Source organism: Pipistrellus kuhlii, unplaced genomic scaffold, assembly GCF_014108245.1.
Source record: "Pipistrellus kuhlii isolate mPipKuh1 unplaced genomic scaffold, mPipKuh1.p scaffold_m20_p_7, whole genome shotgun sequence".
NCBI classification, from domain to species: Eukaryota; Metazoa; Chordata; class Mammalia; order Chiroptera; family Vespertilionidae; genus Pipistrellus; species Pipistrellus kuhlii.
Window position 1 is genome coordinate 16407829 of NW_023425573.1, and position 241874 is coordinate 16649702.

A 241874-nucleotide genomic window follows, 5' to 3' on the forward strand; every position below is an offset into this window, starting at 1 on the left:
AAGTATTTTTTTTTCTTTCTTTTTTAGATCAGTGGAAAGCCAACCCACCTTTCCAGACCCAATTTAAACCTAAAATCTCCTTTAAAAAACACACACACCGTTCTCATCAGCCTTTCTAAAAGCTAATTTACTTTCTTCTGACCCACAGTGGCACCAACATCGAGGTTTATAGATTCTATAAATACCTACCTGATGTTGTAGTGATGTGAGTCCCTATCTTATTTCTCTTTCCAGATTATGAGAATCCACAGGGAAAAGTATGCCTCTTACTACGTTGCCTTTTCCATAGCAAGGAGTACATATTTTTCTCCATTTGATGACCCATAAATATTACTGCAGGGAAAGAAGAAATAAGCCCACAGCTGTACACAAATTATACCTAAAGAATAAAACTGAATACAAAAGGGCAGGAACAATAACGATACGAGATGCTCACAGTGCTGGTTAGACAGGGGGAAAGCCAGCCGCAGAGCACTGTGTATGGGATGGGTTTCCTTTTGCTAAACCAACAACCAATTCCTTCCTGCCTTATGGGACATGGATGCTGGCAGGCAGGCACAGGCCTAATGGTGAATATCAGCACCTCTGGAGAGTGGGGTTGAGGGGATGAAACTATGGAAGTTCACAATAGATGTTTCCCTTTTTAGTTGTTTAACACACACACACACACACACACACACACAGTTACTTGGCTTTGGACTTACAAATATTAACAAAGTACATGAATTCGTTTTGCCATAAAAACGAAGGGGAGGGAAGGCGGGGCTGGCTGGGAGTCGCTTTGTGGGGAAGGGGAAAGAGAAAGCCCTAACATCAATACAGAGAAGGTTGTGCGTTAGGAGCTATGACAACCAAGAGGTCAGATTAATTCAGAAAACAATAGGAGAATAAATAGCTCTCTGAACCCAGAGGGAACAGAATCCTGGGGCCTCGTAAACTGGAGGATTTATAAGCCACTCGCACAGAAAACAGAGGGGGAAGGCCAGGCCGTTGGCCAGAGAGGCGAAGTACCCTATTTTAACAACAACAACAACAACAAGAAAGCCTCTTGCGTGTAAGAAGGTGTAACTGAAGCTAACTGCTGCTCAAGAGGCATCTCTCCAGCTGAGACTGGTTTGGCTCAGCAGTAGATCGTCGGTCTGTGGACTGAAGGGTCCCAGGTTCAATTCCGGTCAAGGGCATGTAAGTTGGTTGCGGGCACATCCCCAGTAGGAGGTGTGCAAGAGGCAGCTGGTCGATGTTTCTCATCGATATTTCTAGCTCTCTATCCCTCTCCCTTTCTCTCTGTAAAAAATTAGTAAAATATTTTAGAAAGAAAGAAAGAAAGAAAGAAAGAAAGAAAGAAAGAAAGAAAGAAAGAAAGAAAGAAAGAAAGAAAGGAAGAAAGGAAGAAAGAAAGAAAGAAAGAAAGAAAAAGAGGCATCTCTTCAATGTGTCTACCTCGGAGGAGCGGCCCACCCGAGGCACTGCGGGCGGGAAGGCAGTACGTGTCTACGTAGCCTGTGGCACCGCCACACTAGCTCACCACGCGGGATGCGTGGACTATTTGTGCCTTTACTATTCGTCGCAACTGTTAACTGTTCTTTTTTTTTTTTTTTTTTTTTTTTTTAACTGCCGACCATGCACCGGGCATCATGCCAAAGGCCTTCTGTTTTATTTTATTGGTGACTCCTAACAACCCTGTGACATTACTCTCCCCATGTCACAGCTTAGACAAATTAAGCAAGGAATGGAGTTAGGATTTGAACTCAGAGACTCATTTCGTTGATGCCAAATCTTTCACTTCTTGCCTCTGCACAAAAACGTCTGTTACAGAACCATACCTATTATCACTAGACATCCCGTTATTCCTATTTCGCCTTCCCACCCCACTCTTGTGTGAAGGTAGACCCCCAACGGCCGTCTCTGGGCTGACGTCACCAAGAATCCCCATCACACTCTCGGGTCAGCTCCTCCATCCACTCAGCTTCCTGTGTTCATGAGAAACATAAGGAATAGGTTGTTGGCAGGCAGATGGTCCCAGCTCTCACTCTTGTCCTTTGCTAGCTTGTGGCCTTAATCCACCTTTTTCCTTTTTTTCTTTTTTTCTTCAAATTATAAGAGAAAGTTTATTCAGAAATAAACTTAGACTTTAGGAGGAGAAGGGCAGAGAGAACGCATCTGGGGAAGGAGGGAGCAGGGAAAGGCCTGGAGGGCCCCCAGGAAGAGGCGCCGTGTCCTTGCTCGGTGCATACCTGCAGCCTGACTCAGCGGAGAGAGACAGAGGCATGTGAGTCGCTGCATGAAGCAGTACAGGTTCACAATCCCTTATCCACCAATTTGGAAGTCCAAAGAGGTTTAATAAGTGAAAGACTTTTCATCACTCATTTGGCATCGAAACCTGACCAGACCTGAGCTCACCGGGCAACAAGGTGTGCCCTGGGCTGGCTGGAGGCTGTTTAATCGCAGGGATCGCAGCCAGTGCTGTTCACACATCTCGCTGCTGACAAGTCCATTTGCTGTATCATAGGGCGGTGGCCGCCCTCGCCCAGGGTTTTATGCAGAGATGGTATATTTCCCTTACTGTCTATCCAAGATCCAAAAATCCCTAAATTACAAAGCACCTCTGGACCCCAGGCGTTTCAGAGAAGGGATTCCATACGCATACGTTCCTTCTCGTATCCACCCCTACCTTTCTTTTTTTTTTTTTTTTTTTTTTTTACAATTTCTTTTTAAAAAAAATATATTTTATTATTGTTTTTGTACAGAGAGGAAGGGAGAGAGATAGAGAGCTAGAAACATCAATAAGAAAGAGTCATCAATCAGCTGCCTCTTGCACACCCCCCACTGGGGATATGCCTGCAACCAAGGTACATGCCCTTGACCGGAATCGAACCCTGGTCCCTTCAGTCCCCAAGCCGACGCTCTATCTATTGAGCCAAACCGGTTTCGGCCACCCCTACCTTTCTTTAGAGAGAGTGTTAAGTGCTTTCCCGAGTCTAGTGCTTTGATTATACCAACACTTTTTTACTTTAGAAAATTCACGTGTCCGAGTGGAGCCCTTTTTAAAACATTATTCTTGTAGTGGAGTCATTACCCACTGTCCCCTCTCCCCCATCCTCCCCCCACCATACACACGTGTCCATTGTTTCATTGTTCATTGATTGTGAGTCACTAAAACGTTTTCCACGGGTGTAACTTTCCACCCCCACCGTCCCTAGACAGAGTCTAAATGTGGCAGACTGCTTTATGAGGCCGTTGTTGGTTGGTTGATTAGTTAACTTTTTTGGATTATGGGAAGCAGGTTATAATCCCATGCCAGGTGATTACCCATAATGTGGTTACAATTAAGGCGATCTAAGGGAAAGGGGGCGGGGTGGGGGAAGAGATGAACCAAAGAATGTATATGTGTATGTGTATTACCTATAGACGCAGACAATAGGGTCAATACGGTGGTGAAGGCCTGGGGTGGGACAGGAACTGGGTTTGAGGGGGGGTGGGGAGTGGGGACAGGATGGGAGGACATCTGTAATATTCTCAACAATAAAAGGTTGTTTTTTTTTGTTTTGTTTTTTGTTTTTGAAGAAGAAGAAGAAGAAGAAGGAGAAGGAGAAGAAGAATTAAAATAAATTATGGAGATCCAGATGAGCCTTAAATTTCTGACTGATCTGAGATTCCCCTATCTGAATTTTCCCGGTATCTTACACAGACGTGTTTTCCCATTTATCTGCTACGTGCTTTTCTGGCATTTTGGCCAGCATTCCTGGCCTGAGGTGTTACACTGTCGTATTTGAAAAGCATTAACTGGCACTTCAGACATTTAAGCATTGCCACTGACTTCCATTCATTAAGTGGACATTTCTAGGACGAGGGTCTGAGTCATGAAACCTAATTCTCAGAGCCAAGGAAAGATTTCCAACTGCGGGGGGGGGGGCGGGGGTGCTTCTCACTGACCCTTCCCCGCTTTGCCGTGGGAACCCGTCTGTGGCCAGGACAGCAGACTCCGCCCGCAGGCACCTGGGCACCTCACATAGCCCAAGGGCACCCTTCCCCAAGGACTCCGATTCCGCAAGGAGCCACCAGTCCTACCGCATGTGTATGAGAGTGCATGAGCGTTGTTTCATCCATCAGTGACTACAGCTACGGATGGGGTGGAAGTAGCCTATGGCTTACGTTTTTTTTTAATTTTAGTGGGGGGGAAAATGGACATTTGTTAATGTTTAACAGATACAGCTGTAAGTGTCTGCTATTTTACAAGCCTTTCATAAGGTTCAAGTTGAAATAATGTTGATTTTAAATCCACACTTTTAAAACATTCATGAAACATATATATTATATATTGATTTCCCGAGAGGGAGAGAGAGAGAAAGAGAGAGAGGGAGAGGCCAATAATGAGAGAAAATCATTGATTAGCTGCCTCCTGCACACCCCCTACTGGGGATGAGATTCTGGTTGATTGGCCAATGACCAACCACTGAACCACACAGGCCTGGCCATGAATTCTTCTAACGTCTGTGTGGCATAAGTGAATGCAAGTGTGCCCATGCACCAGGGACTGATCAAAATAAAGATGCCAAGTATCTTTCTACCTCAAAGCACCTTTCATCCAGAAATAAGATTGAAGACCTCTGATTCTGCTGAGTAATTGCTATGCAATCTGCCTGCTTTCCTCTATGTACCAGGTTATCCTTCCTGACTCTCAAGGGCTGCCCTTGTCTCTCAGAATACTGTTGGACAAGCTATGGGCTTGAGACCTAAAGACTACATGAGGGGGGCAATGGCCCCCTCAGAACGTGGGCTGCCCGGCCGGCTGACATTGGGCTTGGCCATCACTTGTTCTGACTATCCTATCTAATCCTATATAATAAAAGCATAATATGCTCATTAGACTGGACGTCCTTCCAGACGACCTTCCGGACAGAGCTGGGGCTGCAAGGGGGAAGGAAGGCCTGCTCTCGCATGACTTTCCTGCACCAGGCCTCTGGTTGAAATGTAAAATGCCAGTGTTCCATTCCCCAAGGTGGTATAGCTGTTCAACACTACATGGCTGCACCGAACTCGTGTTGTTCCTTCTCTGAAAGGCAGTGTGTGGTTCACCGTGATCTCTTTCCCTGCCACCACAACTCCTGGCCAGATTTCAAAAGGAGGCTTCCCTGTCACCTGGGTTCAAGAATGAAGAGCTGGGCCGGCATGGCTAGGTGGTTGAACATCGACCTATGAACCAAGAGGTCACAGTTGGATTCCTGGTCAGGGCACAGGCATAGGTTGTAGGCTCGATCCCCAGTGGAGGGTGTTCAGGAGGCAGCCAATCAGTGAGTCTCCTCATCATTGATGTTTCTATCTCTCTCCCTCTCCCTTCCTCTCTGAAATCAGTAAATATATATTTTTAAAAGTGAAGAGAAACTAAGTTGACCACAGCCAGCCCACTGTGCAGGGTGGTGTGAGCCATCCCTTTGCAGGTATAAACTGCTGAGATCTGGGGGATGTTTGTGACTGAACGTAACCCAGCCGATCTTGCCTGGGCTTGAGTCCCATTTCCTAGCTCCGTGAGCTTGGACAAGTTAGTCCCCTTTTCTGAACGTAGCTCATGTGTCAAACAGGGATGATATGTAAAATTACTGGTACATACTCAAAAATACTAGTTGTTATAACTATGAACTGTTATTGTTAATAATAACAATTGTAATTCTTATATCCATGGGGAATTTTCTTCGAGTTTATTTTAGTGATTTCGGGGGGGGGGGGGGGGGGGGTGGCGGTGTTACCTGAAAGAGAAGGTATAAGATATTCCTTTTTAGTAATGCACAGTGACAGAGCCAAACTTTCCGTGCATACACTGCTGGCCATCTGTAGATAGAACAAGAAATGCTTCTTCAGTGTGATACAGCTGTTCAGCAGCACAGGTATCTTCGCTGGAGTCAGTGTGTGTGCTTTATTCCAAGTTCTCTATCATTGAAGACAGCCCAGCTGGTGGCAGCCCCTCTGAGACTGTGGACCAACTTCTCATATGTTTACATCTTTCTCGAACGTTCATAGGAGTCTCAAAGGGCTTTGTGAACCCTCTCCCCCAAAACCGGAAACTACCATCCCTCTAGATGGGTTCAGAGGGTTTCATCTCTGCTGCTAACTTGGAATTGTTCAGCATCTGGCTGTGATTCACTCAGAAACACATCCAATTAAAAGACTTCAAAAGAAGCCAGTACTTCTTACAGTGAATGTGTAAGTTAAATGAAGCTGGATAGACACATACACATACTCACATGTGTGTATATAAACGCGTTCTGAATTTTAAACAAAGAGGCCTGATTAAGTGGGGTTTCTATTCCGGGACTATTCCCAGTAGAGCTACCTATATTTGATAGAAAGCGCTAATGTACTATGAATATTCATAGACGGGAACTGCCTCTTAGGGCCCGCAGCTCGATCCTGTGCAGGACAGCATGCCCTCCGCCCCTGAGCAGGGGATTTGATCCCTTCCCCCTCAGCAAACAGAACTAGAACTGTTACCAGCGTCTAGAACGGTCACCGTGTCTTATTGCAGCATTTGTCTGAAGCCTCATCCCACAGCCCCCGGGGCCAGGACTGCCTCTGAGACACTGCCTTTGGCCTAAGAATAGGTTCTATCTGTTCCTGTCCCTCTACTTGATCTTCGTTTCATCAACAAGTCCCTCTGGCCTTGGACGAAGGTGGGAAGGGGAGGGCTGAGAACTGGGGGCAGGGGGCAGCATCACCAGGCGGGCCACCTCCCTCTCAGGAAGTCAGTAGAAGGTCTGTACCAGTCAGCAGCCAGCCTCCGTCCATTGCTATCAACATACCCTCACATTCGGGGTCTAGAGGGAGCCCCCAGGGAGCCACTTGGTGCCGCTGATGTTGAGGTTGATGCGTCTCTTAGTCTCTCTCTGCCTGGCATGGTCACCTCCCCACCCCTCTCTCAGCCCTGGACACAAGATGAAAACTTCCCAACCCTGTGAAAGCACATAGTAACCCTCCATCCCATCAATCCAGAGCTACAGCCTTTTCATGAGAGAACAAAAATAAAACCAAACCAATCCCTATGATTACGTTACCACCAGAAACGGTTACTGCAAATGTAAAGACAAAAGGCTGGGGGGGGAAAAAAACAAACATTACAGGGTGTCTATTACTGGGAAAATATGATTTTCTTTTCCAGTTTCTGAAGCTTAAGCTTTTTTAAAAATTATTTTTTTAATAAATTTTTATTGATTTCAGGGAGAGGAAAGAGAGAGAGAGAGAGAGAGAGAGAGAGAGAGAGAGAGAGAGAGAGAGAAAGATTAGAGATGAGAGAGAATCATTGATTGGCTGCCTCCTGCATGCCCCCTACTGGGGATCAAACACGCAACCCGGGCACGTGCCCTGACCAGGAATCGAACCGTGACCTCCTGGCTCATAGGTGGGTGCTCAACCACTGAGCCATGCTGGCCAAGCTGAAGCTTAAACTTTTAAAGGGAAGACAGAAATGATGGAAAGCGTACAATTCAAAAGCTGGGTACAGTTCTAAACCCCTCAGCCACATATAAACATTTTCATTTTGTAATAAAAGAATTCGAGCTTTAACAACTCAAACTATTTATTCCAGTGACTGCAAAGTGTGGTCTCCTGACTGGCAACACCAGTTTCCCCCGGGAACTGGTTAAAAATGCACATTCCTGGGCCCCACCCAGGAGCCATTGACTGAGTTGGGAATTCTGGGCATGGGGCCGGCCCTCTGTGATTTAAAAAGCCCTCCAAGTGATGCTAACCCAGGAAAACTCGGAGGACCACGGATTTCTTTCAAAAGCATCCAGCGGGCCCCTGCTGTGTGCCAGGCGCTGGGAAAGGCATCGGGGACACCAAACTAATCACAGGATCCACAGTTAAAGAAATATAGTGAGTAGAGCCATTGGCTCTTGGAAGACAAGAAAATAGGAGACCCCCCTGGCCTCCGCTGGAGCAGATTGGACTTCTAAGGAGAGGGGAATGCTGGGAGATTGAGGCAGTGGTGCTCATCAGGGTCACCTGCAAGGATCTCTCACAACCACCACCCTGGGCCTGCCAGGACCTCTCGAGTCACACTTTCCTGGCAAATGGCTCACAGAATCTATTTTATTTTTATTTTAAAAATATATTTTATTGATTTTTTACAGAGAGGAAGGGAGTAGGATAGAGAGTTAGAAACATCGATGAGAGAGAAAATTGATCAGCTGCCTCCTGCACGCCCCCCACTGGGAGCGTGCCCACAACCAAGGTACATGCCCCTGACCGGAATCAAACCTGGGACCCTTCAGTCCGAAGGCCGACGGTCTATCCACTGAGCCAAACTGGTTTCAGCCGCAGAATCTATTTTAAAATGTTCCCCGTCTCCCTTATGCTCCCCCGGCAGGAGAACGGTCCGCTGTGGCCTTGGCTCGGCTGCTGAGCTTCTCACCACCTCCCTCCCATCGGCTTCTCCAGGGGGATCTGTGTCTTACCTGCACCGAGACAGAGCCCAGGGGAGCCACAGGCCACAGAAGGAGAATCTCTGGGGACAGGGCTCAGGAATACACGTTTTTACAAATCACCAGGTGATGGTTAAGCACACACAGTTTGCAGCATACTGTCTGGGTCTCCCCGGGAGCCACTTTTCAGTGCTGCACTACAGTCTAGCCCCCAAGGTTCTCTCAGCAGGCAGTGCTCCCTCCTCCTTTTGTCCTGGGACACGTGTGATAGACAAGTCCCAGCTCCCCAAGGATGGCCACATCCTGGTCCTCAGAATCTGTGACTCTGTCCTGACAAAATGCCTTTACAGGTGTGACTAAGTGACGCACTTTGAGATGGGGACTATCCGGATGGGCTCAGTGTAACCACATCCTTGCAGGGAGGCTCATGGGTCAGAGAAGGGAAGATGTGACAATGAGGAGAGGACCAGCAAGAGAGAGCGTTAGGGGTGCCACGCTGCTGGCTTTGAAGATGGAGGAGGGGGCCACAAGCCAGGGAATGTGGCCTCCAGGAGCTGAGGAAAGCCAGAGCACAGATTTCCTCCAGGGCCTCCGCAGGAATGAGCCCTGCCCTCGCCTGGGGTCAGCCCTGCCTTCATCTGGGATCAGCCCTGCCCTCGCCTGGGTCAGCCCTGCCCTCACCCATCCAAGCTCTGACCCAAATGAGGGGCCATGAGTTACCCAGCAAAGGAAACGAGTAAAAATGTAAAAGATGCAGAAAGGAAAATAATTCAGGGACACACGGTGCTATTTCTGAAGCAGCCTGCCTTGTTTGGAGACCCTCCCACCCCGGAGATGTCATAGTTAGGGTCCTCTTGGGATTTATATTTATTAAACAATTCCTCTGACTCGAGGACTTAATTAAACCTATAGTGAAGTGATCATAGTAAGCAATTCCATAACCTTAAAAGAAAAACAGCAGCCCGGCTGGCGTGGCTCGGTGGTTGAGTGTCGACCTACGAACTAGGATTTCATGGTTTAATTCCCAGTCAGGTTGTGGGCTTGACGCCTAGTGTGGGGCATGGAGGAGGCAGCGATCAATGATTCTCTCTCATTATGGATTTTTTCCATCTCTCTCTCTCTCTCCCTTCCTCTCTGAAGTCAATAACATTTTATTTTAAAAGAAAAACAACTCTCAGGTGCTCGGCAGTAGTAAGATTTCCTTCCCAGGTTACGTTTCCACAGCACTATCATCAGAAGACGTGGAAGGCCCTCTACTGGGCACAGCTCACAGCACCCGCTTCACTCCCGTTACCCCGGAGAGCGGACATGTCTGAAAAGACTCCGTTCAGAGAGAGAAATCCGGAAAAGCATTCATAGCGGACATTCTTCCCGTGATGTCATCAGCTGGACCCTAAAGCCTGGGAATGAACACACTCTCTTACATTAGCAGAGACTTTTAAAGATAAAAAGGCGAACAGCTAACTCTCTCTCTCGCTCACGCGTTGCTGGCTCTGTGCTCACGGGGTGGGGAGGAGGTGGGCTTCTTGAAGCTGTGCTTCCCCAACTGGAGCGAGCACCACCTCCCGGGGAGACTGGTGAAGCACGGATGGCGGGACCCCCCTCCCAGGGTTCTCCCCAGAAGGTCGAGGCGGGCTGAGGGATGGCATTCCTGTGGGCTCGGGGCGCTGCTGTCTGAGTCTGAGTGTGGCCACAAGAACAGCGGCTCTCACACAGCCTGCTTGCCAGCATCTCAAAGCTTGTCCAAGTCCTGGCTCCTGAGCCACAGCCCAGGCAGATTACGTCTGATTTCCTGGAGGTCAGACTTTCCAGATGGTTCCAATGTGCAGCCAAAGATGCGAACAGCTGCCTAGAAATCAAATGATAGCCATGGAGAATGAACCCAGTAAAGGTCAGAGACCAGGGGCGATGGCCCAACCTCTGGCTGCTCCTGGGTCCTAAAACCCCCTCTCAGGCAAATGTTCTTCTGCCTCTGATCCAGGGGAATGAGAATACAATGCCACAGCCCACTTCCCAGTCACACAATGACATTTCCATTGCACCTCAAAGTTAGGGGGAAACAGTAACCTGTTGAAAATGACAATGCAATTCTAAATATTGCCTGTCTGTTTAAAATTGTATAATAGTTTCATAATAAATTGCAAGACAAGCCTTTAATCTCTCTTTTTTTCTTTTCTTTTGTTTTCTTTTCTTTCTTTCTTTTTTTTTTTACAAAAAGACTCAAAGGAACAATCTTTTCTTATATAAAATAAATAAAATAAAATAAAATAAAATCCTAGTGCTTTATTTCTCAAATAGCTCCAATATTTTCTTTTTCTTCCTTTCTTTCCTTTTCAGAGAGTGGAAGGAAGAGGGAGAGAGAATGAGAGAAATATTGATGTGAGAGAGACACATCGATTGGTTACCTTCCCTACACGCCCCAACCAGGGCTGGGGATCAAGCCTGCAACCAAGGTATATGCCCTTGACCAGAATGGAACCAGGAACCCTTCAATCTGCAGGCCAATGCTATCTCCACTGAGCCAATTAGGGAGTGATTTTCCGCCCCCCCCCCCCCCCCCGTTGTTTGCCTCAGGAGATCTCTCACCTGTTCAGAACATCCGTGATCTGGTCTATTTACTAATTCCCATCCTAGATTTGACTGACATCTGTACAGAAAGATAATTTACTTTGGATTTGAGCACCCCTCAATAAATATTACAAATCCCTTAAGCAAATGTGTTTGTAATGTGAGGTAAGAAAGATCTATTAAAGCCCCATTTATTTCTCCCGGGCTATTTGCTGTAAACGTTCCTTAAATATTCACTCCCCTATGGAAAGAAAATTTAAAAATGGAAAAACTAAAATAAAGAAAGAAAACATATACATTCTTTCTGCTTTTACCTCCTGGTGGGAATCTAGTTTCTCGCCATCTTTTCCGTTTTCTCCGGGTGTGGTGGAGGACGGGAGTGGAGACTGACCCTCAGGACCACATCTCTCTTTAGCTCATTTTGCTGGGAGATCCTGTGACCCCACGGGCTGGATCACAGGGTGGGGTCTCCCACTGCACACAGGCCAGGCTTTATCTGTGGAACTATTTAGTAAAGAAAATCAACCCACCGGGAAAGTTAAATGAAGGTGAGTTATGTGACTTACTTCATCAACGTCAGAGAAACTAAAATGTGAAAATGTATGTCAACCGGGTTATTTCACATCAAACGAGTCATACACGTGCACATAAATAACTGCTTTCAGACTGGGAGGGGGACCCCTGATTTAGTCCAACTAATGGGCACATACAAACATACCAAACAAAGGTGTGACGTGTGAGTCCGACTTTCGTTTGACTGTAACATAAAAGCCTGTTTCCAACCGAAACAGGTTTGGCTCAGTGGTAGAGGGTCAGTCTGCAGATTGAAAGGTATGTGAATATATCCTAATGTGTTTAACCCATCCCCTACGGATAAACATTTAAGACAATCCAATATTGTAAACACCTTGGCAAGAAATAACCATGTAGCATGCACCTAACTATTCTGAGCATCTCCAGGGAGGTTTCCAGACACAGCTCACCTCTGTGCTACATGGGCCTCCATGTTCCTGTGCTTGCCACTCGATGCCAAGGTGACACCTTTTAGATTTTTATTAGAGAACTAGAGGCCTGGTGCACAAATTCATGCAAGATTGGGGCTGCCTCGCCCAGTCCAGGTCAGAGCTGACTGTCTGGGGGAGGGACCATGGGAGGGTGGCTGGCCGTGGGAGGTTGGCTGGGGAAGTGCACTGACCACCAGAGAGCAGCTCCTGCATTGAGCGTCTGCCCCCTGGAGGCAAGTGTGCACCATAGCTTCTAGCCAGTCAGCCAGTCATAACAGTCGCATAGGCTTTTATATACTAGTGTATAGATTATACTTTACTATATACTATGTACTAGTATATAGATCATACAATGCCACTATTCCTTGTACAATAGTTAGGATTGTGCTGCCACTAAAGTCAATAAACTCCCAAATTTCAGCAGCTTAACCTAACAAATGCAATTTTATTTCTCACTTACCTAAAACCGGTTAGGCCGTGGAGATTAGGGACTCCTTCTCCAGCCTCCTTCAGAAACAGCCTGTGGTCCCAACAAAACCCACCCCAGCTCACTGGCACCGGCACCCAGCCCACAGGCAGGAGAGAGGCCGAGCAGGGTGGAGAGGCAGTACAAGCTCATCGCTCACCGCCTCTGCCCACAGTCTCTTGGGAAGAAGTCCTTCTTGGGTGCACACCTGGCTGCATGGGAGGCTGAGAAATGCCTGCTATTTCTGTGCCCAGAAGGAAAAATCAAACAAGTCTGGTGTATCGCCAGCCAGTTTCGGTCACAGCACTGTAGGCAGCATGCAACCTCGGACTCCCTAATTCCAGTCCAGAGGGTCTTGGCGAGGAAAATAATGCTGAAGTGCAAAGGTGTTTATTCTGAGGGAAAAAGCCATGCACAAAAATAAATATATAAATAAACATAATGTTCATGTGGAGCCCACTTATGCAAGGAAATATCGCACGGCAGTTAAAAATGATTTTTATTAAAACTTCGAATGCTACAGAAAAATGTTTCTGATGTGATATTAAGAAAAAAATAGGACACACATTTGTACACATAAGATGTACAATATGCATGCTTTAAAAGAGCAATCAACGTGACAGAAAGGAAATGTGCCAACGTGACAACACCTGCCACCGTGTGAAAGGAGTTTGTCAGCTTCTTCTCTTTGTGATTCTTGTTGTCCAAATTGCCCAAAAGGCAATACCGTCATAATCAGAAATAAAATACACAGTCTCCTAAAACATCATAAACTCACAGCCGCATCTGGGTGTTCTAGTACTCTAATCACCCCAAATGCCAATGTCTTTCATAATGAATTCAGGAAAGTAACATAATAAAGTCACATATCTTTATCCTTTTAGAAACATTACTATCCTATATAATAAAGAGGTAGTATGCAAATTGACCTTCACTCCAACACACAAGATGGCTGCCCCCATGTGGTCAAAGATGGCCAGCAGGGGAGGACAGTTGGGAGGGCATTTGGGGGCTGTTAGGCTGGCAAAGGAAGGCAATTAGGGCTGACCAGGACAGCAGGGGAGGGCAGTTGGGAGGGACCAGGCCTGCAAGGGAAGGCATTTGGGGGCGATCAGGCTGGCAAGAGAGGGCAGTTAGGGGTAACTGGGAGAGCAGGGGAGGATAGTTAGGAGTGACTGGGCCTGCAGGGAAGGGCAGTTGCAGGGAACCCAGGCCTGTAGGAAAGGGCAGTTGGGGGGGAGGGGGGGGACCCAGGCCTCAGGGGAGAGCAGTTAGGCATTGATCAGGCTGGCAAAGGAGTGGTTAGGGGGTGATCAGGCTGGCAGACAGAAGCAGTTAGGGGAAATCAGGCAAGAAGGCAGGTAAGCAGTTGGGAGCCAGCAGTTCTGGATTGTGAGAGGGATGTCTGACTGCTTGTTTAGGCTCAATCCCACCAGGATGGGGTCTAAACAGGCAGTCGGACATCCCTTGAGGGGTCCCAGATTGGAGAGGGTACAGGCTGGGCTGAGGGACACCCCCCCTCATGCATGAATTTCATGTACCGGGCCTCTAGTTTAATTATATAGTTCAGGAAGGATAAAGGTAACAAAGTTTCTCCAGAGATGACACTCCTGTAGGAATGCAGTTTTTATGTATGTTTATATAATGCTTTCTGGTTTTTAAATCTTATTTGCAAAAAATTGTCTGCATCCCTCTTTAAAGAGAGTTATTCTCTAGTGCATGGCATTGTTTTCTTTCTCTCTCCACCCATCCTTCCCCCCACACCCCACCCCCACTCCTGCAATGTGCACACCATAGAGGTACCTGGAACTTGGCACTGCCAGATGGTGCTTACTGCTCCTCGGGTTTCCAGCAGACGCTCACTGTGTGCAGCCACCTGCTTCTGCTTCGGCCGGAGGCTGACAAATAAAGACACCCAGCTTACCCGGCTATGGCCCCTCGCTGGTTTCTCAGAGCACGAAATGGATGTTGGCCACATTTCATCAACAGTTTCTACCAGCACTTGCCTGGCCCGTTTCAGACTCTTCCTCACCAGATACCCCCAGCTCTCGGCCACTCGCCTGAAATGTGTCTATTATCCTCCCTGATGCGGACATATCTCAGAGACCTCGTGGGGAAGTTCCGTCCCTGACCACCACACCAAAGCAACGGATGCAGTGGGTCACAGCATTTTTGGGTTTTCTAGAACATAAAAGACACCTTTGCATGGCAGAGTGGTCTGCTTATTGTGCCATAACATGACGTCTCAAAAACCATGTGCACAGCTACATTTTAAAATATTCATTGCTCAAATCATGTGACCCTCATCTGAACCGTTAGCCACTCATCTTGTTGCTGGTGGAGAGTCTTACCTTCAACTTGTACAAAAAAAGAAAGAAAGAAAGAAAGAAAGAAAGAAAGAAAGAAAGAAAGAAAGAAAGAAAGAAAGAAAGAAAGAAAGAAAGAAAGAAAGAAAGAAGCAATACCTGTGAAGCGCAATAAAGAGGGGTGCCTGGGTGGAGTGCTTCAGGTCCATTGCTTGTCAGTGTGTGAGTGAAGGGTTGTTGGTGTCTCCGCTCCCAACGAGCGTTGTTTTTATGTCAGAACGGATAATGCTTCTCTTCCTCAGCCGCTGTGGAGCGAGGCTTGCTTGTCTAAGTCTGTGGTCCATTAACATGCATGACTAATTGTCTGCCTTCCCTTCCCCATGTGCTCCCGCAGGGATCTGACAACGTGGGCAGAAGGGCCGGTGGAAGAAATTGGGGGTGGGGTGGTGTAACAAAGGCCTGTGCTGCTGCTTTCTTCATAGAGACTGTCCTTCGCACTTATTTTTTTTTTCTCTCCTTAAAAATGAATTCCTGGTGTTCTCGCTCACTCCCACGTTGCTGTGTCCATAAATTATTTTCTATTATAAGTTGTATTTATGATGCTTTCCCACTTCAAAACCTGGGTACCTATTAAATGCCTTTATAATTATCCCTGGGTCTGAATATATTTTTACCTATTTTCTGACCATGCTTGGCAGACAGTGGGTAGCAGTGCATGGCAAAAGTATGAAGCTACGAACACAATTCTGGGATCTAATCTTTAATGGTTTTTTTTGTGGTTTTTTTTTTTTTTTTTGCCAGGGATTATGTAGAAACTTATAATTATGTGTGGCTTCGGATTTACTTCGTCTTTATCTCCTATGAAAGTATAATCAAAATCGGCCTGCTCCTGCTCGGCTGCAAATCTCCTTAACGCGTCTTTTCAAACGGCTTCCCAATTTTCATTTTCTCTGTCTTTTCTTATTATATTAAATCCTGATATCTGGAAACCGAACCATATAGTCGCATGGCCGCGTTCTCTTTAAGAACGCAGATCATATCTCTTCCTCCTGTATTTTTACATCACCGCCGTGGTGTTGGAAAGTCTTCAGCAGATTGCAATTAGGTGTCCAGCCTGACATTGTGCTGCACCCAATATCACGATTACGGAGAAGCCCCCGCTTCGTTTAGCACCCTGCTCAGATGGCTGCAGCGATGGCTCTGACGCCCAGTGCCATCCCCACCCTTTAATTACAGCTTTTAATCTTCCCTGGTTTGCCATTCTTTCCGTAGATTAATTCTATTCTTTTCTCTAAAATTCAAAAACAGTCTGAGTTGAATAATGTTTATGAATAAAAATTATAATATCCCGTTGCCTCTCTCTCTCTCTCTCTCTCTCTCTCTCTCTCTCTCTCTCTCTCTCTCTCTCTCTCTCTCTCCCTCTCTCTCCCTCTCTCCTGTGGATCAGCCAGAGGGACTTTGTTCTTCCCAAACTCCGTGACCTATGACATCAGGAGGATGCTGCGGACGGCCACCCAGATTGATCCTGGGCAGTCAAGTGCATTTCTGAGAATTTCACTCTTCCTCTACTTTTGTTTTATTTTTTTTAGAAATATTGTTATTGATTTCACAGAGGGAGAGGAAGACCAATCCTATTTTCTGTGGATCCTCCCTGACGCCCATCCCTCCGCATAACCCGCAAGGACCCCAGGACCCAGGGCTGCGGGCACAGTGACCATCTCCTGAGTGTGGGCGACAGTGGTGCTCAGGGCTGGCGGTGCCAGGCGGTGGAGAGCAAATCTCTTCCTGACGGAATGGGCGGCGGAGAAATATGGGTAAAGAGGGACTCTGAGAAGGACATCCCCGAGGCTTTCTTACCACTTCCCTTCCTCCGCCCAGGGGCTGTGATGTTCCTGGTCCCACCCGGTCATGCCCAGGGCGGTGCTGGGACCGAAGGGCTGAGGTCTAACAGGAGCCGCCCTGGCAGGAGGCCCTGAAGCAGAGTCCTCGCTCAGAGGCTCGCTCTCGGCCCACGGCCCGTACTCAGCACCAGGAGCCCTGGCCCGGCCTGCTCATGCCCGCAGCCGGGGAGAACCCCGCAGCACCCACTCTGCACCAGCCCCGAGGCGGTAGCCGGTCGGAGCCTGAGGCGGGGTCCCGGGGGCCACTGACCTGACCAGCCCAGGCCACTGGGGTGCAGAGGGCCGGGCTCGAAGCCCCTGCCCTTTGGCGCCCACCGTGGTGGGTGCAGGGTGGAGGGGGTCAATGGGGGAAAGGGGAACATCTTTCAACTATAAAGCTTTAAAAAAAAAAAAAAAAAGAATCATTCTAAATTCTCAGCGTTAGCCAAGATTGTTCTTTATGGATCAGCGGGTCCTGTGATTTGGTCAAGAGCATGAGACTCTCCAAGAGCAAGTGGAAGTTTCTGGACCAACCTCTGGCCCCACTTTCCTGAGCTCTGTGTCTCAGAGATGAGAAGGGCTAACTGAGGGGTATGGTGTTTCCTGTACGGACAGACACACACACACTGCACACACACAGACAAAATGCTTCACCCTCACAGGGGCAAGGACCAGTTGAGCCAATATGATGATGAACTATATGGTTTAGATGTCATGGTCAAAGTTCATATTTAAAAAAAAAATATATATATATATATATATATATATATATATATATATATATATATACACACACACACACACTATTGATTTCAGAGGTGAAAGGAGAGGGACAGAAATATCAATGATGAAAGAATTATTAATTGGCTGCCTCCTACACACCCCTTCTGCATTCTCCCTCCCTTCCCCTCTCCTCCCTTCCCCCCCCCCCCCCGGATCCCCCTCCAGAGATGGAGCCTGTAACCCGTGCATATGCCCTGACCTGGAATGGAACCAGTGACCTCCTGGTTCATAGGTTGACGCTCAACCACTGAGCCACACCAGCCAGTAAAATGCATCTTAACTAAGCAAATCAGGCCGCCCAAATCTCCAAATTCCTATTCCGCTGGCTCAGATCAGCCCTGGGAAGTCAATTGCCGTCATTGAGACTCCATTTTCTCCCAGCATTCCTCTAGGCATAATGAAAATTAACAGGAAACGGCGCTGATTCCCTCGGGGAAGGAAGAGTCCCCGGCAGGAGCCCAGGCCCATTCAGAAAACAAAGCATCCTAATTCCTCACCACTGAGCTTCCGGAAAGCTGGCAGGGGAGAGGGGAAGGGGGGTCATTAGTCATCGGCAAATAAACTACAGGGTCAGAGTTCAGTTCAGTGCACCAGATCAGTCACGGTTAACCAGAAGGTTCGCCTGAGGGATGAAACGGGTAGACATTCGCTCAGGCTTTAAATCGCCCATGAGAATCAGGCCATGATTATAAAATGGGATTCATGAAGTGCTCTTTCAAATCCCAGCGAAGAGTCATTTCTGAAGCCATTTGTTAAGTTATTGCCTCCAACGATTGCCATGTCTGCAATCCCTGTCGGAGAGCCGAAAGAGAACCTAATTTTAGCTACTTTTCCTTTAACCTCTTATTATACCTTTCCTAGGAAAAAATTTATCCGGGAAAATCAGAAAGTCAAACCTCCTAGGAATAAACACTTTAGAAGACAGAAGGAAGACTGTGGGGAATCTTTTCACAAATGAACTCAAGAGGCGTTACTAGCCTTGGCTGGTGTGGCTCAATGGATAGAGTGCCGTCAGCCTGTAGACTGAAGGGTCCTGGGTACAATTCCCGGTGGCCCATGCTGGGGTTGTTGGCTTGATCCCCAGTGTGGGGCTGCAGGAGGCAACTGATCGGTGATTATCTCTCATCATTGCTGTCTCTATCTCTTTCTCCCTCTCTCCCTCTCTCTAAAATCAATAAAAAAAAATTTTTAAAAAAGTGGCATTACTTAAAACTAGTGGCAAGAAAGGCCCCTCTGGCCACAGCTGTGGGACCTGCTCCTGAAGGTCAGAATGTGGCAGAAAAAATGTTGGTGGGAAAATTAGCATTCCTGTGGGCCCCAGAGATGAGGTGCAATTGTGCGCATACATGCATAACCCAGGACGGGGAGGAATCGCCATGTGCCTTTACCCAGCACGATCCCCTCAGCACACATCTGGGGACCCACTAAAACGCCGTGGCCCATCTGGGTGCGTGACAGTGCTGCTTCTACAGGGGGCGTCTTCATTGTTTAGGAACACAGTGAGACATTGACACTCACCACACGCTTGGGAACAAGCCATCAATGGCGCTCTCTCTCTCTCTCTCTCTCTCTCACACACACACACACACACACACACACACACACACACACATTTAGACTTGTACTATTGACGTGGGTGTCGGAAAGGGAATGAAGGGGGATTTGGTTCTGGGATGGGGGCCCGGGAAGCTGGGCAGAAGTTGAGTCTACAGTCCTGGCTAGAAATGGACTGGAGGGTGGAAGCCTGGGATCTGTCAAGAGCAGAAACAAATGTTGTTTTCATGCTCACATCCACACAGCTGGCTCTGCCGCTCACCCGGGACCTGCGCATCTTTTTCTTTTCTTTTTTGTTTTGTTTTGTTTTGTTTTGTTTTGTTTTGTTTGATTTCAGAGAGGAAGAGAGAGAGAGATAGAAACATCAATGATGAGAGAGAATCATGGATCGGCTGCCTCCTGCACACCCCCTACTGGGGATCGAGCCTGCAACCCAGGCCTGTGCCCTGACAGGGAATCGAACTATGACCTCCTGGTTCCTAGGTCAGCGCTCAACTCCTGAGCCACACCAGCTAGGCTTAAAGATCACTGTGAACACCTGGACGTGGCTCGCCATGGCCAGCCTTGGCTTCGTTACCAGGGTGTGAGGGCGGCAGAGCCAGGAGAGCGCAGTGCACCTGGGAGACGCCCTGTGAGCGTTCAGTCCTGGGGAGCCCAGGTCTGCAGAGCTTTGGGGGCAGCACCAGCGGGTCACACAGTGGGCATTGTCTTCAGGAGGGGCTTCAGCCAGGTGACCCTACTGTGTGAGGGGTCCCCATTCCTACACTCCCGTCATGCCTCCCTCTCTGGAAGGTAGAGGTGGGGAGAAGGGGCTCTCTCAGTGTCCTGGTCGGCTGGTGGCGGGTAAGCAGGGGTGCGCACTGCTTTACGCCAAGGAACCCCTAAGTGTGACCGTGTCTCCCAGACCAGGTCCCACATCAACACGTCTGCTTCCACTTCAGAGCCATTCTCTCCACCCCTCATCCCCCCACCCTGACCCAAGCTCTGGAAAAGGCCTCACCTCGGACTCCCCTCCACCACCCCGAAGGGACCTCATCGCTCTCTGGACACTAAGGGCCTCAGGGCCACCCTGGGCTCAGCCCACCACCCCACCCCCCCAACCCAGAGCCGCGGATGCTGCTGCGGGCACTCAGGGGGGCTGGCCAGGGCCCCGCAGCCGCTCTCACAGGCCACTGGCTACCCCCCTGCCCTGCCCCCCTCATTTCCCAGGGCAGGGGCAGAGGCAGAGGAGGTGCGGAAGTTGAAGCCACAGGCCCAGTGTTGCTCGGCTATGGGGGCCCTGAGGCAGGATTTGAACCCAGGCAACCAGGCCCCGGAGCCGCGTCCTAACCAGAGTGCATGGCGCCTCCGCTGTGCAGGCGCAGCGGAGGCCGAGGAACCACTCTGTGCCACGCAGGCGTGTCAGAAAGAAAAACACAGCAATGTTAGGGTCTGTGCACTTCTGTAACCGTTCCGTTTAACAGCAGCCTCTGCTCTGGCAGCAGGAGGCTTACGGCTGACTAGGCCAGTGGTCGGCAAACTCCTTAGACCACAGAGCCAAAGATCAATAGGACAACAATTGAAATTTCTTTGGAGAGCCAAATTTTTTAAACTTAAACCTCTTCTAATGCTACTCCTTCAACATAGACTCGCCCAGGCCGTGGTATTTTGTGGAAGAGCCACACTCAAGGGGCCAAAGGGCAGCATGTGACTCGAGAGCCACAGTTTGCCGACTACGGGTCTATGCTGTTGGCAGCAATGGGTGGGACATAAATAAAACACGTGAAGCATGTCTCTGTCTTGTTGCAGGAAAAGGGAGTTTTCTAAAGCCGTGGGAAAGGTCTCGGTGGCTAAGGGCTCCTTCTTGACGCAGATGCACGTTTCTGCTGAGCGGCTGGGAAGCCTTTATGTTCTCAATCTGGCCCCGTGGCCAGTGGCTCCTTCGCTCTGGCCCCGCACAGTTTTCTCATCAACTGCTTGGCTTCTGAGTGGGTTGTGAACCTGGGACTCACCACATGATGACAGAAGTACAGCTTTTAAAACCCCGCCTGAAAACCTCATGCTAACGACACGGCATGTGTGTGTGGAGGGGAGCGGGGTGGGGGTGGGATCAGTGCCTAACAGGTGTTACAAACACATAAAGCAGTGTTTCCCAAAGTGTGGTACGCGTACCCCTAGGGGTACGGGAAGAGTTTGGTGGGGATATGCACTGTATGTGTGCATGTTTGTGTGTGTGTGTGTGTGTGTGTGTGTGTTCTCCCTCACACCATGAGGTCCCTGAGGCCGCCTTCAGCATTCCGCCTGAATTACCTGCTCCCACACCAGACGGCCCACGTGGTGGATGTGTAACACTCATTGGCTAAAGGGCGAGTGGGTGAATGAGTGGATGGGGTTCTGATGACGAAAAGCAGGCTGCCTGAGCTGGCCTGGGGGGTGAGCAGGGCAGGCTTGGAGCCTGGGCTGCCGTCGTGTTTACCAGGCGCCGGTAGAGCATGTTGGACACACACAAGCTTCTGTGCCTGGTCTCAGGGAGCGTTCTTAGAGGCCCATGCCTCCACCAGAATACGCTTAGAGATGTTAGTTATGCCCTAAAGCAGTGTTTCCCAAAGTGTTGTATGCGTACCCCCAGGGGTACGGGAAGAGTTTGGTGGGGGTATGCACTGCACCGTGCTTAGCTGCGCCTAATTCTACGTGTTCTCATGAGTACGAGGGGTACTCAGCATTACGAAAATTATAGAAGGAGTACACATATGTCAAAAGTTTGGGAAACACTGGCGTAAAGAAAGTGGGAGAAGATCCATTTTTACTGGAAGCAGCCAAACAAGACTCACTTAAGACCATAATTGACTCATATAATCTCTCTTGTTGGAAGTACTTTAAGATAACACTGCAATAATTCCAGCAGAAGTTACATAAGGCAAAACTAACACAAATGCCTAGGACTTAGCACTTGATGAAAATGTGGAAGCACCGGACCCTGTGGAGAGAGGTGTTCGGGGATGTGTTGCTCAGGAAATTCCAGTCGAGGGAGATGATGAGAAGACACCCCAGCATCCGAAGCCCGGAGGAAGCACTCCCCGGGCCCGGGGTCTAAAGCGATGGCTCAGAAGGTATTTCAACAACAGACAAAAGCGACTCCAATTGAAGAGGAAACCGGAGCGCTAACCCACAGAGAGCCAGCCATGCTGAGCAGCACAAAGAGAGCCCCGTGGCAGATGCAGAGCAAATCCACGGGGCCACCCCACGCCACCCAGACTCTGTGGGCCAGGGGTCCTGCCTGCCGATGTGGCAAATGCGGCATGTTTTGTTCCAACATTCAGTCAGAACAGGAAAGGAAAATAGAACCATACATATATATATATATACATATATATGTATGTATATGTGTGTGTGTGTGTGTGTGTGTGTGTGTGTGTGTATATATATATATATATATATATATATATATATATATATATATCCCAACAGGTGGGGTCCAGCCAGCCAGGGGGAGGGGCCACAGGCAGTTGGCTAAACTCCCAGTGGAGGAGATAATTTGCATATTAGCCTTTTATTATGTAGGGTGTGTGTATATATTTATATATGAAAACTGTGGTTCAGATGCAAATAAAGCAAATGTGGTGTGACTTTGAACCTGTCAGAGGAGAGGATCCACATGACCTTGATGATTCCCCTCATGAGGATGTGAGGTTAGTCACAGACATGACATGTCTCCCCCCCCACCGATCTGTAGTGAATACTCTCCATATAATTCTGTCGCAACCATGAGTATTAGCCGCTGGAGAAGAGAATGTGAATGAATAACCTTGACCACGTACAAATAAGGAGTCAGCAGCCGGAGTTGGGGAACGTGTGGGGAGGAGAGGAGAGGGAAGTATGGGGAGATACGTCTTCATGGCACCTAATGAGAGAAAGAGACGATGAGAAGTAGAGGTTTCCATGCGTTGTTTAGTTACAAGGCAATGAGTAGAAGAACCTTCCAAGAGTCAATATTCTCACTGACCCTGACAGGAAAGAATATCCATCGCCCTGGCCGGTTTGGCTTGGTGGGTGGAGCACTGGCCTGCGGACTGAAGGGTTCCAGGTTCGATTCCGGTCAAGGGCGCATGCCCGGGTTTCAGGCTCGATCCCCAGTGGGGGACTTGCAGGAGGCAGCCAATCCATGATTCTCTCTCCTCATGGATGTTTCTCTCTCTCGCTCCCTCTTCCTTCCACTCTGAAATCAATAAAAGTATATTTTTAAAAAACTAACACCTGTCATTTGCTCAGATTTTTACCACCCTCGGGAAGAGCATCCATCCCCTCTCCAGGACACAGGCCTCTCCAGCCAGGCTCCTCTGATTCCAGAAGTGTCTCCCGTGTAGCCAGACAGCTCACGTGTAGAAAGCACTGCGGACCTTTTCTTCCTGTGACAAGTGTTGGGACACAAGACGGAGGTGCATGAACCATCGTGTTCCCTCGCCATCAAACTCCTGCTGTCTGGCTGGTGGTTCTCAGGCCTCTCCCTTCACCCCCCGAACCTACTGTGATCCAGCTCCAGGCCACCCTTCAAGCCCCCGTGGCCAGTGCCCGAGCTCCCAATGGCCAGGGATGGCCGACAGGATGGAGAGACCATGGAGGTTGGCGAAGGGTGACGTTAAGGATCTGAACTTCTTTCCTATTTGTCTGGTCACAGCGAGTTCCTCTCCTGCCTCTCTACGTCTCTGAAACGTCAAGCTGTACTTAATCCATCACCCCTCAGCTTCCCTCTGTAAAACGGGGGCGATAGTGTCCGCCCCACAGTCTGTATTGATGATCACATGAGATAACATGCAGGGCATTTAGCTAAGGGCTTGACACGCACCCGTGTTTCCCCGAAAATAAGACATCCTCCGAAAATAAGACCTACTTACAGGTTTCCTTCTGAGTGAAATATAAGGCATCCCCCGAAAATAAGCTCCCCCCCTAGGCTAAACATGAGAGATTTGGTCCACTGGTTCTGAAAGAAATCGAGTCACAAGAAATTCACCAGGAAATTCAGGAATTGGATTGTTATGATGATGTTCCAGAAGATGATGACATGATTGTCATTGAATAAATGAATAAATTCTTGATACTGTAGGATTCACAGTTTGTCTGGTTTGTGTGGACAATTACCGTACTACCGTACCATATACAGATAATAAATTTCCTTTATTTTCATTTAACAATAAATGTGTACCGTATTCTTCTTCATGGAAAAATAAGACATCCCCTGAAAATAAGACCTAGTGCATCTTTGGGAGCAAAAATTAATATAAGACACTGTCTTATTTTCTGGGAAACAGGGTAGTAGGTGGCAGGACATGTCACAATTTCCCTGCCCTTCATAGACTGAATGCGTGTTGTATATGAGATGTTCTTAATATGTGTGTTCTTCTTGTCCCTCCATTTAAACATCTGTGGCCATCAGCAGAGCTTTTAGAAGAATGCTCTTTTCAGTCTAAATCTGCAGAATTCTAGGGCCAGTGCACTACCTCAACAAAGCAGAGCCACCCTAGCTCAGCACCGCCTCCGCCAGACCAGAAACTGGATTGCTGCTGCCCCCTGGTGGCTAACAGGGGAATTTGCGAAAGTATTTCATAGAAGCTGTGTCCCATCTTCTAGTTAGAGGGAGAGCTTGGTGACGGCAGGGAGTCTCTGTTTCCTGAACAACGGTGTCTGTGAAAGGGAACGCGTGCTGGTTTGTCTCCGCCTTTTGGAGTGTAAATCAAGGTCAAGGTGACACTGGGCAAAGATGTAAGGCTGGCCACGGCTGGCTCAAAGGACCTGAACTTCTGTTCCTCTTCCCTTACTGTCCTTTACTTCCCTTGTCTGCCCTATTCATTCTCTCTCTCTGATCAAAATCTGTTCAGAAAAAATAAAAAATAAAAATCTGATGAAATCATTCACTCTAGGGTGAATCACCAAGGGAACGTGGCTGGTGTTCTCAATGTTTACACTGTCAGCCTCCACACCACAGGGTCTTGGGTTCAATTCCCAGTCAAGGGCACGTACCTGGTTGCAGGTCTGATACCCGGCCCCAGGTCGGGGCGCATGCTGGAGGCATCTCATCAATTTGTTTCTCTCATCTCTCTCTCTCTCCCTCTCTCTCTCTCTCCCTACACCCCTCCCTCTTTTACCCCCTCTCTCTAAAAAAAAAAAAAAAAAAAAAAAAAAAAAAAAAAAAAAATCAGTGGGAAAATACCCTCAGGTGAGGAATAATGACAACGAGCTCTGATTCCGGCCAGCTCGGCCGGGGCGGGTTCCAGGTGGGTGCCGTGCGTGGAGGGAACGGATGAAGCTCAGACTCAGCTCCCGTGGGAGCCACGAGGGAGGGCCACAGAGCGCCGGTGCTGTCACACTGCGGGAGCCCAGGCCGGAGCTGGGCCAGGGGTGGCCGGAGCACGGGCGCCTTCCCAGCTCCCACTCTTCCATTGCAGCCACGGGCGCGGAGACCGGCCCAGGACGTGCTCGCAGATGATTCAGACTTGGGGCCACAGATGAGGACGTTTGCCTCCGCTCGCCACTCTGACGGGCAGAGCTCCGTGCTGTCCTCTGTCCTCCTCGGTTACGAAGTTTGTAGTGTCCACTGCATACGTGTCCCATCAGAGCTGTGTCCTGCACGCGTGTGGCAGGAGGACAACAGGACAGCGAACTGTCCCTCCTCGATCAGCACGATCTATGAGACGAGCTAAAGGTGGAGGGAGAAGCAAGCCCTTCCACCCAAAACCAGTGTGGTGCTGGTGACTCACCCGAGGGGCATTCCCTCTGGCCCGGTGACTCCTGCAGAGAAACCCGGCCTCGGGTGGCACCTGGGCCACTCCATGCTCGGGTCTCCTGCCTCATGGTCACCCCCACCATCTGTGGCATCTCTTCCTCCCTCTGGGCATGGTGATGTGAGGGAGGACCAGCCCCTCTGTCCCTCTGGGCATGGTGATGTGAGGGAGGACCTTCCCTCTGGGCATGGTGATGTGAGGGAGGACCTTCCCTCTGGGCATGGTAATGTGAGGGAGGACCCCGCCCCTCTGTCCCTCTGGGCATGGTGATGTGATGGAGGACCATCCCTCTGTCCCTCTGGGCATGGTGATGTGAGGGAGGACCTTCCCTCTGGGCCTGGTGATGTGAGGGAGGACCCGCCCCTCTGTCCCTCTGGGCCTGGTGATGTGATGGAGGACCACCCCTCTGGGCCTGGTGATGTGATGGAGGACCTTCCCTCGGGGCATGGTGATGTGATGGAGGACCACCCCTGAAACTCTTCAGCGAGGAGGACCTAGCCCCAGCAGCAGGTGTCACATTTAGCTCGACAGAGACCAGCTGGGACCCAGAGAGTCCTCTTCTCCTTCCAACCCCCCAAGTAGGCGGGCTGCCGCTTAACCCCCTTCCCACTGACCACTCTGGTGGCGAGCAGACTCCTTTCTGTTCTAAACTCAATCAGGCGTGGAAGGAGGAGACAGCAGTTAACACGGCTCTGCTGTGCGTCTTTGGCAGCACCCCAGCTTCAGCCACTTCATTGACAGGAGAGGCTGCGGGCGATGCAGCCCGGTGAGGGAGAGGTAAGATTCGGAGTTAAATATCACACGTGTCTTGGTCTTTCTTTCTTGATGTTCCAACCGGTAAGGAAACGCCTCTGGCATGTTCCCGTGTGAGCACATGGGGCTTGCGGTGCCTCACGTGTGGCCAGACAGTGAGCTCCCCCCCTGCACCTCCCACTCCCTCAGGCCATTGCTGTCTCTCCCTGTGGGAGGTCTAACCTCCACTTGTTGGGGACATGGTAACCTGAGAGTGTTCGTGTGGGAAGCAGCCTGGCCTAGGTTTTCTTTTTTCTTTTTAAACAAATTTTCATTGATTTCAGAGAGGAAGGGAGAGGGAGAGAGAGAAACATCAACAATGAGAGAGAATCATGGATCAGTTGCCTCCTGCACGCCCCCTACTGAGGGCAGAGCTCCAAACCCCAGTATGTGCTCTGACCAGGAATCGAACCATGACCTCCTGGTTCATAGGTCGATGTTCAACCACCGAACCATGCCGGCCCAGCTCTTCATTCTTTTTTTTTTTTCTTTTTTTCTTTTTTTTTTTATATTTTATTGATTTTTTACAGAGAGAAAGGGAGAGGGATAGAGAGTTTGAAACATAGATGAGAGAGAAACATCAATCAGCTGCCTCTTGCACACCCCCTACTGGGGACGTGCCCGCAACCAAGGTACATGCCCTTGACCGGAATCGAACCTGGGACCCTTCAGTCCGCAGGCCGATGTTCTATCCACTGCGCCAAACCGGTTTCGGCGGCTCTTCAATCTTGAACCTGGGTGACAGAGAAGCCTCTTGGTGGAATATTGCCAGAAGCTGTGGGGCAGGAAAATGGAGGATTCCGGAGAGATGAGTGAGAGAGAAGGCAATGGTGAGGAGGACTGCTGTGGCGCCTACATCCCCGTTCCTGCAAAACCCACACCACAGAGTCCTTTCCAGACCTGCCTGCGTGTTTCCTGTGTGGGAGCCCCGCACGCAGAGCTGTCCGCTGCCACACAAGCCCTTGAGTGCATGCTGGTCCTGACAGCTCGTGGGCGGTGCGGCCACCTGGAACGTGTGGAACTGCTGAAGCCCACAGGCCCTGGCTTCGGAGGGAGGGTTTCCCCAGATCGTCCTGCCTGCAAGGTCCTCGACTTGGGCCGACAGGGACCTACGGGGACCCACTGGAAGTCACAGGCAGCACACGCCTATTTTTCTAACAAGTACTTATTTTTATTGATTTCAGAGACAAAGGGAGAGGGAGAGAGAGAAACATCAATGATGAGAGACAATCATTGATCAGCTGCCTCCTGCATGCCCCCTACTGGGGATCAAGCCTGCACCCCAGGCAGGTACCCTGACGGGGAATAGAACCAAGAGCTCCTGGTTCATTGGTCAATGTTCAACCACTGAGGCACACTGGTGTGGCTCAGAGAGAGAGAAAGAGAGATTGATTGCTTCCCACACATGCCCCTTCAAAGGCTGGGGAAGCACAGCTGAGGTGCGTGCTCTTGACCAGGAATCAAACCCACCACCCTTTTGGGCTACAGGCCAATGCTCTAACCATTGAGAAAACTGGCCAGAGCAGAGACAGGCATTATTTAAATGATCATATAAATATTCAATAGTAAAAAAAAAAAAAGGGGGGGGGGGGCTCTCTAAAGCAAGGCGGCATTGCTAGCTCAGACAAGAGTGAATCCAGATTTGTGAAAACTGAAACTTAAGGTTAGGTTCAGGGCCCAGGGCAGGCACTGGCGTGCGGAAGACTGAAACTTGAGCTTCATTTGTTTTACAGCAAATTCACACACAAGCTGCCATTTTTAAATCAGGGACTCGTTGAAGAAAGACAGTGTCCTGGGTCTGATCCCACTTTGGTCCCGAGCTCAGCTCATTATTAACTGGTTGTCTATCCCAGACGGAGCGACAACCCATTCAAACGGTGTTTTCTGAGCCATGTACCGGGTTGCATGGTCCTATTCTGAGTACCTACTCATGTAGGAGAGAACAACGTGACTTTTTCATGAAGACACACATGTGGATACTGGAACGTGAGATAATAATGATGGGAGGTGGTCGCCTTTTCAGGAAACTTATTTTAATCACAGTTGAAGCCAAATGTTCTTCTCCCTGCATGAAGAGAAACTGCAGTGCTGGCGCTGCTGTGCGTGTCCAGCCTTTCAAACATCTCTTTTCCCATCTCTGAGAACAAATGGCTGGGGCGGTGCTGCCGAATGAGAAGTGTGCACCTGAGCCGTCAGCTTTGGGCTCTGAGGGCAGCCAGGGAGCAGTCAGCAGGAGCACCAGGAGCATCTTCCCTGTAGGGGGTGGGGAGCCCGGAGCCGCCAGCCTGCCCGCTGGGCACATCCCTGGGGGCACCCCCCAGAGTGACCTGGTGAGAGAGCAGCCAATTTCACAGCTGCCCAGGGAGACGTCGTCCTGGGACACCCGTGGCGATCCTCCACAAACGTGAGTTCACATCACCAACCATCTTCTCCTAAGACCCGGGGAAGGAAAACGCTGAGAAGATGCATGGCTCCTCATGCCTGCGTCAGTCCTCGCTAGCATCTCCTTCGTCAAAACTCCTGCAGAAACACTGGAGCCCTAAGAAGAAAATCGAGGAGGAACAAAGCCAGCCTGTGGGTACCCAGAGATTTCACTTCTTGGACAGTCTGTGTCCTCTCAACACAGACCTGCCTTCCATGGTGCTTTCAGAGGGCATTCGGTTTTATAGCCGTTTGCATGTTTCATCCATTTACCCCAGATCTCGATGAGGCAGATAATTGTTGGAACAGACAGACCTTCCCATGTGCAAGAGGTGATGAACCTATTGCATTCGATTTTGGTTTTCGTGTTAACATGCAATGTAGACATTTCAACACCAGAGGGCAGTGTGTGAATGAAAAGAGTTCCATAGCCACTCCTCTAATTTAATTCCCTTGTTCAGTACACCAAAGTAAAATCGAAATGTGAAGTCCCTTTCCCCCAAAGACATTTTACGTCATTTCATGCTTCAGGAATTAAACTTAGAGGTGGATAGGCGTGTGAATCGTGAGGCTAACTAACCAAGGGAACTCAAATCATAACGGAAATCAGAAAGATTAATTTCACAAGCAACCATTAGTCATGGAAGCTCTCGTAGTACGAATAATCAGAGCTGTAAGTGTGATATGGTAATTGTTTCATTACAATGGGTTGCATATTTTAAAATAGCTCAAACACTCCTCGCCTTGGTGTCCTTGCTCATAGCCATCCTACAGGGAGGAAAGCTGAGCGGTTGCTGGAAGAGAGTCCTGTGTGTCTTCGAATGAGCAAGAGAGAAACTGGCATTAAATGGTGTCGTCAACATGCTTGCTGATTGGCAACTTGCTTTGGTCCGTGGATAAAAAGGTCAGCCTTCTGTGAGGAGGGGGTGATGCTTTTGATGAGAGATGGACTGCGGTGGGAGGATGAATTATATTATTTTTGTTCAATATTGGAATTAATATTTTGTAAGTGTTATTTCATTCCAAAACGCACTTGGCGTGGGGCTTGATTTTAAAAGTGCCCCAGTATGCACTCATTGTTGGCGACAGCGTGTGTTAAAAACCAACAGGGTCGCTATACTTCTCAGCCGCAATGCCTGTGTGACTTCTCCATCAAACTCACATGCAAAACACGTGCTGTTGTGAACTATCCGTGAGAAATCAGGGTGCAGGCGTACGTGGATGGACTTTCAACAAGATGCCTTGTTATTTTGGGACTGTGGTGGCATGGCCACGAGAGCTGTGAAGACTGTTCCGTGGTTTCTTAGGGGTGAGCGGAGTTCTGGGGCAGGATGCATGCTATCACCCGAGCAAGTCTCTTCCGCGCAAAAACCTCCTTCTAGCCCAGTGGTTGGCAAACTCATTAGTCAACAGAGCCAAATAGCAACAGGTCAACGATTGACATTTCTTTTGAGGGCCCAATTTTTTAAACTTAAACTTCTTCTAACGCCACGGCTTCAAAATAGACTGGCCCAGGCCGTGGCATTTTGTGGAAGAGCCACACGCAAGGGGCCAAAGAGTCGCAGTTTGCCGGCCACGGTTCTAGGTGAAAGGCCCTGACCTTGTTTCCCACACTTCCTCCCTCCACCTCGCTGGGTGTTCCCGGCGGTCTGAGTTGGCTCTGGTTTGATGGCCTGACTCCAATATTCGACTCACGTCCTGAGAACTGTATTCACCCCTTCAGCCAACAGCGGTTTGCGTGCCCACCACGCTGTCACCCTTCCTGGTCCTGGAGAGATGGGGGACATCAAACAGACGGCACCTGCTAATGCGTCCTGGGCAGAGATCGGAAAGGCAGAGGCCGCTGGGACCCACAGGCTGGCAGAGGCTCCGCGGGCTCGGAGTCGGAAGGAAGCCCATGATGAGAACCACTGGAGTGGGAGAAGAAGGACCAGCCTCGCCAGGGGTCATGTGGCACTTATTCTCCCTGCCCGGGAGCCACTGGAGGCCTGCGGTCAGGGAGATGACCCTGGCTGGTTTCCTCTTTGAAAGCCCATCCAGGAGGCAGGTAGGGAGGCTCCGGTGGAGGGTACGCGGTGGGATTGTGCTGTGGCCATGGGATGAGGCACCAGGCAGACGCGGGGCGGATCTGAGGGGATGGGCTTGCGGTTGGCAGGTGAGGGCAAGAGAGTCAGATGGCCCCTGGGTTTTCAGTGAGAACCGGGCGAGGAGCCTGAGCAGAAGCAGGTTTGCCGAGGGGGGTTGAGGGGTGGGGGAGGTGCTTTGGCCACAGTAAACTTGAGGCAATTATTAAAGATCCAAGGAGAAACATGGAGTTGGCAACGGCACACAGGAATCTGGAGCTCACGGAAGAGATAGGACTGGATGGCTAGATCTACAGTAGATTCCTTTGACCCTCAGTGACCGGTGGGAGGAGATCCCCATGACACTCAGTGACTGATGAGGAGGAAGTCACTCAACATATCGTGTTGACAAGAAGCCATCCACAAAGCAAAGCGGCCAGGAGGACCCGATCTGTCTGAGGGACTCGAGATGGCCCCTGAGAGCTGAAGGCCATGAAAACCACGTGACTTCTTTAAAAATATTTTTTATTGACTTCAGAGAGGAAGAGAAAGATAGAAACATCAATGATGAGAGAGAATCCTGGATCGGCTGACTCCTGCAGGCCCCCTAATGGGGATCCAGCCACAACCCGGGGCATGAGTCCTGACTGGGAATCAAACCCTGGACCCTTCCGTCTGCAGGCTGACACTCTATCTATTCATCCACACCAGCTCGGGCAATCACGTGAGGTCTTCACTAGTATCACAGGAAAGGGTGGCAGGCCCTAGTTGCAGGCAGACCGTCACCTACCGTCACTTAGGGAAATAGACGGGTAATTGCTCGCACTTTAATCCACAACGCGCCTCAGGCCACTTTCCTGCCAATTCCGAAGCGTCCCTCATAAATATTCCAGGGAGCATGTGCTTCCCCCAGATGGGGGTTCAGCCAGGGGCGCACAAGAGGGCTTGGGAAGGAAGCCCACGCCGTCATTTTCCCATTAGTCTTTTGTGTGTGACTCTTTGTAGCAGAAAGAGGGGAGAAAGCAGAGCCCAATAAGGGAAGGCTACATGCTGAAGGGGCCTCCACCGTGGGCTTAACTCCCCCCACCCCACGTTTTCATTTCTACTCTGTAAACGCATGTTACACAGTATGTCCACCTTCAGTGTCCAGCTCCTCTCTCTTTGGGGGAAAGACTTAAGCAAAGCTCTTCCCTTGACGGTGCCCTGTTGGTCGCAGGCAGCAGGACTCCCGGGTCAGTGTCAGGCTTGCTACCTTGTTCCTCCAGAAGTTGTGCTTTGGGGAGTGGAGTGGGGGAGGGTCCTAACTCCCTTTAAACTCAAGGCTGAAACTGCCAATTTCAAACCAACTCACTCTGTCAGGGCTCCTCCCACCCAGAAGTGAATGGATGCACACACACCACGTGAACACATATACACACTGGCTACATGGAACACACATGCACACTGAACTACCTGGAACACATACACACTGAGTACATGGAACACACATGCACACTGACTACATGGAACACACACACACCGACTACATGGAATGTGTACACAGTACATGGAACACACTGACTACATGGAACACACGAACTACATGGAACACACTGGCTACGTGGAACATGCGCACACTGCATTGAACACACGTGTGCTACATGAAACATGCATACGCAGTGACTGCATGGAACATGCACACACTACGTGGAACACACACAGGCTACGTGAAATACACATCACACTAACTACATGGAACACACAGACACTCTGACTACATGGAACACTCATGCATACTGAACTACCTGGAACACAGACACACTGACTACATAGAACATGCACATACTTGCTACACGAACACACATATACACACTTCCCTCCCCCCACCCTTCATTGAGGAGCCTACCCCAAAGTCAGTGTCCTTCACTGTCACATCACGCCCAGCAGCAAGCCCGGGGCCAGCAGCGCTCTCGGTTTCTTATTTTCATGTAGCAACAAAGGATAACCATTCCACATGTGACAACGCTAAGAGAATAGATTACAAACCAGTTTTCACCAGAGATGCCCTGATTACAAGTGTTTGCAGCCGTGGCTGCAGGGCTTGCTGGGAGCTCAAACCAAGCGGCAAACAGCAGAACCTGGGGGTGGGTGGCAAGCTTCTCATCAAGCGAGTACAATTGGGGGGTTTTCAAATATTTGTTTAAAAGTGTGTCCATTGCTGCCCAGCCAGTGAGGCTCAGTGGTTGAGCATCGACCTATGAACCAGGAGGTCACCGTTCAATTCCTGGTCAGGGCACAGGCCCGGGTTGCAGGCTCCATCCCCAGTGAGGGATGTGCAGGAGGCAGCTGATCCATGGTTCTCTCTCCTCATTGATATTTCCCTCTCTCCCTCTCCCTTCCTCTCTGAAATCAAGAAAATATATTTAAAAAGTAGAAGCGTGTCCTTTACCTTCCAAGAGATCAGCTCTGGCCAAGCTGATGTTGACACAGCTGCTGTGCTCCCAGCAGAAGGCCCGGATTGCCCCCCCACACACACACCCCCAGCAAGCGGCCCCGCCCGCCCCCTCATAAAATATTCAGACCCCTCCTGCCCAGGTCTGTGTGCCGCTCTGGCCACAACCGCCCTGGGAACCAGGTGTGATGATTACCACTCAATAGCACCATTGTATAGGCCGGGAGCAGCCTGGGGCTCAGCCAGGGTTGCACAAGGAGGGTTGGCACTGGACGCTGCCTTGAAGCCAGGAGGGCTATTACTCCCATAACAGCAGTCATTTATGACCGCCCACCAGGGCCAGCTGCCTCGTCTATGAAGTAATGAGGGCAGGCGATGTTCCTGAGCGGCTCATGACATGCTGGGCACTGTGAGAGTCTTTACCTGGATGTTGGAGCGCTGCCTCTGCTGAAACCATGACCCCCAGGCCCACACGTGGTGTGTCTGGGGGAGGTGGTGAGGTAGGGCTGGGGCAGGGGTGGGATTCTCAGGAGCAGGCACCGCTTTCTTCATGCTTAGTCCAACAGGCACTGCGTTCTGGGAACATCTAGGGATGTAGGGAGGGACTTCCCAGTGGAAGTTTCCCTAAGGGACAAGGGGTGTTAGAGCAGAAAGGCCTTTGTTTCTTTCTTTTTTTTTTTTTTTAAACACACATTTATTTTATTGGTTTTTTACAGAGAGGAAGGGAGAGGGATAGAGAGTTAGAAACATCAATGAGAGAGAAACATCAACCAGCTACCTCCTGCACACCCCCCACTGGGGATGTGCTCGCAACCAAGGTACATGCCCTTGACCAGAATCGAACCTGTGACCCTTCAGTCCGCAGGCCGACGCTCTATCCACTGAGCCAAACTGGTTTCGGCAAAGCCTTTGTTTCTTTCTTCCACTATCATGTGGGTCGGTGTTGGGTATAGATTTTATTTATGTATATATATTTTTTAAAATATACTTTTATTGATTTCAGAGAACAAGGGAGAGGGAGAGAGGAATAGAAACATCAATGATGAGAGAGAATCATGCATCGGCTGCCTTCTGCAAGCCTCAGACTGGGGATCGAGCCCGAAACCCAAGCACGTGCCCTGACCTGGAATTGAACCCTGACTTCCTGGTTCAGAGGTCAATGCTCATCCACTGAGCCATGCTGGCTGGGCTTTATGTATATTTTAAAGCAAATACTCTTCTCTTGTATTAAATTCAAAGAACTGATCTATAAATATAAGAACAAAAATGAAACCTTTATTACCTGTTTGACCCTTAAATATATATACACTCTGCCTATGTGAAATAAACAGTGTTGGTGTTCTTCCTTTTTTAAACATCTATTTTTAAATTTCCTTTTTATTTGTTTTTTAATACTATCTTCCTTTTAATTAGGCTTCTTCCCCCAGTTCTCCACAGGATGCACGCTGAGGGATAATGTAGAATTCTTTTTTTTTTTTTTAATATATTTTATTGATTTTGTACAGAGAGGAAGGGAGAGAGATAGAGAGTTAGAAACATCGATGAGAGTCATCGATCAGCTGCCTCTTGCACACCCCCTACTGGGGATATGCCCGCAACAAAGGTACATGCCCTTGACTGGAATTGAACCCGGGACCTTTCAGTCCCCAAGCCAACACTCTATCCATTGAGCCAAACTGGTTTTGGCAGGATAATGTAGAATTCTTAAAGCCATACACTCTCTACCAACACCGGAAAGGTTATGTTTCTCTATGTTTCCATGTCCTGTCTTCCAATAATAGTCAACACAAAGAAAGTTACAAATGAAACCGGTTTGGCTCAATGGATAGAGCGTCGGCCTGTGGACTGAAAGGTCCCAGGTTGGATTCCATTCAAGGGCATGTACCTTAGTTGCGGGCACATCCCCAGTAGGGGGTATGCAAGAGGCAGCTGATTGATGATTCTCTTTGATGTTTCTAACTCTCTATTCCTTTCTCTTTCTCTCTGTAAAAAATCAATAAAATATAATAAAAATAAAATAAAAGGCCACATGTACCCCCCCCCCAAAAAAAGAAAGTTACAAATGCTCATGATGATAAAAATATATTGATGGCAGAGAAAGTAAAAAGTTAATTTTTAATGCAAATAGGAGGGGGAACATTAAATGCTTTGGACTGTTAGGCATCATACAAAGGACAAAGAGACCCCCCTCCACGGAGACTCTACAATTGGCAAGGACCTCCGGACTATCATAAATAAATTGAGCTAGAAAAAGTACCAGCGTGTGCGCTACCTCTTTTATTTTAAGGGCAGAGCTTTCTAGCAAAACTCTTATTGGCAAGAAATGTCTTTTGCTACCATGGTGATCTTGTCATTTGAAATGTTCAGTTACTTTTTATTTTTTTTATTTTTTCCAGCAAACTTAGAATGTGTTCTGAAGGTGATAGCTGAACCTCTTTTCTTCCCTAGGTACTCCTCTGGTTGACATTTGCATAGTCATTTGCATAATGCTATTCCTGATAAAGCTCTGGTTCTTCCAGGAAGAAAATCAGCAATTATTATTTGGGCATGGAATGAATGAGAGCACAGAAATGTTAGCTCCCCGACCTCATTTCAAATGTTTTAAAATGGGGCATTAAAATAATATGAAGACGTGAAGTCTTAAAGAAAATTACCATCCCATCACCCAGGCCCAGTTTCTCTCCCAGTGATCAGGGTGTCAGGGTGTTCCTAAGGTGGGGTGGAGGGAGGTGGGGGTGGCGTGGGGTGGGGCGGGGTGGGGCAGGGGAGGGTGGTGTTGTCAGTGACCAGGAAGTGGAGGAGAAGGCAAATTATTCCAGGAAACCCTGCGACAGATGAGGGCTTTGTTCCCTGGAGGCTGACTCGCCTGTGACAGCTGGCACTGAGATCCCACTATTAGGGCAATATAAGCCTGTCCATCTGCAGCCCCGCCGAGACAGCCCTGAATGAGCCACCACAGCCCCAAGCAGCACTTGCTTTTAATCACCATTGAGTCTTATTGAAAATCACGGTAGCCCTGGCTGGTTTGGCTCAGTGGATAGAGCCTCGGCCTCCGGACTGAAGGGTCCCAGGTTCGATTCCGGTCAAGGGCACATGCCTGGGTTGCGGGCTTGATCCCCAGAAGAGGGTGTGCAGGAGGCAGCTGATCAATGATTCTCTCTCATCAATGATGTTTCTCTCTCTCTCCCTCTCTCCCGCTCTTCTTCTCTCCCTCTCTCCCTCTCCCTTCCTTCTGAAATCAATAAAAATACATTTAAAAATATATTTAAAAATCACTATATACATACTAGAGACCTGGTGCATGAATTCGAGAATGAGTGGGGTCCCTCAGCCTGGACAGTGATCAGCATGATCGAGGCCCTCTCGCCCAGTCTCAATTGGCCCCAATCAGGGCCGGCTGGCTGGGGGAGGGACCAGGAGGTTGGCTAAGGGAGCACACTGATCACCAGGGGACAGCTCCTACATTGACCGTCTGCCCCCTGGTGATCAGTGCATGTCATAGAGATGGGTTGACCGGTCATTCAGTTGCTTGAGCTTTAATATATATATAGACTAGAGGCCCATTGCATGAGGAGATTCGTGCAATAGGCCTTCCTTCCCTTAGCTTCCAGCACCAGTTTTCCTCCAGCACCCGGGACCCAGGCCTTCACTCTGGCCGGAGTTTGCTGCCTTTGTCTTCGTTAAAGACTCCAGCAGGAGTCTGCCATCTTTCATCTTTGTCTTGGCTATAGACTCCAGAGTCTGCAGTCTTCGTCTCTTGCTGCAGCTGTAGTGCTGCTTCTGTAGATCCCTTCACCCCCCACCCGCCCTCCCTCTCACAGCAGGCGTCCTGCCCTGCCTTGCTACTTCGAGCCTGGAGCAACTGGGCGGCCACCATCTTTGTCCTTCTAACTTGCATATTCCCTCCTGATTGGCTGGTGGGTGTGGTAGAGTAATGGTCAATTTGCATGTTTCTCTTTTATTAATGTAGATAGACACACCCATTTGCCCATACATATTTGCTTAGAGATAAAAGAGGATTGTTTTGTAACCTCAGCATGTCTTTTATCTTTTTAATTTTTAAAAAAATTTATTTTTCAATTAGAGTTGAGGGACAGTATAGTTTCAAGTGCACAACCCAGTGATGAGGCATTTCTATAACTTATAAAGTGATCATCCTAATCCATCTAGCACCATCTAACACCACACAGTTATAATATTATTGACTACTAGTGGCCCGGTGCATGAAATTTGTGCACATTAAAAGGGGATTAATTAGAGGAAATATTTTAATAGAAGTGTCAGAGATGAAAGAAAATTAGTAAAATGTATATGAAAATCTTCTTCCTGTCAGAGTCTGGGGCGCCCCACAGGACCCACAGTCAAGTTCCCACCCACTCACATGCACCACACACACATTCACACACACACACACACACACACACATTCACACACACATACACATTCACACACACATACACACTCACACTTTCTCACACACACACACACAAAGGTAGTGGGGTAAATATTAAAAATCATTATTACATAAAACTAGAGACCCGATGCATGAAATTCATGCAAGAGTAGACCTTCCTTCCCCTGGCTGCCAGCACCGGCCCAGCTCCCCTGCTGCACCCGAGACCCAGGCTTTCCTTGCAGCCCCAGCTTCATCCAGAAGGACGTCCAGTCATATTATGCTTCTATTACTATAGATTACTTTATGGTCAGAAAACACAATTTAAAACATAGAAACATATATTTTGAAAGAATGACTTCATAGGCTTTTCTCTCTCCGTTGATCTGGAAACTGCTGGCAGAATTGCTTGGGGAATGCCCATTGCTAGACTGAAATGTGAAGCCATAGTGCTAAGCACTGTTTATTCTTTATAATTCCTCAACGTTCACAGACGAACTCTGTTTCTCTCTCTTTCTATGTCTTCCTCCCTCTCTTCCTCCCTCCCTCTCTCCCTTCCTCCCTTCCATCTTGTCTAACTAGAGGTGTTTCACTCAAAGTTCCTATAGGTGTTGGATTTGATTATTTCTGCCAAGCTGCATTCCAAATGGTTGAGATGGGGTCTGGACTATAAATAGGTTCCTTTAAAGAAATGGTTTTCAGAAAGAAAACATATGTACATAGACTCGCATATTCAAACCATATGCAGCAGACTCTTTTGGTTGCTAACACAACACTCATCTTTCTTTTTCTTCTTCCTCTCCTCCTCCTCCTCCTCCTCCTCCTCCTCCTTCCCCTCCTCCTCCTCCTCCTCTTCCTTCTCCTGTTCCTTCTCCTTCCCCTCCTCCTCCTCCTCCTCCTCCTCTTCCTTCTCCTGTTCCTTCTCCCCCCCCCCCCCCCCTCCTCCTCCTCCTCGTCCTCCTCGTCGTCCTCCTCCTTCTTTTAAATCATGACAGACTCCTATTGAACTTCCCTGGCTACTCCTCTCCCATGTGACTCAGTAATGAATCTTGGTTGGTCTAAACCCCTGGTTGGCAAACTGCAACTCGCAAGCCACATGCAGCTCTTTGGCTCCTTGAGTATGGCTCTTCCACAAAATACCGCGGCCTGGGCGAGTCTATCTTGAAGAAGTGGCATTAGAAGAAGTTTAAGTTTAAAAAATTTGGCTCTCCAAAGAAATTTCACTAGTTGACCTGTTGATATTTGGCTCTGTTGACTGAGTTTGCTGACCACTGGGCTAAACCAATGCTGGTGGAACAACTTCTCTTTCCATGATTATTTTAAGCAGAGGCCTGTGATCGTATTCTGGCCAATGAGCTATGAGGAAATAATTACTGGGGGCGGGGGGAGGGGATCTCTTCTTCTACGGGATATTCATGTCCGTAGGGAATGACTGGCTGCAGCCCCCGTTGTGCCTGGAGCACATTAAGAGGGAGGATGAGTCTGACAAGAGCAGCTGGCAGACTGGAGACACACACAGAGAACCTGGCTCCACGGGGCGGCATGCCACCTCTGCATTAGCCAGCCTTGGAGCTGCCTCCGCGCTTACCTTTTCTGAGAGAAAAGAAACTGCTCCCTCATTTAGCCGCTGAGGTGGGGACGTTTGACTTCTTGTGCAGAAAGCATTCTGGTCAGAGCCATGCCAAGCACATGGCCTAAAGCGGAGTCCTGTGAACACAATACTCGCACTACACTGCTCTCTCGGGCTTCCTGCTAACAAGACCTGGCCTTGGGCACCAGCCACCTAGGGCTGCGCTGTGTTTACCTGGCCTTCCTGGCGGTTGGTTGACACCAGCTGCTGCCGCTCAGAACAATGCCTAGGACTTGCTTTCCCCCTGCCGCCAGCTGGCCTCAGAAAGGGGGAGGTGCTGTGGATGTGAGGGTTAGTCACATCCCAGGATGGCTCCTTTCGGTCCCTGACAAAGCCATGAGAAAAGGAGTCACCAGGCAATCAAGTCCCATCACTTGATGAAGCCCCTAAGAGCATCTATTTACTCAGTTTCTTGGGTGGAGCCCTCAGTAAGGTTCAAAGGCAGCAGGACATGCCACAGACATGGACAAAGATGCCTCAGGGAATAGTTAAAAGCTCGACTTGCTTCAAAAGCATCTCTGTTACTCTACCCGTCCTTGCTGTCCAGCCCCAGGGTTTCCGGATCAGCAACGAGGCTGTGTCCCGTCATGTCCCTCCTGGGTTGTCATATCTGCCTCACATAATTGGGGGGAGGGGAGGGAGAAGGAACATTAATGGATCAATACTGACAGGAGACAACCATCTCCACCTCCTGACAGCTGGGTCCCAGCTCCCCGTTTTGGCAAGCCTGATGTCGCCCTATTGTTCATCATATTTATCCCACGTTGTCAAGTTTCAACCTTGCAAATAAGAATAGGAACAACCCACGTTATTGACAAGCTCCTTATCCCTCAAAATCCTTCAGGAAAAGGAGGAAATGAACCTGTGGGTTATTCACACACCCTTCCGCTCGCCTCCCAGAGGCCAGGCCTGGGAGGACCCTTGCACGTGGACTCCTGTTCTTGGCTCCCCGGTCTCCGCTGATTTCAGCCGAATTTAAACCTTGGCAGCTGGTTGTGAGATCGAAGCCGGGGCTGAAGGTCACGAAGTCTCGGTTCCCCAGCAAAGTTAGGCTGACAGTCTCATTGCCAAGAGTTAGGGGTGTTATGTAGGTGAAGTGCTTGGCCTAAGGACTCCCATGCAGTCCAAATGGCCACCCAACAGGAAGGCCTGCCGGATTGGGTCTTTGTTGCTGACAATTCTGCTAAGAACGCTGGAGGTGGGTCCTGGAGGCTTTTATGCGGTTTGATCATAATCCCCTTTTCCTAGCTTCATCCTAAAATGGAAGAAACTCGGCCTACTATGGAGGAATTAAGTCATCTTAAACTAATTACAGGCAGAATATTAACACTATACAGTGTTAGATTAAACATTTATTTCAAAACTAGTGGCCCAATGCACAAAATTTGTGTACGGGGTTGGGAGGTGGAGGGGCGGTTCCTCACCCTGGCCTGAACCCTCTTCAATCTGGGATCCCTCTAGCAATCCAGAACCACTGGCTCCTAAATGCTCACCTGCCTGTCTACCTAATGCCCCTAATTGCTCTCCTGCCTGCCTAACGGCTCTAACTGCTCTCCCCTCCTGGCTGACTCCCCCCCACCCAACTGCCTAACTGCTCTCCCCTGCCAGCCTGATCCCCCTAATTACTCTCCCTTCCTTGTCTGATCCCCCTAACTGCCTATCTGCTCTCCCCTCCTGGCCTAAACCCCTTAACTGCCTATGTGCTCTCCTTTCCTCTCCACACCTTCAGAGCTCGGCTCAAGAGTGCTGAGAGCTCTCTGCTAAGGCCCCACCCCTGTCCTGATGCCCCTCTCTGGGCTGGGTGGTGCCATGAGCCTGGGCACGCTTCCACCCCCCAGTGGCAGCCTGATGTCCTGGTGGTGCAAGTCCCCACCCCCATCCCTGCCCACCAGCTCCTGCCTGTTGACTGGTCGGTGTCACTGGGACACCAGTAGGATTAATTAGCATATTATATATATATATATATATATATATATATATATATATATATATATATATATTTCAGAAAATTAACACTTTTTCTTTAGTAATTATAATGCTTCTTTTTCTCGTGCAAAGAAAGAGATTGGCGCAACAAGGTCCACTTTCATCCTGATTTTACTACATACTGTACCACCAGGAGATATGATTCAATCCACAAGGGGGAGACAGGCTCATGCTAAGTTTCCTCAGGGAAAGTGATAAAAGAATAAAAATGTGATTCTGCTCAAAGACTTCTTGAAATTTCTAAGACATTTTAGGTTTTGTCATTTTTTAAAGTATATTTTCTATTTTATGAAATAAAAAAGTATCATAGAACAACTTAGCAAATCTCTTTTTCTGGTTGTTGTTGTTTTTGTTAATTCTTTCCCAAGGATATTTCTTCATTGACTTTTAGAGAGAGTGGAAGGGAGGTGGATAGACACACAGAGAGAAACATCAATGCGAGAGACACATTGATTGGCTGCTTCCTGTATATGTACCAACCAGGGCTGGGGATGGAACCTGCAACTGAGGTACATGCCTTTGGCCTGAATCAAACCTAGGACCACTTCTGTCTGTGGGCCGGTGCTCTACCCACTGAGCAAAACCAGCTGGGAGTATCCTGGGCATGTTGTCCCGAGTGCGTGTGTAAGCTTCTCTGTGCACATCGTCGGGGTGGAGATTTCGGTGTGTAGGCATTTCTTCTCCCCTGGAGACTGTCGGGTGGATCTCCAATGTGTCTGTACAATTTTGATTCCCACATTTACTGAAAAAAAGCCCCTATTTCCAGCGTTGCCTCACCAAACTTGGGTACTACTACTGTCCTCTTTCAATCTACTGAGTGTGGAGCAGTATCTCATTGTGAGTATAATTTCCATTTCCCCCATCTGTGAGACTGGGCACACTTTCACAAGTTTCTGAACATTCTAGATTCTTCTTCTTCTTCTTTTTCTTTTTAATAAACTCTTGCTTCTCACACTGAAATTTCCATCAAGGTGAGAACAGTCTGTATTATTCATAGTTGTATACTCATTACCTAGCACAGAATAGGTAGTTCTAATTCTTTTCTGAATGAATGAATGAATGAATGAATGGGTGAATGAATGAATGAAGTGTCCGGTGCCCTGATAGATGCTAGTAAATGTATTATTTCAAAAATTTCAATGACAGTCGGTGCTATAATTACTTCTGACCTTGAGGTTCATGGAGCTTAAATAACTTGCCAGTTCCACAGCTAGTCCGTGGTGGAGAGTAGATTCAAACCCTGGTCTGTCTCATTCCAGAGCTCACACTCTGAACGTTTCAGCATCCCACCTCCCTTCATAACTCGGCGGAAGGACAGGAGAACAATGAACAAATGCACTAAGGAGCCTTAATCCTGTTACCAATTCTTTGTCTTAAATGAGCTATTTTACCTTGATTCAAACTCCAAGAAAAAAAAAAAAGTGTTTTGATGTCTGAAAGTACATTTGCTTTGGAAGACTCAGAAGATTTTATTACTGTGGAGTCCTCGGACCCGGAGGGAAAAGACCCCTATTAAAGATGAAGGCTGTTGCCCCTGGGCTTCCCCTAGAGACCACCTGTATGGGAGCTCATGCTCTGCACCCCAAAAATAGTCACACACCCCGCCACCTGCGAGATGGCCCCTTCTGACGTCCCAGTGGCATCTGAGACTCGCTTCTCCAAATCCAACTTCCCATCCTGCCCCAGCCCCCGCCAACCCGCCCACCGGCTTCCCCTCTGGGGAGGACAGCCTGCCTGGTCAGCTGTGCAGAACAGCAGGGAGTCACCCTTTTGGAGCCCCTTCTTTCCCATCTCACACCCAACCCTCGGCAACTTCGCTGGCTCTGCCCCGCCACGTGTGCCAACCTGGACCTCAGGTACCGTCCTCCCTTTAGCATCCTGTCCCATCTCCTCTGCCCCCAACTTTCTCCTCAACCCAGCAGCAGGTGACCCTCTTCTCGCTCAGCCCATGCCTCCTCCTCACCTCCAAAGCCTGCACTGGCTCCCAGCTGGCTCAGTCTGGATAGAGGCTCCAAGGAGTTAAAGGATTCTTACGATGAAATGGCAAAGGAATTTTAAGAGAGTAATATCCAAATTTCTTTTTCATCCTCAGCTGCTCTAAGAAATCTTTTAAAAAATATATATATTTTTTTTATTGATTTCAAAGAGGAAGAGGGAGAATTAAAAGCATTGATGATGACAGAGAATCATTGATCTGCTGCCTCCTGCATGCCCCCTACTAGTTCACAACCTGGGCAGGTGCCCTGACCGGGAATCGTTTCTTGCCCGGTAGTGTGGCTCAGTGGTTGAGCATTGACCTATGAACCAGGAAGTCAGGGTTCAACGCCCAGCTTTTTTTCTTAGGCATCAGGAAGGTCATTCAAGGGATAGTCAGACCTCTTACCACTAACATTTCATCTTTTCAAATGACAGGGTGAAAATAATCACGTGAGAAGTTTCACATTATTCGTGTGGAGGGGTTGGAAAAGCTCAGTTAATCATCGTCTTTTTAAGATTGACTTTCACAACTGATTAGGCCCCAGAAGAGTCTGGAAATAGGAGCCGTCACAATAGGTTAAGGAGCCCAGACTTCAGCTCCGCAGATCCTTCAGCCAGCAAGCACACGAGAAGTCTTGTAGGAGCGCTGAGTTCTTGGGGGGAGGTGACAGGGGAGGGCTGGGGGCGTTGCAGAGGCTAGAGGGGGCTTTTGTCCCTTTGGGAGGGCCCTCTAGGAGGCATGGCTCTCGGCTCCCACCATCCCCTCCGCAAACCTTTGCTGACGGATGTGGACTTGCTTTTTTCACCGGTGGTCTCACAGGGAGGTGCTCACAACGGCCCCTCTGAGTTCCTCCTTCGCCACATGGGTTTCCCGGTGGATTTCCATGTGCAGGGATAGGCCAGCCCCGGGCGCCCGGCTCCTCCTTCCTGGCGATCCAGAGCGAGTCCCTGAGGCTCAGCCACGGGAGTTTCTCTCAGTGCTGTGGGACAAAGGGCCTCTTGCAGGTGGGGTGGGGGGAGCCTTTCTCTGCCAAGGGCCACCTGGATCTTTATAACATCATTCTCAGCCAGACAAATTATCAGCTTAGAAACGCGCCTGCTCTGTTTGCTCTACCATTTCCTTAACGCACCCCTAACGCCTTGGCAGGGCCAGACCAAACTATTTCTCTGGCCTCATACGGCCCACGGCCCCACCTGGTCCAGGAATCAGGCCTTCCCCGGCGTGGGGAGAGTGTGTGGGCAGAGCGTGTGGGCAGAGCAGGGAAGTTAGGTGTGAAAGGCGAGCTGGAGGATGAGGAGTGAGGAGTCACCAGCTCAGGGACAGGGTAGAGGGCCTGAGAGTGGCCCACAGGAAGCTCTCACCCTGTCTCCCCGGGGTCTGCAGCCTGGCACCGGGCTCCGGGCGGCGGGCTGAGGCTCAGGCTGAGGCTGTGGACATGAGTCTCCAACTTGTCCGCCAGACCTCAGCAGGACAGGTGCCTTCCCTAATCAGCTCCCCAAGATCCATTTCTTCCCCAAAGAGAACATTCTTCCGTGGATCCGCATGCGGAGCAGTGGTTCTTCCTGAACGCTGGCTCCCGAAGTGAAGTCGAGTCCTCCCGCTGGCCAGGCGTAGACTCAGCACCAGCGACCCAGAATCTGTGGTGGGACCCACCACCCTTTGATGGCTGCAAGGTCAAAGCCAGCGCAGTGCTGGCAGGACAGCAGGTGCCTGCTCCTCTGGGGCTCCTGGGGGCACTGCCTCCGGTATCATCGCCCCTTCGAAAGCCTCAGGGCCTGGGTTCAAGGCAGGGAGGCCACAGTAGTGCCCGAAGGCCGTGCTTCTGGGGGGGGGTGCGCCCTGCCGCTTTTCTGAGGATTGATCCTCCCTCTACCTGCCACACGAACTGAAACCCTCACTAAGGCCCCTAGAGGCTCCAGGCATGGAGGTCCGTGTGTGCAAGAGACACACCCCAGTGTCTGGGCAGGAGACCCACCAGTTCCAGGGAGGGGGGACTCCACAGGGCGGGGGGACTCTACAGGGAGGAGGAACTCCCCAGGGAGGGGGGACTCCACAGGGCGGGGGGACTTCATGGGGTGGGGGACTCCCCAGGGAGGCCCTGCTCTACAGCTTTGTCCCGAGCAGGCCGCTGGTTAACGATAAGAAGTGGGATAAGAGCTGCTTGTGGCCTGAATGGCTTCCTTTTTGGGAGGAGAACGGAAAGGCAGAGATTGGCACAAGCACCAGCTCCCGGCGTAGCTTCCCTCCAGGAAAGAACATTTCGGAGCCCTCACCTCTTGAGGCTGCCTGGGAGGCACCTGCCCTGCTAGGGGGGTCGTGTGTCAGGGTGGGCCCTTGCCTTGAGGGGCCTGGCGCCCTTTTTCCCGGGGAGGTGCTTAAGATTAGAGCTGAATGAAAAGAGCAGCGGTAAGCAGACACCCACCAGAGAGGTCTGTTCCCGCAGCCATTCCTGCGCTTTCTGCAAAACTCGGAATTAAAAGGGAAAATCCCCAGAAAATGCAATTATGGTGGTCCTTTGTCTCTCTCCTACCCTCCATCTGCGGAGGGGAAGGGAAGGCTCCAGGCTCCTCGGATTGACCTTGGAGGTGGGGGGGGGGGGGGGGGGGGGGGCGGCTTCAGGGTGAAAGGGACAATTAGGAACAAGGGAATAGGAAGCCTCCAGGGGCCTTAGGAAGCCCAAACTGCTACGAGGGCTCTGCCTGGGGGCACACAGGAGCTCCTGGCTCAGAACGGCTCCCCACTTCAGGTCCCATCCAGCATAATACTGCCCTTAGAGACAGCCCAGTGCTCGGCCGAGAGCGACTGACAGGCGCTCGGAACTGACACCTCCTCCTGGGAGGACTCCCACGTGAACCCCCCAGTCAAAGGACCATGCTGTTACCTGTAGTGTTGAAATCCACACCTGGGGACCGGGTTTCACATGGTCAGTGAGCGCTGTGAGCAAACCCTTGCTCTCCCTTCTTGAGTTTGGTCTTCAATTTTCTCCTACCATGGAGTCCTGTCCCGCCCCTGGACTGTGGGACTCACATGGGCAGCCGCCCCCCACTCTCCATGCTGCCACCCCCTACCCCCACCCCTCTTCCCAGGCTTCAGCCTCAGACTGGGAGTCACCCCTTCAGATCCCCTGCTTCTCAGGCCTTTGGACTGAACTGACTTAGACCACCAGCTTTCCTGGGTTTCCAGCTTGCAGACAGGTCGTGGAATTTCTCTGCGTCTATCTATCTCCATTTATCCTTCCTCTCTCTCTCTCTCTCTCTCTCTCTCTCTCTCTCTCTCTCTCTCTATCTATCTTTCTCTCTCTCACACACACACACATCTGTCATCTCCTATCAGTTGTTTCTCTGAGAATCTAACACAGCAGCCCTCCCTGAACTTGGACAGAAAGTTGTACCATCAGCTGAGGGTGGCTGTGGCCTCACAGTCCTCCATTCACACTGGCATTGAGCATCACAGATTTTTCTCAGTCTTGCATCCTGAGGCAGGTTTTTCCTCTTTTGCGATACTAGTCTTCCAAGGTGTGCTTTTATAATAGACTAGAGGCCTGTTGCACATGCAAGAGCAGCCTTCCTTCCCCCGGCTGCCGGCACCACCCTCCAGCCACCGAAGGCACCGGGGACCGAGGGTTCCCTCACGGCCCCGGCTTCATCTGGAAAGTCATCTCGAAGGATGTCCAGCCTAATTAGCATATTACTCTTTTATTAGTATAGATGCCCATTTCTTCAAAATTGCCAATTTGATTCAATGGATAGCCATTTCCTTGCTGGACATTCTTCTGCACCTTCTTCATATGCCCAACAGCTGAAGGATTTGATTGAAAACTAGCCCACACATTAATAGCGTGAAAAGAAATCACCTTTGAAGGACTTGGGGATCTGAGATTTCCATTTGAGGTCTTTCTGATAGAGATAGGGTTGTGCTATCTCTTTGATTAGGAAGAAGCGTGTTATTGGTGTTTTAACACTTTGCTCTTTAATCCACATCTCGGACTGTCTTTCCATTTCTTCTGTGTGTTTAGTCCTTGACTTCCTAAAACTTTATTTTAGTGGCATTGTCTGCCATGATCTGCTCTGTGGATTTCTTGCTCAAAAGAGATCACATGCAGGCAATCCTTGCTTTGCATGACTGCCAGAAGCCAGTTCCAGCATGTCATAATTGTAAGAGTTTCATCAAAAGGTTGATGGAACTTGGGGACTCAATAAGGGCTGAGTAACATATGTTATCGCCTGTTGGAAATGGCTAAAGGCATTTCTCCAAACCTGAAAAGGATGATTACTTGCTGCCAGACAGCTCAGGGCATCTCAATCTACATGTTATTGCCTCCTCCTGACCAAACACCTGAATAGTTGTAGGCAATTTCCCAATCTGACAATGGATTCTGTACCTAACCCTACCCTTTGATGTGTATATCTCCACCTTGCCTTAGGACAAATTGTGTTAATAAAAAGCAAGGGGTCCTGAGACAAGGATAATTTAGTTCCTTTAGCTGAGTCTTCTCTGACTCTCCCCAATATGCCTTTCAAAATTACATTTCGTCTTTGGACTCTTATTTATGCACAGCCCCTTCTCCAGATTGCTAAACCCTTCTAGATGCCAGATCAAGACCCCCAGCATAACATGACACTGTTATATGCATAGAATTCATGTATTTCAAGACTGGGTGCTTGCTAAGGTATGTCCATTACCACTGAACCAGACAAAAGAAGTGGTTTCTTCCTATTTGCATGCATTTTAGTTGACTTTGGTGCTGTGTGAAACAAAGACTGCCTGCATCCTTTCATTTAAAAAATACATTATTATTATTCCAAACTTCTCCATACTCAGATACTTCCTTTGCATGTTGCTTGGTGCTTTGAACCAGGGCACATTCAGAACACTGAAGGAATGTTTTCTAACAGAGGAAAGGTCACAAAGGTGGAAGACTAGCCAAACACAGCCTTGCAGAGTGACATGATGTGGAGTGTGGGTGGGTGGTGGGGGCGTGTGTGCACTTTGTATGTTCTCTTTAAAAAAAAATGTATGTCTAGTCATTTCAAAGAGGAAGGGAGAGGGGGAGATAGAAACATCAGTGATAAGAGAGAACCATTAAACGGCTGCCTCCTGCCCATTCCACACTGGGGATAGAGCCAGAAACCCAGGCATGTGACATGACCGGGAATCGAACTGCGACCTCCTGCTTCATAGGTGAATGCTCAACTACAGAGCCACGCTGGCCAGGCTGTATATCCTTATACAACTCAGCTGGGTGCAGTTTCCTGCATTGTACACAGGCAAAGGCAAAATTAGTGTCATGCTCAGATTATTCCCTGATGGATCAAGCCTATTGGGACAAATTCACAATTTCAAAATAAGTGTAAGGGCAGAACGGACTGTATGGAGATGCCCACTGTCAGGCAAGTGGAGATATTGCATAAGCATTTGTCTAGAATGCAAAGATGAAGACATCAAAGATGAAGATATAAATCAAAGAGCCATCAGTGTATACTTATATTTAAATCCACGAGGTCATCCCGGGATTGAGTATAGATAGAAAAGAGACTCAGGCTGAGGTGTTCCCACATTGAAGGGTTAAGTGAGGACCAACTGGCGAAGGAGCCTCAGAAAGAGCAGTTTGTGATGTGGGAGTAAAACTGAAGATTGTTCTAGAAACAAAGAAGAATGTGTCTCCAGGGGAAGAGAATAGTCAGCTTTGTTCAATTCTGCTGGTAAATCAAACGTGATGGGGACAGACAGTTAATGATTGTTGGAGTGGTATGTGCAAGGGCTGGTGGCAGAGGGCTCAGGGGAGAACAGAAGGAAAGGACTGGGGGACAAGGATGGATAACTCACTCCATCAAGACTTTTGGACATCACAGTAGCCACATGTCTGGACAATCAAACATTGTCCCCAGCTCTCCCTTACCTCCTCTTCCCAGGGTCTAGGAAGCTCAGTGTTCTAGAACTCTGGCACCTGCCCTGGTAGGACGGGGAAGAAGCCCAGGAAGGCGTAGGCTGTCAACATGACTGCATGCTCCAGGCGGGAGGGCGGGGGGGGGGGGGGGGGGGGATCCACTCTGCACCCCTGACCCGCTCCCCTAGAAGCAGAGGCTTCCTGTGACTCAACCACCCTGGGGATGCTTTAGAGTCTGCCTCCTGGAAGAGGCGCTTTGGGAAATTAGGCGCTAGTGGAGCCTTGAAAGCTACGCCTCCCACCAAGCCAGAGTCAGAAATGAGCGAGTTTTAGGTAATTCCAGGCCTTCCCCCCAGAAGTGTGGGTGAGATCCATATCCTCTAGGGCAGTGGTCAGTCAGCAAACTCATTAGTCAACAGAGCCAAATATCAACAGTACAACAATTGACATTTCTTTTAAGAGCCAAATTTTTTAAACTTGAACTTCTTCTAACACCACTTCTTCAAAATAGACTCGCCCAGGCCATGGTATTTTGTGGAAGAGCCACACTCAAGGGGCCAAAGAGCCGCGGTTTGCCGACCATGGCTCTAGGGAATGTTTGCCAGGCCTACCTGGTGGATCACTAAGAAAATCAAAGAAGGTGACATGTGTAAGAAAGCATCTGAAAACTGGTGAAATCACTCCAGCTGAAGGCATTATTACCACCAGCATTAGGCTCTGGGCCAGAACCTCTCTCATTTTTAAAAAAAAAATATATTTTATTGATTTTTCGCAAAGAGGAAGGGAGAGAGATAGAGAGCCAGAAACGTCAATGAGAGAGAAACATCGACTAGCTGCCTCTTGCACACCCCCTACCGGGGATGTGCCCGCAACCAACGTACATGCCCCTGACCGGAATCGAAACCAGGACCCTTCAGTCCACAGACCGACGCTCTACTGCTGAGCCAAACCGGTTTCGGCAGAACCTCTCTCATTATCTGTGGGCTTAATGTGAAACTTTACATTTCTCTCAACCTTCCTCTGGAAGGGAGAAAGGCTAGGCCTACACGTTTGCATGTGCACTTTATTTATGCCACTGCATTTGGCTTGTGGAATTACCATTCTAGGTTCCACGTGCTATTAAATAAAATTAAAAACATAAAGTACCATAAAACTCAATTAAATTCTTCTCAAAGGACTCTGCAAAGCGAACACTTTTACAATGCCGAAGTAATTTCCTCTAGTCGAGCACAGACGCAGCTAAAAAATTAACATATTGCATGCACATAAGACTAAATGGCCCAGCTGGCGTGGCTCAGTGTTGAGCATTGACCTAAGAACCAGGAGGTCATAGTTCAATTCCCGGTCAGGGCACATGCCTGGGGTTGCGGGCTAGATCCACAGTAGGGGTCATGTAGGAGGCAACCAATCAATGATTCTTTCTCATCATTGATGTTTTTATCTCTCTCCCCTCCACCTCTCTGAAAAAAAAAAAAGAAAAAGGAAAAAAAAATACACACACACACACACACACACACACACACTAAATGGTTTTGCCCTGGACTGCCATAAGAAGAGCTGAACTCAGGGACTCCATTTTTGAAATTGAATTCAATAAAACTTTTATTTTGGCTTCATAAACCCCATTCTCTCTTTCCTCTTCCTGCCTCATTTTATTTGTGAAGCTATAATGAACATGGCTTAATATTAAAACGTCCTGAGTCATGGGAATTCACTTTGAACGTAGTTCTGCTGTAAAACCTCTTCTTGGCATCGATTTCAATGAGCTGACCCTCCCCTTATTCTTTTGTTTAAAGATGATGGAAACCGGTAGGAGGGAACCCTGGGAGTGAGGGGGATGGTCAGAGCCCTCACAGCCTGCAACAGGAAGTCCCAACGGGGCGACCCACAGCCACAGGAAGTGGGGCATCTTTCTTCCCAGAGTCACTGCAACTGCGCAGATGGGGGAGGCCACATTCCTGGGGCGACCTTCGCTTAATCACTCTGACCAACAAAGCCCCAAACTCTGTCCTCAAAGTTGCAAGAGTACTTTCTGCTTTTAAAAGAAGTTTGACTCCTCATTTCTTTGGGGCCAGCCACTGCTGTGGGACCCGCCCCTGACACCCCCCAGGAGCCTCCTGTCCTTGGGTTACCGCTGCCTGGGTCTGTTCCCAGTACAGGGGGGAAGGGATGGGGACACCAAAGAGTCTTAAAGTAAAGATCAACCTTAGAGTTTGCCACATTTTATATATTCTTTTTTTAAAAAATATGTATTTTTATTGATTTCAGAGAGGAAGGGAGATGGAGAAATAGAACCATCAATGATGAGAGAGAATCATTGATCAGCTGCCTCCTGCACGCCTCACACTGGGGATCAAGCCTGCAACCCAGGCATGTTTCCTGACCGGGAATCGAACTGTGACCTCCTAGTTCATAGGTCGATGCTCAACCCCAGAGGCACACCGGCTGAGCTGTAGCTTCTTTTATGCATTTCAAATTAAGGAGGGAACGTAAAGAAGATTTAACGGAGGCAGGAGATTAGATAGTTAGGATTAGGTGCTCTCCTGGGGGGTCTGAAAGGGGACATTTCCAAGGTGCTCACCTAGAGGCACAGACACACTGGTCTGGCCTTGCTTAAGACAAAGATAAGCCTTTTAATAAAGAAGCTGTAGGCTTGGGACATAACTACTCACCACGAGCTGCCCAGTTAGGAATGCATGGTCACATCACCCTGTTGAGGCTTCTTTCCATAGAACCCCATTTTCATCCGCAGAGGCCATTTAACCCAGTGGTCAGCAAACTGTGGCTTGAGAGCCACATGTGGCTCTTTGGCCCCTTGAGTTTTTAGCAAAGGCCAGCTTAGAAGTACTCTAATTAAGTTAATAACAATGTACCTACATATATAGTTTAAGCTAAAAAAAAATTTGGCTCTCAAAAGAAATTTCAATCCTTGTACTGTTGATATTTGGCTCTGTTGACTAATGAGTTGGCGGACCACTGTTCTAGGGGAAGTATTGGCAGAGCTTGTCCTGGTTGGGTTCGAATGGCCAGGCAACCAGGCCTCAGTTTATAGCGGGAGTTACTAAAGGGAATAAGAATTTTGACCTCCTTGACAAATCCCTTCCATCATCAGTCCCACTCATCCCCTACTAAGTGAATCTCAACAAGTGAAGCGATAACATAGATGAGTTCATTTGTCAGCAGCCCCACCCTCACCTCCATCAGTGCCATAGCGCCTCACTTTGTTTGAGGTGCAATCATAAGGTTTTAGTAGTTGAAGAGAAAGGCCTCCCACTTAAAATGAAAGCATTGGCCATTCAGAGGCTGTAAGAGACACCCTAGAACCTCACTCTGCACGCTGTGCTGGGAAGAGATCGAGAGGGATCAGAACACAGACAGTACCATACATCTGCCTTATTGCCTGTTACTCCAAGGAATTCTGACATTTGGAAATCTCAGCAATCAAGATTTTGAAAACCATCCATCAAGATGGTTCTGTGGTCCTAAGAACCTTTATAGCAATAACTCCAAGGATGGGTATCAATGGTTTAACAACATCTGAAACAGCCCTTATTAGCATGCTATTAGGTTTTATCTCTACCTTAAGAATTGGGGGAGACTGGGATGGCCTAAGAAAGCACAGCAGGAAAGTTCACGGAATAAGAACCAGATGCAAAGAATTAACAAAGGCTCATTTTCTTCAAAGGGCAAGGCCAATGCATGATTTAACGCGGAAAAGGGGAGAAGAGAACTCCAAGGTTAAGGGCTTTGTAGCTGTTATGAATCTCAGAGTCATTTCCTCATTGCAGCAAACTAGAGTGGAAGGCCACCATGTGCCCTTTACTCTCTTCTCTTCCCTTCCTCCAGGGCGATCACATTCCCAACCGGCTTGGTGGGTCTCCAAAGTAAACACGGCATTTCCAGTCATCTTCTTGGTGGCTGTTCCTCTAAGGCACGTGTCAAACACAAGGCCCGCGGGCCAAATCCGTCCCGCCAGGCCTTGCAATGTGGCCCGCACCGCGCTGTCATCACTGCACTCCGCTGCGTTTCCATCACAATGACAGTTTATGACTGTTCAGTAAACCATTCGGCCCGCGATTTAGGCTGGATTTTAGATTTTGGCCCCTTCTCTGATTGAGTTCGACACCCCTACTCTAAGGCCTGGTTACTCTGCTCCTCTCCGTGCTGCTGGCTGGAGCGCAGACACAGTTGTTGGAGCAGAAGCAACCATCTTAGAACTTCAGGGGAACTTGGTAACGAAGGCTACTGTGGACAGAGCCCCCAGAGGAAAAGAGCCTGGCCCACCCTGGGCCAATCGCCAGACATAGACATGAGAGATAAACAAACGTCCATCTTGTTTGATGCTTTCTTTAAAAAAAATGTATTTTTATTGATTTCAGAGAGGAAGAGAGAGGGAGAGATAGAAACAATGATGAGAGGGAATCATGGATCGGCTGCCTCCTGAAGGCCCCGCAATGGGGGTCGAGCCTGCAACCTGGGCATGTGCCCTGTTGGGGAATCAAACCACAATCTCCAGGTTCAACCACTGAGCCACGCTGACCGGGCTCTTGTTGGATTCTTTATTGAAAATTTTCTGTTGCTCCAGCTTTATGTAATATTAATTAATAAACCAAGAGAGTGGTCTTGATCCTTGTCTCCCAGGGAAGACACTGAGGTTTAGATGTGTTAAACAGCCCAAGGCCATCTAGGTGATCAAGTTCAGAGTGCTCTTTGTTCAACGCCAAAGCCTGGGAGCTCTGCATTGTACCATGTTTAAACTGCCATAGACAGTTAGAGTTGGATAGGCCTTTGGGTAGAAGGAAGCTTAATTTTGCTGTTCTCTAGATCTGGGACAGAAGAAAAGGGTTTTTCTTAGAATGAGAGTTTGGTAGACCTATGGTGCAGCCTGATCCCTCATAGGAAAAGTCACACTCTTGTCACTGAGTTTGTCTCCACCATTGTTTGACAAAGAGGGATGATTGGAATATTCAGTCTTTTCTTTTTGAACAAATGTTAATGGACCTCTCACTGCTAAGCACTGTCTGGCATTGGGGAAACAGCAAAGAACAAAAGGACAGACACTCTTGCCTTGATGGAGTGGAAGTAGACAATACATGAAATAATAAAATAATACTATTTTAAAAAATATATTTTATTTATTTATTTATTTATTTTTATTTTTATTTTTTTTAACAGAGAGAAAGAGAGAGGGAGAGTTAGAAATATTGATGAGAGAGAAACATCAATCAACTGCCTCCTACACACCCCTACTGAGGATGTGCCCGCATCCCCTTGACTGGAATCAAACCTGGGACCCTTGAGTCTGCAGGTCAATGCTCTATCCACTGAGCCAAACTGGTTAGGGCTAAAATAATACTATTTTAGAAGAAGAAAAAGGAGTCAAGGAATGCTGGCAGAGGTGACAAGGAGAGAAGAAGAGGGGAGGGTGCATTTACAGGCTGGAGCGGTCAGTGAAGGCCTCACTGAGCAGGTGGCATCTGAGCCAGACCTGACCTGAGCTGGAGCACACAAGATGGATGTCTGAAGGAAGAGCCCTACAGGAAAGGGACTAGCCAGGACCAAGGCCCTTTGTGACACAGAAGCGTATCCCCTGTCTGTTAGCGCAGCAAGGAGGCCAGCGTGCCTGCGGCAGAACCGGTGCAGTTATAAGACAGCATGGGGGGCCCGAGGGTGGAGGCCTGGTAGGCCATTGTAAAGAATTTGGCTTTTCCTATAAATGACACGAGAAATAGAGGATTCTGACCAGAAAATTAAAAACACGACTCAAATATTTAGAAAGAAACTTTGGTCTGCTGGGTAGAGAACAGCCTGGAAGGTCTGAGACGTTGGAGCAGGAGACCCCTCAGAGCCACGGTTGCCCTCTAGGCAGGCTCGGAGGGCCTGCTCTGGTTCCAGGGATGATGGAGGAACATGTGGTAGCTGAAAATGCCAACAGATAATAAATCCTTATAAACTCTGGACAGGATATTTTGAAAAATATGTTCAAGTCCCTGGCCAGGGGTCAGAAGCAGGCAGAAACTGGAGAAAATTCCACCCTTAAAAGTTAGGCCTTCGCATAAAAGACTGAATTCTGGAACAGCCCTAACGCAGACCTCCCTGCTCTACCCGGGCCCACAGCCTGGCTTAGCTAACTGCACTCTCACAGTGCAGTTTAGTGAGTTCTTCTGTCTACTTTGTTCACTTGAAGTTTCAAACACAAGCACTTATCGAATATCTTCAGTACAATGCCCTGTCTCTATGTGACTGCAGCACAAGCACCCACATGTTTACATGTTCCCCCCAGGTAATCTCAATTAGGGGCAGGAACACACACTCCGAGTCCTTTGTCTCATCTCGCTGCCTGGTTGATCCGCAGACATGTACCGTCCTGATAAGTTACAGAGCTGTGTGAGGTCATATGAGGCCAGAGAAAACACACGCTCTATTTCTCACGGCTCAGGGGCAGCGAGGACAAAGCTTATCACTGTTTTGTTTACTTATTTTTAAAAAATAAATCTAATGCTCACTCAAGGCTGCACTAAATTGGAGGAAACTTAACCCAAAGTCCCTGCACATAGGTTTGCTATGTCCAGTAAACCATGACCCTCACAAGGCATCACCTTCTCAAACTCACGGTGCCCATCATTTGGTTGTCTCCTCTCCTTTCTTTTTCTATATACTTTATTTTTTTTTTCAAATGGTTGTTATGGTTTAGGTCTGTGATGTCTAACATGATAGCCGTTAGCTATATGAGTGGCACCTGAACATTTGAGATGAGTAGTTTGAATTGAGGAGTGTTGAGTATAAAATACACATTGCATTTTGAACCTTTAACTAAAGAAAAAATATAGAATATCTCATTAATGTGTGATATTGATTTCATGTTGAAATGATTACATTTTAAATGTATGGGATAAAATAAGACATATAAATACTAGAGGTCTGGTGCATGAAATTTGTGCATAGGTAGGGTCCCTAGGACTGGCCAGTAGTCATGGCCGATAGGGGCCTCCCTTTCCCAGTTGCCGGCTGCTGGCTGGGGCCTTCCTTCATTCTGCACCACCCCCTGGTGATCAGCACAGGTCATAGCCAGTGATTGAATTCCTGGTCTCCCAGTTGAACTCCTGAGGGGACAATTTGTATATTAGGCTTTTATATATATAGATAGTATTAATTTTACTTGATTATTCTTACTTTTTTAAGTGGCTGTCAGAAAATTTAAACTTACTTAGTGAATTACACCTGTGGCTTATATATTTCCACTGGCAGGGCTGGTATACACATAGAGAGAATTTTCTGAGGAATTCACTGTCATTTTTGAAACTAATCAATATTGCATGTAATTTCACTTGGATTTTAAAATTTTATCCAAAAATACAAGTTGACATATTTGCTTTATATATATTTTTAAAAGGGCTAGCTGGAGAAGTGCTCAGAATTCAGGAGAAAAAAAAAGAAAAGAAAAGAAAAGAAAATTATAATGAAAAATCCTCTGTGCAATGAGAAGGTTATAAGAACAGAGAATCAGCACTTTGTGTCCAGAAAGTTTAGCAATTTTCCCAGCTTACTGGATTGTGGGAACTCATATTTTCCGAGGAATAAATATGCTATTTTTAACATTTTATGATACTATTTGTCACAGGCTGTCCCCCGAGAGTACCAACAATCAATTTCAAACAAAACCAACCGCAATCACTCCTGCACATGAAAGCTGGGCCATCTGGCCTGCTCCCGCCCCGGCCACAGCGGGCGCACCAGTAGGACTCCATACTTAAGCCTCCAAAAGCCTTCATCCCACTTCCCATCCCTGGGACGGACGGACGGACGGACGGACGGAGAGGCTGAACCATGGCCCCAGGCCAGCCCTGTGCCTGGTGAGTTCAGCGCTTGCAGGTCCCTGGCTAAGCCTGCAGCCTTCCTGAGGGAGGCCCATGCTGTGTCCCAGCGACACCACTGCAGTGGCTCAGGGTGCGTTTCCCCTAGTGGAGAGGAGAGCTTTGGTGTTAATCACGACGAAGAGAGAAAAATAACAAGGCAAAGTAAAAAACATTCCCCCTTAAAAACTGGCATTTAAGGAGATGTGTTAATTAGGAAAACACCAGGAGACAGAATCTTATTTGTTTTCTAGGATTTTCTTAATCTAGAATATATTGCATTTTTCTGACATCTATTTTCAATTGCTTCTAATATATATCTATATCTATATCTATATCTATATATCTATATCTATCTATATCTATCTATCTATATCTATCTATCTATCTATCTATCTATCTATATATATTATTGATTTTTTTTACAGAGAGGAAGGGAGAGGGATAGTTAGAAACATCAATAAGAGAGAAATACCAATTAGCTGCCTCCTACACACTTTCTCCTGGGGCTGTGCCCCCAACCAAGGTACATGCCCTTGACTGGAATCGAACCTGGGACCTCTCAGTCCACAGGCTGAGGTTCTATCCACTGAGCTAAACCGGTCAGGGTTTGCTTCTACTATATTTAAATGGTGCATTTACCAGGTGCATGTCATTCTACCCCCTGCTTCTAGAACAGGACCTGACATATAGGAGGTGCTCAGGAAACATTCCACTCAATCGTTCAGCAAATACTTAGGTAGTGTCTGCCGTGTGCCTGTCCCAGCCTGGAAGCTGGGAATACAGAAAAGAAGAAAAGTGAAAAAACCAAAGTCCCCACCTTTGTGGAGTTCCTCTCACGCAGGAACGAGAAAAACTCGCCAGCCTCATGACGAGAGCGGTAAGCAGTTAACGTTAGCTCGGGGCTTGAAAGGAAAGCGTGCCTTTGCCCTGATTAGCACACGTCTGACTCAAAAAACCCCGCAGTAAGGATGAAGAATAGGATTCTCCTGAGAAAACTCGGAGGCCCCGGGGTGAGGAGGAAAGCGATGAGGAGTGGGGGCAAGCAGCAGAGAATAAACGTTCCCGAGACGCAGTGAGCCGGGCTGAGGAGGGAGAGATGGAGGTGAGGTGCAGACCACCATCATGCACCCCCACCCTGGGAGCAGTGGGAGGAGGAAGGGAGTGTAGAGAGACCTCTACCCTCGGGCACACAGGCTGCCCGCCCGGAGTGGGTCGGGGCATGGCCTGGCAGAAAGCAAGTTCATTCAAACACACAGGGTGTGGCCACTCAGAACGTTCCCACAGCGAGTCTTTCTGAAAAGTTAATTTTGTGACTTAGACAAATAACTCCGGTTTCATGAAATCACCTTTAAAGCCGAGTTCTACCAGGCTGATGGGGAGGAGGGCTGTAAGAGGACGTCCTTCCTCATTGAAGAGGATGGCGAGGCACCCAGCTCGACCGCCGCTGCCACCCAGCCGTGTTTCCTCCCATCATCACCACCAGCCCAAAACCCCCTCTTCATGATGCTTTTAATCCTCTCCGAGGATACTTTTTCCTTTGATTTCTAGAGGGAGGGAGGAAAGGGAGAGAGATACACCGACGTGTGAGAGATACTTCCACTGGTTGCCTCCTGCACATGCCCCGACCAGGGCAGTGGGTTGAGCCTGCATCCACGGTGTGTGTCCTCGATGGGGACTCGAAACTGCATCCCCTGTCCACAGGCTGACGCTCTAACCACGGGCCCACACCCTCCCTCTCCGCCCTGGTGGCTCCGCCTTACCAGCTGTGCTCAGACAGCTCAGACAGCCCCTGTCGCCACGGTGTCGCCTCCCGGTCCCCCGCCTCTCACTCCTCCTCCCATCAGTCCATCCATCAGCAGGGCCTAGACTCAGGCCGGCTCCTCCGGCTCCCTGTGGACCGCAAGGCCCTGTCCCTCGGGCATGGAAGGAAGCGCATGTTCCCAAAGACCGGGGAGGGAGTGAACAGTGGCCCTGAGGGACGAGGTCGAAGGTGGTGGACGCGGTCCAGGCCGGCAGCGTGGAACTCTGCTTTGTCCGCAGGCTTTTTAACATTTCTGACCCAAGTGCTATGATCTTTGGGGGTTAGGACCTGGTGTCTTTCAGGCAGGCAAGAAAAACAGAGCATCATGTTGCAAAACAGCTACAGAAATGTCTCCCGTCCTTGCTGATTAGATGCAACACAGATGAGGTCGGCCTGTTTGCAAGATGAGGTTCAAGTGCAACGCAGCAGTCACACGGGAGGCTTTCTTCCCTTCTTTCTGTGTGTACCCATGTGCACACCCACACGTGTTCATCCATGCATGCGCACACCACACACAAACACACACACACACACACCACCTCCCGAGCTGAGGCTCTGGACCCTTTTATTTTGGAAAAACAATGTAGACGGGCGTCTCTCCACACTCACAAGAGATGGAATCATATGGTTTCAAGTAACAGCGAGCATCTGATGGCTTTAAGTGTCCGTCTGTCAGCTCCAAGGGCAGGGAATCTTGGGAGCAGTGCTGCTACGCCAAAGCCCCCTCCCGCCCTCCCCCGAACCCCCAATGTCAGTGCAAGTGGGGCTCTCCCGCTGACTGTCGGAAACAGGAGCCGGGCCTATGGAGTTTGCTTCTCTAGCATCTGAGCCCAGATTTCGGGGAACAGCAGTGCGCTACTCCCTACACCCCTTAGACGGAGCGTACGCTCAGCTCTGCGGGTGCAATTGCTTCTCCTCCGGGGCCAGAGCAGGGGCGGGGATCCGGATCATCTGGAGCCCAGCCTCGGCCTGCCTGCGGCAGCCTGTCCTACTCTGCTCACTGCCATCCACCCCGAGTGCCGAGGACAGGCTCCCGATGTTGAAACCAGTCACACACACACACACACACCACCCCCCCACCCCTCCACCCCCGCTCCCGTCCCCACAGTCCAGTGGCTGGGAAAATACTCCCATTGCTGTGGCCAGTTTTGTTTGCAGAAAGCAGATTGGATCACATCATCCGAATGTTCTTCTAAACGGAAGTATTTCATCAGAGAAGCGAGAATTAAGAGGGAGGCAACTGAGGAAGCTGCACTTACTTTTTTAAAAAAATCATGTGCCCCGTGACAAACTCTATCCCTGGGGGGAAACCACAGACATGTCTGCCTGTGGCGTGTGCTGAAAAGCGTAGCGTTTTTGTAAACGTTGTTTCTCACTGTTTCACTCCAAACTGCCTTTCCAAGAGCGTGTTTGTGTCGTGGCTCGTCCCTCACGGGCGCCGCTGCAGCATGCCAGGGCCCCCGAAGCTGAGAACTGAGCCCATCGCCTGGAAGAGCGCGGCGTGTGGCTCAGAGGCTGTTTCCGAGCTGCTGGTCACCCTGCACGCAGGCACACGGGGCGGGACCTGCCTCTGAAGAGAACAAGGTGAAGTTACAGTGGAAATTAAACAATATATATATATTTGTATTGATCTCAGAAAGGGAGAGGGAGAGAGAGACACATCAATGATGAGAGAGAATCACTGACCGGCTGCCTCCTGCCAACCACCCATGGCATCCCATCTGGGGGGGAGGAGTTGGGTTTGGGGGGGATTCTGGCAGAAAGAACAAATTGGGGGGTGGACTTCCTTGCCCTTAAATAATTCTCAGCCACAGTATCCAAGCGCTTGTCACTCTGCATGACCAAATGCATCTACTGTTCAGGTTCAGGTCGAGGTCCAGCTGGGCAGGCAGTGCAGGCGTGAGAGGAAACAGCCTCCGCCTGGTCAGAGACGGGAAGCCAATGGGTGCCATCCACCCCTGACCACTGCCATCGTCTGTGCCGAGTCTGGGCACCAGGCCCCGGCACAGAACCTGTGCCCCATGACAGTCAGAGGATTATCCAATGAAAACAAATACCCAGACACCCACAAACACCGTCCTCTCCATGTGCGTTGTCATGTAGATTCTACAAGTGACGCTCCGATTGGGGCTGCTCTCTCCCCTACGGGAAATGGCATGTCTGACAGCAGCCAACGTGCAAAACCCTTTTCGAACTTGATTCCCCCAAAATGCTGGGTCGGTCGCCTGGGTCGAATGGATGGATTGTCCCCATTGGAAAGTATCAGGTGGTTTCACGTGAATATAACAGGGCTGAGTCCCTACCTAACGGACAGTCCCACCTTCTCTGAGCTTCTACTTTAAAACCTGTTTACAGCCCTGGCCGGTGTGTCTCAGTGGATAGAGGGTCGGCCTATAGACTGAGGGATCCTGGGTTCCAATCTGGTCAAGGGCACATGCCTACATTGTGCGCTCGATCCCCAGTAGTGGGCGTGCAGGAGGCAGCTGATCAATGATTCTCTCTCATCAGGGATGTTTTTTTTTTCCTCTCTCTCTCTCCCTTTCCCTTCCTCTCTGAAATCAAAACAAACAACAATAAAACCTGTTTACAAACTTTAGCAAATTCATTCTTCAGGTCATTTTTAAGGGCTATAAGAAGGAATTTTGATTACTTTGCTTTCATATGACACTATCCCTTTTAGAAGTTAGGATTTAAGAAACAATAGAAAGGCAGTATCACCAGAGACATTGTTACTGAAACAAAGAGGGTGAATATGTAGCTGAAGGACTACTTTCAGGTTCCTCAATGGAGGAAAATGTGCATTTTCTGCTTTGCAATGACTCAACAACCCTCTCCCTCTGTGTATGAGCTCAGACTGACACCAACTTAGTTCCGATCTGACCTGCAGACACGTGGCAATTATTATTGTTGAATATGAAATGAATGTCCCGTACATTTCCCTTTGCCTACAATTTGCTCTCCTCATGAAGAACTGTGTGTGCCTTCAATGCGACTGCCACCATGCCTGATGGGACTGTTCCTCTCATTTGCAATGTTAACTTCAGGAGAACAGAGTTGGCAGTGACCGCGGTAGAAAAGGCAGCCCTGAGTTTCACTCGCTCAGGACTGCACACGAGAGCATGAATGGGCGATGCCTCGGGAGCGATTACAGATCCATTCCGTGGAGAAGACAGCGTGGGACTAGAGACACCAAATGAAGATGCAGACTCCACTTCCAGCACCGTCTGGCCCAAACGATAAGCCACGATCATCGCCCACAACCTGCAGCGGAGACGGTGAGAGAACTGGGAACGTCATTGGGCCTCTCCCCTCCACAGATGCCGAGTCCCAGAGTCCCAGAGGGAAACAGCCTCCCCTAAAGGCAAACCACCCGCAGGCATCACACCGGGCGTCACTGTATGAAGACTCTAGGGATGACGTCACAGGCGGATAACTAGCAATACAGACACCACGGAGCCCGCGAAAAACACAAGAGCACGGCAAATTAGAAGTTGTTCATTTATTTCCAGGCAACATTTAATACCCCCCCTCGGCCACCCGCCCATATGGTCCCACTAGAATTCCAGAGCCCAAACCCCAGTGGCTGAAAAAGGGGCTATGTTCTGAGTTATTGTTACCCCAAACACCGGAGGTGGTATTTCTTCGTCTTAATGCTCAGGAGCGCTAAGGTGTCACGAAGCCCTAATACTCACAGTGTCGTCAGCACACAAACAAGGAACAGAAGTGCGTGTAGGCAGGGCTGCGGGGCCGGGAAGGTCTTTTCAGCAGAAGGTGCAGGTCCCCCCGATGTCCACGTAGGGAAAAAACTTGTTTACACAACTCCCCGCTCCCCCAAATCCATCCCAGGAGACTGCAGAGCTAAATATAAAGCTTCTAAAAGAAGCCCTAGGCCAATGATCTTCATAACCTTGAGTAAACAAACATTTCTGAAACAGGAAACACAAAATACTCACCACTGGCCAGAGCTGGTAAACTGGGCTACACAAACATGGGCCATCTGTGCACCGACACCCGAGGAGAGAGGAAAAGGCGGCCAGAGGCGGGTGGGGAGAGACACAGGCCACGCCCCACTGAGGGAGGCCTCGCACCCGAAGTACAACTTCAAGTGAAAAAGAAAAAGAGCCACGACTCCAACCGAAACATAAAAACGGTGAAGTACCTGAACAGGACCTTCACCCGCGATACGCAAATGGCCAGTGCTGGAAAGGCGACCAGCTCATCCGCCATCGGGAATATGCAAGTTCAAGCCAAATGCATCCAAAGGACCAAACCGTGAAAGACCGACCGTCCCAGGTGGGTCAGGATGCAGGGCCCCTGGGCCCCCGAGCATGTCAGACGCATGGCCCTCGGAGTCAGTTTGAGAGAACCAACTAAAGCGGAACCCCTGCCCCATAGGGCCCCCGCAGCCCACTCCCAGATGCAGAGGCAGCAGGTGTGTGGGCGCCAGGAGACACACGCAGGAACGTGGGCAGCAGCGTCTGCAAGGAGCCCCAGCAACAGTGCAGTGATTACAAGACTGTAGCCCACCCGCGGGGGGTTATTATGCAGACACACCCAAACTAGTCACCTGCAACAATGGAATGACTCTCACAGTGTGATGTTGGAGGAGGAAGGTCAAGAAGAGTATATACTTTATGATTCTACTTTATATATGTGTGTGTGTGCATATATATATATATATATATATATATATATATATGCACACACACACACACACACACACACACACACACTCATACTAGAGACCTGATTCCCCCAGCTGCTGGCACCAGCTTCCCTTTGGCACCCGGCATCCGGGCTTCCCTCTCAGCCCTGGCTTCATCTGGTAGTTCGTATGGAAGGACATCCAGTATAATTAGCATATTACACTTTTATTACTATTATATCTATAATAAGTAGGGAGCAAAGTTAACAAATGGTACTAGAAAAGTTACTTTTGTGGGGATTATGACTGGGAAGAAGGGATTTCTGGGAGCTAACTTTGAGGTGTACCTTGTTTTGGGTTCGAGTTGCACAGGTGTGTTCACTTTGTAAAAATCCTGCCATAGGTACATTTCTGATGTGTAGATCATTAAAACATGTGGAATCTAATGAACCAAATAAACTGATGAACGAAATAGAAACGGAGGCATAGACGCATGGAACATATGACAGCTGTCAGAGGGAGGGGTTAGGGGACTGGATGGAAGAAGGTGAAGGATTAGCCGAAGCACACACACATCACCCACAGACACACAGCGGTGTGGTGACAGCCAGAGGGAAGGGGGGCGGGGCTGGGTGGAGGTGGGCTGGGGGGTGGGGTGGGGACATCTGTAATGGTGACAACAATCAAAACAAAGTTGAAAACATTTTTTAAAAGGAGATGCCAGAAACATTAATTGCTGGGAGAAAGGAAGGACAGAAAGATGGAGGGAGAAAGAATAGAAAAACAAACAAAGACTAAAAGAAAAAAGAAAAGTGGATGTGAGGTGGGGGTGGGGAGGGGGATATATAAGTGAAGTGATCTAAGAGAGTAATCTTTAACGCTCTCATCACAAGAGAAAATTGTAATCATGTGGCTTGATGGCTCTTGACTACTCATTCTGGCGATCATGTTCATAACACATACACATACATCAAGTCATCATATTGCACTCCTAAAACTACAGACGTTCTCTGTCCATTATCTCAAAACCGGAGCAAAACCATTCCAGACGAAGCACGATGGGAAGGTGGCGGGCGGCTGCAGTTCTTCCTCTCAGCGCCGCCGGGCCTTCGGGTAAACAGGGAATTAAGTTCCCAGACCCTCTTCCTTGGTTACAAAGTTAGATTCCGCTGACTGGCATGGCACTGAGCGGGTGTGGCCACCCTGCCAGCAGCAGCAGCAGCTGCGGGAGGGGGAAGAGGAGGAGGAGGAGGAAGGAGGGGGTGCTGGGCTGCACGGTGATTAACTCCAGACTCTGAAACGACCTCCAACGCAGAGAGCGAGGCCAACAATTCCAAGACCTGGAGGAAAGCAACTCCAAACCACGGCCACGGAGCGGCCACGGAGCAGCCACGGAGCAGCCACCGAAGGGGAGCCAGAGAGGCCGCAGAAGGTGCCAGCGGGGTCACACTGGCCGGCGCGGAGCCAACTGCAGACGGGGATGAGGGGGCCCACGAGGGACCTGCTGCCATGAGGTCCACAGAGCCGACCCTCTGAGGGGAACACCAGCTACAAACGGGAAGTCTACCTGCTGTTTTCCCCACAGGAAGATCCGTCATCGACAGAGTGACCCTGAGAACTGCAGAGCAGGGAAACCCCATGCCCAGCTTAAAGACAGGCGCTGACCGCCATGCCGCCCGGGACACCTCAGTGGACACCTGGAGGAACTCACTGGGCCTTCCCTACAACTCCACTGTCAGCACGATGGTTGCTGGAGCACCTTAGAACCCAAAGCCTCACCTCTACATGGAAACGAGCAGGTAAAAAGCCCACCACAGTTGTCCGTTATCCGGAGCCTAAAGGAATGTTAAACCCCCGCTCTCAGGATCCTAATTACCGTATTTTTCGGACCATAAGACGCACTTTTTCCCCCCCCAGAAGTGGGGGGGAAAAGTCCCTGCGTCTTATGGTCCAAATATAGCCTACACATATACTTTAAAAAAAAAAGTTTTTTTACTTGCCCGGCTCTGTGTGTGCTTGCCCGGCTCTAAAATGGTTCTAAATGCTGCTGTTTACTTTACAGGGTTGATTACATGTGTTTATGACTGTGATGTTGGGTTTTAATGCACATAAAATATTTTAGGACACTATTTGTTTCAGAATCTTTTTTTCTTCATTTCCCTTCTCTAAAAACTGGTGCGTCTTATGGTCCGGAGCGTCTTATGGTCCGAAAAATACGGTATACTCAATTACAGGAACTTAGTTCTCCCTGAGTCTCCCAACGGCGTGATAAAAAGCCACGTATTCTCCCAGACGTTAGCCAAATGCTCAACGTGGGGGACTGAGCCCGACACTCAGAATCCTGGGCCCTGGTGCGTCGCCATTGCAGACACACCCGACTCAGGGGGGACCAGCCACGGTCTTTGAACTCGAGTTGAAGGTCTTACATCTGAATACTGCATCTGACGTATTACCCAAGGCCGTGTGAGGCAAGCCTGTGACCTGTCTCCTGCAGGGCACAGCCATGGCGACGGTCACAGGCCAGTTTAGTATCGCTCCCAGTGACTGTTCTCTCAGGGAGCACGTGGCGTAGCCGACAAGCTCCCCCAGGGGCTGCACGACCAAGTCAGGCCTGTGTAGCCAGGAAAGCTGCCACCGATATTTGAACTCTCCACGCAGGCTGGTGACGGAAGCTCAGAGCTTAGGAGCACCGGTGTGCACCGGCTCTAGCAGGGCAATGCCAAGGTCGATCCATGGCCTATCGGCAGGCAGTGGGGGCAGAAGCAGGCCCCGGGGTCCGCGTGGTTTGTTGTTCGTTTGCGACAATTTTTGAGTTTTCTTTGCGGTGGTGACCTGGGTGCCATTTCGGGGTCCCCTGGAGCGTGCGGCTCCCTCCTCAGGTCCAGCGAGGTCAATGGAGCCCTGCTTTCCCCGACGGCGAAGGGGAAGGGCTTCCCACAGAACAAAGGCCACGTCCCTCTGGAGGGCGGCGAACACTCACCTCGGGACTGAACCAGGGTTCATACTCCACTTCCGCGCTGCAGACCTCGAAGTCACTGCTCTCAGCGGGCACCCTCCCCTTAACTGCTGGCTTGCTCCCTCCGGAAAGGAAAGGGGGCGTCTCTACAGACACCCGAAGCCCAGGAACAGTCCCTCGGCGGCACTGGGGGTGCTCTCCCCCTGCTGCCTTGTTTAGGGGCCTCGAGGAGGCAGGCCTCACCCTGGTCCATAAGAAAGCTTTCTCGCTGAAGCTCAGAAAACCTTTCCACCAAAGCTCGTCACAACCCACCCAGGGCGAATTTCAGGATCCGACGAAACCACCGAATACTGCGGCGATGTACCAGGATGTGTATGCCAAGGGAGTCCCACTTAAAACCACTTTGTAGAGATCTTTTTAAATCCGAGCAGAATACTTACCCCAAAGTTTGAGGTTAAATGGTTCCTCTACAGCAGTGTTTCCCAAACTTCTCTCATGGTGAGAATCACCTGGTGGCGTTGTTAAACTAGATTACTGAATCCCTACTCTAAAGAGGTGCTAAACTAGAATTTTGGGGAGCATATAGGTAAAATTGTACAGAGCACTAAGTTAAGTATACAATTTTACCTATATGTTCCCAAACATTCTAGTCTAGCACCTCTTAGTTGGGATTCCGGAATCTGTAGTGTAACAACGCCACCAGGTGATTCTCATCATGAGAGAAGTTTGGGAAACACTGCTTTATAGGAAACGAATGCTGAAAAACATATCACTCTAACTGCCATTGCACACGATCCGCAAACAACGAGCCAGGGACCTGGAACAAGGAGGCCCCTGGAGAGGCCCCTCCCCTCCATCAGCGCACAGCCCGGTGAGGACCGCAGGGGCCCGGCTCCACACAGCAGCGCATCCGGACGACGGGAGTCTATGCCCTGCCAACAGAACGAAGAGTGAGAACGGCAGAGTAACGCCGACAACACACTCGCTTTTGTCTACTAAAGAGAAGGAAGCCAGGAGCCTGTGTTTTCGTCTCCTCCGGTAAGCTCGCACACAGTAACGCAAAGGCAACGGAACACAACGGTGATTTCTGGGAGGGCGCGGGAACGGGCGAGATGGAGAGTGTGTACCTTCCCTCTTCTTAGCCTTACTGGCATTTGAACAATGGGAATGCAAGAGTTACGCTTTCCTGAAAGGCTGGTTTCTTTTTCCTTATTGGTTTTAGAGGCAGAGGAAGGGGAAGAGAGAGAAACATCTGTGTGCCGTCCCGCTTATTTCTGCATCCACTGATTGGTTCCTGTCTGTGCCCTGACAGGGATCCAACCCACAACCGTGGTTTTCCAGATGATGCTCTAACCAAGTGAGCTACCCGGCCGGCGTGATATATTAAATATTAAAAAAAAAATTTTTTTTTAATGTAGAATCTAATGCACAAAATAAACAGAATGGAAACAGACTCACAGAGACAGACTGACAGCTGTTAGAGGGGAGGGGGCTGGAGGGCTGAGTGAAGAAGATGAAGAAATTAAGCAAAAACCAACAACAAAATACCACAAAACAACAACAAACCTCATAGACGCAGACAGCAGTGTGGGGATGACCAAAGGGAAGAGGGGTGGGGAGGGGGTGGAGGGAAGAGGGGGCATAAATGGTGATGGAAGGAGACTTGACTTTGGGCATGAACACACAGTAGAGTGTACAGCAGATGTACTGTAGAATTGTGTACGGAAACCTGTATAACTTTATTAACCAATATCACCCCAATCAATTCAATAAAATTACAAAATAAAATAAAAACACCTCCAGGCTCCGAATTTCTACTCACCTGTTTGAGGAATCATCAGCCTAGCCCTTTGGGTAGACGCTGGAGGAGACCAAAGGAAGCAATTGCTTCCTGTGTCGGCACCAATGCACACAGAGGTTTCTGGGAACATCTTAAGGAAGCAATAGTTTCAGGCACAAAAAAGAAAGAAAGAAAAAAAAAAAACCTGCAGAAAATACTCTCAATGGATGTTTCTGGTTTCTAAGACAAGCGAAGTTCAACGACACAGAGAGCACAGAATGTCTGGTGGGAAAGCCTTTCTGTGTGACACTGTATTGACACACACCATAGGAAAAGTAGCTCGGAATACAAAAATACAGCTGCGACCCAGGAAATGGCACCAGATTAGAACAGTTTTATTATTTAACAGACCGTGGCATATACATTATCCTCCAAATGGGAAACAATTTGGTTCCAAAGTTTAAAAGGCAGCTTCCAAAACGAGTCTGTAGTGTAAATTTGAAAAAAGAAAAGAAGTTCTGCAAGTGAACAGTTTTGATCCTTGATTAAAATATGCCCCCTGCACCAGTCACCTCTCTCATACAAAATGTATTTTATAAATAAAACTTTCCAAAAAAAAACCCCCCAAGATCTTGGATGCTTATTGCACATCATACAGAACGTTTGCCGCCATCTGAAAGGACCCCAGCCCTCCCTTTAGTCAGCTGTTGAAAGGATTTGTTCAGATTTGTGTGAAACAACACCCTGCCCATGCTGTAGGATCACACATGCTGTCTACCAGAAATGGAAAATATAACCTTACTGAGCTGCTCCTGTCATTTTTTTTTTCCCCTAAAGGAAGAATGACTGTTTCCTAAGCCATGACAAGAGGTCGAAACCAATGAAAAGTCCCGTTCAAATGTCAGTTTCCTCTTTTCACACGCGGAGGCATGTTACCCAGTTGTACATTTCTCCTTTCTAGGACCAGCCCTTCTCGAAGGGCATAGTGTCGAAACCACACCAGGGCTTCCGCATCACGCTGCCCATCAGCAACAGGGACTGTTCTGGTCTCCACAAAACCCCCACAATCAGCCAGGATGCCACGGCCTTAAAAGCAAACAAACAAAAATTCCCACTGACGTTCCCTACCATCGAGCACAGAGTCTCGCCGAGGAGGCCTTCAATAAATAGCTGATGAGTGAACGAGCCGTCCTTAAGACCGCTCCCTATCCTTAGATGCGTTAGTGATGTATGAGTAATATGCGGGCTTGGGGTGCACAGATCTAACTCGAGGACTGAACAGAGGACACGCTGTGGACACAGTCGCCACTGCAGTCCGGTCCCGGGGTCACGCACAGGAGGTGTGCCCTCAGGGTTAAAACGATTCAATAAAAAGTGATTAGTCGAGTGTTTTTATTTCGCCAAGGGGCTCTAATGGTATCAGCCTTGGACAATTCCCAAACATATGATGAGCCCGAACCAAACCAAACCAAATTGCACTATTACAAAGAAACGAGTCCATGCGCGCAGAGGGGGCGGGGCGGGGGTGGGGGCGCCCGCTAAGGAACCGCCACTTCCAGGAGACGGTTGTTTTTCCGCTTGCACGTGGGGACGCTCCCGTTCTTCTGGTTGCCCTGGATGAACTTCACGCACACCTTGTCCTGTCGGAACTGCACCAGGAACCTGGGGGAGGACAAGGCAGGTGAGTGTTGGCGCAGAACACTGGCGATCCGTGGCTCCAGCTTTCCAACAGACCCTGATCTGGACACGCTTCTCCTTCCCATCAGCACCGTGAACATGGGTCCATCAGCTCTGTGTACACAGGCCCCATCAGCAGGTGGCACACGCTGCTGTAGCTCCGGCTCAGCCCTAAGCACATCCCTCCAGGGCGGCAGTCAGCAAACTCATCAGTCAACAGAGCCAAATAGCAACAGGACAACAATTGACATTTCTTTGGAGAGCCAAGTTTTTTAAACTTAAACTTCTTCTAACGCCACTTCTTCACAATAGACTCGCCCAGGCCGTGGTGTTTTGTGGAAGAGCCACACACTCAAGAGGCCAAAGAGCCGCATGTGGCTCCAGATCTCGAGCGGAAAGAACAATGGGCTCCTTTCCATGCCTTTCTATTTCTGTGGGGCAAGGGGTCCTACTCAGTTATCAACAAAGGAAGGAACGGATTTCAGGGAAAGAGGGTTGGAGGGTCCAGCATCGAGGGCTTCTCAACTTCGGCTGTTCACAGTCTGCCCGCACAGCCTTGGCCGCACCTGCCCACTCTGCTGTTATTTCCCGCCAAAGTGTGTATTTCAAAGTAGGGAACCGTGTAGCCGGCTGTGGGGATATAAAGCCCTCTGTGCCTCCATCCTGTCCACGCAGCCGGCCAACCACAGGCTCTCCACCCCCGCCCGAGGGGCTCCGAACGGGGGTACAGACCTGCCGCCACCACCCAGAGCCCAGCACCCCCAGTCACAGATGTCAACGAAGGGAGCATCGAGCTCCAGAACAGCGGCCGCCAGCCGGGGTCTGCAGACCGCCGGTGGTCCGTGAGGTCCGAAAGGCGGGCGACCGCTGCTCTAACAGGTTCCGTCAGCTTAAAACAATGATTGACTGGACTCCAACTAGCCCTTAGCTTTTTCCTCAGTAGTCTGTGGGAAAGGACTCAATAAGGAGAGCGTTATTTCGTCCACACTGCCATTTCCAATGCAGAGTACAAACAACAGCCCATCTCCTATCCAATCCAGGCACCATCCTTCGTGCAAAATGAGAACAGACACTGAACTAAGGGTCTGTAAGTGCCAACACACCCAGGAGGCCATGTTCGGTTTACACAGGGGTAGGAATGGGTGTGGATTTACTACAGAAAGACTTCTAGAAAGAGCTGAAATAGAACAGGCTGGCAAAACCGTAACTAGGAAAATAAAACCGTTTCCTGAACAACCTGGTTATGTGCAAAGGATTATGATAAATTCGAGGAAAGTACATAAGCAGAAAGTAAATAATCTACCGAAAAAAATTAAGTATCAAACCACACGGTGGCTCAAATTCATTCAAATGATCTCATATTGATAGACTTAATAATTGGGGAGGGAGAAGGGAGTACTCCAACCTGCCTGCAAAAAAGTCTCTATAATTAGGGCCCTAATGTAAAAAAAAAAAAGTAAATTTCAAGAGCAGGCCCCTGTCCACATGAAACGCTCACTCTGTAATACTAGTTATCAACACGTGAAACTAAAGGCATCAAAACACAGCACACCACTGAAACCGGTTTGGCTCAGTGGATAGAGCATGGACCTGCGGACTGAAGGGTCTCGGGTTCGATTCCGGTCAAGGGCATGTACCTTGGTTGCGGGCATATCCCCAGTGGAGGGTGTGCAATAGGCAGCTGATCGATGATTCTCTCTCATTGATGTTTCTAACTCTCTCTCTCTCCCTTCCTGTCTGTAAAATAATCAATAAAATATATTTTAAAAAAAACCACACACACAAAACACAGTACACCACTCTATTTCATGCTACCCCCACCCCCAAGCCCCTCTTTCTTCAGTGTCCTCTACTGCACTGCAGTGAATGGTTATCACCATTTGGGTTCAAAACCTAACTCCCAATCTATTAATAAGGTCTTGTTTCCCTTCAAACTACACTTGAAACCTATTGCTCACAGCTCCCACTCACAACCTAGCCCAGTGGTCGGCAAACTCATTAGTCCACAGAGCCAAATAGCAACAGGACAACGACTGACATTTCTTTTGAGAGCCAAGTTTTTTTAAACTTAAACTTCTTCTAATGCCACTTCTTCAAAATAGATTCTCCCAGGCTGTGGTATTTTGTGGAAGAGCCACACTCAAGGGGCCAAAGAGTAAGGTGACCAGACGTCCCGCTTTTGGTGGGATAGTCCCGATTTTTGAATCTTTCCAAAAATCGGGGCTTTTTTTAAAACACCGCAGGACAATTTTTTTAAAATTGTTAAAAACCAGGACTGTCCCACCAAAAGCGGGACGTCTGGTCACCCTACCAGAGAGCCACATGTGGCTCGTGAGCTGTAGTTTGCTGACCACAGCCCTAGCCTAAGCCACACCCTCCTTGCCCGTCATCCTCAGTGAGGACAGCTTGGAGAAGCTCCCAGCTCCTTCCTCTGCCTCCACTCTCGACTCCCTACAGTCGCTCTCCACACCTCGGGCAGAGCGAGCTTTGAAACCAACAAATCGGATCACGCCCCACCCTCGCCCCAGACCTACTGCGGCTTCATCCTCTTCCGGGAAATCTCAGCTCCTCCGCTCCGCTCCCGAGCTCCACAGGGCCGGCCTGCCTCTCTCTCCTCACCCTTGGTCCCCGAGTCCACCCCAGGCCTGCCTCTCTCTCCTCTCACTCTGTCCCCGAGTCCACCTGGGCCTGCCTCTCTCTCATCTCACTCTGCATCCAGGCCTGCCCCATCTCAGGGCCTTTGCACCTGCGGCCGCCCCGGAAGGCCACCCCTGGACTGCTGCCTGGCTCCCCCCCTGGATTCCAGCCTCAACACAAGTGTCACTAAAATGAGACCCTCCTGATCTCCACAGCCAGCAACCTCCGACCCTTCACCTGCTCCCCCCTCTAACGTACGCCACGTCACCAAGTTATTCTATTGGTGCATGCTTTCCTCTCCCACTAGAGGTGAGGTGCAGGAAGGAGGCCCCCGGTTGCTCCCTGCCCACCATCATCTGGAATGATGAGACACACACTGGGCTCTCTCTAGCAGGGGCTGCACCAACGAGTGAGCTCAGGTCGCGTCCGTCCCCGAAACAAGGCAGCCGGGAGCACGCAGGGTATGCCATAGCGCATGCACGTACTCATCGGAAATCTCGATGTTGAGCTTCTGTCGGGTCTGGCTGAGAGTCGTCCGGTAGAGCTTGGTGGCCATCTCGATCAGGTGGTCGCTGCTGAAGAGGAAGTCCCCTTTGCTGGCCGCCTCGGAGCCCTGGAGGACAAAGCGGGCCAGACGGTGAGGAGGTGGCGCAGGAGGCAGAGCTCGCAGGCTGCTGAGCGAGCACACGGTCCTGTAAGCATCAGTTTGGGGCGCATCCTTCCGGTAAACGGGCGACAGAAGCAGTACTTCTCCCACACCGCTCCCCGCACGTAGGTAACCCCAAGCTCCCCAAAGCTGTTGGATGGGCGGAGGCGCCCTCAGGGTCCCCAGGAGCTGGCTGGAAGCAGACTCGCTGGCCTCCCGCCTGGTCACCTGCTTCCACACGCAGGTCCGACCTCTGACCTCACCTGGAACTCGCTCTCAAAGCGCTGCTTAAACCCTCCCCGTTGATTCGGTTAAAGAAGTCAGAGCTGTAACAATCGCCAACAGTCAGCCCCAGGCCGAGGCTCTGCTCGCTGTGCGAGGGACCCCCCTGGAGGGCGTCTGAAACACGGGGTGCTGGCGCCCCTCTGAGACCCTGGCCTGGCTGACCGGGGATGTGGCCTGGGCAGCAGCGCTGCCTTTAGGGGCGGCCGGGGCTCAGGATCATCTCGGGCTGACCATGCCTCCACCAGGCTGAGAGTCACAGCCGAGGAAACAGGCCGAACGAGGCTATGGGATTGTCTCAAGTTCGGACGCCGCTGGCGAGGCCACTGTTAGTGAGACACGTGTCGCTGAACGTGAGGACTGTTTGCTGCCCGTTTATTTGGTGACTGTTTCCCGGGTGGCAAGCCCTATGGGAAGCACTTTACATTTAATCCTAGAACAACACTACGAAACAGGTGCCGCTGTTCTCCCGTTTTAAAGAGGAGAAGAATGCCGAAACCGGTTTGGCTCAGGGGTAGAGCGTCGGTCTGCGGACTGAAAGGTCCCAGGTTCGATTCCAGTCAAGGGCATGTACCTTGGTTGCGGGCACATCCCCGGTAGGGGGTGTGCAAGAGGCAGCTGGTCAATGTTTCTCTCATCGACGTGTTTAGCTCTCTATCCCTCTCCCTTCCTCTCTGTGAGAAAAATCAATAAAATATATTTAAAAAATAAAAATAAATAAAGAGGAGGAGAATGAGGTTGGCACGGGACACTCATGGGCCTGGCCAAGGTTACGGCAAAGTCAGTGAGGCCGACTCCAGGGGTTCAAGTCAGGACGGTCCTGGTTCAGCTAAGAGCTCAGAACACAAACTATCTCCAGGTCCAAATTCTCAGGCAGATGACTGCAGTCACATTCTCACTCCAAAGCCCCGAGACTGAAGATGAACAAGACAATTACTAAGTGGGTTTGTGTGGATGACACGACCGGAGGGAGCAGCGTTTGAAACCTCTTCACAGTCCCACCCGTTTATTCTCAAAGCGGTGCCCAGCGCAACGGGCGCAGACCGGAGCAGCTCGGTCAGACGGTGGTTCCGGCCAGCACGTCGCTAAGCGATTCAGCTCCTTCAGTTCCTGAAAACCCGGAGCCTGAGAATCTCTCCCGGAGGGGCTGCAGCCAAACCCCACCGTCAGGAAGAGGAGCACGGAGTCTTCCGGCAACAGGACCGTTTGGGTTCGGGGCACGTTCCCCCGATGGCCGAGAGAGCGGACCGAGGCCGAACCCTTTCGGTCAGGCCGGCGGGGGCTCCTTACCTCCTTGAGGTGGATGGCGAAGAAGCCGTCGTTCTGCGAGCTCATGGACACTTTGGTCACGTCCACCAGGGGCACCTCCGACTTGATCTGGCCGGACTTCTGATCGGCGAGGAGGAGGTTGTTGTTGGTTAAGAGGAAAATCCGGGAGGTGCTCTGAAGGAAAGGAAACAAACAGGATGCAAAACCGGCGATGGAAAACGAGCCCTAAGGCCAAATAACGAATGTAAAGCATTCGTTATTTGCAGAAATTCAATATTTCACCCCAATATGCCTCAGCAAACATGCCTCTGCGAACCGAGAACACGTAAAGCACAGGCAAGGCATGTTAATTCACAGACCAATGTGAATTGGTACATCAACAGGCACAATGCCTCCGAACCTGGAAGTTGGGGGGGGGGGGGGGGCGCGACATCGCCCTGCACAGCCACCCCGCTGGGAATGTGAAGTGCAAATTTTATTTATTTAAAAAATATATTTTATTGATATTTTACAGAGAGGAAGGGAGAGGGAGAGAGAGTTAGAAACATCGATGAGAGAGAAACATTGATCGGCTGCCTCCTGCATACCTATTGGGGATGTGCCTGCAACCAAGGTACATGCCCTTGACCAGAATCGAACCTGGGACCCTTGAGTCCATAGGCCGACGCCCTATCCACTGAGCCAAACTGGTCAGGACTGAAGTGAAAATTTTAACATTCGGGAAGACGACAGAGAATGTCCCAGCTGACAGACGCGGCCCACAGCCCACAGGGGATCATTCACCTTGCCGTTTGCACGGTTGATTTTGTTGACGACCTCAGCAATGATGATCTTTTCGTCAATGGCATCTTTGAGCTTCTTATACTTGGGGTTCTTGTTGATTTCCAGGTAAGCCCCTTGGAATGGCTGGCCAACACTAAAAAGAAAGAACAAAACCAAATCCCTCCCATCAGACACGGGGTCAGGTGGAAGAACTGCTGGACAAGACAACAGGCAGCTGATTCCAAAGAGGGTCAGGCAGTTCCATAGAAAGTAAACTTATTTTATATGTTTTATATGTTGTATTTGCATCTGTCCTCAATACTAATGTAAGTTGGAAATGGAGCCTTAAACCGGTTTCAAATACACACACACACAGAAAACATTTAAATATATACACTAAGTGGGCAGATTATTATGATCTCTGAACACATAATAATCTGGCCACTCAGTGTATATATTTAAATGTTTTTATTGACTTTTTTTTTTTTTTTTTTTTTTTTTTTTTTTTTTTTTTAGAGAGAGAGAAGAAGGGAAAGGGAGAGATAGAAACATCAATGAGAGAGAAACATCATTGCACACCTCCCCACTGGAGATCGAGCCCACAACCTGAGCAAATACCCAGACCGGGAATCGAACCAGTGACCTCTTGGTTCATGGACCAATGCCCAACCACTGAGCAACACCGGCTGGGCTCAAAAATAGTTTTGATGTGATCCTGGCATTTGGTAGGCAGGACTTCGATAAAAATCTTATCGCATGGAACAATCAAGGTAAAAATCACTCACAGGAAAGACCCAGGACCCAAGTGCAGGGCCTCACCTGAAGGGAAAGGCAGCTCCTCTGATCCGTGACTATCAAGGTAACAGCTGCCCACAAAGGGCTTATTAATCCCTTTAAATAACACGCAGCAACAGAACACAGAGCACAAACATCGCCATCACCTGATCCAAAGGAAAAGCCCATGTTCTCGCAGAGTAGGACAATCAATAATTTTCTAGGGAGAGTAGGGCCAGAGCCATAGGTCTTAGAAGGAAACTATAGAACAGGTGATATTATCAGGAAATTCTGACTCCAAGAGGCAACACATGAAAGAAAAAACAGGCCTCTCCTCCTAAGAGGTGTCCCTATATGACAGAAGTGGCCACGTAAGCATCTACAATAGAACCGGAGCAATTATCTCTCAGACAGAGTGCTTCCCACAAGAGGCGTGATCGTGCACATACGCCGAGACACAATTTCCCTCGAGACCTGATGGGGGACACGCTCAGGGCAGCTTCTTCAAAGACACACAAGCACACCAACAAAACCCTTCGGCTGCATTCTGAGTTGGAAAGTTCTGGCAATGGGCACATACCACTTTGAAGGCTTGTGTGGTGGGTGGAGGGTTGGGGAAGAACAATCCGTGTCGGCGGTCAGTCTCACAGCTCCCAGGACGGACAAGGCCGGCACCCGTGGGCCGAGCTTCACACAGTGGAGGCGAGGGAGGGGGCACCCGGGCGGAAGAGGCCCACGCCCCTGGGCTGCCCTTCACCCCGACTGCCGTGGGTGATGCCTCCCCACCCCCCAAATTTGTCTTGACGTCGTTAACATTTTTGTTACTGTCCACATTCAAATGTGTTCTTAATAATAAAGAGTGCTAAGAGCCTTTGAACTGGTTTCCTTAAAAATGCATTTTCCTCCCTCTAGTTAAGAGTCATGCACAGGGAATGTTAATTAAAAAGGCTACTCTACATGTTAAAAATAGAAAGAAGAAACGGAATAAAACTAGCTGCCGGAGAAAGCAGAGAGACGGTGCTCCCGCCTGTATACGCTGCGTACAGCAGGCCGCCTGGCCAACCTGGGATCCAGTCACCGTGTTTGACTTAGAAGATACCGCTTCGAGCCGCCAGACCAGCCCACCCAGGACACTGTGTCCCTTCAAACATCTAAACCAAATGAGTGTGGCTAGTTCGGATCTTTTAATCCTCTGAAAGGAAGCGCTTTCAAATGTGCATGAAGACACAGAGAATACAGGTGTACCACATGCAGTGCATGTGAGTACATTTAGCATGTAATGCATTTACATTTCTAGGCCATTCTTCGGGGGAAACTAAACGTTGTTACAGATCTGGCTTGAAACCGTACAATTTATTTCTTCATAAATGCCAGAAGATGGGAATTCTTGGGGGAAATTATGAACTTGGGGGATGTAGGAATACCTGATGAGCCGTCTTTATCAGGGAAAGGAACTCACTCGGCGAACCTGCCATGCCTATGCCTTCCTTTAATGAGTAGTTGGTGTCTACAACCAAGGAAATGAACTCGCTGCACGGGCCTCGAAAGCCATGCCCGTGCAGTACTCAGAAAGTGTACGCTGGCTCGCTCTCTCATGGCTCTTACAAACGAATTCTGACCCAGCTCATTAAATAAAGCAGGAAGACTGGAATGGTGATGACGGTAAATGGCCAACAGAAATTGGGCCAGACTCTGAAACTTATGGAAACAGGAACTTACAATGCAAACTTATCTTAGTAACCTACACAACTTTTATTTTAAAAAGTGACTTCTAATTATTATTATTTTTCAAATGTTTTTATTAATGTCAGAGAGAAAGGGAGGAGAGAAAAACATGGATTGTCTACCTCCTGCAAACCTCCTATTGGGGACCGAGCCCCCAACTAGGGCATGTACCCCGACCTGGAGTCAAACCATGACCTCAGGTGCACAGGCTGACACTAACCACTGAGCCACAGCAGCCGGGTGTGAGTTCTAATTGTTTAGTGAAGTGTTTGAGCTGATGCCAATGGAATAAAGGCAAGAAATGATCGTTGCTCCAGAGCGTTTGTTATTTCTACATAAATATGCTTATAAAGTAAGGCATGTAATTAAAAAAAGCTCTCATGGAGCACCGAAACCTCTACTAGAAAAGACCTGCACGTATCTGAGACATTTTTGAAATGCTGACCGCTGTGAGGGAAGCACAGCCCCCATACCTCGATGGGTACAGCGCCTTCTTGTCTTTGAAGAGCTCGCTGGCTTCCAGCTTCTCTTCGTAGATAAGCTTCTGCTGGTCTGTGAACTGGTCCCGGTACTTTTTACACTGCAGGACAAGAAGACAAGAGAAGAAAACGTAAGACATCCCATGCACAAATAGGTCATTCTTCATCCTCACATGTAGTAAGCCCATTTAATACGGCAAGAATAAATGTGGATAAACTCTGCATGTAAGAGCATCGGTGTGGCCTTCCCTGTCCTTTCCTCTGCTCACAGTGCCGGCTGGGGACACTCTCTCCACACACACGAGGGTCCTTGGGCGGCCTGGCCTCTCACCATCTGCTCATTGCGACGGCAGTCCCTGCCGCCCCCAGTCCCGAGGCCGCCACCCTCCTGGAGACTCGCAGGAGGAAAACCACCACGTAAACTCAGAGCAGACAGACAGGGTTGACCCGCATCGTGCGAAGAAGTTCGTGTTATTATTCCTTTCTCCTACAGCCCTGGTCGGCGAACTGTGGCTCTCTGGCCCCTTGAGTGTGGCTCTTCCGCAAAATACCACAGCCTGGGCGAGTCTGTTTTGAATAAGTGGGGTTAGAAGAAGTTTAAGCTTAAAAAATGTGGCTCTCAAAAGAAACTTTAGTCGTTGTACTGTTGGTATTTGGCTCTGCTGACTAATGAGTTTGCCGACCACTGTCCTATAGTATCATTCCTTCAGAGAGGATGAAAACAAAACAAAACAAAAAGGCAAGTGGGATCTGAATGGGAAAGACGACACAGCCACGCACACCCCTTCCCTGGACAAAAGGAGACCCCGGGCACACCTGCCACGCGCGGTCCCGGGCGAGAAAATAAAATACCCGCCCTCCGCCCCCATCTTCCAACAGTCCCCTCCAGGCTAGAGGAAGAGGTGGCAGACATTCACTTCTCACACACAGAGAATGTGGTAAGGAGTCTCCAAAAAGAAGATGTTTTTTACCCTCCACAAGTGGAAGATCCTTTTCAGCTCCTTGTGAGTGGAATCCAGGAACAGGAAAGGCCTGGGCGGCCAGTTCTTGTCAATGGGAGACAAGGAGGGCATCTTGCTTTTCATCTCCAAGAAGTACTTCTGCATCTGTGTCAGGTTTGAAGGGAGATGCCAGGTGAGTGAAATACCAGAAATGTCCTTGTTTTTCACAAATCAGATCAAACAGCAGCCTCTGCCGGGACTGGCAAGTGTCAGGCCTGGGAACTCTGGACCGTGACGTCTCTCTCGGTCCCTTCCCCATGGGGGCTGCGGGAATCAGAGCCCCACCCACCAGTTAAGACGAAGGAAGAACACGGACAGTCGTCCCATGTAATAAAGAGGTAATATGCAAATTTACCCTCATGCCCTTGCACAAGATGGCTGCCTCACGTAGTCAAAGATAGCCACCATAAGGTGGCTGACAGGGTAGGGCAGTTGTGGGCTATCAGGCCACAGGGGAGGGCAATAGGGGTGATCAGGCCAGCAGAGGAGGGCAGTTGGGGGCGATTGGGCCAGCAGAGGAGCAGTTAGTTGTTGACCAGGCTGGCAGGGGAGTGGTTAGGGGGTGATCAGGCGGGCAGGCGGGTGAGTGGTTGGGAGCCAGCAGTCCCAGATTGTGAGAGGGATGTCCCAGATTGGAAAGGGTGCACAAACTTCGTGTACCAGGCCGCTAGTCCTAATAGAAACAGGAATGTCGACTCCAGCTAACACCAGAGGGCTGTGCTCTCACGTGGCTAGCGCTACTTAAATTTCAACTAAAACCAAACAAAGTAAATAAGCTGGCTCCTCAGTCACAGGTGGCACTCCGAGGGCTCCAGAGCCCTGTGTGGCCATGCGGGGGTGGCGGCCCACAGCACTGCAGACATAAGCCATCTGCACCCTTCCAGGCCCGTGGACGGCATTGCCTGCCGGTCCTCCAGCAGGGCTGGCGCGGAGGGTGTCAGGCCTTTACCCCGAGTGAACCTCCAGCACCCACGAGCTCAGCGCCATGATCCCCCCAAGAACGAACCGAGGCCCCGGAGTGAGGCGCTCGCTCACCCCGCACCCCGTGAGAGGTGGGGCCCACGGCCCAGAGCTCGCCCTGCTCACTGCGCTCACCTCCGACAGCACAGGGACGCCAGGCCCATCTGGTCGGCTGGGGCCTGCCAGAGCCTTCTCTCCTGCTCCCGCTCCCACGGCTCGGTGGCCGGCCTGGCTGAGGCAGCTCAGGGCAGCACAGTATCCCCAAATCCCCACACTGAAACCCTACTCCCCAACAGGAAGGCATCAGGAGTCGGGGCCTCTGGAGGTAATGAAGTTTAAAGGCCAAAGGCCACGAGGCTAGAGCTCCCGTGACGAGCCTTGCACCCTGATCAGAAGGGACGGAAGAGAGCGGCTTCCCTCTCCTCACTGCTGCCATTGCCACAGCCGACAGCCTGCCTAGCGACCCTCGGTGCCCACCTGCCCTCGGTGCCCATCTCCCTCGGTGCCCGCCTCCAGGTCTGCGAGAAGCAGATGCTGACCCTTCCAGCCGCCCGGTCAGCAGGGCTGTGGTCAGAGCAGCCTGCACTACAACACCCAACTTTCCCGGCTCGAGTTCCCCCAACGTGTGTTCTCCCGTCAAATAACTTTTTATTTAAGCTAGGGGTGTCGAACTCAATCAGAGAAGGGGCCAAAATCTAAAATCCAGCCTAAATCGCGGGCCGAATGGTTTACTGAACAGTCATAAACTGTCATTGTGATGGAAACGCAGCGGAGTGCAGTGATGACAGCGCGGTGCGGGCCACATTGCAAGGCCTGGCGGGACGGATTTGGCCCGAGGGCCTTGTGTTTGACACTTGTGATTTAAGCAATGACATTCTATTAACTACACGTGGGCCGCGGACAGCTCTCCCGGGACAGTGCTGCTGGGTGCGAGGGGAGGGAGAAGCCACTGGCTCAGTGTGACCACGAAGACGGAGCGTGGCACGGGAGGCGCCTGTGACGGCTGGTGTGTCAACGTGTGGCCCACGGTGCCCAGGAGCCTGGGCAGAAGGCAGACTTACAATCCTCTGGATCGTGAACTCGTATATTTTCTTCCCTGCGTTGGCTCTGAAGAACTTCCGGTACTCCCGGCGCACCTGAGGGGGAAGCAGATGGCGGTGAGCGGGGTGAGCGGGGAGCAGGTGCCTCTGGAGGGAGGGGGACGGCGGGCGCACACCGAGCCCGGAGCCAGGTCAGAGGCAGAGGAATGCAGACCTGCCCCGTGGCAGTGCCCAGCGTTTGCGGCGGTATTTTAAACCCTTTTAACTAACTGCTCAGAAACCTGATGATTCGATGAGAAACATCTTACAGGCCCTTTTGTAGCGGCAAATGCGTCCCAGACCAGAGCATGCTTCAGGAAAAGATGACAGAAGGCGATTTTCATTTGGAATTGCTCTTAAAAGGGGGGGAAAAAGGCCTGAAGAACTACACTGCCGTTTCCAAAAGCCATGCATACGAAGTTGGAAATGGGAGTGTACTAAAAATAAGAACAGAATTAGATTTGAACTAGCACTGTCTTCCATCTAACTGCAATGATTCTCCTCTCATCCCCACTCCTACCCATCTTCCCCCGGGTTACTGCTGCTGTGCTGAAGACATCGCCTCACAGCCATTTCCCGCTGGCTACCCGCTGTATTCATGCTGTATGCTACAGTATAACAAGACACCGGCGCCAGGCGTTTGCTGAATGCATGAACAATGCAGTTAAATTTTGAAATTGAGGGGAAAATAAACTATTTATTATCATTAAGCTATAAATGGGAGAGTTAGGCTTTCGCAAGATATTAGCCAACTTGAATCATTCAGGCACGATAGGTACCTTTCGCTTCTAGTTTTCTGGGTTTAACTGTAGGCTTACGCTATTTCTCCACCAGGAAAGAGCAATCTGCTCACCAAATTCAGATTGTAGAAAAGTGTTTCACATGTGTCTTTAAAATGAGGACTTCACACAGGAGCTCAGATGGCAAGCTTCTCTGACCAATGTCCTCAGATCCAGCCACAGCGGGCCATCCCCATGTGATGAGGACGGGGTGGCCCTGAGTAGTGCTCGCTGCCCTCAGAAGGGAAACGCACGCTCCAAGCTGCCAGAGGCCCCAGTGGCTACTCCCCGCCCCCCCCCGCCCCCCCTCCCCGTCTCTTGCCCCGGGGGCCAGCCTGGTCCCTGTGGGGATGTGAGGGCCAGGCCCCTCTCCATGCCTGCACAGCAATGAGGTGTGAACACCCTCCCCATACAATGTAGGCAAGTCGTCCTCGTCTCCGTGACTGATGCTCATTTCCCTTTCGGCTGTGGAGTTGCCAGATTCGTAACCATTTCAAACCTCAAACTTACAGGGGACAAGGACAAGGAAAATGGCTCCTGAAATTATAGCAGCGCAGGAATGCAGGGACTTTAAGGTTAAAGTGAGGTTTCGGGAACACATATCCTTGGACATATAAGCCCGACTCTAGTGATCATCCGTGTAGCTGAGCTCACTGCAACGTGCTTCCTGAGACTCACAGGACAGGCCCTCCTCCCCAAGTGACAGCCACGCAGAGGAAGCCTGAGACCACAGGCTGACACACAGACTCAGTTCCCTTCATGGGGTCACGGGGTCCTACGGGGCCCGCTGACCTTGGTCATTAATTCCACACAAATCACGTCATCTATGGGGCAAAACTACTGCTGTTACCAACATCCTTCTTTACAGTAAAATGTATAAAAGAACTGCACTTTAGGACTTCAGAGAAACTTAACCTTCTAAAAATGGTAACATGAAATGCTTCTGTATTGATAGGATCTGGGGGGAAAAAAGACGGTTATGTCCAGCCCAGGTACCTTCAGCTAAAACAGGGTTCGCCCACACACTGAATCCGGTTTCTAGGCAGCGAGCACATGCTCCTAACGTGCAAGTATTTTTTAAATCACACCCAGTTAGTTAAACCCAGAAAACTGAAGATAACCATGGCGTGCTGGTAGCAATCCTCACGGAGGTAAAAATCCTGCCTGGTGGGGTTTGCTCCATTCCTATGGTTTTTAGGATGCAAATTGGAACAGGTGAGTAAAATGGGAAATGAAATCCTTCGTTTGATTTTATTTAGAAAGTAGCTATAGATCTGGTTCAGAATTCTTCAAACAAAAGATCTTTAAAGTTCCTTCATTACTTTAAAAATTCGTTGATAAATATTCAATGTAATCAATCAAGAAGGTGAATTTACTAAAAGTCTATATGCTAAAACTCGCAGGGAAAGTGCAGATTATTCAAAGCAGAGGTTGTGGATACTGCTAATACTATTCAGAGTCAAGGCCAATGGTTTCTGAATCATACTCAACTATTTAGAAAAAGATGAACTGTATTAATACTCAAGTAAAAATAACGAAGAGGAATCAAAAGGGACCTAAGACATCTGGATGGCTCCCAAGGGGGACAAGCTGCTGAAGGTTAGACCAAAGCCTGTCCTGACCAGGTGCTCGGTCGGCTGGAGCGGCTGTACACCATAAGAGGTTGCAGGTTTTTTTTTTTTTTTCCTTTTCTGTTTTTTTTTTTAATATATATATTTTTTTATTGATTTTTTACAGAGAGGAGGAGAGAGGGATAGAGAGCTAGAAACGTCGATGAGAGAGAAACATCGACCAGCTGCCTCTTGCATACCCCCTACCGGGGATGTGCCCACAACCATTGTACATGCCCTTGACCGGAATTGAACCTGGGACCTTTCAGTCCGCAGACCAACGCTCTACCACTGAGCCAAACCAGTTTCGGCGAGGTTGCAGGTTTGATTGCCAGTCAGGGCACACACCTAGGTTGTGGGTTTGATCCCTGACTGGGGCGCGTAAGGGAGGCAACCAAGATTTCTCTCTCTCCTCCCTCTTCCTCTCTCTCTGAAATCAATAAACATAGCCTCGGGTGAGGCTTAAACAAGAAAAAAAAAAGAAAGACAAAACCCTTATAATGTCTAAAGGTTTTCCAGAGCTCAGAGTCTCATTTGCCTGCGTGCATCCTCACCTAAAGTGGGAAGCACCGCTTGGAAATACATTAGAAGCCTCACTGGCGTGTAAAGTCCTCGTATTTGTCAAAATCTGTACCTGTGAGCAGAATCCTCTGGTTCCTATGCTGAGCAACTAGACTGACAGTCACTTAGAGAAGGCTCCGCCCAGCAGCCATCAGAGCAGGGGAGGTGGGGGAAGGGCATCAGAGCGAGATTCTGCCCTGCCCCCCTCCACCCGAGCTGGGCGGGCACTGCAGACCTGGGCCAGCTTCCAGCTCAGCTGCTGAAATTCTGTCTCACGAATTTAAAAAAAACACACAACAACACATGTCATCCTCCTAAAGATGACATAAAACAGAACTTCCTAACAAAGAGTCTTAAATAAAGTGTGCTGCCCTGGCATTATTTTAAAACCTCGTACTTAAAGAAACACACCCCAGCGCCAGCCGGTGTGGCTCTGTGGTGGGAGCCTCGGCCACTGGACCAAAGGATCGTGGATCAGATTCCCAGTCAAGGGCACGCACCCCGGTTGCAGGGTCCCCAGCCCCGGACCGAGCAGGTGCGAGAGGCAACCCATCAATGTGTCTCTCTCACATGGATGTTTCTCTCTCCTCCTCCCTCCCTTCCACTCTCTCTAGCAACCAATGGAAACACATCCTTGGGGGAGGATGAGGAACAATAATAAAAAGAAATAAAGACATACATCACAACAAGATCAGAAAACTTTAGTGTACAGCTTTGTCTTCCAAAGGAAACACCATTCAGCAAGATGGCCCGCGGGAGCCAGTGCAGAGCCGTGAGCTCTCGGTTAGCGAGTGCGAGGCCCCGCGCCGCCCGGACGGAGAGGAGGGGAGGCAGTACCTTCAGTCCAAGCCAGTAAGCCCAAATGACAGCGACCGCATGCTTGCGCCTAGCCTCCTCCTTCAAGCGCTTCAGCTCCCTCCGAGCCTGGAAGGTTTCAGACGGAGAGTGAGAGAGACAGCCAGAGGCAGACAGCACACGCCCAGGAGGAGACCAACCACAGCGGCCGCCAGGAGCAAGGGGTCCAGGGAGCAGAGGGCCCTGCAGGCAGGCCCACACACCCACAGGCTCGGCGTCTGGCTGGCCGGCCTGCTATTTTCCGTGCAGAGACAGTCCCAGGGGAGGACAGCCTGCGTGGCCCTGAGGTAGCACTCCTGCACCCCTAACTTCCATCCTTTGCCTTTCCCCCGTTCCCCCTCCCTCCACACAGCCTGGGGCTCTGCGTGGCTCCTAAGAACTCGGGGACACTGGCCTTTGCTGCCAGCCCAGGGGCTGAGGGGGGGAGCCCCGGGGCCATGCGATCGGATGTGTAAAAAGGCAACCACTGAAAATGCGAAGAATAAAGGTTGTTCCTCCCTCAAAATTCTGCCCGGATAGAAAACGGAAAGTAGCATGCAATCAAAATGTAATCTCAGCAAAGGCCCCAAATGGGGAAATAGACTGAGATAAAAAGTGCAACAATCTGTAGGTTTAAAAGTCAATCTCAGGGGAACGCTCATCGGAGGCACGTGATGTGAAAGGGCAGGAATACCCGGGCACTGGCTTCACGCTGCCTTGTGGGGCAGACCGGGCACACGCTCACAACCTCCGCGTCCCTCTGCCTCTGCTAGGACTCTGTCCCCCTGTTTGCTCAAGGGACCAGCCTCGCCTCAGCTGGTGTGGCTCAGTGGTTGAGCATCAGCCTGCGAACTGAAGGGTCCCAGGTTTGATTCCAGTCAGGGGCACATGTCCAGGTTGCAGGCTCCATCCCGAGCAGGGGGGCATGCAGGAGGCAGCAGATCAAATGATTCTCTCTCCCTGTTGATGTTTCTCTCTCTTTCCCCTTCTCCCTTCCTCTCTGAAATCAATGAAAATATATAGTTTTTTTTTTTAAGATAAAGAGACTAGTGCGCTCTCCACCGATTTCCAAGAGGAAACACACACGAACTACTTCGGGGAGGTTGTGGCCAAGTAAGACCGTTCTGCGGGCAAATGTCCCCTCTCGCTTTTCCCCCAGAGATGGGCTTACCACGCTGCGAAGGTGACTTACATACCCAAGACTGTGCTGCTACGTGGCTCCCATTTTTAGCAGGGCCGACCTCTGATCCCCCGAGGAACCAATATTCTAAAGACCCGGCCCCTTGGGGCACGTAAAATGTTCACAGCGCCCAGGACGCTGCCTGGGGATCAGCGAGGGCCCCCAGAGGCCTTCGTTTCGGAAAACAAACAGCTGGTGCGGAAATGCCTGGGATTCTTCCGTGGCCATCCCAGCTGGCTCTGTGTGGACGTGGCTTCCCGTGAAATCACAGAAGGCCATTCTTTGCACACAGAGTATCTGGCTTAGGGTAACCAAGGGCGGCCCCATACGCCTGGAACATCGCCTCCTTCACGGATTAATACACTCTAGGCCAGTGGTCGGCAAACTCACTAGTCAGCAGAGCCAAATATCCATAGGACAACGATTGATATTTCTTTGGAGAGCCACATTTTTTTAAACTTAAACTTCTTCTAACGCCACTTCTTCAACATAGACTCGCTCAGGCCGTGGTATTTTGTGGAAGAGCCACCCTCAAGGGGCCAAAGAGCCGCATGTGGCTTGAGAGCCGCAGTTTGCCGACCACGGCTCCAAGGCATGCGTTAAGGGGTTTCTGCCGTCCACATGTGGTAGCAGCAGCTCCACGGAGGCCCAAATCCGACCATTCTCCACATGCCCCTCGCCGCCCACCCCCCGCCCCGTGGGATACCTCCAGAGAGAGGCCGGTACATGGCAGGGCAGGGGGAAGGGGGAAACGGAAAAACCAAACATGCAAGCCCCCGAAGAGTTTTAATGAATCAGCAGCTACCCTAGCCCCTCGTTAGTAAGCACAGTCCCGTTAGCCTATCTATGCATGCGGCAGCTGGCCCGGCACTGATGCCCCCCACGGCTCCTGCCCGCGCACGCCAGCCGCGGGGACGCGCACTGCGCGCGCCCTGCTGCCGCAGTCATCCACCCTGCCATGCGAGTGCCGCGGGCTGACGACGGCCCACCCCAGGCCGGGGGACGCGATGCGCGTCAGTACCTTAGCTCCGAGCCAGAAAGCCCAGATCACGGCAATAGCGTGCTTATTCCTAGCCTCCGCCTTCAGCCGGCTCAGCTCCCTCCGCGCCTGCAAGCGTGTGACAAGGAGTGACAGAGCGCGTGAGGCGGGAAAGGCGGCCGCGGGTGTCCGACGGAGAAGGAGGGCAGACAGACACCGTCACCGCCACACGGTCATCGCCAGCGCGCGTGCCACCCGCCCCCCCTCCTGCACCCAGCGAGCGGCAGAGAGCGCGGAGGCAGAGCGTGCTCAGCTCAGCCGGAACGGTCCTGCCCCAGGAGGGGGGCCCCAGCTCTGCACGCCCCGAGCCCGCCGTGGCGGGCGGCCGGCCCACCTGCGTCCCGTGCCAGTACGCCGCGATGGTGGTGGCGGCCTCCTCGCAGCGCTTCTGGTGCCTCAGCTCCCGCAAGATCTTCCGGGCCTGCGGTGCAGAATCAGCCGGGAGAACACACGGTTAGCCAGCAATGGGAGCCGCGGTGACCTGAGAAAACCCGGAGAGACCGCAGAACCCACTCCTCGCATGGAGGACCCACAGCTTAGAGGAAAGGGAAAGGGGCACCTGGCGGCGGGACGGCTCAGTGGTCGGCGTCGACCTGTGAACCAAGAGGTCGCGGTTCAATTCCCAGTCAGGGCACATATGCAGAGTGTGGGTTGGTCCTCAGGAGAGGGTGTGCAGGAGGCAGCCAATCCATGGCTCTCATCACTGATGCTTCTATCTCTCTCCCTCTCCCTTCTTGTTTGAAATCAGTAATATGTATACCTATCTCTCTATATGTCATATATATATATATATATATATATATACACACACACACACACACTATATGTATACCTATCTCTCTATATGATATATATATATATATATATATATATATATATATATATATATATATATGCTGGAGGCCTGGTGCACGAAATTCATGCACGGGGGTTGAGGGTGGGGGAGTTTGTCCCTCAGCCCAGCCTGCACCCTCTCCAATCTGGGACCTCTTGAGGGGTGTCCAACTGTCCTGGTGGGATCAGGCCTAAACAGGCAGTTGGACATCCTTCTCACAATCCAGGACTGCTGGCTCCCAACCACTCCCCTGCCTCTGCCTGATTGCCCCTAACTGCTTCTACCTGCCAGCCTGATCACCCCCTAACCACTCCCCTGCCAGCCTGATCGATGCCTAAGTGCTCCCAGATGGCCCCTAACTGGTCTGGTCTCCCCCAACTGCCCTTCCCTGCAGGCCTGGCCCTCCTCAACTGCCCTTTTCTGTAGGCCTGCCCCCTCAAAGCTGCCCACCTCTGCTGGTGTGGTCACTCCTAATTGCCCACAACTGCCCTCCCCTGCTGGCTACCTTGTGGCAGCCATCTTGTGTCTACATGAAGACAGCCATCTCTGATCACATGGCAACAGCCATCTTGTGTCTTGGAATGAGTCAATTTGCATATTACTTTTTTAAAAATCTTTATCACTCAGATTATTACAATTGTTTCTCCTTTTTCCCCCCTCATATCTCCCTTCCACCCAGTTCTCGCCCCAACCTCTGCCCTTACCCTCCCCCACCGCCATTGTCCTCATCCATAGGTGTACAATTTTAATCCAGTCTCTGTCTGCACCCCCACACCCCTTTCCTCCTGATAATTATCAATCCACTCCCTTTTTTTGACCCTGATTCTATTATATTCAGTTTATTCTGTTCCTCGGATTTTTAATTCACTTGATCTTCTTCCTCTTCTTAAATAATACCTTTCAGGATTTCATATAATACTGATTTGATGATGATGAACTCCTTTAACTTTTTCTTACCTGTGAAACTATTTGTCCTTCAATTCTGAATAACTTTGCTGGATACAGTAATCTTGGTTGTAAGTTCTTGCTATTCATCACTTTGAATATTTCTTGCCACTCCCTTCTGGTCTGCATAGTTTCTGTTGAGAAATCAGCTGATAGTCGTATGGGTGCTCCCTTATAGGTAACCAACTGCTTTTCTCTTGCTGCTTATAAGATCCTCTTTTTGTCTTTTGCCCTTGGCATTTTAATTATGATGTCTTGGTGTGTTCCTCTTTGGATTCCTCTTGTTTGGGATTCTGTATGTTTCCTGTACTTGTAAGTCTATTTCCTTCGCCAGGTGGGGGAAGTTTTCTGATATTATTTCTTCAAATATGTTTTCAGTATCTTGCACTCTCTCTTCTTCTGGCACCCCCATAATTCTGATGTTGGTATGCTTGAAGTTGTCCCAGAGGCTCCTTACACTATCTTTAACTTTCTGGATTCTCTTTTCTTCTTGCTTCTCCAGAGGAGTATCCTTTGGCTCTTTGTATTCCAAATCTTTGACTTGATTCATGTGATCCTCTGGTCTGTTGTTGGATCTCTGTATAAAATTTTTTATTTCAGTCAGTTTATGTTTAATTTCTAGTTGAGTCTCAATAAACTTATTGGCCTTTTATAGGAAATTCTTGAAAAACCTTATAACCGTGGTTTTGAACTCTATATCCAGCCTTTTGTTCTCCTCCATCTCTTTCGTTTGAGATCTATTTCCTTGTCTCGGCATTTCTGCTACTTCCCAGAGTTGGTAGGATGGCTTTGTGTGTTTGGTGTCCTATATGGCTCAGTGGGTCAGCCTCCTCAGTTACCTGAGGTAAACACTCTTGGTGCTCCCCTTTATGGACTGCGTGTACAGCCTTGTTGTAGCTAAGCCTTTATTGTTGTTGGTATCCCTGGGAGGAACTGACCTGCAGGCCAATTGGCTGTGGGTATCAGCTGTGTCTACTCTGGGATACCTTCTGTATTGGAGACAGTCTTATAGGATCAGACTTGCAAAATTGCAGAAGGCTTGGATGGGGCGGAGTCTCAGAGCTGAGCTGACAGTCTTGGCTTGCCGTCAGCCCGGCCCATGTGCGCTTGCCTGAGTTTCCGCCTGACCTCTGCCTTCCGCGGTTACCCTGAGTTTCTGCCTGACCATCTCAGATTCCCCATGCAAGAGCGTGGGTGCCCCAGGGGCTCGCCTGGAATTGGGATGGGTCTCTGTAGTCTGAAGCTTCTGACTCCTTCCGACATGGAAAGGCAGCAGCAACCTCCCTGGTCAGACCTCTGCGAGTGCAACTGTAGACACTGCCCTCTACGGCTCCCGGCTCTCCCAGTCTCTGAATCTCTGGGTGCCTTTCTCTACAGTCCAGACTCCAACCATATGAGCCTGGGTTCATGGGGTTTCAGCCAGGGTTGGGGTTCAGTACAGTTGGAAAGGGTTTAGTGCAATCAGGAACTCCTTTCCCCTCCCGCCAGCCAGCCATACGGCGGCACTTCCTCTCTGCGCACGAGTGTCTCCCTACCTCAGCACTTTGCAGCTTCCAATCTGATTCATGAGCCTCTCTCCTTCTTTCTGTTGTAGATTTCCCACTCCGCCACCAGCTTTCCTGTGTTTTTGGATGAAGTCCGTTCTGATTTTAGCTGTTATTTTTGTAATTGTTGTGCAAGGGGGCAGCTTAGGTGCTTACCTAGGCCGCCATCTTGGTTCTCCCCTGCATATTACTTTTTTATTAGAGAGGATAAACATCCTATCTAATAAAAGGCTAATATGCAAATTGACCAAACAGCAAAATGACCAGTCACTATGATGCACACTGACCACCAGGGGGCAGAAGCTGCCCTCTGGTAGTCAGTGCGCTCCCACAGGGGGAATGCTGCTCAACCAGAAGCCAGGCTCAAGGATGGTGAGCACAGTGGTGGTGGTGCAAGCCTCTCCCGCCTCCGTGGCAGTACTAAGGACCCCTCAGTGATCCCAGACTGCATGCAAGAGGGTGCAGACCGGGCTGAGGGAAACCCTCCCCCAGCCTCCCAGTGCATGAATGTCATGCACCAGGCTTCTAGTCCTATATAATAAGAGGGTAATATGCAAATTAACCATCACAAGGATGGCGGTGCCCAATCCTCTCAGCCCCGCCAGACTCCCCCAATTTCGGGGGGCAGCTGCTGAGAGTGGGCAGCATGACTGGTTTGGCGGAATGCTTGCTTCCTTGCCATGATGCTGAGGCAAGTGTTCCCACCCCAGCCGTGGAGGGCCTCTGGGCAGCAGGTGTGGAGTGGCCAGGTCACAAAGAGGGCTCCTGGCACACGAATTCATGCACTGGGCCTCTAGCATATAAATAAAAGGGGACGCTGCTAATTAGCCCAAAATGGACGATGAGAATTCCTAAGTGAAAACACATCCAGCCCAACAGGGTAGCGCCCAGTGAGCCTGGGACAGCAGCCTCACACGCCTGTGTGTGGGATGGGGAAAACCGGGCCACAGCCAGACAAGCTGGCACACAGCAGACAGAACGAGCAGGACTCACACTGAGGCTGCAGGATCCCCAACAACCCCCCCAAATCCGTTCCATCGCTTTCCGTATTGTCGTCATCGGAGGACGTAACTGTAGCTATAGTTTTAATTCAAGCAACGTTTAAAGATGTGCTAATATGAAATTCTCACGTCCAAAAACGCTTCTCTCCAGCAGTTGCTGGAAACTGATCTTGTGGAGGCAGGAGGCCTGGCTGGAGGTGGGCCCTGTGTCCTGCCCCCGATGTCGCTGGGCTGGAGACCCCACCCAGGGCTCCGTAATGAGGCCAAAGACCCATCTGCCGGCGGCCACAGCACTTGGGCTACAGGCTCGGATTTGGTCTCTGGCATTTGCTGAGGGAGGACTACGTCCTGAGGATGTTCGTGGGCCCAGACAAAGCTCGTTAGACGCCTGGCCCACGGGCCCATGTCCTTTTTTTTAAAATTCCTTATTGTTGAAAGTATCACAGCCCTAGTCAGTTTGGCTCAGCAGAGGGCAGAGGGAGCGTCGGCCTCCGGACTGTAGGGTTCCAGGTTCAATTCCGGTCAAGGGCACATGGCTGGGTCACAGGCTGGATCCCTAGTGTGGGGAGTTCAGGAGGCAGCCCATCAATTATTCGCTCTCATCGTTGGTGTTTCTATCTCTCTCCTCCTCTTCCTTCCTCTCTAAAAACATATTTTAAAAAAAGAAAGTATTACTTATGCCCCCCTTTTCCCCATTGACCTCTCTTCGCCTCCCGGTGTATTGTGTGTGTTCGTTGGTTATGCTCATATGAGTCCAGGCCTCTGCTCTGAAGAGGTTCCAGGCATCTTGAAGTAGTGGCTCCAGGTTCAGCCCAATCCACACAACCTCCGACAGGACAGGGTCAGCACAGGCCTGAGTACCTCTGACCCCGAGTGGGGTCAGCAACACTTTCCGCAGAAGGCCTGCCGGGCGAGCATGTTGGGCTTTGCAGGTCACATGACCACTCATCAGCACCCCACTGCAGTGCGAAGGCAGCCGCAGACAGGAGGCAGACAGAGTGGGCGTGGTCGACGGCACCAAGCTTTACGTGCACGAACTCTGCGGTTCACATCTGCCTTTGTTATAGGAAATTTGCATTTCATATCATTTTTTACATGAAACTGTCTTCTTTGTCTTCTAACAATGCTTTAAAAACATCAAAACCTTTCTTTACTTCCTGGCCCTGCGATAACCATTAGGCTACCTGTGCCCCGTAGTTTGCTCACCTCCAGACCAAGGAGGTGCCCCACTGTTACCCACTCTCCCCGCTCGAACGGCCAGAGCTCAGGACCTCCTGACCATGCGTGCATTACAGGGCAGCAGAAAGATGATGGCCAGGAAGTGAGAGGCGGCAGGGGGCCGGAAGAGGGAGGTCTGGGGGGTGGTGGTGGTGGTGCACAGGTGAGGGCCCCCTGGGGCAGCCTGGACTACACACCGCCGCCCTCGCCAGCAGGGCGAGAGGATGTTGAGATCACGCACAAAATTAGTTCAAGGACTTCCTGCTCCGAGAACAAAGCTCTGGAAGAGAAAGCCAGTGAGGAGGAAGCAGCCCAGACTGGGCCACCAGGGCCCCAGCTGGCCAGTATCTATCCTCCCGCCTGGCAGTGTAGGGCACAGGCAGCAGGCAAGAGGGACCCCCTGCAGGGACCCCAAGGCCCCAAGTAAAGAAGGCCCATCCCTGTCACTCACCTTCCAGCCCCGGATGTACGACTGGATCACCAGAGCCGAGCGCTTTGTCTGCTGGTACCGCTTCTGTTGCTGTAGGAGGGAGGGGAGGTGTTAGCACACACGGGGGCGGGCGGAAGCAGGCGTGCGGCACTGAGCACGCAGAACGGTGCCTTCCCATGTTATCGTTCATTGTATTATTTATTCGGATGACCACGGGAGAAAGCGTGGGTTGCTCACTTGGTGCTACTGCTTCTTGGTCACCCATGTGCCTCCCGGAAACCAACATGTAAAGATACCGAAACACACAACAACCCCAAACCACACCCCACACCCCTCTCAGTGCTGCACTTCCCAGGCAAAGAGCTCCCAGCAGCAGCCACGCGAGACCCACCACCAGCAGGAAGGGCCAAGTGTCTGAGAACTAAAGAAGGCCAACCCTGCCGAAACCGGTTTGGCTCAGTGGTAGAGCATCGGTCTGCGGACTGAAAGGTCCCAGGTTTGATTCTGGTCAAGGGCATGTACATTGGTTGTGGGCACATCCCCGGTGGGGGGTGTGCAAGAGGCAGCTGGTCCGATATTTCTCTCTCATCGACGTTTCTAGCTCTCTATCTCTCTCTGTTCCTCCTCTCTGTAAAATATCAAAAAATATATATATATATATTAAAAAAAAAAAAAAGAAGACCAACCCTTTAGCCAAACCCCAAACTCTACCAACATGTGGCCTCCGCTTTCTGGAATTAAAGCCGCTGTCAGCGCTGCTACAGTAAATGGAGAAGAACCAATGGTTTTGAAAACGCTGACTCTCCCACTGCCCAGGGGTTAAAGGACACAGTCTCCTTCGGTCCGCGACCACGTTCGAGAGGGGGACGTCCCACCCTATCTCCCCCAGTGGGAGGCGCTCTGACACATGGAACTTGAGCTGACGGAAGACGTCCTGCATTCCAATCGCATCACGGCCACTCGGCAGCAGGGTGACCGTGGACAAGCTCCCTAACGGGTCATGCCGTCGTTTTCTCGTCTTTACAAAGGAACCAGAGCCCTAGCTGGTTTGGCTCAGTGGGTAGAGTATCAGCCTGCTGACTGAAGGGTCCCGGGTTTGATTCCAGTCAAGGGCACACACCTGAGTTGCAGGCTCCTCCCTGGCCCAGGCCCTGCTTGGGGCTCGTGCAGGAGACCACCCATCAGTGTGTTTCTCTCACATCGATATTTCCCTTTGTCTTTCCCTCTCTCTTCCACTCTCCCTAAAAATCCCTGGGGAAATAGCCTTGGGTGAGGATTCAAGAAAATTAAAAACTAAGTCTAAAGGGACCACAGAGGCACGTGTTTCACGGGCTCGCTGGGAGAGTCAGGCACGGGGCAAGGGCATGCACAGAACACGTGAGGCACACGCGGCAGCTGGGTGCGGGACTCACGGCGTATCTCCGGAACCAGGCGGCCACCACGATCTGGCTCTTGCGCATCAGCAGGAAGTGCGTGCGGCACTTCCACCCGCGGTAGATCTTCTGGATGAGTGTGGCCAGGTCCTCCAGCCGCTGCTTCCGCAGGTCCTCCAACTTGAATAGCTGCAAGGAAACAAGAGGCAGGCCCGTCACAGACCCAGCACACACCCCTGGCATCCCGGACAGAGGTTCTCGGGAGGCCAGAGGGCACGATGCTGGAAGCCACCGCGCTGAGAAGAAACTGTCTTCATGACAGACACCAAGGCCCACAGCCCACGGGGAAACGATTCTGACGAATTCACGCAGCACTGAATTCAAACAGCACCTTGACACCGCCATTCAGATTCTGGAGACGAGACACTTGGGAGGAATCAGGGGAGGGCTGAGCGCAGCTCAGGTGTGCCTGCACACCCACCACCCAGGAGGGTGCATTTATCAGTCAGAGAGGAGCTGGCCTCGTTCCTCTTAAACATCTGCAACCCTTGCCAAAACCAGTTTGGCTCAGTGGATAGAGCGTTGGCCTGCAGACTGAAAGGTCCCATTGTGGTCAAGGGCATGTACCTTGGTTGCGGGCACATCCCTAGTAGTGGGTGTGCAAGAGGCAGCTGACTGATGTTTCTGTTTCATCAATGTTTCTAACTCTCTATCCCTCGCCCTGCCTCTCTGTAAAAAAAAAAAAATCAATAAAATATATTAAAAATAAAAAAATCTGCAACCCATTCCAAATTCTCCAGATTTCCAAATCGCCAATCAACTGTTATACGGACTGTACTCTGTCCCTGTCTATTCATTCACGAAGCCTTCCTTAGAGTCCTACTGGGTAGAATTTTAAGTGTCTCTTTTTAACTTAAAAAAAATTCTTGAGTGCCTTCATGTACTTCTACATAACAGGGCTGCCTTTCCTTAAATTGTTAAATAATGCAGACATTACAGACGCAGACTGAGTTTATCTCCAATTCCTACGAATTAGCGAGGTATCGTTGCAGGAACAGGTTCTTTGTGATTTCTCTCCTGCATGGCCTTGTCCGATCAAAGGTGTTGGAAACACACGCGCTTCTGCCATGACCCCGCACTTGTCCCTCCTCTTGGGCATTCGAGATAAAATGAGGACGGGGCGTTCTTGGCAGCATCGGGGGTCACGTCCCCAAGAAGACGGACTTTGAGGACCCGTCCCCGTGATGACGACGTCCGTTCGGAGTGGAAAGGTTTCGGCGGCATACCGTTCTCGGGTTCCGGATGAATATCTTGGATCGGCCGAAGGAATACTCTTCCACAGGAATCTCCAACTCATTAAACAGCACCTCCACACCAGCCCTGCAAAACAATGGAAACAGTGAGCGTTCCGAGTTACCGAAGCAGCTTATCGGAGCTGAAATCAGGCTATCAGATTCCCCGTGGCACCAAACAGCAGTCCCATTCCCAAGCAGCACAATCGCTCTTTCAGGGAGTATCCTTCTATCGAAGAATCAAGACGGAACCCCACAAATTAAACCGAGCCCAGGAGATGCCAAAAGAGCAAACTTGGGTTCAGAACTGCATATTCTAAGAAAAGGTGGTACGATGGCCAAGGTCTTGATTTCATTCCCAGAAGCAACACTTGTATCAAATACACCCACAGCGATGGACCCCCCGGGCCAGGAAGGGGTGGGTGTAAGGGACTGGGACCTATTTTTAACTCACTCTGTTGATTCTCAAGGACATTTTAAACATTTCTTCTGCCCATCAGGGTGTGGACAGAGCCCGAGAGAGAGTGCTCAGTGCGGGACGAGGAAGAGCATGGGACGGGAGCGAGGCCTGGGTGTGGCTGATCTCTCTGTCCTGGACCCTGGCTTCGACCTCAGTCTTTACAACTGAACACCCCACCACCCGCGGGCCGAGCGCCAGGCAGGGTAAGACCCCTATTTTGAAGAAGTGGCGTAAGAAGTTTGTTTTAAAAATGTGGCTCTCAAAAAAGAAATTTCAATCATTGTACTGCTGATGTTTGGCTCTGTTGACTAATGCGTTTGTTGACCACTGGCCTAGGTCCGGAAGGCACATGCGGGTTGTGAGCTCGATCCCCAGTGGGGGGAGGGGGTGCAGGAGGCATTTGTTCAGTGATTCTCTCTCATCATTGATGTTTCTCTCTCTCCCTCTCTCTTCCTCTCTGAAATCAATAAAATGTATTAAAAACAACAAAAGGGGTGACTTCAATGAGTGGAGGGTCACTAACAGGCAAGGCCTGACTTCATTCTGGAAGCGACTCTTCCCCTATCCCCCACCCCACCAAGCACAGCAGCTCTCCCTGCACATGGAGAGTGCCGGGGGCTCCCCAGGGAGCGGCTTGCCGTGGCCCAGGCTCCGCCTGAGACTGGATGGGTGAGTGCCATCAGGGCCAGGAAGGTGGACATGTATTTTATTATGTACATGCCTCTGAGGAGGGCCCCTGCCTCCCATCTAGTCCTGCCAGCAAAGACACTGACACCTTGGATTCTACCCAGGCGTACAGACCTGGGTAAAAAGTGGGACCCTCGTTCCCACCCCTGGACTCTCCCTGAGGTTAGTCCTCTTCTTGGCTGAGAGCAGTGGTCCAACATGCCTGTCCAACTGTACCCTCCATGACTCCATACAAATGCACTGATCAACTATGAACCCCTCCTGACTGACCACAGGACAGGTAAGTTGCCAGCATGAGTTTGTAAGCCCTGTTTGGACCTTAAAGAAAACTGAAACTTCTGCCTTGACCTGTTTGGTTCAGTGGATAGAATGTCGATCTGCAGACTGGGGGGATCCCAGGTTCGATTCTGGTCAAGGGCATGTACCTTGGTTGCTGGCTCATCCCCAGTAAGGGTTGTGCAGGGAGCAGCTGATCAATGTTTCTCTCTCATCGATGTTTCTAACTCTCCCTCTCCCTTCCTTTCTGTAAAAAATCAATAAAATAAATTAAAAAAAAAACACCAAAAACCCAAAACTGAGACTTCTACAATGAATTAAGGTTAGCACAGAATGACCCGGGTGGAAAAGGGTACGAAGCAGCGATTCCATCCCATGTTCCATACACTGGTTCTGCCTCGGAGCCTGTGAACAATACGGGTGAGCCCTGTGCTTTAAGGCTTCACAGCTGGGCATGGCCGACGAGTGCTCACCTTGCAGGCCCTCTCCAGTGAGGCCAGGTCTGCGTGCACAGCATCTTGTACCGCTCCAGGCACGGCTCGTAGGCCTGCCGGAAGGCGTAGCCCGCCCGGCGCACCCGCACGTTCTCCAGGAGGCCCAGGTACCGGATCTGGTGGCACACCAGGGCCTCGCTGAAGATGTGGGCGGCCTTCTTGTCATTGGGCTTGATGCACCTGAAAGGAAACTAGGACGTTACACTCTGCCCCCAGGGATAACCTCTGTCTGGGTCTCCCAACGTGAGAGATGAGGACTCACTACTCCTGGGAAACCTAGTCATTCCTTTTGAAATTATTTCAAGTCACTTTCCAAAAGCCTAAAATTTAAGACACTACCTCTACTGCCATAAAAAAGCAAGTCCTGTCCCGGCTTGTTTGGTTCAGTGGATAGAGTGTCGGCCTGCGGACTGAAGGATCCTGGGTTCGATTCCCAGTCAGGGCACATGCCCGGGTTGCAGGCTCGATCTCCAGGAGGGGGCATGCAGGAGGCAGCCGATCAGTGACTCTCTCCCATCACGGATGTGTGTCTCTCTCCCTCTCCCACAATAACCTGATGAGTCCCCCTGCCCTTTTGCCGAGTGAAAGAAGTCTGACACAGACGACACATTTCACGATCCCCTTAGGACGCTCAGAGAGCTTCAGGTTAGAAATCAGTCCTGCTGCCACCTCAGGGAGGGGGGAAAGGGGGGGACAGGGACGGCACAGGGCCCTTCTGGATAATGGAAATCTTGTGTATCTTGGTCTGAATCGGTCACACATACATGTGAAACTTCAACAAGGAGTACAATGAGCACTCACGCGTGCTTGGCCATATTTCATTATGCGTTTATCTCAATGAAGGGATTAAAAACACGGTGCCATGCCCCGCCAATGTGGCTCAGTGGTTGAGCATCAATCCCTGAACCCAGAGATCACGAGTTCGATTCCCGGTCAGCAAACATGCCTGGATTGGGGGCGTGCAGTAGGCAGCCGATCAAGGTTCCTATCTCTGTATCCTTCTCCCTTCCTCTCACTATAAATATCAATAAAAACATATTTAAAAGAAGCAACTCAGTGTCTCGATGTCCTTGTACTTCCTTCCTTTTTAATAGGGCAGCACCAAACGATGACATCTACCCATTTGGAAAAAAAAAAAAAAAAAAATCAGGAAAGAAACTGGTCATAAGGTTCCTGGTTATCTTCTTATGAAACCAGGGTTGTTACCTAATTAACATGTTCTACTCAAACTGCAATCAAACGGGATTTTGCCTGCTCATATGTTGCTAAGGAAATCTTAGGTAAACAAGCCAAACACAAAAGCGTTCCTCGCTGTCTCCTGGTAACTGGGCTTTCAGACTAAAGAAGGCGCGTGGGTGTGCGTGTGCGGGTGGAACCCGACCTGACACTCAGCTCCCAGTACCTCGCTCCCCAGATGCACCGAGAGCGACTCCACTCGGTGCCGTCTCCCCCGAACCTGCTGGCCAAGCTGCCTGGGACGCAGGCGGAGCCCAGAGGCTTCTCCGAGTGTTGCTATTGCTCTGAAACCTCCCGCCGGGCTAGCAAAAACCTCCTCCTCCCGGCCCTCAGCCTCCGGGGAGAGGAGGAGGCACACAGTCCCGAAAACCACAGTTGCACTGAGACCCCCTCGCTCCAACCTACCAAGTTAACATAAAACAAACCCAGAATAATCCAACCATTTATGCAGAATCCTTTTAAAAACCTGCCTATTGCTTATCTTCTTAAACTAAGAACATACCTTGTTCAACATCTTTAAATCACTTACTTAAAAAAAAAATACAGGAAGTTGAGACCCCCGACCCGTACCAACAACCCAATTCCATTAAATGTCTGTGCCACCTCCACTCCCCCCCCCCCCCCCCCCCCCGCCTTCAATCCCTTACTGGGGGGCGGAGGAGGCACTGGGGCATTTTTTAATCAAGCCTGTGACACGGTGTCATCTGATCGGTGCGTGCTTTCGTCACCCTCTGCGCGGGCTGCGCTGAGGCTGAGCAGACAGGACAGGACTCTCCCCGGAGGGGCCTTCCCCCGTGAACCCTCGGGAAGGTGGGGGCCCGAAGTACCGGATGTAGTTGGGGTTCTTGGTCTGCAGGTTCTTCATTAGCGTGGCCACGGACGCCTTGAACTGCGAGCCGGCGGTCGGGGGCCGCTTCAGGTTGATCTTGGTGGGGTTCCCCTCGGGGAACAGAGACTTGATGAGGGTGTGGCCCGCCTTCCACATGGCCTGGGACAGGTCTCGGTAGAGAAGGTCGTTGTTTTTGTCAACAAAACCTTCCACCTGGTACAGCACCTGTGAGCGACACGAGACTCAGCGACGGGCACTTGCACACCCGGATGAAATATTCTAAGACACTCGCACTCCAAGGTGTCAAGCCACTGGTGACATGGCTCCGCACCGGCTCTCTCCCAGTGTCCTCTTTCCCATCAGGTCCCCAGCACGTGAGTCGCCCTCTGATGCCGAATGAGCGTAAAGGCCAACTGCCTAACTCACAGAAGAGTTCTGAATAAATTCTATGACCATTTCAGAATCTCTAAGAATAAACTCCAAAAATGTTAGGCTTAGCATTTTCAAAGGAATCTCTCTTTTTTTGGTGTTTGAGCACATTTTTGAGGTTTAACTTTTATTTTTTTTTAGTTCACAAATGCCAATTCTAATCTGTTTAAAAGCAGACGGGAAGGCCCAGCCAGCATGGCTCGGTGGTTGAGTGTTGACTTATGAACCAGGAGGTCACGGTTCGATTCCCGGTGTGGGACAGGAAGGAGGCAGCCGATCCATGATTCTCTCTCATCACTGGTGTTTCTCTCTTTCCTTCCCTCTCCCTTCCTCTCTGAAATCAATAAAAATATGTTTAAAAAAATTAAAAAGTGCACAGGAAGAAATAAAGTAGACATAAGACCAAATTTTCATCGACATCCCAAGCCAGCAGCAACATTGACCAGAAAATATATTTTAATTACATAGGCCAAGGAAGAAAAAAAAGTACAAGTTTCAATATTTTAAAATTAAAGGTAGGTCAAAAACTACGTACTTCATTTTTACTAAATACATAATTAAAAATTTTTCCCCCTTTGGAGTTTGCAGCCTTTTTTATAACAAAAGAAGTATTAACTGCATGCAATATTCTTTTAGAAGTATAAAAATTAACCTATTATTAAAACTGCTTTTAACATTAAAAATTAATTCTCCCAGATATTAACCAAATGAATAAGTGTGTTTTTTTTAAAGTAGATATTCTCCCATGTCATTTCTAAACCTAAGAATATTGTTTCCTAAGTGGTTTGTGCTTTTAAAACCTTATTACTTAAATTTTTACTGGCAAATCCCCTTTGTATTGATAGATCTTTTTTATAGGACAGCTCAGAGCTTGAAAATAATAAAATCATTTTTTAGAACACATTCGAACTCTCTCATGAAGTTCACCGGCTTTCCTTTCAGCCTGGGCATTAGCAAGATTTTGCTCGATGTGGTCCAGATTCTGTGGAACATTTCCTGATTCTACTATTTACTTTCTCACTGTTCAACTGCATCTGGCATTCAACCTTCTGTTAGGTTCAGGTGCACACACGGTGGTTAGACCTGGTAGAAGCGATGAAGTGAACCCTGATAAGCCTGGCATCCATCGACCCCCACCCCCACCCCCACCCCAGTTAGTACACGACCCCTGACTCCATCCCTGTGGGCCTGCCCTCCAGGGCCCCCTCCCCTGCCGGTGCCTACCTTGTCCACATGCCCACCTTACCCTGCTGCCCGCCCGCCCCCACCTCACCCTGTCCCCCCACTATCTTGCCAGCCCCCCCTACCTTGCTGGCCCTCTCCCCGCACCTTGCCCCACCCACACATCTTGCCCGCCTCTCCCCCCCACCTTGCCCCTCCCCCCCACCTTGCCCGCCCCCGCCACCTTGCCTGCCCCCCCACCTTGCCTCTCCCCCCACCTTGCCCGCCCCCCCACCTTGCCCGCCCCCCCCACCTTGCCGGCGTAGTGCTGGATGCGGAAGCAGCTGTGCGGCAGGGAGGTGTCGTTGAGGAAGCGCGAGCACCGGCTCATCCTGCTCTCGAAGTGCTGGTGGGTGGCGCACACCTGGTTCAGCTTCTCTAGGAAGGTGTCGTCGGTGACGGTGCCGGGCCGCAGGCACTCCTCGTCCAGCATGGCCAGGATCCCGTTGGTGTTCTGGGGAGCGGCAGGGGGGGGATCAGCACACAGTCACCCTGGCCCCGAGGCACCGCTCACACACAGGAGCAGCAGGAAGCAGACAAGCAACCCCAGAGGCCTGCGCGCCCTCCGTGTCCGGGGGTGTGTGTGTGTGGGGGGGAGGGCCGCACACCCTGTGCCCATCCCCCGACCATGCTCCCCCCACAGAACAGGCTCCGGCGTCCCCGTGCCCGCAGCTGGCTAAGAGCTGACGATCACACGGTCAGGAACAGGTGCGTGAGGCCTCAGCCTCAAGGCACACACAAACGTCAGAGACTCAAGAAGAGACAGATAACAGCCTCTGCAACACTGTGGTCACAGACCACAGAGCCCGGCCTGGGCCGTGATGGATCCCGAGCTGGAGGAGGAAGCTGGTGGGGTCGGACGTTTCCAAACGGCCCGCGTGCTCAAAGCCAAGCTCGCTTTCTGGGGAAAGGAGCTAAAAAAGGGACCCCGGGTGCTGCTTTGAACAATCAAAGCCACCGGGCTGTGCTGGAAGGGTGTCTGCTGAGCGTGAACTCCAGCTCCCCATAAAACCTCTGCACGGATGTCCAACAGGAGGGAGCACGGGCTGGGCACCAGACCCCGTGATCATGCTCATCCCACGAGCTGGGAGCCCACGAAACTGGGCCAGAGACCGGCACCTTCCGCTCTGCCCCTCCGGCCGCCTCTGGAGGCCCCTGTGTGTGTCCACTCTGCGAGGACGACCCGCCCCCCTGACCTTCGACCCCGCCCCTTCCAGCAGGGAAGTCCCCAGTGGAACACACAGGGCCATGACCCCCTCCGCCCCACATGCATTCAATCCCACCAAACCCCGGGACATGCGGGCTTGCAGGAGCGAGGGGGTGGACGGCCCCCGAGGAAGCTTCATTGTTAGGTGATTCTGGAAGGAAACGCTTCCTGTGAGGACCCGGGCTCCCATGTGAACTCAGATGGAGTCTCTTCCATCACACACACAAGGGGAATTTCGGCTGAGAAAAACCTGGTTAAATTTAGCGTATTACCACTGTTGTTTTTCCTCCTTAAAGAGAAATAATGAAGTGCAATGCTGTGCTTACGAAGGGAAACGTGTTGGTCATGACTTCCGAAAGTTAAACTCCTCGGTCACAAAACTTATGGGGGGGAAACTTTCAGAAAAATCCACTGCTTTTCCGCAGGTTAGACTCGCGTTTTGAACTGCTTAAGGGTATCGGTGTTCACATGCCGACACCGTTCAGAGGTTTCCAAACAAAGTTCACTTTTTAACTGAAAACTAATGATGCTTTAGAATATTGGGATTTTTTTTTGTTTTGTTTTGTTGGTGTTTTTTAGATATATTTTACAAATCCGTGCACCGGTGGGTTCCTTTAGCCTGGCCTGTGCCTACTCAAAATCTGGGACCCCTAGGGGAATGTCGGAGGCCCAGTGCACGCATTCAGTCCAATCCCCGCAGGCCAGGCCGAGGGACCCTCACCGGTGCACAAATCCGTGCACCAGGCCTCTGAGATAGATGTAAGATCTTTGGTTAATCTCTTCCCACCCTGCCCCATCCCCCCTTCCCCTTGAGATTCATCAGTCTATTCCATGTTTCCATCCCTGTGCGTTGAGCATCTGCCCCCTGGTGGTCAGTGCATGTCATAGCTATCGGGTGAATGGTCAAATGATCACTTAGGCTTTTATTTAGAGAAACTGGTTTTCACAGAGAAGAAGGGAGAGGACAGAGAGTTAGAAACATTGATGAGAGAGAAACATCTATCAGCTGCCTCTTGCACGCCCCCTACTGGGGATGTGCCTGCAACCAAGGTACATGCCCTTGACCAGAATCGAACCCAGGAACCTTCAGTCTGCAGGCCGAGGCTCTATCCACTAAGCCAAACTGGTTAGGGCTAGAAGACTGTTTTAATGTTTGGTTTCATCAGGATTGTCTGAGAGAGAAAAAAACACAGGCTCATTCCATCCTTTCTAAAAGGACTGTGAGCGGTGACTAGGAAGGGTCAGGCCGGACATGGAGTGCCTGTAACCACATTCCAGGTGCATGGCTCTCACCTACAACTGACATGAAGGCTGCAGGATGATCAAGGTCGCGCACTATTTCTAACTACTTTGCTAACAAGGCCAGGATGGTTCATCATCCTAAGCATAAAACAAGAGTTTTCATGAACAAACCCATGTTCCTGCAATCAACTCAACCTATATAATAAAAGGCTAATATGCAAATCGACCGAATGGCAGAATGACCCATTGCTATGATGTGCATTGGCCACTAGGGGGCAGACGCTCAACACAGGAGCTTCCCCCGGTGGTCAGTGCGCTCCCACAGGGGGAGCACCGCTCAGCCAGAAGCCGGGCTCATGGCTGGTGAGCACAGCAGCAGTGGCGGGAGCCTCTCCCACCTCCCTGGCAATGCTAAGGATGTCCTACTCCCCTAGCGATCCAGGACTGCGAGAGGGCACAGCTGGGCTGAGGGACACACCCAGCAAGTGCACAAATTTCATGCACTGGGCCTCTAGCTTATAATATGATATGGAAACAAAAATCTTAGATTCAGAAAGCTTACTAAAAAGTGTCCTGTAATTTCTCAGACTTCAAGCCTTTCCCCGTATACATACACATATTTGTGTCTCCTGAGAAATTCATGGCCGTGGCCACCTGTGAAGCCACACATGCAGTCTCCCCCGACACATGCTCTGAACCAATGGGGGCTTACATCTGGCCAGCTCCCGGGGCCCTACACCCAGCTCCTGAGGTTGTCCCTTTACCTTCGAATACCATGCTTTTTTAAAGAAAAATGTAGTAAGTACATTTTCCAGCTTTCTCCAGATGTCACTGACATATAAAACGTCAAGTTTAAGGTGGACAACGTGTTGATTTGACACACATACACTGCAGAACGATTACCAATACAGCCACAGCTGTTGGCTAATGTCACTATGGCCAAAACAATCACCATTTCCTTGTGTGGTGAGAACATGTAAGTCCTCCTCTCCTAGCAACTTGCAAGTACATAATGCAGTATTGTTAGTTCCAGTCCGCTCACTGTACTCTGCCTCCCCAGAGCATAATCCTCTTATAACCCCCCCCCCTTTACCCCTCCTGCCAGATTCTGGCAACCACCTCAGCACCCTGTTTCTGAGGGTGGCTTTCTTTAAATTTCAGATAATCGTGCTCTTGTCCTGGAGCATCTGTCTCGGTCTGGCTTCTCTCACGGAGCATCCTGTCCTCGAGGTCTATCCCGGTTTGCTCTAAATGGCAGGACTTCCTGCTTGGTCCTGGCTGAGTAATACTCACACATTGATCCCCATCCCACCTCCTTTACCCACAGAGGAAGCTGGTAGGTTACCCCCAGCTCCTGGTTACGGTCGCTAATGCTGCAACGAACATGGGAGGGCAGACCTCTCTCCGAGATCCCGGCTCCAATTCCTCTGGCTACGAACCCAGAAGTGGAATGGCTGGATCCCACGGTTGCTGTATTTTTAATCTCTCAGGGAGGCTCCGCAGTGTCTTCCATAGCCGTGGCACCCATTTACATCCCCAGCAGCAGCACACATGGCTTCCCTTGTCTCCCCGTGCCCCATGGAAATGATCTTTGTGATAACCACCTCCGAACGGGATGGGAAGAAGTGGCTGGAGCTTTAGAAACGAAATGGCTATTTTGCTTCCGCAAAAACCCGCACGGCTGCTCCGGGCCTCCTCCGCCCGGGGTCCACACCCGCAGGAGCCGGGCCTGCGCTCCGGGAACATCATGATACGGTGACGGGATACGCCCAGGGAATCGGGCTGAGTATCTAAACCTCTCGTGGTTCAAGAACCACGTGCAACCCCGAGGGCGGGAGCAGAGCCTACGGACCCCGCAGTTTCCGGAGAAAAGCACCCCAGGAAGGGAAGGCTCAGGCTCAGCCCTGACGGCAGGCAGAAGGCTCGCAGAGAGGGGATTGTGTCACCGGGAGATGGAGAAAGCCGTGCCGAACACTCACGTTTTCTATCAGGTCGCAGATGATGGCGTTGTTGAAGTAGTCGATGTGCGTCCATTCTATGTCCTGGAAAACAGACCGGAAAGTCAAACGCCACGTCACGAGGCTGCAACCCCACCCGACGGGGGATCGCTCCGGCCCAGCGACTGTCCTTCACTTCCTGTCTCCATGCTCCCAGTAAAATCAGGGCTGCCCATGCCATCTTCCAGGCCCCATGCTTGTTTTCTTTCCTTTTTTTTTTTTTTTTTTTTTTTTAATATATTTTATTGATTGTTTACAGCACATGTGTCAAACACAAGGCCCGCGGGCCAAATCCGTCCCGCCAGGCCTTGCAATGTGGCCCGCATCACGCTGTCATCACTGCACTCCGCTGCGTTTCCATCACAATGACAGTTTATGACTGTTCAGTAAACCATTCGGCCCGCGATTTAGGCTGGATTTTAGATTTTGGCCCCTTCTCTGATTGAGTTCGACACCCCTAGTTTACAGAGAAGAAGGGAGAGCGAGAGAACGTTAGAAATATCGAGAGAGAAACATCGATCAGCTGCCTCCTGCACACCCTCCACTGGGGATGTGCCTGCAACCAAGGTACATGCCCTTGACAGGAATCGAACATGGGACCTTTGAGTCTGCAGGCCAACGCTCTATCCACTGAGCCAACTGGTAGGACAAGACCCCACACTTCCTAAGCCGAGGTCCACCCTGACATCCTCATCGAAATGAACACCCTGGACCTGCTCTGAGACGGCCGCCCGCTCTGCTCCCCTATCTCTGGCCCTTTCCCATGCTTCTCCCTGGCCCTGGGCCAGACACGGACTCCACAGGCCCTTGGATCAACATTACTGTGTGTGTTTACAGTGTTTACACGGAAAGAAGTCAGCATTTGATCCCAAGAACCTAAGGCCTCGATTTTTCTGTTCTTAATTTGTAATCCGTGGGGAACATTAAGTTCAGTGAATCCCACGTTGGACAGCAGTGAGCTATTTACTTCACGTGTGAAGACAGTTTGGTGAGGAGAGAAAATACCTTTAACCTCAGGAGAGACATGAGAGCCGACCCCCAGGCCCCGACAGAGGCCGATCTGAGGCCGCATGGAATGGTCTATTTGTTTACATCCTGCCCATCCGGGTAAACAGTTACTTTTCTTCTAAAGGGAAAGAATGGGTTCACCCAGCAGGCGGGACAGCTTCCTACTCTTGCTCAGAAGTGTCCTCGGTAATCCACACAAACTGTTTAAAGCTACAGATCAAAGCCCTCGCGTTCTCTTTACGATGAAAAGACAGGAAGCGGATTAATCTGGCTTCTAGGATGTTTATGTTACCAAAATGTGTCAGACCAGTACAGAAACAAGAGTTTCTAAAGCATCGGGATCATGCTAAAAGGAAAATATTTATGACGTTGTTTTCAAGGAAATGGGTTGTTTTACTAAGTCAATGGGGATAAAAATCACATTAGAAAAGTCTATACTGAGAAATAAACATTTAAAAAGAGAGAATTCTGCGTCCTTAATGACTTCAAATGACACTATAAAAATGAGGAATACCTACTATCATTACCCTTGTACTACAATAGTACTATAATATTAAGGCAAATAAATGAAAAGGAAATAAAAACACATAAAGTCATTCCCTTTCATTTCTTGAAATAACTTTATACTTAAAGATTGACTTTTAAAAATAAAAGGGAAAGTGTATGCCGAAACAGGTTTGGCTCAGTAGATAGAGCATTGGCCTGGGGACTGAAAGGTCCCAGGTTTGATTCGTCAAGGGCACATCCCCAGTAGGGGGTGTGCAGGAGGCAGCTGATCGGTGTTTCTCTCTCATTGATGTTTCTAACTCTTTATCCTTCTCCCTTCCTCTCTGTAAAAATTCAATAAAACCTATTTAAAAAATAAATAAAAATAAATAAAAATAAAAGGGTAAAAACCAAGTATGTGCTTTACCATTAAGGATAAAAGGACTTTGTAAACATTCCTTCTTATTTTTAAACTAGTAGCCCTGTGCACAAATCTGTGGGCCAGTAGGTTGCTGCTGCCCTCCTGTAGCTCTCTGCCCGCCGCCCTGCCCTCTCCTGTAGCTTTCCGCCACCTGCTTGTAGTTTGCTGCCCCTCTCTGCTGCAGATCGGTGATCTGGTTGTTAGATGATCAGTCGGTCATTACGCCTCACAGCGTAATGGATAATTAGCGTATTCCTCTCTTATCATATAGGATGTCATTAAGTGAGACCGTCTCCATAGCACTAGTATAATAGCTGGCATTATAGCAAGCACTCAACAGAGGTGACCTATTTTCACTATACATTTTTAGAAAACCAGTGCTTTCCAAGATGGAACGACACCACTTTGTTTTTCCACAGACGGTTCCACAGTGTTGGCAAATGCACTGTGTCGCGTAAGTACCACACCGTCAGCCCCCAAGGTCCCTGGAGCTCCCCCTCTGCAGTCCCACTCTCTCCTGCCCCCTGCCCCTGGCGACCACTGGCCTGTCTTTATCACTTGGCCACTGTAGCTTCGCCTTTTCTAGAACAACACACAAACAGAAGTGTTCAATCGACAGCCTCTGGCCTGGCTTCTTGCACTTAGCCTAGTGTGAGATTCGCTCCGGCAACCGTGTGCCTCGATGGCTGGTTCCTCTTGGCGGGCTATGCAGTACGCCCTCATGTGGATGTACCACAGCTGTTTGTCCACTCACGTCAGACTTCCCTGAACACAGTATCACGTCCCATCATTGCAGTAAAACTCTGGGGGACTGGAGTTGCTAAGCTGGTATTTATGGAGCACCTGCTGTGTGTCACACATTTTACCAGGCACCAGCAGCACAGCAGGGGGGGCGGGGGGGGGAAATCCCCGTTGGCCCAGATGTCAAACAAAATTAATGTTCAAAAGACAGCAGGTAGCTGCACTTAGGGGACACTGATTGTAGGGTCAGGGCTGTACAGCCTCTGAATCCAGAATCTGTATCCTGCATGAACAGGGGACATTTAAAAACAATATGTCACTGAAACCGTTTGGCTCAATGGTTAGAACATTGGCCTGCGGACTGAAGGGTCCCAGGTTTGATTCCAGTCAAGGGCATGTATCTTGGTTGCGGGTACATCCCCAGTGGGGGGTGTGCAGGAGGCAGCTGATCGATGCTTCTCTCTCATTAATTTTCTAATTCTCTATCCCTCTTTCTTCCTCTCTGTAAAAAAAATAAATTAAAAAAAAATCAATAAAATATATTTAAAAAACAAGCAAAAAAAATGGTATGTCTACATTACCTCCCGTATGTACTCCTCCTGCTCTTCTTTAAGGGTGAGCTCAATGAAGATCTGCTGCAGCTTCTCATTACAGTAATTGATGATGAACTGCTCAAAGCTGTTGTCCTGTATGGAAAACAAGGAGCCATGCCATCAGCTCTCCCACAACCGTGACCTCTAACCTCTCACTCCGCAAGCAGCGTCACGCCTGGCCTCAAACTGACCTGGGGCCCGGCACACAGCCCCCAGGACGGAGGATCACACTCTGAGGCACACAAGAAACGTCCATGGGGCAAGCGAATGAATGGATGACACACAAGGAGGCAGTATGTGAAGGATGGAGATTTTTAGTGGAACATCCCACACACAGTGAAGAATATAAACAAACATTTCCCCCTGAAGATTCAGAAGGAAAAAACACAGCTCCATAATCTGTCAACCAAGTTTTCAACCTTCTATCTACTCTCACGCGTAACTTTGGAGCTCAAGAAGGACTCCCTGTGTGTATAGATGTGTGTACATATTTATTGATTGGTTTCTTGTTCATCTGTCTCATGAGAAGGTACACTTCTAACTATAGGTCCCTTGTTCACAATGTAGGCACAACAGCACCCCAACTAGCACTTAATAAGTACTCTATATGCACCTGATGAGTCAGTGAATGGACTCCATATGCATATGATGAGCCAATGAATGGACTCCATATGCATCTGATGAGCCAATGAATGGACTCCATATGCATCTGATGAGCCAATGAATGGACTCCATATGCATCTGATGAGCCAGTGAAGGGACTCCATATGCATCTGATGAGCCAATGAATAGACTCCATAAGCATCTGATGAGCCAATGAGTGAACGGCATGCCTTCAGAAAGACAACTCACAGGAATCAGCATGTCAAAACCGTCTCCTACTTAGAAATAATCTCTCCTCAGAAGGCTCACAGAGCTACTACTCTTACGACTCTCAGCACTTTCTCCTTCCTAGTAGAGCTATCTCCTGTGAAATTGGGTGGGTGATCCATGCCTAAACCATCTCCGAACAGTCAATCCACTGGGAGGTATAATATATCCTGGAGGCACAAAATGCTCGTCTATTGAATGGACACCCTTCACTGAAACCACGTGGTCTAGGAAGAGGTAGTTCTGGTAATAAAACTAGTGGGTTTCAACTCTATCCCTCCTCTTTGCAGAGAGAGAGAGAGAGACAGAGAGAGAGAGAGAGAGACAGACAGACAGACATAGGCGGTGGCATTGGGAGCAAAGGATGGTGGGACCCCACCAGGATCAGCCTGACTCTTCTCCCCCAGAGGGGGGGAGGGGCAGGCACCGGAAAATGAGTGAGCTGAGAGGGTCAGCAAGCCACAGAACTGATCGCCCCTCCCTGTGGATCCATGGAACTTCCGGCCTTTGAATCTCCCCTTAAACAATAAAAGCGAGGAAACCTGATCTTTTCAACCCAACTGTGGCCCCACCTGGGACGTAAGTATTGAAAGGACATGTGCAAAGCGCAGGCAGCTGGCCACATTTCCCCTGGAAGTCGGCTCACCACAGGGAGGAGCCAGCTAATCAGAGGACTTTGGACTAGAAACCGTAGATGACACATGTATACGGTCACGGCTGATCCTTTCATGTTAAATGCAGTCAAGAATAAAGGGTTTTTTTGTTTTTAAATCCCGAAGTTTATAAAGGTCACATCATGATGCTCAATGCTTTCAACAAATAGAGTCTTAGACACAAAGGCAGTCTCCAGTCCCCATCTTCGCATAAAGACTTAAAACCAGGTGCTGCAGTCCTCAGAGGTTAACCGTTAGGTTAGAACAGTGTTTTTCAACCTTTTTTGGGCAAAGGCACACTTGTTTCATGAAAAAAATCACGAGGCACACCACCATTAGAAAATGTTAAAAAATTTAACTCTGTGCCTATATTGACTACATATAAAGTAATTCTCTTGAATAGGAATCAAATAAACACAAAGAAAGTATTTTATAATTACTTTATTATGAAATATTAAGTAAACAAAATAGTGAAAAATTATAAAATTCTTGTCTTGTCTGCACCTACGGCACACCAGGCAACATCTCGCGGCACACTAGTGTGCCGCGGAACAGCGGTTGAAAAACGCTGGGTTAGAAGCTGCAGCCAATCGGGTAGAGATGTGTTACTATTACTGTTATTATTGCTGTTATAACCAGTATAACAACATTACATATGGGAGAAATTCTGATTTTCTTCATTTGGTAAAATAGGCCCTCATAGAATGCTACTAGTACAAATGAAAACCTTAGAGATAAAAATCAGTATTTTAACGGTTTATATGAGCAGGTCTTTATGTTTGTTTTTATTTTTTTAGAAAACAAATTCATAGGATACATCCTCCCTAGTAATTGGGTAAGGCTGTGCCGTGGGGCTGTGTTTTTTTTTTTTAATAAATGTTTTACTGATTTTTTACAGAGAGGAAGGGAGAGGGATAGAGAGTTAGAAACATCGAGAGAGAATCATCGATCAGTTGCCTCTTGCACACCCCCTTCTGGGGATGTGCCCACAACCAAGGTACATGCCCTAGTCCGGAATCGAACCCAGGATCTTTAGTCCGCAGGCTGACGCTCTATCCACTGAGCTAAACTGATTCCAGCAAGAGGCTGTGTTTTTTTATACTAAATCTCCCAATGGCAGGTGCTGGGGGGGTGGGGGCAGTATGCTCAGACCCAGGACGCAGCTGTGCACAGCCTGAAGGACACCCCAAGGACAGGCCACGGACACACACGGATGAGGGCCCAGAGCGCAGCCTCACGGCCACAGCACAGCGCCAGAGCGGTCAGAGCGACACTGACACTCCTCGGTCTCTGAACACCCTGCGTGAACTCTGTCCATGCCCACGTGGCTGCCGACGGCCTCGCTGCCGTGTTCATGGATGGGAAAGCGCGTCACCCAGGCACGCACAGGCCCCATGGCACATGGGACACCCGCTGCATCCTGGTGTGAAGGGACAGATACACACGTGCAGTCAGCGCTTCGCGTGCAACTAACGCCTGGGAGTAAACTCTTAGGGACAGTTAACGGCGGTATGGATGGCAGGAGGGCCGTCCAGGCGTTACTTCTGTATTCCTGATGGCGTAACACGTTAGATCCAGATACGTGTCCCAATGATGCATGAGTCGGGACCAGGACCTACACGAATGTCTGAGCGGTGGCTCTGCGAGGCGAGACCTCTTCGGGGCGAAAAGGGTCTGACTGACGTAGTGACACGCCCCGGGACTTGCTCGCAGCCCTAAGGCTTCGGAGCCTAAAGCCTCTCGTTCTGAATTACCAGGAAAAAATAGCACTTGCGTGGCATCCACCCAGAGTCAGGACGGGCAGCTGCAGGTCACCAAAAGGTGAGGAGTTCAGCAAGATCCAGGTCCTCCCTCCCCCAGCACCTCAATCCCACCCCCCATGCCACCCTCCTCTGTTGGACCCACTCCGTGCCGCCCACCCCTGTGCTGTAGCCGGGTGTCTCCCCTCCAAGCACAATCAAGGTGCTAGAGTGTTCTGGAGACTCCGAACAAAAGCTTGGCTCTCTGACCTATCCTGTTGCTGAAAGAGCAAAATAAAAACAGAAAGCATCGGGGCAGAGCGCAGTAACTCCTTCCATCCTAAGGCCCACCTCACAAGTACTTAGGGAAAAGTGGAGTCACTTTAGATGGTCAGCACTGCCGAGTTTAATTTCATTCTTCCAAGGGATGGCATTTATTATTTTAGAGAGAGATGCTCTAAATATTACCCACAGATCAAAGGCCATGTTCTCAGTTCTAAGAACATCCAGACTGAGCTGTGGAGAACTGGAGCGGTTGGATTATAACCTTCCTCCTGCACAAAACCGGGCTTATTGTTCTCCTGGATGTATGGCTGGTCTTTCCTCCTCTGCGGGTTTTTTTTTTGTTGTTGTTTTTTTTTTAATACATTTTATTGATTTTTTTTTTTTTTTTTTTCAGAGAGGGAGAGGGATACAGTTAGAAAGATCGATGAGAGAGAAACATCGATCAGCTGCCTCCTGCACACCCCTTACTGGGGATGTGCCTGCAACCAAGATACATGCTCTTGACCGGAATCGAACCTGGGACCCTTCAGTCCGCAAGCCGATGCTCTATTCACTGAGCCAAACCGGCCAGGGCTTCTCTGTGAGTTTTAATGCACTTCGCCCAATGCCAGGCATCAGTGCTCCACGAATCCGCTTCCCAGGCTGACGGCAGGTTCATGCGGCCTGCGTGGCTCCCCGCAGCCCAGGAATGTGGCCCCCAGCCCGCGGGCCAGCACCCTACGCTGCCGGGCATCAGCTCCAGCTCCTGTTCAGAGAAGGACCGAACGCATGCCAGGTTTCTGCCAGCTCAGCTGAAGCCGTGTCCTTGGGAACAGTCAGGGAGGCCACCAGGCAGGATTCGGAAACAGAAACTTCGGGGCCTTCACTGTCCACTGAGTCAAGTGAGGCCCAGGGTGTTCTAACCACCGACCTTCACTCCTGCCGTCGGTGTTCACGGGACAAAGACGGCTCCTCTCAGAGCTCAGGTTATTTCCACGCACGCAGACAGCGTCACAAACACTCTCAGGGTCACCACTGAGGTGCTCTGCCCCCTCCTCCCGAGGCCACAGCCGTGACCTGGCTCCCTGGCGCTCGACCCCCCGGGCCTTTGACCTTCACGGATTCCCGTTTTTCAGAGCATCCAGGACAGCGGAGCGGGGCGTTGGGGTATGTATGTATTAGAAGGAGAAAGACGTGTGCTAATTCGGTACCAAAGGGCATGTGGGAGTGCCCAACCAAATTTTTATTCTAACTTCCCCAACTAAATCTATTTATAAAATAAGGAAGTTGTTAAAACCAAGATGTTTGGAGGATTGTCTGAGAAGATGTAGACGGGCAAACAGAGAGCACAATGAGTTATCATGAAGACAATAAAAATATATATTTTTAAAACTTCATTACAAACTTCAGCAGAAATTATTTCAACCCTGAGGCAGAATTTGTCGTGTAAGAACACAGCCGGTGAGACACACTAAACCTCTAACTCAGCAACCCCTCCTCCCCCCACCCCCGTGTGGGTCCCACAGAGACAAAGTGACCGGCGCTGCTGGGCATGGCCAGAGCCCAGCTGTTCCTTCCTTTTTTGCAGCACCATCCTGCCTCACTTTCCAAACAGCTTACAAATAAATGAACACCTCAGGAATAATGTCCACACACCTTGTTGGAAATTTCCCGCTAAGAATTCTGCATTTGCCGTTTCAAAAGTCAGGTGCTAATACAGGAAGTTCTGTTACACACAGCAGTGTTTCCAAAATGCCACTCTTCGCACTCAAAACACATCCAAACACACACACACATCCTGTTATAACTGCACAGAGGTCATTGGTTGATTTGAAGTTACATTAATTATATAAATATTGTCTATGGAAGAGTTAATTTCCAACTGTTCGAAATTAACAAAGATAATAAAATAAAAAAAAAGAAAAGAAAAAAATCGTACCTCAAAAATTTCAAAGCCGTAGATGTCCAAAACGCCCATGACCTTCTTCCTCACTTTGGTCTGTGCCTTCAAAAGTTTCAAAGCGATGGGTTAATTTAGGCATGAAAGTGACACTAAAAGCACAGCAAGGTTAGCAAAGAGCTAACATGCTAATTAGACCAGACGGCAGAACGATCTTCTGGAAAGACCAGTGTTGGGGCCGCAGGGCTGCGAAGCAGCTGGGGTGAGTTTCGAGGGCCGAGCCCCTTGCACAAATTTCGTGCATCGGGCCTCTAGTGTGTATATATGTGTGTGTGTGTGTGTGTACACACACACACACACACACACGCACTAGAGGCCCGATGCATGAAGATTCATGTGAGAATGGGCTGTTCTTCGACTGGCTGCTGGCACTGCCTTTGCTCTGGCGTGGAGCTGCCTTTCTGCCTTCCCACGCTGCCCAGAGTCCCAGAGTGTCAGGGGTGGGGCAGAACACCTGTGTCATTGCCATGGCAATGACACAAGCATCCCGCCCTGCCCCTTGGCCACTCAGTGCCTGCATATGCAAATTAACCTGCCATCTTTGTTGGGTTAATTTGCATACTCACTCCTGATTGGCTGGTGGGCATCTCAAAGGTAAGGCCAATTAGCATGTTACTCTTTTATTAGGTAGATTACAAGTCAACTGTGACTTGTAACCAGCATAACTGTGACTTAGTGTTGTGTGTTTTTTTTGTTTTTTAAAAAAATATTTTATTGATTTTACACAGAGGAATTGAGAGGGATAGAGTTAGAAACATTGATGAGAGAGAAACATGGACCAGCTGCCTCTTGCACCCCCCTACTGGGGATATGCCCACAACCAAGGAACGTACCCTTGACCGGAATTGAATCTGGGACCTTTCAGTCCGCAGGCTGACGCTCTATCCACTGAGCCAAACTGGTTTCGGCCTTAGTGTTGTGTTTTAAATGTCTGAGATAAGAGGATGGCAAGGAATCTTTCAGAAATTTGAATAGCAGATGACGTTTAGGGGAGGCAGAAGTGATGCTTAATTATGAAAAAGGATTGCTCAGTCTCACAACAGGCAGGGCCTTTCAAAGTCGCCCAGGCCAATCCCCTCATTTGATGGAAGAATGGTAGTAACAAGAGGGGTCACATGACCTTTTGGGCAGGGTGTCCAACTAGTCAGACGCTGAGAGTGAGTCTGCAAAGACTGTTTCATTCACTAGAGAGATTGCTCACCATATGGCACAGCGAAACAGAACCCGAGAGATTTCAACCCCACAAGAGGGAAATCCTTCTCAAGGAACAATCCTGGTACACGGTAACCAATGATTTGATTATAAAGTTAAGGTATCTTTCCGCCTGAAGTTTATACTCTGAATGCCATTTACTGCCACCGATCTATTTGGCTCGGGAGGCTCCGTACCTTGATGCTTTCATTGATTCGATTCACCAGCCATGAGAACAACCTGCTGTACAGGTTTTTAGCCAGAGCATCCCGGGCATAATACGCCTAGAAGGAAGAAAAATAAAAACTCAACATTCCCCCGACGACCACAGTGCTTACTCCCATAAAATAAGATTAAAAAATACACGTTTACAGCTCTTTTATCCCAAATTTCTTCTCAAAGCCAGTTCTCATTACACTCTGGATGGCCAGTCAAGCCTCTGAGAACTGGTAAAGGAGTGGTAACCAATACCCTGATGATAAAATTCAAGCATCCCCTGATGTAAAACTATCGAACTATCGAACACCCTGAGTCCCCCCCCCCCGCCCCCCCCCCGCCGGGGCGCTGGGCGCACCCACCTGCGCCACGTTCAGCGTGGTGGACACCTTCTCCTGCTTGGCCTCCACCGTGCGGAAGCTGAACGCGCGCTCCAGGACCGCCTGGTCGATGCCCGTCAGCTCGCAGATCTCCTTCAGCTCTGTGCGGGGGAGAGGATGGTGCCTGGGCGTGCCCTCAGGGCCACGCTCCCGGCTCAGGAGTCCCTCTGCGGCACGTTCACCCCGCACCGCACAGGACACCCCAGACGCAGCTGTGAGCACGCTTCTGGCAGCTTCACTAGAAAGCCGTTTTGGAGCCGATCGAAAGCGAGGCTTCCTCTCTGGATTAAACATGACAAAGGTGGGTACAGGACGCGTTGGCCGGACAAAGCGGGTTCCGCTTGGACTTACCGTTCTTATCCTTGATTTTGCTTTCGTCTAAGCCGTTCACTCGCGACTCGGGCTTGAACTCGATGTTCCCCAGTTTCAGCACCGCGGCCACCACCTCCAGGACGGCCTCGGCCTCGTGGTCCATGAAGCCCACGATCTGCATGGCATTCTGGGGGACAAACACCCGTGTTCTTTCTGCAGTCCTTTTATTTATTTATTTTTTTAAATGAATCACATAACACGTTTGTTTCTGAAGTAACAAAAACAACAACCACCAAAAAGACAAAGTGTCCCGGAATACAGCATCCAGTGGGGCTTTCTCTTGGGCAAGGGTTCAAGCTGAGGGTCTGGGAGCCCCCAGGGCCCCTCAGGGGCGGTGACAAAGGTGGGTGCGGGGGGACAGGAAGGCAGAGGAGGCTGGGAGCTGAGTCTTGGGTTCCCACCCTGTTTCTGTGTGTGTATACATCCATCTTCCATACTGGAACTCTACTGCTGGAAAGAAAACCTTCCATAACCTCCTCGTTCACGTTACACATGAGAAAAAGTGTGGTTGCAAAGATGAAGTTTGCAAACCGACCCAAGGCACTGTGGGTAACAAGGCACATCCGTTCAGTCATAAATTTGCACTGAGTGCCAACGATTTGCCAGGCAGAGTCCTTGGAGAGCTGGTCTAGAACCCACGTCTCGTGACTGTGTCCAGGACCCCGGAGGCCTCGCCTTCGACGGCGACCACAGCTTTAATAGGGACACCCGTGGAGACACGCATTCTTTCCGAGAAGAGCCCAGCTTGTCTGGTTATGCTGAGGCCACCCAGCATTTCTAACATACATAGTGGTAGAGAGAGCAGGGAGAGAACCGCAAGGCATCCCATCCTGCTCACCCTCAGAGATGAGCTGGTGACAATCCAGTTTCCTCCAGGATCTGGCTCACCCCTCACCCCCAACGCCCACCCTCCACCACCGCTGTCTCGGGTTGAAGTAAACATCCGTTACCACGGCACGTCCCGAGAGCAGTGATTGTCAAAGTGCCACGGGAACACAGAACAGCCTATCAATTAAAAGACTTTCTCTAGCCAAAACCGGTTTGGCTCAGTGGATAGAGCATCGGCCTGTGGACTCAAGGGTCCCGGGTTCGATTCCAGTCAAGGGCATATACCTTGGTTGCGGACACATCCCCAGTAGGGAGCGTGCAAGAGGCAGCTGATCAATGACTCTCATCTATGTTTCTAACTCACTATCTCTTTCCCTTCCTCCCTGTAAAAAGTCAATAAAATATATATTTTTTTTTAAAAAAAGACTTTCTCTAAAGGCAAATATTCCTGATTTTGTCACAATTGCTCAGAAGCTACTTAAAAACACAACCTTCTGTCTCAAAAACAGTTTTGGCTTCCTATGGTCCTAGACCATGTTAAGCTTCCCCACCTGAAAACGTACTATTGGCCTCTGGTTATGGAAACAGTCAGAATTTCAGTGCAACCTCAAAAGAGTCAAACTCCAAACTCATACAATCAGAGGCTCCTGCTGACAGGAAAATCGTTAGCTCCCTCCCATACGGCATGGCCTTCGCCTTGCACTTCCGGGCTAGTGAAGAGACCACGGCCAACGCAAACACAACCCATGCTTGCGGAATCCTGAGCCTTTCTGGAGCACGAGGGACACAATTTGTTACCAATTCCGACTGAGCGACAAAGCGCGGTCGCTGTCACTTTAAAGAGCAATGAGAAGGGTAAGCTTACCCTCACGGTTCTGAAATTGGCCGCATCGTCCACTCCGTTCACTCTGGCCGAGTCCAGACTCAAGTAGTTGTATCGGCTGAAATCCCGCTCGAGTTTAAGTTTCTCTGTTGAAACACACACACAAAGCGATCAGCCACCTCGATAGCCCGAACCATCTTTTAACAGGAAAACCAGGAATTGCTGTTTTCTGAAATCACCTTTCTCAGGGTTGTTCCCAGTTCTCCCACATTTATTCTTTATGGGTCAGGCCCCTTCCATAGGTTTATCATATAAAATGTCTTCAGTGTCCTATTTCGTGTTAACAGGATATCTGCCTAGCCATCCCTGCACCAGGGCATGCTGAATAGAGGGCAGGGATAAGGGTCCCCCTACCCGGGGTGTTGCGGTGTTTTTGAACTACTACATTGGGGTGTGTTCCAAAAAGCGGCGTGCTGGGTGGGAGGCTGACCACTTCATGGCTTGTTTGGGGTCCCCCAGGAAGAAGTCCTCCCTCTGAGCAGACCAGGCTCCCCCCTTGCTAGTAACCCCCGACGCATGCACGTGTAGTGGACACTCCAGAGGCCTTTGCAGACCGTTCCTGAGGATGAATCTCCCCACATGACGCTGACTCGCCAGAGCTCCTCCAGTCTCAACCATTTGTGCAGAACTTTTCGTCACTGGGCTATTGCGCTTGGGTGCTGCACCGATGCACTTAACGCATTCTCTCAAATATCCAGAGGGGAGGTTTTCAAGCTCTAGTTGCAAATGCCTTCCCACTTTATTTCTCAGTCTTCACGGAACCATGCTTCCATCCAGGTGTGCATCCACTGCTCCCTGCTCCCTCCCCTCTCCCCATGTGAAATAAATTATCATTCCATCTCACTGTTTTTACGCTATCATTAGCCCCTCCCCCAATGCATAGCTCTTTTAGGAGGCCCTCTTGAGACAGGCGAGGCACAGGGACATATAACAAACCAACACTGGCGTGGAAGCAAAGCAAACACACCGTGTTCTTCAACCAGGGTCACAGAAAATATATGAGGAGGAGAGGAGAGCAGGTGAGACACTTTTTAAAAGGATGCTCTGGGGGAGGACAGGAGGGAAGAGATCAACCAAATAACTTGTATGAGCCTAGGCATAACCCGTGGACACAGACAAGAGGGTGGTGAGGGCCTGGGGTGGGGGCGGGGCCGGCCTGGGAGAGGTCAGTCGGGGGGAAAATGGGGCATCTTGTAATGCTTTCAACACTAACGATGTTTTTTTTTAAAGGTGAATTTAGGAAATAATTCAAGAAGAAAGAAAGAATTGAAGAGAATGCTCTAGAAAACACTGTGACATGGCCTAACCAGGGCCCAATGATGAGAGAGAGCACCATCCACGCACTGGCACGAAGACTGGAGCAGGCACTCACCCAGGAGCTCCTCGGAGGCGCCGGAGAGCAGCTGGTAGAAGACGTGGAAGTTCCTCTCGCCCCGCGGCTGCTTGACCACGCGCGACTTCTCCAGAAGGTCTACGGGGAAGAAGGACCCAACCCAGGGCAGGTTAGCTTGGCTCTCGCACCCACCACGGTTATCCTCTTCCCTCCCCCCGTCTTCTCCCGTTTCCCATTGATAGAAAAGTACCGGAAGGCACATGTTCTAGGCACATGTTCAAGGCCGTGTTCTAGGACCGTACGAAGTCAAACTACTTTTGAGACAGGAGGCTGTGTTTTTAAGACATCAGGAACCCTCTGGTTCCAGGGAGGAACGCAACCCTAAGGGAAGCCCCGGTGAAACGCACGGCGTCCCTCAGACAACAGCCTCACGCCCAGCGAGGTCCACAGCACACGCAACCACCGGCCCGGAGACACCACGCTGACACTGACCGCCCCTCCATGTGGCGTGACATCTGCGTCTCCCGCACAGAGCCTCACACGTCCAACCAGGCGAGGAAGGGCCGCTTTACCCACCCACCAAGCAATTACGGTAATAAATCATTTAAAGCGTCTGAGATCTGACGGTGTTTTTGTAGACTTTCTCACGGAGTCCCCCACCCTTTTATGAGGAATTACTTATCAGGTGGAAACTGACAGGCCGAGAGAGGAAGTGCGACTGGAAGTCAGGCCACCGGACCCACGTGCAGGCCCGCAGCGCAGCTACACGCCCGCCCCTGGCCCGCCCCTGGGAAGAGTGAGCCATGTCCTTGACAGCGGGACACCTTGGAGAATAAAGGTGGGTCTCACTCAATGCCACTCGGTGGTATTTGACAGCATGCTGTCATGATTCCAGGTCATTTTCATCCCGTAAACTTGCAAGCTTTCAAACTTTCTCCAAGGGAGGGAAGGATAGAGGGAAGGAAGGAAAGGAAGGAGGAAGAGAGGGAGGGAGGGATAAAGGGAAGGAGGAAGAAAGGGAAATGGCACTGAGCTCCCTAATTCCCGTCATGGGATCCACACCAGCATCGGCCCAGGTCACGTTCAGTGCACACATGTGGCATGCCAAGCCCCAGGGGTCAAACACATGAGGTCACTGTCAGGAGGAGGAGACGGGTTTCAAGGAAATCTGAAAGTGGGCCAAGAAGCAGAGAACAAAAGCACATAAACACAACACTACGGGCAACAGGGCACGGCGGCACTCTTAAACGCTCATCCCCGTCCTTCGGCCTGGATGGCGGCCAAGGCCTCACCAATTCGGGTTTCCTACTGAGCCGAAAGAGAGAAAACCAAAGGAAGGCGCCAGGGAGACGAGAGTTCGTCGAGGAAGACTATGCAGTGTCCATCGCCTCTAGGGACTGGCCATTTCCATCAGCCAGCAGGTCAACTCTGAGGTGCAGAACAGAAGACAGAATCGGGGGAAGACTGAAAGGCAGCCTGACATCATTCACCCCATGGCTAAGAGCACCAGCACCGTTCCAGACCAGTGGTCGGCAAGCTCATTAGTCAACAGAGCAGCAAACAGTTTACCGATCCCTGTTCCAGACACAAGAACCCTCAGTGCACTGGCCTGCTCTTCGTTGAGAAGCTAAACCTTACAGAAATCCCTCAAGCCTGGAAGAAAGTAGCTCAATTACATTATAAAATATATAAACAAACGCTACAGGCCTAGCCAGTTTTGCTCAGTGGATAGAGCGTTGGCCTGAGGACTGAAGTGACCCAAGTTCGATTCCGGTCAAGGGCACATGGCTAGGTTGCGGGCTTGATCCCCAGTGGGGGGTGTGCAGGAGGCAGCGGGTCAATGATTCTTTCATCATTGATGTTTCTTTCTCTCTCTCCCTCTCCCTTCCTCTCTGAAATCAAGAAAAAAATAATTAAAAAAAAAAAGACGCTACAGCTTACCTCACCCATTCATGCGCACACTGCTTCAGTCATCAGCCTACGCACTCACTGCTCCCCCCGTGTGCCGGGCACCGTCTGGGAATGAGTGGGCACTGACTACAAACACACAGACCTTCTCCTCTTGGCGCCCAGTGTCCCCTGCTCACCTCACCCCCCTGCCACCCACACCCAGAGCAGCAGCTCTGCCCATGGAGGCAAGCCAGGCTCTGAGAGAGAGCACGAGCACGGGGTGGGGGTGAGGGGCAGTGGGCAGGTGTCCTTCACCGCCGAAGCCCACCCCAAGTCTCCCCCTGGGGTAAGGACCCTGCCAAGTCCCCCACGCATGAGCCCACCCGACAGTGACACCTTATCGATAAGGACAGATAATGACCTGGCACCATGCATCAACCCCAGGCCAACGGGCCAACCACAGTGCTTCCTCAAGACACCAACACTTCCCACATTGGATAGAGGGCCACATGGTGCACCGCGACACGGAGGCCGGGCTGCTCCAGACAACAGTGCACAGTCAGGCCACAGCTTCCCGCTCTGGCCTGCAGCCGGCCGGTCAGAGAGGAGCATTCCCAGCTGAAGTGCCCACTCATTCCCAGTGCCCGGCTCATGGGGTGGGCAACGAGTGAGTGGGCTGATGACTGAAGGAGTTTGCACATGTATGGGTGAGGTAAGCTGTAGCGTTTTTATTTTTATTTATTTATTTTTTAATTTTTTCCCCTTGACTTCAGAGTGGAAAGGAACGCTGGTCAGTGCACTTCTGGACCCGCGCAGCTCGCCCGATAGATCGGAGATTGCGATCACATTCAAGGAGGAAGCGGGGGCCGGGGGCCAGGGAAGGGGATGCCGCGCCCTGCCCTTCCTCCCGCAGGTGCTTCTCCTGGTTATCTCACTCCACGGGGCCCCACCCGCAGCCGGCGTGATGATCCCCACTTCACAGATGAGAAAAGCAGGCCCACGTGCCACGGTTACCAAGCCACAGAGCCAGGCTTCAGTGCTGTGGTGGCGAAGGCTTTCTGCTCAGCCTGCTCTTTATAATTTCCCAGCGGAAAGGATGCAGGCCCCAGAAACACATGGACATGTGTGCTTCACAGGAGGCAGCCGATCCGTGATGCTCTCTCCTCACTGAGGCTTCTCTCTCTCCCCCTCTCTCTTCCTCTCTGAAATCAACAAAAGCATTTTCTTAAAGAAATATTATCTCCCACCAACCAAACATCTGGGCATGCTCCCGTATTTTATCTCAAATGACCAGATGTTTGTCTTACTGGTCATTTGAGATAATGACCGTCTTACACCCGTCTCCTCATGACAGTCCCTCCGCCATGCTCTCGGCTTCAGGTGAGACCGTGGCACAGCCCGCCTCCTCCGGGAAGAGAACCCGCGAATGGCTTTCTTTTCTACTCCCTGGGCCCACGGCCTGTGCCCTTCCCGGGGTCACTGTCACAGCCACCAACCTGTTCTCACTCAGCGGCGGCCGGACAAGGAGGCAAAATAGGCTTTCCCGCAACCTGGCGGGTCTTGTCTTCTTTTCAAGTTTGATGCTGGCTTTGGGCAGTTTGGAGAGAACAGGAGGGGTTTGCCCAGCTCCTCACCCTGGTCCCCAGGGCCGCAGCTCCCCGTGACCCCCTCTGAGTCAGCCCATCTACGCAGAGCGAAGTCTCCTGCTCTCACCACTAATGGACCCCTTTCCTCTCCCCAGAAAAGGATCCTCCAAAATACCAGGGTGTTCCCATTACCACAAACTTCAAGGCAACTTCCTTGTGGGAACAAACAGTAACCAGCACCACATGAAACCCATTCGCGAGGACACAGTAATCCTCCCTGGAAAAGAACTGAGGGTTTCGTGTTTATTCTCCATGGATACCCAACAACGGGAGGGCGGGCAGACATGTCTGTGGAGCTCACACTTCAAGACGTAAGACCCACGTTACTGTCTAATCCTTGTAAGAAAGAAGGTAAGAAAGTAATCCTTACATGTTTTCCCAGCGCCCTCAAAAGGAGTATTGAATCGATCATTTCAGAATCACAACACATTGGTGTTAAGTTCCATAAGGAAAACAGCAAGCGTATCCTCATTTTAAAAAACGTGTATTGCCCTAAACCGGTTTGGCTCAATGGATAGAGCGTCAGCCTGTGGACTGAAGGGTCCTAGGTTTAATTCTGGTTAAGGGCATGTACCTTGGTTGTGGGCACATCCCCAGTAGGAGGTGTGCAGAAGGCAGCTGATCAGTGTTTCTCTCTCATCGATGTTTCTGACTCTCTATCCCTCTTCCCTTCCTCTCTGCAAAAATCAATAAAATATATATTTTTTAAAAACAACAAACACTACCTACCCACTGGCGTTCCCCTAGTCTCGAGTAGGGCTGAGGTTTGTTAAATAGAATAACCGTCGGAGAATCTTCTTTATTACTGGACTGGCTTAGGGTCTACAGTAATAAAATACAGTTGGACTAATACCCATTTCTTTAGCAGACTCCTAAAAAGTTTTTCAAAGGAAAAGATTATGCCGCCTTTAAAAAATACTTAAAATTATAGAAGACAACTTGAAACCTATAGGTTAAAAGTCTAAGCAGTATACAAAGATGTAGTCTTACACCCATCTCTTAAAGACGCATGTATCGACAATATTCCATTTTAAACACATGCTTTACTATTCTAAACTTCTTTAAAGGAATTCAGATAAAATACTCACAGTTACTGATCACTCCTCCCAGGGGGTCACCTTTAAAGTCGAACTCGATATCCATGTATTTGCCCTGCCAAAGAAAGACTTGGTCAGCTTTCAAGATCGCCTCTCAATACTCAGCCAGCGCAGCACCCTCTTAGAGAACAGCAGTGGCGTAAGCCCTTTCTGCGTTTGTTTAAATGTAATTAAGACACCGTTTATGTAACCATGACGCACAACAATATGCCTCCAGGAATAATTCACATTAAATACCCCATTCGCTCCAAACTACCATATCCCATTGCTGATCCAAGAGCAGATCATCTCGGCCATCATGTAAATTTCCCACTTTCAGGTATGTTTCAAATTATGGAGGGTGTGTGTCTTCCATTCAACAATAAAACCGCGGGAAATACGTATCCCTGGCATATGCATTCATGTGGAAGATAAATCAGTTCATTTTTATAGGCAAAAATATGCGTAAGCCATGGCTAGAAACTACACACACACACGGGGCCAGAGGGGGGACACTTAAAGTATTGTTTCTATATCTAATTCAAATCAAATACAGGACCACGTGGGCGACTGGCTTTGATCTAGATGACACAGCCTTATACGGCCAGTTTCGTGTTATACTTTATAGACAGCGTGTTAAACACGGGGAAGCACACGTGGCGTTTCACAGGGTCATTTTCCCAGAACTGCTCTGTCACTGCCTGGTTAAAGAGTAACCAGGAATAGAGAATGGCTCCGACAGCTGCTTTTTGTTTGGAAAAGGGTGTGGTGGTCGAAGAAGGAGGCTTTGGTGTTCTACCTTCCTAAGAGCCAGAGAGATGGTTGGTAAACCACTCTCCCAAAGAATGACTGACACTCCTTTCTATTTGCGAAATCGAGGGGAGGGCGAGGACACAGGATCGCCCAGCACCCAGTCCACAGAGCCACTGGTGACTCTTTCTTAGCTCACACATTCCTGCCTTCTCCTTCCCGTTATCCTGGGTCTTGTGCCCTTTTAAAGACTTCACAGCCCTAGACAGTTTGGCTCAGTGGACAGAGCATCAGCCTGCGGACGAAAAGGCCCCGGGTTGCGAGCTCAATCTTCAGTAGGGGGCGTGCTGGAGGCAGCCGATCAATGATCTCTCTCATCATTGATGTTTCTACTATCTCTCCCTCTCCCTTCCTCTCTGAAATCAATAAAAAACATTAAAAAACATTAAAAAAAAAAAAAAAAGGCCTGGCTGAATAGTCATGAAGTAAAGGCCTATAAAGGTCTATAAAAGTAGTTAGCAGGGAAACCAAGGCCCAGCTGCTGTCCTCAGACCTCTTGGCCTCGGGGGCTGGAGAGAGAGACACAGGACTGTACAGTGCATGGGGTGCCTCCTGCCTGCGGTGAGTCCTAGTCCCCTGCAGAGAAGGGGCCATGGAGAAGCAGGAAGTCTGCCTCAGCGCCAGAGGCTAGGCAGGCAAGGAGGGGGAGGAGGAAGGAGCAGGCGTCAGAGCTGGCCTCCTAAAGCCGTGGTCGGCGAACTGTGGCTCTTGAGACACATGCGGCTCTTTGGTCCCTTGAATGTGGCACTTCCACAAAATACCACAGCCTGGGCGAGTGGCCGTGAAGTGGTATTGAAGAAGTGGCACTAGATGAAGTTTAAGCTTAAAAAAATGTGGCTCTCAAAAGAAACTTCAATTGTTGTACTATTGATATTTGGCTCCGTTGGCTAATGAGTTTGCCGACCACTGTCCTAGAGGATGGGACGGGATGCAGAAGCCCACCGTGACATTGAGATGTGCGCCTGACAGCCCCGCCGGGTCATAAAGGTTCCCAAACAAGGATGCCACAGCCACACTGGCCTCCTGACAAGACCACTCCGGCTGGTGTGCAATGGACTGGAAGAAAACCAGGCCCGGTGTCTGACAGGAGGTGGCAGTCATCGGGGAGAAACGTGAGCGGCTTTAAGCAGGAGTCGTAGCAAAAGGGGAAAATAAACAGAGCAGAGAGTGAGGCGGCAGGTCGCCATGACAGGTCCTGGGTCGGTGCACAAGGTCAGAGAGGATTCAAAAGCCCAAGAATGCAGCCGATCCGTGGGAACGCTGTTCTGAAGTGAGAGCATGCCTAGGAGACCACCACAGGGTCGACCAAGTACCTCTGTGAAGAGATGGAGAAGGTCATGCTAGCTCTGGCTGGTTTGCACAGTGGGTAGAGCGTTGGACCATGGACTGAAGGGTAGCGGATTCAATTCTTGGTCAAGGGCACGGGCCTCAGTCTCAGGTCTGATCTCCAGTCCCGGTAGGGCTCAGCAGGAGGCAACCAGTTCACGTCTCTCTCTCACATCGCTGTTCCTCTCCCCCAGCCCCCCTTTCCTTTTCTCTAAAGATCAATGGAAAAATATCCTCGGGTGAGGATTAAAAAAGAGAGAAGTTCATTCTGGGTTAACCCATCACATGCTGTCAAAGGAAATGCAATTTCCATGAGTCATAAACACGGCTATAGATGGTCCCTTTGCACACAAGTAGAGAAATTACTAAAAAGCTGGGCGTGAATGATTTAGCCTATAATCCAGTATTAATTTCATATCCTGCCACCTTTGTTACATTAGGATTTCTCTGAGTTTACTTAATAAGCCAAGCCTTCAAGCAGCGCTCAAATGTCACAAATAGTCAAGACTCTGGAGCAACGTGGTTTTCTTGAAATTTAAGGTCTGTGGACTAAGTGTATTTGCACATGTTTTTTGTAAAGCGTGTGTCGTTTGCAAAAAAGCCAAACACAAGACCTCCACAAAGCAGCGTGATCTCTTGGAAGGACCTCTCTCTGCCCACGCTCCTGGGGCTGCCCCTTCTATTTGTGTAATGAGATTAGCCATGTTTCCACAGCAGGGCGGGCAGGGCTAATCCAACGGGAAAAAGGCAGAGCCTTCCGCTGTCCAAGCCATCAACCCTCTCCTCGGAGGCCACGCTCCCGCCCGGAGCACTGGAACCCAAGGGGGAACAGCCAGAGGAGCTGACGAAGGGAAGGGGAAGGGCAGGCAGGGTCTGCGGCAAAGAGGCGTCAAAAATCAGAATGGGTCCAGAGTCGTGTACAAGAAGAGAGCTTATCAAGTCAATGATCTTTAAAACTCGTTAAACTAGAAAAAAAGGAACCGATTTCAAGTCCTGGCCGGGTTAATCCATTGGTTAGAGAGAGCATCGTCCCAATACACCAAGGTTTTGGGCTTGTGTCTAGTCAGGGCACACACCAGAATGAGTGCATAAGTAAGTGGGCCAGCCAGTCAATGCTTCTCTCTCCCTCTCCCTCTCTAAAACCAGTCAGTGAATAAATAAAAAGAAGGAAGCAATTTCAAAGTGCTAGCCTCACACTCAGCATGCTCCCCCTGCTGCCTCCAGGAAAAACCCGAGGTGGGCCGGGGCAGGGTGGGGCTCAGCTGGAGAGGCCTGTAGGCAGATGTGCAGTCATGCAGAGATGAGGGGAGACGAAGCAGGAAAGTTCTCTCAGCAGGATCAGCATTTTCTAACTCAGCCCCATGCCAAGCAACAATTGGCTTCAGCTTCTATTGTTCAGCCTTCTCTCCCCGCCCCCATTAGCTGCCAATCCTAGTGACCGGCTCTCTTGAGCTTTAGAATTCACCTCCTTCCGTCCTGGTATCACTGTGTAAAGGACAAAACCGGTGCAGCATACAAACTGGGTTTCTCCCTCCTTCTACTTAATTTCTGATTCTTAATTATGATTTCTAAATACCAAAATTTAGACAAGTGAAGAGTTATTCTAAATAGCCTCATTCAAATTGCTCATGGAATCTTAGGATAGGCGATGAGAAAACACGAAAAACAAAAATAGCTTGTCACTCCAAGAATGAAAAAAGGGAAATTCCAGAAAGCCAACAACCATCCATATAAAACTCTCCGTGTTTCAATAGCAATGGTGTTCTTGTTGTTCAATGTGCTTATTAAGAAATATTAAACATCTCCTGGCTGTTTACACATGCACGAGCTAAATATTAGTGTTAACACTTGTGCTTTACAAATACTTACAAATCGAGAGGAGTTGTCATTCCTGACGGTCTTGGCATTTCCAAAAGCTAGGAAGAAAGGGATTGGTGCATGGTTAAATGCACAGGAAGGCATGTCCCACAGAAAGATAAAGCAGCCATCATACTTGCCATTTATAAATCCTAGAACTTACAAATGTCTAAAATTTCCACAGAAGCACACTTAACAGAAGTCTACTAAAGCTCCCGTGTCTTTTAAGTCCATAGAAAAAGAATGTCATTCCTATGAATCATGGAATTTCCCCCCAGTTATTACTGTAACTCAATCTCGTTTGACTCAGGATCTCGTAACCGTGCTGACAGCAGGGGATGGGGTGGCTAGCAGGCACGGCTTCTGAGCCCTTCACCATTATCCTCGGCGAATAGGGTCATTTCGGTGATAACTACTACTGGAGATTGCCAAAAGTGTTGTGGAGCTTGCTGAGGTCTCCAGGTTAAATAAGGCCCCGAGAAGCTTTAAATTGCTAAATTAGTTTGGAGTCAAGCTATTTATAACAGAAAGACGAAGAGATTAAAAAACTAACATCCTTGCCAATAGGCTAAACATGCCCCTCACACCTAAGTGAAACTCTCTAGAATGTAAAGAAAGCCAAGCCCAGCTCAGGGGTTGAGCATTGACCTATGAACAAAGAACTCATGGTTGGACTTCCAGTCAAGTCACATGCCCAGACTGTGGGCTTGATCCCCAGAATGGGGGCATGTGGGAAGCAGCTGATCCATGCTTCTCTCTCATTCTTGACGTTTCTATCTCTCTCCCTCTCTAAATCAATAATACATCCTATATAATAAAGGTCTAATATGAGAAGTGTCTGACTGTTCCACTAGTCACTATGATGCGCACTGACCACCAGGGGGCAGATGCTCTGACTGGTAGGTTAGCTTGCTGCTGGGGTCCGGCCGACAGGGATTGGATGAGATTAATGATTGACTGGCTGCCTCCTGCAGTCCAGTTGTGCACCAATGGGGTCCTTCAGCTTGGCCTGTGCCCTCTTGCAATCCAGAACCCCTTGGAGGATATCAGAGAGCCCGTTTCAGCCCAATCTCTGTAAGCCAGGACGAGGGACCCCACCGGTGCATGAATTGGTGCACCAGGCCTCTAGTATATATATAATAAAATAAGAAAGCCAAACTGGCCCAAGACTCAAAATCCAAGTGGGTTCCAATCTCCACTGCTTCAGAGCCGAGTTCCCCCACAGGCCCCTTTGAAATGAGGACACCTAAGAACCACAGGTGGATGCCATCCGGGCATACCGTGTTCTGTTGAGCACAGGGGCTCACAATGTCATAAGGTAAAAGGACTGCTTCACACACTGAGTACAAGCAGGGGAGACTAAGTAAATGTGCCGTGTAAGCAGACAGGACCCCTGTCCCATGGTCTGGAAGCCCCCCCCCCCCCCCCCCACCGTGCGCCTCACACTCCAATGTGCACATCCATGGCCTAGGGCCATGGTCGGCAAACTGCGGCTCGCGAGCCACATACGGCTCTTTGGTCCCTTGAGTGTGTCTCTTCCACAAAACACCACGGCCTGGGCGAGTCTATGTTGAAGAAGTGGCGTTAGAAGAAGTTTAAGTTTAAAAAATGTGGCTCTCAAAAGAAATTTCAATCACTGTACTGTTGATATTTGGCTCCGTTGGCTAATGAGTTTGCTGACCACTGGCCTAGGGATCTTGCAAAGGCACAGACTTGGATCCAGCAGATGAGGGCATGACATTCTGCGTTTCCGCCGGTCCCTCAGCTGTTAACTGGGATCCGTGGGCCACACGGCAGCTGGCAAGACTGAGCACGATGACGTGTGAGCAGAAGTGAATGTCCAGACGGAGAGACCAGCATTACATCTCTGGAAGCTTCCATCACCTCATTCAATCCAGCGGAGAGAAGATAACTGGAGCAGCATGAGCTCACATGGTAACTCAGGCTGTAAAACTGGTCCGAGTGTTGAAAGCAACCTCAGGACCAGGCAAGGAAGTGAGTGTTCAAGTTCAAGTTCACTTTGAATATTCAGCAGCCAAACCCAATGTATCTCGCATTAGCTGGCTTTTTATTTCTATTGTTTAAAATATTTTTTGTTGTTGTTGTTGATTTCAGAGAGGAAGGAAGAGGGAGAGAGAGATAGAAACATCAATGATGAGAGACAATCACTCATCGGCTGCCTCCTGCACACGACTTATGGGGACTGAGTCCACAACCCAGGGATGTGCCCTGGATGGATCCTTCAGTCCACAGGCTGATGCTCTATCCACTGAGCCAAACCGGTCAGGGCACATTCGCTGGCTTTTAAAATGTTTGTTTGTTTATTTATTTATTTATTTATTTATTTATTTATTTATTTATTTTAAAGTGAGTCCTTGCAGAAACCGGTTTAGCTCAGTGGATAGAGCGTCAGCCTGTGGACTGAAGGATCCTGGGTTCGATTCCGGTCAAGGGCATGTTCCTTGGTTTCGGGCACATCCCCAGTAGGAAGTGTGCAGGAGGCAGTTGATCGATGTTTCTCTCTTCTAACTCTATCCCTCTCCCTTCCTCTCTGTAAAAAATCAATAAAATATATTTTAAAAAAAGGAAAAAAGGTGAGTCCTCTTCAGTTAAGGCAAAGTTCACAAAGTCAGCAGGGCAGTTCTCAGGGCAGAGACACCGCTTGGGGCGGGTGTGGGGTGGCAGGTCCCCGACGCCGAATTCTCTAACATAAAGCAGACTGAGGCGCTATGCTGAGCGAAGAAGCCTGACACAGGAAACACCCCAGAAAGGATGCTGACCGCGGTCCGCACTTCCATCCCGTGTCCGCCCCGCAGAAAGGCCGGACGGCCGTCAAGGCCACCTCAAGAACGGCGAGTGAGTGCGGCCCAGGGTCCGGGAGGACCGGACACAGTCTTGGGTTTTCACGGGCCCGTCCTTCCTGGTGGGTGTCACCATGTCGAGGTGCCAAGTGAACCAACTTGCACGGCCCTGAGGTCCAGCTCCAGATGCCGATGCATAAAAGGCAGTGTGTTGTGGCGTGAAGGTCAAGGGCGAGTGAAGGAATTGCTTCAAAAAAACTTTACTCAGGGCGGCATTTGCAGGCCATAAGCCCTCTTTTCATCACACAAGTCTGAGCGGCACATTGCTGAGCACAGCTCGGAACACTGGCGTCTTTGACCGTGGGCCACAGACGCAAAGACAAGGGCTCCCTCTCAGGCACTGGAGACGCATTCCTCTGAGAGCATTGTTTCCCCAAGAGCAATTGTTCTAGATGTCTGTCTCCAGGAGCAGCTCCAGCTGGGATCCAAGAGAGTGCGTGCCCACAGAGGCCTTCCCCCCATTTCCTGCTCGGGGCCTCGTTCCCAACGCCATCGGCTCAGGGGCCGGATTCCAATCACAGAGGCGGACGGCGGCGGCGTCCACGGAGCTGCTCCCTGCGGCTGCGGCATTCTCAGAACAAACACGCAACCACACGGGCAGCCCCCGAACGTAAAGGCAGAGGGCGGGGACTACACAAGTCCCATCATACGGGAATAAGAGAGATCCAGAACTTTGTGTGCTAAGTGACTAAGGGGAAAGAACCACCGATAACAATAGAATACATGTTTCAGTCTCTGCTCTTCACCAAGTCAAGGTATATTGGTGACTTATCCCAACATCTGGGGGATAAGGATGCATGGCATCTCCTGGTGATAAAGTGGAAGAAGAGGGAGAGGCCTGGCAATGTAGGGGTTACTACACTGGGGGTACCTCTCCCTCCCTCCCCCAACCCAAAGCAGCCCTGCGTTTTAAACACGTTAAATCTTGACCGTCTACGGCTTTGAACAAAGGGTTGAGCCAAACAACTCTCCTAAGCAGGGATTCTGACCGGGCGGCTGTAGTCCCCAGGGCTCTGCATGGCCTGAACACCAGAGCCGCGGTCCATGCACACCGACCCCGCACACAGGGAGGCCTACCTTCCAGGACCGGGTTGGACTGTAAAAGCTGCTCCTTGACTTGGTTGACTTCCGCCCCTTTCCCGCACACTGCCGCCACATAGGACATGACCAGCTTGCTGGCTTCTGTGGGTGAAAGGAAGCCAGGTTAGCACATGAAGCTGACATTAGAAAAGGAGAAATTTAGAGGGAGGAATTGGGAAGACAAAACCCACCAACAGTGTTTCGGATGCCTGTCCACCTGGGAGGATGTAGCGCCTTGGAAATCTTTTGTAATAAGTGTCCTTCCTCTTCAAGAACAAGGCCTGAATTAGCTCTAACGGATACTGTGCTTACGGCACCCCGGGCCGCTAACCAATCCACAACACCCCAGGGGGACTGTCTCCTTAAAGCGGCCTTTCTCGTAACATGACTCTATCATACACGTTGATTCAAGCCCATGACAACTTGGTAACCCTACTCTTACCAAATATATTTTAAAATGTTTAAAGGGCTGTTCTAAACCAAACGGGCTTGCTCACAATCAGAATAAATTGATTACTCTTCAACTCAATTAAAACACTGAGCAGCCCTAACCAGTTTGGCTCAGTGGATAGAGCGTCGGCCTGCGGACTGAAGGGTCACAGGTTCGATTCCGGTCAAGGGCATGTACCTTGGTTGCGGGCACATCCCCAGTAGGAGGTGTGCAGGAGGCAGCTGATCAATGTTTCTCTCTCATCGGTGTTTCTAACTCTCTCTTCCTCCGTTAAGATGCCGAAAGTTTTCTAGGGACCCAGCTTGCCCAGGTCTGGTGGTCCAGTTTCCTAAAGAATGAGGCTGCTGAGTCAGAGAGACAAGTATCACATGATCTCCCCCATATGTGGCATCTAATGGACAAAATAAACTGCTGAGCGGAGTGGATCCAGAGACATGGAAGCATGGGATAGATGTAGGAACCTCAGAGGGAAGGCGGGGAGGGTGGGAGGGTGAAAATTGATCAACCAAAGACCTTGTGTTCAAATAATATAGTGGTGAAGGCCTGGGATGGGGGCAGGCTAGAAGGGGTCAATGGGGAGAGAAAAAGGGATACCCCATTAATAAAGATTTTTTAAAAAAGGAAAAAAAGAATGAGACCGCCCATTCAACGAGGCCTGTTTGTGTGCAACGAGAACAGACTCTGCAGCTTGGAAGGACGCCCCCGGCAGTCCCCAGGCCTCTGTGCGGCAGATGACGCAGCAGCGCCCGCATAGCGACCCGCCCGCAGGCAGCGCCCGCTGGTCCCTTCGTGGTGACAGCAGGGGTCTGGCCATGAGAAGCGCAGCCTCTACGCCAAGGGGGTCGTGACTGGCAAAGTGTTCACTGAACAGCAGCTCCACAGGCGTGGCCTTGCCCGTGTGCCCTGGCCTGTGCTCGCTCAGCTCTCCCGGAGGGATGCGCCGCCTGAACACGCGTGTGCTGCGGCCACCGTGAGCCGGCGACACCGCTCAGCGACGGGCAGAGAGCTGCGGCGACGGAGCGCAGGCGGGTCGGGGCTGGGAGCAAAGGCCGTCCTGAGCGAGGCAGGCGGGCGGCTCCCTAGCGCTGTGCGCGGTGGCTGGGGTGCGTGGAAACGGAAGCGGCTGTGAGGTTAGAAACAGCATGGTGTGTGTGTGTTCCTGCGTCAGGATCACCTTCCCAAGCCCTCGGATATCCTCGGAACCGCATGGGGATGGCTCTCCATGTTCCGCCTCCCCGCCCCATCAGGGCTCGAGAAAAGCAAGCGCTTTGCATTCACAGTGGAAAACTGGGAGCTCACTGCCTAGAGCTAGGTGGGCACTCTTACAGAAGCATCAGTGAGGAGAGAGAACCATGGACCGCTGCCTCCTGCAAGCCCCACACTGGGGATCGAGCCCGCAACCCAGGACCCGTGTCCTCACTGGGAATCAAACCGCGACCTCCTGGTTTGTAGGCCAATGCTCGACCGCTGCGCCGCGCCGACTGGGCCTCAGGGAATGTTTTACTTAGCTCAGCGATCCTGAAATAAACGGGGCCCAGAGAACCCCCACACGCTCACCCGTCTCCCTGTGTGTCAAAGCACATACCCTGCAGGTAAGAGCGTCTCCAGCACTGAAGACCGATGACAGCATCGGCTCTCGACCCGGTGAAGCGGGCACTTCTTATAAAATAAGCCCTCCGCTGCCACAGGGTGACGCAAGCGCTTAGTAACGCTGCTACTTGAAAGGAGGAATGCCAGGCAAAGTGCCGAGCACATACCGGGCCCTCAATAAACGTCAGCCCACGAACCCAAGGGCCGGGGGTTCGAGTCCGGTCAAGGCACGTACCCCGGTTGCAGGTTCCCCACCCCAGTTGGGGCACGAGTGGGAAGCAACTAAGTGATGTGGCTCTCTCACATCAATGTTTCTCTCTCCTCTCTCCCCTGCCTCTCTCTAAAATCAATGGGGGGGGGGGGGAATATCTTCCCGAGAGGATTAACAAAACAAAGCAAAAAAGAACAAAAAACAAAAGGATGAATGAATGCCAACCCTCTGGCACGGTCCCAGCAGGCCCCTCTGAGTTTTTCCATAGGCAGATCCGGAGCCAACAGGAGACGGGCCCTCCCTCCTCGAGGAAGCACTGTTCGACTCTCCCAGAAGGAGGAGGTCGCCGACGTGGCCAATTAGTGGCTACGCTGTCTTCTTGGCGCATATGGTCCCTAGAGGAGCAACTGCCAAAATCCATCAAAACCCGTGGCCGGAGCCCACACCGATGACTCACTTAGGAACAAATGGGTTCAACCAGATCCGAAGAAAGCACAGGGTGGGGCGTGGGGAGGTGCAACCGTTTATTCTTTATTATTATTATTATTATTATTATTGAATATATTTTTACTAGAGGCTCGGTGCACAAATTTGTGCACGGGTGGGGTCTGGCCTGCCCACCCTGATTGGGGCTAATCGGGGGCCGAGGACAGTTGGTAGGCAGGTCCCACCCCCTGGTCAAACTTCCGTTTGAATTCCCAGTTGAGGGGACAATTTGAATATTAGCCATTATCTAAGAAGATTGATTTCACAGAGGAAGGGAGAGGAAGAGAGAGAGAGAAACATCAATGATGAGAGAGAGCCGTGGGTAGGCTGCCTCCTACTGGGGATGGAGTCTGCAACCCGGGCATGTGCCCTGACCTCCTGACTCACAGGTCAGCACTCAACCACTGAGCCACGCCAGGCCAGTGGAAATCAAGGCTATTAATCTGACAACGAAATAGCCAAGAAAGTGGAAACATTTCAATCACACTTTGGCAAACCAGCAGAACTGACTAACGACCCGTCTCAGCCATAACACAAGCGCACGCTGTAAATAAGCCACGGGGACCTGTGATCCCGCCCTGGGGTGCAGCCAGCTCCGCACAGCTCTGCCCGGTGAATGAGGCAGCGATGTGCAGAGGTGACGACACCGTGAGGTTCACACAGGTAGGAGCACGAGGATGCACACCTGAAACTAGCGCAACGTGTCTGTGACTGTAATTTTAAGAGAGCGTGTGGAAGATGACATGGACATGCAGCCACCATCTCCCTCCCCGCCCCCTCCCCACCCGCTTCCTCCTTCCTGGGCCCTCAGCCCCGCGCAGGAGAGGACAGCGGCAGGGGGAGCCTGCAGGGTGCGCTCCGGGGCAGCTCTGCCCAACCCTCTCCAGCTCGCCGGGCCCGCGTACAACCACCTCCCACTCCGGCCATCCATCACCCACACTGCTTTCAGTACAAGCACACGGGAAAAGCAAGATCCCTCCAAAATATATGCAGAGGTTCCTGTCTCTTTCCACAACATTTTGCACCTAATCTTTGTCATCACACTGAAAATACAGACAGCCCACCTAACGTTACACGCAAAACTCTCAGTTCTGTGGGCTTCCTGCCAATTCTGATAGTTAACACACAGCATCTGCTCTGCGTGGCCCATGTCACCTCGGGCAGAGAGGAGCCGTGGCTGGGGCCTCCTGGAGCGCGAGGACCCGGCCTCTCTCAGGCAAGCAGCCCGAGACCCAGAGCCTGTGGCAAAGGTGCCGCGCGGCCCAGCGAGCGGCGCACTCCCTGCGACACTCGCCCTCGCGTGGCGAGGGGGGCTGACCAGTGGTCTTACCTGTCTTTCCAGCTCCGCTCTCCCCGGTGATGAGGATGCACTGGTCCTTGTCTTGGTCTCGCAGGGACCGGTAGGCTTCATCCGACAGGGCAAAGCTGTGGGGCGATGGAAACAAGGCCTTAGGGTCAGCTCACTGCCACGTGGTAATCCCATGTAAGCACATGTAAGCACATGTAACCTTAGGGTGCAGCTCACGGACATGTGGTCATCCCATGTAACCACATGTAACCCTAGGATGCAGCTCACTATCACATGGTCATCACACATAATCCCATGCAACCTTACTATGCAGCTCACTGTCATGTGGTCATCCCATATAACCACATGTAATCTTAGGACGCAGCTCACCATCACATGGTCATCACATGTAACCTTAGTACGCAGCTCACTATCACCTGGTCATCACATGTAGCAACATGTAACCTTAGGGTGCAGCTCACTATCACTAGGTCCCTTCAGGGCCCGTTGATGTGCTTCAGATAGAATGATGAGACATCCACTCCGTTTCCTGCCGATTCTGATAGTTAACACATAGCATCTGCTCTGCATGGCCCATGTCACCTTTCCCCATGCATGTTCCATGAGCCAAATGGCTCTGATGTCTCGTCTCTCACACTGTACACTATGCAACGCACATGCTCTGTTTATGGCTCCACTTATTAGCATCGGGTCAACTCAGAGGACCCAGGAGGGAGATGTTACATCTCACGTTCACAACCGGAATGGAGTTTCAAAATAATGAGGACAAAAATGTGTTCAAACGTGAGAAAAATGGCCCAAAATACCCAAGAGCTGACCTCACCATCGCTAAGCGACATCCAGGCCTATGTCCTCACCAGTGACGGAAGCTGTACGGTCCCCGGGTGAGTGGAGCGAGGTTCTGCCCCGGGTCTGGGTCTCATTCAGTCCCAGCCCCGAGGACGGCCAAGGCCTCCGGTCCAGGAAGGCTGCCAGGCCTCCTGCGGACACCCCTCCTCTAAACTCAGGATGCCCTTTGCTCCCTCCAGCTTAACGGAACGGCATGTTGACCACATGCACTTCATTAGGGAAAATGCCTGCACCTAATCATCAGTGAGCAGGAAGAGAAGCTGGGGTGATGGGGCCACTCCGGGCAGGCAAGCAGGGGCATGGCCACCAGACCGAACGGCAGCACTCAAACAGCATCAGTGACCGGGAGCCAGCACGCCCTAAGCCCTTCCCGTGGAATCACTTAAAAATCACAGCAAAACCACCGTGAATAAATGTGTGTGCGCGTGCACACACACACACACACACACACACACACACACACGGCTTCAGAAATTGCCAGGCCCTGCCATGGGTTGACATGAAGTCAAAACCCCCAACTTGAGCACGTGTTTTTCCTTGTCTGTCACAGACAGAAACACTTCACTGTTGTCCCCCAAACTGGGCCCAGTTCACCCAGCGGAGAGCACGTTAGAATCTAACGGAAAGGCTCGAAGGGACTGCGCTGCTTCCAGGTCTCCAGAGCCCTGACTCCAGAATGCCGGGAAGCTTCACCAAATCACAGCGCCCAGCGCCGGGAAATGGGGCTGGTCGCGGGCACACCCTCGAGGTCCCCCTACCCATTCTGTGCGAACACTGGCCTCACGTCGCTGCTTAAAGAAACGCCCAGAGGGCCCTGGCTGGTTTGGCTCAGTGCGTAGAATGCTGGCCAGCAGACTGAAGGGTCCTGGGTTCGATTCTGGTCAAGGGCACATACCCGGGTGCAGGTCCCCCAGCCCTGGTCAGGGTGTGTGTAGGAGGCAATCAATTGATGTGACTCTCTCACATAGATGTTTCTCTTGGTCTCTCCCTCCATTCCACTCGCTCTAAAAACCAATGGAAAAAGACTCTTCTGTGAGGATTAACAAACAAAGCAGGAGGGAAGAAAGGAATTAAGGAAGGAAGGAAGGGAGGAAGGAAGGAAGGGAGGGAGGGAGGGAAAAAGGAAGAAAGGAAGGGAAAAAGGGAGGAAGGAAGGGAGGGAGGGAGGCCCAAGGTGGGCCCTGAAGACATAGCCCGGTCCCCACCCTGTCCCTCCCCTCTGGCAGCATGGGCACAGCCCAGCACCATGCCAGCACGTAACCACACTCTGAACCCACACGCCTGCCTCCCAGCTCCCCTGTCATTAAGGAGCCGAAATAAACTTCAGAGACTTTTTACTTCAAAACAGTTGTGACCCATCTGCTTCCCATTATTCTGCGAACATATCAGTACTGTTACCTACCACACACACACACACACACACACACACACACGCACGCACACGGGTGGTTGATCGTCGGTCACATAAGGGGCAGTGTGGGTCCTCGCTCGCCACGGCAGAGCAGTTTTCCCCGCGTCTTCTGTCCCTCGCTGGGCACTAAGCATAGAGGCAGGCAGGCCAACCTTGGACGTGACTCCTTCCCGATCAGCTCGGGGCGGCTCAGCGGAGCCACAGGTCACCAACCCTCGGTGGCCGCTGTGGCTCTGAGGCCGAGCCGCTGGGCGGGGCTCCTGTGCCGTGCGGTCAGGGCAGAGCGGGGCGGTCAGGGCTGAGCGGGGCGGTCAGAACAGAGCGGGGCGGCCAGGGCAGAGCGGGGCGGCCAGGGCAGAGCGGGGCGGCCAGGGCAGAGCGGGGCGGCCAGGGCAGAGCGGGGTGGCCAGGGCAGAGCGGGGCGGCCAGGGCAGAGCAGGGCGGCCAGGGCAGAGCGGGGCGGTCAGGGCAGAGCGGGGCGGTCAGAACAGAGCGGGGCGGCCAGGGCAGAGCGGGGCGGTCAGAACAGAGCGGGGCGGCCAGGACAGAGCGGGGCGGTCAGGGCAGAGCGGGGCGGCCAGGGCAGAGCGGGGCGGCCAGGGCAGAGCGGGGTGGCCAGGGCAGAGCGGGGCGGCCAGGGCAGAGCGGGGCGGCCAGGGCAGAGCGGGGCGGTCAGGGCAGAGCGGGGCGGTCAGGACAGAGCGGGGCGGTCAGGACAGAGCGGGGCGGTCCAGGGCAGAGCGGGGCGGTCAGAACAGAGCGGGGCGGCCAGGGCTGAGCGGGCGGTCAGAACAGAGCGGGGCGGCCAGGGCTGAGCGGGGCGGCCAGGGCAGAGCGGGGCGGTCAGGGCAGAGCGGGGCGGTCAGGGCTGAGCGGGGCGGTCAGGGCTGAGCGGGGCGGTCAGGGCAGAGCGGGGCGGTCAGGGCAGAGCGGGGGGATCAGGGCAGAGCGGGGCGGTCAGGGCTGAGCGGGGCGGCCAGGGCAGAGCGGGGCGGTCGGGGCAGAGCGGGGCGGCCAGGGCAGAGCGGGGCGGTCAGGGCTGAGCGGGGCGGTCAGGGCTGAGCGGGGCGGCCAGGACAGAGCGGGGCGGTCAGGGCAGAGCGGGGGGATCGGGGCAGAGCGGGGGGATCGGGGCAGAGCGGGGCGGTCAGGGCAGAGCGGGGGGATCGGGGCAGAGCGGGGGGATCGGGGCAGAGCGGGGCGGTCAGGGCTGAGCGGGGCAATCAGGGCTGAGCGGGGCGGTCAGGGCTGAGCGGGGCGGCCAGGGCTGAGCGGGGAGGCCAGGGCAGAGCGGGGCGGCCAGGGCTGAGCGGGGCGGTCAGGGCAGAGCGGGGCGGTCAGAACAGAGCGGGGCGGTCAGGGCAGAGCGGGGCGGCCAGGGCAGAGCGGGGCGGCCAGGGCTGAGCGGGGCGGTCAGGGCAGAGCGGGCGGTCAGGGCAGAGCGGGGCGGTCAGGGCAGAGCGGGGCGGCCAGGGCAGAGCGGGGCGGTCAGGGCAGAGCGGGGCGGTCAGGGCTGAGCGGGGCGGTCAGGGCAGAGCGGGGTGGTCAGGGCAGAGCGGGGCGGTCAGGGCAGAGCGGGGCGGTCAGGGCACAGTGGGGCGGCCAAGGCAGAGCGGGGCGGTCAGGGCAGAGCGGGGCGGTCAGGGCAGAGCGGGGCGGCCAGGGCAGAGCGGGGCGGTCAGGGCAGAGCGGGGCGGTCAGGGCTGAGCGGGGCGGTCAGGGCAGAGCGGGGCGGTCAGGGCAGAGCGGGGCGGTCAGGGCAGAGCGGGGCGGTCAGGGCAGAGCGGGGCGGTCAGGGCACAGTGGGGCGGCCAAGGCAGAGCGGGGCGGTCAGGGCAGAGCGGGGCGGTCAGGGCACAGTGGGGCGGCCAAGGCAGAGCGGGGCGGTCAGGGCAGAGCGGGGAGGTCAGGGCTGAGCGGGGCGGCCAGGGCTGAGCGGGGCGGTCAGGGCAGAGCGGGGCGGTCAGGGCTGAGCGGGGCGGCCAGGACAGAGCGGGGCGGCCAGGACAGAGCGGGGCGGTCAGGGCAGAGCGGGGCGGCATGTTCCAAATCGTCCAGCTGCTGCTCTCGCTCCTCCTCCCTCTAGTCCTGTCCTAAATGTCCATCTCCCTAGGGCTCTGCCTTCCTGGTCCTCAGGCAACGGCAGAGCAGCCTTCCCCAGACCCTGCGCCTCCCACCTGGCTGTGTCCATTCTAAGTTCATTTCACTGACGGCAAAGCCAACAAGATGCTCCGACAACACAGCTCTGCCACGTACAGCTCCAATGCCCCCGAGCCGGCCCGGCTGCCCATCTCTGGCTCTCCCCCTGCTTCACCCTCACCCCCCAAGCTGCGTGTGAAAGCACTCGCTGCAGGGCCCCCTCCCCAGGGCGTGTGGCTGGTCCTCTCCGCCAGGCAGAGAGGTGGACACAGCAAAAGTGTCCCGGGCACCGTTCCGGGACTTAGGTAACCGCCTGGAGCTTTTCATTTCAGGTCTTTTCCTTCGAGAAAAGAAAACATGGTAGCGTGTCTCTTTTGCTCTGTCTGGAACCCCAGAGCACGCCTCTCACATCCCATCCGGGGAGTTCTGCTCTGGCACTGAACCCTCTTAAAAGGGTGGAGCCTCAAACTCTCAACCCACAGCTCACACCTCCAAATCTCAACTACTCTGTCCTTCCTTCCCAGCCCGAGGGCAGCCCTAAACACCGGGTGTTTCCAAAACTAAGGAACAAAACAAAAAAAAGTGGCGTGTGTTTTTTCTAAAACTTCCTAGCCATCCAAGTGTTCCACCGATTTCTAACTTCCTGTCGAACCCGATGGCAGGCTGGTGTAGTCCATAACGGAGGACATGGGAGAGAAGGAAACGGAGAAAAATGGTGCAACCGGGAGGGGTTTTGTTTGCCTGCTTTCTTGTTGTGTTTTTTTTTTTTCAGGGAAAGCAGATGCTGACCCTCCTTGTAAAATATTACTGCAGCTATCTCTTTCTTTATCATTGTCTCGTGTTCATAAGGCAAAAAACGTTCACCCACTTGAAAAATATCACCTTGTTAAGTTAGCGTTGTGCCTCCCCTAAACATTCCTTCACCCTATCACATCTTAAAGGAGAACTTAAAAAAAAAAAAAAAAAGTCGTTATAGTTATTTACTACAGATAACTGTAACTTTTCATCCTGGGAGGGTTGACTGCATTCATGTCCCATGCCAATATAAACATGGTAAATTAATATCTTTACAACCGTAGAGTCAACGCCTCAGGCCACAACATTATACGCACTCCTCACAATCCAAGCCTTGGAACAAGGGAAGATAAAAAACAGGAGTGGGTCTCTCTTCAAAATGAATTGCAGTGATACACTAGGAAGCCTTGACCGGTGTGGCTCAGTGAATAGAGCATCAGCCTGTGGACTGAAGGGTCCCAGGTTCGATTCCAGTCAAGGGCATGTATCTTGGTTGCGGGCACATCCCCAGTGGGGAGTGTGCAGGAGGCAGCTGATCGGTATTTCTAACTCTCTATCTCTCTCTCTTCCTCTCTGTTAAAAAAAAAAAAAAATCAATAAGATATATATTTTTAAAATTGTACACTATGAAGCAAAAAGAAAAGAATACAAAGACAAACATAAAGAACAGAATCAGGGAAAGAGGGATGGTAAACAGACCTAAACGGCAAGGTTTCTATATTTTGCATACTAAAAGATTGTATAATTCTAAAAAAAATAAACAAATAAATAAATACAAATCATCAGATAATTCCAAAGAAGGCAGGAAAAAGAGAATAGACACAGAGGAGACAAACAGAAAATAAATTATTAGATAGTGGACTAAATGTAACCACATTGATAATTACATTAAAATGTTGATGGACAAAATACCTCAATTACAGGGAAGAGAATGTCAGAGTGGACGCAAAAGTGAAACGCAATTAAATGTTGCAGGAGTCACTCTGAAAAACATGAAGACATGAACAGGCTGAAAGGAAATGCTATAACAGGAAAATGATATACCGGGCGGAATCAATGGATCAAAAAAACATGCATTGTGCTTTTCTCTTTATGCATCTAACGTCCCGAGTGGCCGTCTCAGCATAAGAAGGACGCTCGCTTGGCCATGTCATACCATAGCCTTGGTCGGCACACTGCGGCTCGCGAGTCACAAGCGGCTCTTTGGCCCCTTGGGTGTGGCTCTTCCACAAAATACCACGGCCTGGGCGAGTCTATTTTGAAGGAGTGACGTTAGGAGAAGTTTAAGTTTAAAAAATGTGGCTCTCAAAAGAAATTTCAGTCGTTGTACTGTTGGTATTTGGCTCTGTGGACTAATGAGTTTGCCGACCACTGTTGCCAGAGCATACAGCAGGTGCAGGTGAGGCTTAAGTCTTTCAAATGAGTGACACCTGTTCTTCTAGGAATATTTGATCAACAGCAAATTTCCTAAGTTCATATACATTCCCTTATCCTAAACCTATGTAGCTACACTGATTTCTTTTGGGAAAATGTTTGTTCCCACTGCCTGTAAAGCAGAAATAATCTCATCTGAGACTAACCACTTTAAGGTGACATCTGTTTTGAAGTGATAATAGGAAAACATCAAATAAAGCTCAGAAGTCAGGTGTTAAAATAGTAGACGACAAAAAGGCGCACACGTTTAAACTTCGATTGATTTGCTAAACACAGACCCCGCTGTATTTCTGTGAAATTTCATAGACCGCATGAACCAACCTCAGGGTACACCAGGCCTCTTATCTCATGACTCAAAGGTGTTTTTTAATCTGACAGTCACATATAACACTAAGAGGACAAAACTCCACCTCTGGGTGTTCCATGTAAAAGGGCTCACGGCGTTACACTGTGTTGAGGGAGAACAGAAGCCCTGTGTAACCCGCCAAGAATTTCCTTTCCTTACAGCATCGCAGTGACACAAAGCTCTGTATTCCCAAACGCCACGTGCTGGCGTGGATGAGAACCCACACAAACAGCGAGGAGCTCTGAAGAGTGAGGCAGTCTTCTTCCAAGGTTTTAGGAATTTTATTTAGAGCCCTTTGATTAGGAAGCAGCTTTATACACCCAAATTCCCAAACCCTCCCAACCCCCAATACCTAACCCTCCCAACCCCCAATACCTAACCCTCCCAACCCCCAATACCTAACCCTCCCAACCCCCAATTCCCAAACCCTCCCAACCCCCAATTCCCAAACCCTCCCAACCCTCAATTCCCAAATCCTCCCAACCCCCAATTCCCAAACCCTCCCAACCCCCAAATCCCAAATCCTCCCAACCCCCAATACCTAACCCTTCCAACCCCCAATACCTAACCCTTCCAACCCCCAATTCCCAAATCCTCCCAACCCCCAATCCCAAACCCTCCCAACCCCCAAATCCCAAATCCTCCCAACCCCCAATATCTAACCCTCCCAACCCCCAATTCCCAAATCCTCCCAACCCCCAACACCTAACCCTCCTAACCCCCAATTCCCAAATCCTCCCAACCCCCAACACCTAACCCTTCCAACCCCCAATATCTAACCCTCCCAACCCCCAATACCTAACCCTCCCAACCCCCGATTCCCAAATCCTCCCAACCCTGTGGGCCTGGTCTTATCAAAAGCTAAAGGAGTTCCTCCCTGGGGCTGACAGGCACAGAACGGTGAGTCAACACCCTGGAGACGGATAGTGGATGCACAGCCAGGTGTGGGGACCGGTTTAGGAAACAGATAAGGGGTTTCTCTAAGCTGCTCCAGGGAGGAAAGCACAGACTAGAGAGGGATCCGGGAGGAGGAAACATCTGCCTGCCAGCCTGAGCTGCCTCTGGAATCCAAGGCACTGCCTCGTGGCCAAGACTTCCTCCCAAATCAGTGCCCTGGGCTCAGAGGCGCAGGGGGAGCTTCAGGCAGCATCCTGCCGGGGCCTGGGGCCTGGGGCCTGGCATGCCTGCGATCCCACTCTGTGGGAGTTGCTCCGGGTCTGCCGGGTCTGCCCTCACACAGGCAGGGAGGGGGGATGGCTCCAGGTCTGCCCTCACAGAGGCTGGGAGGGGGATGGTGTCCTCACACAGGCAGGGAGGGGGGATGGCTCCAGATCTGCCCTCACACAGGCTGGGAGGGAGGATGGTGCCCTCACACAGGCTGGGAGGGAGGATGGTGCCCTCACACAGGCTGGGAGGGGGATGGCTCCAGGTCTGCCCTCACACAGGCAGGGAGGGGGGATGGTGCCCTCACACAGGCAGCGAGGGGAGGGAGATGGTGCCCTCACACAGGCAGGGAGGGGAGGGGGATGGTGCCCTCACACAGGCAGGGAGGGGAGGGGGGATGGTGCCCTCACACAGGCAGGGAGGGGAGGGGGGATGGTGCCCTCACACAGGCAGGGAGGGGGGGGGGGATGGTGCCCTCACACAGGCTGGGAGGGGGATGGTGCCCTCACACAGGCAGGGAGGGGGGGGGTTGGTGCCCTCACACAGGCAGGGGGGGGATGGTGCCCTCACACAGGCAGGGAGGGGGGGGGGGATGGTGCCCTCACACAGGCAGGGGGGGGATGGTGCCCTCACACAGGCTGAGAGGGGGATGGTGCCCTCACACAGGCAGGGAGGAAGGGGGATGGTGCCCTCACACAGGCAGGGAGGGGAGGGGGATGGTGCCCTCACACAGGCTGGGAGGGGAGGGGGATGGTGCCCTCACACAGGCAGGGAGGGGGGGGGATGGTGCCCTCACACAGGCAGGGGGGGGATGGTGCCCTCACACAGGCAGGGAGGGGGGGGGGATGGTGCCCTCACACAGGCAGGGGGGGGATGGTGCCCTCACACAGGCTGAGAGGGGGATGGTGCCCTCACACAGGCAGGGAGGAAGGGGGATGGTGCCCTCACACAGGCAGGGAGGGGAGGGGGATGGTGCCCTCACACAGGCTGGGAGGGGAGGGGGATGGTGCCCTCACACAGGCTGGGAGGGGAGGGGGATGGTGCCCTCACACAGGCGGGGAGGGGAGGGGGATGGTGCCCTCACACAGGCTGGGAGGGGAGGGGGATGGTGCCCTCACACAGGCAGGGAGGGGAGGGGGATGGTGCCCTCACACAGGCTGGGAGGGGGATGGTGCCCTCACACAGGCAGGGAGGGGGGGGGATGGTGCCCTCACACAGGCAGGGAGGAAGGGGGATGGTGCCCTCACACAGGCTGGGAGGGGGATGGTGCCCTCACACAGGCTGGGAGGGGGATGGTGCCCTCACACAGGCAGGGAGGGGAGGGGGATGGTGCCCTCACACAGGCAGGGAGGGGGGGGGATGGTGCCCTCACACAGGCTGAGAGGGGGATGGTGCCCTCACACAGGCAGGGAGGGGAGGGGGATGGTGCCCTCACACAGGCAGGGAGGGGGATGGCTCCAGGTCTGCCCTCACACAGGCTGGGAGGGGGATGGTGCCCTCACACAGGCAGGGAGGGGAGGGGGATGGTGCCCTCACACAGGCAGGGAGGAAGGGGGATGGTGCCCTCACACAGGCAGGGAGGGGAGGGGGATGGTGCCCTCACACAGGCAGGGAGGGGAGGGGGATGGTGCCCTCACACAGGCAGGGAGGGGAGGGGGATGGTGCCCTCACACAGGCAGGGGGGGGATGGTGCCCTCACACAGGCAGGGAGGGGGGGGATGGTGCCCTCACACAGGCAGGGGGGGGAGGGGGATGGTGCCCTCACACAGGCTGGGAGGGGGATGGTGCCCTCACACAGGCAGGGGGGGGAGGGGGATGGTGCCCTCACACAGGCTGGGAGGGGGATGGTGCCCTCACACAGGCGGGGGGGGGGGGATGGTGCCCTCACAGAGGCAGGGAGGGGGATGGCTCCACTACTATGAATTACTCTCCTCCGAGTGAAAACGGAGTGGTGGTGCGGGGAGGCTGGAGGTGAAGAGCCACCAGGCGGGCACCCAGGAGTCCGAGACGTGTCCTCACCCGGGTTTTGAGGATGAGGAGCAAGAGAATCTCTCCTCTAAGCTTAAAATCTATCAGGAAAGATACTGAAGCCCCCAGAGATGGGGTGTGAGGAGACAGAGACCCCAGGAAAGGAACGTGTGGCTTTTCCTACGAGAGGCCCCTCCGGAGAGCGGCAGCCCCTGAGCCGAGGCCCGCAGGACGAGGCCGGAGGACGCAGGGCCAGAGGAAATGAGGTTATTTCCCCGTCCAGAAAGGAACAAACACCTGATCTGGGGGAAAGGACAGGACAATCAGGCTCTTAATGCAAATTCCAGGAGCCCGGGGAGTATTTTTAGTTTCCGTTCACAAAAGAAACACCAACAATCATCTCTGCTCCCGACTCAGAAAAACCCCACAGAGTTACAGTCCACCGGATAACCCTTTCTGCTCAAAGCAAAGACAATCAAAAACAACATCCCCCTCATTATGCTGAGTGACACAAGCCAGCCAGGGAAAGAAAAACACCACGTGACCTCACTCATTTATGGATAATAAAGACCATTATTAACTGATGAACAAAAATAGATACGGAGGCAGAGAAGCATCGAACAGACTGTCAAACGGCAACGGGAAGGCTGGGGAGAGTTGGGGGGGGGGGAGGGTAATAGATCAACCGAAGGACTTGTGTGCATGCATATAAGCATAACCAATGGACGCAAGACACTGGGAGGGAGGTGAGGGCATGTGCCAGGGATAGGAGTGGGAGGAGGGGGGGTTAGTGTCAATTGAGAATTAAAAAAAAAAAAAGGAAACATAGGTACTACTATTTGTAATACTTTGAACAATAAAAAAAATATATAAATAAATAAAATTTAAAAAAATTCCCACCACAGCTGCTTATTTGGGGGCAGGAGGGGGGCAGTCTAGCCATTTCAATTAATTTCACAGTCAGTTTTTATGTCAGTCTAGAGTAGGGGTGTCGAACTCAATCAGAGAAGGGGCCAAAATCTAAAATCCAGCCTAAATCGCGGGCCGAATGGTTTACCGAACAGTCATAAACTGTCATTGTGATGGAAACGCAGCGGAGTGCAGTGATGACAGCGCGGTGCGGGCCACATTGCAAGGCCTGGCGGGACGGATTTGGCCCGCGGGCCTTGTGTTTGACACATGTGGTCTAGAGACACAATAGACTAACCAGGTAAGAAGCTCTTTTTCCTCCTTTCTGGCCTGAGCGCCCATCAAGGGGAACGCAGTTGTCTATAGCCAAGCACAGCGGCCGGCAAACTGTGGCTCGAGAGCCACAGGCAGCTCTTTGGCTCCTTGAGTGTGGCTCTTCCACAAAATGCCATGTACCATAATTAAGTTAATAACAATGTACCTACCTATATAGTTTAAGTTTAAAAATTTTGGCTCTTAAAAGAAATTTCAATCGCCCTGTTGATCCTTGGCTCTGTTGACGAATGAGTCTGCCGACCACTGGCCAAGCACCGTTCACAAGCCGCCTGGACACAGCGCCAGCACCTGTGTCATCCTTCAGCCCGGGACTCTCCATCCCTGACCCTCTCCTCACGGCGGCCAGGTTTAACCGTTTGCTCTGATGTGTTCCTGGAATAAAGTTTCCCCCAAATCTGAAAACACTCACAGCTAGTTTGCACCATTCCTGCTTTCCAAAACCCTTGTTCTCGGAGTCCCGGACTATAGGTCCGCCGCCTGCTCCGGTGGGGGCGCCAGGGAAGTGTCAGAGGCTCTTGCCTGCGGGGGTCCTGGGCAAGCTGGGCCTGAAGGACTGAATCCCAGTGTGGCCCAGAGCCCCCTCCTCCCCGCCACCACCATCCCTCCCCCTTCCCTCCTCCCCCCTCCTTCCCCTACACACACTCCCGGGCTTAAGAAGTACCTATTCACAAAAAGTTTGCAAATTGAGGATGTGGACAACATGCAGAAACCTGCCTCTGGGTTTCCAACAGAAAACAAAAGTCTCAGTTTTACAAAGACTGAGCGGAGGAGACCAGAGGGTAGCACATCAGACCGTCCAGTCCGAGCCCCCTGAGAGCTCGGGCAGGCTGGGGCCTGGGTGACAGACAGCTCTCCCGGAGAGCCCCCAGGGGGTCCAAAAAGGATGGCCGCCCCTTATCTGCAGGCCTTCCAGAAGGTTCTCCCTCTCTGACCCCAGCCCCGATCCCCAGCCCGGGAAAGGGGCTTCCACAGAAGATACTGAAGCTCTGGATGCCGGCAGGTCTGTCTGCACAGGATCTGGTGACTATTTTTGTGTGTCCTTTTTTAAATGCGAAAATGTCTGCCTTTAAAAATGGCTTCAAAGTGCCCACATAAGCCCGGGTAAACCGAAAATACCCTCTACCTGGGCCGCAGGCTGGCGGCCCTGAATATCCTTCCTGCCATGCAGACAGTCCCTCCCTCCGCACGCTGCCGGCTCCGTGGCTCTGCCAGGAGCTGCCCGGACCCGGACGCCAGGCGGGGGGGGGGGGGGGGGGGGGGGGGGGGGGGGCAGGGGGAGGGGAGGAGGGATGTGGGGACAGACAGCAACGCCCTGAGCTACTGCTGCCCTAGACTGGCTGTGGGCACAGAGAGAAAGGGAGGGAAACATGCTCAGATTCTCCCCCACAGAAAGCTCAGGTCCAAGGAGCCCGAACATAGAGCACTAACACTAAATATCTGCCTCCAAGGGTTCTAAGCCATGTCCATGCTGGCAAACGGGCCATGTTGAAACTGTCACACACAGAGCATATGTGTTTGAGAGAAACGTTCTGACCAGCAAGCAGGCAGTCAGCGTGTGTCAGCTACCCCGTGCCTGCGGGAGGAATGTCATCTGACAGACTGGATTTGTAAAGGCGCTGAAAAGAAAGTTCTGGAAGCCAGCACCCACCCTCCCGGAGGGGCAGGCAGGCCAGGAGAGCTGGGGGGAGGAGGGACATGCCCCCAGGCTCTCTGTCCTGGAGAGCCAAGAGCTGGTCTACGCTCTTTTACAGAATATCAGCTCAAGACAGCTCTATCTTCAACAAAAATCTTGAACTTAACCACTTCCTTCATGTAAACCCAAACCGGTTTCTGCTTACACGGAGAGGTCAAAATCAGGTCAGCAAAACACAGAATGCAACCCCTACAGCTGTGAGTGACAGGTCTCAGAAAGTAACCCCTACAGAAGTGACTGATAGACTACAGAATGCAACCCCTACAGCTGTGAGTGACAGGCCACGGAATGCAACCCCTAAGCTGTGAGTGACAGGCCACAGACTAGCCAGGCCCTCCCGGGGGCTCTCCATCTCCCCTGGCTTTCTCCCTCGCTGCTCAGTCCCCCCACGTCCCACTGTCCCGGTTAGAAAGGCCATCGGCATGGGTCACCCCTGCAGGAGGGACCCTTGAGGCCCTAGCAGCTCCTGGCCTAAAAAGTCAGAGTCACAGCGATCCTTGCCAGCGGCCAGGCCGCAGCCCGCTGAGAACCAGCTGCCTCTGCTCCCCACACCCTGCAGCCCGGGGCTCGCCCACTCTCTCGCCTCCTGGGAGTCCCCGGTCACCGTCCCTCTGCACCCCGACGGAGCACTCCACTCCAGAGAACACAGCTTCCCATGGTCTGCAGATCGCCTTGAACTCAGGGCTGTTGTGAGAACACTGACAGTAAAGGTACATCCAAAACGGTCGCAGAGCGGCGCCCGAAGGACACAGGGCGACCTGCTGCTCCTCGTGCTCCTGAGTCAAATCAAACCCGTAAGTTAGGCACCTGTCCCCCTGTTCTCAGCCTCGGACGCACATTCAAGTCACCTGGGGAGTTGATGCCTGTCCTCCCTCTCCATACTCTACAGATTATGATCAAATTCTGCGGTGGGTCTGCCCAGCCGGTGTGGCTCAGTGGCTGAGCATCAATCCAGGAACCACGAGGTCACTGGTTGGATTCCCGGTCAGGGCCCATGCCCAAGTTGCAGGCTCGATCCCCAATAGGGGATGATGGCTGATGTTCTCTCTCATTGACCTTCCTCTTTCTCTATCCATCTCCCTTCCTCTCTCTAAAAATCAATTTTAAAACATATATATATATACATATTTAAATCTGTGTTGGTTCTACTGAGCAGCCCAGGCTGACTTACTCATCTCAGAGACTTGCTTTCCTAGGCAGTACTTTGGTGCTGTGTTCTCTGCTCCCACTCAGTAAAGCGGCATATGCAGCAGCTACCCCAAGGTTCCGCTCTATTTCCTGCAGGGAGATCTGGGGAAGTGTGGCTCAAGATGATATCCGTCACGCCCTACGTCCCACGAGAGAAATCTCTTGGGAACGGTGTTGGTAAGGAAAACGGGGCTTCCCGTGGGCAACGCAAGTGCTTCTTCGGTCTTCTGTGCACGATCGGGGCCGTCGCTTCTGTCTCACCCACAAGGGAACGAACACTCCCAGCCCCATAACCACAGACGACATCCCGGTATGAACTTCTGCTTGGCTCCAATTCTCCACGAGCTACTCGTTGGAGAATGCTGGCTGCACAGCAGTGGCCTGCCTCCAGCCCACTGTCAATGAGGAGATGTAATCATTAGCTCCCAGTCATCTTCCTACTCATGGATAAGCAACCAGAGACTAAAAGCTAAAATCCAGGCAGACTGGTTCGCTCTTCTTGGTTTAAGTTTGGCTTTTAGGGGTAGAGGAGCAGAGACATGGTAGATGGGTAGGTAGAGGGATTGAAATCTACCAGCTTCCATCTTTAACTACATCCATATTTGGAAAAAGAACTTAAAGTTGTCCTTAAACACAACTTAAAAGGCCCCAGTGTCGGGGAAACGGACTTTTTATTACTTATTCACTACCCACCTGGGAAGAGCCGAATCCAAGCAATTAACATTGCACTGGCTTAAGTTTCAAAGCTGGTTGGAACCGGTTTACCGTAATTCCCAATAGATGACTATGTGAATTAATATAGATGAGATCAGCATCTAATTTTCTAAAACTCAATAAACAGACTGGTTCCAAAAAAATACACACACAAATAACATGAATTATAGATTGGACCAAAGGCATATCTATTGCCATAAACTTCCAAAGCATTAGACACATCTTCAAAAATTCACATTAACTTTTTCTATAAACAACAGCAATAAAACACTTCGAAAAGCCTTTTTTCATAAGAAACCAATCAGCCACCAGTCTCTGAACAGCAGTGTGAAGGAAAGGGAGTAACAACAGAAGTGTGGAAAATGAGCCCACGGTTTTTCTCCTGCAGTTTAAGATGCTTTCCACTGAGATGAACATGGGAATGCGGACAGGCACCGTGATTACAGTCATTACAAGAAAAAGACATATCTGGGGAGAACTTGAAGAGGACCTATTTTCTTTCTAAATTAAACTCCTGAACGCATGTTTAAATTCAGGCAGGAGCTTGCTTTCACCCATGAGTTAAACTGTCAAACCGTTAGGAACCCCAATTGAAATAAACAAAGGATCCTCATATAAAGAGGGCGCCATGCAACAAACGAGCTAAATCCCCTTCCATTTCCCCTTCCTGGGCCCGTGGGAAGGAAGAATTTCCCAGAGTCCTTTGCATTTAGGTTAGGGTGGACCCATATGACTGCTCACTGGCCAACAAATAAGGACTGACCTTGCTCTCTCTCCACCTGCCACCCCTGGTGTTCCACTCCTTACAACTACAAGTTCTTACCACTACACGTTCGTAGGCAGCATGGATGTGTCACAAATTGGAGTAGAGATCATCATCATCTGCCCACTCAGAGCGTATATAACTGTGACATAATGTGTGCTACGGAAAGTGTATGCTCGGGCACCGAGTGGCCTTTCGGAAAAGTCTGGATACAGGTGTATCCCGGGTGCATCTAGAAAGACAGGTAGGATTTAAATATGCAGAGAAGAATGGAGTGAGTATAACAGAATATGAGGCCCGGGTGCTCAGAAAACGGAAATGGAAGAGGCAGTGGAATCGTTCAGAGAAGGACAGCTCACAGCTCACTGATCGCCAGCTACACATTTTTTCCAAACTCACCCTCTTCATTTTCACAGCCAACATTTTCTCTTAGGACTGACTTTCATTTCCTAAGTCCTATCTAAGTTCAACGCCAGATATACGCAAACCACCAAGAAAAGGTGAAGTCCCTAAATATGAAAACAAGACAGAGATGTTCAAGTTCTGAGACTCTCTTATGCTTCTCTATCTATGCCTGCAAGGTAAAATATGGCCCTCACCGACACAGGCCTGCTTGGTACTCTGATAATGAACAGTATGTGGCATGATGATAGGGAAGCAAATGTTCAAAGCATTGCACACCCTTTCTATTTGTTTCAGGAACAATGCCTGCGGACACCCGTGCACAGTTCCACCGCCCTCCTTCCTGCCACCCACGGCCCAGGTAACGCGTAAGCAGGCAGCCCTGACTCACCCGCTGCCTGTGAGCTGGGACAGCTACCGATGTTCAATGTATAATTTACACCTTCACACGGCTGTCACATTCTTCTTTACTACAGTTCTCTGGCCTCAGGTAGGTTTCTGCCATTGTACATGTCCTTGTTTTATATCCATAATGCCATTCGCAGGAGCACATCATGGATAAGCCTCTGCTATCAGTAATGACCAAGGCCATTATAACTATAGGAAGAGGCAGCAGCAACACTGTAGGGTGGTGTGGGAGGGATCTGAGTGCCAGAATATGTAATCTGAAAGCAATCAAAGCAATGCTTCAAAACTAGCAATTCCTAAGGAAAGATCGAGGAGACCGTACAACCCCTCCTCGTGAAAATATAGGAGCTGCAAGTGGAAATGGACCCGTCTGATGGCCACTGAAGGTCTTCAGGAGGCAACCTAAGAAAGAAGGCCTGCATCTGTCCCCAGAGATGAAGGTCTCTAGCCTGGCCGGCGTGGTTCAGTGGTTGAGTGTCGACCTATGAACCAGGAGGTCACGGTTCCATTCCTGGTCAGGGCACATGCCCAGGTTGCAGGCTCGGTCCCCAGTGTGGGGCATGCAGGAGGTAGCCGATCAATGATTCTCTCTTATCATTGATGTTTCTCTCTATCCCTCTCTGAAATCAATTAATATAAAGTATATATATATGTATTTTTAGTTAAAGGTCTCTGGTGCAAATCAGCCAAATCTTCCCTCCATCCAGGTGCTTTCTAATATTTTGCTTTCGAGGTGAACTGAAGAAAAAAGATTGGTATAAAATATACGTGTATATTCTAACTATCGTCTATTGCTAAATCTTTGTGAAATTGGGCTAACACAGTGGTCGGCAAACTCATTAGTCCACAGAGCCAAATACAAACAGTACAACGATTGAAATTTCTTTTGAGAGCCACATTTTTTAAACTTGAACTTCTTCTAATGCCACTTCTTCAAAATAGACTCGCCCAGGCCGTGGTATTTTGTGGAAGAGCCACACTCAAGGGGCCAAAGAGCCGAATGTGGCTCGTGAGCTGCAGTTTGCCAGCCACAGGGCTAACCTATCTATGTGCTTAGGATACTCCTAACGCAATAGAGGATGTTCTTTTTAGACTTCAAGCTGACCACCCGTGCGTCTAGACGTTGAGCACTCACAACCCCAGCCAGGGCTTCAGATCCAAAAGAATGAACATCCTCTGTAGAAAATCAGTCTATTGTGGGTGGAACGTTCCTCCGCCTGAGGAACATGACTCATTGCCAATAGCAACTGGAGGTTTACAATTGTAAGTCATTTCAACGTTCAGTCACTCCCCGCTCACTCGTTCGCACGTCGCATTGATACACCTACACGTGCAGGCACAGTTAACGAATCGGAGAATGCTTCCCAGTTGGGGACTGAAAATGCAAGACGGGCCATTTTTCCAGACACATAAGCTTATGATTTTAAGTACAAAGTTCTCCATCCCTTTACACGCCTCTCCCCCTTCCTAAAGCCCTGGCCCACCTGGTCTTTTATACAGAGCTCATGTCTACACGACAGAGACCACCTGTTTATAGGGTCCCTTCTCACAGCTCAACACAGGTGGCTCTTTTAGAATCCCGAACCCACCCATATTCTGTGCTTCCTTCACCTTATTTCCTGTGATTGCAAATATGCTGTTTTAAATTTTTTCAACTGATTTCAGAGAGAGATGATAGAAACATCCATGATGAGAGAGAATCACGAATCAGCTGCCCTCCTAAATTCTGGGGATGGAGCCCGAAACCCGGGCATGTGCCCTGACTGAGAATCGAACATGTGAGCTCCAGGTTTATAGGTCAACACTCAACTACTGAGCCACACCGGCAGGCTATGCTATTATATTTAAATGAGCTGTGTACACAGCCACTCCCCTCTCCTCCCACTGGCCTAACGATTCCTGAAAACAAGGACCATGTGTATTTTGGACACAGTTTCTAGCTAATAGCAGGCCCCTGAGCTCTTTCATTCACTCAAGCAGCGAACACCTGCAGAGTGGCTGTTAGCGTGAAAGGCGGTGGATCCATGGGCCTGTGAGGCGAACACAGCCCTACTCTCACGGAGGGGACACTGGTCCAGGAGGCAGAATGCGGATGCAAGTGAACATGCAATAAAACACCAGGCGACTCAGGAACAAAAGTACGAAGGAGAGGAAAGCAGCCGGAGCGGGTGGTGAGTGACTGGAGGGTCTGTGACTGCAGGCGGTGGAATCTGACAGCTCAGGTGTTCCTCCCTGAAGTGGGAGAGCGAGTCAGCCCCTGGACTGGTGGGGATTTAGGGGGTGGGGGGTGGAGGGGGTTGAGAGAGCAAATGCAGGCGGTGGCCAGTGCTCACATCCAATGGAGACCTGCAGGCCATAGGAGCCACTCCAAGAAAAACAATCCAACGGAAGTCTTTGAGAAGATGGCTTTAGCCAGCAGCCACCACTGAAGGAGGGAAGATGAGGAGGGGAGGGGGAAGGAGTGGGGGAGGAGACATTCGCAGAGTAGAAGCAGGGAGACCCAATCAGAGGCTAACACAATAATCTAAGCAAAAGAGGAGGGTGCTGCCGAAACCGGTGTGGCTCAGTGGATAGAGCATCGGCCTGCGGACTGAAGTGTCCCAGGTTAGATTCCGGTCTAGGGCATGTACCTTGGTTGCGGGCACATCCCCAGTAAGGGGTGTGCAAGAGGCAGCTGATAGATGTTTCTCTCTCATTGATGTTTCTAACTCTCTATCCCTCTCTCTTCCTCTCTGTAAAAAACCAATAAAATATTAAAAAAAAAAAAAAAAAAAAAAAAAAAAAAAAGAGGAGTGTGCTGGGCAAGCTTGGAGGCAGTGGGGGCGGTAGGATTGGGATCCATAAAGACACAGCCAACAAGGTCCAAGGCCCAATAGTGGATGGCAGATAGGATGGGAGAGAGAAGGAAGGTATGAATAAGCCACAGGATGGTGTGGCCACTGACCGAGATGAGGAGGAGGAGAGGGAGTCGGGCAACGGAAGTCTGGTTTGGCCCGGCCATCATGGCTCAGTGGTTGAGCATCAACCTATGAACCAGGAGGTCACAGTTCAATTCCCAGGTTGTGGGTTCAATCCCCAGTAGAGGGCATGCAAGAGACAGCCCATCAATGATTCTCTCTCATCATTGATGTTTCTCTCCCTTCCTCTCCCTCCCTCTCTGAAATCAATAAAAAAAAATATGCACACACACACACAGGTGTGCGTGTGTGTGTGTGTGTGTGTGTGTTTTAAAAGAAGTCTGGCTTAAAGCATACGAAAGTTCAAGATGCTGGCAGGACAGAAACCCAAGGACATGCTCTAGAGGTGAATGTCCCAATACACCAAGGCTGCAGGTTCGATCTCAGAGCAGGACACGTACAAGAAGCAAACCAATGAATACATAAACACATGGAATTACAAATCTCTCTCCTTTTCTCCTGCCCACTCCCACCCGCTCTCCCTTCCTCTCTTGCTCTAAAAACCAATTAAGAAACAAAGGGGCCACCCCACCCTATCCACCCTGAACACGCCTTCTGATCAGGGCTTTTGTGTGGTTCCAAAGGCAGTTCCCTTGGTCAGCTATGAAGTCACAGACCAATTCCTCTGGGGGGCGGAGGCTCCAGTGCCACTGCTCTGGGCGAGATGGATCCCTTCCAGACGGCTGTTGCAGAATTGCTCAGAGCTTGCCAAAAACCTGTCACATTTCTGGCAGGAAGCAAACTCTTTACTGAGGATCAAGCGCTCCCCTTTACCATGAGGTCCCACTGAAATAACCATGCGTGCGGCCAGGGACATGTGCTTGGCTTTCTGAGCTGAGGGTGAGGAGACTTCTCAGGCACATGAGCCGCTTGCCGTTGATACATGTATGCTGATGCCACAATGACACTCATGGTGAAAACATCGTAGTGGCAAAGACCTAACTCTGACTTTAATTGTCAAGGTTTGTAACCCGAAGGAGGATAAACTGAGGTCTCTTCCTGCCACGAGTATATTTTCTGAAAGGAAACTGCTGGAAAGAGCCCCACTAAAGCAAGAGACTGAGAATAACAGTCAAAGTGTCAAAAGCAGTAAATTTAGTGGATGGAACTTTATACCAGCAAGTGTATATGAGGCCCAGAACGTATCTCACCAGGAACCCAGCCTATGGAAGCCTGCAACTGAACAGCTGTCCTTTCCCCCCAACCCCCTTCTTGAGAAAGCGTTTTCATACCCAGCTATACAAGCACCCCCTGAGAATTCGGATCTAGCTGTTGTAACTGTTTTCAAAGTAAATAAAACTTTACTCACTGAACATGAGCTCTGCTGTAGGGAAAATTCTCATAGCACCAAAGGAGCAACCATGGACCTTAGCCTCAGCCCCCACACCCAACCGCAGCCCCTGTGCACGCTGAGATGTAACTACTATCCCTTCTCTGGTCTTCCTTTATGGAGTAAAATGAGATCGGGGCGAACAAGGTCTCAAATGCACAAGCCCTCTAGCAGCATTGTCCCGTGGCCAGCAGTGCGTGGCCCTGCAAAATCACTTTGGCACAAACTCAGGGGCAGAGGCTCCCTGGAGACAGAGCGCTGATGTCTGGACAACCGACGTGGGCGCTGTCCAAATTCTCCCGTTAATGGCTTTCCCTTTCAGGAAAGAGCCGCCAGAGCTTTTTTAAAGCCTGAAGCCATTTTTCTCAGTTGTTACTATTTGTTGCCGGGTGTTTTGTTTTCCAAAATGGAGAACAACTGTGTTTGCGATGTGGCGGCATCCAACCTGATGCTAGGACACACGCCTGCCTGCTCCTGGCCGGGGACCAGGCCAACCCTCTTCCTTCCAGTGGCAAGTTCCCTCCACCAGATGCTTCGCATAATCAGACGGTTAAGTGCTCTACATCAAGAATAAATACATTAAACCTGAACGCTCAGTGTGAAAGAGCACCATAACATAATATTTTAGCTCACTTTATTATAAAAGCTAGAAGCCCGGTGCATGAAATTCATGCAAGACTAGGCCTTCCTTCCCCGGCTGCTGGCACTGGCTGCCCCTCTGGCACCTGGGACCCACGCTTCCCTCTGGCTACCGGATTCGTCCAGAAGGTCGTCCAGAAGGACACCTAGTCTAATTAGCATAGTATGCTTTTATTATTATAGATGAGAAAGAATTCTCCTCACACTGCACTAAGTTTTGAATAAACTCACCAAATGACCTACTAGAGTAGTTTGATTCCATCGACTTGTCTAAGGTAATACCAGTCATACGTAACGGGAAACTCGTTAGCACGCCTTTTGTCCTGGAGTGATCGAGCTCAAAGAGGAACTGAGAGCCACAGAGACGCACAGGATCAAGTCTCGGATCTACAGAAGCTTCCGCCTCGTGGAAGAGATGACACTGGACCCCATGGGCCGCGCAGTGAGAAAGGCAGTGGGTGTGATCACATGAGAAAGGTAGTGGGTTTGATCACATGAGCGGCTCTGATAACTCAAAGGCAGGAAAAGGCGCGTGTGGGTTGGGCGAGGGCTGACCTAGCCTTGGAGACAGGCCCAGGGGGCGGGCAGGCCGTCAGCGGTGGAGATGGGCAGGTGGGGGGCCAGGAGGGAAGACATGGGCGCTGTGCCTCCACAGGAGGCTCGGTGAAGAAGCGCCATGGTGTTTGGGGTGGAAAGCAGAGCCGAGGGGGACTGCGAAGGCCCAGCAACGTGGAGCTCACTCAACTAGTCAGAGGGAGCTCATGACGGCTCCTGGGGAGGGAGGCAGCATGACCTGCCTGCAGGTGACAAACTACACCTGGTGTGGCCGGGTCCAAAGGCAGTCCCCCAGCCAGAGGTCAGTGCATTTAGTAACAAGAACACCTCAAATGTTTGTCATCTTGTTGTGCAATCATTTTCCTCGTCTCCCGCCTATCATTCTCTCCCAGAGATCGTTCTTCCTGGATGCAGTTTCTGAGTTGTCTGAAATGTACTAAGTCCTCTTGAGATTTATAAAAGAGTTTCTTTAAAAAAAAATTATATATACTTATATATGTAAATTGATTTTTTTACAGAGAGGGAGGGAGAGGGATAGAAAGTTAGAAACATCGGCCAAAACCAATTTGGCTCAGTGGTGAAGCGTTGGTCTGCGGACTGAAAGGTCCCAGGTTTGATTCCGGTCAGAGGCATGTACATTGGTTGCGGGCACATCCCCAGCAGGAGGTGAGCAAGAGGCAGCTGGTCGATGTTTCTCTCTCATCGATGTTTCTAGTTCTCTATCTTTCTCCCTTCCTCTCTGTAAAAAATCAATAAAATATATTTAAAAAAAAAAAGGAAGTTAGAAACATTGATCTGCTGCCTCCTGCATATTCCTTATTGGGGATGTGCATGCAGCCAAGGTACATGCCCTTAACCGGAATCGAACCTGGGACTCTTCAGTCCGCAGGCTGACGCTCTGTCCACTGAGCCAAACTGGTCAGGCCAAAAGTTTCTTATGTGCAAAGGATTTAAAAATCACACTGGACAGAAAACAGACACTCATTCCAATTAGAAAGGCCAAGAGCGTCTGTCAGGCCACCCTCCGGGGCCCTCGTTCCTCTGGGCACGCCACCCAGTGACACCAGGTAGTCCTTGCGTATAAATGTCTATTAGATGTTTCTCCCTCACACAAATCCTACAGGTTCGTCATTACTTCCCCATCGAACAGAGCCAATTACTTCATTTCTGAGTCGGAGTTTGTTCCATGTGATCTGCTCAGATTACAGAGCTTGTAAATGGAAATGCTGGGGCTCGGCCCAAGTCCTGGTCCATATAGTTTAGACCCTCACTGATTTCCAGGTGCTCAGACGTGGCAGGTGAAGCTCGCATCAATCAAATAATCCCATGAAGAAATGTTAAATTATGCCTAAGTAGTGTGGCTCAGTGGTTGAGCGTCGACCTATGAACCAGGAGGTCATGGTTCGCTTCTTGGTCAATCACATGCCCGGGTTGCGGGCTTGATTCCCAGAGGGGGGGTACAAGGCAGCCGATCAGTGATTCTCTCTTATCACTGATATTTCTCTCTCTCTCTCTCTCTCTCTCTCTCTCTCTCTCTCTCTCTCTCCCCCTCCCTCCCTCCCTCCCTCCCTTCCTATTTTTTTTAAAGAGGGGAGGGGGGACTTTCAAAAAAAGGGGGGGAAATGTTAAATTTTAATTGTAACAAGAGCAACAGATGTGACCTTGGATATGACCTTGGCAGAGACAGGGTGAGGGGACAGCTCTTCCCTGAGGAGGTCTGACGCAATCTGAGGTCTGAAGGGGGAATACCTGAGCTGCCTTGAGGAGAAGGGAGGGCGAAGGCGTTCCAGGCAGCAGGCACACATCAGCAGGGAAGGTGGGACAGGAGTGTGGGGGCTGAAAGAACCCAGGGCGGTGGCTGGGGGCGGCTGGGACGTGAGCCTCACAAACTCAGACCCATCAGGTAAAACCGGCCCCCGTGCCCTGCAGTGTTTCACAGGCCACAGTGAAGCTCTGTCTTTATCCGAAACACTGAGAGCTTGTTGCACTGCTGCTTGGGATGTTTCCCTGGGGGCGAGGGGTGAGCCATGCAGCCTCTGAGAGGGACATCCAGGAATGGGGATAAAAATGGATATGACAGGGCATGCACATCCATGTTCTAGAATAGACATCTATTGTCTATCTCAGCGTTTTTCAACCGCTGTTCCGCGGCACACGAGATGTTGCCTGGTGTGCCGTAGGTGCAGACAAGACAAGAATTTTATAATTTTTCACTATTTTGTTTACTTAATATTTCATAATAAAGTAATTATAAAATACTTTCTTTGTGTTTATTTGATTCCTATTCAAGAGAATTACTTTATATATAGTCAATATAGGCACAGAGTTAAATTTTTTAACATTTTCTAATGGTGGTGTGCCTCGTGATTTTTTTCATGAAACAAGTGTGCCTTTGCCCAAAAAAGTTTGAAAAACACTGGTCTATCTAACACCCCCCAAGTGGGGATTCAAGCTGCAAATAAAATGGCAGTGCCGTCCTGGAGGTAAACCGAGGCACAGCTAAGTTTACCCTTGGAGCCCGGGCGCAGGAACGTAGGCAACCGGAGGCAGAGGGAGGGAAGTGCACAGCACGAGGCCCGGCCATGAGCATGGGGGACCCGCTCCCAGCCGAGAGGCACGGCAGGTGACCCTGTTCACGCTCCAGCTCCCCACCCACCAGCTGAGTGGCTCCAGATAAAATCGCTTGTCTTCCCGGGACAATTTCCCAATTTGCTGTAATACCCACCCCACGGGGTTATTTCAAGAATCATGTGAGCTGTGATGCCCCATGCTGTACCTGCACACAGGACATGCTCAGGAAGTGCAAGGCACCATCACTGTTATCGTAAAAGGTCACCATATGTAGCACACAGTGAAGGAAGGGAAACCCTGTGTCAGCATCCATCTGGGACATGTTCTCACACGTGTGTGCACATAAGAATGCCCGGGAAAGCCTGTGGAAAAATCTAGATTCCTGGCTTGGTGGTGGGAAGGCCGTGGAAGCTGGGCTTTTCATCAGCTCCTCGGGATTCTGACACGGCTGAGCCACGCTTCCGACTTTGAGAAACGCCAAGGCCTAGAACTTGAAAGGGACATGCAGGTTGTCGAATAAAGGATTTCACTGAAGGGGCTCAAGCACAGGGGTGACTTTATAAAACGAATTTCAGAATTTTTGTTTTTGTTAAAGCAGAACGAACGACCATCACTAGCAAAGCCTGCTTCTGGGAGTGGACTGACCAAGCAGAATCCGCGTGACCGGTAGAAAACAGGGCGGTTGGGTCTTAATAACCATCTTCACAGACTATTTGACGTTGGCGTTCCAAGTGGCCCAAAATGCTGTGAAACTACATCAATACCCAGACAGAGGTTTATGTGCTCTCTCATTACTAGGTTTTACTTTCTAGCAAGACGAGTAAGGTCCACCTTCGATCAGACAGAGAAAATTATTCTGTGCTAAGACACAACCCAACCTCGGAAGGTCTTTTCCCTTCTCAGTCCAGGGTTCCTCAACCGTGGCCCTAATGCAACAACTGTGCGTGATTATCTGCAGGAATTATTTGCACTAACAAGTGACCTTCAAAAGGAAAAATCAAACCAGTGGCTGAGCTCAGGGGGCGGTGAACGCGCGGGCCTAATGCACTCGGTGCCTGGTGAGTGGCGTCCGTGCAGAGCACCAACGGGAGGTATCGCGTGGGCCTTCTGCTCGGGCACCGTCACACACCCCAACCCTGGGGGCTCCTCCTTCATCCGAGACGCCGCCCGGGCTCCTTGTGATCGCAAGCCACGCACATTCCTGCCTTGTTTGCAAAAATAATCATCAGCAGCTGCTGCTCACACAGAACCGTTCGCGGAGAGATGCGTTCCATACGGAGCCCAAACATTTCAGAACTCGCAGAGCCTGGCGCCAAAGGAAGCACTCTGCCTCTTTAAATTTAAAATAAGGCATGACAATGCACTTCTGCATTCCTCCATCCCATTAAAAAAAAAAAAAAAAAAAAAAAAAAAAAAAAAAGACTAAAGCATTTCCCGGGACATGCAGGGAACAGCTGGACACATCTGTCAGCTGCCATCTCCGGAGCGCAAGGAAAGCACCGCGCAGACTGCCATACTCACATGTGAGGGCTCAGCTCGTAGAAGTTCCTGTTCCTGTAATCCTCCACTTTCTCCGGGGAGTAGATGGGCAGAGAGCGATACGGGTTCACGGAGATGACCACACTCCCAATGTAGGTCTGTGAAAGGAGGGGGACACGCAGAGCATGAGCACACACACAGCGTGGATTTTAACCTCGCTAAAGTCCTTTATAAAAAGGATTTATCCTTTAAAAAAAAAAAAACAGAACACGCTAGTTCACTGGGCCATTCATTTTCTGTTTCTCGAGAAAACGTTCCGTTTCTGAAGACAAGAGAGTCCGCCGCGCGTGTTCCTTTTGCTGATCCATGGAAGGCGTGGGTTTGTCCATGGAAAGTACTTTTCAGAACCTCTAGGTTAATTCGGGATCCTGGCTCAGAGCTCTCCGGAGCCCGTGCCAAACATGAAGTCACCGACCACTGTGAAGTGCGGGCAAGGCCTGCGCATTCCCCGATTCCAGCGAGAGCCGGTGTTTCCCTCCCTCCTCTCTGGCCACCCCCTCCCACCGCAGCCATTCCTACCCACGGGGCCGGGCCTGGCGCGGCCCTTACCCAAGCCTGCCAGTCTCCACAATGGGCTCAGCACAGTTATCCCTCGGGCAGCAACCAGTTTTCTCTGACCTCTAACGTGCTGCTACACCAGAATGTGCTTTCCGAAGGACAGGACTTTTACCGTCTAATATAAATTCAGCCCGGCCGGCCTGGCTCAGGGGTTGAGCGTCGGCCTAGGAACCAGAAGGTCACTGTTTGATTCCTGGTCAGGGCACATGCCCCAGTTACGGGCTCCATCCCCAGTGTGGGGCCTGCAGGAGGCAGCCGATCCATGATTCTCTCTCATCATGGATGTTTCTCTCTCCCCCTCTTCCTTCCTTTCTGAAATCAATAAAAATTAATTAATTAAAAAAACACCTCCCAGTTCCCAGGCAATGTTTCACATTAATTCCTGTCATTCTTCCACTGGGACCCAATCAATCTGGCTCGACAAGAAATGAGACTCCAATTTCCCTAACTTATTCTATTTAGACAAGACTTTTTTAAGACGGTTTCTGCACCCTCCAACTGACCTGGGCAAGCCGATGGGAGACACTAGAAACTGAGTAACTGACTGAGCAGCTCCTAACGAATTCACTGGCCTTAGTGACACGGGTAACATGGAAACATAGGGTCAGCTATTCCTTTAATATCTGCTGGTGGAAAGATCAGCCTTCCTTAGCAGAAAAAGGATACAGATTTACCTCTGCAGGTAGTTTCCTGAATACAGGAGTCAACATCAATGTTTGCTGTCATCAGAACAAACAGTATGAGGTTGCCCTGAAAACTAATGCTAGCGTGGCTAACTCCTGGGTCAGAAGGTCAGAACATGCCTGGCTCGCACTCCTGTGGGGACACCCACGGCTCAGCCCAGCGCCAGACGGCCACCCAGCCCAGGTGTGCGCTCTGCCGCCGCCTGGCCCAGCCCTTCCCTGTCACCCAGAAAGGCGGACGGACCACTCCTGAGGTCCCGTGGAGATTCCTTCACCGGGTGACTGGCCTTCCCCACTCACAGAACAGACGGTGCAGCCCACGGCGTCCCTGTAGTCATTCTGCTGCGGAAACAGCGCGGCGACCAGGGACCACACGATGGTGCCCGATCATGATGCAGCCGCCTGCTGTGCGGCCCCCGAGCAGAGCCTTAGCGACATGCTCTTGCCACGGGGCTGGCCTGCTGGGAAAGGTTTGCGAAGACGCCGGACAGACATTCCACTGGTGTGCAGAGTCCTGGGGACAGGACTGCCCTCTTCCCCTCAGAGGCAGCAGGTTCCGTCCTCCCCCTCCCCGCTGCACAGGTTCCGTCCTCCCCCTCCCCCGGTCCACACGGCTTGGTGCAGCCAAAGGGACAAGACGCAAGCAGAGGCCTGAGAAGTGTTTGGGCAGCTGGGAGCCACGACGGGAATGAGCTTGTGCGAACCTGCTGGCGACGTCCAGTCAAAAGCCAGGGTGCCCCGGACTGCACAGCCTCACTGCCCTCAGGAGGCCCAGGCGGTTCGAAGTCCCTCCTCCCTCCCCCCACCTCCGGTCCGGCCCCAGGCAGTGGCCTACAGCCACAGGCGTGATCCCAGCTGACCCCAGCAGAAGACACGCCGGCTGGCCTCAGCCTTAGTTGCTATCCCAAAGAATTGGGCAAAAATAAATGGTTGCTATCTTAAGCCGTTCATTTTTGGAGGGTGGTTTGTCCCACGGCAACAGTACTGATACACCAACACGGCTCCGCGGGTCGGGAAAGGGCCCAGGCCGCCCCACGTTCTCAATCGAAAAAAGCAAACAGTGGAAGAACCTGGGCCAGTGCTGGGCAAACTCACGCGTCAACAACAGAGCCAAATACCAACAGGACCACGATGGACATTTCTTTGGAGAGCCACATTTTTTTAAACTTAAACTTCTAACGCCACTTCTTCAAAATATTAGACTCGCCCAGGCCGTGGTATTTTGTGGACAAGCCACACTCAAGGGGTCAAAGAGCCGCATGTGGCCCTCGAGCCGCAGTTTGCCAACCACTGACCTGGGTCATCCCCACATGCCACTGTTTCAGACGTGTGATCTCTAATCCTGAACCCCCAGGAGGTGTGTCCTTCGCTCTGACATCTGCCCTTGCTGTGATGGGTTTCTTCCTTGAAGGTCCTCTGGGCTTCAAAGAGGTAAATGTGCCCACATTTCTGCCGGGAAGAGAACCTGAGTGTGCATAGCCCCAGCCCTCCTCTCTCTAGGACCTTCCTCTCTCTCGGATCCTCCTCTCTCTGGGACCGGAAAGGCCGCCTGGCCGCAGCCGCCAGGCCGGTGACGTCCACAGTTCCATTCTCTATGTAGGCAGGTAAGGAACTGCAGGACCAGGAGAGACCTCCTGTCGGGGATCGAAACAATAGTGACCCAGCAGCTCATTTATTTTTATATCAATTTGCACTTAGACTTACCAACGATACACTCAATTTTCTTAAGCCACTGTGTGCTCCTTCAAGTTGGTATTTTCTATTCTGCCGTGTCACAAAATTATGGTAAACTGACTCAAGTAGCCACTGGCACTACAAGTCAGAGATCTGACTCGGAGCTTAAGGGGAGTATGTGCATAGCAGGGTGAGCCTTCATGTGTGTTGTTCTGAATGTGCAGAGGGGGAGGAGGAGGAGGAGGAGGGAAAGTACTGTCCACCTTCACAAAAGGGAGCAGGACAATAGCCCTCCGCTTGCCCCCCGAGTTCCACTCGCCTATTCCACCAGGAGGAAGAGGCTGGTATGTCCTCCATCTCACAGCAACGCTTTCCAGAGCTCCAGTGACGCCAGTCCCAAGCGAGCCACAGGCCAGACCACCACTGCGGCTGTGCTCACACCTGAACCTGGGTCCTAGGTCCCAAAGGTCTCAGAGAAGCTCCTGCTAGGATCCAGAAGATGTTCTTCTATTCGGCTGTTCACACCAAAAGCGGACCCCAGGACCCCTTCCCCATAATGGCCAAAGCTACTCATCAATAGGTTCTATACACCTTTCCCAACAGGCACAGGTCTGGTCTGGCTCTCATTACCCTCAAGGGATGGACGGACAGATGGATGGATAGATGATGGGTGGATATATAGATGGATGATGGGTGGGTATACAGATGGATGATGGATGGATGGATGGATAGATAGATGGATGATGGATGTATGGATGGATGATGGACAGGTGATGGATAGGATGGATGGATAGATGAATGATGCATGCATGGATGGATGGATGGATGGATGAGTGGATGGATGGATAGATGGATAATGGATGGATGGATGGATGGATGATAGATGGATAGATGGATAATGGATGGATGGATGGATCGATGGACGGGTGATGGATAAAATGGATGGCTAGATGGATGATGGATGGATGGATGATGGATGGATGGATGGATGGATGAGTGAATGGATAGATGATGGATGGATAGATGGATAACGGATGGATGAATGGATGGATGGATGACGGATGGATGGATGGATCGATGGATGGGTGATGGATAGGATGAATGGATGATTGATGGATGGATGGATGGATTTGTGAATATGTGAACATTCGTACATATTTTCTCAATCAGTGTACTTGTTTACTCCTACCCAACCTTAACCAACCTCCAGACCATCCCACCACTTCCTAGCTCTGCACCTCCTGATCCCACCCCTCAGCATTACCACCCCCCCCACCCCCCCCACCCCCCCCCCCCCCCCCCCGTGACAGAGGAAAGCTCACTGCACTCCCACAACCATGTGACACTTCGGAGGGAAAAGGGAAGGGAAGGGCGAGGGAGGACAAGGACACCGGAGAGAAAGGTGGGGGGGGGGGGGGAGGCTCTACCTTTCCCCTAAGGGCACATTCAATTAGCAAGTTTATCGTCTACTTCTGAGAGCAAACACTAAAACAAGAATGTACAAACATTCCTAAGTCAAAACAACCCTTGTCTTCATACTTCAGCTATCGCCCGCATTCCAGAACAGATGCCGGTGGATAAGCAAATAGCACTCGAGCAGACATTCCTCCTGTGATTACAGTGCAAACCCGGGGCGCCCAGCGGCCACCTCCCCTCCCAGATGTTCGGAATCGGAAGAAAGGCCCGAGATACGCAGCCCACAGACCGAGGATTTCATTCCACCAGAATGTTCTGCCACAGCCCCACCCCCGGAGATCCCATTTCAAAGAGCCGGAGAGGGCCAGGCAGTGGCTTCTTCTGAAGTGTCCCCTGATAATGCTCCGTGAAAGCAGAGCTGAAACCACACCTGGCGGCCCAGGACTCCAGGACTCCGGGGGCCAGGTCCTCCCTCAGGCCATGTCACTCCCGGCCCCTCTTCCAGCTTCTCTCCCCTGTCCGCATCCGATATGTCACACCCTACGGGAAGGTGACCAGACATCCTGCTTTTGGCGAGACAGTCCCAATTTTTTTAAAAATCTATTTTATTGATTTTTAACAGAGAGAAAGGGAGAGGGAAACATCGACCAGCTGCCTCTTGCACACCCCGTACCTGGGATGTGCCCACAACCAAGGTACATGCCCTTGACCGGAATCGAACCTGGGACCTTTCAGTCCGCAGGCCAAAGCTCTACCACTGAGCCAAACTGGCTTCGTTGTTTTTTTTTTGTTTTTTTTTAATATATTTTATTGATTTTTTTTACTGAGAGGAAGAGAGAGGGATAGAGAGTTAGAAACATCTATCAGCTGCCTCTTGCATACCCCCCACTGGGGATGTACCCGCAACCAAGTACAGGCTCTTGACCGGAATCGAACCTGGGACCTTTCAGTCCACAGGCCGACGCTCTACCCATTGAGCCAAATGGGTTTTGGCATGGGACAGTCCCAATTTTTAACAATTTGTCCCGCGTCCCGCGGCGTTTTAAAAACAGTTCCGAAAGAATCTTTCCGAAAATCAGGACTTTTTTAAAATGCCAGGGGACGCGGGGCAAATTGTTAAAAAATAGGGACGTCTGGTCACCTTACCCTACGGGGACACGGCGGCCTCTGTAAACTGGGGCGGTCCTTTGGCTGAGGTTTACATGCCTGGCCCTGGGTCGCTTTAATAAGACGTTCATCATGACCAATGATGTGTACCTGAGTATACAGGCACATGCACACACTTACATATTTAAAGTGCCCCAATCCTGTCACCGCAGGGAAACACCGGGGACAGGCAAGAAGAACTGGACTGTGTGCCTTCAGGCTAATTACTCATCTAAATGGCATCGGGGGAGTAAAGGCTGAGGAGCAGTCCCCCTGGGCCCCCTCCACGCCTCGGCTTCCGCCTGGGAGCCGGCAGCAGTCCAGACCCAGGCGGGAGACTCAGGTCGGCCCCCCTCCCCGCCGCCCTGCCGCCTGCCGAGCCGGGGGCGAGGGGCGACACCTCCACGCCAGTGGCACGCCGTCTCAGAGCCCTCCTAGGCAAAGCACCGCAGGAGACAGCAGGGCGCCCGGGGGCCGTGCCTGGGGAGGCCTACCGCAGGGCGCAGAAGGCGAGGCTTTCTGTCGTTAACCTAAGGGCTCCAGCCCCCAAAGCAGATGAGACGGACCCGCAGTGATTCTGGGCCAAAGGAGCCACCTGTCCTCGCAGCTCACCGTCTAAGGGAGCGAGCGCCTGGGGTGAACCCAGGTGGTGCTCCTCAACCTTCCTGACGCCGAGGCCCTTTAGTACAGCTCCTAACATCACTTCTGTTGCTACTTCATCCCTGTAATTCTGCTATTGCTAACGAACCGTAATGTAAGCATCTGTGTTTTCCGATGGTCTTAGGAACAGGTTGAGAACCGCCAGCAGGGTCGCCTAAGACCATCGGAAAATGCAGATATTTACATTCCGATTCGTAACAGTTGTGAAACAGCAAAATTACAGTGATGAAGTAGCAACGAAAATAACTTTATGGTTGGGGGTCACCACACCGTGGGGAACTGTATTAAAGGGCCGCGGCCTCAGGAAGGTGGAGAACCACTGGGTTACACGAAGGCAAGGTCCCTGAGGACCCCAGAGACCCAAGAACGCCCGGGGAGGCGGGGACTGAACCCACCCAGGAAACCCCGGCCATGGAGCTACCAGACCCTCATCCTGGGACCAGGCAGCGCGTGGACCAGGGCAGCACCGGCGGGGGAAGGCATCCCTCGAGGTCCAGCATCACGTGCTCCTCCCTGCTCCCGGCTCTGCTCCTGGGACCTGCTCCTCACTCCCTGCTCCTCACTGGTTCTCTCTTCCTGCTCCGAGCCGGCCTCTGTCTCTGCCGCCCGGCTGCCCGCACCGCTCTCCTCTCCCTGCGGCATTCCTGGGTTCTCAGCCTGAGGACAGATCAGCCCTGGGTGTTTGCATTGGGTCTTTAAGTCTCTGCTGTGCACACATCGCTGGCCGCAGGTCAGGAGTCACACCTGGGCAGGTCACACACCCGCGGCTGCCAAGCAGGCCACAAGCCGTCAGCCTAGTCCGAGGCAGGTCTGTCTGTGCCAGCGTATCATACCCTTTGTCCCTGCTGCGGGCACTGCAGACCATGAATTAAAGAACTATCCTGAGCTGTGTGCCACGCCGAGATGCCAGCTAAAAATACAGCCCACAGCCTTCGTTTCAGAACAGGACAACACGCCACCCACCCCATCTCCCCTGAGATTGGCTCGGTAAGGAGACAGTGTGCGCCCTTCTCCGGACCCAAGAGAAGGCTCTTCACTGAGGCCCAGAGGGGCTGTGTGACAGGTGCCGCTGGCCAGGCGCCTTGGAAGCAATGGGGTGTGGCTCACGGAGGGCGGGGTAACGCAGCAGCAATGAGAGCTGGACAGTGAACCCCAAAGAAGGCAGGGGCAGCGGAACAGGAGGGACAGAGTCGGGGACGGGGAGGGAGGTCCTAGTTACTAGGAACCTCAGTGTCTGAAACCTGGAGAAGTCATGCTGGGTTTCCAAGTTTTGGACCTACCACGTGCTTCACCCCTACTAGGTGCCAAGCACGGGGCTAAGCTGCTAGGCATCATGATCCCTTCTTGATGGCTGAAACAACAACGGACCCTCGGTTGTTCCCAATGGTCACCGGGGTTGTGAGAGGCCAAGGCTGAGCCTCAGGTCTACCTGCCAAAGGTCACGCCTTTCCCAACATGCCACACGGCACCCTACCCTCCACTCTCCAAACACCCTCCACAACAGGGTGAAGAACACAGGAGCCGCCTTTACGAAGTAGGATCACCCCACCTTGACCCGCCCTGCACCTGTAACCGTGGAAACAGCTGCAGGTGAGGAAAAGACGGCAAAATTGGCCACACATGCCATGCTGACTGTCCCCCCGACACACACATTCACAAAGAACACCGCTCCGCTCCCAGCCACCTACCTCCACATCCTGAGAACAGGATGAAAAGCCACCTCCTGACCCATTCCCCCGCCTTCCAGGGGGGAAGCAGCCTCATCCTGCCGGCACTGCTGCTGCTGCGAGTGAGCTGGGGCCTGGGACTGAAGGCACCCGCTCCGAGTCACCCCGGCTCCTGTCGTTGTGCTGCTGAATGCCAACTCCACACGGGCCCGGGGCACCGATGACCTGTTCAGTCCTCCGTCGGGGGTGGGGACCGCCCCATTCCCAACCTCCACATTCTTCAATAACAACCCAATTATTCTGAACAGCACTTTGCAGACTCCGAATGCCTCCTTATGACCCTGGCCGGTGTGGTTCGGTGGGCCGAGTGTTGTCTCATGCCCTGAAGATTCCTGGTCAGGGCACATACCCGGGTTTCGGGTCCGATTTCAGATCGGGGTGCTTGCAGAGGCAACCAATCAACAGTTCTCTCTCACATCGATGTCTGTTTGTCTCTCTTTTTCTCTCTCCCTCCCTCCCTCTCTCTCTAAATCAATAAAAGCATATTAAAAAAAGAAAAAGAAAAAAGAATGTTTTCATATTGGTCGTATCCTTCATTTGCTGTCATAGCAACCACATAAAGCCAGCAGGACTATTAAGAGCATGAACTCGGGCCAGACTCCTGGGTGTGAATTCCAGCCCCACCACCTGCTTGCTGTGTGACCTCGGACAAGCTCCTGGGCCTTTCTGAGCCTGTATCCTCGTCGTAAAAGGAAGGTAATTTAAAAGCCTACAGCACACGGGACTCTAGTAAAAACTGAATGAACTGACACATGTGAAGTGCTTAGCACAGCACTGTGCCAGCAAGGACTTGATGGCAGGGGCCGTCCCTGTCACTTTATCAGTGAGAACAGCCTCTGAGGAGTAAAGCCCTCCCCCCCCCCCCCACTTCCTGGCCTCAGCGGGTCAGGGCAGAGCCAGGCCTGGCCTCCGCTCCTCAGCACCTGCCACGCCGCCCCCAAAGACCAACCTGCTGCAGACCCGAAGCCAGGTCTGCCACCATGTGGCTCCGGCCGGAACACTTAATAGACTGTAAATATTAGCCCTGACCGGTGTGGTTCAGTGGATAGAGCATCGGACTCAAGGGTCCCAGGTTCGATTCCGGTGAAGGGCATGTACCTTGGTTGCAGGCACATCCCCAGTGGGAGCTGTGCAGGAGGCAGCTAATGGATGTTTCTCTCTCATTGATGTGTCTAACTCCCTATCCCTCTCCCTTCCTCTCTGTAAAAATTCAATAAAATAAGTTTTTAAAATAGTAATAATATAGTGTAGATGAATATTCCAGGTGCTGTCCTGTGCCTGCAGGATAAGACACCTCTGCGCTGGGTGAGCAACAGAACGTGTTGCATGTTCAGAGAGAAAGGGTTTTCAGCCATGAGAGGTGGCGGTGCTGAAACCGGCAGGGATCGCCAAAACGACTGTCCTGGAAGCAGCGTAAAACTGTCCGAGAGAGACGCTGCGCTAGAAATCAGACACTCATGTCTCTGCAGCCTCGTGTCTCTGGCACCGTCTGTCACCAGCTTTCTCTGGCCTGCTAATCTGTCTCCACAGAACACCGAGGGTACACTCCTGCACACATACACACACACACACACACACACACACACACACACACACGTGTTCTCCGTGCTTCCTCAATGCTCTACTTTCCCATGAGCCCAGCAGACACGTGCACCGTCGAGTCTAGGCCTTTCCTTGCACTGGGTCAGAGCCCCCTCTTTGCCCCCCGGCTTGGTCCAGATGGGTGGGAGGTGGCCTCACAGGTAGCTATTTCCCGCCAGCGTGGCTGGATCTGGGCTCTGGGCTCTGGGGTACAGGTCCATCCACTCAGACAAGGGAGAACCTCCCCCTACTTCCAGCATCACAACCAAAAAGTTTTAATTTGGAAGTTTAACTTTTTAAATATATTTTTTATAGATTTCAGAAGGGAAAGGAGAGGGAGAGAGACAGAAACATCAATGATGAGAGAGAATCACTGATGGGCTGCCTCCTGCAGGTCCCACACTGGGGATCAAGCTCAAAACCCGGGTATGTGGCCAGACCGGAAATCCAACTGTGACCTCCTGGTTCACAGGTCAACGCTCAACCACGGAGCCACACCGGCCGTGCTGAAAGCTTAATTTTTAATCAAACCTACATAATCTGGAAGATTACCCTCTATTAAACTACTCCTGCTTCTAGAAATGGGACTGGGGTAGCGAGGTAAGAAAATCAAGTGTTTATGTTATGTATGCCTGTATTATCTGAATTTTCTTTCCAAAAGCACTTGTTACTTTTGTAATTTAAAAAAAAAAAAAAAAAAAACCCTACACTTTTTAAAGGAAATTTAAAAACAAAACAAAAAACAATAAGGAGACCGTCCGGGCAGCAGGACCAGCACTAGCGTGAGCGTATGTTCCAGCTGCTGCCAGGGGCTCCAGGTCCCTGCCAGCCGCCCAAGAGCGCGGGGGGGGGGGGGGGGGGGGGGGGGGGGGGGGGGGGGGCGGCCGCGCGTCTCCCTGAGACCCATCCAGATGGATGCCTCGACCACACCCTGGTAACACTCCAGCAGAGGGCCAGCTAAATCGTGCCCCACCCCTGGCCCCCAGGGACAAAGAGATGACAAATGCTATATGTACGCCTGGGGCAATTCATCACCCAGTGAGGAAACTGATATGGCATCTATACAACTCCCAGGGACATGTGTTCTACCCATAGGTGGGAACTTCCATGTTTATGTATAAAAGTGTTTCAGGAACCTCATATTAATAGGTAAGACGTACGGGGACTATGTCTAATACTCCTGAAAAGTAAGACCATCTTTAGCAGACTTTCAAAGAGATCCTCTTACACCTCCCATCAGTTTAAGATCGTAAAATCGGACTGATTCAGACCGCTTAGGTCTGGATGGTCCCCAAGCCCGGCCATTCAGATGGAAGACAAAGGACAGCTCCTTTGTCAGCACCCAAAATACTTCTTCGTCAGAGGACAGACACCCGGCTCTTTTTGCAAACTGGCCGTGGGCTCATTCCTGCCCAAATTGCAGCCTTGCTGTTCCTGAGCCCAACCACAGCCCTGGCCGGTGCCCCTAAAAATGGCACCGCATCTGGCTGGGTCACCTCCACGACAGCCCACGAAACCCGGCCACCCTCCCATCCGGCGGGTGAGGAAGGGGGCGGGGAAGGGGAGAGGGGAAAGAACGGGTGATACAGGTCTGAGTCGAGGCAGAAAGCAGTTGTGCCCAGGATGTCACAGCCAGCATTTCCCAAGAGTCCTCTGGCTGCAGGTGGCCCGCTGCTGGTCCCGCTGCCCAGGGGGAGGAACAAAAGCAAAGGTTCCCCCCCCCAGGCCAATGTCCCTCGATGACTCTCATCTCATCTCCTCCACCTGCAACTGAAGAGACGCACTGCAAAGACCATGTAGAGACTCTGCCCCAGGCTTTTTCAACGAGTGCATGAGCCCACCTCTGAGCACAAGATGAGCATTCCCGGGGCACACACCTGAGTTTTTTTCATAGAAGGACCTGCGAGGCCAACCTTATGGGGATCCTAACTCAACACTAACTCCTAAAATTGAGGTCATTTTTACTGGATTTTCAAAGCGGTCCTCGGACAACTTCAGTGAACGTAAGACCCTAAACTTTCAGACAAACTCAGACTTCTTTACCTACATGATCCCCAACCTTTCAATTCAGGCAGAAAGCAAACCTGCCCAGTCAGTGAGGCTCAGTGGTTGAGCCATCTGGGCCCAGGGCCCTCTGCTCCCGGGGCCCCTGTCCACCACAGTTCTGATACCACGACTGTGCCGTGTGTGTGTGTGTGTGTGTGTGTGTGTGTGTGTGTAGCCATTTCTATAGAATAAAACAAAGCCATGAGACTGCAAAAGAGATAAAAATTTTTAGAAAGTGAAGAATCAGTGAACTATTGCAGGTCCTGCCAACTGGACCTCTAGCATCAGGTAAACAATTTCACAGCCAGCCATGAACAAAAGCGGAGCAGAAGCCAGGAACAGGCTTCCCAAGGCTGCTCTGCATGACCTGCGAGGCTGCAGAGGGGGAATCATCAAATCTACAGTCTTTTTTATTTACAAAAACAATACATGCGTGATTAACAAGCCCTGTAACACGAAGTCTAAAAGAGAAACCTTCCCCGTCCCCACATCCCACCCCATCCCATCCCTTCCCATCCGGTACCCAAAGTTAGTACCCTCATATGCACACAAATACACGAACACGTGCACAGGTCCACAAACCCCCCAATAACAAAAGGCAGGATCATAGTACGGACATGACTGTAACCAGAGGTAATTTTTGGCTATAGAGAATGCCCACCCTCCAACAGGATGGGAGTTACAGTTACAAGGTGAAGCCACACATCAAGGAATTGATGGCCCTAAAGCCGTGGTCGGCAAACTGTGGCTCTCGAGCCACAGGTGGCTCTTTGGCTCCTTGAGTGTGGCTCTTCCACACAAAAAAAAACAAAACACGGTCTGGGTGACGCTATATTGAAGAAGTGGCGTTAGAAGAAGTTTAAAAAATGTGGCTCTCCAAAGAAATCTCAATCGTTGTCCTGCTGATATTTGGCTCTGTTGGCTAATGAGTTTGCCGACCGCTGCCCTGAAGTATGGTGGAAAGATTAGTTGAAATGAGTATCTGAAATCGGGAAGCAATTTTCTGCTTTTGTTTTACCCCAGAAAGGGCATCCCTAACACAGTTAGAAAATGAAATGACGTGCGGCCGACCCCAGACGTTGCATCGGCTCTGGACTCAGGCGAACCTGGGCATTCTGTGTAGAAAGGGGAACTGCCTCATTGTTAGTGGGCACAACAAATAGGTCCCTGAATGCAGGCAATGTTCTGCCCTCCACCCTATTTTCAGTTCGTCTGGAAGTGCCCGGGGCTGCGGAGGGCCAAAAGGAAAAGCGATCGCCCTGTGGTGACAGCCACATTGAGGCCTGCTATCTGCATCTCAGAGCAGAGGCCTCAGCCTGCCTGCTGTGTGCTATCAGGCCACTCTTTCAATGAAAGCTGCAGAGCCTCGAGGTTTCCCACCCCAACTGCTGTACCTCAGGGGGAAGGTGACACCCGCCTCCCTGCCAAACCAAACAAAGCCTCTTCCCGCGGGGTTTCATGCCTCTTATAACGGCTCTGAACGGAGGAGGTGCGGCCGAATGACCAAATCAATGCCCCCAAGGCAGTCCCCACACAGCTCAGGTTGCGGTCCACGCCACCCCCCCCCCCCAACTGCATAAGCCCAAGAGGACAAAAGCTCAGTCCCTAGGAGGGGACTACCATTTCATTCAGAGACGATCCAAAGTTACCCTCGGAACAGGGCGGGCTGCCTGGAAAGGCAAGCTCTGGGCGACATACAATCACATGGCGTGGCGGGTGTAATTTTTAAAAATGTACCCACTCCACAAAGGTCATAACCGATCCGACGTGAACAATCCCACTCATCTCTCAACACAGACGCCCCGTAAAGAGGGGAAGAACTCAGCCGTAGCTCGTTTGGCTCAGTGGATAGAGAGCATCAGCCTGCGGACTGAAGGGTCCCGGGTTTGATTCCAGCCAAGGGCACATGCCTGGGTTGTATGCTTTATCCCCAGTGGGGGATGTGCAGGAAGCAGCCAATCAGTGATTCTCTCTCCTCATTGATGTTTCTCTCTTTCCCTCTCTCTTCCTCTCTGAAATCAATAAGAGATATTTTTTTTTTTAAAGGAGGGGGTAGAACTCAGAAGCTACTCACCCCCATCCGATCTGCCCTGCTTCCCCCTAAGTCTGAGACAGGGAGCCACGCCCCTTCCTTGGTTTCAGGGACCCTGCACCTCGACCTGAACGGATGCAAATGGCCCTGCTTCTCACCCACTCCTGGAAAACTGCACGTCTGTGTCTTCTTCACTCGTGTTTTAAATATATTTAAGGAACTGGATAGTTAAAGGAATCTTGTGAAATCCTTTATAAAGAACTTCTACAACATGAAATTTCTCCTACTCGTGTATATATTTAGATGCTTCCATTTTTGTCTATGAACACTGTAATTCTGGACAGCAGGACAAGACTATTCCCAAACCTCTAAGGACCAAAACATATTTTTATCTGGTCATTTGCTCCTGCCTCTACGAACTACAAATGTCAAGACGATTCGTATCCTTGAAAAATATTTTTTAATTGATTTTTAGAGAGAGAGAGAGAAAGGGAGAGGGAGTTAGAAACATTGATGACAGAAAACCACCACCAGCTGCCTCCTGCACTCCCCCCACTGGAGACCAAACCCAAAACCCAGCCTGACCGGGAATCGAACCGTGACTTCCTGGTTCATAGGTCGATGACCAACCACGGAGCCACACGAGCCAGGCCACAAGATTCCTATCTTTGTCGACAGTCCACTCCCTGCATTCTAATGAGCAGCTGCTTAAAGGTCAGACTGCGAGTGGTACAAAGGCATCCAGGACGATGCCTGTGGATTTCCTAATGCCTCCTGCGGCCCTGCCCCTCAGAAGCAGGAATGAAGGATTCTCCGCGGGCTGTCTGTGCCCCCAACACCTAGCACAACGCCTGCACCCCGTAGGCACCCCGCACCCACCCCTGTTCACAGACTCACAGGACTCTAATCAGCGTCCCTTAGGTGCCCAACGAGCAAACACAAAACTGGCTAAGGGTATGAACACATACCTCTGGACTCTGATAAACAGAAATAAAAGAGAGAACCAGAGAGAAGCGTCGGAGGAAGAAGAGCCAGCTCTCTGCCACAAAACGCCAGGTCTGAGCCCTGCCCGGGACCCGAGCGTGGACTCACGTAGATTTCGTTGTGGTCGAAGCGCTTCTTGAGGTTGTGGATGAAGGTCTCCTCCGTGAGGGGCTCCAAGAGGACCATGTCGCCCACGCCGATCATGTTGTCCAGCAGGGACGTCTTCACCTCCATCTTGGCCATAGTCCCCAGCTGCAGGGAAGATGAGAACAGGGTCAGCGTGGAGGAGTGGCCTCCTCTCCCATGGGTGCTGGGCCCCCTGGAGAGGTGAAGGGCGGGCAGTCTCCCCAACGTCAGGACCACCCTCCAACAACCCCTGTGAGCAGCCTCTCAGGTGGCTACCATCCCCGTCACAGCCCTGGAGCCCCACGCACCCATCTGCTGCCACCCAGGAGCCTCCCCCCTTCCCAGGCCACCGCCCGGGCCAGGCCCATCGTCAGGAAGGGCCACCGGGAAGCCACGGTCTCTGCCTTCTCCTTGAGGCCACCCTCTCTGCCCCAATCAGAAGCTGCAAGGCTATAGCAAAAGAACCCAAGCCATCCCTTTCCACCACCCCATGCACATCAATGTCAGACTTAAACCTACATGCACCTGCCTCCCCCAAGGTGACATCCCCCAAAGAGGTGACACCCCCCCAAGGAGGTGACACCCCCCCCGGATCCCATGGCGACGTCCAGAGTGCCTTTTCCCAGGAAACAAGGCTTAGGAAACAATGCTACCGTGTACCGAGTACCCGTCACACATCCGCCAGTGGGCGGAGCGCCGTATAGGCATTCAGTAACTGCATTACCCCACTAACTCTGAGAGAGGTATTGCTGTCACTGCCCTCCTTTTACGACGAGGATGCTCAGAGACATTCAGAAATATTGCCGAGGTACCCGAGAGGGCGACAGACCTCAATGGTCACTTACCGCCCCAGACCAAGGGGGGCGGGGGGTGGGGGGGGTTCACGCTGGCACAGACACTGACTTTTAAAGGAAAACACGCCACCCGCTTGCACAGCTGAGGGTGCCTGTACCCCACAACCTGCCACGAATGGCCCCGGTCCTCCCACTTCTCATTCCCACAGACACGCAACTAACGCAGCAAAGTAAGAGGAGCGTGCAGCGGACGCCCCTGTAGGCTCATGTGCCCCATTCTGAGGAGGAAGTACATTTCCTTCTCCCCATTACGGAGTCGCCCAGGCAGATCCGGCCTCAGAAAGGCTGGTCTCCTTCCGTAAACCTTAGCCATTTAAATCAACGGCCCCTGTTCTGGCCTGGAACAGCGAGCAGGTCCCCGAGAGGCAACGGAGACTGCATTTGGTGGGGCGAGGAGGCCTGGGAAAGGCTGGGAACTCTGTCAGTCCTAGTTATTAACCGCCTGTGGTTTATAGGAAGCCACAAGCACCTGTTTTATTCCTGATCCTATTAAAACGTTTCTAAGTGCGACCCAGAAACCCTAACTGGTGTGGCTCAGTGGGTAGAGCGTCGACCTGTGGACGGAAGCGTCCCAGGTACAATTCCGGTCCAAGGCATGTACCTTGATTGCAGGCACATGCCCAGAAGGAGGAGGCAGATGATCAACGTTTCTCTCTCATCGAGGTTTCTAACTCTCTATCCCTCTCCCTTCCTCTCTGTAAAAAAAATCAATAAACTGTATTTAAAAAGAGAGAGAGAGAGAGTCCCAGAAGCAGCAGAGGCCGTCCCATAACCAGAAGGAAGTCCATGCTGAAGTCTTTAATATTCAAAAGAAGAAAAACAGAGAAAAACTCTTTTGTCAACCTGGGTGTGCGTGGCTTTTTTCAGTTTCACGTCAGTACACCTGGAATTAAACAGCCCAGGTACCACTGGTTAAGCCCCACAGCAGCAGCACCAAGAATGGCCCCTGCACTTCGAACGAGGCCAGACTTTAAAACAGAAACGAGGCGGGTGAGGCCCTGGCCGCCCTCCGGAGATGGAGGAGAGGAGAGCTGGGGAGAGAGCTGGGCCCAGGCCAAAGCCCTGGAAAGACTTGCAGGGAGTGGGAACGTGAGCGGCCAACCTTTGTCGCCATGAATTAACATTTCAATCAAATTTCAAGCCCTCAGACTCGTGGAATGCCAAAAGCACTCTAGCTGCGATCCGTTCCCTCACTTTGGAGGAGGAGAGAAGAAGACTTAGGGATTGGGGGGGGATGTCAACCTGAGACGGGTTTGAAAATAAGCACCTCTAACCGGCCATCCACACGAAGCATGGGCTGAGCAGGGACTCCCTGCCCCGGGCGGGCTCTGCACACACTGTCCGTCACAGGAGGGAAAGACAGTTCCCCTCAGGGAACAGTCACCACACAGCCAGCCTTCCTCGTCACACCTGCTTCCCCGTCTTTTGAAATGTCTCATGCATGTTCCGAATGGGTTCTAACTGCTACACGCCTCCCCCAACTTTATTTTTTTATTTTTTTATTTAAAGTTAATAAACTTTTATTTATTTAAGGAATTTCACATGTTCTAAGTTCTTCCACTGTCTTAGTTCCTCTTGAGTTTGCGTCTTGAATCATCTTACTCCCTTTTTTTTTGCTCAATCCTGATGTCATTTCAAAGCGGGAGGAGGGCAACACCAAGGCTGGGTCACAGCCAAAGGGCAGAAGGGGGAAACTCCGAAAACACACCTGCCGAAAACCCAAATACAAAACCATAAACCAGCCGACAAGGTGGCATCGGCGCCCACAGGGGGTCAGTCCAGCGCCGTGGTGTGTGCTGTGCTTGTCCTTTCGGCATCTGGGCGGAGGACAGTGACCCGCGCACCTCCTCCCGGGGACGGTGGTGTGGGATGCTGAGAAACCGGGCCCAGGTCCCGCCCGGCGTCCTGCAAATGGGCTGACTGCTAGCTCCAGCCGTGGTCTGATCACAAGGGTGCAAAGATACCATTAAAAAACGGAAAGCGTCATTTCCCAAACTCCTCAAAATCCAGAAGAACGCAGCATAAACATCACGCACCACCTTACCACGGCCATCTGTGAGCTAACACGTACATACACACAGTTCAACGCCGTCACCCACCTCAAACCACAAGTCACCTGCCACGCTAACGTCATCCGCGCTCAGGAATGTTAAGACCAGCATGTCCCAACCCAATGGTCCCACACAAAAGATGCCAAATGAGACGCACATCTGTGTGAAGTGCAAGGCCATTCTACTATTTGTTTTTATATATTTTATAGTTAGAGAATTAGAAACATCCATGAGAGAGAAACACCTATCAGCTGCTTCCTGCACACTCCCTCCTGGGGATGTGCCCACAACCAAGGTACATGCAATTGACCGGAATCTACCCTGCGACCCTTCAGTCCGCAGGCCGATGCTCTATCCACTGAGCCAAACCGGTTAGGGCAACAAATGTGTATTTTTAAGTTGAAACGGTTTTACTATAGAATTTGAAAGAACATTCACACATCAGACCTGAGGGTGCAATGAAGACAAGGATCAATACTAAGTCATGAACATGATTTTAAACTTGAAAGGACTGCCGAAACCGGTTTGGCTCAGTGGATAGAGAGTCGGCCTGAGAACTGAAAGGTCCCGGGTTCGATTCTGGTCAAGGGCATGTACCTTAGTTGCGGGCACATCCTCAGTAGCGGGTGTGCAGGAGGCAGCTGATCGATGAGTCTCTCTCATTGATGTTTCTAACTCTCTATCCCTCTCTCCCTCTCTGCAAAAAATCAATAAAATATATTTTAAAAAAATAAACTTGAAGGGACTTTGAAAGCAAAGCCTTAAGAGCCACAATTTCCTGACAGCAGGTGCTGCTGCTTTGGGAACTGCGAATGAGGCCATTTCCACATCCAGGTAAGGCCGCTGGCACTGGACATCGGGGACAGGACCTCCAGGAGTCCTCTCTGCATACAACCCAACCCCGTCTCCATTTGCACGCATTTCCCTCCGGGGTGGTGAGTAGCACCTTCTTCATTGTCATTTCCCCAAAGGTGAGGTGCCCAACCTCTCGCACGGGGCAGGCATTCAGAGAAGCACAAGCATGCAGATTTCCAACGGTTTAGTGAGTCCTCTGATCATGCACATCCCCCCAGCTGCCCCCGCCGGGCCCGGCGGGTCAGGCCGAGCGGAGCCAAATGATCCGGCAGCGTCCAGCCCCTTTGATCCGTTCCTCGGAGCACATGACGCTATCCACAAAGGGCAGGAAACGGAACCGAGCCATTTGGCTCCCAAGGATGAGATCACGAAGGCTTTTAAGAATAACATGAGAAACGCATTGGAGGAAGAAAGCAGGGCCAACGTGGCATGATTTCGTGGACAAAAAAACAAACCTTAGCAAACCCTGCTGGGAAGGCCAAGGCAAACGGGGGCCGGGTCTATAGGCTGCAAGTCAGTACCCGACGGAATGAGCTGAGCGGCTGAGGAAACCTGGGATTTCCTCCCTAGCTCTCTGACAGCAGCACAAACCTCATCTTGGAGAGCAGCGGGATTAAATGTCCATGCGACTGGGCTCACCCACCGTGTACAGCACATGTGTCAAACACAAGGCCCGAGGGCCAAAACCGTCCCTCCAGGCCTTGCAATGTGGCCCGCACCGCGCTGTCATCACTGCACTCCGCTGCGTTTCCATCACAATGACAGTTTATGACTGTTCAGTAAACCATTCGGCCGGCGATTTAGGCTGGATTTTAGATTTTTGGCCCCTTCTCTGATTGAGTTCGACACCCCTAGTGTACAGTGAGTCCTGTTGCCCTCTGGGACGGTGTTAAGTGCTGGGGGACAGGGCAGGAGTAATCGGGGTGCTTCCCTGGCCGGTGCCAACCCCCGGCAGCTCCCAGTCCAGGGAGACAGCCAAGAAAAGAAGCAAGTTTGGAAATTTCAAGTGATTTCTCTAATGATGAAAAAAAAAAAAATCCATGTTGAGCAAAAGAAGAATAAAAGCATAACTCAACACACACTCACGCTTTTAGTCCCATGGTTGGCAAACAGCCGCTTGCGAGCCACATGCGGCTCTTTGGCCCCTTGAGTGTGGCTCTTCCACAAAACACCACGGCCTGGGCGAGTCTATTTTGAAGAAGTGGCACTAGAAGAAGTTCAAATTTAAAAAATGTGCCTCTCCAAAGAAATTTCTATCGTTATCCTGTTGATATTTGGCTCTGTTGACTAATGAGTCTGCCAACCCCTGCTTTAGTCTAAAAAATCCTTTGCATTCATTAGAATCCTCGTGCAACCTGATTCTGCTTAACCAATGAGTTGGCCATCATTTCTGGTGTTATGATTTCATGTGTCTATTTCTGCCTCGGGGTAGGAATGTACGATAGATCCACAGAAGCTGTGAAACAGTGGTGCTACACCCACAACATCCCAATATCCCAACCTGCCCCTTTTTATTCTTCACCCTCGCCCCCAAATCAGCAACCATCTTATCAATAGCCGGCCCACCAGGCTGGGCCTACCATCTGACACACTGTCCACCACCCATACAAAATACAAACCAAACAGAAATAACCCTCCACCTCCCCTAAATCCCACACAAGCCACAACGAACCCAGGTCTGAGCTCATCCTTACCTTTCCCCGTCTCCGACTTCCTTCCCCTGTAGCCAGCCTTTTCCATTGATTCTGTCACCTTCATCACGCCCGATCCATCCCCAATGTCACTTCCAGACACAGCCTTGCCCTCTCCCTGGGAAGCCAGAGCCATCGGGGCAGCTCTCTGGGGTCCGGCCACCCCAGCCTCTGCCGGCCCACTCCTTCCCGGGTCCATGCTCCCCTGGGCCCTTCCTAAACCACTGTGCCTTTTCTAAATCACAGACAGGCCCTGTCAAGGAAAGAAGCCTTCCAGAACTCTCCAGGGTCTTCAGGACAATCGTCACAGGCCTTAGCAGACCCCGGACGGGGAAAAGAGAGGAATAAAGAATTGCCTGTGACCCAGCAGTTCCACGTTAGGGGAGGAGAGCAGTGATTCAGACAGACACCTGCACACCCTGTCCAAAGCCGCATGAACAACAGTCCAAAGGCGGCGGCCGCTGACGAATCCACCATTGGGTGAACAACATGGGGCGTACACACACAATAGAACAGTAGTCAGCCTTAAAAAAGGAAGGACATTCTGACACATGCCACCACCTGGGCGAAACTTGAGGACAGCATGCCACGTGAAAGAAGCCAGTCCCCAGAGGGCAAATCCCGTACAACCCCTTCCTTGAGGGGCTAGCGTGATCCAACTCAGAAGGCAGAGGGTGGACCGGGGCCCCAGGGCCTGGAGGAGGAGGGACAGGGAGTTGCTTGCGGGCACAGAGCGTCACGCTGGGAAGATGGGGCGTCCGGGAGATCAATGCTGCGGACGGCTGCACAATCATGTCAAAGGACGCAAAGCCATGGACGTGCCCACTGAGAAAGGTTGAACGAACCCTAACAGGTGTGGCTCAGGGGATAGAGCGTCGGCCTGCGGACTGAAGGTCCCAAGTTCAATTCCAGTCAAGGGCATGTACCTTGGTTGCGGGAATATCCCCAGTAGGAGGTGTGCGGGAGGCAGCTGATTTATGTTTCTCTCACACCAATGTTTCTATCTCCCTCTCCCTCTCCCTCTCCCTTCCTCTCTGTAAAAAATAAATAATATATATATATATATATATATATATATATATATATATATATATTTTTTTTTTTTTAAAGGTTGAATGATATGTCTGATGTTACATCTACTCACCACAATTTTTTAAAAAATGTCCTCATCAGAGGCCCCAAGATTCCACAGCCTGACTGCAGCCTTCCTGCTGTGTGTGTTCGTGTAAGTGTGTGTATGTGTGTGTCTCCGGGACATCTCCCGCCCCAGGCAAACCCCGCAGGACACACAACCCCGCCAAGGCCTCCCACGGCTCCTCCACGGGACACGGCTCCCTGGGCTGCGGGGGTGTGCCGCCGAACCGCGCCAGCTTACAGGACAGACTCTGGCCAGACGCGGTGAGCGCCGGGCCAGGGCATCCACTCGAGGAGGGGAAGGGGTGTCACTCCGGGACAGGAAGCCAGCCTGGGGGCGGGTGGAGTGAATGATGACAGCCCTCCTGGGTCAGGCGGAAAAGCTGCCTCAGGTCCTGCGGGGGTGGGTTCTGGTTGGGGGCCCTCAAGAGGCTCAGCGGAGCTTCTTGTCTTAAACACAGGACCCCAGCCGGGCCGGGTGGCTCCATGGTTGAGCACCCCGAGGAGCTGAGCCAGCAGCTGTCCTCTCCTCAGCCAGTGCCCCAGGACACCCTGCAGTCAACCACACAACTACTGCCCAAGGCGGCCACGACACCCGCCCAAGACCAGGTGGGAAAGCCCCAGCCTTCTCCCCCCTGCCGTCCCCCCACTTTCCCCATCCCCCTTTCCCCATACCAGCTTGGCCCCCGCAGCGACCAGAACCCGAGCAGGCCTGGCTTTAGGGGCCTCCGGTCAGGCTCTCTGCTCAGAGTGAAGCTAGTCAATGAGCTGACGCCCAAGAAGGCCCGTGAGCTCCTGGGGGCAGGGACGCCCACTCCGTATCCACGGTTCCGGACGCGTGAGTGTGACCGCGGGCTCCTCACGCTGCTCCTCCCCCCGGCGGAGTTTCACGTCCCACCACGTCGAACGCGTCTGGGCTGGCAAACCCAGGGCCCTGGCACCCCCAGATGAAGGCAGAATGGCCCCCACATCGCCGGCGGGCCCTCCGGCTCTGCCTGGTCCCGGGCAGCGCGCCCCCGTCAAACACAACCCATGATCATGAGCCCGAGGCCCGGGCCCGGGGAGACCAACTTCTTGGGGTGATCTGGCGTGGGATCCGAGGGTCCGGACCGCGCACTGATCGCCTCCCCCGTCCCCCTGGGCCCTGCCCCTTCCCCTGCCCGCCGCAGCCTCACCCTGGATCAGACCCCCTGACCACTCTGCGTTCCCTGAGAATGAAGCCACGGTGACTGGCACCTGGCAGCCACTCACACAAGGCTGCTTGTACCTGGGAGCTTGGGGGTCCCTCTAGGTTGGTTTCTGAAGACCCGCGACTGAACCAAGATGCTCACACCCCACAGCAGAACTAGCTTCTCTTAGAAGAGGAGCCATTCAGTTCTTTTGAGTGACAATGGAGGGGCAGGTGGGAATTCAACGCCCTCTTGCTGTCTGGGCTGCGGAAGCACTCTGCAGCACCACCCACAGCGGCTCCAGGCCCAGGGGCCCACACTGCAGGCGGCCGGCTCACCTGGGACCCCGGGCACACAGCCAATTCTGAGCCTCGATTTCCCCAGAGAGGCTGACTATATCCTCTCCTAAGACCCTGTCAATGTGTCCATCCTTACTGAGTCAACCAGCAAAAGAAAAGGGCTCGCCTCCAGACAGAAGGAGTTCCTACATCCTGGGTCTGGTTATCAACACTCTTCAGAACCCAAAAAGGCGAGCCCACAGGTATCTTCTCAATGCCATGTACTCAGAGGTGAAAACACTGTGAAGTATTAAGGGCCTAGCCATACCCAGCACAGAAAGAAACCCACAGTATGGTTGTATGAAGGCACGGAGGCACGGGTGAGTTTACCACCACATGTCAGCTGCAAGTGGCAGCTAAATTTTAATAATGCATCTAGTCATGAAAGCACAAGAGATCTGAAGGTACAAAGAAAGAACCCTGTGCCATACAAGAAGAGAAAAGCAGGCATCACTCAACAGTGCCCTTCAGAGATGCCTCTGTCCTGTGTTTAAGAAACAGCTCTTCCGAGTCGTAAAAATTCAAGCAGTTACCCACCAAGCAAAGGCCACGGCACTACGTAACCAGGGAGAGGTGTTTACAGGGTTTCCTGAATATTTACTGGTTGAGAAATGATCACACAGAAAAGCTAAGATGGGCCAAAATAGACACTGACCATGTAAACAGAGAAGGCAAAACTGCATTGTCATTGACAAAGAATTTTAAAAGAAAATGGCTTAAACCGGAGCAGATTAAAATCAATAATCATATTACAGTTTGAAAGTATTTCCTGGGTTAACTGTTTTCCAGTTTCTCTGATGTTGGGAGCATTTACTAAATTTGAAATCAAATGCACTCTTATACATCTTTATATACATTCTAAAGCAGGTGAATAACAGTTCTGCTATTTTCCACAAGTTCTATAGGATACAGCAGAGGTCAGCAAACTCATTAGTCAACAGAGCCAACTATCAACAGCACAACGACTGAAATTTCTTTTGAGAGCCACATTTTGTAAATTTAAACTTCTTCGAACGCCACTCCTTCAAAATAGACTCGCCCAGGCCGTGGTATTTTGTAGAAGAGCCGCACTCAAAGGGCCAAAGAGCCACATGTGGCCCGCGAGCCATAGTTTGCTGACCATAGGGATACAGAAATATTTTATATACGTATTATAAGGGTACATAACAAATGCTCCCCCACACACACACATATACACATTTTCTCCCTTGAATATAATATACAACCTGTAAAGCGATACACAAATGAATTTTAAAGATAATCAGTTTGATTATACACAGAACCATACGACGTTTCCCAGGAAAGTCTGGTGAGCAAAGACATATTCAGTATGAACTACGCTGTCATGCCTGATTAAGGAAAGTTCATCTCCTTCCACAAGTAGTTTACTATTGTAAAACCAAAAAGGTATTCTACAGACCCCTTTATTAGACTCAGAATCATCAAATTAAAAGGCATGGAAACTTAAAAAAGACAATCCACCTCCAATCATGTCTCTCCACAGGTAGGCAGGCAGACAGAGAGAGAGATATAGAAACTATAGAGATAGTTGTTTTTTTTTAAATGACATAACTGGAAGGCCCCTCGCCCAGAAATTAAAACTGCTTACCAGAGTTTCTTCCCCATTGTGCTTCCCCGCTGACTGACCCAGCACATTAGTGCCCGGAGCATATGAAAGGGAGAGACAAACATTCGTTGTGACAGGGAGGACACCCCGAGGACAGCAAATATTTTGCACGCAGATAAGAAGGGAAAGTGGGTCACCGTCGTGGGGCTGGGCGGACGGGCCCCGCCCCCACCCAGAGCTGTCCTGGGTGATCCACCACGGGCATGCTCTCTGCTCACAGCCTCCTGCTCTGACCTGGGAGCCGGAATGCACGGACCCCAGAAAAGGAGTCAGGGACGCGGCCATGGCCTCCTGGGTATCGGCCACCTGCCCAGGGGGAGGAATGACGTACGAGCAACCTAACCACTGAGACCAATGCTCACCCGGGGCCATGCCCACCTCCAACAGAGGGGTGCAGACTGATGCTCATGGTTAGAGGGGGGCACTGTTATCGTGACACAGGGGGTGTCCCACCAGGGTGGCCAAATGGGTAGAACTTGTCCTGAACCTTCTGAGGATGGGTAGAATGTGGCAAAGCAGGAAAAAAAAAAAGAAGAAAAAAAAACTTGAAAAGAAAACGATGAGCCCTGGGCTGGTGTGGCTCAGTGGATAGAGCATCGGCCTGTGGACTCAAGGGTCCCAGGTTAGATTCCGGTCAAGGGCATGTACCTTGGTTGCGGGCGCATCCCCGGTGGGGGGTGTGCAGGAGGCAGCTGATGGATGTTTCTCTCTCATCGATGTTTCTAGCTCTCTATCCTTCTCCCTTCCTCTCTGTAAAAAAAAAAAAAATCAGTAAAATATATTTAAAAAAAAAAAAAAAGATGATGAAATCTATTCGGAAGACTAGGCAAAATGGTGGGAGAGCTGGCAGGGTCCTGATGGGCTTGGAGCCGAGAAAAGGTGAGCTGAGGCAGGGCGGAGGGCCGGAGGGCGGGCGAAGGAGCCTCCAGGGGTGCGGGGAAGAGGAGAGGGCGCTGGCACAGCCTGGCCCCAGGTCCCCGCTGAGGTCATGACCGATGTCAGTGCATCAGAACCAGCCAGTGTGGCTGAGAATCACTGGTCGTGGGTGGGTGGTCCCGGGGAAAAGAAAGTTGAGGACAGACATTACCAATAATGGGAAGGTTCCCCCCAAAATAAATAAATAAATACATAAATCTATACAGGGATAGAGACAACAAAAAATGTCACGTTTTCTTGGGGGAGCGTCTGAATTCACTGAGGGGAGCAGGAGCAGGAGTGGGGCTGCTCCGGGGGGTTTGGGACTGACCTCACCTGGAACCGACCTCACGGGGAGCTCCGAGGACTGTGCGTGCCCCGCAGGCTGCCCGGTGCCCCGCAGGCTGCCCCGTGCCCTGCAGGCTGCCTCGTTGGAAACGCATAAAAAGGCACCAGGCCAGCCTGCAGCAGGGACCCAGCTGGGGCACCAGCTTCGAAGCTCAGGAGTAAGGACCGGGGAACTAACAGAAATCACCAAGAGGAGGAACGGACAAGGCCGCCCCGCGCGTGGGGGGCCGACGGGGCGGCGGGCACGGCGGGCGAGCAGCTGGGAGCCGAAGGGCTCTCCGTCCGCATGCACGAGGCCGCCCTCGGGCTGGGGCCTTCCAGAAAGCCAGGCCAAGCTGCAAGTCCTACAACATGACACACCCACACGTTATTTCACACCGAGTCCTGCGCACACGCACTCCTCGGCCAAGCTCTTGCCGTAGTGCCCAGGCCTTTGCGTTGGGGGTACGTCCTCGGACGGCAGTACCCCGAGGTCTCCTATAAACCACCCTCGTGGCATCCTCCTCAGGGCCAATGCACTTTTGCTTTATTTCGTGTTGATCCTCACCCGAGACTACCTTCCAGTGATTTTTAGAGAGAGCAGGAGGGAGGGAGGGAGACAGAGAGAAACGTGGATATGAGGGAAACACATCCATTGGCTGCCTCTGGCAGTGCCCCTACCAGGCAGGGAATCGAGCCTGCCACCGGGGGACATGCCCTTGACCGGAATCGAACCCGGGACCCTTCGGTCCATGGGCCGACTTTCTAACCACTGAGCCAAACCAGCCAGGGCTAGGTCCACTGTCTTTAAAGAAGGTGAGACTATAAAGACACCTGGGCAGTGACACCTGGGGCACACTATGGCTCACACTCAAGATCCCACGGCCTGAGCTCAGATTCGGCCTCCCAGGCCTCCCCGAGGCTTCTCCCCTGCCCCAGGGGGTCAGCATGTCCCGAGGGCACCACCTGACCTGTGGCAGGCACGGTGTGTGCATGGACACTGCTCTGAGCCACTGAGACGCTCAGGCTGCACGTGGTCACAGCTTAGCCCAAACACCAAATGGCTGGCCGTCCTCTCAGAAATAGCTTTTTACCCTGACTAGAGGCTAGTGCATGAATTCGTGCACGGGTGGGGTCCGGCCAGCCCCACCATCAATCAGGGTGTGAGGGCCAACTGGGGGCAGGGCCAGCCACAGGGAGGGGCCTCAGGTGGTTGGCCAGCTGGCCTGCCCCCATGGGGTAGGGAGGGTTGATCAGGGGCAGGCCGGGTGGGGGAGGGGCCCTGAGCCATTGGTGGGCTGACCACGCCCCCAATCTCGATGTGGAGGGCCGATTGGGGGTGGGGCCAGCCAGCAGGAGGGGCCCCATCCCCTGGTCAAACTCCTATGGAACTCCCAGTTGAGGGGACAATTTGCATATTGTCCTTTTATTATATAGGATTCCCCCAAGCCAGCCTCCCCTAAATTGGATATCATCACTTTTTTTCTTTTTTCTTTTTTTTCATTTTCATTGATTTCAGAGAGGAAGAAAGAGGGAATGAGAGAATCATTGAACAGCTGTCTCCTGCGAGCCCAATGCTGGGGACTGAGCCCACGTCACCTGGACAAATGCCCTGACCCAGAATCAAACTGTGACCTCCTGGTTCATAGGTTGATGCTCAACCACTGAGCAACACTGGCAGGGTGAGATTTGTTTTGTTTTGTTGTTTTGTTTTTTAAATCCTCACCCCAGGATATTTTTCCATTGATTTTTAGAGAGAGTGGAAGAGAGAGGAAAGACAGAGAAATATCCATGTGAGAAAAACATATTGACTGGTTGCCTCCTGCATGCGTCCGGACCAAGGTCTGGGCCGGGGAGAAGACCGCAACCGAGGTATATGCTCTTGACCAGAATCGAACCCGGGACCCTTCAGTCCACAAGCTGATGCTCCACTGAGCCAAACGGCTAGGGCTATCATCACTTTTAGAAACTTTCCAGGTAGTTTCCAAAACATTCAAATGAATTCTCACAGAGACAAGTATTTTGGGCTCGATTTAAAATCGTGATATTAAATACAGTCAGTACTACCACCACGAACGGGTTTGGAATCACCGCCGCCCGAGTCTGGATGAGCCTCGGTCTCCACGGCAGGGAACCCTGGCTCGGTCGGGAGCACGCCGGGAGTGCTCACCGGGCACCGAGTGTGTGATGGGCACCGGCTGACATATGTATGGGACTCGGGAAAGAGGGCCCAGGAAGGAAGCAGCCCTAGACACTGAGAGAGGGAACGGCACCCACCTGTCGCCCGGCTAAGTACCTGGGTGGTTTTCAAAACCATGTTGACTCTGTCGCAAATGTACAGCCGAAAGTGCTCCAGTCATGTTAAAAAGCACAAAAATAACCCTTCAGACTCCCAACCAGACAGAGTCAAGAGTACAAGGTCGCATGTCATTCCAATAACCTGCCTCTTAAAGATAGACAGAATAAACATACACGCCACTATTAAAAACTAAATTTGAGTTTCAGACTTTAAAAACTGTCGACAGACATAAACGTTCCTCTCAAGGTTGCCCAGCAAAGTCTGGCACTTCTATTTTGGGAGGCCAAATAGTGACGATCCATCATTTGCAGACGTTTAGAAATCAGATAGTCAGCATCTTCACTAAAAACATGACATCTTAGGTAGAGGTCATTCTGACGCACTTCAACCGTGGACAGGAACACCACGTAACACATGTACACCAGAGACCCCGAAGCAGCCAACCAGGGTTTAAATAACATACACTCACAAGTCACCCAGGACCCCTTCACCAACACCAACACACAGCTTCAAAGAGCACAGCCTTCACCTCTACGCAGCTTCAGTCAAAAAACAGGCGACAAAAATGTCTACGGCAGAAAGGCCTAACACCTCCCCCATAAAGCAATTCCGCCCAGACCCTCCTGGGACAGCTACCCACCCAGTCTCACGCCAACCAAGGTCTGCCCTTGGGAAGATAAAAAAGAACCCAAACCCACACTCTTGAGAGAAAAAAATATTACTGACGTGGTGAAATGAGGTAAACTCAGCTACAACTTTTACTGAACCTTGGCCTAAATCAGTGGTCCGCAAACTCATTAGTCCACAGAGCCAACTATCAACAGCACAAAGATTGAAATTTATTTTGAGAGCCACATTTTTTAAACTTAAAACTTCTTCTAACGCCACTTGTTCAAAGTAGACTCGCTTAGGCCGTGGTATCTTGTGGAAGAGCCGCACTCAAGGGGCCAAAGAGCCGCATGTGGCTTGTGAGCCGCGGTTTGCCGACCACAGGTTTTAGTCTTATCACCCAATGATGTTCCCTACAGGGTTCGCCCCGCCCAATTGTAATGCCTAAGAGAACAGATGCTTGGGGACACGAGGCAGAGCTAGTGTTGAGGGGACAGGAGATGGAGTTAGCGTTGAGAAGGAGTTGAAGATGATGGGATTCATCCCAGGACGAGGAGAGAACCCACGACACCAAGGAAGTGGCCGCTAAGGAAGCAGCAGGAGGTGAGGGGGAGGCAGGAAGAGCATAGGTCACCAGGCCCCGGACAGGAGTGTGGCCAGCTGAAGCAGGCGGAGCAGTCAGCAGTGTGGAGGGCGAGGGAGCCCGGGGCAGGGAGAGAGGCAAGTTGGGCATTGGGCTTAGCATCCATTTCGTAGGGGTTGAATTGTGTGTGTGTGTGTGTGTCCCCTAAAAATTCATACATTGAAACCCTAGTCCCCAGGACCTCAGAATGTGACTGTATTTGGAGATGGGCCCATTAAAGAGGTAATTAAGCTTTAGCCGGTTTGGCTCAGTGAATAGAGCGTCAGCCTGCAGACTGAAGGGTCCCAGGTTTGATTCAGGCCAAGGGCACATGCCTGGGTTGTGGGCTCGATCCCCAGTAGGGGGCATGCAGGAGGCAGCCGATCAATGATTCTCTCACATCATGGATGTTTCTATCTCTCTATCCCTCTCCCTTCCTCTCTAAAATCAATAAAAATATTTTTTAAAAGAGGCGATTAAAATGGGGCCGTTAGGATGGACTCCCCTCCGATATGACCATCTGAGGACGCAGCAAGGTGACCTGCAGCCCAGGAGGCCTCAGGGGAAAACAAACCTGCCGGGGCCCGGATGCTGGACTTCGGCCTCCGGAACGGAGAGGAGAGAAGTGCTGTTGTTTAGGCCCCAGCAGACGGATGCCCCTTCTCCCACCCCTGCCACCACCAGCTCCCCTCTGCCTCCCCCACAGCGAGGTTCCTGATGGCCTCTCTGACAGTGACCTCCACAGCAGCACGGCCACACCCACCTGCGGGAGATCCCCTCGCCTGGGCCTCACACCCCTGCTTGTCTCTCAGTTCCAGGCCCTGCTGAGGCTCACTCACTGCCCAGAGACTCACATCCGCAAGGGAATCTGCCCCTCCAGGCCGGCCTGCCCCACACATCCCAGCATCGCACGGGCCAGACACACGGGAGGCACCGCACGCCGTCTCAGACTTCCCCTGACACTCTCCTCCCCCGCCTCCCGATTCAGTCACGGGATCCACCTCCTGGTTCAAGGGGGAAGCACAAATGTTCACAATCATCTCAGGCAAGGACTTGTTCTCAGCAAGGACTGTCAGAAATCACCCACTCCGTGGAGAAGGCCGCCTGCACAGAAACGCCCATCACAGTGTTGGGCAGAAGCAATGCAAATGCCCAAGCTGAGGAACTGATGGCACTCACCAGAATAACATCTATACTAATAAAAGGGTAAGATGCTACTTAGAACAGACCTCCTTCCGGACAAACCACAGTGGCAGGGGCTGAGGCAGAGGCAGTTAGAGGCGATCAGGCTGGCAGGGGAGAGCAGTTAGGGGTGATCAGGCAGGCAGATAGAGTGGTTAGGGGCTAACAGGCGGGCAGGCAGGTAAGCAGTTAGGAGCCAGTGGTCCCTAAACTGGCAGTAGGACATCCCCCAAGGGGTCCCAGACTGGAGAGGGTGCAGGCCGGGCTGAGGAACCCCCTACCCCGTGCATGAATTTCATGCACCGGGCCTCTAGTACAACTATCAAATGCATTTAAAATCCTAAAGCAATATAAAAAAATACACACTCTACGGTTACAATCATGTTAAAACACACACATAAAAAGTTTTGGAAGGAATATTTAGAAATGACCACAGTGAATATTTTAGAATAGTCGGCTCAAGTGGTGTGGCGTTTTTTTTTTTTTTAGCTCCATGCTCCAAGCTTTGTGTAATGTTCTTAAAATGACTCCCTAGTACAAAATATCCAAAAGAGCGTTCTGGGACTCCTGGGCGAACGTTCTGGAATTGGCTTGGTTTTAAGATAAAATGGGTATTTACTATAGAATTCCCTGCAACTATCGTGCTACCTCCGTGATCCATCCATCTGCTACAAGATCCAGTACAGGCCTCCATAAAACAGCTTCCCCCGAAATCCTATTACATATGTAGCCCTCAGCATGAGGCCCTAAAAACTGAGCATGTCTTTCAAGAAACCCACCGGACACAAACAGCCGCACGACGCTGGAGCCGGCCCTCCCTCCTCTGTTAACTCTCCTGGGCAGGAGGGGTCACCACTCACACGCTGCTGCCGAGAACACCAGTGCAGAGCTGGGAGCGGGTCCCGGAAGGTGAGTGGCCGCCCTATCAAATGCACGGCAGGCCCGCTGACACCCCAGGAAGGACGGGTTTCCCCCGTCCAGGGAGGAGAGCAGTCCTCAGCCAGGCCACCCTAGAGTGCACGAGGTGCTCGCCAGGATATAAAATGGTGCATTTCTTTAACATGTCACCTCTACCTTTCTGTTTGTTTTAAAGCTCTTATTGATTTCAGACAGGAAGGCAGAGGGAGAGACAGAAACAACAATGATGAGCGAGACTCATTGACCAGCTGCCTCCTGCATGCCCCCTGCTGGGGATCAAGTCTGCAACCCGGGCCTGTGCCCTGACCTCCTGGTTCATAGGTCAATACTCAACCGCTCAACCACCATGGCTGGGCTACCTAAACCTTGTTTTTGTTTTAATTGGCCATAAATGGTGAGTATTCAGATTGGGCTGGCAATGTTACCATTCTTTTTTCAACACTCAAGCCTTAGCTTTGGGATGCCTCAGCCAAACCCTGCCGAACAAACCCTGCCAATTTCTCCTCCACATTTTGGCGAACATGTGATGAAACAGGCAACACCACAAACGAAGCACAAGCTCTGGTGCCTACCTGCACCCACGTGGGTTTGTGATGAAACCTGACAAGCAACATCAGGTACGCAGACCCTCCGTGGCTGCATTTCCATCAGCCTGGCTCACGCTGTTGGCTCTGCTCTGGTGGTTCCCTGAGAACCCACCCCATCCAACTTGCAGCCCCACCCAGGCTGACTGCTGTAGCTTTTCCATAGGAATGGCCTGTCCTGGCTCAGGCTTCAGACGTTCCTAAAATCTCTCAGACAAGCAGCAGCTGGTGTCAATGTGCCCCAGAGCTATCAAGAAGAGACCCATGCTCTAGCCAGTTTGGCTCTGTGGATCAGCCTGCAAGCTGAAAGGTCCCAGGTTCAATTCCAGCCAAGGGCACATGCCTGGGTTATGGGCTCGGTCCCTGGTGGGGGGTGTGCAGGAGGCAGCCGATCAATGATTCTCTCTCATCATTGATGGTTTTATCCCTCTCTCTCCCTCTCCCTTCCTCTCTGAAATCAATAAAGAAATATATATTAGGTCTAGTAATAATTAATGTTGTTTTCTAATACTTTTTAAAATCGAATTTATTTAAACAATACAACAAAATTTAATCAACAATATAGTTGCCGTTGTTTTCTACTACTTGTGCCCAACGCTCAGGAAGCATTTTAATCCCTCTGTTGTAAAATTCTTGTGATTCTGATGCAAAAATTCGGTCAATGCATTTTTGAGGCATTCTTCATTATTAAATTTTGTTCCAAGAAGAAAGTTTTGCAAAGAACGAAACAAATGGTAATCAGAAGGGGCAATATCAGGAGAATATGCAGGTTGAGGGAGAACTTCCCATTCCAACTGGCGCAGTTTTTCAGCAGTGATTCTTACAGTATGCAGTCGTGCGTTGTCGTGGTGAAGAATTACGCCCTTCTGATTAATCAGCGCGGGTTCTTTTTCTCTTAAAGCTTGGGCTAACCTTTCCAATTGGGCACTATACACTGCACTTGTAATGGTTTGGAGATGGTAAAAGTTCATAATGAAGAATTCCTTTAAAATTCCACCAAACACACATCATCACTTTTTTCGCATGCAAGTCAGGTTTTGGCGTGGGCTGCGGAGCCTCAATTTTGTTCAACCATTGAGGCCGCCTTTTCAAATTAACATACAGCACCCATTCTTCATCTCCGGTAACAATTTGCTCTAAAAACGGCAAACGGTTTTGACGAGAGAGGAGCGAACTGCAAATTGGGACTCTTTGATGACGGTTGTTGTCGGTCAACTCATGAGGAACCCATTTTCCAAACTTTTGGACTTTGCCAAGTGCACGCAATTGATTGGAAATTGTTTTTTGTGAACAATTTAAAGTTGTCGCAAGCTCTTGTTGGGTAATTTGAGGATTTTGCACCAAAAGAGCTTGAAGAGCTTCTTGATCAAAATTGGACACACGGCCTCAACCTCTCTTGTCATCTAACGAAAAATTTCCCTCGCGAAATTTCTCAAACCAACGCTGGCATTTTCTGGCGCTAACTGCATCTTGACCAAGAGCACTACAGATGTTTTTTGCAGCCTCAGTTGCTTTTCTTCCTAATTGGAACTCGTAAAGCATGCAGTGCCGAATAGGCTCTTCATCCGCCATCTTCTTAGCCCTAGTTTTGCAACAAAAACCAAACCAAATACAAACTTTTTCAAGCAAAACTTGTTAATTGCACTTCACACGTTCTGTAGATACCACGTGTTTGAAGGTTATGTCAATACAAGTCAACGCCAAGCAAGATTTTAAACAAATGTTAAAAAACGACATTCATTATTACTAGACCCGAGATATGCCGTATTTTTCGGACCATAAGACGCACCAGTTTTTAGAGAAGGGAAATGAAGAAAAAAAGATTCTGAAACAAATAGTGTCCTAAAATATTTTATGTGCATTAAAACCCAACATCACAGTCATAAACACATGTAATCAACCCTGTAAAGTAAACAGCAGCATTTAGAACCATTTTAGAGCCGGGCAAGCACACAGAGACCACACAGAGCCGGGCAAGTAAAAGAACTTTTTTTTTAAAGTATATGTGTAGGCTATATTTGGACCATAAGACGCAGGGACTTTTTCCCCCCACTTCTGGGGGGAAAAAGTGCGTCTTATGGTCCGAAAAATATGGTGTGTGTGTGTGTGTGTGTGTGTGTGTGTGTGTGTGTGTATATACATATATATATATGTGTGTGTGTGTGTGTGTGTATATATATATATATATATATATATATATATTTTTTTTTTTTTTTTTTTTTTTTTTAAAGAAGAAGAAGCAGAAGCAGCAGCAGCAGCAGCGGCAGCGGAAGCGGAAGCGGCCCTGAACCCGGCACTAGCACCAGCCTGTCTTGCTTCAGGGCGTGGCCTCACTAGGGCACTTCCAAGCTCAAGACAAAAAGCAGCCATCTGCAGATTGCTCAGTAGCTCCTGCCAGGTGGCCCAAAGAACGTAAAAGGAAAGCAGGAAAGTTCATTGAACTTTAAAAAAAGTAACTGAAATCAATGGGACTTTGAGGAAACGTGTCAGATTTGGCAATGTTTTCTTTGTAAAAAACATATTTTGGTAATTTTCCAGAATTCTGTTCTTCTAGTTTGGAAAAGTTTAAAATTCTGACACATCACAAAATGGTACCGACACCGGTAACCCTCAGGAAAATAGGGAAAGAGGAAAACTTTAGTTTTAGCACTCTCCATCTTTCAGGCCCCGAGCCCCCCAAGATTTCTGGTGCTTTTAAGAAAGTCACAGACCCTCCCTCCTCCCCCGCCCCAGAGTTCAGTGAGTGAGTTAGGGAATTCATTTATTCTTTCTTTCATTGATTCTTTGTGTGGCTAAATAAGAAGCAATTTAATTTAGATTTTTGAGGGCGAAAAGTTACACTTATTTTTACAATTAAAAATAAGAACACCCCTAACTGGTTTGGCTCAGTGGATAGCGTCAGCCTGCGGACTCAAGGGTCCCGGGTTCGATTCCGGTCAAGGGCATGTACCTTGGTTGCGGACATACCACCAGTGGGGGTTTGCAGGAGGCAGCTGATGGATGTTTCTCTCTCATCGATGTTTCTGACTCTCTATCCCTCTGCCTTCCTCTCAATAAAAAAAAAAAATCAATATGATATTTTTTTTAAAAAAGAGAATGATCATGTAATTATGGATGTTTGAGAGACATCCCTGAAACTTATAAAGCTGTCGGAGTCTACCTCGGCCTCCTGCCCCAGTGTCCCAGAACACTCGGTACTCTGCTCCTCCGGAGAGCAGACTCCTGACCTGGCCCCGGGTGGCAGCTCACACGAGCCTATGAACACCTCTCCACACCCTGGAGACGGCGGCCAGTGGGAACCCCTTCCCCTTGGCTCACCACGAGGGGGCAGAGGGAAACTGAGCTCTCCTTATTCCAAGACTGCTGGAGGCCCGCAAAAGAGCCCACCGAACAGCTCGGGGGAAGCTCCATGCGGGTGAAAAGTAGGCGTTTCCTAGAAGCCGGAGGCTGGCCTGCCTTCTGATAGGAATAAAGCTGTGATGGTCCTTCAGAATCACTTCCAAGGGGGAATGATCTGCGAGGAACCCAGCATCACTACGACCTGAAGACCGCAGTGGGGCTTCGGGGTCTGAGAATCCGTGATTTCAAAGGAAGCAGCGCGGAGGGCGGAGCGGGGAGGCGAGCACAAAAAGGAAGCGGGCCAGCAGGATCGTGCCCCCCGGCGGCTCTTCTAGAGGGTTCTTCCTGGACGGAGTGTGTGGAAAACCGCGCTCAGGAAGCCGGTGGAAATGAGTAGGCACAGACGCACCACAGCAGGGCCATCCCCAGCATCTGCTCCGCTGCTGTCCTTTCCACGCCGTTCCCCAAATCTCCTTAGGGAGACGGAATTCTTGTTGTTGTTTTTAATACCGTTTAAGACCCTGGGATGCACCCTTTTGAGCTTACATGTTTTTATCTTTTTTAGTTTGTTTTTTTTTTAAATATATTTTATTGATTTTTTTACAGAGAGGAAGAGAGAGGGATAGAGAGTTAGAAACATCAATGAGAGAGAATCATCGATCAGCTGCCTCTTACACACCCCCTACTGGGGATGTGCCAGCAACCAAGGTACATGCCCCTTGACCGGAATCAAACCCGGGACCTTTTAGTCCGCAGGCCGACGCTCTATCCACTGAGCCAAACCGGTTTTGGCTGAGCTTTCATGTTAACACAGTGGAGTAAGTGCCATTTCAAAGTGTCTGGAGTCCACGGGGGGATTGGAAAGGGCGGGGGGGGAACCAGGCCTCCTCTCGCTGTCCTCTCCCCACAGCCCAGGAGGCTGGCGCCGGGCACTTCTAGAAGCTCGGGATTCTTGATTGGTAAGAAAAGGAAGATAATCATTTTCACTTCTCTCTAGGCCTCCCCCTCTAACTCTGCTCCTGGAAGAGTGGGAGTCCATCCCAACGCCCCTCTCCTCGCACAAAATCCCCTTCCGTCACCGTCAGCCCCGCCCCGCAGTGCCTCTCCGCCCTGTCATCACAGACATCAGGCCCTGAGCGCCCGCTGGGACCAGATCAGACAACCCGAGAGCCCACTGGAAGAGAACGATGCGCCCCGAGAGGGAGTCAGGAGACTCCCAGGCAGGGCTGGCTCTGCTCTCGCCCACGCTCCCTCGTGATGCGGGATGGGGGAGGGGAGGCAAGCACAGGACCCAAGAGAAGGAGGAGAAGTCCGGAAGCTTCCAATGGATCGTTGCTCCCAGCTCTGCTCTAGCCACTCGCAGCCACAGGCCCCACTCTGGGTGACTCAGGAAGCCAGGCGGGCGGGAAGGAGGGAGGGAGGCAGGGTTCGCTCTCGACTCCTTAAAAGTGGCCCAAAGCCCTAACGCCGTGGTCGGCAAACTCAATAGTCAACAGAGCCAAATATCAACAGTACGACGACGGAAGTTCCTTTTGAGAGCCCAATTTTTTAAACTTAAACTTCTTCTAACGCCACTTCTTCAAAACAGACTTGCCCAGGCCATGGCATTTTCTGGAAGAGCCACACTCAAAGGGGCCAAAGAGCCGCATGTGGCTCACGAGCTGCGGTTTGCCGACCACGGCCCTAACCAGTTTGGCTCAGTGGATAAAGAGCATCGGCCTGCGAACTGAAGGGTCTCGGGTTCGATTCCAGTCAAGGGTATATACCTTGGTTGCGGGCACATCCCCAATGGGGGGCGGGGGGTAGAGGGGTGCAGGAGGTAGCTGATCGATGTTTCTCTCCTGTCGAAGTTTCTAATTCTCTCTCCCTCTCCCTTCCTCTCTGTAAAAAAATCAATAAAAATATTTAAAAAAACAAAAGTGGCCTGTAACCTCACAGAGCACCACCCCAGGAGGCCGTGTGCTGCTCTGGAAAGAGTCTTGGGCTTGACCTGTACCCCCCGCAGCAGGTTTCCCCACCCCCTCATCGCAGACAACCCCCACCCCACCCCATCCCGCGGAAGGACAGCGACGGGAATAAAGGGGCAGAGCTAGTATGCAGAGTACCAGGCTGAGGCCCGCCACGCCCCACCTTCAATCGGCAGGAGCGCAGCCGTCCTACACAAGATAAGCGACTGGTTCTCTGGAGACCTGGCACTTCCTGCCCACAGTGCCCATGGGCCTGAGGCCTAGGAACAGCCTCCGGGGACTGACAGAGCGCCGTGCTGAGCACAGGCTGAGCATGGGGTGCGGCAGGAGTGGAGGGAGGCAGCAGGAGGACCCCAAGGACCTGCCACCCACCCGCCGGGGCCCGCCACGCTAGCCAACACCTCCCCCCACGGAAGGGCACCTCCTGCATCCCCACGGCCCGCACAAGGACCCGCCTCGCCCTGCGGGGGCAGCGCACGCACCAGGAGGATGCTCCCTGAGATCAGGACCCGGGCCCCTGCCACGCCCTCGGAGGCAGGAAATGGAAGGAAGGACGAGGACCGAGTGGGCATTGTGTCCGGCTTCCTCCCACCCTCCTGCTCCCGTTGGTGTTCAGCCTTTGTCTCGGCAGCCAGCCTGGGCTGGCGTGGCCTTGGCCACCACAGCTGCCACAGCTGTTCTCTGCACTTCACCACCATCGACTCCCTGGGCACCCGATGTGGCCTGCTCCATCCTCCGAGGCACAACAGCTTTTCTGCATTGACTTTCTTTTCTTTTTTTTTAAATTGATTTCAGAGAGGAAGGGAGAGGAAGAGATAGAACATCAACAACGAGAAAGAATCCTTGATCGGCTGCCTCCTGGAGGCCCCTCGCCAGGGATCAAGCCGGCCACCAGGGCATGTGCCCTGACTGCGAAATGAAACCTTATCTTACTTTACCTTACCGGTTCACAGGCCGACGCTGGACCACGGAGCCCTGCGGGCTGGGCTCCTTGGCTGCTTTTTAACGCATCGCTGTGTGCTTAATGAGACGGGAATTGACGGAGGAGGTACTGACCACGGACAAGACACCGAGAGGAGGCTCTGAGCGTGGGATGCTAGTGAGCATCCTCCCGCCTTGGCCGCTGGGAGGTTGGGAGGTGCTCCCTGTGAGAACGCAGGCCTGGTGTCTGCACACGCTCCCTCTGCACATCCCGTGGAGGAGGCGCACGAGGGACCCCACCTACCCCATGTCCCCGAGAACCCCACATGGTGTCCTAGCCTGAAGTAACTAACAAGTGAAGTGGGCCTTCCCGTCTTCAGAGTCTGAGCTTGGAAACAAAAAGCCGGTACCGACTTCTCCCTCTGCCCAGCAGCACCCTGGGAAATCCACACACAAGGGGTGAGGCGCGGGCTGGAAGCTATTCCGCCCTGCACCCGATGGTCACTCTTGGGTCCACGTCAGTATCTTCGCCCGGCATCACCCTCCATTCCACTCAAGGACGGTCAGCCGGCTGCCCTGGCTCCGTGGTTGAGCGTCAACCTGTGAAACCGAGGTCATAGTTGGATTCCCGGTCAGGGCACATACCCAGGTTGTGGGCTCAATCGCCAGTAGGGGGAGTGGTGGAGCCAGGCAATGATTCTCTCTCATCATGGATGTTTCTCTCTCCCTCTCCTTCTCCTTTTCCTTCTCCCTACCTCTCTGAAATCAATTAAAAATATATATATTTAAAAAAAAAAAAAAACCAGAAAGGAAGGATACCACCTCCATTCCCTTTCCAGGTTGATGCCTCGCTTCCCCCGTGGGGAAAAGACGAACACGGAAATTCTGCGGAATGCGTGTTCCCACGAGGCTCAGAAAGCCGATGATCTCAGAGGATATTCTAAAGAAAGACCCTTGACACTTCCCGAGGAAAGAATGTCTTTTTCAAGGCCACGGCCAGGACACAAAGCATGTGCTGGGAAAATCTACCGCGGCTGCTGCTGCTGCTGCGTATGTTTCCAATTCTGATGGCCCATTTCCTCTTTATAATCACATTCCTCCCCTCCGCCTCCCTCTCTAAAAGGGACACAGGCAGTCGGTCTCAGGGAAGAGGCAACTCGGAGCGCCCTGAGACACAGGCTGAGAGAGGAGAAGGCTAAGCGAGTGCCAGCAGGCATAAAACGCTGGAATCCTCTAGAAGGCCGGCTCCATCCGCCACTTTTAAATGTTTCCAAAAACGAACTTAAATGTTGGCACGCCTAACTTTCTAGACATAAAGCTTCATTCACATAAAGCGAATCCCTGCGGGCCACCACCCAGCACAAAGCCTGTTGGCGACACCGCTTGGAGAGCTGTAAGGCCAGGAGTCTGGCCTTTCGACCAGCTCACCTCGGCTTAGGAAGAATCGATTACGGCAACATATGTGGATGGGATTCCCAACTGCAGAGGGCTGCTAATCAGATGGCTGCTGTTCCCATTGATAAAAGATATAATACCCTACAGCACATGTGTCAAACACAAGGCCCGCGGGCCAAATCCGTCCCGCCAGGCCTTGCAATGTGGCCCGCACCGCGCTGTCATCACTGCACTCCGCTGCGTTTCCATCACAATGACAGTTTATGACTGTTCAGTAAACCATTCGGCCCGCGATTTAGGCTGGATTTTAGATTTTGGCCCCTTCTCTGATTGAGTTCGACACCCCTACCCTACAGTGTACCCTTTAAAGAGAAAGGATGTGTGGCTCAGTGGTTGAGCGTTCACCCATGAACCAAGAGGTCATGGCTCGATTCCCCGCAGGGCACATGCCCTGGTTGCAGGCTGCATCCCCAGGAGGGGGCATGCGGGAGGCAGCTGACCAATGATTCCCTCTCATCGTGGATGTCTCTCTCTCTCTCTCTCTCTCTAAGTCCGTAAAAACATATTTTTGAAAAAGAGAGAGGAAAAAGGACCTTGGAATCAAAGAAGAGAATTCAAATCTCCCCTCCACCACTTACCATCTACAGAATTAGGGTGCAAGGGGCAGTTCCTGACCTTCGTCCTCGGCTTCCCTCTAGCAAGGGGTGAGGATGCATGCAAAACCCTCTGTACACAGTGAGCCCTTCCGAACCTGAGTGACAGCTCTAGTCGGCCATTTAATTCACGTCCACATGCCCAGGGACTGAGAGAAGATGACTGAGAGAAGAGGAGAAGAGGGAGAGAGGAGACTCTCACCCACAAGGAGGACTAACGTCCAGCACCCGGATCCGATCACCTGAGGATCCCTTCTTACTCCAGCACCACCCACCCCACTCCGTCCCCTTCCCCTCGGACTCAGGAGCTCCGAGTGGCTCTGCCAGCACCAGGGAGTGTCCATCTGTAACACCACGCTGGACGCGCGGCGGGCGATTCCATCATTTATCCCATCCCATGAAGGGGGTGAGGCCTACACAGGGGCATCCATCAGACACCTGTGGCCAGAGACCAGCCATTTCAAAATATTTCTCTTGATTTCAGAGAGGAAGGGAAAGGGGGAGGGAAATGGAAACATCCCGTGATGAGAATCATGGATCAGCTGCCTGCTGCACACCCCACACTGGGGATCAAGCCCACAACCCGGGCCTCTGCCCTGATCAGGAAGCGAACCGTGACCTCCTGGTTCGTAGGTGGATGCTCAACCACGGGGCCACATCAGCTGGGCAGAGACCGACCATCTAAGAGGATCCCCCAGCCGCGACTCCAGGAGCAGTCCCGGGTCCCATGCTTTGCATCGCGTTCATGTGTGTGCCAGGGAGGGCCTGGGCGGCATCGAATGATGCTCTATTTCACACAACTCACCACATGAAGGAAAGACCAAATGGAAAGGAACAGGAATGGGAGCCTCCCTCAGTTCCCAGCCCCGGCGCCGCGTGTTGCCAGCTCGCCTGTTGGACGGCGTCCCGCTGCCACGTCACCGCGCCGTGGCTCCTGAGGACACGTCCACGGCTTCGCCTCCTGACAATCTGACCACATCCCTCGGAAAAAGACAGCCCTCCGTGGCCGCAGCTCTTTCCATTACCACTGCTCCGGCCAGGAAAACCGCTTTTCCCCTGAAGTAAGCGTCTCTTTTGCCTTCTAAGCTTACGAGGCTTCCAAACTGGTTCGCCCGGAGATGAATGGCCCCCGGGGCCGTTTCCAGGGGGCCCTGGGCTTGTCAAGGAAGTAGCTCTGGGCCACTTTGCAGGCCTGCCCGCAGCCGGGTGGCCGGGACTGTCTCCTAACTCATCCCCGGTCACTCTCGGGACCCTTCCCTCCCGGTCCCACAGGCACCAACCATGAATGCCTGGGAATGTCAGCCTCCTCCCCAAACAGTGCTGCTTGGAATACCCCATTCAAACAACTCTCATCATTCAACACCCCCCCCTCCCCCCCCCCCCCCCCCCCACACACACACACACACACAACTCCTCCCAGGTCAGCCAGTCCTCCTGGGTTTCCTGGTTCCCATCTAGGAAAGAGTCCCTTAACAAATGCCCCACAGGCTGCATTGACTCCTCCCTCCCCCTAAGAAAAAACCCCGTTCACCAACATGGGAAGCCGTCCCTTTCTCTGTGGCAGAAGGCCCGCCATGGGGGGCAGGGGTGCGCAAAGCCTGGCTCCTCTCTCTAAATCGCCGCACCGGGGTGTGCGGGGTGTCTTCTGGGAAAGACTGGACAAGGGTTTTCCAATGCAGCGTTACATAACCGGAGTCGTTTCTTTAGCAATGGCTCATTTGCTGGTGGTTTCCCCCTCCCCCCAAACATTCCTGGGAAATTGTTATGGTACACTATTACAAAACATCGTATGTCCGGATGGATTCTATAGAATGAGCCTCCGCCCCTTCGGCCAGTACCCATGGGCTGCGCGCACAGACACCCCGACCGCACAGATACCCTGATTCGCAGGGAAAACAAAACCAACAAAACCTAAAAGAGTGGTCTTCCTCTGTGACGGGCAAAATCTGATTCCAGGAAACCAACCGCGGGGAGCGCCCAGAACTCGGGGAAGCTCACAACTTGTTGCAGCCACGAGCGCTCCCCCGCAGCCTGAACAAAGCATTGCCAACGCGCTCCAGAAGCCGCGGGCCCGCGGGCGGCGCGGGTGTGTTTGTAATTAACTCTCCATCCAGGACCCGCGTCACCCCCTCCCCGGCCTCTCCCGGCCCAGCACCCTCCGGGGCGCCCGCTCCCAATCTGGTTTCCATCCCGGCCCCGCCCCCGCCCCCGCCCTGCCCTCCCGGGAGCCGTGCATCCACCCCGTCCCGGGCAGGAAGCGGCGCCGGGCAGCCCCTCGCCGGCCGAACAAAGGAGCGGGCGCAGCTGCCGCGCGCAGCCCGCGGCCCCGGCCCCTGCCCCGCCGCCGGGGCGCGCCGCACCTGAACCCCGGTCCCTGTCCCCCATTGTTCTGCCTCCGCCTCCTTCCCCGAGGAGGCCACCCGCGTCCCTCCACGGAACCGGGGGGCCAGGGAGCAGCCGTGGGCCGGAGAGATGGCCGGGGCGCGAGGAAGGTCGGGGTCCCTATGCCCACGGGTCCGCGGGGCGAAGTGAGAGCAACTTGGTTCGCGCGCCCCCTCGCCTCGCTCCAGACCCCGAAGCCACAGCGGGGCCACCCGCCCTGCGCACCCTCCGCGGGCCCGGGGTCTCGCCGCAGCGCCGCCTCGCCCCGCCGCAGACCCTGCGGGGACCCGGCACAAAGGCGCGCGGGGGGCGCACGCTTCACCGCCCCCCGAGGGCCGCGCGGACCCGGCGGAAAGGGCAGGGGAGACGGGGAGGGGGAGAGGAAGCGAGCTCTCCGTACCTTGCCGGGCGCCCTTGCCTCCTCGTCGTCCTCTCTCCGCGGCGCCGGGACGCGGGCCACCGGGAGGGTGCAGGTCCCGGGAGGCTGTCCCGCAGCTGCGCCCCCTGCGCTCGGGCTCCGTCCTCCACGCGCGGCGCCGGGGCTGCGGTGCGCGCTGGGCGGCGAGCGGAGTGCGGGCGCCGCGGAGCGCGGGCTGCGGCGGGAGCTCGGCCACTCCCTCCCGGCGGGGCCGGCCCAGGGGCGGGGGCGGCGACCTCGCTGCCGGATTCGCCCCTCCGCGCGCCCGCGGGACCCGAGCCGCCGCCTCCCGGCCGCTCACCTCCGGCCTTCCCGGTGCCGGCCGCACAGCGCCCCCCGGCGAGCGCCAGGGGCAGCGCCGCACCCCGGGGCCAGCCCAGATGCGACTGGAATGGGAGAGGAAACGGGGAGGGGTCGGTTCCCCAGACCCTGACCCCCGCGCCCCAAAGGAAGGCGAGGTCCTTGTGCCCCTTTCACGCGCGGACTGACTCCGTGGAACCAGGGGCGTGGGGAGGGGCCGGAGGGTTGGCAGCGAGGAGCCAGCCTGGGGCCAGTGCCTGCCCAGAGTGGGAGTGTTCCCGGTCCTTCCTCCTCTTCCAGGTTAAAACGTTTGATACCCAAGAATATCATAAAATACTCACTTATCCAATAAAGGGGGGGAAGTATTGATGGCAAAGTGTGCTTTCAGGGGTAAGGTTTTTCATATCGATGAGCCCACTTCATCTCGCATAAGGCTACGTAGGCACTGGCCAATTCTGTTAAAGAAAATAAAAGATGGTTGAAAAGTTCAAATGCCCGTTTATGTCTGAATACGGGGCAGTGATCTGCATGTCACTTAGGTTGGAGCCCTCACTCCAGCCGGCCTCTGGCCGCTTTGCAGAATTTATTTTTATTATTTAATTATTTATTAAATCCTTATTATTGAAAGTATTACCTATACACTCTGTCCTCTTTCTCCCTCTACCCCCCATTGACCCCTTCTAGCCAGTCTCCCGCCCCAGGCCTTCACACCGCTGTGGTCTGTGTCTGGGGATTATGCATCTATGCATACAAGGTCTTCAGCTATCTCTTCCTGTCCAGCCACCCTCCCTGCCTTGTGAAAACAGGCGTGCTGAAATATTGAATTCAGGTTACGTCATTGAAATCGATGTCCTCATGCTCGCCACCTCCTGCAGACGAACCAAATTGTTATTTGACTTATTTTTAATTAAACTTGTTCTGATTCCTATACATTATTGAACTACATTTATTTTTGTTATTCCTTTTATATGATTCAACATGCCAGAACGGAGATAGACCGTTGGAGGAGAAATGAATAGTATTGTCACCTCTTTGTGGAATTCAGAACAAGCCGCCCGACCCAGGTCCCGGTTTCCTCATCCCCAGGAGGGAGGGTGCCTGTCTGAACTGACTCAGTGGGTGCGTTGAGGATTACTTGACTCAGGTGTTAAAAGCCATGTGGGCTCAGCAATCGTCACTCCTGGCTCTGGCTATTTTGTCCTATAATGAAACGAGGTGCCATAAACGGGGCCAGGTTTCAATGGGCTGACCTATATCTGGAAACTGTCACTAAAATGAGGTGAACCAAGGATCAGACCATATATAGCAACTCCGTCCCCACCGGCAGCAGGCCACAGGCACTGGGGTTTGTCAAATGCCACCGGTCGAGTTCGGAGAAGAGGCAGTCCCCCCCAGACAGCATCTGCTGGGAATGCCCATCATCGATGACACCAACAGGTACCAATCCAGGTCTGCAGAAGGCAGGAGGATGGTCTCAGCAAGACAGACTGAGTGCCAGGCTCTGGTGTCTTTTTCTACTTTCATCTTCACAAAATCCTGGGCGGCAGGTTCCTCTCATTGCTTAAAGACCAGGAAAGGCAAGGACAGACAGGGCCTCCTGCTAATCCGTGGCCATGGCGGCTCTAAGATCTGTCCACCCAGCTGTTAGCACGCCTTCCATGAAGGAGTGGAGGCTGCTGCCTTCCCTTCAATATGGGCGGGACTTGGTGACTTGATTCTAACAAATACAACAGAGCTGAAGCGATGCTATAGTCATAACTTTTGTGTGTGTGTTTTTATGTGGTTTTTTTTTTGTCATAAACTTTGATTTAGCTTGTAAAAGGAAGTGTAGCTTTAAAAAAGAAATATATATATATATATATATATATATATATATATATATATATATATATATAGTTGATTTCGGAGAGGAAGTGAGAGTGAAACATTACTGGTGAAAGAGAATCATGGATCGGCTGCCTCCTGCACGCCCCCTACTGGGGATCGAGCCCACAACCCGGGCACGTGCCCTGACCGGGAATTGTGACCTCTCAGTTCGTGGGTTGGTGCTCAACCACCGAGTCTCACCAGCCCAGCAGGACTCATGTTCTCGTCCTTAGTTATTGTACATCACCTCAAATGAGTGAAGGGCCTTCTCATTCTAAAAAAAATCTGTCTTTGTGTTTGCCTTTCTGCCCTCTCCTTGGCTGCCTACAAACAACGTTCACCCACATACCCTTTGAGGCCAAACTCAGTTCTCACCTCTTCCTGACCATCTTCCTGAATTGGCTTCTGCTTTTGTTACTATGGTAACATCTTGATGCCCCATCCTTGCGGTATCCTATTAATTTGCTCCAGTTTGTGAAATCTTTCCGGTCATTTTCTTATAAATGCTGGCCTCTGCCACTAGATGATAGGCCTCTAGATTAAAGGAATAATTCTGTTTGAAAACACCAGGGGCATGAACATAAGAATGCTTTACCGGGCTGACTGTGTTCCAGAAAGTGTTCTGACTGATCTGTGTTGTGTTCACTTATGTAACCCTCACAGCAGCCCAGTGCGATACGTTATTATTACTATGGTACCCTATTTTACAGATGGTGAAACTGAGGTAAAGACAAATTAAGTTACTTGTTTAAGGTCGCCCAATAACGACATGAGAGCCAGAATGTGAATGTAGTCAGTCTGGCCTCAGGTCCAGGCTCTTATCTCAGAGCTACATGTACCACGACCGCTCACATCCGTGAGCGTTTCATCTGTGAGCTCTTTCTTCTTTCTCTTGTCTTTGAAAACAGGTACAATCATCCTCGGAGTCCCCTTCAGATACTAAAACCCTCCAATACTCAAGTGCCTCATAAAAATGGCGTAATCTTTGCATGTAACCTACACACATCCTCCGTATATTTTAAATCGTCTCTAGATTACTTACAATACCTAAGTAATCACCTAATGGAAATACTGTGTAAATAGTTGTTGTATTGTGTTGTGTAGGGCGGTGGTCGGCAAACTCATTAGCCAACAGAGCCAAATGTCAACAATACAACGATGGAAATTTCTTTGGAGAGCCACATCTTTTAAACCTAAACTTCTTCTAATGCCACTTCTTCAAAATAGACTCTCCCAGGCCGTGGCATTTTGTGGAAGAGCCACACTCAAGGGGCCAAAGAGCCGCATGTGGCTCAAGAGCCGCGGTTTGGCAACCACTGGTGTAGGGGATAGGGATAATGATAAGAAAAGGAAGTCTACATGTGCTCGGTACATCCACAACCACTGTAGGCCTGGCTGTAAATGCATGTCAGCAACAACGCCGCCTTCTTCCCCAAATATTTTCAGTCCGCGGTGGGCCAGATCCCAGGATGAGAAACGTGCAATGCGCAGGGCCATCTGTGTTGTCTGATTGCTTTATTACACATCCCCGAGTCCAGAATCGCGCTCCAAAAGTGGTAAGCACTGAATGCATATTTCTTAGCTTCATTCAAAAGGAAACCTCTTTGTGTACTTAAAGAGTGCCTTAGAAATAAATGGTTACTGCCCAAAATGTTATTGGAAATTCAAATTAGGCATTATAAAAAATATTTCAGTAGCATTTTCTGCCTCCAGGGCTCGGCAGCAAAATCACAATTCTTACTCTAAGTATTTAAACATGGGTAGGTAGAAAGTAGCTAGGAGAGTGGATCTTGGAAGTCCTCATCACAAGAGGAAAACAAAAAATGTTATAACTCAGCCCTGGCCAGGTAGCCCAGTGGGCTGGAGCATTGTCTTGATGCAGCAAGGTTGTGGGTTCGATTCCCATCAGGGCATAAATGGGTGGAACAACAAAGTCAATGTTTCTCTCTTTCCCTTCACCTAAAATTAATCAATAAATAAAATTTTAAATGTAACTGCCCAGCTGGTGTGGCTCAGTGGTTGAGTGTTGACTTATGAACCAGGAGGTCACGGTTCCATTTCCGGTCATAGCACATGCCCAGATTGCAGGCCTGATCCCCAGTGGGGAGCATAGAGGAGGCAGCTGATCCATGATTCTCATCATTGATTTTTCTCTCTCTCTCTCTCTCTCTCTCTGCCATTCCCTTCCTCTCTGAAATCAATGAAAAAATATATATTAAAAATAAATAAATGGCCCTAGCTGGTTTGGCTCAACAGATAGAGAGTCGGCCTGCGAACTTAAGGGTCCCAGGCTCGATTCTGGTCAAGGGCACATGCTGAGGTTGCACGCTTGATTCCCAGTGTGGGGCGTGCAGGCAGCAGCTGATCCATGATTCTCTCTCATCACTGATGCTCATATCTCTCTCTCCTTCTCCCTTCCTCCCTGAAATCAATAACAATATATGCAAACAAACAACAAACAAAACACATTTCCACGTATTCACAACAGAGATAGCATGTAGCCCACGGTTAGGGACCACTGACTAAGTAAACCAACACGGCACTTGGAAGCATCAGCCAGAGCCTAGAGCAGGTGCGCGCGTGGGTCAGCCGGGTCCTCGGCCTGCCTCTTGGGGGGAAGATGAGCGTCCCCGAGGACAAGACTTGTGTCTCTCCCGCTGCCATGTCCCCAGCGCCTGGGCACACACCCGGTGCTCAGTCAACACCGCTCAGCTGACAAGCAATCCCATCCATCAGTGCGATCTTTGGTACAGGAAGGCGCCCTCTAATCTCAGTCATTGTTTCCAGATGGATCTTAGCACACGCTCAAGCCTCCCCACAGCAGGCCGAGCAGAAGCCTTGCTGAGGGGCCACGGCGACCCTCTCCTTCAACTCTGAAAAAGCAGGATTTCACAGACTAGCACAAGGCACAGCTCGCCGTGTGGACAAGCTGCCCAGCTCCCAAAGCACGCATGGCCCTGCCCCGCAGATGACACTGCACCAGGCCGCAGTGTTGGGGCGGCTGAGCGAAGGGAGCAGACACAAGTCTTAGACCAGTGGTCAGCAAACTCATTAGTCAGCAGAGCCAAATATCAACAGGACAATGACTGAAATTTCTTTTGAGAGCCGAAAACCGACTTCTGCACATGGGCCACGATGTTTCAATCTCCCTGTACGTGCGCGCTCACACATGGTATTTTGTGGAAGGGCCACACTCAAGGGGCCATAGAGCCGCATGTGGCTCTAGACCTGCGGTTTGCCGACCAATGTCTTAGACTCTCTCTCCGGGTCCTCCTGCCAGGCCCCGACCTCACCCGCCCCAACCCTCCCCCGCCCGTGGGTGCTTGACAAGCCTCTCAACATAGTCCCAGTCCACGAGATCAAATACTAAAGAAACTGGAGCCACCAGGACCGGTTTGGCTCAGTGGATAGAATGTCTGCCTGCAGACTCAAGGGTCCCGGGTTCGATTCAGGTCAAGGGCATGTACTTTGGTTGCGGACACATTCCCAGTGGGGAGTGTGCAGGAGACAGGTGATCAATGTTTCTGGCTCTCTATCCCTCTCCCTTCCTCTCTGTAAAACATCCATAAAATACATATTTTTTTTAAAAAAGAAAAGAAACTGGAGTCTCTGCTAAACCGGGGCCCTATGGGCCGTGGCATTCCAAGTTGTACTGACAAGATATATTCTTCATGCAAACAACGTCCAAGTTTGGGGGATAATAAACATGAATTCTTTTTATAATCAGGAAAAAAAAAACAACAAACCAACAAAGCTATTTTTGTCTTAAACAAAACATGGAACCGTACAACTTCTTTGGTTGTTTCTCTGGATCGGCCCTCGTGAGACAATACCTTCGCCGCGGACTTCTAGAGCCTGTCCACCAGCCGCAGCAGCGCCGGCATGGGCTCGGATGGAGCAGAGCTGGAAACGTGCCTGCGAGTGCGAGAGCGTGCTGAGGACCCACAGCCAGCTCAGCTCTGCAGCTTCACACGCTCAGCCCTGGGGTCTCTTCACTGCACACTCTTTTTTATAGATGTATATATTTTTATTGATTTCAGAGAGGAAGGGAGCAGGAGACAGAGGTAGAAACATTCATGATGAGAGAGAATCCTGGATCGGCTGCCTCCTGCATGACCCACACTGGGGATGGAGCCCATAACCTGGGCATGTGCCCTGAACGGGAATCAAACCACGACCTCCTGGTTCACTGGTCAACGCACAACCCCTGAGCCACACTGGCTGAGCACCTTCATTGCATGCTCTTTAATGGAAGAAGACATTCTTTCTATTTCATAAGCCGTGGGCCCCCGGGGTGTGGGCATGTACATGTGGGAGGCTTCTGTGGTGGGTGGGGTGCGGGGGGCGGGGGGGAGTCCTCCTTCCCAGCTTGCTGCTTGGCCATGACAGCCCCTCAAAGGAGAATTACTGCTGCCCTGCCAAGGGCAGTGCATCTAAGATCCGTGGGCCATGGTGACAGCCTTGCCTTCGTGCAGAAGAGAGAATAAAGTCAAGGTCTTTAGTGGAGCTGCTAGGGATGGGGGTCAGGGGCCTGTGACTGCGAAAGCCCTCAGAACGGAGTGGCCCACTGTGCACCTGTGAGAACTTACCTATGGACTCTGCAGATTCCCATGAGATGCTGCCTACGCCACTTGCTATGGCAGCACCGTAGTTCTACCTGGCTTCCACTCTGATAGCACCTCCATGACTCTCTGCTCATAAAAGGAGCCCTGCAGTTGGACGACGGAAACCCCCAGACCTCGTCACTGTGCTGAGGCGTCCAGGGGACGCCCACCTTGGTCACCCCAGGGGGCGGTAGCCATCAGTGCCCTGAGGAGGGGAGGATGCTGTACCCCGGACTGTCCGAAAGTTCCTAAAAAAAAAAATTGTAAATAAAATGTTGTTAGAATAAAAGTCTGCTTGGTAGTTGGAAAGCTTCAGAAGATTGAGCTGTGATCCTCTGGAAAAGGGGCCTCTATCTGACCCGAATTCTGAGGTAATAAGGTTGCATTTTTAAAAAATATATTTTATTGATTTTTTACAGAGAGGAAGAGAGAGAGATAGAGAGTCAGGAACATCGATGAGAGAGTGTCATCGACCAGCTGCCTCCCACCAGCCCCCCACCGGGGATGTGCCCGCAACCAAGGCACATGACCCTGACCGGAATCGAACCTGGGACTCTTCAGTCCGCAGACTGACGCTCCATCCACTGAGCAAAACCGGTTTCGGCTAAGGTTGCATTTTTTAAGTTTTCTGCTAAGGGAGCCTGGGTCTTAAAAGCTCTCCCCCACCACCAAGTTTGGAAAAACTTAGCAATGATTTCTCACCTCTCTTTCACACCTTCCCCCTTTGCTCCTACGACGGCATTAACACTGATCTTGCCGACATCCTCAGTGACCTTCCAGCTATTACCTGTTGTTGTTATTATTATTATTATTATTATTATTGTTGTTATTATTACTATTGGTGGTGGTGGTGGTGGTTTTGGAGAGAGAAGAAGGGAGAGAGAGAAACATCAACTACTTGTTCCACAACAAATAGCAACAAATGTTTAAAAGAAAGCCAATTTGGGGGCATAGGGGATAGGTGGAAGCGGAAGAGGGTATAGGGGGATAAATGGTGGTGAAAAACATAAAGTAAGAACAAAAATTATTTAAAAAAATAAATAAATAAAAAAGAAAGGCACGTTCTTATTGTTACTCAACCTTGGAACTGCCACCTCCTATTCTTCTGGTCTCTGCTCTCATACCGTAATGCTACAGAATGTGCATTCCTGTGAGCACGAATACACTCAGCTTATCAGGATGTCCCCTCATGGTCTCTAGCACAACCTCAGAGCCAGGACCTATGTGTTTCCTACGCTTCCTGCCCAGGTCAGTCCCTAAATGTGTTAATCAATGAACCTGTAAACTCTGGGAGAGATACCGGGCCACGTTAGCTGTTTATCTCTCGCTCCCGGGGTGGAGGAAGATGACAGTGGCCCAGGACCGATGGCATGTCATCTCCCCGTACTTGTTCATGCCTGGGCACTCCTCAGTCAGGCCCAGGAGAGCAGCCACTGCAGCCGTAGCCAAGGCCACCGGGATGAGCAGCTCTGTGCGGCCCAAGCCCGCAGGGATGGTGCCTGGTTACGGGAGCCTGGTTACACTGGCCCCATCCACCCCCAAACGGAAGTCTTTGGCCTTGGGTCTCTCACCGCAGGAAGCAGCGCGCACACACACTCAGCAGTAGCACCCCCTACATCTCTGCCCCACGCGCGCTCTGTGCGCTGCCGGTGACAGAGCTATCTCAGCACAGCAAGCGCGGGGCTGTGCGTGCAGACACGGCTCCTGTCACCTGGCAGCAATCATGCCCCACAGGTACGGCATGGAACCCAAGGCCCCAGGGACGCCCACAACCAGGAGGATCTTCCCCGAGGGGCCAATGGGTTCTGCTTCCTGTCTGTTTTCCTAACAAGCTCAAATATTTGTTTATTTTATTTTATTTTTATTTATTTTTTTAAAATATATTTTATTGATTTTTTTACAGAGAGGAAGAGAGAGGGATACAGAGTTAGAAACATCGGTGAGAGAGAATCATCGATCAGCTGCCTCTTGCACACCCCCCACTGGGGATGTGCCCGTAACCAAGGTACATGCCCTTGACCGGAATCAAACCCGGGACCTTTCAGTCCGCAGGCTGACGCTCTATCCACTGAGCCAAACCGGTTTCGGCTAAATATTTGTTTTTTAATCCTCCCCTGAGGACATCCTTGTTGATTTTATTTTTTAAAATATTTTTATTTATTTCAGAGAGGAAGGGAGAGGGATAGCAAGGTAGAAACACCCATGATGAGAGAGAACCATGGATTGGCTGTCTCCCGCATCCTCTTCCCCTGGGAATCAAGCCAACAACTCAAGCATGTGCCCTGACTAGGAATCAAACCATGACCTCCTGGTTCATAGGTTGACACTCAACCACTGAGCCACGCCGCTGGGCCATGCCTATGGGTTTTAGAGAGAGGGGAAGGGAGAGAGAAAGAGAGAGAGAAACCCGGATCAGTTGCCTCGCATACTCGCCCGGACCAGGAATGGAACCGCAGCCTTTCGGTGTAGGGCACACTGCTTTTAACCGACAGCCACGCTGGCCAGGGCAAGATTTTGTATTTTGACATTCAATTTACTAAAAGAAGGTAAATGGAAAGAAAGTAAGTTAATTATAAAACTCACCATGTGCTGCCCAGTTAGGAAAGCACCATCCGGTCACCCTGTGAGGTACTTTTCATAGAACCCCTTTTTCAGCCACAGTGCCGTCAGCTGTGGGAGGCTTACAGTGCGTATACATGCAGGGAGGAAGCCTAGGGTAAGATCATGCACAACATGTCCTCACTCCCCCCTCCCCCTCCCCCCCCCCCCCCGCAAGAACTGGTGGTCTGAGCTGCTGCTGTGGTCTGAGCTGCTGTTGCAGGACTTTTTTCTGTTTGTTTTAGTTGTTCTTTCCACCTTTACTGTCTTCCTACCTCAACCCCTCATGCCCAGGAGGTTTAGATCCTTTTCAACATTGGCAGGATGACAAATATGCCAGTCTGCCAGTTCCCATGGCTGATTGAGTCCCGTACAAGGAAGAGTCCATTACCCTGTATACATCTTCCAACCTCATTAGCGCAACCATCAACCCAACTCTGTGTATTCACCCTGTGAGGAGTCTTTATGTAAATCACACTTTCTTTCTTTAAATATATTTTATTGACTTTTTTTTTTTTTTTTTTACAGAGAGGTAGGGAGAGGGATAGAGAGTTAGAAACATCCATGAGAGAGAAACATCGACCAGCTGCCTCTTGCATTCCCCCTATTGGGGATGTGCCCGCAATCAAGGTACATGCCCTTGATCGGAATCAAACCTGGGACCCTTCAGTCCAAAGGCCGACACTCTATCCAGTGAGCCAAACCCATTAGGACTGTAAATTATACTTTCAAGATTTAAGCGATTGCTTGAGGATGATCCCCTCTCCCACAGCTCATATTCTCCTCTACTAGAGTTGTGTAAACTGTTATAACAAGTCACCATCCCAAATGGAGATGGTGCAAACGCAGTCCTAGCTTCTCTCTCCAGCAGGGGCCCGTCGGGAGATGGCATCCTTGTTCAGAGGCTGCCTTCCTCCAAGGGGTGATTTAGGAACCTCGCTCATCCCCTCTAATGACTGTCCCCCGGAATGATAAGGACTTGCTGTCATCCGGCATATGGAGACTTCCCAAGACCTGAGATCTGAGAGGTTCTGAGGTTGTAATTTCTCAGTTGGTTTTAGAAAGATAGGACTCAGGAGCAGCCAGAGGGAGAGATGCAAGGACCAGGTGTGCAGACAGAGGGTGGGGCTTCCAGGCCTGCTCAGCACAGGAGCTGCCTCCACGTGGTCACCGCCCCAAAAGGAAGCTCCTGCTGTTTGTTCTTCTTACAGGCTTTTCCATATATATATATATATATATATATATATATATATACACACACACACACACACACATATATATATACACATATATATGTATATATGTATATATGTGTGTATATATATATTAATGATTTCAGAGAGGGATAAAGAGATAGAAACATCAATGATGAGAGAGAATCATTGATTGGCTGCCTCCTGCACACCCGCTATTGGGGATCGTGCCTGCAACCTGGGTATGTAGCCTTGACTGGAATTGAATCCTCTTCCCCTGGGAATCAAGCCAACAACACAAGCATGTGCCCTGACTAGGAATCAAACCATGCGAGGCAACTGATCTGGGTTTCTCTCTCTCTTTCTCTCTCCCTTCCCCTCTCTCTAAAACCCATAGGCATGGCCCAGCGGCGTGGCTCAGTGGTTGAGTGTCAACCTATGAACCAGGAGGTCATGGTTCTGCAGACTCACCCTCTATCCCCTGAGCCAAACCAGCTAGGGCTCTTCTCATAGTTTTGAGTCCTCTATTTCAGTCAGGGCTCTGTTAAGAAAACAGAAACCACAGTAGGTGTTTCAAACAGAGGAATTTAATACAGGAACTTGTCATCCGTGTGATGGGAGAACCAGAACCAAGGGATTAAGTGGGGATGGTGGAAATGACCCAAAGATTAACAACAATCAGAAGCCACTATCTCTCCCCTCACTCTCCCCCCCCACCCCCCACCCCCAACCCCAGGCCATCCACTCCTAGGGCTGGAGAGAGAAGGTGGTGTTATCAGAACCTGGAAGACGGAACTATCAGGGAGAAGGCAGCAGCTGGGAGGGAGAGCCCCTGGCAGGCCCTGAGGCCACAAAGGAAGGAGCTAGCCAACAGCAGCTGGAAGCGAGGGAGAGAAGCAGCCCGGGCCAGAGACCCACTCACCAGAAAGAGAGGAGGCGGAACTCCCTGCTCTGGCCTCCTCTCACCCAACACTCTCCCATGATGCCTCCATGATGCCTCCATGATGCCTCCCATGATGCTTTCAAGGGTACCTCTCATGGACTCGCTGTCGGGGAAGCCGGAGAGCAGGGAGCTCCTGTGAGAGAGAGTAGAGCACAGGCCAGAACCATCAGGCATCCATCAGCACACGCCTCTTCGTGAAGACGGCGTTGAGAGGAATCAGGAGGAAAGCCACATGGCTGAGGAATTCCTCGAGGATAAGGCTGTTATCACCGGACAGGAGCGCGCCTTGTCTCCCACGCTGCTGCTGGGGGTGGACTGCTTGCGCTATCCAGAGAAAAGGAATGTTCTGAGACTCGCACGGGAGGACGTGAGGTGGTCGAAGGCTTTTTTTTTCTGTGGAATTACACCCTGGGTTCTCCAAGTCCACTTTGCTTCAGTTCAGTCATAGAAGACGTGTAGCCGGGCCGGCAGTGGAGCCAGAATCAGAGCCAGTGTCCAGAGCTGCCTTCCCAGGCTAGAGCCAGGTCCGGTCCAGCATCAGGCTAGCCGCTGTCCCCTGCACTCGGGGTCCGCATGGCCATGGGTGAATGTCAGGAACCAAGACAACTTGCCCTGAGAGCTCAAGAAAGCAAATCCCTTTATTCAGAGGTTTATGTATCCCCAAGTTTCCTTGCACTTGCACTGGCCACACCCATTCTAGCCAATGACTTCTCTTCCCAGATGTGACTGATAGCAAGCACCTTCCCCAGTCCTCCCAGTTTTCCTGGGTGTGAGTCTACCTCCCTATGGTTGGATCCCTGGTGGGGTATGGAGTAGAGCCAGCTTTCTGGCCAAGATGCCCCAATGACGAGCCCATGACGTCTGACATCCCCTTTGCCTCTTTCCTGTTATTATTAGCGAGCTAATTACACGGGATCAAGGACAAGGGAAGGGAGGTCCGATGAAGGAAAGTAGGGAAGGAGAAAGGGGTGTGAAGGCAAGAAATCAGGAGGAGATGGACAAGATGAGGAGGGAGCTCCCTCCCAGAAGCCCCATGGCTACCCCCCTTAACAGCCCAACCCAAGAAGCACAGAGCGTCCAGGATGGTAGAAACCAGCAGGGAGCAAACTGAAGTCTACACTTGGATGCTATTGAAGTGTTTTTAGATTTGATACATCTTTGATTCACATTGATGTGAATTTAATTCTTTCCTGTCAACACGAAGCACAGCTCTCTTCCAGGAGACTCGGGAAGGGATTTCAGAAAGCCGGCACGGCGGGTCCTCGTGTGGGGTACGGAGGCAGAGAGAGTGGAGGAGGCAAAGCAGCAGAAAAATGCGTGTGGGGGGAGGGTGTGGGAGGAGGGAGCCCCAGGGATTTCTCCAGTCATACTTGCTCATGGCTGTTTCAGATTAAGGCACTAATTTTGGATCCTGGGATAAATAAGGAAGTTCCTTGAGAAGTAGGAGACGATTGCTAAGAGCACAGCTCTGCCTGCAGTAAGTGGGGAAAGTCTGTTCACACGCACACCAGGCTTGTGTATTTTGCAGTGTTCGTGCGTTTGCAAAAAGAACCCAATTCACACTATTTTTCTTCCCATGTCCTGTTTGTCTGCTCATGTAATTAAATAACCATCACTTCCTTGATGCAAGTGTCTTTTTATTTTTTTTAAACACATATTTTCATTAATTTCAGAGAGGGAGGGAAAGAGAAAGAGAGAGACAAGAGAGAGAGAGAGAGAGAGAGAGAGAGAGAGAGAGAGAGAGAGAGAGAGAGAAAGAGAAACATCAATGATGAGAGAGAACCATGGATCGGCTGCCTCCTGCATGCTCCACACTGGGAATTGAGCCTGCAACCTGGGCATGTGCCCTGACCAGAAGTTGAACTGTGACCTTCTGGCTCATAGGTCGATGCTCAACCACAGAGCCATGCTGGCTGGGCAATGAGTGTCATTTTAGAATCAGCTAGCCAGGCGCCCCTGGCGTCCACGCCCACTCTTTCAGGCACCATTTGGTGAAGGCCCGGCACTGCGCTCCGGTGGGCTCCACTTGCTGGGCCAGAGCAAAGCGTCTTGGGCCAGCTATGGGCTTCAGGTAAGAGCGTGGCAGCAGCAGGTCCCTGTGGAAACAGGTGACGGTTTTGAAGAAGGCAGGTGTTTGGGGTCAAGTGGAGCCTCCAGCACAGGTAGCGGGAGTGCTGAGCCAGGGGCCGGAGTTTGCACAAATCCCACTTGACCAGCCCTTGCTCAGCTGCACACGAACGGAAGCAGAGCGCCTGCCTGAAGCTCTGAGTGTCTTACAAAACCATCTCGCCAGCAGGAAGGCCTCATCTAGGAATGGTTTGCGTTTTCGCTTCTGTTTTCTGAGCCCCTGGAAGAGAATATTGCAATGGGGAAATTCCCATTTAATAGTCTCATCAGCGGAGTTATTGATAGGAAGTAGTTCGAGGCAACCATTCCTGTTAATGCCTCCCCGTCACAGAGCCAATGAAATGCTGGTCTTCTTTAGGATTTCCTAAAACAGTAGCTCCAGTCCTACCCTTTCAAATGCTGAGAACATGCCTTTTCTGAAACATGTCTTCTCAGCTGTTCTTGTTGTAGCTTACAGGCTACATTTCTCAAGCTCATGAAAATACGGGTCCACAGGGAGGGAGAGAGATGTTGGCACACCGTAAGCCTGAGAGACCATTCCCACTTTAAGATGTTTGTGATCATCAGCTAAATCAATCATTAATGAGTTATTAGCCTAGTGGTTCCTTTCTCTTTACCTCTAAAGCTCCTTAAAAAGTAGTTATTATACCTATTAGAGGCCTGGTGCACGAAATCCATGCATGGGTAGATAGGGTCCTTAGGCCTGGCCGGTGATCAGGGCCAATCAGGGCCTTCCAGCTGCTGGCTGGGGCCTCCTTCCCCAGCTTCCTTCGCTCTGCACAGCCTCCTGGTGGTCAGCACACGTCACAGTGAGCAATCGAACTCCCAGTCTCCTGGTAGAACTACTGAGGGGACACTTTGCATATTAACCATAGATAGATAGATAGATAGATAGATAAGTTTTCAAATGCCTATGATAAACCAGGCACTTGCTTCATTTAGTGCTCACAAAATCCCTAAGTGGCGGGTAAATCAATCATGCCCATTTTAGAGAAATGGAAATTGAGATTCAGAGAGATTAAGTAATTTTCACAAGAGTCACACAATTATTAAGCCGTGAGCTGGGATTCACACTCTTGACTTCAAAGCCCATGCTCTTTTTTTTTTTTTTTTTTTAAATCCTTATCCAAGGACCATTTTTTTTCCATTGGTTTTTAGAGCATGGAAGGGAGGAAGAGGAAAAGAGAGAAACATGGACCAGCTGCCTCCTGTAAATGCCCCGACCAGGGATTGAACCAGAAACCTAGGTATGTTCCCTGATCAGGTGCCAAACCCACAACCTTTTTGGTTCACAGGACGATGCTCCGACAACTGAGCCACCGGCCAGGGCTCTGTCCTGATTTTAATCCACAGACTACCAAACGCCCTTCTTCCATCAGCCACCTCCCTGCTGACTGAAGTGTCTTTTTCTAGGTCAAGGGTGGGGAACCTTTTCTCTGCCCGGGGCCATTTGGATATTTATAGCATCATTCTCAGGCCATACAAAATAGCATCATTCTCAGGCCATTCAAAATGATCCATTAAAAAAATTAGTCAGGTGGGCAGGGGCTGGACAGGGGGGATAAAGGAGCGGGGATGCAAAGAGGGGGGGTGGGGGTGGGAGACATCTGTAATACTGTCAACAATAAATAAAATAAATCAGTAAGGTTGGGCAGTAAGCCCAGCTGAGCCTGGCTCCGCCCAGCACCAGACAGAGCAGAGAGAAGTGGGCAAACAAGAAGACTTGTCCTCTTGGATATAAGCTTACTTATCAAACATTTAATTTTCTGTATGTATGGTTAACAATAATAATGTACATTTATAAGGGAGGAAAAGGAGACTGCTATATTTGGTCAAACATTTGATTAACGCACCCCTAATGCCCTGGCAGGGCCTGACCAAGTGATTTCGAGGGCCTTAGAGTGGCCCGGGGGCTGGACGTTCCCCACCCCTGTTCCAGGTGTTCCCAGTTCTTTCTCAGCTATGCCACGGGGCCTGGAGTTGTACTTCAAGATGCGCCGGCAGCGTGTCTCCATTCGCCTGGAGTTCATTCCATTGGGCACCTTGGCTTGTCCCTCCCAGCGGTCCAACTCCTGTGGATACCAGCTCGGCCTGGTCCTGCCTGGAGGAGGAGGAGGAGGAGGAGCAGAGGGGTGAACATCCCCCGTGCCGCTGGCCTGGCTTGCTCCACGCCCTGCACCAGGGCCCAGTCACGCCGGCTCCTAGCAAAGGTGACAATGGTCCACATGGCATCAGGCCACTTGGGAAATAGATCCCACAGTGAAGTAGGACCCAAGCATCGGCCACAGGGGTGAATTCTAAGTCAACAGCCCAGACGGCTGAGTCTGATGCCAAGTCTGTCTCAGTTAGGGACTTCCACCTCCTGTCCATGCCTTCGGGCCTGGCCTGAGCAGGGCGGTGGGCAAGAGACGAAACCAGGCTTTCTCCTTCTGCATGGAGGAAAAACTGCAATCATGAAAAGCAAGGCATGACCACTGCAACCTAGAATGGGGGGGGAGAGAGACACACACAGCTGGCCCCTCTTTTTTTTTTTTTTTTTTTTTTTTAAGTGGGTAGATTTATTATTATTTTTTTATATATAGTTTTTATTAAATTATTATTTTTGTACATATACCATTGCTCCCCCCTCCTGTATATACCCTCCCTCCCCAGAGTTTTGTGTCCATTGGTTGTACTTATATGCATGTATACAAGTCCTTCGGTTGATCTCTTATCTCCCCAGACCTCCCCAGCCTCCCCGCTGTAATTTGACAGTCTGCTTGTTGCTTTACTGTCTCTATATCTATCTTTTGGTTCTTCAGTTTATAATGTTCTTTATCATCCATAAATAAGTGAGGTCATGTGGTGTCTCTCTTTCATTGACTGGCTTGTTTCACTCAGCATGATGTTCTCCAATTCTATCCAGGTTGCTGCAAACGATGAGAATTTTTTTTCTTTTTTATGGCAGCATAATATTCCATTGTGTAAATGTACCATAGTTTTTGGATCCAATCATCTGCTGATGCCGGCCCCTCTTTTAAGGGATGCCCGGGAAGTGGAAACGGTCAGGTAGGGGAGAGCCTGTTAGCCCCAGCCCTGCTCTCACTCAGTGATGGAGGCACATCAGGGGGAGGGGGAGGTGAGAGGGAGGAGGGGAGCGAGGGAGACAGGACATGCTACAGAATCACTGCTCCATACAACCAACCACAGCACTCACTGCTCCCCAACAAGTCTGTCCACGTGAACGGTCTGATTACTCTGACAGCGCAGCCCGAGCCGCCTACATGAGCTGCTCCCAGGGAGACACGGAGATTCGGTCACTGTCCCCACGCAGTCTCAGCGCACCTCCTCGCTGTCTCCTCGCTGAGAGCTTCAGATGGTGAGGGAGAGCCAGTCAGCCAGGGAAGGGCAGCAGCTCCAGGAGGCCCTCCCCTGCAGCTGCTTCTCATCCTGGGAGGCCTGGCCCAATGGACCCACTTCAGACGGGCCAGCGACAGAGCCAGAGCCGTGCTGCTGGCACGCTGCCCGGCCTTCAGAGATGCTGCCCGCCTGTGTTGGAGGCGGGGTCTGCGCTGAAACCGCTCACTCCCAGCCCCAAGGCCAGGCCCCTGCTGCAGGCACCCCTGGGCGATGCAGGAGGCTCACGGCTTCGGAGGGCTCCGGACGACAGCTTGTGTGACCCCAACAACTAGCAGCACCCCCAACACGTACTGATCAAGCATGTAGCGATGGATCCTAAATGAAGGCATTACCCACTGGGCCTTTTATTTTTCTTAATCCTCACCTGAGGAAATGTTTATTGATTTTTAGAGAGAGAGGAAGGGAGGGGAGAAAGAGAGAGAGAGAGAGAGAGAGAGAGAGAGAGAGAGAGAGAGAGAGAGAGAGAGAGAGAGAGAGAGAGATTAGTTGCTTCCCCTGACTGGGGATCAAACTGCACCTGACTGGAAATGTTTATTGATTTTTAGAGAGAGAGGAAGGGAGGAGAGAGAGAGAGAGAGAGAGAGAGAGAGAGAGAGAGAGAGAGAGAGAGAGAGAGAGAGAGAGAGAGAGAAAGAGAGAGAGAGAGAGATTAGTTACTTCCCCTGATTTGGGATCAAACCTGCCCTGACTGGGAATCGACCACCATCCTCTTAGATACATGAGATGATGCTCCAACCAATGAACCACCCAGGCCAGCCAGCCAACCACCACTCTTCAGACACCACGTTACTCATTCCACCCATTCAGAATACTATCTCCCCCCAAGAACTCAGTCCAGAAGCAACCCCACCCTTCATTCCAGAAAGGGGCTTCTGCGGTAGCATTTTCCAAAGGCTTTTTCCTGGCAAGCGCTGCCCGGTTCCCCAGAGAGTTCTGCCAAGTGGCACGGTGTACCCTCACCTCAGGACTCAATCAGTTCCACAACTTAAACCAGTGGCTCGCGAGCCACATGTGGCTCTTTGGCCCCTTGAGTGTGGCTCTTCCACAAAATACCATGGCCTGGGCAAGTCTATTTTGAAGAAGTGGCATTAGAAGAAGTTCAAGTTTAAAAAATGTGGCTCTCCAAAGAAATTTCAATCGTTGTCCTGTTGATATTTGGGTCTGCTGACGAATGAGTTTGCCGACCACTGGCTTACACCACTCCGAGGCCTCTTCACACGCCAATTCTTGTTACCGTGTTTCCCCGAAAATAAGACATCCCCTGAAAATAAGACCTAGTGCAACTTTGTGAGAAAAAATTAATATAAGACGCTGTCTTATTTTCGGGGAAACAGGGCAGTGCATCAGAAGAGAGTTTCATTAGACGGAACCATTTTTCTGCTTAGCGTGTTTTCGATCATTGTTATGGAAATGTGAGCCAAAATAAGGAAAAATTCCTGTGTCATGGATGGGGTCTCCCCTTCCCCCTCCTTTTAACCTGTTTATATCCTCAGAGGAGAATAACAGTTGATCTCAATCTAACAGAGTGGTTTCTGCTATTCCTGTTGCCTGATTCTGAAAGTGAGCTACAAGGCAGTGTCTGAAGAACACATAGGTGAGGAGCCATGCCGTCGTCCTTTCCCATGGGGCGGGTTTTGCACCTTCTACGACGTACATGAAGGAAAAATAATGTAATACTCTCCAGGACCCTAATCTGTCCGTCACAGGGTAGAGGGTACTATGAATGAAGAAAGGGTGCGCGGAATGTTCCAGAACGTTCTGCCAGCATCTTCGCCCTCTTCCTGACGGCCCCTCCCAGCTCCCTTCAGCTCTCTCCAGCGGATGGAGGCTCCTTTGGGACCCAACAAATGTTTCCCATCCCAGCACAGGTCTTTGTAGGACGTCCAGAAAAGGGGGAGGGAAGTAAAAATATTTTCCCAAGTCAGGAGGCTTCTGGTCCAGAGGAACAAATGTGGGATCTGGAAGGACGCCAGGCAGCTTCCTGGAAGTGGAACAACCCAAGGCTCCTCTTGTCTCTAAAGCGAGTCTCATTCATGGAGGCAGCCTGAGCCAGTAAGAGAGAAACTTCGAGAACGCAGCAGCCTGGGTCACACGGGATAAAACACTCTCTTGGAGAGCAATCTGCTGCTTAAAAGAATTCTTAATGCCTCCCACTCTCCTTTTTTTTTTCTTTCTTTCTTTTCTTTTTTAGCTCATCACTGGTTTTATGGTTCCACGGGTGACTTAGTTGTTATTACACCCAGGGCTGAGGCGGGAATTATCGTTATCATCTTCATGTATGGAACGCCTATTTCAAACCCCTCTTAGACACACTTCCTGCCAGGACCCTCCCCCCGTGGGGTGCTGTGACCTCCCCGCACTGCATCCTGCATGGCATCCTGAGCAGGGCTCTGCAGGGGGCCTGCCTGGACCAGCAGGGGGGCCATCCCAAATGAAGCAAGAATTTCTTTTGTTAGTTTTTGCAGGAGAGGAAAGAGATTGTGAAATAAATAGCACGTCCTGCTAGAGAGAGAAGAAAAGCTGCAGCCGCTTCTTCTCCTCACCTTGGGGAACCCAGAGGGGAGAAGGGGACCCGAGGGTTCCTCCGAGGGCCCCACTGAAACCCCAGGAGCTACAGAGTCCACAGCCCCCCCTGGGCCCTGGTCTGCTCCCCCGTTAAAGAAAGTGGCTTAAAGACCATGGAAAGCGCCAGGACAAAACGGCCACAAACTAAGTTCTCATTGGACATGCGCTTGTATTCAAAGTGGAAATGGGCCCTAACCGGCGTGGCTCAGTGGATAGAGCGTCAGCATGCAGACTGAAGGGTTCCAGGTTTGATTCCGGTCAAGGGCATGTACCTTGGTTGCGGGCACATCCTCAGTAGGGGGTGTGCAGGAGGCAGCTGATTGATGTTTGTCATCAATGTTTCTGACTATCCTTCTCCCTTCCTCTCTGTAAAAAAATCAATAATATATATATATTTTAAAAACAATGAAGTGGAAATGGCTCTGTTAGATACTGCTTATGAGAGTTCATGATGTGCAGTTAGAGTTTATTCTGAAAGTCAGAATTCCTGGGGTGGTGTGTGGTGGGGGGAGCATTTGATCCGGCGCTTTCCATGGCTCAGTGTCTCCCATCAAATAGGTCGGGATTGGCTACTGTGTCTGAGCTGCTCCAGGAGGCGGGCGAGAGGCGGGGGCCAGGACTCAGTGCCGCTGAGGGCGTTCACAGTCTCGAGAGCATGCCGCACCCAGGAGCCGCAGAGCACGTGGCACGTTCTGTCATAAAAATAATTGTGCCATTATTTATCGATTGTGCTTTGGGACGGGTCAGCATGTTGCAAATATTGTCCAACTTGTCTGTCACAACAATTCCATCAGGTAAATGCAATTATTCCTATTTATAAATGAGGACACCATTAATTAGCTAGTTAGAGAGGCTATCTAGCTCATCCCGGGTCATGCAGCTAATTAATGGTAAGGCTGGAAATTGAACTTGAGCTGTTTAAACCTAAATTCTATGTCCTTAACCACAACACTGTATTGCCTCCTTAAAGTATAATATTGAAACAGTATATATTATTTTTATTAAAATAATGAGCATATTATTATTATTATAATTTTTTTTGTTTTGCTGTTGTTAATCTTCACTCAAGGACATTTTTTCCATTAATTTGAAGAGAGAGTGGAAGGGAGGGGGAGAGAGAGAAAGAGAAACATTGATGTGAAAGAGACACACTGATTGGTTGCCTTCCACACGCTGGGCTAGGGAATTGAACCTGCAACCCAGGTACGTGCCCTTGACTGGGAATCGAACCTGGGACCGTTTCGTGTGGGGGCTGATGTTCTAACCACTGAGAAACACCAGCCAGGGTAATCATGAGTATATTGTTAAACATAGATAGTAACACTTATGGAGGAACTCGCTAGATAAGACTGCCCAGGAAAGATCGGAGATACATTGAAAAGAAAATAACATTTGAGTTAGTCAACAGAGCTATTTCCATGGATATGTCATAGATTAGAATCTAGTATACACTCTACTTAATTTTCCACCCCACCTAGCTACCAAAAACCTAATTTTCAACCTCTTCTAATCTGCAAGACATTTCCACATTTCTTTCACCAATTGTGCTAGATTTGTCACTGAATACGTTTGGTCACTGAAACTCTCAAACCACTGTCCCCTTTTAAGGAGGAAGCAAAAATAACACACACACACACCCTAATATATCAGGAGCTTCTTTAAATAACAAACTTCAATAGCTCAGGCTAAATTTCTTTAATCCCCTATAATAAAAGCCTAGATGGCACAATGCCCTCACACAATGTCATCACAAGATGGCTGGCAGGGGAGGGTGGTTGGGGGAAATCAGGCTGGCAGGGGAGGGCAGTTGGGGGTGACCAGGCCTGCAGGTGAGGGCAGTTGGGAGGGGGCCAGACCTGCAGGGGAGGGCAGTTGGAGGTGAAATCAGGCCTGTAGGGCCAGGTAGTTGGAGGTGAGATCAGGTTGGCAGAGGAAGGCAGTTGGGGGTGACCAAGACAGCAGAGGAGAAGTTAGGCATCATTCAGGTTGGCAGGGAAGCAGTTAGGGGGTAATCATGCTGGCAGGCAGAAGCAGTTAAGGGTAATCATACTGACAGGCAGAAGTAGTTAGAGATAATCAGGCAGGCAGGCAGGCAGCCAAAGGAGCAAAGCCTGGGTCTGGGGTGCCAGAGGGAAGCCAGTGTCAACAGCTGAAGGAAGAAAGGACTACTCTTGTATGAATTTTCCTTCATCAGGCCTCTAGACCTATAATAAAAGAGTAGTATGCAAATTGACTGTACCTCCACTATACCCACAAGCCATGCCCATCAGCCAATCAGGAGCAAGTATGCAAATTAACCCAACCACGATGGCTGCTGCCACGGAGCGAGCAGGATGCTTGGGTTTCCTCAGCAATGGAGGAAGCCAAGCTTCCCACACACCCTGGCCAGCCCTGGATTCCACTCAAGGCTACCAAGTTTGAATTATAGAAGATATTGATAAATAAATCCCAGATTCTAGGACCTTCACTTGGGTCACCAGGAGGTGTGGATGGCCACCACAGGCCCCTTGCCCAGGCTACACCATGCCCCAAGGGAACCCCCACCCCGATCCAGGGCACCCTTCAGGGCAAACCAGCTGGCCCCCACCAGTGCACCAGGCCTCTATCTTATCTAATAAAAGAGTAATATGCAAATTGACCATCATTCCAACACATAAGATGGCTGCCCCCATGTGGTCAAAGATCCTGCCCCCATGTGAACACAAGATGGCCATCACAAGATGGGCAGCAAGGGTGGGCAGTTGGGAGGGACCAGGTCTGCAAGGGAGGACAGTTGTGAGCAATCAGCCCAGCAGGGGAAGGCAGTTAGGAGGGACCAGGCCTACAAGGGAGGGCAGTTGGGGGTGATCAAGCCTGCAGGGGAGGACAGTTAGAGGTGACCAGGCCAGCAGAGGAGGGAAGTTGGGGGCAACCAGGCCTGCAGGGGAGGGCAGTTAGGGGCAAACAGGCTGGCAGGGGAGCAGTTAGGCATCAATCAGGCTGGCAGGGGTGATCAGGCTAGCAGGCAGAAGTGGTTAGGGGCAATCAGGAAGGCAGGCAGGCGAGCATTTGGGAACCAACAGCCCTGGATTTTGAGAGAGATGTCCCAGATTAGAGAGGGTGCAGGCTGCACTGAGGGACACTCCGACCCCCCATGCACAAATTTCATGCACCATGTCTGTAGTGTATTAATTATGGTATATATTACAATGTTAACACTGACTACTTTTCATTTTAGAGGCTCCAAGTTTATGAGTGTAATCAATCTGTTTACTTCTAAATTTGACAAGTTTTCACAGATGAACATCTGTCCCTGTTAGCAGTGTATAATTAAAATAATAGGCACCAACCTTGGCCGGTGCCTATTCTAGGAAACACTCTAGGAAATGTTAACAGCATATTTATCACCATTTCTATGCCTCACATTTAACTTTTCCACACACTGCTGTCAGCCTTGAGCTGATCCCTCCAGAGTTACAGGTGGCCTCCTTGTCCCCAGATGCAAAGGACAGCTTTTCATCTTTCATCATCCCTGACTTCTCTGTAGCTGACAGTGCTATTGACGCCTAACCCTTCCTAACGATTGGGGGGGTGGGCCGGGAGCCTCCTGGCTGCCTCCTCTCTGATGCTCCCGTTTTCATGTCTGACTTCTGATTCCTAGCCTCACGATTTAGAAAACAGTGGGTCCCCTGGGGTGCTGTCTGAGGACATCCTGTCTCTCACTCCATGCTCTCCTGAGAAGGTCTCATCACAGTTTCCATTCACATCTGTCCGCTGATAACCTCTAAAACTACACAACCACAATTTTTTTGTTTTGTGAGCTTGAGTTCCACACGTATAAGTACTCTCTTTATTGGGGGAAAAAGTATTGATATTTAGAACGAGAAGAAGAGAGAGAGAGAGAGAGAGAGACATTGATCAGTTGCCTCCCCCACACGACCTGACCAGGAATGGAACCCACAATCTGGGTATGTGCCCTGACCAGGAATGGAACCTGCCACCTTTTCTTGTCCAGAACGACACTCCAACCAAAGGAGCCACCGGCTAGGGCAACAAGTGCTTCCTTAAGAGTTCCTCTTGAATATTTGTTAAGTGCCTCAAACTCAAAATATCCTGAACTGAACTTTTGAACCACCCTTCGCCACTGCTGCTCGCCCCGCATCCTCCGTCTGGGAAATGGCAAGCCCTGTTTAACCTGGGCTCCGACGTCTCGCCAGCAAAGCTGCTGATGCCCGCCTAGTGTCTCCGAGCATCACCTCGGGCCACGCTGGCCCAGGCGCCGTCACCATTTGGCTAACATAACACAAAGGCCTCTGTCCTGGTCTCTCCCACACCAGCCTTCCCGCCTCGACCCAGCTTCTCCCTTCCATTCGTAACACAGACCTTTCAAAAGGCACGTCTGATCATGTCGCTTTTCTAGTAAAACCCTTCCGTGTCCGATTGCCCAACCGGCAGCCTCTCCAGCTTCGAGCCTCTCTGCCCACTCTTGCTTCTTCTCGGCCATTCTGGAGTGTTGTCAGTTGTTTGAACTGAGCAAGTTCCTCCCCACTTAGGGGCCTCTGTGAATTTCCTTTGGCCTGGAATTTGCACCCAGCCTCTTGTTGGCGAATGGCCTGACTGCCTCTCACGGTCACTTCTTCTCGGAGCCCTTCCCTGACCCCCAGACCAGACTCAGTTCCTCTGGGTTACATTCCTGTTACACCTGGGACTCGGCACATTTGCAATGGATTGCATGTATGTCATTACTTGTTGACTGTTTCTTCTCCTCGCTGGATTTTAAGCTTCCTGGGGGCAGCATCTGCCCAGCTCAGCTCTGCAGCAGCAGCAGCTAGAAGGGACTCACTCACTGGAGAGGCTAACTCTATTTCTTCTCCTAACGACCATCTAACATCTACACTGAGTGGCCAGGGTATGATGATCTCTGAATGCATAATCATCTGGCCACTCGGTGTACATCTCTTGAGTACTTCATTTATTTAATATCAAAGATACTATAAATTGTGCACCTGATCAGTTTTCCCCTTTGCACTGGCTGGTAGAAAGCTCAGGGAAAATAGGTGGCTGATCTCCAGCAAAAGTCTGGGATACTTTTAGTATCCCCTATATACATAGTGGTCGGGTTATTACGCGTTCAGAGATCATGATAGTCTGGCCCCTCAGCTTATGTAATCAGTAACTGTAACTCCACACGAGCATTTAAAGCTGAAACTCAGGGTCCTCTCCTTGATGGTACATCCTGAGCCAGTAAAACACTGGCTGCATTGGGGTTCCCGGCTGCTGGAAGTGGACGCTGAGAATTCCATTCCGTTGAGTGCTTGCTCGGGCCTCTGAGGTGAGCACTGTCCCCACAGGTGTGCAGAGCGATGGAGGCACAACTGTCCCCATGTCTTGGGTGAGGGTCTCGGAACACAGAACGGTTAAGCCACTTGCCCAGGGCCCTACAGGTGGTAATGCTGGGGCTGGGGTTTGAGGAAGCCTGAACTAGAATCTGAAACAGGTCCGCGTCTGTCCGAGACACCACAGGGACCATGCACCTGAGAACGTACTCCTCTTAGAGCGACACAGGCAGCGTGTCCGGAGGTGCCGCAGCTCCCCAGGCCGCCTGGACCCCCGCTGTGGCCTCGAGAGCATTGCCAGCAGCACCAGAATCAGGCCCACCAAGGACCCTCATCTGGGGGCAGAGTGCCACCTGGTGGAGATGAGTTTTGTGCTGCTTGGATCCTTCCTAATATTTATCCTCAACAGCTGTCAACCTGGAGTTCAGGAACTGTTGATAGGTTGCTAGGCAACAATGCAGGTGGGTGCTGTGCCAGGCTACCCAGGGGTGAATTCCCCTTCTGTCCTTCTTATTGCATTGATTTTACCGAGTCTACATAGAAGTTTGATTAAATAAAGAAAAAAAATAGGAGAAACTTCTGTCGTTGTCACTCAGTGCTTTTCCCCCCTTTTTCATAAGAAGGAAGTCGGGACTTACATGCAAGTCGGCTTGACTTCCCTGCTTCGGTTTCTCTCTGTTTTCAATGGTAACAATAACAGCATTAGCTTCAGAGGGCTGTGGTGAGGAGAAAATGCATGTGGCTGTGTGCAGGGCAAGGCCAGTCGGAAGCACAGAACAAGCTCTCACTGAAGGGATGTGTCTGCTATGTGTCCTGACCCACAGGAAGCCGGGCGGACACTCCCCTTCTAGGGGATGAAGACAAAGAGGAACCACTCCCTCTCTGCTGGGCTCCTTTTGGGCAACAGAGAGAAGCTCCCCAGTCACAAGGAGGTGTGAGATTATGGGTGAGAAATCCTGCGAGGATTTCCTGAGTCTCTCCATGCTGAGAAAGGCTGGGAGCCTGCGCTGAGAGCCAGGAGCCTGGGTGCCTCGGGATGGAATGAGCAGGTGGGCAGAGCCAGGGAGTCACTGCGGCACACGCTCAGTCAGAGGGACGCGGGGACCTGCCAGCAGACCCCCGAATGTCTGGGCAGTTGGGAAGGGGTATCATCTCAAAAGATGATAGCCCGGCCGATGTGGCTCAGTGGTAGAGCATCGACCTATGAACCAGGAAGTCATGGTTCGATTCCCAGTCAGGGCACATGCCCGGGTTGCGGGCTGGATCCCACTGAGGGGCGTGCAGGAGGCAGCCTATCCAAGATTCTCTCTCATCATTGATGTTTCTATCTCTCTCTTCCTCTCCTTCCCTCTCTGAAATATATTTTTTAATCCCTAACTGCTTTGGCTCAGCAGATAGAGCGTCGGCCTGCAGACTGAAAGGTCCCAGGTTTGATTCTGGTCAAGGAATCATGTACCTTGGTGGCGGGCACTTCCCCAGTAGGAGGTGTGCAAGATGCAGCTGATCAATGTTTCTATCTTATCAATGTTTCTAACTCTCTATCCCTCTCCCTTCCTCTCTGGGAAAAATCAATAAAAAATATATAAGCAAATAAAGAAAAAATAAAAAGATGACAAGTTAATCTGACAATTGCTGTATTCCATCTATATTTTCCCATGCGATCACGATCACTTTAAAAAAAAACAAAAAACTCTTGCTGTCTAGCTGTTTTCTGATCCAACAAGTCCGACCAGTTTCCCAGTCTAATTGGTCCAGCACAATGGGCTCCGGCTGGAGCAGGCCGCGTCCCAGCCTCCCGGCTCTGCGCAGTCAGTCTCACCCAGGTCAGTGCAAAGACTTCTGCAGCTACTCACACTCCTCTCCAACGAGAGGCAGTTCCCAGCCAACCGCAAATCACAAGCTAATCGCTCTGGTCTCAATAAAACTGGTGAATGCAACGTCTCATTTTAAAGTTAAAAAACCTCCCTTCGGGTGGGACAGCCTCAAATTAACTACAATTTGCAAAAATTGCTCAAATCGTTGGGTTTTAAGAAAGCGACTCGGGAAACAACGGCAATGTTCTGTGGACACGTTAGAGAAAGATGGTGAGATGTTGGTACAAACACAAATCAGAGAAGAGTCTGGGGTGGCGAAGTACAAAAGCAAACTCAGGACAGGATGGCCTGCCAGGAAGGACGTGCTTTTGGAGTTAAAAACCAAGATCTGAGCAGTTGCTTGGTAGGGCCATAGACTGCCACAGCTTACACGCCACTCAAAGGAACACGTTACTGGCTTACCCTTAAACGCCACACAGACCTCCCAGGAAGGAAGGGTACGAGTTTGCTTTTCCCTGTTGCCTGGCAACCACAGGAAACCACCAGCACAGCAAGGGTCAAAACACAAGCTATTTATGTCAATAAAGTAAACAAACAGTTTCCTATTTCTAGTATTGGAGATATCAGAGGGCAGATTTCTAAAGAAGCTCTCCCTTTACATCTCTCTTTTAAAAAAAATGTTTTCATTGAATTTTAGAGAGAGAAGAAGGTTGGTACAAAGAGGAAATAGATTGGCTGCCTCCTGCCCACCCCTGTGGGGGATGTGCCCACAACCCAGGCATGTGCCCTGTTCGGGAATCCAACTGGTGACCTCTTGGTACATGGGATGCTGCTCAATCAACGAAGCCACATCAGCCAGGGGTTACATTTCTTTTATTTATTTACTAGTGGCCTGGTGTGTGAGATTTGTGCAAGAGGGGGGTGTCCCTCAGCCCGGCCTGAACCCTATCCAATCTGGGACCTCACAGGGATCAGGCCTAAACCGGGAGTCAGACATCCCTCTCACAATCCAGAACCACTGGCTTCTAACCACTCGCCTGCCTGCCTGCCTGATTGCCCCTAACTGCTTCTGCCTATCAGCCCCCACCCCCCAAGCACTCCCCTGCCAGCCTGATTGATGCCTACCTACTCCCCTGCCTGCCTGATCACCCACAACTGCCTTCCCCTACCACGACCTGCCTCCTCCACTCGAGGTGGCGGAGACACCGGTACTGGCCCCCTCCATGCCTCTTGGAGCCGCAGGACCCCGAGGCCTCACTTTGCAGAGTGGCCACCGGGCCCCACCTCTGCTGTGTGCATGGCCTTCTTGTGGCAGCCATCTTGTGGTGGCCATCTTGCGACATTGCATGTGAGGGCCACCTAGGCTTTTAGAAACGATCCCTTGGTTTGAGCACTCTGTCTGTGGAATAGTTGGGGTTGGTCCTCTCCTCTTTCTGTTGCCTGAATGCGGGTTCTCGTCACCTGATTTCTGGCTATGACAGTCACCTCTAAATGGTCCCCCTGCCTTCAGTTTTCTCCTGCGCCAATCTTCCTTCCACGAGGTGGTCACAACTCAACATCGAAAGCTCAAAACTAGACAATGCTGAAAGAACACTGTTTATAGATCTATATGTAATAGATAAAATAATTTCTCAAAGAGCAAAGGAATATAATGAACACAAAACACAGACTAGTGGTAACCCCTTGGGGGAGGCAAGGGATGTCACAGGGAAGCAGATCTGAACAATGGTTCGGCATTTTAAAGAACAGGGGGAAAGAAAGAAAATCAGCAGAATGCTACATCTCGAAACCCAGGTAAGCTAAGCGTAGGAGTACTCATCACCAGGGGCCCGACAGGAACTGCTCCAGGAAGTGTCTCAGGCCACGGGCCACGGAAGCAAAGGGCAGATGAGACAAGCAGAATGGAGATGAAGATGGCAGACACAAGTTAAGCAATACCAATAACAACACTAACAATGTTGCCAAAAATGCTCCAATTAAAACGCAAAATTGTCACATGCCAGGAAACCAAGTCCCGGCCGTTCACAGTGTCTTTATTTCTCATTGAGTGTCACTCACATTCAATGCTGCATTAGTTTCAGGTGTTCAGCATGGTGTGCGCTGTATACAGGAAACTAATATAATGTTACTAGAGGCCCCATGCCCGAAATTCGTGCAAGGGACTCAGCCCTTGCAACCCTGGCTTTGTCCGGAAGATCATCTGGAGGGACGTTCGGAAGATCATTTGGCTGTCTGGTCTAATTAGCATATTACACTTTCATTAGTATAGATATGCCAATTATATATCAATTTAAAAGTAAATAAAATTAAATAATTTTTTTTTTTTTTTTTTTAATTAGAAGACCCGGCAACAGTTGCCTCGGAGTGGAACCCTGGAGCCACTGTGCTGGCTGCCTAGCCATGCTCGGTCTTCACATCCCATCACTTCCCATCTGGCCGTCGGGAGGCGGCAGGTGAGACTTTCTGTCTAAAACTCAAAAGATGAACTGGGTGGCTGCTCGAATGCTTTCCCAACTTAAATTCTCGGTGCTTTCATCTACCAGGTTCTCTGTCCTCTTTGTGGGCTTATTAGGAGAAATTAGAAAAAGCGTTCCTGAACAAGGAGACGTGGCCTCAACCATTTAGAAGCGTTGTGTGTGTGTGTGTGTGTGTGTGTGTGTGTGCAAGCGCGTGTGTGCTCTTTCTCATCAAGGAGCCAGAACAGCCGGAAAGGAAGATTTCCCCCAAGTTAACCTTTAACCAGTGGCTATGGGCATAGTTTGCTCAATGGGCTCAGCGAGGACAGCTTGGCAGCCGGAACCAAGCCCAGGGCTGCTTATAGACCCATCCCCCGGTTTCCGACTTTCAGTGGCTTTCTCTGTTTTAAAGTCACAGCAGGTCCTCGTGTCTCTGCCTGTGAACTCTGGGTTTGCAGAGGAGCTGAGGGAGAGGGAGTTCTCAGGACGTCAAGACCAAGGCCGGTGTCCAGCACAATCCACCCCACCACTGCCTGAGCAGACCCATGGTCAGCAGAGGACAATATCTACTTCTTGTTTCGAGGCTGGAGGGTGCCGAGTGCCTTTCATGCTAATCTTCATAATGACCCGGGAGGAAGGGCTCATTACCTCCACCTGACAGGCTGGAGCCCAGAGTCCCAGAGATAAAGAACTTGCCCAAGGCCACAGAGCCAGCAGGTGGTGCGATCCCGCTCAGATCCAGGCCTGCTTGCCCCCAGCCCCGCTGTGTCCCTGCTGCTGCCTGCCCTGGCCGTGGCTCCCTAGGTGAGGGTGTGCAGGCTCCAGCATGGGTCATGCACAGGGCTATCTGGTTGGCCTCCGGGTATCATGACTTCATCACCTCCCTCAGCTCCCCCTGGCAACGGAAGCGATGGCCCACAGGGATGTTATCATGAGATAGCCTGCCGTCTGGCTTCAGTTCTCTTTCCGTCTGCTCTGTCGTGGACGAAAGGAGCCACATGCTAACCTGACAAGCTCAGGGGAGGCCTGCATGGCAGTCTTTGCAAACTCAAAGACCTAAAATAACCACAAAAGATTATTTCAAAATTAAATATTTAACTACCAACAGGTTATGGTGGGCAGTCATGTGCTAGGCCAATATTTTCCCTGACAAAGATCAACTTAGATCTTCTTTACTGAGTGCCTTTTTTCCTCTAAGATAACATATCTGTGAGATGTCTGGGTTAACTTTTACTTCCCTTTTTCTGGAGCCCCTGGGACACACCCAGTTGTGGAGGGTGCCGGGACAGATACCACAAATTCCTTCATTATCATGTTAATTGTTCCTGCACTCTTTACATTTAAGTACACATCCATCGTTTTACTTTTTACCCAATCCCAGGGGTTTTCCACCACTTTGCTTTCTCCTGCCTCCTTACTCCATCACCAATGAATTTCATGTAACCCACCTATGTCCCTCCTTTGATGGCAATGTATAAATAGAAATATAACCCACCATTCTTCGGAGCATTATCTCAATTTGTTGAGGTTCTGCTTCCTGGCATATGTCGACAGTTTGGTTCAAATAAACTCACAAAAATTCTTTACAGGTTTCAATGGGTGTGGTTTTTTTTTTCATTAACACTGTCAATTGCCAGTTGAATTCCTTTCATCTACACCTTTAAACCTTCAGAACCACGGTTTCTGAACTCCCACTGCTAATCTTCATAATGACCCGCTTCCCTAAGCAAGCTGGGTCTGCAGTCGGTCCGGATGGAGTGGCCCAAGGGCCTTCTGCAATGGTATCACCTGGACCGCAGGCCAAAAGGGAAATGCTGGAGGCCTCACTGTGGGTGACCATCTCTGGGGGAGCCTGCCTGTGTCACTGTCCTCCCATTGCTTCCACGCGTGAGGGTGTCTGAGGATGCTCCCAGCAGAGGTTCTCACCCTCGGATCACGCTGTGACCCTGGGAACTTCCGCCTGGCTCACCCTCAGGGACTGACTTGTCCAGGGGCGGCCTGGGCCCAGACTTCGCACAGCTCCCCAGGGTGTCTTCTGTGCGGCCAGGACTGAGCACGCCTTCCTGGACCTAGAACACGGCTTCTTCAAGGTGAGCCCACAGGGGAACCGCCTGGGAGGGTGTCGAAGTGCAGGGGCTGGGCCCACTCCCCGAGGCAATGGTTCAGTCTGCCTGGAGGAGGAGGGAGAATGGGCACCTCAAACAAGTTCCCAGGGTGGTGGGCAGTTAGACAGACAGGAGCAGAGCGAGGACGCTGGGCCTGGAACAGACACTCATGGGCAGAAAGGCCCAGGCCTGGGAGGGGCAAAACGGGGACAGCCAGGACCTCGCCCCAGGGTGCCCTTCCTCCCCGAGCACATCGCTGGCCATGCGGGTTGGACCGCTGCCCTCTCCTCCCTGGCAAGACCAAGGCTGCACTTCAGCTCCAGGCCCAGAGAAGCAGCAAAACCAGACAGGTGACCAGTGGTTGCCTCAGGACCAGCTGCACTGACGAATGATTCCCTGTCCTGGTGCCAACTAATCAGTGGAGACCACCCCTGAAAGCTGATGGATATTCTACTGAGACACGTCCCCCCGTCACCCCCCCCGAAAGTGCCCCCAGGACTCCCACCTACAAGAGAGAGGAAACTCGCTCCGCATGAAGGACCACTGAGCTCTCTCCCCACCACCCAGGGGAGCACACCTCTATCATTCCCCCTTCCCTCTGAGGGGCCCCAGGAGACCTGCAACCCGGGGGGCAATGGGCAGTGGCAGCTCGTCCGAGGCTGCCCCAACCCTGTCTCCAAGGCCCCGTTGCCCTGATGCCCTGTGAGCCAGAGCAGCACGCCCGCTCTCCTGCGGCTTCTGTGTCCTTGTTTCACTGCCCTGAGTGTGTTTGTTGTGGCCAATACTTTCTGCTACTTTCCTACACTTTGTCTCTCCACTGAAATCTTACCCTCGTCTCATTAGGAACATGAGGGAATGGTGTGGCAGGAGCCACACGTGGAGTATCGCTCACTTAAACATTTTTAAATATCAGCCTGTATCGCCCACTGCTAGATTTTATTTTATTTATTTTTTGTTAATTCCCACCAGAGGATATTTCCCACTAGTTTTCAGGGAGAGTGGAAGAGAGAGGGAAAGACAGAGAGAAACATGGATGTGGGAGAAACACATCAATTGGTTGCCTCCTGCATGGGCCCCAACCAGGGCCCGGGCCAGGAAGAAGCCTGCAGGAGCCCTTTAGTCCTCAGGCTGACACTCTATCCACTGAGCCAAACCAGCCAGGGCTGCTAGATTTTAAATAATTACGGAAAAATCCTTTTTATTGCCTAGAAACCTTCAGGGACACCTTGAACTTTCCAGCCTTAATTTAAGTGATTTTGCAAACGCTGGGGCCACAGCCGACTAGATCAAGCTAGCCTTGAAAACAGAAGAATTATTAACCTATTCTTCCCAGAGGATATTTAGACATTCTAGGGAGTGAAAATAGCGTTTGCCTAGAATAAATAATTACACTTCTTAGGCAAATTGTCATTTGCAGAGCTTAAAGACATCTCGTGACTGGAGATTCGTGTGAGCCCGGGGCACTTCCAGCATGAAGGTGTGTGCTAGGCCAGTGGTCAGCAAACTCATTAGTCAACAGAGCCAAATATCAACAGGACAACCATTGAAATTTCTTTTGAGAGCCAAATTTTTTATATATTTTTTATTTTTACTTTTTAAAATTTTTTTTTTATTGATTTCAGAGAGGAAGGGAGAGGGGGAGAGAGATAGAAATATCATTGATGAGAAAGAATCAATTAATTGCTGCCTTTTGCATGCCCTTCACTGGGGACTGAGCCTGCAACCCAGGCATGTGCCCTTGACTAGAATTGAACCCGGGACCTTTCAGTCCACAGGCCCATGCTCTATCCCAGTGTTTTTCAACCTTTTTTGGGCAAAGGCACACTTGTTTCATGAAAAAAATCATGAGGCACACCACCATTAGAAAATGTTAAAAAATTTAACTCTGTGCCTATATTGACTATATATAAAGTAATTCTCTTGAATAGGAATCAAATAAACACAAAGAAAGTATTTTATAATTACTTTATTATGAAATATTAAGTAAACAAAATAGTGAAAAATTATAAAATTCTTGTCTTGTCTGCACCTACGGCACACCAGGCAACATCTCGCGGCACACTAGTGTGCCGCGGAACAGCGGTTGAAAAACGCTGCTCTATCCAATGAGCCAAACCAGCTAGAGCAGAGAGACAAATTTTTTAAACTTAAACTTCTTCAAACGCCACTTAGACTCACCCAGGCCCTGGTATTTTGTGGAAGAGCCACACTAAAGGCGCCAAAGAGCCACAGTTTGCCGACCACTGTACTAGGCCAGAGCAACTGTATACTTTCTGCAGGAGCACAGTCTTGGCCTTGTCGTGTTTAGCACTTCCATCCCTGCCATTGCCAGAGGTGACGGGACAGCACCTGATTGCATTGGCTCTCAGGATCCCTGAGGAGGGGTCAGTGGCCTTGCAGGCTGGGCATGGCACAGCCCGGAGCACCATTCGTGCAACCTGGGGCCCTGCTGCCCAGTGGACCTGGGACAGCTCCACACTTCCTGGAGGAATGGAAGCCTTGGCCAACTCTCCCCAGAAACAGGGGCCTTTCTAGAAAGTTTCACAGCAGAGGCTGCAGAAGTCAAGCTTTGTCCTCTGCTTCTCCCTGCCACACCTGCTTCCTGGCACTGGCTCCGGGTGACCCCCAAGGGTGGAGGAGTGAACAGAAGTTCCCACCGTATCTATTCCCACGCTCAGAGGGAGACATGGGAAGCCCAGGTGGGGGAAACCTGACAGCAGCCTTGAGGCCTTTTGGCACGCACATAGGCCCAAGTACACACGTGTGAACCTCGACTCCTTCCGGAGCCATGGAGAGCCGCTGGGCTCTTGCTCCTAATGCAGAGGAGCCCGCTCTCTGGGAGTCCTGTGGTATGTCCTAGCACATTTGTCCCGTGTGAAAGTACCGCGTTGTCATGGTAGAAGGTCTGTGAGTTTGAATGTTATGCTGATCTTTGGTAAGATTCGTTTTTCTTAAAACGCCTTTACATTTAAGTATTTTATTCATCTTAATTAGACATACTTTTTTTTTTTCTCCCTTCGCAATACAAAATTTAAACAAAACACACACACACACACACACAAAATGACAGAGAACACAACACCTCAGTCTCCAGTCTTGGAGACAACAGAAATACAGACGTGATGCCTTCCCTGCTCCATTTCCTGGAAAGTTTCTGTTCTTCTATGCAAATCGTGTGACACTCTCACCGGAGCAGGCTTCAGGCCAGCGAGCGGAAACAGTGGAAGCAGGCCTTGGCACAAGCTCACCTCCAGCCAAGCCCAGAGGAGGGAGAACCCTATTACAGGCTGAAGGCTACTGAGAACTGGCTGGCTGCCTGCTGCACTCGGAGCTAAAGATAGCAGCAGCGTGAACAATGGGACAGAGGTTACAGAACAAAAACATTTGAATAAAACCCGCAGGAGTGCCTTCCTGCACATGGGCGGCAGGAACTCTGCCCTCCAAAGCCTCAGCTTCCATGAGAGAGGGGCCCCCCATCACGCCCCTTACCTCAGCCCCCCAGATTCCTCAGGTCTCTTATCTTTCCAAAAATCAGGACTTTTTTAAAACGCCGCCGCGGGACACGGGACAAATTGTTAAAAATCGGCACTGTCCTGCCAAAGAGGGGCGTCTGGTCACCTTACTTATCCATCATCACTTTTTTTTTTTTCCTACAAAAGTTTTCAGCTCACTGAGGCCAAAGACTCTGCGGCTGTTACAGTTACGTCCCCATGACCGACCCAGCAGAAGGCCTGGAAAATAGTAGGCCCTCACTGGGAAGCTGGATGAATAGAGGAGTGGGTGAATGAGAAAGGAATTTGGAGGAAGGTTTGATTAAGCACATAGGCAAGGGAAACTGCACCAAAAAATTACCCATAATCCCCACTTCCTCCAACCTAATTTTGACTCTCTGAAAACATCAGTATGCATGAGGAAGAAAGGGAGAGAAAAGGTAAAGAAGAAAAGAAGGTGGTGATGTAAATGAAGCTATGTTCCAGATGTTGGCCCAATTGGTTCTTGAATATTCACCTCTACACACACACACACACACACACACACACACGCACGCACGCACACACGTCTAATGTACAGAGCTGCCCAACACAGGCCAGATACTGCCCCCAAAGAATAAAGGGTTAATTTGAATAGACTGTGTAAATTAGATGCTAATCCATCATAGGCAAATGTCTGTACCCCACGCCTGACCAGGCGCCCTCAGAAGGGACTTTCCTAGACGGTGGTACAAGGTCCAGGAGCCGCATTTGAGGCGAACAAATTTGCATTTTCCACGTCACTTTCCCTCTGGCTCTCTAGCGCTCTGGTTGCTGAGCAATAACACGCCTGGAGGCTAAACAAGAAAAGCAGGAAAAGAGGCCCCGTTTATCCAGAAGCTGAGTAACAAACCTGTAAGAACAGGGCAAACCACAGCTCTGCCACTCACTTCCTCCGCGAGGAACATCAAGCTCAGCAACACGCAGCCACAAAACGGGACGAAGACAAGAATGACGCGACGTGTGACAGGCATTTCTGCCGCTGTCAGAGTTTCTGCTCCCCTCCCGGGCCCCGGAGGCTGGCTCCCCACCTCCGTCCACTGGGTTTAGGTGAGGCCTCGTGGCTTCTACATCAATAAGATGTGAGTGTAAGGGATACGGGTCACATCAGGGGAAGCACTCGGGAGCTGTGTGCCTCCTGCCACTGTGATGGCTGGCACTGACAAGGAGGGAGCC

General features: G+C 51.1%; 1 protein-coding gene across 6 annotated transcripts; it reads right to left on the reverse strand.

The window, feature by feature from the left end:
* Positions 1 to 68723: 68723 nt before the first annotated feature.
* On the reverse strand, positions 68724 to 206091 carry MYO1B (myosin IB). Of its 6 annotated transcripts, none has more exons than XM_045575324.1 (31): positions 205887 to 206091; positions 177616 to 177759; positions 162983 to 163098; positions 136912 to 137006; positions 132841 to 132945; positions 128915 to 128961; positions 124922 to 124985; positions 120337 to 120435; positions 118947 to 119050; positions 117233 to 117380; positions 116864 to 116982; positions 116483 to 116569; positions 115074 to 115139; positions 109597 to 109701; positions 106342 to 106404; positions 102167 to 102367; positions 100262 to 100488; positions 98178 to 98378; positions 96276 to 96369; positions 95029 to 95178; positions 93638 to 93706; positions 87978 to 88064; positions 87626 to 87712; positions 85428 to 85514; positions 81623 to 81697; positions 79572 to 79706; positions 78595 to 78701; positions 75644 to 75776; positions 74882 to 75034; positions 73149 to 73276; positions 68724 to 70011 (listed from the first exon to the last, which is right to left on the reverse strand). In XM_045575324.1, the coding sequence occupies exons 2-31, from the start codon at positions 177748 to 177750 to the stop codon at positions 69888 to 69890; spliced, it is 3411 nt and encodes a 1136-aa protein (XP_045431280.1). In that variant the 5' UTR covers positions 177751 to 177759; positions 205887 to 206091; the 3' UTR covers positions 68724 to 69887. The 6 variants fall into 6 exon arrangements, with proteins under 6 accessions (XP_045431280.1, XP_036277499.1, XP_036277498.1 ...); XM_036421606.2 differs by having other exon boundaries at positions 205866 to 206091; XM_036421605.2 differs by lacking the exon at positions 205887 to 206091 and adding an exon at positions 187335 to 187448.
* Positions 206092 to 241874: the final 35783 nt, after the last annotated feature.

Excerpts from the sequence above, each read along its gene's own strand:
- MYO1B (XM_045575324.1), bottom strand. The coding sequence starts at position 177,750 with ATGGCCAAGATGGAGGTGAAGACGTCCCTGCTGGACAACATGATCGGC. Across the intron at positions 132,946-136,911 it reads GAGCGGAGCTGGAAAGACAG|AAGCCAGCAAGCTGGTCATG; the intron begins GTAAGACCACTG and ends TTTCACCCACAG. Across the intron at positions 70,012-73,148 it reads AACATCGAGATTTCCGATGA|GTTCCTGGTGCAGTTCCGAC; the intron begins GTACGTGCATGC and ends GTCCTCCCCCAG.